The following is a 288,358-nucleotide window of genomic DNA, read 5'->3' as shown; positions in this document are numbered from 1 at the left end:
TATATATCACAAAAACATTTTTTACATCTCAGCCTGCTCCTTGAAAACTGGTGGTAGATGACATGAATGCAGTTTTTTTTTTTTTTTTTTGCTGCCCTGGTGGCGACAGAAATTGGAGGCACCTCCCGAGCAGACAGGAAGCCAAATCGGCTGAGTGGTGCAGAAGAGCTGCAGCTCGAAGCACCGAGGGTTGAAAACAGCAAGATTTTTATTGTTGTATTTACTAAACTTGGAGCAATAGAAAGGAACATTTTGCTAAACTGGCTTGCACACGATATGACAGGCAGCAGAAGCCCTTCTGTCTCCGGTAGGGAGCAAATTTGTCCTCCCCCCGATGAGATAATCACGCCGTCAGCTCAGGTTGCATCAGGGCTGAAAATGCGAACAGGCAGCACACAGAGTCTCGGTGGTGAATTGTGACTGACAGAGTCACAGGAAGAAAAAAAAAAGATTGTATCACTGATGCTGCGGCCCACTGGGAGTCCTCCCAGTGCTCAGTCCAGTATAGAACAGAAAAACACGGCTCAGATCAGACCGGAGCCTCAATTATTTCTCTGCTCACAGCAGGTTGTCCGCCTGCACATCAAGGCTATTTTCTATTCAGTATTGAAGTTTGAAGTATAGACATTTGTTTTGTTGCCTCCAAATGAGGAAGGACATGGCACCACCTTTAAATCATCCAGCCCTTCATTGGGCCAAGATTTTTTAAATTTCTTTTTACTGAAAAGGCACATAATGTTGATTCAGGGCCGTCTGAAAAATATTTTCTTATATAATATTTAATTTTTCTCTTCAATATCTGCTTGTCAGGGGCAAATTCATATTTTTTCCCCACTTTTATTTGTTTTTCATCTAAATCACATGTTGATGTTCAAGGAATTATACTGGGATTTAAACTGTTTAAACTTTAAAAAGAGCAAATAGACCTTCGCAGAGAGCAACTATATAACCAGGAGTTAATTTCACAAACATTTTAAGGCCCCATAATCCTCCTGAACAACGACACTAATGTGAACATCGACACCGAACCTAACGTGAGCATAAAACAATCCGAGGTGTAAGCAAACACTGAAAGAGGAAATGTAATTAAAACCAGAAAAGTACATAGATTAAAAAAACCAAACAAAACCCAGCATGGCCCGAGGAGAATCTGAACCGGACTTTGTTGGAGCTCGTTCCTTTCACGCTGCATCATGTGGCCACAAGTGAAGGTGTTCATCTCGGCGTCTCGCTGTCTGTGAGTGTTTGCTTCCTGCTCTTACTGCTCGTCCGAACATCAAACCTGAGCTCGGCCGGCCTGTAAGTGTTCAATACGTGTGTCTGATTTCAATTATTTATCCCAGCAAGTCGTTTTTTTTTTTTTGCTTCTTTCAGTGTTTGGTTTTGTTTGCACTTACAGCTGGATTGTGCTTTCAGTTTTTATAAGAGTTGTGCCTCCTGACGTTAGCTCTGGTTTCTGGTTTTGTCTGTTTCCATGTGTTTGAAGCCTCTTTGCGTCTCCCTAAGTGGCGACAGAAGCGGACGTGTAATTTCATGCTGATGTGAACCAGAGTCACCTGATCTACATAAAGACTCTCCTCCCACACCATCAGGGCCAGAGCTGACAAGCCCCTGTTCCTCCTCTGAAACGCTGAAAAACTTCTGCTTCTTTTTCAGGAAACTTCTGCGGTGTCTTTTTATTTTAAACTTCTCTTGGCTGCTTTTTATTTCACAGTCTTTTGACAGTTTGAGAGGCGTTTACTGTCTAACTAACTAACTGTGGCGCAGCACCATAGTCGAACATATGACTTTAAGTACGGCTAAATGAGACCGATAACAAACAAGGAAAGGACACATTACGGCACGAGGACCCTTAAAGGGGGGGCAGTGCTTACAGTATAATAGGTTGTCTCAGTCAAGATGTATGGACTTGGATTTTATGCTCATTTGTGGCATGAGGTGCATTTTATTCATAAAATAGATTTTTCATCCTCGTACTCTGGGGTAACACAAGTGTGCGTGTTTGCTGTGTGTCATTAATTTTCATTGTGTTTGCTGTAAGCTGCATTATGTGTTGACTATGCACATGTCTACCTTTTCTTTCCCTCCTTAACTACACTGCCCCCCCCCCTCACTATGAATCCATGAATTGAATGTTTTGTCTGAAAATCTCGCTGAGTCCGGATCGGCCTGAGCTCATATTATTTGTGGAACGCCAGGGATTTCCGATTTTTCTCTTTTATGAGTCAATTATAAGACATGGAATAAAACATTCCAGTATCAGAGCTGAGGTCCCTCAGCTTCACACAAAATATGTCAGAGTCAAAGCCCACCTGAATGAGTTAAAGCACTCACAGCATTTCTAGTTGGGTGCCGGCAGTATTTTCTTCAACATCTTCCAGGGCTGGAGGATTGCTGCTTCTTGTTCGAATGCTTTTATATCGTGTCCTTCTGTGATTCAGCGCTCAGTGCTAAGCTCAGGTTCGGTCTGGTATGTGATATGATACATATGAGGCGGGTATCCTGGCTGTATTTGGAGGTTATTGAAGTTTCAGCTGCTCTCATTCTGTTCCTGAAACGCAGCGCTAAGAGGTTGAGCTCCTCCGCAGTTAGCAAACCAATCTACTAGCTTTGCAACTTTTTTTTTAATAACATTTTCCCGCTCTGCAAGATGTGCACTATTGGAAAATGTAGCACCGGCTTTATCCATAAGAGGCTGATTAAAACCTGCTGCAAAGAGCTGATAACATTAGCCAGCCGCCATTATGATAAGTGACCTCTACATCTATCATCTATCAGTTGTCAAAAAAAAAAAAAAAAGTGCGTGGTGATTAGTGAGGCTGAGAGAGGAGAGTGATGTTTCATTAGCATCATTAGCAGACACGGATCCTGAAGGTCGGGTTTCCAACCAGAAAAGATCCCTTCTGTTCCTGTTGACTTCCCTTCATCTTTCTCATATTGATCTGAAGTGTTGCACCGAGCGATGCCACTCATCTGAGCACGCTTTACAGGCGATGCTTGACTTGAAAATGCCAGATTGGGTTTTTAATGATGAGCAAGTCGTGCCAGATCTACGTTGGATCTTGTTTTCCGTGTTGGATACCCGTCTGCCGGCCGAGGCAAATATTTACACGCGCAGCTGTTTGTCTGCAGTTTTGTCCATTTCCCTGTTAGCATTAAACAATGACATCAAAAAGCAGGATGACCTCCAGTGTGTCGTTGGGGGGGTGGGGGGGGGGGGGGGGGGGGGGGGGGGGGGCGGGTTGTAAGGCGCTGGAGCTAATCCCAGCTCACATTAAGCAACAGTCCAGCTACAAAGTTGGACAGACAGACGCCCATTAAGACTCATGATCTATTCAACACAATAAGAAAACAACAGTTGCTTCACACACAGCAGGGAACATTTCCTGTACTTGTATCACATTTGCCCCCTCCCTGCCCCTGTTGGAGACCGGGGGCAGCTCTGAGTCTGAGTCTGAACGCTCCGATGGGAGAAGTGAGCGCGATCACGGCAGATGACGGATTCTCTCACTAACGGTCCCTGAAATAAATATTGGAGCCATTTTTCAAAAACTGTAGGTCTTCCAAACTTTCCCACGTCGACTGTCTGAGACCTTTCAGCAACAATTCAGCTACCACACAAACAGAAGTTAAGAGGGACCTTTACGTGAAAGTGTGGCGGAGTACAACCGAACGAAGCAGGCGTAAAACAAAGGAACGTCCCCAAGACTCAACAATTCTGGTGGTTACAGGTCAAAGTTGAAGGTCACAGTGGCCTCACAAATGGTTAATGTTTGTCAATAATAAATCAACCAATCTGCAGTGACCTGAGAGTCAAATCGCGTCAAAAGTTCCACCTAACAGCTCTCTTTTCATAAATATATGAACAATAAAATCACATTTATAGGGACAAATATTAGTAAGATTTTTAAGCTAAATAAATTAAACATTCTGTTTTAGGGAGTATAACACATGCAACATACCCGGTACACTCATATTTGAGTTTTAATTCTTATCAGCAGATCCTGAAACGACTGAGGTGATAATTAATTCTCTTGTTTGTGTTTGTTTTTTGTCTTTTACTTGTTATCCTGACTGTAGCTTGTTGTCACATGATGGTTATGCAGACAGCCCGCATAAAGCCAGGTACTCCTCAGAGGAGTCGAAGCTGTGAATTTGAAAATTTGGTCTTTATCTTGGGAGTGCAGACAAACAATATTTCAGCGCGGCCCTTCCTGGAGAGCTGGGCGGCGTTCACATCTGCACTCTCTCCCTATAAACAGAGCTAGTTCACAGTAATGGCTTCTTGAGGGACAGATAGGAAACAGACCCTACAGAGGCAGATAGTCCTCCTCTCGCAGCTCCCATCGTCTGGTAAATTTGCAGCGGTTCTCAGAGGGGTGATAAAACAGATGCAGAATTTACAAGCCGAGGGACGGCGACAACACGCATTTGAGTTATTACTGAGAACACAAAATTGAAGCAGGAGCCATGCAGGCAACTAAAATATCTCTGTCTACCATCACTTATCAATAATGTTTACCTCTTCTGAGATGCTTTATTGTTTGGGGAGAAAACCTGCTATACTATCTACAGGAAGCTAAATAACAAAGAAAACTTTTTCTGTCAGAGCTGAGCAGGCAGAAGGTAAAGCCAAGGACGTTAACTGTGTCCTCTGGCGACACCAGGTTGTCCCCTTCAAGGTACTTCAGCGAAGACGAGACGGAGAAAAAGCACCGTCGCTGTCCAACAAGTTGTTGGGGAGAGATAAGAGCTGAGCTTTAAGTTATTTCCCGATGCTATCTGTCTATTTTTAATTAAAGAAATATCTCGTATGAAGCAAAGGGCTTATGGCAGGCCATTAGAAAAATAAAACGGTGCTAGAAAGCAATGCAATTATAGTCTGATGTAGAAAAGCAGGGATTCCAGTCATCCTTCAGTGCGAGCCTCTCTCCAAAACATTTTGTCTCTAAAGCACTAAATTGTTTTCTCAATTCCTGCAGAAAAAAGGACTGTGGTGAAGATAATGAACACATTACGTATCAAGTCACTGCGAACATTTTGTGTATTAAATCAGGAATATGATCTTTCTCCAACCTTAACCAACTGGCGTGAGTGCCTCAATATAACCATAATAAAGTTGCTGTATGCTTTATGATGCAAAGTTTAATATCGGCCACAAAATCAAAAAACAAAATTATTTAGGAAAAATACGATTTTATAAAATGTATTAGATGCAAATTGGTCATAAACAGACTTTCCCAGGAAACGAGGATGGTTGTTTGTTCAGGACTTATTCAGCCAGAGGGAGGCTGATCATTTGGGCCTTTTGTCTAAAACCAAAAACAATCGTTGGACCCGCCGCAGTTAGAAACCTCAGATGAACTGAGGCCGAGTCACAAAAAAACACCTCAGCTGATAATACATCCAGGTAAAACTTAAAGATAAAAGGACTTTTCAAAGCACAATTTATGATAAAAATTATGAGTTAAACAGGCAGGCAAATGTTTTTCAGTTTGATTTAGAGTTACTTTTCTAATATAATAATAATAATGATATGTTGACAAAGGACACACAGATGTGAATTGTGTTCTTCGTAGTTTCTGAAGTGAGTCAATCTATAGTTCAACATTTTATTTAGTATTGTGCTGCTTTGATTGACAGGTAAGGAGTTAGGGGGCGGAGTCAGGCAGCCCGCTCAGAGACGAATGAGTGACATCACGGAGTCCATCTTTATTTCCAATCTATGATCGATATATTGATCTCCAAAGTCAGAAAGGGAAGAAAGACATTAATGAGATTTATTTTTTACATTACGTGTGTATTTCATAAATGACTCACATACACAAACACACTGTTCTGTTTACTTTGGCTGTTGATACACGTTTTAAACTTTTACCTTCATACATCCAGATGATGTACGGAGCCGCATGTGACCATAATATTTCCCCTTATAGGAGACGTAATACGGCAGTTCCACTCCGGACACTTCTATAAAGATAAGAACCCTCGTGGAGGAAAAACAAAGTGTACGCGCTGAAAAGCGATGCCTCTAAACGCGGATGATGAATGGACCCATGTGGCGGCAGCAGAGACGACGGAGGAGGCCAGGCTCCAGGATTGGAGATGGGTGGAGCGAAGGGTGGGGGGGGGCAGAGATCTGAGGATGTGCTGGAGAAGTCAAACAGCATCAATTTGAGATCATTACTATTCGTGACGCTGAAATATTGGTGCTGGTATTACGTTCATAAATACGGCTTGTATGGCGTTGTTGGGCTGTATTGTGTTGTCCTGTTGGTTGTGTACTCGTCGGTCCCAAATCCCAATGCTGTGTTGTCACTTACAGTATCTCTCAGAGCTCGATAGACAATCATTAAAGCTATGTTTACAAAATGGAGAAAAATTGACTGCAGGCCTGGAAGGATGTTGCTGTGTTTATGTGAGGTCTGTATTGATTAAAATGAAGACAGATGCCTGAAAAACACAGCTGCTACAAATCCTGAGTCGACCATGAGGAGCCTGCGGGGCTTTGCTTAGCACGCTGACACTCAGATAACATAATCAGAATAAAACTTTATATATTCAAATGTTTATCCGTCCAGATAAAGTGTTCTTTTTTTTTTACATTTTTAGAAATTTATCTGCTCATCATCGTAATGATGCAGGCTAACTGCTAATTTACACAAACTGATGGAGACGTGCAGATGTTTGGTCGTGTACTGAAGAGAAACTGAACTTTTGACCGAAATTGTTTAAGAAAAATGGAAACTTGGACACTTTTTTCGTTATTTTTGTGAGGAAGCATTGAAGAGTAACTAACAGGCTGTTTTGGACGTTTGTCGTATGTTCTAGCGCACAATGCCATCTTTTATTCGTGAGCACGTAGAATTTCAGCAGCTCTCCTTGATTAGAGGTCTTTGTTATTGAGTGGAAGTGTGTGTGTGTCTGTTGACTGTCATTAATTCAATGGAAAGACCAAACCGGCACTCCTCTGCTGATTGTATTGACGCTCTGAGTTTCAGATGAAATGGTACACAGACATTATCCCTTCGCTGTTCTTCAGTATCTTTACGTCCATTGGCTGAGCCGCTTTGTGAAGGGACACTTAATTAAATAATTCAATCAGTGAATCGTGGCAAGCAGCTGATGTCAGACAGTAATCTGGGCTTGTAGATGGAAGTGAAACAAGTGCTGCACATCACTTTGAGTGTGCGGCAGTTAATGTTGATGTGATGCATGATTTGATAGAAACTAAATTCTAAACATATGAATTCTGAGACACTTGTGCTGCTGCACCGGCCGTGCATGTGAAGTTATTATAAGTCTGTGCAGCTTCAGCGCTTCGGGCTCAAAGCAGATATTGGCATTGAGCTGTTGACCTCTGATAACTGCAGCTGTCTTCAATAAGAAACCTTCTTTTGAGCCCCCTTTGACTTTTGCTTATAAGCTCCGGCTGACTTATAAAACCGACAGTAAAAAAAAAAAAAGTGGAGTTTATCTGGACTTGTAGGAGCAGCCAAGGCCTAAAATGAGAAATCAAAGCAGTCTGAGGGTTTTTCAGAATGTTTCTGTATCATTACCCAAACGTCTGCTATCTTTTTCAAACCCTCCCAGAAGGCACAATCTGTTCTACATGCACAAATCTCGAGCAACAACCAGCTCGTGCTTTGACAACTTTGAGAACGTAGATTGCTTACCTTTTGCTCGTGTTAATTACGTCTCTGGCTTTCTTCCTTTCTTTCCTTTCTTTCTTTTGGTCCAGCTTTGCAAAGCTGCTTGAAACGAGGCACCAGTGTTGCAGAGTGAGGGGAGATTTGCTGTAATTGGCTCCCTGTGAGTTTTGTAAAGACAGTAACCGAACATGTGCTTTATCTGCTTGGCTCCATTAGCTTAATGGTCCATTTGTACCAGTTATGTGCTGAGGTGAGCACAGACAAGGTTTATGGAACATAGCTGTTTTTGCCTTCGAAGCCACGGCCCTGCATCCCTGCGCTGCCATCCCGGGCTCAGATTGCACTTTTTCTTTTTTTGCAAAATGGTGAAAGGTAGGGAGCAGAGGCAGACTGATGATAAGGACTTTCTGTCAGCGCTGTAGAATAACTGGTGGAATTACAACAGTCTCTGCTGCCAGCAGCACTGTAATGACCAGGCTCGAGCCGGAGGAGCTACCCAGGTATCAGTCAGCAGTGTTGGTTTTTCCAAAAGAGGTCAAAAGAGGCCAAGTCCCGCCCGTCACTCAGGCCGCTTCTGTGATTCTAGTAAAACTATATTAAACGGTTTTCTTTGACATATTGCACTCGCTGCATTTGTATTGTGTTTTCACCTTCTTCCTGAAGAGGGCTGCTGTATCAGGTGAAGTGTCAAGTCTACCTAAAGGAAGCGAGGTGAATTTCTCTTAATTAGAAACTTCAGAGTGTGAAAGTGAAGGGGATCTTCCCTCCGACTGATCCATAAAAAGTTAATGGACTGTCTTCCAAAGAACAGAGGCAGCAATTTTAGTCGTTTCAGCAAGTGATCCAAAATGAGATATTTTCATGTTCAAGTGGCCTCTGCTATTTATGATGGGAAAAGGAAGGAGGAAGTCGGCTGCTAAGGTAATAGAGGTGGGTCAGCAAAATTAAGTGTTCATTTCTCACTTCCTGCTGGCGATCGGCGTCGAGGTTTTAAAATCAAAATTGCCTTTTTTCATATCTCGCGAAGGTTGTGGGAAAGTGACAGGCTCTCCTTCTGTGGCCATGTTGGATCTGTCGCACGGCGGCGCCTCGGGCCTCACCTGACTCCGGACCATCACCATCACAGGCTGATATGAAGCCCTTTCTGGTGAGCACCCCCCCTTCCGTCACGCACAGTGAAACCCTTACAGCCCCTCAGGTGTTCAATCAGACTAAAAGGGCACATGTCACTCCGCCGCTCATTGGCCTCATGGCCGCCCAAATCAAATTGAACTCAATTTTTGCCTTTGGAGCGTCTTCTGGGACAGCTCCCGTCTACTTGAACTCAATCATACAAACTTATTCTCCAACTGGGCCACGCGCCTCTCTGAGGAGTGTCGTCTGGCTCTGCCATCCCAGTGCATCAACACAATCTTCTCGTCTGCGGTTTGCAGATGGTTCAGCGTGCTGCGTCTCTCAGAGACTCCTCTTTTCCGAGCGCGTCTCCTCCCGTCACCCCCGACGGTCTGATATTTCAAACTACCACTTACTTTGCAGCTTGGGCGAGCTGCTGCACTTGATCTTCACGCACTTGTTGAGTAGATAAAGCACTTAGCCTCCTGCTGCACTGAAGCTTGTCTGTTGCTCACGTGATAAAATGTTTGCAAATGATTTTAAAATAATCCCTGATGTAAAAAGGGTCTCTTTTCCAAAGCAGTTTTTTCTGCCGAAACCAAAATTTAAATCCGCTGTTGCCACATCATAGAATCGATTTATTTCTCTAATGGCTTTGGAAAGCATCCTGCTGACAGAGCGGTCAGATCAGATTCTGTCATCCTGCAGGCCAAAAGACAAATGACGTGTTTTGTCCTTTTAATTTGGAGGTCTCGTTGAACATTAGCAATTTAATTTCAATGAAACTACCGGACGAGTAAACAAGTTTCCCATTATCACTAATGACATTGGAAAGAGATTTTTATTGTAATGATGGAGGATTGATTTTGGTGAAAAGTCTCTGCAATTGAGTGAGAAATGTGTTTCGACGGTAGGAAAAAACGGAAAAAGAAAAATTGTGTTATGCAGTTGCTTTCGTGGTGGCAAATTTGGTCATTTTCTGTGTAAATATACTAGAAGAAGGACATTAATGTGGAACACTTGATGTTATGGCTCTTGTAATGGGGCATAATGTAATGTACCTTGTTTGCCCACTTACGGCTGTTTGTGTTGTGTTACAGTGGACGCACACTTTGTGATGGACACACACAGACGTGAAGAGCCAGCTGGGGAGCGGAGCCAAATTTAAGTTTCTCATTTTAAACATTTATTGGTTTTCAAAACACCAATTTCTCCAAGTGATTTTTTTTTTTTTTTGTATCTTTGCTTTGCTGCTGCTCCGCTGTATAAAAAGTTACACTCAGCTTGACGCATTTCCAAACCAAGCTTACAAACTTAGGGAGGAAAACACAGCTTGATGAGGAGCAGCGATAACAAATGAAAGTGTCATTTTAAACATTTTGTAAGATAATCGGTCAGATTGTTGTGTAGCTGTGTGAGCTCACTCTTTTTGCGTGATACTCCTTCAAATTAGAAAACAGTTGCCTGTTTAATCGGCATCACGTTGGTATTCACGTCATCGCACTTCTAACTGCCATCTGAATAACAAGAGGCCAGTAATGTGTTCTCCTCCTACAGAAGATTCATTTTGCATTTTCAGTGTTTACTCGTATCTTATAGGTTGCCCGTGTTTACAAGTGTTGCACCAATTATTGAACTTGTGTTCGTGAGCAAACTGCTGAGTGAAGTTGGAGCATCATTAAAGCTCTGCCAGGAACAGTATAGCATTTGCATGTCTGCTATTCTGGGCCAGAGTCCAGGCCCGCTTTTACTGTGTGTGACAGTCTGTTGCTGGCAATTTGTGGAAAACTGGGTCTGAAGCTGGAGGCCTGCTGCACTCAGACACAGAGATGGAGATGCTACTGTCAGTTTTGGCTGTTGGTGGTGAACACATTCTATTTCCTGCCACTCGGGTTTAACATTCATTATTTAGGCAACACATCCCCTTTTGTTTTACCGGTGAAGCTGCTCGACTGAAAATCGGCAAATTATGGATTTTAGGATCTGCTGGAGTGCGTACGGTACTTTGAAATCTTGTTTTCTGATTGTTGGAGGATCAGGTCATAAATCATTGAAGGCAGTTTTACGGAATTTGATGTGGGAGTTGTTTTTTTTTTTTCTCCAGTTCACACTGGGTTGGATTCAGTGTTTTTTGTTTTTTTTTTAGCACTCCAGCAACACTGCTGGCAAATCTATTCTCCTTAACAAGAAGATATCCAAACCTTGATATATCGACACAAATGACTGTGGTGTTTATCTCAGGGAGCTCTGTAAACAATCTTTTTTCTGTTAATTGCTGCAGAAGGGTCTAAATGAATGTATTCAACGATTCATAATGCGGCAGCATGAAACGGTGAGTTGGACTTAATCACCAGAATCCAACTACACTTTGTGCATCTTATTCTGAATCTGTGTCAGAGCCCACCGTGTCCCCCTGGAGGGCTCCAGGGGTCAGGAAGGCAGTGGAGCGTCCCCTCTGATCCAGGAAGGTGGCTCACTGCAGGGATCTGACAGGCTGACCTGCCTGGCAGCTATGATAGATACACTGGGACTGCTGTGACCTCTCTGGCTGACATCCACAGGCTCAGTGTCGGCCCCGGTCGTCAGCCCTCGGTTAAAGTGCGGGTTTGGGGAATAACATGGACTGCCGCGGTGTATTCTTCTCCGTTTCGGCCGGACTTCTGAACCGCTGCATCCGGCTGCCAGAAAACAATGTCCGCTGTGAGGATTTCAAAGTGACTGAGTGTCTCTGTGTTGAATGACCACTGAGAAACGATGTGTCCTCCTCAGTTCTGTGAAACCGCCGATCACTGGAGAAGAGAATCCAAATATGCTCCGGGGGAAAAAAAGGCTGCAAATAAATGTCACTTAATCCTTTATTGACACAGATTTCTTATCCTGTTGAATCAGGAATAGATGGAATGATTTCCAAACGCCGCTGTGTGATGCTGTTTGGCATTTTTCTAACTTATCTTTTTGCATCCCTGACTTCGAGCCACGCTCTGGGGATGGCCGTGTCGGTGCTGGTTGGTCAGTCAACCACATGGTCCACAATGAAATGGCTGAGCTCCAATAACATGGACTACCATGAAATGTTGTGCAGCCATTTGTATTTCCCACAGGATGTGAGCTCCAACAGCTGACTGCTTTAGAAGTCGGCTCCACAGCGGCACTCTCAGGTCGATTTGCAATCTTCCTGTTGATCTTCTTCCTTTCTTTTTAGCACCATCGTGGGGAGGAGAGATATAATTTGCCCGGCGCTTTCCCAGACATTTCCATCAGCCCCAGTCAAGCCGTGCCGTGTTGACTCTTAGTCTTGTTAAGTGATAAACCTCAAATCATCGGCTCCAACGTTTCTGAGAAGGCTCTGGGTTCCTTTTCAGTAAGCTCTTAAACATCTGCAGCAGATTTTCTGGCCTAACTTAGACACCTGGGTCGACTGATTTATTTTTAGCAACAAGCTCCTTCCTTGCTGGGAATTGCCAATGGACAAATTATTATTGATGTTTGGTGCTACTGTGTGTATAATTATTGTAAGGAGAATTCAAGCTAAATGGAAACAAGTAGGAAATTCTTATTCCTCTGCTTCACAATCGGGCCTGATACAGTTTCCTGTCAGTCAGCCAACCTGTGTCCCGGGAGAAACCCAAATTGAAGGAATTAGGAGCCATTTTAGATTCGAACCCACAAGAACAGTGTGACAGTGTGACTCGTTAGCAAAAATGCCGCAGAAAAGCGAATTCGTGCCATCATTTCAAGCAGACCAGACTCTTATGATGCATTATTCATCCACAGCGGCGCTGCACACCCTCCAGCTGATTGATAGACGGCTAACTGAAACAAAAAAACACAGGAAACATGTCAGGTCAGTGTGGACCGAGCTTCACTGACTTTCAGCAGCGGATCATATGTTTGTTTGTTTGTTCTCAGAAGGCTCTGGCCTCGGACCAGTCCACATCCATAGATTATTTTTTTATGCCCCGTCCCAGGCTCTCAGATCATCGCTCCAAATACACTGGATATGTCTCCTGCCTCTCGGGGGGGAACTTGGAAATGCGATTTTCATCGAATATGCGGCTAAACTATAGAAGACCCGACTGCTGCTGCTATCTCTGCAGCCTTCCCCATGCATTCTTCCTATATGTACAAAGAAACACATTTTTCTGACCTTCCCATTGTTTCCATCTTTATTTCCAGTTATTTGTGACAAACTCCATAATCTCCATGCTGTGCAATGTGGATTCCTTTGAGAAGACAAACGGTTCAGAACGTCTTCCTTTGGAATAATTAACCTTGAAATGAACAGGACTGTGGATTTTGTGTCTGTTTCATTGAAGACCTGTTCAGAAGGGACATCTTAAGGTCTGTCCAGCAGTTCAAATTGATGCTGAAGAAAAGTGGACTCTAAAAATCCAAATCCAAGTAGTGTGTTGTAAATGTGCTTATGATGCAGCGCTACATTGAATGACAGATTAGTTTATATGAGCGAGATTCAGCTGCTGGAATATGTCAACATTTAGATTTTAGTTTTTGCTTTGAAGTAGATTTCTCTGTTCAGTGGCTCCGTCTGAATATTGACTATTGCTAGCAGCAATGTAGCAACAAAAAAATAAAGAGCTTTACAGGAAATACTGGATGCTTATGTGTGATCAGTGCTGCCTATTTCTTAATTTTTGCTTTCCTGAAATAGCCGATATTACCTTCAGTAGCTTTTTTTTTTTTTTTTTTTTTTAACGTGACAATAGAGGGGAAAAACAAAACAAAACATATTTCACTGTACTTTCGGTCCTCACATCCCCAACAATGGCCTGAAAAACAAGCTCTGTGCGCCAAATGGAGGCTGGGACCTGATGCAAAGTAACAAAGCGGTGAGGGTGTGACCTCTTTGCTAAAAGAACGGATCAATAAAAATGTAGGCAGGAAGCAGTCAGAGGAAGAGTCTGTCTCAACAGAACTGTGAAGGTCTTATCCTCTGCGCTGCTGTGTATTTATTCCCTGCCTGAGATAACATCAACCATGCTGTCACTCTGTCTGCCTTCTCTAATTCTCACTTCCCACATTTTGGACAGTATCCAAAGCAAAAACGCTAAATAAATAAATAAAGCTTTATAATCTATCAGAGCAGATGCAGAAGCGGGGAAGCTTTCGGTGCAAATGAACTACAGAATTTAATTTGGACACCTGCGCAGTATCAACAATTAATATCAATTCAGAAGCTGCAAATACAAGGAGTTCACTGTAAACATCATCGGTGTGGGCCAAAAGATTTTTCCCTAATTGTGTCAATAGATTTAGATTTATGAAAAACGTTCACAACATTTACAAAGTTGACCCTTTAGCATCTAATAAATCTAATTCAGGTGCTACAAATCTTCGGGGAGGGTCGCTGTTAGCATGGGTGGGCAATCTCTTAATGGACTGTAGAAAGAGCAGATTAGTTCATTGACATGCCTTACCCACTCTCTCTTAAAATCAATTATGCTCTCACTTGAATTAAACTATCACCTGCTTCTCTGGACAGAGGTGCTGTGGAGACGGCGGGGAAGGCAAAGCGGGATTCGATGTGTTGTGTGTGGGTCCACGTTGTGCGAGCAGGAGTGGGAGCTATCAGAGGATTACAGGAATTTTAAGGAATCTGTGCAGAACATGTCGTTTTTCCGGCCGAACCGCAGTGAACGTGGAATAAAACCTCATTCATATCCACAGTGAAGCGTTTCAATTAATCTGGGTTCAGGCAATATTTGCTTAAGATGGGGCTCATTAAGATTTCCTACATAATTAATTCCATGTAATGTAGGCTATTTTTTATGGAGATGACATTTGCATTTTGTCATTTCCTGCCATGGAGTGCCATAAAGATTGACATTTGAGCAGCTGCGATGCTCGGGGCAGTGATGGAGTGGAGCCATTTGTCTCTGACTGCAGGGACAGTTCACAGCCTCAGCCTCCACCGCAGCTCGTATATCACCGCAGTGTAAGCTTGAATAAACATTGTATTTTGTATAAACGACACACACACAAGGAAAAACAACAACAACAACAACTCAGAGGATCACTTTAATAAGCTGCAGAAGTCTTTCGTTGATGATGTTACGTCCACGTAGGTGTCAGCAAAACGACAGACTTTAACGTGGGAGGATGGACTTTTTCTTCCATCTCCAACTGTCAGTCTGTGTTTTATTTATGAGAATGACGTTTCTGACCACAATTAAAATCCCTCAGCCTGAACAAAGCTGCCACTTTCCCCCTTTTCCTAACCCCGAGCCGATCTCCGAGCTGCGTTCTGGCCTCAGCCTGGTGGTCTGGCCTGTGTTTTCCTTTAAAACCGATCAGAGTTGTTGGTGGGGGCAGAATGACAGTGATGGAGCTTGTAGAAATTGGTCCCACGGGAGAACGTGTTGTTTTGGGAGAACATCAGATGAACACTGTCAATAAATAAAGCAGGAAAATAAGTCCACCAAACCTTTGTAACAGCTTTAATGAGGCCGACACAACGAAGGTTCTTCACAACTTTAACCAATAATAGACAGCTGTTCTTCTTTACCTTGGAAAGTTTGTCAGGATGAATATTTTTGTATTTCTCGTTGTATCAAGCTTCCAGAGAGCAGCGTTTCAAAATGGATTTAGTTTTCGAGTCAATTTCAATTTAGTTTAATATTTATGTGAGAACTGTTTAATATATGTAAGTTTATAATCAATGACAGACTCTTGGACTCTTTTGTGATTTAATTTTGTGCGGAGTCACTGCAACTAAGAATGAACGACCTCTTGAATTTTCCAGTTTTAGTCTGTTTACCACAAATTGCGGCTGCTTTTCGAAATTCGTACATTGCTATGAATAAACGCTCGTAAGAAAAAAATGAATCCACAAGGCTTTCATGTATTCTTTTCAACTGCCAAGAGTATAACATATAGTCAATAATAATTACAACTAAGTTGTGAAGGCAGAACTCTTCTCTATAACACAAGTAAAAGCTCCTGAAACGCACTAATTTAACCACAGTAAATAATTTAATTGATCTCTGCCTTGAGGTGAAACTCAGCGGCTGGAGATTTTAAATTTTTAATTGAAGAACTGATGCTAATGTGAGAAATCCTGGGAGGGTTGCCGTGTATTTTTACCTCAACTCTGTGACGGGCTGATGGCAGCAGGGTTGATGTAAACATACAATGAAGGTGGGGGGAGAGAAAAAAAAACGCTGTTGTCGGCAGGAAATGACTCGCCATGACTGCCCGCCCCGCACCAGTGATTTATGTCCCAGGATATCAGCGGGCCACACAGTGAATCTTCATTTAATGAGGGAGGAGGCGCGGCTTCAGGACTTCAGTGCTGCAGCTCTGGAAGCCTAAACATGGAGTCAGGTTGTCATCCTGGTCCAACCCATCAAATTCAGTTTATTTTTTCATTCATTGTGTTCATAACTGAACTCTACGTTGAATATTACACAAGCAGAATCCAACATGTGCCCGCGTTTATCTGCAGCAAATCCAGGCTGCTCATTTAGATTAGATTTGCACACATTCTCGCAGCTTTCACTGTTTATTTTCCTCTTCATTAGGATGCACAGCAGTCTATGTGCATGTCACTGATAGCAGCCGAGTTTGGCAAGTGTTGGTGAAAAAACACAAAAACCAGCTGCATCTCAACAAAAGTTGTGTTGAGTGAACAAAGTCGGTATGTGGGAAGCAGGAAACTTTGGCCATAAAAATTAATTGAGGAGAAATTAAACTTCAGTTTTAACAATTGTTAAAATTGTGGCTCTGAGTGGAACATCCCATCTTGGTTTGTTATTGTCAGTGCAGCTTTGTTATTGTACAGAAATGCAATTGCAGGTGCAGATTCATTGGAAAAGTCAATAAATCCGGCTTCTGCATGTTGATGATTGTATTGTGGAAGAAAATGGAAATCTGCAGCTGCCTGGAAGGTGCAAGGACACCTTGAATGTTTAAAATGCCACAAAGTCTTTCTCGGAATATGATGTAAGTGATGTTAAATCACTGATCAGGTCCAGGTTCTGTGTTCTCACAGCCCGTATTCTGAAAGCAGCCTTACAATGAGTCATCGGGACTTCTGCAACGTTGTGATGTCACAACAAAGCCGTCAATTTATATTTGAGCACTCAAAATACAGTCAGCCAATCAGAGCAGAGAAGACCAGAGCTGTCTCTCTTCTGATTGGCTGGCTGACACACTGTAACTAAAGCTCCAAGCTAAGGTTTTAAAAACACAAATGTGTTTTCCTGTGGATATTCATATTCAATACTTCAGATAAAACGTACAAAAAGTGTGAAATACTGTGCAAATAAAAAAAAAAAAAAAGAAAGCACAACAAAACAGGTTCACTTAAGATGCACGAAAGGCGTGAAGTGAAAATTCCAAACTTTAGTCCAAACATCAGTAACATTTAAGTTATTATTTTAAGTGGCTCCTAGAAGCTCTTTTGAACAATCTGCTTTCATGTTTCCAGCTCATCTCCAGAGATTTGTGTTCTGTCATGTGTTCTGTACATGGACGGCTTGCTTTAGCAAAAGCTGAGTGTGTGTTTTTTTTTTTTTTAATCAATAAAATGTCAAAGTGGAGAGCAGTCTCATGCTGCGCTGTGCTTGTTCAAATTACAGAAAACGTTTTAAAAAGGGGGGGCCGGTTCGTCTATTGATGAAAAATTCGATGCGTTCTTGTCTATTGAGTTCGCCGCTTGTGGAGAGATTGGCAACTGTGCTGCTTTGACTGTGGATCTCTGCCTGTGTGATGGAGTGCTGAAGTTTTTGCTCTTTCAAAGCTCTGGATCTGCTTCGGAGTTGGAACATTATCTCCTGCTGAAACCAAAATACACGGAGAAAAGAAACAAAGGCAGATGTATGGAGAGGTTTTCTTTTTCTCCATCCAAACGAACAAGGTGAAATCTTTAAAATGTTGATCTCTAACGATTCTTGAGCTTGATGTTAGTTTGTTTTTTTTTAAATCAATGGTTAAAAGAAAAGAAAAGGAGTTTTCTGTTTGACGCCGTTGTTGCTAAGGGAAATATCAGTATTTGCTGTTGGGTTAGGGTTAGAAGGGACTGTCGGACCTTTCATGCCATTCATCACGGCGTTTGAGCACCAGCTTTAAAAATGGAATTGAACAACAGTTGATCTGTGGCAGAATAACACGAAAAGCGGGACTGGACTCGATGCAAAAGAGGTAGATTTGTCAAACTGAGGAATCGCTCCGGCAGACAGAGATGTTGTGAAATATCTGCAGCAGAGCAATGACACGGCAGGATTATTTTTTTTTGTGTGTGTGTCTCTGTGTAAATAGGAAAAATAAAATCAAAAGGCAACTCTGTTTCAACACTGTGACTTTGAATCAGCGGAAGAATCAACCAAAGACCCGCCGAGCAGAAATGTGATGTCTGGACTACTTGTCTCCAACTCTTAGTCCCATTTAGTAAATACAACTCTTTTTATCAAGAGTTGGGTCTGGACCTGCTCGATGTGTAAAGCGCCTTGATGTAACTTTTTTATGATTTGTGCTGTATAACTAAATCTGATTTGATTTGATTTTGGATCTCCTTTGGAAAAAAGTCTCATTGGCTTTTGCAGCCGATGATTTACATCCAGTGCCGCCGTTCGGAGCCGGTGCACCAAGGAGGAAGTTGTGCCCTTTATGAGTGAGGCTCGAAGTGGAGTGCTGCTGGATAATAAATGTGAGGAGCGTAATGACTTTTCCACCAGAGGCCAGAGTTCCTCTCCCGTCTCAGACCAACAATTAATGGCGGGTTTTACAAGCATAACCAGGATCTTCCTCCACCCTTCGCTTTACTGCGGCGGCAAATATCAATATAATTCGTCCGGTGACGGCGTTTGTTCAAACTTACCAAAGTGCCGGACGAGAAGTTGAAGTGGACAAATCCGCTCTTGGTGCAGTAGTCTTTATCGTCGTAACCAATGCTTGTTAACGTTGGTCAGATTGTGTTGAAATCTATGGGAAAGCGTCCCTACTTCTTGCTTGTTTTATCAACCCAGTAAATGTTTTCCTGTTGAGTTCAGTTCTTCTTCTCTGAATAATGGTCCCCTTTAAGAGGAAAACTGAGTATCCAGCTCTTGCTCCTGCTCGGCGCCTCCTTCTCCTTCAAATATGGCTTCTTCTGCTTTCAAACAACCAAGATGGAGACGACCTAATGATAAGCTCAAGGCTCACAACATGATGGGTGACTGTGGGTCATATCAGAGTATTGAAAAAGGACTGATATTCCCTGAATGCTTCACATGGTGGACATCAGCGGGGGTCCGTGTTTGGTTATTGTTGTGATTAGAAAAAAATCTACCAAAATGAAGGAAATCAATCGACATTTACCTGCTTTTTACACCTGCTTTGACTTCATGACCTGGTTTTGTAAAGTATTCGAGGTTGTGTACACAGCTGTGTGTGTGTCGCTAAATCGTGGCCAGTCAATTCTATTTGGAAGTCAAGGTCTTCACATGTCCAGGAGAATTAAAGTTAACAGAATGCACCTGAACTCAACCTCCGTCGGTCAGAAAAATCCCAGAATTACGTCTTTGATTGCAGAGGGGGAAAAGAGAAGCTATTTTTTCCGTTTGAAATCAATAAACAAAAGCAGAAGTAGTTTGTGGAGCGACCTGAAGCGCAGAATCAGAGCAAACGTGTTTATTTATTTTCTGTCAGTGCTGAGCGATTACCCCTCCCTGCTCACCATTTCACGCTGTTCAATTACAAAACAGTTTGAGGTCTTGACGCTGCAGGAAACTTAGTGTTGTGTCACAAGCAAAATAAGAAAAACTGAGACAACTTCTCGTAAACGTGTGCAAATAATATGCGTGATTAAATAAAAAGCAAAAAGGAACGCAGCCATTTCATCGGGAAGGACGGGAGATCTTTATCCGACCTCAGTGATCCTCACAGTGAGTTTGGTGATCGTGCAGACACAACCCCACAGAGCACCTTTTAATTAAACATGTCGCAGGTTTATTACACAGAAAACAAAATGGTCGACGCACAGCAGATGATTGATGGTGATTTATTCAGTAAGTTTATTACAGCATGGTTCATTTATTACACAAGCGTTTGATCTTCTCTTGGTGTTATAATTAGTTTTTATTTTCACCCGTTCTCTTAATTCGATGTAATTTCTTTCCAGCTCTTTCCAGCTTTTCCGACAGTTTACGCCGTCGTTGAGACTTCTGATCACGCAGATGATGAAATATGAAGTTAGCGTCTCCGTGTGTGCGTAACCTTTCCAGGTTATTATTGTTATTAAACTTTTTATTTTCAATTTCATTGTGTTCAGTAAGCAAGCTGAATTATTTTTTATCCATCTGTTTAGAAGACCTGATTTTTGTTATTGTGTGTCCAGATTAAACCAAATCAAACAGACTGCGGGCACAATCGCGGCCTCACACACACGCCGCTGTCAAACACTGAAGTTATCAGCTGCTGCTGCTGCAATAAGCTGTAATACTTCAGTGTTTACTGTACCTACATCAGTACAATACGGTACGCACCAGCATCATAGACCGTCACGGGAGGAAGATGACCGTCTCATTTTGTTCTTTCCACCATCTCCTGGAAGAAAATCTCACGTGGGAGGGAATCTTTTTTTTTTCTTCTATAGATTTTAATTATTCAGCTACATTTCTTTAGACATGCTGTGCCTCAGCTTGTTACAGTAAATCCATGAATGATTAACAACAATAAATTAATTATGGTGCTCTATTTTTAACCTTTCAGTGAGTCACACTATTCAGATCAGTGAACTGTTATCTCACGCTGCAGTTGCTGTGACCACTGAAACACACCACTGCAAAAAAAAAAAAAACAAGAACAAAAGAGGACACACACTGCTGAAATGGTAGTCACTGAAAAAGCCACCTGAGCACTGTAGGTAATGACTGAAGCAGCTTACAGGTGCCTTTTCACTTCTGGAAGCTGTGTCCTTGGAAAAAGAATGAGAGTGTCAGGATGGCTGTTAATTCAGTGTCTGCATGCCAGTGTTAGAGGGCTGCGTTAACATCCCCTGTGGATGAAAGTAATTGCATTTCATGGGCTGAAAACACAGAAGAGCTTCCTACCAAACACAAACACACAACCATAAATCCTCTAACAACTACAAGGTCCACACACAAGGGGAAATCAATTATCACGCTTACATCCAGCACCGAAAGCGTTGAAGTCGTCCTTGTGATGAGAGCGCCGGCTAAACTCTGGAATAATGTCATTTAAATCCAATTTTCTTCCTCTGCCTTTCTCTTGACCCGACCGGACAGTAATGCGGAGAATAAAATCAATGTTTGTTCATTATGGCAACGAGTAACTAGAAAGAAATACAATGATTTTCATGAATGAACTTCAAACGTTCGGTGTGATCTGATGTAACGGGTCAGAAATATGAGAGAAACGTGTTGTACTGCGGCGTGAAGCTGACTGAGCTGCTCAGTTTGCAGGTTGACACTGTGATTTCGCTTTTTAATTACAGACTAGACTCTCGAAAGACTCACAATCCCACATCGCTCCACTCAAGGCCAAAAATAGCACAGCACTATTAAGGGCTTGTTTGGCATTGGCTGAAAAAAACTGTAGTAAGATTCAGAAAAAAAAAAGGTTGGCTGCAAGCCTACTAATGTATTTGTTCTTTTTAAATAGATTTTTGACCTTTTCAGAGTCAACTTTGGCTGCAAATGATGAGTGAGTGATGTTGAAAAGGCCACTCAGTCATTTTCATGTGCGGTGCTAACAACGTGGACAAATCATTGTGGAGCGAGCCATCATCAGAACTTTCTTTGCTTCCTTTTTATGCACCAGCAGGAGAGGCGACATGACAAACTGCTCTTGTCCTTATGCTTTATTTATTAACAGTTGGTGGCCGTAGCTTGTGAACAAGTGTTGGCAAAGAAAGGTGGGAAGACGGATGCAATCGAAAAAAGCAACTTTGGACGATGAAGAATATACGAAGCAGATCCGCTATGAGAGAAAAAAACAAAACAAAGAAACGTTTCCTCTGGGATGTTTTGGTGAGCAGCAGCAAACTAAGATATTTCCTTGTTTACAAATAAATAAATAAGTCTCCACGGGTTCCTCTAATGAAAGTTCTGGGACGCATTAACTTGCCTTTGGTATTTACCTCACTGGGAAACGGTTGCTACGGCAACACACCTTTTCCTGGATGATGGGATATTTTCTGGATTAGGGGCAGAATTGCTTTCATCTTCCCCAACACCTATTTTGAGTTAGTTACAAAACACATCCTTTATATATATATATATATATATATATATATATATATATATATATATATATATATATATATATATATATATATATATATGTATATATTTCTTTTTTTGTTTGTAACATCAGGAGCAAAGCCGGAAACGACGATACAAAATATTTGCTACCACAACACAACACAAAACCTGACACGCAAAAAGCTTGGTTACAGTGCTGGATGAACTTTACACTGAGTGAGGACTTGTGCTGGAACAACATCACTGAAATTCACAGAGGAACATTGATTTTGTAAAAAAAAAAAAAAGAAAGCAACAAAAAAAAACAGCCCTTTAGCTAATATTAAAATCCAGTAGCAGTTCATTAAAAATCATTTGACCTACCTGCACTGCTGCTGCTTTAATTATGATAATTTATGCTCTTTAAAGTGAAGATACAATAATGAGCAATTCTTTTTACTTTTAATATTTAACATGTTCCTCCTTTGAAACTGAAATGGAGGAAGCGAATGGTTGTTTAGGTCCGAACAAATATGGTCACAGTTAAGGTGCGTGATCCTTCCGGCAGTTCAGAGAGTGCACAGTCGAACTGAGCTTCGTAATGGCTGCGTTTCCAGACACACTTGAGCGACGCTTATTACAGTAATGAGCCAAACAGGGCTCTGATTTACATCAGGCAGAAACCCACGCCGAAGCCTTTCAAAAGCAGTAATGCAGCTGTTTAAGATAAACAAGCAGGGCTGAGGTCGGTGGCGGTGAGGGCGGCAGCACATTCACTGATCTAAGATGAAAGAGAACAAAGTAGCAAACAGGCAACTTTGTTTTTGATTAATGAGAGAATGAAACTCCAGTAATCTGTGAAATAACTTGTCCGGGTCATTAATAAAACATGTGAATTAGCTAGATGAAAAGAAAAGTCACATTAAAAAATGAGCACATACAGTACGCTGCGAAACAAAGAAAGCCCACGTGGATAAAAGCTTATTACATTTTCATTGTTCGTTGCCCCCTTGAGCTGCTTCAGAAAGGAAGTCGTGGCATTTTCCTGTAGCATACTGAGTCCCACATTCACTGCCACACAAGTGGAAGTGAGTAATATTGAGGTTTTTTTTCTTTGTTATTTTACAGTGAATTGGAATATTTATAACATAGAGTCTTAATTGAATTTAATTAAATAAAGTTTTAAATCTAATTTATTTGGAAGGCGCATTTCAAGACGTGAACAGTTGATGAGGAGTTTAAATTGCTGCACAAAAACGATGTGATGTAATGTACAAAAAAACAGGAATAAAAAGAGGCGGTGGCCAAACAAGGGCACGAGCTCCCCGATCTGAGGAAAACCAGCAGCAACTGGTCAGCCAACCACAATGACCTTGATACGATGTTTGGTTGTAAAAGGCCCGAGTTAGTGTGAAGGCTGTCCCATTTCAAGATTTATGAGCAATCAATAAAATCTTAAAATCAATCCTCCAATGAACAGGCAGCCCAGTGCAGCAAGAAATGGGCTCTCGCTTGTGTTTATGTGTTTGTGTGTGTGTGTGTGTGTGTGTGTGTGCGTGCGCACACGTGTGTGTTAGAAGATGAGCAGAAGCATTTTGGACCGGCTCCAGGAGTTGGAAGGAGGCCTCGGCCGACAACAGCAGAAAGGGCATTACAGTAGTCAGGCTGAGAGGAGATAAAAGGTTGTATATCGCCTTCAAAAATAATTAAAAGATAAAAAGGACCTGACCTTTGATAAGAGTCTCAGCTGGAAGGAGGCAGATCTGATCACAAATCTGTATCTAATTTAAAATCTGTGTCCATTAGCACACCCAGATTTTCTTTTTTTATAGAGGGACATGGCAGGAACCACTGGGCCCAAATATTAGGACATAAAAGTTTCAGTTATGTCATCCAAGCTTTGGTGACCTTAACTCAGTCCGATAGTCTGGACTCACGGCTTTCAGTGTCAGAGGCAGGTAAATCTGAGAGTCATCTGCATAACAGCAGAGTGAGATGAGGGTGATATGATTGGGAGCCCAGAACAGAGCCATGAGGGACTCCACAAGAGGAGACTACACTCGTTTGTTTTCAGGAACGTGACACGAATGGATAAATGTAGTTTTTGTTCCCAAATCTAACCAAGCCATGTCCATCAAAGAAGAATATCTAGTTTTAAAGGTGGTTTTCTGATGCAGTTGTATCGGTTTGCCTCCCTCTGTACTTTGAGGAGACTCTGATGGGTCAGATAAAAAAGTCACAACCTATATGGCTGTTCAGGCTGCTGGAGGTAAAAGCACCAAGAACAGGGAGTCAGTCACAGAGTCTGACGGAAAACTGTCTGTCAACTTTTATCAAATTCAACCTGAGTCTCTCCCGGAGCAGCACCTAACGCCTACACAGCTGCGAGATGAGGAGACCGCGGTCCACCCCGCTGTCAAATCCGTCTGAGAGATCAAAAATTAACGGAGCCACCGGAGGCGTGGTCGATAAAGGTTCCTTAAAACTTCCACAACTGCAGACGTGAAGTACAACTTAATTATTCTTATTTATTCTTTCTTTAGTTCTTCTTTTTAACAGCGATGTTAAATGTGTAGCCAAAGAAAGTGAACCGCGTGTTAATGCTGAGAAAATGATTTTTATGTGCAGAATGTACTGGTAGGCTCCGACACACAGCAGCTTTCTGCTGTATGTTAAGTCATGTTCTTGAGCTTGAGGCTGCTTAATTAAGCTACAGAGAAACATAAATCTAACTTGAGCTTATGACCATAAAGAGTGCAAGGACTGTTAATTAATTGATGAGATTTAGCAATAGTTAATGGAGATAAGAATTAAAACAGGTATCACACTCTTCTCTTCAGCCTGATTAGTCGATTTTCTGCGCTCTATTTTTCCTGATTTAATGTCACTTTGGCTCGATGTGAAGCTGCTAATCAGGTGCTGCTCTTCTTTTGGTGTGCAGTGCCCGCTGATACAGAGTTACGGATAAGGAAAGACCCACAATGATCCATTGGATGGGTGGATTAGTTGGAGCTGGTTAACCTCACACCAGCACCCTTCAACCAAAAGGTGCCATTCCTCGTCGATGACGTCGGAGGATCCTCTCAGGAGAAAACACCCATGAAATCCCTTTAAAAAAAAAAAAAAAGATGGGTTCAACAAGGAGTAGAATTTATAAGCAAAAACAATCCAGGACAATTTTGATTTGCAGTTATGGCTTCTTCATCTCCGCCGGTTATCCTGCAGAAGTGCTTTATCCTGCGAGGGCGAAATGCACTCAGTCTGCACTTTGTTACGAGCTGAAACTCCGTCGCCTCACACGGGCAAAGACCCTGCTAGTCTTCTATTTCCGTGACAAACGGGGACATACACCAACGGGCCATCTGTGCTGCATTACCGTGCCGTATAGGCTGTCATGATTGACAAAACTGGTAACAGTGACACCCATTCCCAGCTCCTGTCTGGCTCTGGGTCGCTGGAGATGAAGAGTGATGGCCTGTCACTTGGACTCTCGGCGTATGACTCATGGACGGCTTCTGGCTGCAGGAAACAAGCTCATCTCTGGTATGGATGAGGATGACAGCGTGCCACATGCTTGATAATGGCTCCCTCAGTTTAGGGAATAAACAGAGGGATGTTTATAATGAGATTGTGCTGGAGGGCCTCTGATGGTCCCAAGCTCCGGGAGTCTGAACACACCATTTGCTTTGCATGCTTGCACTATAATATAAAGGCCTGAATCGTTTTGAGGCTATTTATTTACCCGCTCAAAGAGGGAAAACAGGAGGAGGCATCAGGGGAGAACTTCAGTCGAGGTTTGAAGGTAAATAAGAGCGTGAAATGACAAGCCAAGTCAATAATTTATAGCTGTCTTTATTCAAACCTTGGTCTGATTTTAGTTTTCCTCCGTTGGTTATGATGACATTCAGTTCTCAGCTTCATGCTGCAACCAGTTTCCAGCTTCCATAAATATTCTACATGGCTCAGATAAAAAGCAACTAAACTTCAAAAATAATTATGCCAAAGCACTGTGTGCTCTGACAGTGAAACACTGTCCAAAGTGTAGCGTTCCTTTAACCATTTGCTTTTTGTAAGTGTTGATTGTAGAAAGACAATCATGCTAATTTGGCATCAAGGGGGCTCCTTCTAACCCTGCTTATTTCCACACCGTGAATATTTGCATTAACAGCTGTTTATTTACTCGGCTAGAAGAAATGTGGAGCATCCACACGTCATGCCTCAAAGGTGTCTGCAAGAAAAGCAAATGTTAACTCTTACTCTCAGAGTTTGTCTGTTTCGTCTATTTTTTCAGGCATCGCAGCTTTTTGTCTTGTTTATGTGACAATAGCCAAAGTTTTTGCCAAGCAGCAATCAACACCACTTGCAGGAAATCACATTTGAAACCTAAAATCAGTGAGTTTCTTCACCTTTAATCTGTATCTCTGCAGCGATGTTAGTGATTATTTCTCATCTGGGTTGGTGTGACAAAGACAGTATCCGTCATTAAAACGATAAAGACTTCAGGGCAGATGAACAAACCTTGGACTGGTGTCCACTTCCTGTTTTCCTCTGGCCTGTCAACATGGATTTATTGTGACTAAAATGTGAGCAGAATTTAGCCTGTAACATTTTCACTTAAACAAATAATTCCCTTGTGCTGGGCCACAAATGGGGAGACGAGTTATTTGCAAAACGGTACATCTGCTGAAAAAGCTCTTATCTAAAAAAAATATATCATACTGAAGTGGCTTTTTAAAGGTTTTTATAACTAAAAGACCTTTAAAACACTGTATTCAGTTTTATTTCAGTCAAAATAGAGTTAGAATCACAGAGTGAAGAGGCAGGTGGTGTTCTCTCCATCATCAAACCAAAAGACAGTTTTAGTCCTGAATATTCGAGTATCGCTGTCATTTACACAAAAACTGCCCTCAGAACAGATTATTTGGCCTCCATTTTGTTGTGGGGTTGGAGTGGCCCACCAGTTGGAAAAGGCTGAGACATCCGCCCGGCCCAGCTGGTCCTTGTTGCGCCTAAAGCGCCCAAAATCACAACCACAGATGTCAGAGATCTGAGAGCTGCCTTATTTTTTGCATACATTTATGAAGCAAACAGCAAACAAATGCCACGCTGCCAAGAGAGGGGCAGCAGATCAGAGAACACTACATGTGCTGCCCTGGAAGAAAAAATCATTTTATGTGCAGAGAAAAAAAAAGTAAAATAATACGATTTGTCGAAAGTGTGATAAATAAACCCACGTTTTTTGGCTGCGGGCTCTCACGCAACATTAACAACACATACAGCAAACCTGAATAAATCCTGGATGCGTTTCAGCATCGGGAATTAGCCGGGGCTGCTCAAAGAGACACCACAACCTGACAAAGGTTGTGGTGACTACAAGAAACAAACAACAAACGTGCTGTTTGTTTCCTGTCTGCGCTCCGTTCGGCCGCCACTGTTTCAGAGCCCGCTGTGAGGAAAGCCATATGCACGTCCGTCTCCATATGAATAATGGGAAAACATGTAATTACATCACCGAGGCGCTTTGGGATACACCCTGCACTTGTGTTTAAATTAATTCCTCCGATGCCCTCTGCTTGACATTTCTGTGAGGAGGCTGGAACCCCATCAAGCTCTCACGGTTGAAACTCCTCCCATGGGGAGAAACGAGCACAAAGCTGAGATTTGTTCTTTCGTTTTGTTTTTTGGTTTTTTTTTTTTTGAACCCCCTCTGGCTCATACGTGGTTTTTTTCCTTTACTGTACCTGTACCGGTACACCCCCCCCAAGGTGTCCTTCGTCTGTTTACAGAGAGTCCAGAGGCCTCAGATGATTAATCACTGCTGAGACGCAGCAGTTCACTAGTTAAAACAACAGCAGCTCCCAGCTCCTTCACCTCCACCAAGGTTAATTAGCATCAGTGTCTCACTTTTAATTACATTACCAGTTTCCACTGAGGAGATAAGAATAATCATAAAGATCTCTGACCAAAGCAGCTGCCTTTTTTTCCTTCGTCTTCTTCTTCCAGCAGAAATGAGAATCGGCTTAAAGGAACCTGAATGTCAAGCAGGTGACCGTCGGACGGTGTAGTTTCAGCTTCTTTAGCGATGCTAACCGTGTGGGCGTCGCGGCTCTAGAGACCATTTGTGGGTTCATTACTCGGGTCAAGACCGACTGTTCAGGCCAAGTGCTGGATGGATGGGCGAGAAAATGAGTGCAGGCGTTCTTGGTTCCCAGAGGATTAATCTTCATGTTTTCGCCGCTCCGCTGTTGTTCCCTACAGCGGCTCCAGCCGGCTGATGTTGGCTGCAGACTCGAACGTCATGTGGATTATCACGCAGTATTTTGGCGCAGACACGCTGCACCTGGTCTTCATGAACCTGTGACATTTTGTCATCAGGTGGACGTTTCGGTTCCACGGCTTCACAGGCGAGCCGGTGGGACTTGGTGGGACTTGTGACGTGTTGACGGCTCTGATTTTGACAGTAAGCCTTCATGACAAAGATCCATTTTCCTTGTGAGGAACTCAAAACATGCTAATTGCACTTACTCCAAGAAGCCGTGGAGGAGAAAAGGGGGGCGGGGGATCACGCTCAAACAAAAAGAAAGTGATTTTCATTTACTCTGATAACTCCGTAAACCGGAGTTGTAATTGGAAAGTGTAATTACACATACGGTTAATTGCCTATTAATTACAGTTTCATTGCTACATCAACCTTTTCTTGCAACATTCATGTGACCCCTAAGGGTGATTAGACTGGAACAGATTATACAACAGCTTTGCCGTGATCAGAAACAGCCGACTTATGCCACCTACTTCAGGATCCTCCGTTAAATGTGACTCCTGGCAGCTGCCTGCTCTAAAAATAAACCTTGGTTGTTCCCGCACTGTGAATATGAGATTGTCATATCGCTACCTCTTCCCATAACAATTAATCAAGTGTAGCTGAGCTATCCTCAAATGATGTTAGCCATTCCCCAGGAATCAGAATGGCTGACGCTATTGTGAAGAAATTGCCTTTTGAGAGATGGCTGTATTTCCCACTACAATATCTGAGTTTGTCCTGGGAGAACCAAAAGATCATTTTTTTTCCTGCAGCTGAATTTTGCCAGCACATTCTGGTAGCATTTTTAATAGAAGAGGCCTGCTCATCCAGATTGGTGTTATTCAAGCTGAGGGATGCATGTGTGCTGGTAGCTTTTTCCCAATCAGGGTTAGGGGGGAGAAAGAAGCCCACTGAATCGGTCCTCCATACCACCACAGTGAACTCAAATGTTTGTTTTGATCCACAGACTCCATTTAGTCAAAATGTAAATGTCTCAGTGTTCATGTCTTTAAAGCACTCGACCATAATTTACAAAGAAACACATTTTTCTCTGAAAGGACAGAAAAACACTCCGAGGTGCGAGGCAATGCAAATCTCACTTTTCCTCCACGCAACACAAACTGGCCACGGAAATGGAAGCTATGACATTTAAATAGCATATGGAGCATCATTGTTGGTTTTCGAATCGGCAATAATCAACCCACCATGAAGCAAATGCCCTTTACAGGAGCGTTGTGTTCTGACGAGCGCCCACGTTTAATCACTATCATTCAACGCTTTTCTGGACCGGGCGTCTGTCAAGAGCAGACAAACAACGAAAAGCTGCCTGCTGCCGTGGCGAGGGTCAACATAAAGCCAAGTAACCGTGGCTGCGGCTCACAGTCTGCTGGTCAAGTCATTTAGCTGTGCTGTATTAATGCGCCCGTCCTCTGGACAAAGGCAGGCCGTTTTCCTGAGGTTCACATCTGCAGTAAATGAGGATCCACCGCTGCACAATGATGATATTCTTCTTTTCTTTTCATGGCTGTCAAAATATTGCTAGAAGAATGCCAAAAAAACCCAAAAAGATTTACTTTAATAGACCTCAACTGAAGTCTCAGTTGATTCATTAACTCAGAAAACGTTTTCCTCCAGATGACTCTCTGCTCTCAGTTTCTAGTTTCAAGTCTTCAAAACAACATGATGGTCATTTTTTAAATGATGCTCCCATTTAGAGGAAAATGGACCGTGAAGACTGGACCACACAAAGCACCTGCCCTCAAACCAGCAGGTCAGATGCCGGTCCTCGCTCCTCACAATATGGTTTCTTCTGCTTTTAAAATCCAAAATAGCTGTCAGCCATATTACAAAAGAAATTATTTAAACACAAATATTGTGCGGCACTGTATAGAAATCCTTCCTCAAGGTCAGTCTGCTGACTTCTGACCCTGCAGGCAGCAGTACGGAGTCTCCTGTGGCCCAGAACTAATCCCACCCGGAGTGGACTTGACATTAAGATCTTTTGTGAAACTGTTTCAGAGGTCAGGACAGAACGTTGTGGCCCTTTCTTCCCCTTGAGATGACCTTCACTGTCTTTAATTCTGAATTCATCCTAATGTGAAGCGTTTGGCTCGCTGTAATCTCGTCCATTTTAAAAGAAGCACTGCGCCTTTTTACCCTCCTGTAGTATCTGTGTGACTCCTCTTGGCTTCAAGTGTGTCATGCAGCGGCTCTATATTTAAATTGAATACATTACCCATCGCTGTGATAGACTTCTGCAAGTCTGTTGGATATCTGAATTTAATTGCAAAGATATTTTGCTCTTTATCACGACTCCTGCTGCTCGAAGACAGCCCTGCTGAAGATTAAAATCTAACTGTACAGTAATGAGTGTCAGTGCATAATGTATATAAAAGACCACGTGATAGTCAAAAACAAAAAACGATGGCGTGAAAAATCAAATCAAAGGGAACCGACCCCAGGTGGATAACCACAGTAAACAGTGACAGACGGTAATTGAGGTGCATCAGGATGACTCTGTAAATGATCTGTCAGACACTGGATATGGAGGAATACGTATCACAAAAGGCACACAGTGAAATCCACATTTCCTTTTGCTTTTGTTAGAGAATGCATGGAGGTGTCTTGGCAGTCAGCAATATTCTGCCTAAATGAGTTTTCCCTCCTCGCTGGGAAGCCAAATCTATAAAGCAGCTACTTTGGCATTTAGAAAATCCATTTACCATGATTGAAACTATCCAGCTGAAACCACTACAGTCAGTCTTTTCATTCCCAAGAGCCGGTATGTCTCACATATGATATTCTGAAATATAGTGAGAAGAGAAATGAGCCCAAAAAAAGAAAAGTGACATCATTGTCTTTATGGCGGGGTTAGTACACGGTAGTGCACAGCTGTGATGCAGGTGCACGTGGGACTGCAAGATATGATGCACGCCACGGAAAGGCTTATTCAGCAGGAGATTGATACGATAGTCACGATGTCTTTGCTCCATCACAAATGCATTACATTTGTGTTGGGAGAGATTATCTGAAATCTCAGACTGTGGTTGTGTCTCACTTGTTTTCGTTCCTTTAACAAACCTTTGAAAACGCACCAGCACAGAACCATTTGTCGCTGTTTGCTGACAGCGACTCCATCCGCGAGGAATTAGATTCCTGAAGAACTAACGTGCTACAGCAAATGTGTTTTGCAAGGAATGCGATGGCCGGACACAGTATTGGCTGCAGTGGTGCATTTAATGGGGTGGCAGTAGATGAACTACAACCAGAAATGTAGCTGCCTACTGAGCAGAACGTCTGCGAGCGAGGCCGCCTCTTGTTCAGCCGAGAGTTATTTAGAAGACGCAGAGAAGGAGGAGAGATGCTGCTTGTAAAAAAAATAAAAAATAAAAACGGAGTTGTGGCCCAGCAGCTCTGTTAGCTCCAGAAGAACTGAAGTCTGACCAACCCAATCAAATCCTGCAAGTGCACATTACTGATTTCCAGCAATTGCACACCCTCTCCTCACTGCAGCCATTCTGATAACTTTTAATACTGCCAGCAGAGTTGTGGTCAACTTGTTTGTTCATTTGCTCATTTGTAAAGACGAAACCTAACGGCCGCCTGTAACGGACACCTGCTTCTTGTGCGTACGGTAAATTCTGAAACGGGCAGCTCAAATCTTGTGATCTGATTGGTTCGACAAGTGCTTTGTAGTCAACACTAATGTCAGTGTTTCTCTCCCACTGCTTGAACATCAGGGTCCTATTTTAGACACGCACACACTTTCTGACTGAGTAAACATCATAATCTAACCTCTGCACGGTGCCACACCAAACAGACAAAACAGCGTGCCAGCCCAAAGTGAGCGCTGGCCTCGACTCGTCGGCCTTATGGAAACTGTCTGGCCCCGGCACCTCATCCGGTCGAGTGTGAGCCGCTGACAAGGCTGAGCAACACAAGTTCAAACACAACCTGGACCCTCTGCTGCATGTGGCCCCCTCTCCCTTTCTTCCTCCATCCCCTGGCTTTCCTGCCACTCTCCGCTATGTCTATCTCAAAAAAGCAGAAACGCTACGAAAAATAAAAAATCACGGTAAATGATGGAAAAATGCACAGTGGAAAAAAAAAGAAGATATTCCTGTCGTTGGAACTATCACTCTATAAACGGCGTCGAGTATTTAAGGCTTTTTCTGGAGATGAACTGCCCTTGTTATAGTCATAAAACAGCATGAAGCATGAATACCCCTCTGACGACGAATTTAAAGGAGAAGCTGTTTTTAGGGGCAAACTTGTACAATGTGTTCAAACCTTGGAGGCTTAAATCCATTAAGATAGTTTTTAGAGCAATTCCAAAGGCTCGCTGTCAGCAGGAATCCAAGTTCGAACGGGTATTTTGTGTATTGAGATTTGCATTCGTGGTATCTACCGAGTGCTATGAGAGCAATTACGATTTAGCATCGAACACAGAGGGCAGCGTCTCTCTGTGCGAGACTGCTGCTGACGCTGACAATTATTTTCAATTTCTTTTCATCTGTGATTAAATGATTTTTGTTAATTTAATAAAAGCCGGTACTAAATGAATAAACGCAGCTAAATCGGCTAATGGAGAACATGAAAGCGAGGAGACATTCTGAGAGGTAGCAGCTCTCGACACAGTTTGATAAAAGATTCGTCACAGCCGGGATGAAGGATTACCCAAAGTAATGGCTACTTGGAGGACAAGTTTTTTCAATGTCACTCTCCTTTTAGCAGCACAAAAAATTTTAAAGGAAATCACAACCCCTACACCTTCTGGTGTTTTGTGATGGCAGAAGAAATCCCAGAGACACAACAACAACAACCTCGACAACAACCACCTCAGCAGATGAGATTGTCTGAATGTTTACATAACCAGCAGCCAAAAATATGTTGAGGAACTCTTTCACAGCGACCAAACAGCTGCGGCGACGAGATTAACACAAAAAGAGACACACAGACAGAACGACTTGTCTGCTACTAAATTGGATTAGTAAGTGAGTGAGTTTCTAATAACCTCTCAAAGTTCCCTCAGTGGATTAAAGTGGTAAATATGTTGGACGAAAGCGAAGCTGACGGCCGTCTTCCTCCATCGGTAAAGGAGAATTTATCACTCAGTCCTCCTTGTGTCGCACATCAAGGAACTTCCTGTCCAACATGGCACCACATACACAACTTGGTTTGGTCCTCTTGGACGCCTGAGCCCCAGAAGAACTAAACTCGACTGGCAAATGTATTTTGGTGGAAACGTTTTCTATTGCTTTCATGAGGATGTTGTATTTGAATGCTTTAATTTAATTTAAAACATTTAAATTTAAAATATCAGTAAAATGCTCCTAAACACAAAGACCTCTAACTGCAACTTTTTTAGTATTTGACCCACTGAAACGACCTGGAGGAGTTATTTTTGGATGTTTCCCCTTCAAAATAAAATATATCACTTAGGATTGGATGATGGTCCCTCAGGGATCTATTCTGGGGCCAATTAAGTTTTCCCTCCACATATTACCCAGTTTATCTGATCCCTTAGCACAGCATCAGTCGCGTGGCCTTTTGGCCTTAATTTTGTGTTTAATTGACTTTTAATATCTCCTCCGTCAGCCTAAAGCAGCTGTGTGCCACAAGGTTGTCCTCGTTGGTGCACATTTAAAAAAAAAAAAAAAAAGTATCTGTAAAATGCTAAAAGTCGTCATCTTTGTGTAGATTGATGATTTCATATCACAGCTGTTCAGCAGTTTAATTTAATAATCAGTGTGAGGAATGTCCTTTTTAACTTGACATCTGCCTAAGAAACTCTCCAGTATCCTTTTTTTTCATTTTAGCATTATTACACTTTTTGTTCTTGTGTATAGATGCTCCAAGCATCACGCCTTTTTCTAAAGTTAACCAAAGAGCTTTTTTCTTTAATTGTCTACAACCTCTCAGAACAGACTGAGCGAGAAGGTGATATTTTTTTTTATTTACTCTGCTGTTTGGGAAAAACTGTCATAATTTTCCTGTGATGTGTGATTTAGACTCAGACCCACTCTGCTGCCATCTTGTTTTGTGTAACTTCAGACCTTTTACACTGAACTTTTTAATGAAGCAATCGACACTTCCATCCAATTAAAAAGTTAGGTATGGAAAAACAGCAATTTGTGCATTACTGTTAAAACATGGGGCAGTTTTACACAGCGAGTATTAAGACCTCTGCAAATAAATATGTTGGTAAATAAGTCTTCGTCAAACTAAAGGCAGACAGATGGTGAAATGGTACATCGATTCCCACCACTTCCAACAAACGCGACACGCAGGCTGGGACTGAATGCTCAGGATGAAATTCTGGGGTCCTGGTGTGAAGCTCTGCCTCATCTGCTCCGCGATGAATCTGTCGCCTATTTCTGAGCTCGGCTCTGTCATTTGAATTCATAGAAAGACAACATTAGCATAAATGTGCAGGAACTTTAAAGACCTTCTGACAGAACAGTGAACCCTCCACCACTGGGGACCAAAAAAAAAAAATCCCCAGAGTGATCGTCACAAATCTGAAGTGTCCCCCGAATCTCAATCAAACATCAGAGAGAGAGCGATATTTCTTTTTGCTTCCATTTAATTAGTAAATGAGCTGTTAATAATTATTATATTTAAAGTTTTATATAAATCACGCTTGATGGTGGCAAAATGTGGGAGAATTAGTGACACTGACGCTGAAATTCTCTGTTTTTCTTGGGGGGGGGGGGTTCTTTTTGCATTTGTGATGAGGTCTCCCACTGCTTCTCTTTAAATCTGCATTTCCCAGCCATGAAGCCCCCCCCCCAAAAATACATCTTTTCCAGAAGCCACAGCGGAGCTCAGTACAGATTTTGAAGGACGGTTATTTCATGTCCTTTATCGTCAGTTTTCAGGCTGCTGACGCCCAGCCAGTGCAGATTGTTTACTGTTTGAGGGCGTGAAGCGTGTTATCTGGCAGCCTAATGGAACGTTAGAATAGAATTAATGCTATTACTCAGTGTCCCGGCACACTCCTGCTCCCCCGTTTACGAAAAGCAAGATGCTCTAAAAAGTTGGTGGAAGGAGCCGCGGCAGTCTCCTGAGCTCCAGGAAGGAGAGATCAGGTTGCTAAAATGGACCCAAAGAGGCTGAAGACAGAATCCTCTGTTATCTGGGAGCACGAGGACAATGTCCTCTGAGAGGATGTGGCTGCTCTTATCTTTGTCACCTGACACACACAAACCAGCTGTGATACATCACCCCTCTGCTTTATCATGGCGCTTTTCAAACAGCGGGAGAATCTGGGCCCATCGCGAGCCGCGAACAACGCGTTATTGTTTTCACAACAAAAACTAAATCAGATAACCGCGGAGGCCGCCAGTTAGTGATTCATTACGAAAACATGGGAGCTTATCACCTGAAACAAAACAGAAAAAAAAAAAGACCTCCAAGCTTATCATCTTACGAGGAAAACAGGAAAAGAGAAACTCCCTCTGTGTTTCCATTGACCTGATCCTGATCACAGAATACATACATACTTATATTCTGTGTGGAACAGAGGTATCTAAAAGGAAGAAATAGAGTCAGTTTGTGCCGTGGAGGTTACAGCGCGGCCCTGAGATGATGTGTCATTAACAGCTGCTGCTTTCTGATGCCGCCTGACAGCAGCCTCCATCTTCCCAGCGTCCTTCACCGCGGCCTCCACACGCCAAACACAAGTTTCACCACAAGAGCAAAAGACAAAGCACTTTCTTTTCCTTCCCTCACAATGGAATAATAAAGCTGCACTAAAAACCTGAGCACCCCCCCTCCCCTGGGGGTGGGGGTGTTATTCTGCTGGAACACTTTAAAATATAATCACCCGTGTCCTATCCATGACAGAGCAGGTCTGAACAATGCAGGTCCACAGTTCTCTGTAATCCCAGGAATTCAGCCGCAGCGCGTTTCTGAACTCCGATTTTTTTATTTTTTATTTTGTTGCAGAAGCTTAAAGAACAGCTCCATAGTATTCACCTCACGTGGAGAGGGATTGAAGGAAGGAGGCAGAGATCTGCGGAGTGGTGCTCCCAAACAACACCATCAGGCTGGAAGAGGTACAAGGTGAAATCTTCAAAGGTGTCAAAGACGTCTCTTTCATGATGAGACACCCCGCTCCCCTCTACGCTCTCAACTTCACAATGAGCACCAAGGAGAACACGGGTGAATGACAGACGGAGAAGGAGCTGCGATATTAACAACTGTTACGTCGCGCAGCTTTTTCAGCTCTTCTGCTTATCGCCATGTGTGACCTTTCCGCATCTTGGCTGCCTCCATCGCCGTGACTGAGTGATAGTTTTTGCTCATGAAAAGTTTCCTTACTCATGCACGGCGACCTGGGTCTAATCAGGTGGCGGCTGTGTGCAGGTTTCTGCGTCCATTATTGGAAATGAAAGTCTGTCTCTTTGGATAAAGTGGCAGATTCACGGCGCTGCACCTCCACATTGTATCGCATTACTCGCTTCAACCTGATGGGACCCAGCTGTTGCAGCCAGATGTTCATACTGGGGGATGCAATCCTCGTGTGACATGTTAAGTTTGTCAGACACTCAGAGATAAGCAGGAATGTCTCATCCTTAAAGGACTGTGAGGAGCTGAGATATTGCAGTTATCATAGACAGTACGACGGCGGTTTTTCTCGGCCTTCATCCATCAGGTCCTCCAAAGACTAATCCTCCTTCCTGGAAGGGCACATGGCTGAACTTTTTTCTTCAAACCAATCAACCAATCAAACCAACAAATGGGATGGAGAAACACTATATTTTTGGAAAAAGGGCGTAGGGAAAAAAACTAATAAATGATTTTATTGAAAATTTACGAAGCACTTACGTCGTTTCGATGGAGCCACCTGGCTCGAAAAGTGCCACAATAAGACTTTGGGGCCTTTACATCACTTATGTTTAATGGCTCCATTCAAACATGACAGGACCATTACTGACTGCAGTGCTCGCACTATATTTGGCATCTGGTGTACAAGAGGGAGCGCCGATGAGAACAGCATTGTTTCTCTTTGTGTGTACTGACTGGAACGCCGTAAATGCCTCGGAGGATCAGCCGAGCAGAAGTGTGCGGAGCAGGTGGGATTTGTTAAACTCTTGATGGGTTTTTAAGTTGAATTCACGGACCAGGGGATGCACAGAAGATTTGGGCTCATTTAGGAGCCCATTTGGGGAGAATTGCATCAGTTCTAAATATGGTATGTGCACGTGTGTGATTTATTGCACGTCAGATGCCAACACACCAATGATGGGTTGGGTAAACCAGATTTTCTTGCATTCATGACTTTAATTTGTAAATATTAGATTTGTAGACGGAGCCAGTGTTTGTCAGGTGAACACAGCTCCATGACAGACAGTAAAATGTGTTGCCATGATTTGTCACTCCATCATTTGTGCTTGTCCTCCTGTGAAGACTGTGAGTGCATGCAAATATTTGTGCGATGCATTATTAATTAGAATATCTAATTATGGCATTTGACATGTTGCGACAGGAAAAACAGAAACATCTTCCAACTCATCCGCATGAAACATCAAAGTGAATGTCTGCATGACGCCCTTTAGAAAGTTGAATGGAAGTCCGGGCTTTGACTCTGCCTCTCCACGAGGCGCTCGTTCCTTCGTTCATCTTCTACTGGAGCCAATCACAGCTCACAGTGTTCCAGGGGCGGGGTCACCAGTCCGTCACAGGGCCGACACACAGAGACAGTCAGAGACCAGCAACCACTCAGACCTACAGACAATTAAGAGTCACCAGTGAACCCAGACGTGACGTCTTTGGACGGACGAAACCTTTTTGATTGAAATAGTTACTTTGGAGACACTTCTGTGTGGCTTTGTATTAGTGCTGTTATAAAAAGAAATCTTTTTCTTGTCAGAGTGCAGCAGGTTTTTATTTTTTTGTTGTGGGTATTTTGCTGCATTCATTCGCCCTCAGAGCCCCTCGGGGGGATTGCAGCAGGGAAGCATTGTGAGGGCGCCTTCATCAGGCACCACTGTGATCTTTCCGTGTTTGAGCACGGTTTAAATAAACTCAGGATCTGTCTTCGGCATGTTAGCTTCCACCCATATTGTGATGGCACGAGTGTTTAAAGCCGTGTTAAATGGAAAAGCTTGGAAAAAGGAGAGACAACACACAAGGAAACAAACATTTAATTATAGACATTGTGATTAGGCATTGTGATTTTTGTAATACTCCAGATTATTCCTCAGCCTCAGCAAAGATCAACATACGCCAAGTCTGTCCACCACGGAGAGACGAGTCCTTCCAAATGGTTCTATATCATCCTTTATTTGGGTTTTTCATCCGTTGAAGTGATGAAGTGGTGCCAACTCCACTTCTCCTTTTGGCTCACAACTCCTGAACATTTAACAAGTGACCAACTGCTACGTGTGAAAACAATCTATGTTTTAGCACAAAAGCAACTCAGAGTGCTAAATATTCATCTCTGCCCGGCGTCTCTCAAAATAAACTCTCTGAAAAGAGTTTACAGGTTGAACAACAAACCCGTGCTCAGATAGAGCACAAATGTGTGTACATGTTTATCACAAAATGGATGAGTAGTTAATGATTTCATTCAGATTCTGATTAGCCTAAACAATATGAGAGGAACACGGAAATTGTGAAATTATATTCTTCTCAAGACTGCTTCTACACGTCAATTTGATTAATTTGCAGCAGTTTGGAAAACGGCGACAAACCCTTTGGGGGGACCTGGGTTGTATAAAAAAAAAAAAAAAGTGTTGAAAACTAGTAAAAAAGAAACCAAACTGTCAAATGAAGATTTATTTATAAAGTAGAGGCTCTCATCTCCAGGCTCATCTCAAAGGACCTCAGAGAGAACAAGCCCACCGAGATCTGACCGCAGCCGTGAAACCACGAATGAGCAAACAAAAAAGGGAGGAATGGGGACGGAGAATTTTCTTTGCTTAGTCAGTCAGATTTTGCACACACGTCAACGTACACAATTAACAGAAGAAGCGGAGGCGTCTTCTAGCTGGATCTTCAGGACGGGAACCAGATTGTGCTATATTAAGTTATAACACCTATTAACTTGCTTTACCGCTCCGTCACCAGGACAGATGGAGCGCCGCAGATCTCACCTCACAGTTTAGAGAAGTTCACGGTACCAGCCATCTCGTTTTTCATACTAACTACATCACGATATGCAAATCTGTCTTCTAACAATGAAATCGTGTTGTTGAAATACAACAATGGCACTCTGAGTCTATTAATAGTTGTGAATGAAAGGCTGAATAAATGTCTTTATTGCACAGATCAATCCACGCAGGCTGATAAACCGATTCTCTCCCATACAAATCAAGAATGCACGCGTTCATCTGCATTCACTTACTCATATTTCCTTCCTATTTTAATAATTCATATGTGCAAGTCTTCTTTCATTATAATCAGGCCTCTGTTCTTTATTAATGCTGTGTGTGTGTGAAATGCTCCCAGCCTGGTGAGCCTGAATCTGAGCCATCAGGACTTCTGTAACTTTGTGATGTCACAACAAAGCCCTAGGCCACGCCCTCCAAGCCCAGCCCACATAGACCGCCCGCCGTCCAAACACGTGTTTATCTGAAATCAGCAGTACTTTTCTTTGATAACTGAGAAAACAGCTCTCTGATTGGCCTTCAGCAATAAGCCCGTGATGAAAAGGTGCACTTCTTCTTTAATTTTTGTCCGACCTCAGAGTTCTCTATCTATTGAAAACTTTTCACAGAATCTCATAACGAAGACACACAAAAGCGTCCAAAACGCTGACAACATTTGTCTGCAAAAGTTTGTCACACAGAACACAACGACCTATAAAACCCCCACAAACTAACAACTGCTGTTACAACACAGATCACTGCTGTCTTAGACGTGGCTTTCATTTATTTATAGCATTAAGCATAAACCTATTTCCATTCTATTACTACAAAAAGAATGGTATTTCTTTAATGCATAAATTAAATGTCACAGAAATAAATCAGGGATGCTGCAACGTGCTCCAGAAATATTAGCCCAGACAGATTCCCCACACACGTTGTTCACCACGTGCCCAGAGGAGCCGCCGGTGCAGATCTGTGCTGGTCTTCCTCGTCCTCCATGTTGGCCACAAGCTCACCTTAGTCTCATTTCTTCTCCTCGATACACTTTATTTATCTCCTCGCTGTCCTGGTGGGGCTCTGGAGATACGGCCAGACATCCAGCAGGAGAAACGACTGATCACGTGCCAGATGGTCGTAAAGTTTCCACCTCTGGAGTTGAGGAATGGAGACTAAGGTGGAAGGGAAAGTGACACCTTCCCAGGATGGGCTGTAAACCACTCTGTAACTGGACGAGAGTAGCGAAACGCTACATCATCCCAGACGATCAGAAAGTGCTCCAAATTCGACCCCGCCGAGTCCTCGTGGACCGAAAACTGGCTCTCAGGCCCAATTAGCAGTTTACGCACTTTTTGCTTTTTCTGTAGATGAAATAAATGTCAGACTAATTACGAGTCTTTCTGGTGATGTGTCGTAGGTAAATCTAACAGGATGAGGACAGAGCAGCTCCAAGCTGGAGCCGATTGTCCTTCAGCAGGACGTTGAACCATGGAAAGGATTGGATTGAAGTCTATGGGGATATGACCCTACTCTGAGAAAGGGTTTTATGGTCTCAGTCTCCAGTTTCAAGCCTCATTCAGAGCACTGCGTTTCCCATTTTGTCCCATTTCCCCCTCTAAGCTCCACCTTCTCCTCCGTACACGCTTTCTTCTGGTTTCAACAAACCAAGATGACTGATGGCCACGTCATGAACTCAAGCCGTCAAAACGGCACTTCATAAATCAATGGTTGACGTCTAAGTGAGTTGCCACTTGCACTAAGCCCCCCCCCCACGCCCCCGATGCTGCTCCAGCAGTGTGCCTGTGGGTGACCGAGACGTTGTAACATTGTAAAGGGCTTTATTTGACTAAATGAAAACAGCTAACCAAAGCAGTCCGTTTACTTATCGTGCTGTAAATAGAGAGAATTTTCCAGAAGGCAGCCTGCGCTGAGCGCTGCTGTGTTGAAGAGAAAAACACTAAGAACATATATATTAGATATGATAAATAATTAGGAAATACAAATCCTCTCCTTAAGCTGCACGAAACGAGCTGAAGTTCAGCTGCATCACTTGAGCTCCTGTTATGAAGCGACAGGAGAACTGCGTCATCACCTTAGTAAGAAAAAAGCTGAGAGTTGCCCGTCAACTGCCGCTACATGCAGCGATAATGGAGCGAAATTGTGGAGTCCACGGAGCAAAGTCACCGGCACGGCGCCTGACCTGTTATTAACGATGTGATACGCCTGAAGCTCGTATCAGGACGACCGTCTGACAACTTATCTGCAGCCTTTTGTCCTCCCTTCAGACGTACAAGCTGCTTTTCATGCAGATATGATACGGACTCAGACTCAGGAGCTATATAACGCACCGGTAAACAAGTCTCCTGCTGAGAGTGGAGTTGAACTTTGGTTTTACAGTCCTCATATTTATCACTTTTATGGTTTTATTGCTTTTTAATGCTCATTTAGAGCCTCGTTTATTATTTTTATTTAGATTTGTGTGATTAACGTCCTCCCAGAGGTTCTTATTTACGGTGTCATCAGAGAGTAGTCAAGCTTTTCCACAAAAATAAATTTCCCTCATTAATCTATGATCCAATAATGATCAAGCAGAAACAGGAGTTTGACTGATGGAAGATTTTGGACGGAAACATTGACACAGGCCTCCTTAAGAAGCCTCCTTAAGAAGGCCTTTACGGAACACACTTCCGTTAAATCTGTACGCATCCAAGCGGCGATGGTGACGCGAGGCTTTACGAAGCAGCAAACATTTCAGCCCCATTTCAGCAAAGATTAACGATGTGAAACCTTTGGCATCAGCGCTCGACTTCTGCTGGAACATCACGTGTCCCTAAAAGGTTCTAGAGATGAATCTCCCCAAAGCAAACAGGAACACGTCGATGGACTAACGAACGGAAGAACCGATGAATAAACAAACAACTCCTGCGTTCCGTTGAACGCTCTAATAACTATACTAACGACAATAAAGATGGCATTTTGCCCCACGGCTCAATCAGACCCGCACTCTGGCCCAGGACACCACAGTCTTGCTCCACGGCCCAGTTCTGGCCCACATACGGCACTATTGTCAAATGCTACTTCTGCATCTGGACCAATTCTGGCACAAACACACAGATACGAGATCTTCCAGCTGTCGGCTGCAGCAGAAGACAGCAGCCAGAATCGTTCCAGATGTGGACGTATGTGGTCCAAACCCGGGCCGAGGACCCAGACATATGCTGGGCCAGAAGTTTCGTCTTGCTCCAGGGGGTATAATGAATAATGGAAGCAAGCGTTCTGAGGAATTACTGGTGCTCGGGGAGAGGGATTGTTCCTTAAAGTGTTTAAAACTGGCAGCATGCAGAGCTATTGTGATCGGCGGCTTCACAGGAAATACAGGAAACGCTTCCCTTAAGGACAAGTCTGAAACACTCCCACATCTCAGAACATCCTGTCTCACAGCAGGATCCATAACAAACGCTCCTGTCACACCGCAACTCAACGCACAATTCACTCCAACCACCACCAACAACAGCAACAGTACAGTAAACCTGTTTGTTGCATTAAACATTGTTTACCTGTAAATGTGTTACTTAAGGTTGAAACTGTGTGTTCAGATATTTGACCCCCATGAGTTGCCGTAAAGTGCAGCCAGTCCTTCTTATAAATAAGCTGCTGCTGTTCATTGCACTTCACCTCGACGTCCAACATATAATATATATATATGATAAATTCCCCCCATGTAGGTGAACTCAAGTTACTTTACTGTCTCATAATCTCTCCGGGCGTTTGGAGGTCGGCTCCAGTGGACTGAGGCAGCTGGAAAATAAAATGCTTTGAAAGATTTAAATAAATAAAATCTACCTGTAAAGGTTTGAGGGGAGCCAAAGCAGGATTGTTTTATTATTATTCATATTATTCAGGACGTGTCCCAACCCCCAGTGGAAATTCCCTCCTTGGTTAATCAACTGCCGGCCTACATTTGGGCTGTCCTGTTTATCTGAATTACTGAGCATCTTCAGCGATAATGTCCTTTATTCAGATATCACAACAACATCTCAACTGCAGATTTTTCTTTTCATTAAGAGCATTGTAATTGTTCTTTTTGATGCCGTCATTGACAGCACTTTGTCAAAACAAGCTCCTCTCTACTGCTTTTGATTATTCTGATGAAAGCCGGCAGAGTTTTGTCTGTCGTTTCCTGCCTCCTTTCAGCTGCCGCGCTCATCAGCTCTGCCCTTTTAGTTACATCAGGCTGTTAAATAGACGGCAGCCGCCATGATGTCAGAGACGACATCCAAACTATTGATCTGTTGAGTGTGCACCGGTTTCTGAGAGGACCGCACGTGTGCATAGGTGGAGACAGTCCCTGATTTCACTTCTGTGACAGTGACAGGCATGAAAACAAAAGACAGCACGATGTTTACACACCACGTTGATTCACGGCACAAGCAACAATTTGGTGATCACGAAGGACTTCTCACTTCAGGCTGGTCCACCAGGGGGCAAGTTCCAGCTGCCTGAACACATTAGGGGTCAGGGGTCACAACTTCCAGCCCTTCAGGGGAATATCTGGAAATTGGGAAATTATGAGATTTTAGTTTGAAAGTTATTTAATTCTAAAAATGTTTCGTTATTTTCACCATCATTTCATTTTCATTGATTTACTTTTCCTTTTCAAGCAGCGGAAAAAAGAAAACAACAATTCAGAGCATCAACACTGATTAAACCAATAAATTTGGAAGCTCACTGAATTTCATCTTGCTCCCATTGGTTAACAGTTACTGTCGCCTTTCTTGAAAAATATCCTGCCAAGATTTCTGCTGACACAGATGACACACGACAGGTGAAGACAAAGTCAACGAAAACACTTCAGATTAAAAATAGTGACCAAAGCAAAAACCACTGCAGAGAAACTGGCGAGCAGTGAAGTAATTGTTCATTAAGTGTGTCTGCGGTAAAAGTGGGCTGTTCTGGGTTTAGTCCAGCAGCCCAAAGACGAGCTTGTTAGGCTGGTTGCTGTGTGTTTGAGCATGAAAGGCTGTTTGTCTGTATGTTTCGGCGATGTGATGGACTGGCAACCTGTTCGGCGTGTTTTGCGCCTTCGCTTGCTGTCGGCCTCCCTGAACAGAAATAATGGATTGCTGGTAAAAGTTTGAAATAATGGTGATATTAATTGGCGGTCCTGTCGCCAGCTGGTAGAGTGTGTCGTCATTTCGATCAAGGTTGCAATACAACAGCTGTGCGCTTGTCTGCAAATGATACACAATTTATGCCAATCACATTACCGCTACTTTTTGTTGCCATGGTGCAAATCCATATTAACTCCTATAAGTGTGCGTTAATGAAGCAGGAATTCCTTCGGGATTTTGAACGTATTTGCCGCCGTCCCCTTCATAGTATCACAGCTCTGCAGAATAAAGTGCTGTCTGCGGCGGCCGTTGATTGGCACACTCTCTTCTCTTTGCGGTTATTTGATCTCACGGGCCACCATCAAACTGACAGCCAGTCAGCAGCAGGAGCAGAAGAGGAGGAGGAGGAATTGGAAAAAAAAAAAGAAAAACCAAAAACCCAACCACTTTGTCACCCAAGACGCCTCTATCAAGTTCAGATTCTTAATCACATCTTGTAGCTGGCGTTTGCATTTTTGATAGCGTATTAATGATTCTGCACACATTTGCAGCCATTTAGCACCGATCCAAAGATCAGACCGCCAAGATCAGGTCGAGTCAGCTCTGCAGGAAAAAAGGAAACAACGAAAGGACACATAGAATACTTTACCGTGGCTTCATGAGAAAATGTGATCATTAAGCGTGTTTATGCAAATGAAGCTGCTTTGTTAGAGTAATGGCAGGCAGGGATCTGCAGCAGCATAATCAGCCATGTAAGGTCATGAGAAATGATGGAGCAGCAGTTCTCTCCCTCCCTCTCTCTCCTCGACCGGAGGATGGAGTGTGCCACCTGGCTCATCTATCACAGCTGGAACTGCTGAGACGGTGAGAGCTGCCAATAAACAATCCTCACAAAAATGGAGCACACAGAAAATCCACTTACAAGCTGAGAGAGAGAGGGGGGGGGGGGGGGGGGGGGGGGGGGGGGCTCTGCGGGTTCCATAACATCCCATGTACAGCTATGAACCCTCTGCAGTCATCCACAGGTATAACAATGCATCACAGTGCTTTTAGAGCTTTTGGATGTATCAAACGGCGCCTGCATTAACATTCACAGGTATATGTGGACATTTATGTTTCTATGTGTCTCTGCTTTGTTCTAAAATAAGAAATCAGCTGACCTTGTGTCAAAAGTCGAAGGCTCCTCTCTGTCACAACATGAAAATGAGCAAGAAGTCATAAATGCCCTTTTATTTTTTTTCCACGAGTCGAGTGCGGAAAAGAAATCAAATGGCTTCAAAGAGCTGTAATCTAAAGCCCAATGAAAAAAAAAAAAGTCTTATCACCCAACACCAGTGCCCAACCTCACTAATGCTCTTGTGGTTGAATGGGAGCAAATCTTTTCAGCCAGGTTCCAAAATCTCGCCAAAAGCCTTCCCAGAGGAACGCAGACTGAGCGAGCAGCAGATTAATTCCCATGTTCACTTTCAGTTGTTCAGCATATAATCCATTTTATAATGAAGTTGCCATTGATTACAGATTGGAAGGAAAACTGCAGTTTCATTTACATCTGTGGTGTAAATCACAATTAAATATTGGGCTGAGTGAAAACCTAAAGGTTCGAGACATTATTTATTTATTTTTGGTCTTTTTTTGCTGGAAGCTATTCGAGGAGAGCAGCCGTAAAGAGCTTCTCATCTCTTTTGTCCTCCAAAGATGGATTTTGTGGGTTCAATGAAACGGCACAGCGGCAGCAGAGTTACGCTGACGTCACGGCGGGTCGGCTTGTCTCTTTCTTAAGGCCAGCTGGATGAAGTCACTCTGGCCATTGAGCAGACAGGCTCCTGCCTTACCTTAGAAAAGTGAACGTGGTGCAGCGCAGCACTCGCTTCGTTTCCAAAATGTGACCGGAAGACTGCAGCTTTAATCACTAACACGATTTTCTCCAAAAACAGAAACGTCCTTTCTGCTAAGTAGCATCAAAAGCTTTAATCAAACCGAAACAAAGGCGGCGTGAAGGAAGAAAAAATGTTCAGTTTAGCTGTTTGCAGCAGCAACATTCCAGATAATATTACCATGGCAGAGTAATTTAACTTGGCCCCTTCAAAGGAAATGAACAAAATAATCATTTGAGCAGCAGATGGCGGACCTTCTTTTTTTTTTTTGTTATCTGGTGTTTCTGCTTGAGCGCCTCGATGGCAGATTCTCCTCATCTTTGTCAGGGACGAGTCTCTTCATCATGGTCATCTTCGCCGTCGCCGCTATCTCGATGTTACTCGTGCGTAGTGTGCGACACGCAGCAACACTCGCAGTGTTTGTGTGGGAGTCTTGCCACTTCAGCAAACATCTCCATCTCCGCTCCCTCCTGCTCTACTGAGTCAGTGTAAGAAGGCCTGATGCTGTAATCTGAGGACAAGGTTTCAGTAACCACAGAAATAATGGACATGCTCTGCACCGCCACAGTCCTGACACTGTGAAATAAGGGGCCATCGAGCCCCCCCCCACTTCTCTGTCCCAGAAAAGCACCTTAGAAAACAACTGATAGTAGGTGAATGTGAAGCTGGATCCTTTTGTTGCTGTTGTTGTTGTTTGTTTTTATTGTGGAGTGATTGACATTTTCCAAAATGGCTGTGTTGTTCAAAAAAAAATCACTAAATCTCATTTGAGTCAGAAAAGAAGAGAACTCACCAAAAATACTACCTGACGTGAGACGCTGCAGTGAACTGGACTTTCTCCTCCACTAAAAGTAAGATGACGTCTTCGGCTTTTCACACACAAAAACAACAGAAGTCTTTTAACAAGTCGCCGCCGGTGCATGCTCCTAAATGACAGCATCACTGCTGTCGTCCTCCATTTTTCCTGTTAGGTGTGAAATTTGATGAAAATTGTGAGCAGCTTTTGTGCTGACACGCTGGTGTTTCAGAGACCGAGGTGCAGCTCTGAAATGATTGCTGTGTACGTGCAGCAAAAAGGCTGTTGGTGTCATGGCGAACAGAGCTGCTTCCTGTGGACGATGGGCTGTTTTGTTTTTTTTTTCTGCAGGTTGAGCCACTTTAGAAAGTCTCACAGATAAAATACCTGTAGCAGAAGTCCTTCACTTTCTGGGTTTGTTCTTCTCTAACATCTTAGTTGTATCTTTATTTATCCTCCTAATCATTTAGCATTGCCGACTCTAAATGCTTTATGTCGCTCCCGTTTTCTCCGACTGTGCATGCTAGCTGGTTAGCATGCTAAATTCATTCTAAGTTAATGCTAGCATTGCTTTGCACCAGCACAGACAGCTCTCAGTGAATAAAGGAAATAAACAGCTTTAAATGTTAAAGTCTGCTATGTAGCAAAATCCCACAAATAGTCAATTACATCTTCATTAATATATGTACAAATTACAGATTAATCACACAATAACACAATTGTGCACTATTTCTACTTTTTGCAGTAGTTACCTGTAAAGCAACAAAAAGTTTTTTAAACTCTGTAAATATTTTGTAAACGATTGCTCTGATAAGTTAGAAGTTTGCACGGAAATATATTTTTGTAACAGAGTGTGAAAAATGACAGACAATTTTAGCTTCCGGTGTGACAAATCAAAGGTGTGCCAATGAATTATACATTTTTTAAAAAGCTCCTAAGGGGGGACTCGGGGTGAAGCTTTGGTGACTGCCGAGTACATTTGTCTTCCCTCTGCCGTCTTCATTCCCATTTTCCGACTCAGTTACACATCCTTCAGATCGACTGCTGCCCCCCCGACTTCTATCCAAATATGATGTGATGAAATTCAACAAAGAGGTTCAATTTCCCACCTTCTGGCTTCAGTCTCCCAGCTCCAGTGCACAGACTCAGGGGACTCCCGTCCTTTTTTTACGACTCTCACAAAGACGCTCTCGTGTCTTAATAGAGTCTAATTGCCCAAAACCTTTCCTTGTCACATTAATAATTACAGTATAGAAATTTCCCCTTGATTTCTCTTTGGAGGTCATTTTCAGAAATCATTTAATCTGTCGGACGGATCCGTCACTGAGTTGTCCTCGGGAAGACGACAGGCTCCCTTTGCCAGGTTTGATCCCGGCTCCTCCCGTCGATGAAATCCTCAAACGATATGCAGCTGTAAGACTGTGAAGTATTATTATTTTATCTCTTACTGTAGGAGCTTCCTCTGAGCCAGCAAAGCCGATATGTGACGTTGCTACGAGGTTTTGTTTATTCAGTATTTATTATCATGAGCTTGTTTTACAGTCCTGGTGATTTTCTCCACGTCCTCGTCGCCTCCCACTGCGACGAGCACTTATCTCTGAGGAAGCCGGTTTACGTGGCAGGCGGCGTCCGGTTTCCTCCACGCAGTTCGCCCACCACGGTGACCCAACCCTTCTCTGGCCTCTTCATCTTAACACGGCACAGCGTGTCTTCTCTCTGTAGTGTTGCCTCCTCATCTCGCAGCACATCAGAGACCTGAGAGCTCTCCACAAACACCGCAGAGCAAAGGGGGAGCTTGATCTTTACAGTCCTTTTTTTTTTCTTTGAATTTTTGTCCACCAAAGTTAAACCCTCCCCCTGATGGAAATGTGCCTGTGGAGAATTCAAGCCATTGATCAGTCGTCATGTCTCCACCTGACAGCTACCAGACTGTCCAGTTATCATTCAAACCGCGTCATATTTATTTACTAAAGCTGCTTCCTAATCAGCTGATGGTGTCGATGTCAATGTCACCACAACACTAGAAGATGAATGAAGACAACGTGAATTACTCACACAAAATATAAGTTGACCACATTTACACGTCCCTCAGAAAGGATCACGTTGTTATTTAGCTGTTTGGACACATAATTTCTCTTCTTCTTTGACTTTTTCTTGCAGCAACTTTATGTGTCTTTTCGGCATTTACTCAGCCTCTACAGATGCAAAAAGCTGCCAGTTTCTTTTTATCCCATCTGCCACTTTTCCACTGGGAGGCAAGCTAAAAAAAAACAAGCTGGAGGAGGAGGAGGCGGAGGAGGGTGGCAAATATCATCCAGTGACCAGTTCCAGCTGAGTTTGGCACGATACAAGAAGGGACAATTATCGGCCCCCCAAGGGCCGGTCCACCTCGCAGCCATGACCAGCTCCTTGGCAGAGACATCTACACCACCGAAGCCCCACGGAGGGCCGAGGAGCTAAAGAAGGATACTGTATGCTAATTCACCATCACTCTCTGAAGCTGCGGGAAATTAATTACAGAGTGTGTTTCTCTGAACCGACATCACACATCGGTCAGCTCAGAGGTCACACCCAAACAGGCCCTTCTTCATTTCCAATAAGTTCATTAAAGAATCTGCCGGGGTGCCCTGCCGGTAAACGTCTTGGGTAATTGGATGACACTATCATCACAGAAAAAAAAAAACAAAACAGCCAAACAAACCAAGTCGTTTGGAAACCTTTTATCAGAGCTTAAGTTCTGAGACTCAATAAGTTCTGCCCTAGTTTCCACAATTGGCAGTTGTTCCCGCTGCTTCATTTCGCCAATCCTTTGAAACCCAGAGTCTCTTTGCTGTTTTATTTGACATATCTTAATGTTTAGCAGTCAGTCAGTCCCTACTTTAAGCCGTTTCCTTCGAACTGTCAGTTTTTCCAAGTAAACATGGAAGTAAGGCGGAAAGAGGAAATGGGATTTTTGTCTCTAAGTGACAATTTGGCAGATGAAAACAGTCGACTGCCAAAATTAGAACTGTACTTTTTTTTTATGAACACTGCAGGATTTTTCTCTCATTCAAACTTGTCTGTGAAGATGAAAGAATAGAAGAGAAGAGACTTACCTCTAAATAATGACAGTGATCTTGTCATGCTCTTAATGCATTTACAGTCACCTGGACTCATCTACAGCTTGGCAAAGAAGCCAGAAGACAAGAAAATTCTCGCCTGAGTTGTAATTATGAGGCTAAGTGGATTTTAGTCTTGATCTTTGTGAATGGGCTGTAGCCTTTTGAACAGAAAAAAAATGGAGGAAAGGAGCATCCTTCCTGTCTTTTGTTGCTGCTGGTGTATTTTGTATGGAACATATCTGCTTGTAGGAGCTACAGGCGTGTTAGCAGCGTAGAAGAGATGAGCTGGCAGACTACAAACAAACATGGAGTCACTGCAGGTTATCCCATGTCCCAGCATGCACCTGTATCTCTGGCTGCAACAACGGAGGTGGCGGAGGAAAAGCTAACGAGTCATCAACACGGATATTTACTGTTTCTGCAAAGCTGAAAACAAAACTGAGACGTTGACCTGAACATGGAGGAAAGTCCCGCCTGGTTCTGGGCTGCGAAGCGTCAAGCAGACCCTCATATCACAACAACAACAAAAAAGAAGTGGTGCATCAAACTCAAAAGAACAGCCTGTATTTCTCCACATCTCTTATAAACCGGAGGGAGAAATAAATTACGACAGCGCGAGTCACAGAAATGACAAAACATGGTCCTAAATTACCTTTTTCACTGTCAGGTTCACAAATAGGTGCACTTAGCAGATCTGGAGTCTGTTGAGGAGCACAAGTTGTACTGTACTCGCAGCAAGAACACCCCACCGGCTGCCTCACATCTCGGTGGAGAAGACTATCACAGCGTTTGGCACGTTTATTTTGGGACTGTGGCTCTGTTGCAAGTGAAAGAACAAGTCATTTTTAAATTATCTGATGAGGCTGTATGCAGACTTTTGATCTGCAGGGAAGGTTAGACGTACTTAGTTATGGTGTAAAATGTGCGACAGCAGGGAGTGTGACGTGACCTCGGGGGGGGGGTGGCGCAGTGTGGCGGCGTATAGCTGCTGAGGTCAGTCCCCGGCGCCGCTCTGGAAGGGTGCACGACGTCGGCACATTCACACGCCTGACTGACACCGACCATCCATCATCGGGTTTATCAGAGTCCAAGTCCAGGAGGCAATGCTGCGGGTGTCCTACAGCTGTCCATTATGTAAAGAAATGGCCCCTCTGCTCTGATAGTGGGGCCACACAACCAAAGACGCACCAGAGGAGCTGTGACCTTTAAAAACAGGCAAACTTCAGAGAACTGGTGAACTCTCACTGGAGTTCATTCAAATTCAGTAAAAAGGCATTTCACATCAATCTCCCACCGGCTTTGTGATGCCCTTTAATCAGCAAAACAAAGGAAATAATAGCTTTGGTGAAATTTTTATGTCATTCTACCCCTTACTTGTAAACGCACAGACTATATTTAATATAATTGTTCATTTATTTATATAGATATATGTATATTTGATCAAACGGAGATAGTTCTCCGAGACTTGTGAGTGATGCTAAATTTAGAATGCTCTGCTTCCATTTAACATCCCAACGAATAAAAATCGCTCTCCGCAGTCAGAATGAAGTCGATGGAAAGAGGAAAAAAGCATTTTCTCCGCACTGATCACTCCAGGTTCACTTTACCTGCTGACACATGTTATTTACTCAAACTGAGGTTATTTTGAACACAAAGGCCGCTCTGACTGAATGATCTATACACCACATTTAAAACACAGACAGCGTACAATCAGTCTTTAATAGCAACATGTTGATGTTAGAGCTGCTGCCATAGCACATCATAATTCGGGCGAATAACTCGGCAGTAATGTGAAAAACAACACAAACTGGTGCTGAGAGAACTTGTATTTGGAAGTTTTCTATTCGTGGAAATTAAAATGAACTCCAAAATTTGTGCCGCTGCTTCACTTTGCCAAATTGGGTCATATTTGACCCAGTGATTTTTTGAGTGGGCACTTAGCAGACAAAGTGTTCTGCTGAGTGTCCCCTCCCCCCACCACACACACACACACACACACACACACACACACACACACACCATGCAAGATGCCGGCTTAGCCGTTTTACTTGGTGCTCGCCAACTGGACAGGAGAAGCTGTGAACTGAATCTTCCAACTAATGGACAACTAGTGTGACCTCCTGAAGCACAGATGCCAGACAAATAAAAGGATTCACATGTTCCTTTTTTCCTCCCTGTGTGTTATAATACTCCAAACTTAAGCTCCTTTTAAACAGAAAACACTTTCCATCATGCTGGCTTTGCTCGGGGAAAATTGAACCAAACAGCGTCAGCATAATATCACATAAAAAAAAAGTTGCATGTGTAGGCACAAAACCTCCTCGTAGCCTGGTTGAGGGAGCGATTTGCAAGTAATTCTGTTGCAACACTGGCGAGGTTTTTGTTTTTGTTTTTTTAAATATCAATCACGGCAAGAGAATTACTCATCGCTGCATTTACCAGATTTAAGTAGCGCGACTTCAGTCTGATTCGGCGTCAGAAAGCAACAAAATAGTTCAACTGGGAGGGAGCTAGCTGGTAGCATGTTATTCAGAGCAAAGGGACAAATATCTGCAAAACGTTTGCTTCTATCAGCTTTAACTAGCAGGCGTTTGATGCATGTAGCGATGGCAAAACCAAACTTCAAGGAGAAGGAAACTTGGTGGTCACGGTTGTCGTTGCCAGTAAAAGGAACAAGTATAATCACGGGATGGGGATGAAAATTCAGCCATCCCATGTAGCATTTCTAAGCAGAATATCTTTCAGATGCAGGCTGAGTGGTCCGAACGGCTGAATATTATTTCACACCATAAACTGCATTCTTGGGAATTTTCCAGGCAGACTGTAAACTCAGCAAGACAAAAAGAAAATGAACATAAACAAGCAAAACACACCATGGCCAGATTTTTTTAAATCCACTAACAAGCCAACAATATCACAAGTTTGACTTGCTGGACTGCACTTGGAAAACGAAAATAAAAAAATAAAAAAATAAAAAAGGCAAATATTCCATCTTTGACATGATGTCGGAGTTCAGAGGCCTGCTCGCCTTGAACGCCAGCCAACAGTTCAATGAATCAGTTAATTATTGAATTGGTTTATTCAATCTGCTTTTCTTTCTGAATTGGACCACCAGCACTGAAAGAAGCCACCTCCAGCTAATGTTCATTTTGATCTATCTGCGATATTAACTGCAGTATGAGAAACTACGTATACGTTAAAAAAAAATTATAATACAATCTTTGAACTAATGGTTTATTAGACACTATTACATTTTAGCAAACGTTGTAACTGTGCAGCATTTTTCAACGCTGATAGCTTCCATAACAAAGACGCATTTTGTATTATCACAACAGAGTTTTACTATTATTTATTCATGGACAAGCATCCGCTTGCATGTGCCCACAGGATGAGTTATAGTTCTGAGGAAACACATTAATAAACATTTCCTGTATATCTGTTCACCACCACTACGCTGCTGTGGTGTCTAACGCCTCTAAAGATATATATGTATATATATATATAAACATGTAATGTCTGTAATTGTTTGACTTAAAGTGTTGCCAACTCCAGAGATGAAACGATAACAAAAGCAATAACCATGATCCATCTTCAGTATCCTGTAAATCTAATAAATCAGCTAAACTACCTTCAGAGTGTCAGTGTTGTCTATTGTTGCTGAGTGACTGTCGGCAGGATCTTTTCATTTGATGGACTGTGTTGAAAAAGAGTTATTTTTCCATTTTGCTGTCTTTTGTAGATACAGTAATGTTTAATTTTGTCGGATAAAAGGGTTTGGACTATATTCCACATGGGCTCTTTGTGTTTTGGAAATTTGGGGTTCAGGGGTCACCCATTCAATCACATAAGGCCTTTTGTCTTTGGCAGTTGGAAAAAAAGAGATTTTTGAATCACTGTTAAACGGCACATGATTTTATGCTGACTGTTCAGTTTTCATTCCTATTTTTCAATGCCTTTCATCTAGTATTGAGATTCTTCTATAAAACAGGGTTTGGGGCACCGCTGTTGGACAGCCTGTCTGTCCTTTTGGTATTTGTGTCACTGTTTCTCCGTAAGCAGCCTTTCTTTTTTTTACTGGCTGCAGTATGACTGATTGATGATCAGGGCAGATTGCATCCATCATGTCCGGACAGGGAAGAGTTTGTTTCCCTTGAGTCAGTGATTGAACATGGTGGCAAGGCAAATGTAAAACGAGTTCAGACTCAGTGAAGCTTAAGCAGCTCTTTCAATTCACATCTTCAAAAAAAGAGACGTGTCTCACTGTGAAAGACCAAAATAGACCAAAGTGACACCAGAATGAAAACAAATTCCTCCAAAAGAAATCAAATTTGGTGATAATGCAGAAAAGAAACAAACAGATAAAACAAATAGATCTAAAAGTCCTTAAATCCTGCATAAATGTCAAAAAATTCATAATAAAAAATAGAATGAATAAATAAATGAATAGGTGCAAAAATAAAGAAGTGACTGTGGAGGAAAGTAAATGGAGAGAAACAAGCTAATAATGACAGAAATAGCACTTTTCACTACAAAACAAGTACATGTTGTCTTCTTTTTCTATTTTAGTAATTATTCATGCATTCATTTCTTTACATTTGCCTTTTTATTGCTTCTCCGTCTGTAAGTTCAACTTTTATGCGTCGCTTATTTGTGTTTAAGCATCAGCAGTTGATTGGATGTCTGTGGGAATCTCTAATGTGCAACTGCAACGAAACACAAATCAGACACAGCCACAATAGATCATTTTCATGACTACATGAGAAACTTATGAAGCAATAAAACCAACAACAGGCCACCTGCATGCAAGCAGCAGCCCCCCAGTCTCAGCTAAGATCTTTTCTGAAAGCTTTCCAGGAGCCACGATAAGATTGTTGTGCTTTAACGGTTGGTCTTTTCCTTGTACAGAATCCTTAGCATGCTTTAAGCAGAGCCATTGCAGCAAGATAATGGTGGCTGTAATTACACAATTAATCAATTGTATTGCTTTGTAGATGCACCCGCACATAATGAAGACAAGCCAATTTAGCATGTGCCAAGATGAATTGCCTGACTTTCTACATCGAGGGTGTTTCCGAAATCAGTTCTAATACTTCAAGTGCTCTCTTGAGCAACATCTTCTGAGTCACAAAGTCCAAAGCTTTAGCTACACTGAATGTGACGCGAGGGCGCTGCATTTAATCATGAGCTCGCAGCGGCGTTTGTAGCTGCCACTGTTGTTGGTGAGAATCAACGATTTGCTCCTCGCTTCTTGGTTTAGAATCAGAGAAGTGACGCGTTGTACTCTGCCAAGAGCGAGCATTAGTCAGTGCCACTCTGCGGTTCGCGTGATTCACATACAAAATGCAACAGATGGGTGCAGCTCCAGCTTTAAAGAGAAGTCGCTGAATTGACAAGTTGCTTTTTATGTGCTTGTTCGCCGGAGAGGATTTTGTGTTTGGCTCCAACGTTTTTGTCGAGGCGTTCAGGCGTTTTTGAAAGCGGACAGTCCGACCCGTACAGTACACCTCCTTTGGTCCTTCAACTCTTCTGTACTCCATGAACATATTCTCCTGCAACCACCCCTCTTACTCCTTAAGGATTCAGCCGCGTCCTCCTTTTGCTTCAATTTCAACCATTCCTCCCTTTACTGATTTCACGTTCATGGAAAATCCACTGCAGCCCCGGGCCACATCGACTCTGTGGCTCCAGAAACCTTCATATTTTCTGCTGGCGTTTGGCAAACGCTCTATTAAATCTGAAGGAATATTCTCAATGTAAGAAGAGAATCATCACGAAGTCGTGATTAAGAGAGATGTTTCCAAATGTAAATGCAGTTTCTAGGACAGAGAGCTGAGTATTCTGATTAGAATATATTTAGATCTACAGTCACTGAGTCCAATGTATAGCAGGGATATTCTTGCACTGTGTCACATCGCTGTTTTCAGAGTGTGAATGACGACTGGAGGTCAACTTTTGCTTCCAGGCAAAAGAGAAGCGAGGAGGATGAATGCATGTCACTGTGAAATAAGCCCTTTAGAATATCTTATGTGTTTAAAAGTTGTGTAGCAAGAATTTAAAGAATAGCGTAGCAGCAAAGAAGCTCTTTACATAAAAAGATGTAGAGGAGTAATAGCGTCCCGAGCAGAGATGCATTTCTGAGTTATTCAATAAAATCTACTTTATTTCCACAAAAGCATTAGGTAATATGACATTTTGGAATGGGAATGAATCATCAAGCCAACGCTGCCAAAGAAAGCAGCTAGCTAACAATATTTAGCTAACTGTGATTTAAGGTCAACATTAGAAACATCGACGTTCATTGGTAGATAGTTACATTTATTTTGTTTTATTAAAATTCAGATTATACACAGCAGAAAAGGGGGACAACAAAAATGGTAATTTAACCATAACAAAGTGTAATCTGTGCCGTGGAGGGGATGCAAATATTTAAATGAAACCATCAACCTGAAGTACAAAGAAAATAAAATACACAGTTGAAATGAGAAACTCTGCCTGTTAGAAAATAAATTGTATTAGTGTCCAAATAGCAGCGGCAGGCTGAGATGGGATGGAATGGAAATACATAGATGTGGAATATTCATCTTATCTCAATGTGATGAAATGGTATAAATTGGAAATTCACTGTTATTTTTAGTATTGTTAAGCGGATATAGCTCAGATTCCCTATTCCCTCCTGGAGGTGACTCCACGAGTAACTTCAAAATAATGTGAGGGGTAAACGGGGAGCAGTAAGTATAAAAGTGTGTCATTCATCTCAAACATAACTGAGACTTCTGGAAATGTTTTTCCAGACCCAACCCCACCACGGTCAATACTGTTCAGTTTAACAGAAAGACCTGACCTTTCTGAAGTATCTCCTGAGCCAGTAACAGGTAAAAAAATAAAATAAAAAACTCCTGAAATAGCTTTGACTTAACCTATTTTCTCTTTTTCAAACAAATCAATGTCTCACATGTGGCCTAAAGTGACCGAGCATTCTGGGAAAAACCGCCAGGAACGCTGCCATCGCATAAGTGTGGGAAGGATAATGGAGGAAGTGCATTCCTTCAAGTATTCAGAGGTATTAAGCTTCAGACAGTTACTTTGTGGTCTGTTGGCCCTGAACTTATGTTGAAGGAGGAAGTTCATGGCTTTGGGGTGAAAGAACTGTCAGGAGTGCATTTGTCCCACATAGAGGAGCTTTCACTGCACTTTCTTACCAGCTGCTCCGATCGTCCTCAGTGGAAATGTTTCCTGACAATCCGAAAATCCAGATGATTATTATCATTTAAAGCGATGTACAAAAGCGATTTGACTGCAGTCTGTAGTATTAGTGAAGAACCTTAACTTGAATTGTATCTGATGACCGTCAAGGGGCGACTCCCCTGGTTGTAAAAAAGAGGTCAGATTATTTTTATGGCCCTGCTTCTCAATAGATTCATTTGCTCAGTGAACTACACAAATAGATCCGTTCGTGTTGATGGAATCACATTGAGCACCAGAAAAAAGTAATACATTAATTGATTGATTTGATCGTAGCGAGAAATTTTCCTTCGGCTTCTCAGAAACGGCAGTAAGGCACCACTGAGGATGTACAGAGGGCAGCAGCTGATGGAATAGCTTTATAAGAGCAAATATCATATAATGGAGATGGAGTTGGTCTTTGGTCAATACTTGTGCAGCAGAGAGAATAAAGGTCCTCTTCTATATAGTCCATCTGGCCTTTGGGGCTCCGGACTGACGGACAGACAGCAGCAGCTCAGACTGCGCCTCTGTCAAATACACTCCTTGTGACCTTCTCAGTGAGGTTAACAACTGGGAAAAGAATGTTTTTTTCTCTTTTTACACACAAGTAGCCATAACAAGCCAATGAAATGCTTTCAAACTGGTTTTGTTTTTTTGCTCTCTCAGGTATCTGTCGTCTGAGCTCCAAAGGCTGGTCAGCTTTAAAAATGTTCTGTCTTCTCATTAAAGGCCTGAGCAATGCAGATTCTGATGGTTACCTTTCTTTACTGTTCATTTTATTTATTTATTTATTTATTTATTTATTGTATTTTTGTGGCTGTGAATGTATGAACCAAGTCTGAAACTGTCAAAGTGAATATGTGAGAAAGAACAACAGCCCACAAACAATGACTCCCACACACACAGTCCCAATTAGTGCCTGTGTATTTCTCATTAATTACACTGAAAATGAATGACTAAATCATCAGTAAGTGAGTAAGTCTGCACAGCTGCTGGATTTAAAATCACCTTGAGAGCACTAGGCTTTGAAGGACGTCAATACTGGGGGAGTTTAAAATAGAGGATGGTGTCATATTAGCTCCGTGACACCATCGGGGGGCACGAGAAGTTTTTTCTTACCCTTGTGCCTTTTGCAAGAAAAGCCACTCTTGAGTTCAGTGACCTAATTCAGTGTGATACTCGTGACAAGAGGTGCTCACTTGATAACCCCAAGTGACATATCAGTAGCAGAGCTGAACACAGACCCGACAATATTCAATCCTGCAGTGTTTATAGCAGCGAGCTGTTGACTGATGCCGCCTGTCTCACCGCCCTGTGACATTTTAACTGAGGCTCCGGATTAAAGGAATGAAGAGCAGTTAAATTCCCACAGGGATCACAGTTAGTCCTGAGATTTTTTCTCATTCAGTGCAGTCATACAAAAACAACGCTGCATATTCAGGTTTGTAGTCTTTCTCCGGACAATAACACAAAAAGCTTTTATTCTGCTTGTGCTGCACCTTCAATAACAGCATGACCTTAACCATAACTGGAAGAAAACATACAAGAACAAACAAAACAATTTCACTGCAGGAGCCAGTTGGACATCGTAGTCAGAGGAGAGAAAGTGTTCATATTAATAACTATTGTTATTTTTATAATCACATTGCACATTTTTAGATTTTTTTTCCCCAACTGCCTTTGATTTATTCTTTGATACTGCGTGAAATATATTTCCACTGGTTTGAAGCTGCAGCCTCTTCCTCTCTGCATTTATGCTCTGTTAACTCCAGTTATCATTTTAGCGGATAATAAATCATAGAAGGATCTCTGCACCAGTGATTATCAAGGGGAATTATTCAAGGACCAAATTACAATACTTATGGTTAGGTGGACAGCAATGCAGTTTTCAATGTGCTATTATTCAAATAAGAAGGTGACACCATATATCACGCCTTGAATCCCACAGAGATTCAAGCAGATCATCAGACATACATTAGGAGTCTAATCTGCAGGAGCACATGTGAGCATCACTCAGTAGAACCTTGGTTACAGGATATATCGTCTTTAAATGCTTTATTTATTTAAGTAACACGGTGTGAACCAAACCTCCACGGATACACATCACCTCATAGCAGGAAGGTTGCGGGTTTGAATGCTTTCTTTGTGGATTTTGTGCGCTGTCACTGAGGTTGTGGGTTGTGAATCTACAATTGCCTGTAGGTGTGAGGCAGACATTGAATGGCTGTTTGTTGGCTTTTGTCTGGCTTTTATTTGCTCGATTTTCTTTCGTTCAGTTTCGTTCTTTTGATTGTGAACCACTTTGTGACTTGTTTCTGTTAAAAGTGAAGTTAGCTCTCTGTGTCTACATGTCAGCTGGTGACTGCAGAAAGGTGACTGGAAAGATGGCTGTGCTGATTCCATTTTTATGTGTTGGCATGAATGAGTTTCTGAAAATAACTGAAAATGCTGATTGGAGACGATTATAGTCATAAATGTAAATTCAGGTATGTTAATTTATGGAATAACCCACAGCAAAACAAAAACAAAAACAACAAATTCAGTACAGTTTCACATTCGATCTCGGAGCCTGTAGTTCTCCTCCAGGGCCGTGTTGGCTGGAGGCTTATAACTCAGACTGCTTGAATCAATTATCCAATTAATGAATTCTGCAACACATACAAACAACATAACTTAGTGAGATAAATCGCGCACACACAAAATCTCAAAATCCTCCTCCGATGGAAGTAATCAAGCACCGTCACCCATTACCACGACGAACATGGCACGATCCGCCACCGTTACTTTTCCTCCCACATCAGGTGGCGTTATGCAACAGCTCTGTTCTGATCTGGGACTGTTGAGAAGAGAAACATCAAATCAAGTGGACACTTTATTAAAGGAGACACGTAAACTGTGATTTGTGTAAGCTGTTGTTGTAGTTTTAATGTGTTGGGTGCACTCACTGCAATGACAGGGCAGAATTATGTATCCGAGCGACCGTTATGTACCGCTCCGCGCCATCTTTGGCACTGGAGGTTTGGTTGTTTCGATCCCAGACTCCTGCTGTTTCCTCCAAATGTCCTTTGGCACAACTGAACACCAAATTGCTTTTGTATGACTGCGTGTGAACGGTAGAAGCTGTATGTGGACTTGGAGAGGTCAGTATGATTCGGAACATGTTTTATAAATGAAAGCTCTTTATTTTGAAGGAGGAGAAAAAAAAAACAGAAAGCTACTGGGAAGTGGATACAGAGACATTTAAATGTTGGTTTACTGCGATAAATGAACCAAAGAGACAACAAATGAGGAGGAGCAATTATATTTTGTAGGGAGCTTGTATTAAGTCATATTTTCTATTAATATAATGAAGATATTGTTTCCCACTCTAAATTCATTAGTAAAATGATTTTTCTTTTTGTTTTTTTCAGCTATCTTACAGTAGAGTGACCGCTTGAAGGGTTAGGGTTATACCGAAAGATTGATATTGTCATCTGGCTTCTCTGAATTAAACCGAACCAAACAGACTTTTGCCTACAACTAATCAAGTCGTGCCCTTTCCACTATGTTAGCCACATATTCAGAGCCGAAAGCATGACGACAAAGGTCCGCTGCACGTCTGAGGGCGGGCACAAGTGGCCCATGTGTTCATTGAGGTTTGAGGGCTCGGTCTGCACTGTTGGAGTATTTAATTACCCTCCACGTCAAATCAAAGTGAATGTAATTATTACGGCTACAGTGTGAACCCTCAGCAGGAGAATGTGTAAATCATGAGGCTTTCAGGACGAGTTGCCCTTCTGCATTTTAAAAAAGCCCATTTCCAATTCACACCTTCAGACTTCCCCTCTCGGCGAGTTCCTGATTTTTTTTATTATTTTTTTGAGGGATGGGGGGGTTAGGTAATGAGGGGAAAAGAAAACTCTGGTTTTAAGAACATTGCTTTATTTTTAGGGCTGAACATGACAGAGATATATTTTTGTCTTCAAGGGCCAAGTAATTTAAATTTAATTAAACACTTTAGATGATATTGAGCCAAGTGTCCATAATATATTTTAAGGAAACTGGTTGTTTTTCCTTCATGCTTATGCAGTCCATTCAGTCCACAGGGATGTTTGGTGTTCACCAATAAAGCTAATGCATCAACTGCGGAGCTTCCTTGGGACTATTGAATAGACATTTATCCTCAGACTGTACAAGTATATGTGATAAATCAACACACATGACTGTCAGCAGCACAGCGGCAAGTACTGCACTTGTTTCAGCCAAAAAATGATTTACATCAGACTGTGAGCAGCTGAGTAATTACAGAAATGTAAACCAATATCAATTAAGTAAAACCTGGGATCAACATGTAGCCAGCAGCACAGTTAACTCATTTAATCCATGGCAGCTCTCCTCCTCCAGTTTACGTTCCCCAAAGCATCACAGGACTGGAGTTTCTGTAGAATCATGAATCTCTCCTCTCCAACACAGGCAACCAAATATTACTGTATAGACTTAATTTATACATCTGCAGGATTACAAATTCTCCCCTGATGTGTTCGTCAATAAATATATTATGTACAAGACTAGAACAGAAATGAACATTTGAATTATATGAAAGGTTCTATATTAGCTTGTTCGATTAAAATGCTGGTTGATAAGTTCTTTAGTGATACTTTGATTGAAGGATTCAGTTTGCAGAGAAATGCTCACAGCTTGTATTCAGAAAAAGAACCTTAAAATCTGCCATCAGGACTTCTGTAACTTTGTGATGTCATAACTAAGCAGTCTCCACTGTCGGCCATTCCTCATTGTTTTTTACTTTTTCTTTATATATTATAATCACTGACCTGTTGTGACCAGAGGAGGAGAATATGGTCAATTGGATTTTATCAACACTTAAGAGAAAATATGTCACCTGAAAACTATTTTAATGCACAGGTTGCAAAATCTCCTGGCTCCTCTGTTAATAATGTTCTCTGTAACATCAGATCAAATGACAATATAGTTCAGAATTATAAACAATATTCATCCAATAAGCCCAAACAACCAGGGATGAAGTTACACGAAACTAAGAGATAAATTTAGGAGCAGCAGGTTGAGCTGGCATGAGGCTGAAACGTGACTTGACTTTCCCTAACCCTATGACATAACACGAAGCAAGTAAATCCCAACATTTGATATTTAAATTTATACAGAATTAATTACCCTAAGGGAATTTACATGGGCACAGGACGGAGCCTAGACTAACTGTTTTCCTCTTCTGGTTTTTCCCCTCTCTGATTCAAAATGTAGCAAAATATATTCAGAATACTGATGAACTCTACAACTGAAGCCGATAGCGGCCTGTAGGTAGTTGGGAATTACGCAGATCCAAGATTTCTCAGGTCCCTTTACCCTTTCTCCATGTTCTTAAGTGATAACAGCAACAGACAATGTTCACGCCTCATTTCATTTCATTATCATGTCCCATTCGCCTCATCGCCTTAGTTCCCGGACTAGTCTTTTATCTCAGCATGCGAGCAATCACTCATCGGCAGCATACATAATGGAAGTAAAGGGGGGATTGTCTAATCAAAGGTTTGTGGAACCAATCTACCATGCTCTAGAAAGAGGACTCCAGAGAGATTCACTCCCAAATTACTGTAACTCTGCATAATGCCATGTGAGAAACTGCAATTTCAGTTATAGTATGGATCTGCAAAAACCACGCAAGGTTATTTATTAGTAAGCCGAGTGTGATGCATTCCATTCAGACTGTGTAAAGCTTGTTATTTTTGGATATGCGCAGTAACACATAGGATGTGCCTGAGCACTGGACTGTGGTTGTTTTCTTTTTTTTTTTCCCTCAGTGGAGCAAAGGAAAAGAGTCAGTGGACAGTGTCCTGTGAAGGTCAGATTTTCTGCAGCCCCTCATATCTCTTCATTTTGAGGATTCATAGGAATTTGTTTGCTCGGATGGATCACAGGAAGGTAAATGGCCCGGCCTTTAGATTTATAACATTTATCCAAACAAATCATCCTGCGAACTTGCAGTCCTTGACTTGAACCCACCTTGAAGTTACAAATAGTCTCTTTTTAATTATGTGAGCGACGTTTTTCTCAATCGACACATACACGAGGTCTGACACCACCTTCTGGCAAACTTTGGCAGAGATCATTAGACATAAAATAAGACATTGTTTATTTTGACAATTGTTGTGCTGAAGGCCAATTTAAATCTGCAGATGCATTGTGTTTTCATTCTTAAAAAAGCGGGTTGTGAAATTCCTCTTAAGAGAACTGTGAAATTGATCTGGCATCCACTGAAAGGCATCGGAAGAGAGCACTGATTAAAGGAGACATCCCATCCTTTCGTCTGACCAGTGTCAACCTCAGAGCTCTGAACTAATGGCCATCACTGCCACTTTTCTAACAAATATTGGCTTTGCTCACTGTTTTTTACCATTGCAAGTCGCACTCAACAACAAATTAAACTTTGTGTACAATGCAGAGAAGCTCGTTTCATGATTATGATTCAGTGGCTGCGTCGTCTGAATCGATCAAGAGCGAAACATTATCGGCCGGTGGGATTGATGGAAGCTATGAATTATTAGGTGGCGAGGAAAGTAATATTGGAGGACTGAGGATTGAAGACCTGCAGCAGAAATGACCAATGACTGCAGTGCTGTGGTATAAAACAGACATTCATGTGATTTATAAAGTGAAGGGAGGCCCCTGGAGAAAGGCCAAGGCTTATGCAATTAGACCGGACTAGCCAAGCCCAGCCTCTCTCACAGCACTTGGCCACCGTTGAGTCCTTCAGTCAGAGAGAAATTTGCCCCACTTTACATTGATAGACCATTTTTCACTGTGCTGTCACAACTGCATCAGAGCATGCAGCCTCAACCTCACTGTGCTGCTAAAACTAATAGCCTCACTCCTTCTGATTACATTCATATTCTATTCATTTCTTTTGAGACAAGCACAATGGCTGCCAGGACTGTGTGCGCTGAAGGTAATGGCAGATGATGGGATGGATCCTGCATCCTGAGCATACTTAGGGTCGAAAAAAAAAAAAAAAAAAAAAACAATACTGAAATAAGATTAATGAACATGGATGTGTAAAATAATGATAGAGACACATCCCTATCAGTATTTTTGCAGGAGCATTATCTGACTGAATTCACTCAAACCATCGCTGTGTCCCACTTCGGCGACCACATACTTCAAAGGACTGTGGACCGTGAAGGCCGAAATGAAATGAGGCGGCAGACTTCAGGTTTGCGTTTCCCGCTGTTCCTGCTATAACTGCACGGCTCCTGTCACCTAGCAACTTGACAACACAACAAAAACCAGAGGCCTTGGTTTGAGCAAGTCAATGCGCAGTAATTAGTGCCTTAAATACGTGCCTACATAGTAGAACATAAAAATGATGTAGGATGAAGGAATATTTTTTTATTCAGTGAATTTTGTTTTCCTTTTAAGCTTTGGTCTGTGTAGGTTTTCTTTGAATGTGAGTAAAGCTCTAATATCTTAATAAATTGTGTGAAAAAATTAATTCAGCAGACTCTCAGAGCAGTAGACGGCTAACCAGCTTTGTTTTTTTGTATCAAGGTTTTTATTTTTCATGTGTTATGTTTTTTGTATTAATAGAGGTAGTCGCAATTTTAATGGAAGAGGTGAAATGGAAAAAACTCTATTTTGATGATAATTTCAAACACAAACCACTTTATTTAGTTTTCTGGCATTAGTCCCAGATATCTATCAGTGAATTTGACAGTTTAGAATTTTTAGGGCAGCACGTTATTTATTGTACTGCATTTGAATCACATTTATAATCCTGCCAACAATGTGCCATTTTTAAAAATTGGATGCAGCTATTTTCTGATGTTCTTCAGGTGACTCTGATTTTGACATCCCGTTGCTGCTACGTGAAAGGTCAGGGGATCACAAAACTGTTTATTTCCCATCAAGGGGAAGGAAAAAAATCTCTGTAAATTTCATGGTTATTCATTTTGTGGCTGTCCAGGCATTTCACTTAACCTCAAAATGTCAACTTCACAGCCATACTAGAGGAAAATCTGAATTATTCAAGTTGTTGAGAACCATAAATGTCTGTATAAGACGATTTCATGGCTTTCCATCCGACAGCTATTGAGAGATTTCTGTTTGGACCAAAGTGATGAACAGACTGGCAAAAACAAACATCAATGAAAATCAATGTTTCTTAAGTTGCATAAGGCCCACAATTACCACCAAATTCAGCACATTCAGTAGTTTCATCTCTTGATGAATTGCGATATACATAAGATTTGCTACGAAATGTAGTAAATTAAATTTCTTTTTTTACTGTAAATTTTGAGACTGAATGTAACAGTCACAGTCTCTCTGTGGGCTGACTTTTTTTATTTAAAATAAAAAAAGTAAATAAAGAGAAAAAATGAAATATATGAAATGGTTTTTCCTACCAGATTTTGAAAAATAAACACCTACAAAACAAAATGTTTATTTCTTTACAAAAGACGGCAAAAATTTGACCCTCACCGTGACCCTTACCAGCCATTTTCTAAAATGGCGACCGTAAGTAAATAAAACTGGAAGTTGACTTCGGCTCACAGGATTGTACCGGACCGGACAGGACGGGTGGAAATTGGAGTAATTTTTCACTGGAATACAAAAAACTGTGTTTTCCTTATTTTCCAAGAGACTGCGGCCGTTTATGAGTTCAATGACAACAAGCACCAACGGTCGGAACATGCTAACGCTAACAGAAAGTGAAAAACTGAGACAGCCGGAAGCTGTTTAAACTTCACAGCAGCTTTTTCTCAAACTGGAGACAGCGACTGATGATTACTGCAAACATTTTCTACCGACGGTGGATGAATCACAGGCTTTGTTCATCCGGCATTAATACATAAATGTATCTGTCCCGAAATGGAGCAGCAGTTTGCTAACGTTAGCCCTGCTGCTAACACTGTAGCTCTGAGAAGTGATATTTCATCAGATATTGAGACACAATTTGGTGGAGTTTGACCATTTTTAATTGTTTTTTTTTTAGTTAGCCTGCCATGAAAGCACTGTTCAATTACTGATGTTTTTGAGAGAAAGAGTGGACACTGAAATGAAGGTAGCTGAAGAGCTACTTGACCTCCAGAGCCCGAAGGACCAAACAAGAGGAACAGATTCATTTGTCCCTGTTTCTTCAACTTTGGATGACATGAAACTACGGTGGAATGAAGTCAGTTGGATTAGTACTCCTGGATCACCTGCCATGGATGGAGAAACAAGTGGATTATCAACCCTTATCTGTAAGAAAGAGGTAAAGAGATTAAATTACTTCAATTATCACCCACCAAGTGCTCTGTGTTAACCATCTCAAATATTATCATATTATAAAAACGGATAAAGACTATTAAAGTTATTCACGCTTAGAGCCCTGCCCTTCAAAGAATGTCAGGCAAAATGGCTGACCCTAACTGGAAACAGCTTGGACATCCCTGAACCAAACCTGCAGTACAGTGGCCCTGAAGCTCAAAATAAATACTGCAACTACTTTTGGCTTTAGCTGCTGATTTGCAGGGGTGCAGATTTGCTAAGCTGTGGGCCAAACTGATTTCACACGAGCAGGCAAGATGCAGATTTTCTTCACAAATTTGGATTTATGAGCTGGTGCAGTTTAAGATTACAACGCATTTGCATTACATTGGGAGCTGACGGGATGATGTGTCCAAAAGATGACACATCTACAGGCGGCCACGTTTGCAGCCATGAAAGAGTGCCTGCCTTCATTCTGTTAGTTATGTTCCCACATTTCTGTTGAAAAAACAGGAGAAGTCAAAGAAAGTTTAATCAGGTACTTCTCTTAAGACTAGTTAAGATGCAAAGTTGATTTGTACAACAATGTACAAGCTGCCCGAGAGGAATAACAGTAAACAAATAATGAACATAACCTTGGTTGTAATTGTGGAGCTCGCTCTGCACTGTGCTGACATGACAGATTTGCATGTCTCCTCTCTGGTGTGAAGAATTTACCATAGTCTCTGTAAATCATGCCTGGCCCCATGCAGATGAAAAATAACACTGTATAATCTTTATTTATTCTATCTTTAACTTATATTGAAATTCTTACCTCTTCACAAACTGACATTGAACCAGCATTGAATTGAATCAGAATTGAACTCTGAACAGCTCAGTCGAACGTTTAAATTACAGTGTGGATGCTCCTTGTTGTCGAACCTGTGTTTCAGAGTCAGATGTTTTTTGTTGTTGGCAGTTTCCTTGGTCATGGCTTATGTTGAGTTTTTGTTGATATTGTGTGGCTGCCCTTAAGCTTTGAGGTGTTTGGCGTAGATAAAGTGTAAATATAGTAGGCTACAGGAAATGTATCTCAAATCCCACCAGAAGTCCAAGGTCAATCAAAGATCATAAACTCTACATTATAGTCTCTTAAATCTTCAAATGTATCTCCAGTGTGAACCTAAGAAATTGTGAGGTTCATAAAAATGTCAAACATCTGCTAACAGATGCAACTGCAGTGGTGAAGTAAACATCTTAAACTGAAGGACTTCGGCTTCTGCTGCACTTCAGAGAATTTAATTATTGGAGGAAAAATGTCATGTTGACCTGGTGTATCGCAAGAATTCAAGATGATATTTTCAATATTTAATCTTTGAGGTCATCATGAAAGCTTTTCTCTTCGCTCTGCTATCCCCCCACAGTGTAATAACATGTTTCTCTCTGCCCAGTTTGCCTCCACCATACCTGCTAACTCAAGCGGGCAGGAACGCTCCTGATCGCATGCATAATTTATAGCAATTGTTAATGGTAATAAAACACATTTTATATCATTGTAACTTAATTATCTTTAATAGCTTGAAGACATCACCTAGGGCCACGTGAAATTATAGAGGCTATCCCTCACACAGTCTGATATTTTCAAATCAACGTAAGTATTGGTCAGCCATAATATTTTTTTCCTGTTATTTGTCTGCATAAAGGTTTCAAGTGCTTGCTGTTTCTGCTTAGTCTCAGTCTCAGTGCTCCTCTCTACTTCCCTCTGCTCCACTTGAGAACGGCAGGCAGCACATATCTGGCACAAAAAACTGACAGAAGAAGCCGTCTCGGTCAGAGAGCAAATGTGATAAAACTGCTGCTTTTCTGGAGAATTAACACACGTCAAGATGCCGACTGTGTCCATGGCCGTGTGTAGATGACGACAACAGGTGTGTCCACAAGCTAAGCTGTTAATAGCTGGCTGTCGCCGCTGAGACAAGGGGAGCTAAAGTTGTAGTTGGATTTGGACAAGTTCATGCTTTGTGGCTTCAGAACACATAACGATTAAAGCAGCCTGAACTGTGAGCAGCTGTGCCAAAATCTGTCAATCAATCCTCCTAGAGAATGTGTAGATGTTTGATTTTGGACCAAGAGACAGACAGAACTGGCCGTGTTAGTACAGCAGATGGCCAAAAGTCAATCTAATAACCCGAAACCCACTATGGAAAATCTTGCACTTGGTCAAATGATGACCTTCCCTGATGCAGACATGAGGAAAAAAATGGCAGAGACCCCTGGCAGCACAGTGCTACAGCACTGTTGTGCCTGAAAACTATGTTATTAGTTCCACATCAAAATAAGTCCAACACAGAATGACCTAAATGTGCCGATACTACCAGTTCAACAAGCTGAGACTCAGCAAATCCAGTTAGTTCTACCACCATATAAATACCAGATAAATGCACTTTCAAGATTTTTTTTTTTATTTTTATTTTTTGCGGTGCCTTCACTTCCTGGTCTCTGTCCCACCTGTGTGACTACCTGCCCCATCCTGATGTGTGATGCGTGTGCCTGATCTGCTGGACTATCTGTACTGACTGTGACCCTGTCTCTGATCTTGGTCAAAGAATTTAGCATTTTTTGGGATTTATTTACCTTTGTAGAACAGAAAACAACTCATCAGTCATTCAAAAACAAAGCCCATCCTTCATGTGATCATGTGAGGCTCTGAAACCCCCCCAATCTCTACTCACTCTAGTAGTTCTGGTGTCTTTATGTTCAGAGCAGTTTTGGATTATTTAACCTATGAATAACAAATAGACAGGGTATCAGGTACATGTGAGTCAGTATGTGCTGGGATTTTTGACATTTTTCATCCCGCCTAATGAGGAAAAAAAAAAAAAAAAAGCTCAAAATCAGTGAATACCAATTTCTAAATATGAGTGTCTGCAATCCCATTTATATGAGCTGGATCTTTTGTCTGCGAGTCTCTCAGCGCGTCCTTGTATTCATGACAGAGTGGCATTTAACCAGGAAATATCTAGGTCATGCTTTTGTCCAGGTCCTGGTGCTGTATATGGCTCTGCGCTGATGCTCAATAACTCCTTTAGTGGCTCACTTTTATTGGCAGTAAGAGGCGCTTAGTCGATGTTTCCTTTCAGCCAGACCAATTATGTGTAAATTGCATGTCTGAGAGTGTCCTTCAAGTGTTGCCCTTTTTTTTTTTTTCTTCCCTTCCTCAGATTTGACAGGTGCAGTGAGTGGCCTCAAATCGGTCTGAATAAACTTTACAAGGCGTGTCTCCCACATTTCAAGAATTTTATAATTCCACATGGCTCACAGTTGGCGACCCAAAGGCTTGAAGGCAGAAGGCCGGGTTCCAGCGTCCCCTATGAGCCCTCAACACCAAAACCTTGTAGACTCACACTGACTGTGACGTCCCCATGTGAAAGTGTTTTTTTGTGCAGGAGCATGTAAGGAGAGGATGTCTGATGTCTGAAACAGCACTTTGGGAAATCGCATTGCCTAGATGGGCACATTTCCATGAACAGTAAAGTGTGTAAGAGCCTGTGTTGTTTAATGAAATGGAGTGTTCGTTGTTTGCCTTCTGCTGATAAGTAAAACAGCTCTGTTGGATTAAATTATCATATTTGAAGTCAAAAACTTGTACATCAGCATGTAATTTTGCTTAACAAAATATGTGATTATAAGAAAATGCCCTCCTTCTGTTTTTTAATTTTCTTTTTTTTGTTTTTGTTTTAATATGACGCACATGGATTTTTCCTTTCAGCACTTACATAATCTGTGCATAAAGAGTTCAAAAGGCCCGTGACAGCCCTCAAACACTTTGCCACTTTGTCCATTTTACAGTGGGACGATTCTGAACCCCTCAAAGACTTGGTGGGAGCATATGCCAAAGTCTGTGAGGATGGAAGGGGATATTGGCCCAGGGCTGCACTCACCATTTGGACGGCATGGATCTTGGCTCAGAGCGTTGCTTATTTTGGTTCTGTGGCATCATCACAGCACAGCACATTCGTTTTCCTTTGTATTATACCTTTGGTCATAGCTTGAAATGTAGCTTTGCTGCTATTAGAAGCCCTTTTAAGGTCTGATTGTTGCCTTTTCTCTTCTGCTAAGAACCTTAAGCCTGTCCAAGCAGTTTCAAATGTCCATCCATTCATCCTTTAATCCTTCCATTTTATCAGGCAAACAGCTGCGTTGTACAACACATTTAGACCAGATGGGACGTGTGATTCCTTCACTGTCCTTTAAGTGTCCTCTCACTTGGCCACCTCCACAGTGGGGTTTCCAGGAGGCTGAGACCAGTCACCCTCTAAAGGAACCTCATCTTGACAGCTGGTTCTTCAGCCACAGCTTCTGGCCAAAGGTGAGGGTTGGATTGCAGATCAGTTCATGAGCTTATTTTATCACAGCGGTCTGCAGTCTTTATGCAGATGATGTGGCTCTACTGGTTTCATCAGCCTGTGACCCTTGGATGTGCAACACAACAATGTGAAGGCAGTTTTTTAGAAGTCGGTACAAAGAACCTCCACGCATTTAGTGGCAAATAATGGAGATCTACAGGTTTGGGAGCGAGTGTCTTGGAGTTATACAGAGTACAAAATATGCTGAATAGAAAAACAGTGTTGGAAAAATAATTGAATACAACGTCTGAGACTTCAGCTGTGACTGCTTTATTGTTGTCTTCTTGTTGCGTCATCTTCGAGGTTCTTCCAGGTCATTGATCTATATTTCAGGTCCGGCTCGGCCTTTTTTATTATGGCCAGAGGATCGATCCGCTCCTGTGAACTTTAAAAGACTCGTTGTGAATTCACAAGCATATCAGAACTCCTTTCAAGCAAGTCAAACAGCTGAGTGATGATTTCTAAGATCTTTTTGGATCCTTATCCCCACGTGTTCCTCCTCATAATCCCGAGAGCGGTCGGTATCCAGATGTTTGTTTTGCTTGGTTTTTGTTTAGTTTGGTTCTTGTGCGTCAGGCATCTTGTTGTGTGTTTTACATCCAGGGGTAATAATTACACTGCAAGCTCTAATAAATGCAGCTCAACAGACACTGCTGCAGTTAAACGTTTACCAACAGACCTGATATACTGCAGCTCATTTACATCCCTATGCATCTCATTTCCAGTCTGCCATTGTTAAACTGTATACACAAGCTTTCAGAGACAAGTACGAGAGTTATTTTTTTAATTTTTATTTTTTTTACAGTGCCAAGTGCTTTAACTGAACAATAATAACTATAAGAGAATCTCGTCTCATCGGTCACTAAACTACAGTAATGTTTTACTACCTGAGACCAATAAAGTGCAAAACTGAACGTTTCCTTGTGTACATTAGCAAAAATAATTGGTCAAAGATCTTTTGTTTATAATCATAAATAATAAGGACATGGGAGCATTGTTGAGTTACTTGGCATGCATGAGTTAAGCAGCAAAATGACACTCAGTTGGACTATACCTTTGTCATGATTACCAGTTAGGGCAGAACTCCGAGTGTTATGGATAATAGCATACTTGCTGGGAAGCCGTTTGTTTGCATATTTAAAAGAAAAAGAGGAGTGACTAGGGACATCAAATCTACCATTTCTGATGAAAACAGCTGGATGACAACCACCTAGGTTAATTTATAATCATCAGTAAATTACATTTTATGTGCAAATACGAAACAGCTGCAAATTGCGATTGTGTTTCAGTTAATGTTGTCATGAATCAAAACATATGATGATTTATTGGCCTTTGCAATGCTGGACTTATAACATTTACAACCACTGTTGTAAATTAATTGCTTAACAATGTAGGTTATCATTAGAGTGTCTGCTTTTGCATTGAAATGATATAGAAGCCTGGATGTTACAAAGAGGGAAATTATGTGTCTCACACCAGTGGAATTTGTGCATGACACAGTGATTGAAATAAAAATGTAGTTTTTTTTTTTTAAGTAAACATTGGCCGACACTGATTCTGCTTTCACATCACACATACTAAATGGAAATGATACGGATAGGCAATTAAAATTAGTTTCTTGCCACTAGACTGTGAGTGAAAGAAAAGACAAAATGTTTCTGCAGAGCCAGGATGCAGGGATAAAAGTAAAAAATTAACCCATAGGACGATGATGATGAAAAATTTAATAATTGGTGAATTGGTATTCACCTTGCGTGTCTGGTGGTTAATACACAGTACATTTGCAGTCTGCTCCAATGCCACATTTGGAATTAGGGCTCAACCTTCAACTGCAGCAAAATAATGGAACCAGATTCATCAATTTTTATAATCAGAAGTAATAAACTCTCAACACTTTGTCTCAGCTTTGAAGGAATACACAAGGTGGCAATTTGGCACAGACAAAAGGACATTTATTTGTTGCTAAATGTTTATGAGCAGGTGAATAAATGAGGCAACAAAGAGGTCAGAATCAAACAGATGAATGAACCCGATCTTGTTAGCAATTTAATTACATTTTAATGGCAATAGTGAAATGAAGAATGGGCTTTAGAGTTTACCGAGAATGACTGAACCTAATGGGGTCAGTCGAATTCAAAATATGAATTCAGAGCAACGTGACCACCATATGACATTTATCCATTTATCCATCGGATGTGTGTGTGTGTGTGGGTGTGGGTGGAGTTTAGAGCCAACAGTTAACCAGAGCTGCATGTCTTTGGGCTGTGGGAGGAAGGTGGAATACTCTGAGAGAACAGACAAACTGCACCACCATGTCACAGACAGTTTGTTGACTTTGGCAGGGGTCATCTGAAAAACTGAACCCCTGAGTTGGACCCAAAGTAGTTTGTGTCACTTGCAACTCTCTCAGCTTGGCTAACTACCCAGGGACAGGATAGATGCCTGGAAATGAGGGTCACTTTCTGAGGACCCTCAGCTGATCTGGTGATTTCGCTCCTGTGCTGAAGGAGCTGAGTTTAAGGCTGAAGTTGGTTCTTGGCAGACAATAGACCTTCTGTTATTTTCAGGGTTTGCTGTGATTGAAATCTCTCTTACACCAACTTTCCTTGACTGGACTTGTTCAAGCGATTGGAAGATTGCTGGAAAATCAGTCCAAAAAAAACCCAAAAAACTAAAAGGTTTGATGAATGTAAGAAAGTTTAGTGAAAGGCCTCGAAAGTCAGAGTGATCCGACAGTAGATCTGACGGAATGAGTCGCTCTCCAGGTCTCTGCCCATCCCGAACCATCTGAGATACGACCAGTTATGTGTTTAGACTATTTCAGAAGCAGAATGAAGAATAAAAGCAGCAACTCCTCTGTTCAGAATTGAGTTGCCATCATGCATATCGCCATGTATTGAGCACTTCAATCAACATCCGTGAGACATCCTTGACTACAGCTTGTGCTCTTCTCTTTGTCCTTTGCCCTGATCAACAAAGTCTCCCTAACAGACAAAATAATGGGAAATTCTTCAAAGACAAAAGCAGAATGAAAGAAGTTATGAAAATGATTGAGGAAGAAGGGAAAAGTTGAGTGATCTGAAGAAGTTAGTCTGTTTTTTCTTTATGTGTTATGAAAGCAGAGAACTCGCCTTTGTGCCATTTTGTTGTTCACCTCTAATAAAAATTTCATGCCTTTGTTTCAAGGTATAGGAGGGGAATTGATCTGGAACTTTTCCTTGCAGAAGGGAGAATGATTTTAATTGATGTTTCCCTCACAGAGATCAAACATTTCTGCCTCTCAATCCACAGTGATGCTTGGCATAAATTGTTGTCTATGGATGTGTATTATTAGGGAGAGACAATGACAATACTTAGGACAAAAATCAAAGAGCAGGAGCTATTCAGAGAGACACACGTCTAATTAACTGATTTCTAATAGATGAAAAGGGGATAAACAGACAATTTTCATTGACAACATAATGAAGGTGTTACATAATTAATAATTATACCCCCAAGGTCATTGATCAAGTGTGGCTAAATTATTGTATTTAATAAGCTGGGGCAAGCTGAGAGTTTGATGCAGGAACGACCGGAATATTAACCGGATTACTGACAAATATTTCCAGGCAAGTTCTTAGGCAAATATCCGACATAAGCTCCAAGAAGTGAGAGTTAGGTCACTCCAGAACAGATCTACTATTTATGACAGTGCATGGCAAGTTGCTTATCTCAGAGGCCATTCACAGGGAAGAGGGAGGAAGTATTGGCTGTGAGGAGAAGGATGTAGAGAGGGGAAGACTTCACTGATGATTATCCTTTGTGAAATATATTTCAGTTTGTTGAGTGAAGCATGAGTCTCTCCTCCATGAGTGTCTTATCTGGCCCTTTTCCTGGGATTCACAGCCTGGATGATCCCGGAAGGTTGTTAAGTGTCTCCACCCAGCTAGAGAAGAGCGGTACCTTCTCTGGTCAACGCTAATTCTGGCATCCTGATTGTTGGATGTGCGATGAGTTTCTGTCAGTCTATTGTCTATTCAAAGCCACTGTATTACCTCCAGGAGGAATTCAGACAGGAAAGGTCTTCAAAGCAGCATGTTCACACAGAAAGAGGCAGCTCAGTCAGATTACCACATTGACGTGTGAAGCATTTGCAAAACAGATTTGCCTTCCACAACAATTTAAATCAATTAAAACGATAATTACTACCTCTACTCACTTTTTCTCTCTCTCTTTGTGGAAAATGAAGACATAAGCTTTCTCGACGCTTCAATAAAACTAACATTCATAAATCACACTTGGATATTTAAAATGGCTCCATTTACGAGCGGTGTGGTGCAGCTGCTTTGATGTGAGAGGCTTGAGCTGTTCTGTGCAGGAGCCAGACAATAACGGCTTCAGTGTCAGAGTGCAAGTGAGATAAATGACTCGCAAGCATCTGCCATTGCGCTCTCCTTGTCTGACTGTCGCTGGGTCATGGACATTTCCTCTGTGGCGGTCATTTCCAGTGATGAGGCCAACATTTTTTTTTTTCTGGTTTTCTAAATACTCCAGCTCACTTGTCGCGTATGTGCGTGTTTCTTTGAGATGGTGAAAAAATTGTATAACCAGCAAGATGAAACTTAAATAAGAATGCAACGGCAGAAAGAGAGTCATTGTTCAACTTCATTAACTGGAGAGAAGCAACTTCAGATGAATGCTAATTTTGGCTCACTGTCACCAGCGTGTGCAAACAGTTTGTTGACACATCAGGATTGTGCCTCTATCCATTTGTATTGGTGTTCTAGTGCCCCCTTTCCCTCCGTGACTAAAACATGCATTAATACATATTTTAAAAAGTGCTGCATAGTTTTCTTCCCAAAAAAAAAGTGCCTGTGAACATTTTTATATTGTTGAGATGTATCATATGGGTTATATTTCCATTCATAAAATATTTGAAAAGCTAATTTTGGCAAATTTCTGAATTCATGAGCGTCCTTGGTGGCTCTTAGTTTTTTTATTTAACTTTGAGGCTGACTTAAAGCCTCAGGAGACCACATGAAATTGAGTTGAAACTTTTCCACTCTAGTGCTCACTTTTTCTCCACAAAGGTTTGAACTTTTAAACGTATCAGATATTTGCATATTTACTTTCTGTGCATCAAACAGAGAAGTCTCACTTCCATTCAGCATTCAGGTAATGGTTATTCTCATCTATCTTAATTCTCTGGACCTCTAAAACTGCTGTATTGGACATCACTAATTAACAATTCAGATTTCGAATTGGGACCATTTCAGGAAATTCCCCAAACCTACAGTTGGACAGAATTTCGCCTTGAAAAGGTTAGTTTGGAGTCTCAACTTTTAATGTCATCCAGTCCGAATAATACCTCAAGAGGGACCCCTACTTGTTAAATATTTCTCCCAGGCAAATGGTAATTGCGCTTGATGACATGACCTTTGCTTTCCAAAACCGAAAAAATCTATTATTAAATTTTATATATATATATATTAATAAAATAAAGGCGCTGCCAGTTTTCTCAGGAAAGGATATTGTGGTGCCTTTCATGTATTCAAACAGGAGTAGATGAAAGTGCTGGCTGCTTGGGCCAGCCATAGTGCCTATTGTTAAAGGGCTGAGAAAAATAAGAGTAAAGTCCTCCGTGACAGACTTCACGCTGTGAGTGCTGACTCCCGAGAGAGTGGAAGACAAAAAAACAGCTTCAACTGCAACATCCAGACAAGGTCAGTCTGTTTTAAAGGGGTCACTTCAGATCAAGGCCACATACAGATAAGTTTACGATAAGGGTTGAAAGATAAACCTGGTGAAAGTCAATGCTTTTTTACCGTCAGTATGTCACCTCCGTGAAAAAACATACAAACAACCTAAAAAAACAAAACAATAAACAAGCAAAACCAAACATGCAGCATATGTAGCATAAATATGCAGCATATGTGATGTCCTAAACAAAATCTGGGCGCTGTAGTTTTTCGTAAACATTGGCTGACAGAATGTGATACGCATATTTAATGAATATGACACAAACAGGCAATTAAATGTGTTTTTTGCTGATAGAAAATAAGCAAAAAAGGAAGGAGGAATGTTCCCTTGGAGACATGATGGAGGCTAAAGGGGTAAAATTACAGATCACCAAATGATTTTGGATGCAAGTTCTTCGTGGCTTTGTTGTTAATTAGGAATATGGCAAAAATCTGATAACTGAATTGGCATTCAACTCTTGTGTCATGTAGATAGTGTGTCTGTCTGAATTCCATTATACTAATAAAACCTTTTTTATTCATGTTATAATGAAATGTAATTTTTCTGTTCACTTTGGCTGCCTCTCTTTCTTGATGGGCTTTCCTTGTAGAAAATGAAGACCTAAGCCTTTGTCTGCGCAGTGGAACCAATATTCATATTTCATACTCAGATTTTGAAAATGGCTCCATTTACGAGCGGTGTGGTGCAGCTGCTTTGATGTGAGAGGCTTGAGCTGTTCTGCGCAGAAGCCAGATAATAACGGCTTCAGTGTCAAAGCGCAAGTGAGATAAATGACTCACAGGCATCTGTCGTTCAGCTCTCCTTGTCTGACTGTCGCTGGGTCAGGGACGTTTCCTCTGCTGCGGTCATTTCCAGTGATGAGGCAAACCGCTGTCGACACTTATTTAGGTTTTTTTTTTTTTTTTTTTTTTTTTTTTATTTCACAGAATCCTCCTGAGGCAAAACTTTTTTATGGAATATCTTCATCTTTAGAGGATTCTCGCTCTGCTTTCCCTGATCGATTATCTGATGGGCGAAGTTAATTCACTTCTGGATCAGTCTGAGTTTGATAGTGACATCCAGAGTCACGTCTCCACATCGGACGCTCCTATTGGCTCCAGTGGGTGATGTCACAGCCAATCAGTGGCCTAGCTGTCAAAGTCTGTGGGTCCGTCCTGTATGTTTCTGAATCTGGTCTAAGTTTATTGTGTTGACAGAATAAAGACAAATCAGATATTTAGAGCATTAGAGGCTTTGGAGCTGATTTTTCATCATTACTGCTCCAAATAATGAGCAGAATTCCTCATCAGATAAAGATACTTCAGATCAGCTCTAGAACGACCCAAACATAGAGAGGAACTGTCTGTGTTTCAGGTTTTCATCAGTTATTATTGTTTACTATGGTTTTATCAATGTTCATTAGTTGTTTTTACTGTTGTATAAGCTAGCTCGCATTGGCTCCAACCCCTCTGCAACCCTGAGGGGGAAGTGGTTGAAAATGACAAAAGTGAATTATTTAAGAGATTCTGTCCATTTTCAAAGTAAACTGACAGAAATAATTAATTGAGGTTGTGGTGATTTTGAATATGTGGAACACTTGGTGACATTTTAAAATTTGCAACATTATAAAGGAAAACAGAAAGGCCTTAATGTATCTAATGTATCTCTGAAAGGGTAGTTTAGAAGTCTTGTGCACTTTGCTGCAACGAGAAATTGATGTGACTTTGCTTACTGGTGGGAAACCAAAAGAACAAACGTAAAACAAAATCTATGAACATCTCAGGAGATGCAGTACAAATGTTTCACCTTTAGTGTTCAACTTCATCAACTCCAGAGAAACAACTTCAAATTGAATATTAATGTTGCTCAGTGTCTGCCATTTGTGTAAAGGGAAATCATTTGCTGATACAGCACTATAATAAGGAAATAATATATCTTGACAGTGTTTCTGCCCATTTGTCTTTTATGGCTCCTTGAAGAGGCCAGAAATACATTAAAGGTGCAGTAAGCAATGAGCTTGCTCTCACATTCACTTTATATCTCCTCCTGCACACAAATAAATAAATAAATAAATAAAAACCCTGTGTTCTGCACTGCACTGCATTTTTAATTTTGAAACAATGGTAGATGCCAACAGGTGGCACTTCTTTAAGCATTAGCGGGGAAAAGAAAAGGTCCATATTGTGCTTTGAAAAATTACGAGAAACTGGCGGTGGCATCGAAGGAGCTGCGTGGCAGGACTTTCCACTAAGGTGGCATGGTCGCAAATACATCACAAACTAATCACAGTGCTGAGACGCTGTTAAAGCAAACACCAATGTTAACATTGGCGATGCCTTGAAACCTGCACTCCAAATGATGCATAGAGAAGAAGTTAAATATTTTAGCTTTGCAAATTACATATAATGTTTTGTAAAACAGTCAGCTGGGGTTGCGTTGGAATTGCACAAATGCACATCTTCAAAGTGTCCATTGAGTTTATTCTAACGTCAGCATATATACATTTCTATTTTTGTGATCAAACTAACAAGTTCTAAATTTCCTTTCTCATGAATGCACCCACAAATTTCCTTGACCCCAAGTTTCATACAAGTTTGAATCATGCGTCTTTGCTCCTAGATTATCAGAAGGTGGAGGGAGAATGTGGTGTTTTGCAGAGCTGATTAAATGTCGTTGCCGGTTACGCACAGGCCCAGATGTTGTGGTGCCTTTTTCCGTATAACAAAAGGAGTGGGTGAAAGCACAGCGTGGTAGAGCGAGTCCCAGCGCCTTCTGTCAAAGGGCTGAGAAAAATAGAGTAAGGTCATCTTGCTTGCGACATAGAACAGCCTGTGAGTGCTGACTCTTTAGAGCTCACGGGGAGCAGAAAGCCAACAAAGTGGCTCTAACTGAGAGAAGGTCAATCTGTTTTTAAGAGGTTGCTTTAGATCATGGCCATGTATAGATAAATGTACTAAGGAGGGCCTTCGGTTGAAAGATAAAGCTGGAGACATTCAATATTTTCTTCTGTCAGCAAATCCCCATGAAAAAATATACACTCTCCAGTCGTCTGTGCCTCTCAGTGACAAGCGCATGTTGTCCCTGCTGAAAATGTATCTTTAAATCTTTAAAATGTGTCATAAATATATGTATTATAGATAATGTGCTGAAAAAAAAGTACTGCGGCACTGTAGGTTTAAGTAAACATCACTCAAAGTGGAGGGAAGACTACATTTGTCTGGGCCATTTTCAACTCTGTGGGATATGATATGTAAGATATATTAGTGGAGAGTTGGAGCCAGGCATTGTTGGTTTTTGGTCTTTGTAATAGACTTTGTTGACAGGAAGAACAATACAGAATATTACCAGTCTTTTCCTTCAAGCAGAAAACACAGGGAAACAGTGAGGGGAAATATTTGATTATGTCTGGATAAATAAATGTACGATTGAGGGGTGCTAACAGGACTCCCTGTGACTAAATGTTATTTTCAGTGAGGGAAAATCATGCTGTTTTCTTTGAGTTTCTCCTTTTTGCAAGGCTTTATTGAGTAATACAACAGTGAGGACAAGTACTATGTGCAAATAATTCGAGGGTATGTAAAACCTGAGCAGCTTCAAAGTTTAGGATATTTAATTTTGGTGGCACATGCTCACATTGTTCACACAAGAAAGTATAAATTGATTTAGCCTGATACATATCAGTGAAGACCTGAAGGACACAATGCCAAGACTCAAATGTGCAACTCAGGCGAAGGCTTCTGAAAAAATCACTTTACTTAGCAAGTTCACTATACAGCAGAGCAAAGCACACAGGTCTAAATGGGGAAGGCTGAGCCGAAGCCACAACTGGGCAAAAATACTAAACTAATGACTAAATCCTGAGAAATAAGCTTGTCACAGAGATACAAAGACAAACTGGAAACAGGGGAAAGAGATTTAGGCCTAAATGCATAAGGGAGACAGTGAGGCTCAGGTGCAGCACATTAGGGCAATCAGCAGGCTTCAAACCAGATACTTCAGTTGTTGCGATCACATGAAATACACACCGTGTATGTGACACACTCACTGGTGTTGTGTAAGAAATCGTCAAAAATGATGATCACCACATGTGGTTGTGATTCATCCATCTGCCGGCTGCTTTATCCCGGTTAGTCAGAGAGATGTTTCATTTGACTGGGAAATTCAGTATTTCTGTGGCAGGTTTGGATGATGGAAGTTGGTTGAACTTTCGTGGGGTTTTTTTTTCTTTTATGCTGATTTGTGCAGTGACAGAGATGGGGGGTGACGTTGTGAAAAAGGCCATTGGTTGGACTCAAACCCAGGCTGCTGCTCTTAAATCTGAGCCTTAATGGCTTCCTGCTCTCTGTATTTCCTGTGTGTGGAAATGGAGCTATTATTTTGGAAGCTTTCTCTGCTTCCTCCTGCAGCAGTTCTTATTTTCATTTCCAGCCTTCTGTGCTCCACATTTCTCTGTTTCTTTTCCAAACTAATGTGGACAGCCAACAGGCGGGTTTCCTGGATAAGACCAACACATCTCCGGTAATTCTGCAGGAGCCTGATGGACAGTTCAGAGCTGTTCCTGGCTCGTTAGCCGACCGATTATGATTCAGGGCACACCGGCTTTCTACCAGCTGAGGAGGGGCTGCAAATGTAGACCTGAAAGTGGCATGCAGTCTGGTAGAGACTTGGGGTTTTGGGTTCCCCTGACTCTCCTGATTACCCTTCTGCTACAGGCCCCCACCAGTGCTGCTGACATCTCCTTATTTACCGTTTTTTTTTTTTTTTTTTAAGTTTTCAAATACGTTGATAATCTGTTTGCTTCTGCTATGTGACCAAGATAGGGAACTTTTCGAGTGCAACATCCGGTTACTTGCTGTGGGGTTGCATGCGGTAATACATAACAATGTGATGATGGAGTGTGTAAGTGTATGTAGAGGCAAGATGTGGTAAAATAAATAAAGTGAGAATGTGACCTAACAAGCAGAGGTGGACCTGATAGCGTCTAGATCATTGCAACGCTGCTTGAGTTCTCATGTAGGCTACTGAGAAGCTACAGAGACTTACCTCAGCTCTCATCGGCTTTACTGAGCTTTTCATTGTTTATGTGCCCAGCTGCCTCTTTACTATTGATGTTCACTCTTGCTGCTCCCATAGTGTCGCTTTCAACAGCAGCGGGCAGCTGTTTTCTGAGTAAAAGCCCTAAAAATCCAACGTACACTACCTGCTCAGCTCCAAATCGGCTCTGAAGCACAGAGGAGCATTGGAGTTGGGAGAAAAGTCAATCTGCACTTTCATTCAGCAAACTCAGCAGGCACACAGTGTCTCATCCCACTTGATTATTCTCTTCTGGTGTGAATGATAATATTCTCATTGCAAATAAGAAAAATAGCTGATACTTTCACACTGCTGTGATTACACATTACAGTCTTCATCGTGACTGGCTTAAATGCTGAGACGAGTTGACTGAAGCCAACTTTGCTTCCATCGGGAGTAGATTCTTAAATATCTCCTTTGTGGGACTGTGGATAAAAGTCCTGCTGTGGTGTTCGTATCCTTTGTCGAGTTCTGCAGGAGGTGTCTTTCAGAAAGTTGACCCCACCTGCTCTTAAACAGATGAAAGAAACGTTGAAGTCAAACCTCACGTGATACACAAGATGTCCACATTTGTAGAGGAGAAAAACACACAATACCAAAGTCAACAATCACATGCTCACATCACATGGAGTGACTTTATTTTGAGTTCGTGACTAGACGACAACCTCCCTTGCATTAAATTAACGTCCTTGGAGCCGAAGGCACGGCTGCTGTAATTTTGAAGTCACAGTTACGACAGACGAGTAGAATGATATTCATTTCTTCTCGCAAATTAATTTAGTTGACAAATAAATTGAATTAAGCAAGCTCAGAAGCAGCTCAGTCACATCGCCGAACCTGATTAGCCAACAGCTCCTCTAATTGAGATGTTTATGTGGAGGCTTTCGAAATCAAATGATGCAAACCAGCTGAATGAAATTAAGATGCAATTAGGACCAAGTCCATTGACAACGTGTTGACCGGAGCTCTTTAAAGCTGCAGGGTTCGACAAATTTCACAAAATCTGTCTTCAGTAATTGCATTCTTCCCGCTTTGATATTGATGTCTTTCTTTGGTTTTGTTATTCGTGTCTCAGGTTTAAAAACATGTAGTTTGCGTGTTACGTCTCCTAATCAAGAATTATTGCCCTGACTCTTACCGATTAAATTATATTCCTGTAAATTCCTCTCTGTAGGACCCATCGACCCATTACTGCCCCCCACAGTTTATGGAGTGGATCTAATTTTAAAATACCAATCAATGCTATGTTTTTTTTTTTTTTAATATATATATATATATATATATATATAAAATGTGTCCCTCGAATGTCACATCATAGCCGGCTTTAATTGATTTGAGGCTTCTCACACCTCTCTTCCACTTGAGAGCCGGTAAATCATACACATTATACAGATCATTATGATATATGGAGGCATTTAATTATTTATTACACAAAGAGCATTAAAAAGTCAGATGTATGCATTGATTCCTTCATCGCCACAACATCTTGCTCTGTAGCTTTCTATTTCACATCAATCACCTCCCTGTTCCACAGCAGAGGAGACTGCAGCTATCTCTCTGCCTTTTGCACTGAGGCCGGGAGTCGCTGTGTGGTAACTCAGCATGACCACGGGTTGACAGTCTAATTTACATGATGAAAAAAAATAAATAAATAAATGTAAAAAAAAACAAAACACCACCACCACACAGGCTTGATCACAATGCAGACAGAAAGCATGTAATTACATGAGCTAAACACACGTGACTGAGAGGCCACATAGGATGTTAAATTAGCTACGCTGTCGAAGATGACGGATCCCAGCTCGTTTATGGGTTTCCGTTTGAAACGTGTCGTACAGATCACAGATGATCGGGAAACCTCCACATTCGGTCGTGACTTGTTTTCAATTTGGTATTCAGATTTGGTTGCGTTGGGATGCGTGGCAATGATCTAAAGCACAGCAGCTTTTCGGATTCATTGCACAGTGGTCAAAATGCAAAACACATGCTGTCAGGATTAGCATATTAACCATGCTGCATATTTTAGAAAACATTTCCTCCAAATGTGACAAGAGCATTCAGCAGAGTTCAGGACAATGGCAGAGTAATACAATAAATAATAGATTACTCAAAGCTGACTTTTAAACTGGGCTAACCATTTAAAGCATACAGAGTAGACACAACGTTGACAGGTATGTATTATTCATGGTCCACACACACATGCTCCTTCAAAACTGCAGAAATAGAGATGAAGAGCAGGCGGGTTGGATTTCCTTTTATTTTTTTCTCTTATTTTTGTTTGAATAGAAGAAGAAATATTTCAAGAATAATTCATAGGAATGAGAAGCATCTACCATGTCGATATGTCTTAATGGAAGGTATCACTTGAATTTTTAAAATGTTATTTCTTGGAGATGTCCTTTTAGACATTTAGAACTAAAAGGTCTAAATAAAGAGAACCGCTCCTATTAAAGAGAGCTGAAGTAAAAGACAACATATTCCAATAAGTTTCTTCTGACTTTGCTGTTCATGTTTTCAAACCTGGATGTGGTTGCTGGATGTGCTGGATGTGGATGCATTGCAGGAAAATAAGGAAGTGACCTGGACCTCAGTTTATTGAGACAGTGATTGATAAAAGTGAAGAAAAATCTGCGATTCAGTGTCATTGAGTAACTTTAATTACCACCTTTGGTTTTACTTGGTATTGGATCCAAATGCAGGTCAGAGTTAATAATCACTATCAACAAACACTAGATTTAATTCAACAAGAAGAAAACCTACTGACAGGATGAAAATGAACCTTATACTGATCCTAAAAATGTCATTCATAAGTTTTTCTTCACAGCTAATTTTAGAAATGGCTATAAGACACAGTATGAGTTCTTAATTCCTTTACTCTGCAAGAGCTGTCACCAAAAATGGAAAGTAACTATCTCGCATTGCATCTTTGTAGGTCAAGTAACATGTTAACCAGGTGACCTTCTGAAAGTGAGTACCTGTAAATTCAGTCGGGCTCCCCACAGCGGTGAATTCTAACATCTTGTCCTGTAGGTACGGAGAAATTCAGAAACTATTTTTATTATTTATTTGTATTTTATACAAACAGATGTGAGAGAGGAGTCGGCTCGATAATTGGCCTTATCTCATTGCGCTATGATAAACCGCTGAGTTCAGCAGCAGGGCACAGTAAAGTGGGTTATCGGCTTAGATTTAGTTATTGAGGCAGCTCCATCTTGTTCCATTAATCTCTTCAATATTTAAAATAGCTTCCTGTCTAACACCAAAGATGACTCCAGTCTTAAAGGTTGTTGCACGGAGTAAAAAAAAACAAACAAACGAGCAACTAAAAACCAACATCATCTAACTACCTCGGGGACAATGAGCTGTAAAATAAAATTATAGACAGTTGCTTCACCACCAACAATGAAAGCTGCTACACAGAGAGGAAGTGTAAATACACTAGAAGGCAGAAAATCATACAACAGCAACAAAAGGACGGGACAAAATTCTTACGGACTATAAGGGTGAAGTGTGTGTGTGTTCTCAAGTCTCTGCAACCGAGATGTGGAACAACAAGGTGGACCTATAAATAATGATTCAGTCAAAGGCAGCTATCGGCCATCAGTCCCAGCAATATTCCTGTTCATTGGTGTGGATGTCAGCGAACGCCCAGGGTGACTCCAGATCCAGGACCCTGGACAAAAGATGTGTTTTCAGAGAGACGTGGCTTTTAGATTTCAAGTTTTGAGACTTTTATTCTGAATTTATCAACTTTGACTGGGAAATAGTCATAAAAACGCATCAGTTTAATCAGAGTTCATGTGCTGAAAGGGAGAAGTTGAAAATTGCTGAAACAGAAAAACAGAACGGGTATGGGTACCTTATGTTGTTAGATTTCCATTGATACTTGCTTCATCAATAATATATTGAATTCCCCAGAGTATACAACAAAAAACAACATTAAGTGTGTTTCGTCTTTTCTGAGCTATCAGATGAGGTTGGTTAGGCGTAATAAGGAAAACAGCTGGGTTGGAGTCAAAGGTATAATTTGCCTTTTGGGATTGGTGAGGTGCGCTTGTTTTATTGTTTCAGGTAGATGTTTTTTTATTGCAGCCTCTGTAAGTGTCCTCTCGCTGTCACTCCACCGGAGTGAATGAGAGCTGAGTTGATAAAAAATGCTGATACTGTGGCGAGCTGTGCATCACTGACGCCGATGCTCATATAGTGAACAGTGCTTTATCAGCAGCAAACAGGAGAATATCACTTGCGTTAGATGCCCCGACTCGCGCTCAGTCGAGTGTTGTGCCATTCGGGGACAATTTGTTGAAAAAGAACAAACCTTTAGAGGGACGGCTCTGAACTGAATCACCTGCTGACACAATACATTCATTTCTTTGTACAGTTGAGCTCAAAAGAAAATGCATCCAGTACTGAGTGATTTCAGTCATTGATTCACTCATGCATGGATACACTCACTCCGTCACTCACTGAGAGTATCTCTGCACGGCAAATCAATGACTGAGTGAGTCATTCAAGTCATTTCATTTGCAGGAGAAATGGGGTACATTCAAGTCCAGGCGGGTACTCCATTGATCCCGGGGGGAGGAATTACTTTGCCAGAGCAGCGACGCACATCACAAGTATGGAAACAAGCAGCAAGAGAACAAGGTGAGTGAGAGAACGGCAAAACGGAAAAACGGCAGGGCCAAAACAAAACAAACAAACAAACAAAAAAGAAAAAAAAAATAATTATTTTAAAGTTAAGTATTAATGAATCTGCTCATTCTTTCGTTTTGTCTCAGAATTAAAGAATAGAAATAAAAATTCACTAGACTATACTAAAATTGAATTTGTGATTTACTAATTGTTAAACTTTAAATGAGATAAGTTGTCATTTTCGGGTACGTTTGCAGTAAATAGCTGGTGAACACCTTTAGATGAAAAAGCATCTAAAAGTCTTCTGACATGAGATTCATATACTTTCTGTAACAAAGTTTCACAAAGCCTATGGATTTTAAATCCATTTGACAATACAAATTTAAAGTTACATAAAGTATAGTGCCTGACACTTTAGGTTCTCAATGGATCATAATTATTCATAATTATATCGGAGGAATGCAGGTCTCGCAGCTTTCATGTACGATCACTTGCTGTCTGAATAAGCATTTATCAGCGTTAGTCGAGGCAATTTATATTTAGTTGTTGTACAGTGTTACCTGCTGTGTTCAAAGACCAATAAATCACCACGAGACAGAGATAGCACCTCAGTGCATTTGTTTTGAAGTTTCGGTTGTGCTGCTATTGTTTGTTTAGGTTCAGACCAGATTGGCTCTTCAATTGAGATAATGAGCTTCCATATTTCATGGTCCGTTTGAACGAGTTACATAATGGAGTCATTTCTTCTCCGCCTTGAGAGAAGAAGACGTTCCTGGAGAGAAACAGAGAGGCTGTCACTAACGACATGACGTCATTCATGATGAGAAAGTGGTCTGCTCTCTAAAAAGAGAAGCCACTTTTAAAATAAATCGGCATTAATGGGGCGCTGACCGTGAAATGCCAACTTTCCCTTTTAATCATTTGTTTGATACATCTTGTCATTGATATAGTCTTGTGCTTTTGACAAGAAACCCCCGCCCACGCTGCTTTCTAAATCAACCCATCCTATTTCTGAGCGTCTGTCACTGTTGCAACTGTGGCTCTGCACAGCTTTGTCTGATGTCTCCCAACAGAATGGATTGAACAGGTGCCTGAAAAACTTTCTCCAGCCAATTTATTCTCCCAGACATCTGCTCGTAGGTGAAGCGCTGCCAGTTTCTTGCGAGACACTTTGCAGATGAACAGAGCAGTTTGAGTTTAGCGTGATAGCTTTCACAAATCCGGGTCAAGCAGGATAGAGGCAAGTAGAGTTGTGCTGACGTACCAGATAAAACACATCTGAAATGAACCCTTTAACTCCTGACTTGCCACCACAAGTCTCAAATCTAGCTTTTGTGCCACCTTGCCTTTATATTCTGCCCTGTGCATGAGCAGGCAGAAACCTCAACGTTCTTATAATTATATATTTATTTGCCATTAATTATGAATTGTTATTAAGAAGTCATCCCATATGCAAAGATGCAGCTTGTGAACAGGTGAGCCAGCCAACTGCTTGGGGGCCCCCAGGCCATTAGGGGCCCCCCAAAGAGCTGACAAGCTCTACAGCAACACCTTAGAAGATGGAAAATTTGCAACGACACCTAAACAGGAAACCTCCCTAAAAGGGCCCTGTTTGATTCTCCAGACAATTTGCAGTGACTCCTTGGAAGCTGTGTTGCCAACTGTTTTCAGCAAAGCCGACACCCACATACAAGATTATTATTATTTTTAATCTAAAGATAATTACACTACATTAAATTTAATTGACTGTAACTACCTATATAATTAGCAAATTTTTCGAGCAGCCCCTGAATGTGCGTCTAAATCTGCAGCTCGTCTGCAGCTGCTGCACAGACTGTAACTGAGATATTATTATAAAGGGCACTGGAATAAACTTCAGCATTAACACAACAAAATGAGTTAAGTCCATTATGATAACAACAACGGGAGTGTAGTCATCAGTCTCAGCCCGGTCCTGGCTTCTGATTGGTCAGTATAAACACACGCGTAGGTGCACAGTTAACCTGTAAACCTGTAATCTGTCTAACAACCATTTAAGGGTGACTCCACTGGTTGTAAAATAAGATGTGTTGATGTCTATGGGAATATGAACTTCTCACTTGGGTTATTAGCTCAGTAAATGTTTTCCTGATGAATTCCTGGTTTCAGTCTATAGTTTCAAGTCTTCTTCTGACACAATGTTAATTTTTTAAACGATGATTAAAGTGTGTGCCTACTCTGCGATTGACAGACTGTAGCACCCAATCATTATATTTTGAAAGGTCTTCTAAAATGACAAAATTAGATTATGTTAAGAGCCTATGCTATCTTTCATTGATAGTCTGATTATATAGTTATTACATCTTGTTAATGAGCACTAATGGGTGAAGCCCCTTGGCAATTTTTCGCCTCCAGCCCCAGCAGACTCTAAAAACATCACTGGTGGTAAATTTTTACATATTTTTTCCTAGATTTTTCCTGCCAGGTCTCCCCATTAATCTAATCAGCTCTGCTAAAAGCTGTGATTATAGGATTCTGCCGGGCAATATGGACTCAATACTCCAAGTCCACGGGGCAAAATTGGTCCAGATCGTCCTCACTTTGCATGGCAGAGACTCTCTCAGCAATACCAGTGTGCAGCGTCAGCTCAGGAGACTCCTCTAATAAAAGTACAGTATGTAGACGTATGAGCTGGGAGTCGGGTGAAGCAGTCCCCCCGGTGTGCAGCCACTCTGATAAATATTGATGATCTGTAAGCAGGCCTGTTGACATAGCAAGTGGTTGTGACACAAGTTACAGCTGGCAGCAAGCTGTGGAGAGCGGCACTCTTGGCACTCATCATTCTCGCTGAACGTTGGGAGTGCTGAGCTGTGCACCAAGACCCAGTCATCGCAGCAACACATATCAAAATCAATTTCTATTTGTGCCCGCGATGGAGGCACACTCTGCGGATGTAACGCATTTTAAACTTTTGTGCTGCATAAAATGTTGTTACTTTAATTTTGTTTCAGAATAAAATGCAGGAGAGTCCTCTGAGTAAGTATGCAGAGGAGGGAAAGGCAGTAAGGAATCAGAGGAGGCGACAGTTCAGAGGCCAGGAGAGTTCATCATGTTTTCATTAATCCTGCTGACTATTTATTTTTCTAAGCACTTTGTTCTTAAATTACACAAAAGTTTGTCAAAAGCAGAGGGAAATACCAAAAGAAGTAAATACATTTATATATATATATGCACCTGAAAGGATGGTGGATGGATAGAGAACACTATCAAGCCACAGCCCCCCCACCAAATATGGCATCTTTGTTATTTTTATTTGTTTAGCGTATTCACACTTGACATGCTCACCTAGCAGCAAAAACAGAGAAAAGACAATCCTGACACTGACACTTTACTGTCGCTACATCTGATGTATGCGCGGAAGTAATAATATATTTTATGACAAATTTAGCAGCGGCATGCAGAGTGGGAGACATTTACTGTTCATACAGAAATCAAACATCCTGCAAACTCATTAAAAAGATAAACAGCCGGCGGCAGCAGACACACAGTCGGCGTACAGGTCCTGGTCCACAGCAGACGAGGACCTGCTTCTTCATTGGACTGCCAACGGGGGTGTGAGGCAGCCCCCCCCCCCCCCCCAGAGTCAAGGATTGCCATTGGCTCTTGGACAGCAAATATCTCATCACCTGCTTGTGTTGGCTGCAGTATTATAATGACAGTTTTTGTGGTAACGGTTGGACTCAGTCTGGTTGAATTCCTAAAAAGTTCACAAGCTGTCTATTTGAATTTGATGAAATTTTTTCACTTAACCTTAAAATAAAAAAGTTCTTTTATGGTGTAAACCACAGCCAGGACTGTGAATTTGAACCCCGCTCTCTGGTGTGACAGTTTTGTGCTTTGTACCCCTGCCATCCCGTCCAAACCACCTGCTGGTAACTGGCTGCTGCTAATAAATGTGGCGCTTCATGTGTTACCATCTTGTCCCCTGTGGTATCGCTTTCTTCCTCTATGCCCACAGTTGGAAGTGGTTAGTGTAGTGCCTTTTAATTAAAGGCTCTGTTTCTGTATGAAACACACATATTGGCTCATGGTGACCTGAAAAGGTCGTGTTAAGTACGGATTACATTCATTTGAACACGTGAGCTATAGACAATCAAACATTTAAATTAAAAAGATTATCTCAGACTGGAGACGCAGACCACGAGGCACAAACCGGGCCAACGAGGCTTAGTGTGTCAGTGTATCAGGTCTATTTCCATAACGATGAGCAGCAAAGCAGTTTGATCTGCGTTACCGCGGCAACCGATCCCTTCAGACTAAGTTTTGAGTCTGAGCTGCATCCATTTTTCCAGCAAGTTTCTTTATTTGCAACTGTTTTACATGAGAAAAAAAATTGTAATCTTTGTAATATCTTTTTCTTTTTGAAAAACACAATAATGCCCACATATTTCTGCTCTGGTTTGTATCTGATGAAAGTTTGCTTCTTTTTTTTTTATTATTATTTTTTTTTTTGCAATTTGTTAGAAGAAATGCTACAAAAATGCAAATGAAATGATTTGTTGCCACACGAGAACAACCAACAACCACACATGCACAAATCCTCTCCCCAGCAGTTTCCTTCTTTCAAAGCAATTACAATTAGACTCAGAATATAAAAAAGATAGTATTATGATATCTGTGCAGGCTAATATACACATGAGCTGTCTATCAAATGCAAAGAGGCATGACTGACGCTTTTGCTTTCCAGATTCAGTTTCCACGCTGCGCGAATCAAACGTAATAATTAAATTTGAATGTTATTTAAACGCTTCTACTGATAAGCAGAAAGTGTCACGTGTTCCTATAGACCAACGGAGGCTCCCTGTGTGATCCGGCTCAGTGGCAGCAAACCCTGAAGATGCAGCCTTCTTCCACTCAAGGGAACAGCTTGTTTACAAAGGCACTGCCTCTCTGCGCCTTTGGTGTTGTTACGCTTTGATTCGATTTTTTATTGTTCAAAGAGGTCTATTATTGCCATCGGGGTTTATATCTCATCACAGAGAGACATCAAAGGGAGATGGAGCATTTTTGTGATTCTTTAGTCTCTCTTCTGGAAGAAACCGGCTCCATCTCTTGGGTAAGGGGGACTCCTGAAGGTCCCCTCCTCTATGAGCCAGTTTTTATTATTCTTTGCCTGGTTGGGATTATTGGAAATTAAATGGAAGTGGCCGCAGCGCTGTGGCATCATGCGCCAAATGCTTATTATGTTAAGCAGACTAATAGGATAGACTAAAGGGATAGGAACTGTGGTGCATGGGTGGGGGGGGTAAAAAAATCTGAACAACAGTGAAGATGTTATGTAACAAAAACAGAAGCTCACAGCTGAAAGAATGAAATCAGCTTTCAGCATGAATCCTGTAGATGAGGAGAAAATCTGGAAGCATGCCCCTGTGAAAGGCAAGGCCAGTCCAAAACTTCAATCCAGACTGAAATATCTCAGCAACTACTTCAAGGATTGCTATAAAATTTTTTATGGACATCCGTGACCCCCCATGACTTCAATGATCCTCTGACTTTTCCTCTGGTAACACCCCCGGGTTGGCATTTTCAGTATTTACTGAAAAACTGTTTATTTGCTGCAATCAAATCGCTGTGAAATTCTGTTCAGATACTGGCAGTCTCCTGAGGATATACCCTAATAGATTCATTGATATGCTGAATTTTCCTCTCAAATTGGTGATCGGCAGAAATTGTGCACACGCACACAAACACACAAAGTTGTGATTGCATCTCATTTTCCTGCTTCACTTGCAAAAAAAAAAAAAAAAAAAAGAATAAAGGCATTCAGTGATGTTGTCGATACTTGTGTGTGTCTGAGAGCGTGAGCAGCATCAGGGGGTGGGGGTTGTCGATGGGACCATCCAAATCCACATGCTCTCTGTGATCCATGGTCCAATCTGATCAACGATTGCACGGACAACATTAAATTTTGGTGTTCCCAATAATTTGTGGCTCTTGCTAATTAGAAAACATGAGCATATTAAAATGCGAAACTATCGTATTGACCGCGGCGCTGCTGTAACTCTCCACTGGTGCTGCTTGCTACCATTTGTTGTTCAGCAGAAACCCTTGCTCGCACATTGTTTACGTGCAGCTCGCTCCCGCTTTGGACTGAAGCCTGGAGAACCAGAGAGGTTGAAGTTCTCTGATCTGAACGGGGCGACTGCAATGAAACTGACTCAGCACATTCGCAGTCAGAGTTTAATTATCATTGCTGCCTCTGGGGGCTGTTAGGATTTAGTCTGCTTATTACTGCTGCACTGCTTTCCTCACAGTACCGCACTCTCGTGTAGTTGTTGTAAACCCACACGGCTCCACCTGTCCTTAATTATTCTGCATTTTCTTTGTGTACATCAGAATCAGAGCCGACATTCCTCCTTGTTATGGGGTAAACACCGAGGGAAGGCATTATGCAAACACTCCACAGAATGGAGGATCAATAGGCGAGCAAGAACGAGAACGGGGGGCTTAGAGGTAGAGAAGGGCAATCAAACGCTAATTAGGTCCCAGACAAATGAAGTCAGAGTGACACCAGATTGAATGGCATTCAATACAATACACAAAAATCAAAAACCAGAACGATTTGACCTTGTTTATCAATTCCCTACAGATCTGTGTTGACTCCTACCAATTTTTATCTGACGCGAGGCGACGAGTTAAACTTTCATCTTTTGTAAATCAAGTTTTGCACTTGAATTCTTTTTTCTTTGTCTTGCCACTGTCTATGGTAATCAAGCCCTGAAAATAGAAACACACTTGCTGTAATGAGGACAGGCTGAATCGGAGACTGCTGCAGAAGAAGTTCCCCAGATCAGATGCTCTTTGTGCCTCAGTGTTTCTCCTTTAGAAAGCCGACACAGACGGAGACGGGAGGTCAGTTATTATGTCGCAATCACACTCCTGCTGTAACTGTCTATCTGCACAGGAAGTCACATCTCTTTAGGGAATATATATAAGGACGTATGCTCAGAAATAGGCTTGATATATTTTGAATGTTTTAATGAAATATCCACATTTTTTTGGTGCCTTTTGTTAATATACCTCGCAGAAGCTTTGGCAAGAATAACGGGCTCTAAACATTTCTTGCAGCCACCAGGAAGCTTCTTTCAGCCGTTTGTGCTTTGCTATATGTTTGAGCTGTTTTTAGCTTGCTGGGCACCTTCTTTTTGGGACGGCAGAATTCAGCTCCACGGGTCAGGACTCATCGTCAATTTAAAATACTCCTTCTTTTCCTTTTCAGCCAATCTTTTGTGCTGCTGGATGTGAGCTTTGAGGCATTGTCCTGCTGAAAGGCGAGGGACCTTCACCTCGGAGAAAGTTTTCTGATCCTCTGTAAAACATTAGTCTCTAAAATGTCTCGGTAATCTCGCACGCTCATCATTGGTTTGACACTTTTGGCGCCACTGGTTTGAGAGGTGACAAAGCAGCCCCGCAGCACAATGCAAGCGCTGCCATATCTTTGTTTAGCGGCCAGGTGGGTGGAGTGTTCCGTGGCCTGTAAACAATGCATGATGCATGAATTTCCCACAGAGCAGCACTCTGGTTTCATGTCCTCAGAATGTATGAAGGTTTTTGCAAACGTCAGCCATCCTATTTTGGTCCTCTATGGAAAAAAAGTGGTCTCCTCCTCGGCATTCATCTCTGGAGGCCTGCTTGGTTTACCTTGCAGCATGACGTGATATGGATTGAAACCACCTCTCCAGTTTGCTCCAGGTCAGCCTGAAGCTCTCCAGAAAGTTTTTTATATATTTTATTTTTTGGCAGTATTCACTGACCTTTGCATGCTTCTCTCATTGAATTTCTCCTTTGCTCTCAGTGATTGCTTTGTAGCCTTTGGATTTATGTTTTCTTTGAACCATCGCCATAATGGCATGATGCTCTCAGACAGCTCTCCTTTTTCACCGTTGTACAAACAGAGGCTGGAAACAATCACTCCACTTTCATGCAGTTCAAAGGTCATTCACATGAACCCCGAAATTTAAGTATAGATGAGTCTGTCTTTGGTTTTATTTGAGAAACCAATTTGAAGCCAACAACTGACTCCCAAGCACATTTTGTGTCACTGACTGAGTGACTGAGTGGTGAAGTCACATTACTGGTTGCGGTTTTCTGATCAAGGCCTCTGTCAGCATTGTTTCAATCTTATCACCTTTGATGTTGGATTTTCCAAGTTTGCAGACATTTATGGAAGCTTAAAAAAAAAAAAAATCAAGAGACGACTTTATAAAGTTTTTAGTCAAGACTTAGACATGCCAGATCAGCTAGAGTTTATGTTTTTTCCCTGCAAACACACTTCTCTACGCCTCCTGCATGACAGCTGATGTGATTAGCCTCTACTGTTTTCTCTCTGCGATAATTGTCCAAATAAATATAGCTGAAATCACAACAGAGTAATGCTTTCTAATTCAAGTGTTTAGTGATTTTTCTCAGACGAGATAAAAATCTGGGTTTTAGTAGAAGAAGAGCAGCATCTTGGAAGATAGCGTGCACCCGTTACTGTTTTATTCTTGTTCTAATATCTGACAACAGAAACAGAAAAACACAAAAGAGAGGAGCTTTATTGGGAATCCAGCTGTTTTCAAAAACTGTACTAGACAGGAGGAGATATGTAAACTGACACTAAAAAGAACAGTTATAGTGCACTGCATACATATAAGTTTATTAACACGTTCTATCAAAAAAAAGGTCTCATTTGCATGGAGTTATGAATTATATACTTAAAATTTGACTGAGATTAATTATAGCAGGGCTGAACACACATTCATCCAGTAATGACTCACCCAGCTGAAGTGAATACTATTATTAAGATGACACGCAGGAAAATACGGTAAAAGTGTCTGACCACTCAATCAGCTGGTTGAAATTCCAAATTATGACCTTTTGGTATCACAAGATGGCATTTATTAAATTCATCTCCACATTTCCAACCAATTTAGCCACCTTTTTAGCCCCAACTACACAACAGCTGACAGTCCTCCACCAGGAGCTGCAAGATGAACCAAACTGGCACTTCGACTCAGCTGCATCCAAAATTAAAATCCTTTAGAAATTTAAAGACTTATCAACCACAGAGGGCCATAACAATCTCAACAAAATCGTTACGGATTTTTTATTTATTTAATTTTTTTTTTTAAAGTCTAATGGTCTATCCACAATCGCTGCTTCCATTAAAAGATCATCTACTGACCACTAATTCACAACCGAGCACTTTTCAAAATGAAACAACTTTTTCCTCTGCATCATTAAAGAGTTTTTTTCAGGCGTCGCACCTATAACGCCACACACACACACAAAGACAACAGAAAGGTGTTTGTTGGTGTGATCTATGAGAGTTGGAGCTACTGACAGAAACATTGGCCAGGGGCTGTTTTGGGATCTACAGATCGACTGCAGCCTCAGTATATATTGTTGATGCTGTAATATTTATGTGGAACACAGCAGGTGCCAATAAACAGCACTAAATTGGTCTTGATGAGGAGAAGTTAAAATGGATGGATAAAAAAAATAAAACGGCTGCTTATCCTCACGTGTGTCGTTAGGCTCATAACTTTCATGGGCTTCTTGTATTCGTTTATATGTATTTGAATTCCCCACTGTAGAGAAAATTGGAGTGGGAAAGCTGAATTGACTCTCAACCCAAGTGGGTGGAAAAATACACTCATTTGCATTTTCTTTTTTTAAAACAAGATGGACTCAGTTGGTGTAATTGAGGGAATGTGAAGCTACATGTGGCATCATGTCACCAATCAAGCAGAAAGGGATTTCTATTCTATACAGCAAGCACAAGACAAACAGACCCAAAAAAGAAACGCTATTACAAAGAAAATTCTCCGAAGTAATGAAAAAAGCAACAAAACACGAAAGCATCTTTAGAGACTCATCACTGAGGAAGTAAAAAAAAAACAAAACAAAAGTGGCATTTTGGTCATCAGCCACCTTTATTTTTTTTATGGAAATACAACCGGTCACCAGTCTGAAAATGTCAGTCCATTTTTCTCCAGAACTACATAATTTCTATAGACCATCATCAAAGAAACATTAAGACAAAACTTAATTCATTAATTACTCATGTATATACTGACTTTGGCTGATCCGTCAATGACTTCAGTGTGAGACAGATCTGAACCCAAACCAACCAGTTGTTCAGTTCCTTCATGTTTCTTTTCCCAGATGGACTTGACCTCAAAAACACAATCACACACATCACACATGTTACATTTTGGCTGCAAGCACGCTGACGAACACACATCTTTCATACTTTTCTTTTGTGGACAGTCGTTCTTCTGTCCTCAGTGAATAGAATGGTCAAAATGGATTTTTCATCACACAACACCTCAGGCAAATTTCTGAAATAAAGAAACTCTTTATTTGCAGAAATTCTGCAAAGCCAACCAAAAAAAAAAAAAAAACTAAAAAAAAGGAAGTCAGTTTTGCTGGTTTTCATCGAACCAGCGTCAGACCAGGCCACCACCTTGACCATTAAAATCAAGAACTCCACTCCCCAAATTTCTGGCTGTGTGAGAGAGGAGCCAGCCATTATGTTATTGTGCTGCAGCTATTTCCACCACTTTTAGTGTGAGCTACTGAATCTGACATCACAGACGTTCTCCCAGAACCAGAGATATAAAGGCATTTGTTTTTTCACACGTTTTCGACAAATGCTCCGACCACGTCATGGGAGGCCATGAACCAGCCCTCTGTATCTTTTCATATTCATTGATCTGCAAAGAAAACAAACATATTGCCTGAATAAATCAGGACCGTGCCTGCTGCAAAATGATGAACAGACAAGTTTTAAACCCAGCATCTGGTTATTAATCTATCCGAAAAAGATGCCTCTGAGAGTCAATTATACGCCTCTTTCAAAAGCTTCTTTGTTCTCGCAGGGGATGTGAATGTTTTCAGAATAACAGTGGATTTATGTAAATGTTTTCGGCAAAAAAATTGTGGTATTTTCCTGCTCCTGCCATATGAGTAGTGCAATGGCTTCATCTAACTTGAGTCTGACGGATAAAATATATTTTTTTGCCCTGATGTTCCCGTCAACCACTTTTGTCGTCTTGTACAAACGATAAGATAAGTCAGTGAAACACCCGGTACGTACTCCCAATAATCAATCAGCGAACGACAGATTGACATTAAACGAGCTGATAAATGACGAAGATAGAATTATAAATTCTCCAGATAAGCGGCAAAGCAATCTAAGACAACGTTAATGTTGAAACTGAAATCTTCGCTGTTATCTGCTCGAAAATTCTGCCTACTTCAGATCCAACAGCGTCCTTTGAACTGATTGGATTTTCTAATCTTAATGAGGCGAGTCAAAGAGGGATTGATTACAAATTTAGATTTTGACTCTTTGTAAAGAGAACATCCCAAAAAGGCGGTTATTTTTAATCTACTAATCAGTTACCTAAATCATTTACTCATCATCCTACATTCAGTAACTTGTCTGAATTTGGCTATTTGATCAAATCAAATCAAATCAAATCAGATTCTTTTATATAGCGCCAAATCATAACAAAGTTACATCAGGGCACTTTACATATAGAGCAGGTGGAGACCAAACTGGAATGATTCAGAGACCCAACAGATCCCCGAAGATTGGAAAATCTTCAGTTTCTCATGTTAAGTGACAGAATGACTAGCTTTTTATTTGAAGAGATATTTGTGATATAGGAAATACAATATGAGTTTGCCCACAAACGTAACATGAACAAGGGTTGTTGACCTTTTCTGGCTTTTAAAGGGCAGCATTGGAACATTTACAGATTTTACTCATCAGTACTTTTTGCCTTTGATCAGTACCTGCAGTTCACAGCAGGACATGATGCAGAGCCAGTACATTATTTACGTGGGGAATAAACGATGATGGCTGCTTAATTGCTACAATATATTGAGTGGAGTATAACATAATATACATACAGATAAAAATAAATATCAGCTGCAGGCCTTCATCCCATCTGTCTCAGGATAAGTCATCATCCATTCACTCAATTTATAGGTTAAAGAAAAATATCATTATGCAATATCTACAAAAACAAAAGAAAAAAGGAAAAAGAAGAAGCAAAGTTAGAGACGTGAAGTCGATATTTTCCCAGCGTGGTTCTTCTCCCCCCTGGATCGATGAAGCTTTAGATCAAACAATATAGAACTGAACTTTTGATCCTAGGACCAGAAAAATAAAGTTTTCCAGCACCTAATGCTCACCGCGTTTTCTCTTTCTTCTTAGCCCCTGCGGTCAGTTTTTTTTTTTTTTTAAATACAATGCTCAGACATATCAGCACATCTGACTCCAACCACTCTCCTCCCCTTATTTCTTAAATCTTTAAATTGGATCGAATCCGTGCAAATGTCTGTCACAACAGTCCCGACACTTCCCCCAGTCTGAGCACGTCCGGCCTGCCTCCTCAGTGGAAGCTGCTCACGGTGTGAAAACACCTTAAAACTGGTTTCAATTAACCGTCCACATTAGTGGGAAAGGAAAAAAAAAAAGATGATCAATTCAGTTACCGCACATTTCATGCGTCACCTGTGTGGCTTTGTGCTACTTTGGCAAAAACCACCAGAAAAGTTGAAGAGCACGTCGGTGAACAGAACAGAGCCATTAGAGCTAATGACCACAACTATCTCGTCACGGCACATTGCGGTGATGTGAGGCGTGATATTTCTCCTTTGGAGCTTCACAGCATTGTAAAGACTTCTTTTCCACTGCAGGGAGGAGACCTTGACCTATTCCAGAAAAAGACGAGAAGTATTTTAGATACATAAATTACAAACAATGAAAGCGCAGGGCCCTTAATGGATTTCCTCCTTAGCGTGACGTTATGATTAATGGGCAACCATCGAGTCCTTGGATTTGTTTTGATTTGGATTTGATGTTGTTATTAGTGAGGTCCCTTTGAGTAGTTATTGATCATTTGCCTATATATGGATCTCCTTATTGCACAGTCTGCTGTCTGCTGTCAGTTACAGTTTAGCTTATTAGAATGTTTTTACAAGTTTTTAACATTTTAATCTTTTTAAATGTTAATAATGTGCATATAAAATGTTTTTGTTGCATGTTTTCTTTTGGCTAACTTTAATTAATTTAATTAATTCAATTAATGGTAATTATTAGGGCTGATTTGCTTTTTGATCATCTTTAGTCGCTTTAATGCCCTTTAAGAGGCAAATTTAGTGGCTCTATATTTACAGTAAAGTGTGTTTTACTGTGTTCAGCACTCTATGCTATATTTGTTTTAATTAGCTCATTAACTTTCATTCGTATGCACAGTGCAGGCGCAGCGGCGTCCCCTGATTGGTGGCATTCTCTCAGGTCAGAGCTGATTGTCCTGCTGCTCTTTATGTGGTGCTGTTGATGAAGATTTAAGCTCTTAATTGAGTCAGAACAATTGCAGGACACTGTGTGAACTTTTAGTATTATTTTTATGCTCCTGCGGTGATGGAGTGATATCTTTGAGTTTCGTGATGTTCAGTCAGAGTGTATGGGCTAATCTCCACCTTCCTCATGAGTACAAATGTGTTTTTTAAATTGCTCCTTAACCGTCAGTTGTCTTTTTAGATGTGAGCTGGATAGCCGATGGATATTTATTTTCGGCTCATACTGGCTGTGCCTGTGTGGCCCACTCACACCATCTGAGATATCATGCTACCAAACCTCTGAAAGCCTGTAGCAATTAGCACTGACAACAACATTCCTGACAAAAACTGACCAGGGGATTAAAAAAAATAATAATAAAAAATTACCCACTTCAAAATAACGCAACGCCGGTGCAGTTTGAAGCAGCGCAGCAGTTTCTCAGTTTCTGAGTAGTTCAGCGGGGAATAATTATCTCGGTGATGAGGAGGAAGAACGTAATTGTGACTGTAAGCTGGGTTTTTTTTTTTTTTTTTTTGTCTCAGCAGAAAGAGAGTTCCAGTTATGAAGAGGTGGTATGATTTGCTAGTGTCAGCCAGCCGTGGTGTAGAATCCCCAGTTGGGAGCTTAGCGGTTCTCAATTAAATCCACAACTGAGCACTTTGATGGTGCGGGGCAGCGCTGTGAATTAGCCTCTATGTGGAGCTTTTGTAGCTTTGCCACTGGCTGACTGCACTCACACTGACCTCCTTCCTTTCCCCGAGCCGAGACAGAGTAAATTATAATGAAAAGGCAGCAATGTCACTGAAAAAAAAGCGCTTTATTATATCTCTCTATAAGCGAGGACAGTAAAAGTGTAGTAAATTATAGGACACTCCAATCCTTTATCAAGTCATAGTGCCATTTGAGAAGTTATCATCAGCAAGTCGGTTTTAGAGCACACTGGAGTTTAATTTTCTTAATTACCATTACGAGGTCCCATGGCACTCAACCTTTACAACCAGGGTACATTTTATGTGTCTGCAGATTATTTACACATTCAAACGGCTTCACTAATCCAGATTTACTCTGCAAGTCGTCTATGTTCTTAAGATACCGATGAAATATGCGCATCTTTTCTTGGCTTGTTGTCTTTTGAGGCACGCAGGATTTTTTGCTTATCTGCAGATGCTCACTCAGTACTGGAGGTGCCCAGAGACAAAGGAATGTATTATACTGTCTTTCAGCAGAGGTAGGAATCCATAAGTTCTCCGATGAGGACGGGTAATGCACCTCCCAGGATTAACAGTAAAGGTGATGCTTACTTTTCTTTTCTTCTTTTAAACCAGATCTCTTTGCCTCCTCAGTTTCTTCTGGTCTCAGGCAGTCATTTTTAAGGTTTTGTTATTTCTGCAGAGCCACAACACGTAGCTACTGTTTATTTACCAGTTGTGCAAAAATTTGCATTATTAGAGGTTATGAGACGTCCTCTGACAGGACTGGCTGGTTAGCATGCTAACTCTCTGTAGAAGGAAAGAATCAATAACTTTGGTGTTCCTTTCATTCATTGAATGTTTACGAAATGGACATAAACTCTGAGGCTGTATGGTGAAAGCAACTCAGGTCCATCTTCTCCTGCAAATATGGTTTCTTCTGGTTTAAAGAAACCAAGATGGCGCACGCCAAATTCCAAAGTTGAGGTTGCAAAACAGAAGTTCGCAAACAGTGTTTGTTTTAAACTTGTGATTAAGCAGCTCTTAATGCCAAAGTTTGCTCTGTAGCTGTAAGAGAGAGAAATTATCTTCTGCATGATTGAATCATCATGCCATCATCATTTACAGCACTGTCAGGATATATTAAGAAAACACTGAACAAACTTTACAAACAATCACGCTCCTGCTGGAGAGGGCTGGATATTCAAAACACATATTGATGATGAATTGCAGATCATAATTTATATCTTCTTTTGACAAATGCATTGCTGCTGCCAATGCTTCCAACCCACAAGTGTGTTTGTTGTGAGCAGCAGCTTTTAATTTTATACAGTACTTTACTTTATATAACCCCTAAATCGACATTGGAGAGGTATGAACAAAAGCTGGCAATATATTGCAGAGCTGCTGCAGCTGAGCTATAACAAATGCAGATCGCAAATAACAACAGGGATAAGCATCAGGGTCTATTGTCAGGCAGTCAGAATCAAAGAGAGAAGGTTTGCTGTGTTGCATCAGTGATCAACAATAAAAACAGAGACAAACTCATCAGAGAAACTAAAGAGAATTCCTAAATAGACCAGAGTACAATACAAGCCACCTGCTTGTTTGTGAATGTAGAAAGTGTCTGACTGCACAACACAGAGAATACATCAGTTCACAGCCAGGCAGTTTTGTATCTCCTCACAGGAATAATGAAGCGCTTCTTTAAAACAAACAGAGCAGGGAATGTGCTCACAAAACATCCCAAGACAAAAGCTTATCATCAGCCTGAGTGGGAGAAAGAGACACCCATCAGACCTGGACATCTTGAACTTACCAACACTGAAACCTGATTTTAAATAACTCTGTAAAGACTTCTGTCTGTATTAAAAAGTGGCTTTCAGTAACTTTATTATGATTTGGCTTCAATTAAACAAAAATGAATTTAATTTCTGTTTCGATAAAACAGATCTCAGTTAGAAATCACTTGGGTGCTACTCCCATGATGATAATTTATGGAAGGCATATTGATATCTTCCCCGCTGTGGTCACCGAAGCACAAACTAAAACATTAACACTTGTGAACGAGGCTTGCATTATTCTCCATTATCAGCCAACGCAAAACATCTATTTGACAGCAGGACTATCCATCAAATTATAAGTGTTCCTCCCAGACTCAACGCTGTTCAGCTGTGTATTTCTTTCCACTAATTGCCGACTAAAATCAATAAATGCATCTTATTTTTCGGTTATTATCAGATGGGACATGGGTCAGTCTGCGTGTCAACACGTGAATTAAGCTTTCTGTATGTTTCTGCATATTTTATCTCTCTGTCTGTTCGGCTGTCAAATTACTGTACCACTTCTCTGCAGCCATTAATTATGAAAATGTTATCACTGTGGGCTACTTTTTTGATGTATATCCCCACAGATTACTACAAAACAGAAACATTGTGATGCATGCAGTAGCATGATGCCAACATTGTATAGACTGCATAAATGTCAGTGCTGTTTAGTGAAAAAAGGCGGAGTCCAGGATTGACTGTGATGATGGTGTTTTTTCTGGTTTTCTTGTTGATTTTATTTAAGAGTGGAAACAGCTTAACTGCTCAGTGACTAAGCATCTACCCATAAAAGAAGATTAAGAAAAGCCACAAAAGATACAAATAACAAATAAGGTAAATCAGCGAAGAAGCTAGCTGACAAAAAACTCGTGGACATTTGGGTGTTTATATTGATAATAAATTACAGAAATGAGCTAAAAATTTAGCACAGACACGGTGCACATTGTAAATTTCTTTGGCTTTTTGCTACAGCTGATTTTGCAATGACTAGGTAGGTCAGCGACATTTAAATAAAGAGTTTTTTAAATTGCAGCTACTCTTGCATAAGTTTTAAGAGGAGACTCGCACGTTGAGGATAGTTTAGAGCCTTTTAATGCAATGAGCTATTCTGTGACTGCTGCAGGACTCCACACACTCATTCACAATCACACACTTTGCAGCTGTGTGATTTTCAGCGGAGGCCTTTCCATCCTCTCCCTCTCTGTAATGTAAGACGGTAGGAGCCCCGAGTATGACAGAGAGTATATTTCTCCATGTTTGACAGGGTGACCCAGTGGGTGAGGGAAAGCTCCTACAACTGGTGGAACGCATCTGGCCGACTTGGTATTATGACAAATCTCCCTCAAAATGAGAGTATGCCTGCAATATATTACAGTTCTGGAAAGGAGCCTTGTGGCCCAGAATGATACCAGCAGCTGCGTCCACCTGCCTTTTCCATTATCTGCTTGAGAAAATGACAGTTTCTGCTGAACTGAATAGGTCACACAAGCATCAAAATATTTTAAATACGTTATCAGTGCCCTTTAATATTAAAAAGAAGTGCAAAGCAAATTTAACGTTCTCTGATGCAAAAGTGCCATTTAAAAAATACAATTTAGAGCACAAATGTTTAACAGATTTTTTTTATTTTATTTTTTTAATTGAATGTGTGATCTGTAACATAAAAAGAAGCCGGTTCTTTCTGTCAGTAGACAGAAACATAACCTCAGGTATGCCAAAAAACAATCTCCTCTGGGAACATCGTGGCACACCAAAGTGCAATTCCATTTACTTTTTTATTCTCTGTTGCCGTGTTAATATTATTTTTATTAACTTGCAAAAGCTTCAGCCATTTATAATTAAGCAAAACAAAAACAAATCAGGCAACTGAAGAAATAAAATTTGATGTCAAAGTGGCAAATTTTCTTCTTGACCAGAAATTAAATATCTGTTAATGCTAATAGCAAAACTTTAATGATGAATAATTTCCAAAAACATTGCACACAAGGATGTTTATGTGACAAAGTCCAAGACAGTTTTCGATTGGACACGTTCTCTGCAGCTCCAAATCTAAAGCAGTGCAGCTTTAACCTGAAGAGTGAGACTGAGCCGCTCACCCTTTACATTCACATTACTGCAAACATTTCAGAAAACATACAGCCATCGGCTAAATGTCCCTCCTGCAGCTCACACCACGACAACTTCTGCTGGAAAATAAAAGAAACAGCTAATCCAATCATGTTGCTTTACTGAATCTATCTATCCATTTCTATTTTTCTATTTTTCCATTGGTAATAATTATAAAAAAAACAAAAACAAAAACATGGCACCAGTCTCACCTCAAGAGATTATCAGGATGAAATCAGCTTAGCTATATGATGTCATCACATAAATTACTTCATGTTGAACGGTATTACTGAAGACCTGAAGACATGGGAATCTTTTTTTGACATGCTGCTGACGTGCAGAGACGTCTGTTAAAAAAAAAAAAAAAAGTGCAGCTCACTGTAAATACCTGCGAGCGGACTTCAGTGACGGGCTGATCAGGCGAGATCACACCGATCGCACCTCAGATGGTTGAAACCACCTTTTGAAAACTGTCGGCTTTTAATGCCAGCACAGAAACAGTGAGAATGATTCTGACAGAGACGGGATGAACGGCATTTAGACACCATCTGTCTAAAGATGGCCTCGGACTCCTGGAGCTTTAGGCTGATTTAACCCAGATTCACCCCCTCCCGGCCATCGGAGGAGGAATCTGGTCCTGGACCTTGGCAGGGACTGATGTTGGGCCCAGATTATCTAGTGATGTGAGGGGTTCGCAGATACGGGTTTAAACCTCCCAAGGATATTTTATGAGATTACTGAGGATGAGCTGCTGCATGGTGACAGTATGGACGGAGTGTGTATGAGAGGGTGTTTGATGACTTACACACACACACACAAAATAACATCCAGTCACCAATCTGCTGCTCAGGATTGGATTGGAGCAGTTATTCATAAATCCTCATGAATGACGTAGTTTCTGTTTCAAATCCTTAAAAACTGAGACAAATCACACTTTAAGATTGTTTCCAGCAAATTCTACAGGTTTTTTTTTAATTCCTTGATTGTCTGAGTAACGATGTCGGCCCTTGTTTCAGTAATTGCACCAGTCAAACTTGGGCCTGTCAGCTTTCACACTCAAAGCATATTAATTATCAGCTCAACAGTCCTCTGGGTTCTTTACCAAATGTGTAGGTTGGCAAAGAGCTCAGTCAGGCGTACGTGTGCTGTTAGGCTCAATTAAAACATCGCGATTGGTAAACAACGAGCAAAAAACTGTTAATAGTAAGCCGTGCTTTATTAGATTTCAGAATAGGCCTGGTTAAAGAATCAGGGCAAACCTGACCACCTCAGGGCCGTTTGAAGTGATTCAAAAGCAGAATCAGAATCTGGTTCATTCGAGGCGGCGGCAAAATAGAAACAGAAATGAAACAAAAAGTAATGACAAACTTAAGAGTTGTAATATAGATAGAATGTAAATACAAATAAAGTACAAAATAAAAAATAAGATTAAGGAAATATCAAACCCACTAAGTCCCAAAATTTAATGGTGACAAATGTAATGTAATGTAATCTTTTTTTATTTTACTTTAACCACGACAACCACTCTGCTATCTGTTGGCGGTTCGATTCCCAGCCTGTTGGAGAGCCGGTCGCTCGTTTCAGTTTCTCTGATTGTTTTCAGCTTTTCAGATCAGAAACGTCAGCGCTCTGAGGAAGCTTTTAAGAACAACTCACCTCACAAGTGAAGCTTAACTAGACCAGAAATTGAAGTAGGAATTGATCCCAGGGAGATTAAAATGCACAACAATACATTTATTATTGTGATTTTGTTTTGGTCTCCAGATTCATTTTATGGGTATTTATGTGTCATGTTTTGTCATCAATGTTGGTAGATTAGAACGGCGGCGCTGAAATTTCCATCATTTTATCAATGAATAAATTGAAGCTCAAATAAATTGGACTTCTTCTGTTTACTAAGCATCAAGGTGTTTCATTCCACAGCTAAATTTAGGGCCTTACACCATCTACTTATTCTGGTGTGATAGCATTTATTCAGGTGTTAGTCTGCAAAATAGCTGATGTTATCTCACAGCCCGTTAGAGCCGTTCACTGCTGCTTATGAGATATGGAAGTGATGCATGTATCTGAAACTGCTACAATTTCAGGCCAAAGAGCTGTAAAATATTTTTAAATTACGTTTTTTTTTTTATGTTAGCTATTTGTGACTCTTAAGTTGCAGCTTTGCAAGTGTTAAATCTTGGATTTTTTTTCTGTAAATGCAATACAGTACGAAAACAAGGAGCAGCAACAAAAAGAACTTTGTCAGAAAACCCAGCGAGCAGTTCATCCTGTGGACAAGGACAGGCAGTGATGAGCAGCAGTTAGATTTTACGAGCAGAGTTCTTATTGTACTTTTGAATAAACGATAAAAAAAACCCAGCATTATCACAATAGTGACTTATATCAGTTCCATCAAATGAGAGCGAGGTGATCTGCAGGTCTTTTTAATTAACTGCTGAGTGAAAACGCCAGCGCTATTATGTGTTAGATTGGACCATGTAAACGTCTTGTGCCCATTTTCTCTCCACAAAAGACTTTAATGGCAAAGCGAAAACAGCTCTAACGTTCGGCTCCGGGATAAAAGAAGATCGAGGAGAAGGAGAAAAAATATATACTTTGGAGATGATTTGATATTTTAAAAGAAATAAAATCTTATGAACTGCGTTATGAAAACTCTAACCCCACACAATCCCCCATCTTTCTGCAGCCGTACGCACTGTTGCCTGTAAAAGGTGAAGTGAAGGAGTGTAGTGGGCGACAATGCAGGTGATGAAGGCAGAAACACACACACGCAGTTAATGGTTTGTTTTATATCACCAAATGAAAAATGACACTGTCTTTAGCTTGTCATAAGTACATTCTTCATTTCAGTCATTTTATTTAACCGTGCATTCAAACCGTGATTACTTTACATAAGCCGGACCTCGTGCACGTGGCAGCGGATGAAAAGACTGCTCTAATTGTTCCTGCTGAGTCATGTTTTTCTTTTTTAGCTCGGCTCTTCCCGACCTGGAGGTCCGGCGGAGCCCCTATAGCCCCCCATCCACCTCAAAGCTCTGCAACTTAACTGGGAAGACTTGACATCAAACACATTATGCAGCAAGAGAAAATTGTTTCCTTCTCTCTTTGCTTTTTATTTCTAAATAATTGGACAGTTCATGCTTTTGTGTGCCTTTAACACTATTCAAACTGAACAACATGATAAATGAAACTCTTTGATTTAACACATGCAGCCTCTGACAAGGTGTTGATGTTGTGTTTTGTTGATCTGCTGATCCAACCCAAGCTAAGCTAATTGGCTGCGGATGCTATTTCCATCTTCGCCCCCCCTGTTGGAAATGTGAAGTTTTTTTTTTTTTTTTTTTTTTTTTTAGCATTTCTTCAGCTTTTCTATTTTATCTACTTATTTATTTGTCTTTTGTCTCTCTGCTTGTCTGATTCTTAGATTAGTTTGTTCTCTCTAAATTTCCTTTCATGACTTGCAGAGCAAGTCTTGACTTGATTTGCATTTCAAACACTTCTACAGGATATTTTCAGGTATGTGACATGAAAGGACTTCAGTTATCGTAATTATTTAATCTGGCTTGTGTTAAGAAGAAACGGTCCTGCTAACCTCCAGCCGGCGTTTTTTTTAAGTCAGTAATGACGGCCACTGCCACATGTCCTACGTGGGCATTTGTGTCGAAATGAAAGAAAAGAACCGTGTGATTCAAAGGAAAGCATGAAGGGACTTAATTGGTTTTTCAGAGGAAAGAAAAGCTGTAGAGAGAGCAATAAAGCAGGGAGGAATGTGAAAGGCAATGAAACAAGAAACATTAGCTTTGGAAATGAGCTCCATAATCCATGCAATTAAAATGAAGTGGCTGACAATGTCAGTTAGCCATTTCCATTTGCCATTGTGGCATTTCTCATGTTCAGCTCCTCGTGGCTACATGTCCCTTTGATCCTCTCATGACTCTCCAGAGTTTAATACAGAGGAGAGAAACATTTATGAACACCCGTTTGAATGACCAAAGTTGTCGGCAGTCTGAATATGAGAAGTGGGCTTGATAATGTGGATGGAAACGCTCACATAAAGATACAAGGGGAAACATTATGACCATTCCAGCTGAGTCTAATGCCCCTTCTGACGCTGGAATTACTGGGCTTTTGTCCACTCGTCAGCTGTGAAATGGTGCCACTAAAGCTATCAGGGGGAATAAAGTATATGCTGAGACAATTACATTTCCTGCCTGTGATGAAAATCTCCTTCTGATTTCAAAGGTGGATTTTATCATTTAAAGTAGGCAACTGCCTGGGACCCCCCAGGCATCTGCAAGGGCTCATAATAACTCTGTATGTATGTGTGTGTGTGTGTATATATATATATATATATATATATATAATGTTCAGACATATCGAGAAAATTATTATCCAAACTCACTTGTTGCACAGGTGGCTAAAAACCAACACACAATACCACAAGAAAATCAAGAAGGAAATACAGAAACCACTTTTGTCCAAAGTCACAAGTTCGGTCTCAACTAGTCTCAACTCCATTTGTCAGCTCAACGCCATCGGACAGTAAGCTTAGCATGAAGTCGATTTACTGGGGCTTTTCTTTTTCTGAAAATTGCTCTGGCTGCTGCTGGAGCAGAGTGAACAATAGTGTATGCAGTATAATGACCAGGCGTCCTGCTTTGTCTATGATTATGCTGGTTTCAAGCTGAGTTTCCCGAGTTCCCAACAAATATATGAAAAGAGAAATGCATTCCATCACAACGTTCATGAGCAAAATGTCCCGGTTATCACCGCAATTAGAATAAAAATCATATTACATTTGTTTTCGGCACTTACATAGATGTTTACCATGTTCTGTTCTAACCATTAATAACCTTATAACAGCCTTTAGTGAATTCAAGCCACCATCGCCTTTGTGTTGTTGTTGAGGCTGTTACGCCTTTTAGGCTGTGACCTTCTGACACCATCTGTCAGCGTGCTGATGGTTTGATGTCCAAAATCTCTCAATGCTCTCTATGTCGTCCATCATGAAAGGAGTTTTCTGTTTTTATGCAGGAAGTCACAAACCAATCAATGAATACTAACATGCAATGCACTTGGAATGAAAAGCAGAAAAGTGTTGTCTGAAAAAACGAGCTAAGTAGAGTCTGTTAGTGTTTTTCTCTAAATTCCTTAAATATCTCTATATGTGCCAGAGTTGTTGACTTGTGCTGATTATATTGGTGGTTTTAATAGTCGGTCTATAAAAGTGGACAAAGATTGTGGGTCTGTAAAGTGGTGTAAAGGGCTTTAAACCAGCTTTCTATCTAATGAGTATCAGGGGCTGCTCCACTGGTTGTAAGAAGAAGTCAGATTGTATTGAAGTCTATGGGAAAATCACCCTACTACTACACCCTCACTTGATTTATTATCTGAGTAGACTTTATAGTCTCAGTCTGCAGTTTCACGTTTTCTCCAACGAATAAATACTGGTCCCATTTAGAGAAAAGTGGGCCATAAAGGAGGGGATGGATTGACAGTCTGAACCAGAAATGGCGACCTGTCAGAGGAAGCACAGGGCAGCTCCCCTTTTCTCTAATCTGGCTTCTGGTTTCATGAAAAACCACAGTGGTGATGTCTAAATTGAAAAATCTATGCTTCAAATCTGCACCTGTTGGTAACAACTTAGTGGTTTGATCCTGGGTGACCTCACAAAACGCTGTTTTCATCCACAACAGCACACCGACTTGAGGAAATCCCTTCTGATTACAGTTCAGTGGTCAAAGGTCAATCTTAATGAAGAACATTGTTGGCCATAACTCAATCATGAATAATCAGTTCAACAATATTTTTGTGGCCCAGATTCAACACTGTAACTCCGTATGGTGATACTTTCTGAAAGTTGACTGATTAGTGGAGACATAAAAGTGTAAGCAAGACGGGAGATATATCACATCTTCATTCAAAAGTAGCACAGTGTCGCTTTAAAGAATTCATCTCTTGATATGTATCTCCTAATATCGCTTGTAGAGGGTCTCTAAATTTTAATTACACAGCTGGAATTTGTCATCAGTAGAGCAGAGTAACAAGACTCGGTTCACAGTGTCAGCAGCACATAGACAGACAGACATAAATATAACATACTGCATAATGAATAATAATTCACTGGGCTCTTATGAAACAGAGGGTGTGCATTCATTTATGCAGAGGAACATTCTGGAGCTTCACTGCTCCACTGACTCACTTGGTACGTAAGAAGACTCCGTTCAACCTTCTGCATCTGATCCTCATTAAAGACACAAAGATAAAGGGTGGGGGTAAGAAAAGTGTAATGACATCATGCTTTAATTTTATTTTTCATTTCCACTGTCAATGCAACCTCAATATTTGTTCTCCTCGAGTTAAAAAAATGAATTTATGATTGAATGTATTGTTCTGTTTTCTCTGCCTTTCCTGCTTTGGTTTTTGTGTCACCAGCAATATTTTCAGCTGCTGTGAGCAAGTCAACACGCAGCAACTGAACACCGAGATGTCTAGAGCAGTGAGGAATCTCATGCGGTGGAGATCATAATGGAGCAAAAACAAGATTGAATACTGGACTTCACAGTCCCATGATTCCAAATGAATGCTAATGTATAAATAATGTCCACTCTGGACGGGTCACCTGTCAATCAAAGAGCTGAGATATAGAGACAAACAGTGACAAACAACCATCCACGCTCACATTCCTAGAGAGATCTAATAAATGTTGAGGTAAACATGGAAAGGCAACTCAAACACGAAGAAGGTACACAATCTATGGCGCTAATATTCGGGGAGCATGAAAATAGAGCCATATTACTGACAGCTTAGTTAGTTGCATTCATTTTTATCAGGAGATGTTGATTTCCTCCAAAAGAAGAACTGCTGCAATTCCAACCTGAATACAGTAAATACACATTGATTCCACTGCAGTGAACTGGATCTCATTTCCCAGAAGAGTATTATCTCAATTTTCCCAATTTTCGCACCATATTACACAAAGTTGTCTCCCGAAACCTTCCTATGAATTTATAGTTCACGATCTGCTCTTTTCTAAGCAATTATGGGACGGCGGACTTTCACTTTTATTTAAGTGCTACTTCATTTTTACACAGTCACAGTTTACTAATCCAAACCCACCAACTCTGAGAGATAAGAACATTTAATTTTCAACGAGTATCTCTCTGAGGGTCCGACTCTCCCTTTTTCCTCTGTGTTCCTTGCCATTAGTATCATAGTCAAATGTTAAACTAGTGTGTTTTTCATCTCATATCTTTTTATGACTCTGTGCTTGCCGTGGCTGGAGGTTTCCAGGTTGTGCATTCTTCTCTACGTACAGATGTTAACCTGGACTGATTTTGGCAGTCATAGATCAGTGAAAACTCTCCAGATTTCTAACATTCACCATCTTGAATTTTTGAACCATATTTTGAGGAGAGGGTCGAGCTCACCGGCTCTGTACTCTGTTCTGATTGGATGGTGCAGTGTGTCAGTCACACAGTAGCTTTCTTTTCTTTCTAGAGGAAGCTTTCTTTCCTCTAAATGGAGCATCATTTAAAAAACGAACATCATGTTGTATTGAGGACCATAAACTCATCAGGAAAACTTTTTCTGAGCTAATAAAGCAAGTGAGAATTATTAAATAATTATATTTTCACATAGACCAGTTGATGGCCGCTGGGTAGATTGCAGGTTTAAGGCTTCTCTCTGAAGCCCCGGTGTGAACATCCATCTTTATAGACGGTTTATTGTCCAATGTGATGAAGTTATGAAGCGATGATCTTTTATAGCTAAAGGTCAAAAGTCAACTTTTCTGCAAAAGTGCTGTAAGGGGAGATTTTGATCGTTTTTCCTGGACCCTGTCTGGCTGGTGGAGGCGGAGGCTCCAGTTTTTTTGGGTTTGTTTTATTTATTTATTTTTTTAGGATTCCAGCGGTTTGCTCTCCTTTCATTATAAAATATGAAACAGCGCAAATTCGACACACTCTCACACCAAAACAAAATTCAGCATTTACTTGGGGAATAAACTGACATTGCCGGGGAGGAAGCAATGTGTGTCAGAGCCTGAGGGAAAATCAGCAGAACAAGACATGAAACTGTACTGAGCCTCTTCAAAAACTGCCTCCCGTCCTTGTTTTTTTCCCCCAATTTAATTTTATTTGCTGTCTTTCTTTGGCTGAAATCACACAAGAGAAATTTTAAAGCTCGTCTTTCCCTTCAAGGATGTTTTTCCAGGTACATGGTACGTCTTTATGATCCACGGTGTGTACATATATTCAGACATCTTTTTCTTCTTTTGTCTTTGTGTCACTTTGAACATTTCCTTGCAAACCTTGAACATGTTATCAAAACTGCTCTTTATTTTGGTGACGCCAATAAACCAACTACAGATCTTTTTTTTCTTTTTTTTTTAGACATCGGAAAAATTGGATGAATTCATGACAGGATCCCCACTCCAAGGCAATGCTTCCAGTCCACCCCCACTCAAAAATCTGTCCGATTTATTTATTGGATTTTATTTTTCACTTTGACGTTTGACGCGTTAAGTTTTCTGCTTCCAAAAGAAAAAGACAACGGGCTCCCAGAAGGCTCTGCCCTCCTGCTCTCAGTGCACTCACAGCCTCAGACAAACCATTTTATGGCCAAATAAAAATGAAGTGCATCAACTCAAAGTGAACTTTAATGCCTCTATTTAACTTATCAGACTGGTGGATGATGTGGGCTGTGGGGGGGCCAACTAACAGAAACCGAGAAAGACGTTAATCCAAAAAAGAATGAGTGACCACATGAGTGACCACGCATTGGCTGTTACGACTGGCTGTTGGAGGAAAAAAAGAAAACAAAAAATATAAAATAAAATACAAAAAAGAACTGGCAATCCAGAGAAAACAGACCAAGTCAGTCCTGCCAAAAAAAAAGCTGTAGCGACGGAGCAACACTTGCTGATAACACTGGAGCCTGTCAAGTTCTCTCCAGCAAAAAATAAAACTAAAACACCAAGAAGTGTGACAGATTCTCAGACCGGAAGATAAATCCTGTGTTTACTGAGGGCGAAAACACTGACCGTGTCATGCAAGTGGTGAAATAGCGAGAGGGAGAAGCAGCAGAGCGACACATGAAGCTGTAATTAGCTCCTGTGATTTCTGCCTCCTCTCTTGACCTCTACGCTTCTCACAACTAACGTCGCATTTAACCATTAAACTCTGACTTTTATATGTATTTCCTCAGCTCTTTATATTCTAACAGCATGTGATGATACTGGCTGCTGTTTCCACCTCAAACTCCATTTTTCAGCTTCTTATGAACATGTATAACTGCAGACCAGACGGATTATTGTCCAACCTCTGTACTGTGATTTATTAAGATTTATGGGCAAGTGACTAACTTTAGATTATAGTTTATTACAAACTGAGAAACCCATTATCCTTTATTAATGCTTCACTAAGATTTATAACTTCACACAAGATGACTGCCAACGACTTAGTGACAGACGTGAGGGCTTGGAGAGGTCTAAGACATAGAGGCATTTTATACAACCTGGCAGCCCAAAGGCCACCGTTATTAACTGTCCCAATTACTACAAGTAATTAAACATTTTGGTTTAGATTGCCGGTGATTTAGCTACAATCTTATATGGATAGTGATTGTTATCTGCTGAAACTGCAAATAATTCAGGGCCAATAAAGGTCGGTAATGATTCCTCTTTGCACTTGATGTTAAATCTAACTGCTTCTCTCTCTTTTATCCCGACAGCTGTGTCAGGCCGTTGTAAGTCTCAGACAGTCGTTCCGTTGTGTAGTGCACAGTCACTGCAGCCGAGCTTCTCGTTCAAATGTCACGTATTTATATTTCACTTATTTTTACCTTTTGCTACTCTCGTTCTTCTTACTTGTCTTGTGTTACTGTAATCGGAGCGACCTGGAACAAACATCTCCCTTGAGATTAATAAAGTTTTATTGCATCTTCTTTGTTATCTTATACTTACTTAATTCAAGACCGAAGCTGACAGTCGGACATTTTTCCCATGAGTAGTAACGTTTTTAGTTGGCGCCTCCCCACCTGACTTCAGCGACAAATTAGAAGGACGATTCGATCTTAACATCTTGAACCGACATTAAAATTGGGTTGAAAGCAGTGGCGGAGCCAGAACATTTTCGGTGGTGTGGCCAGGATGGGGTGGCATAGAAATCACTATTGCACGAACATAAAAAAGTTGAGAATACGGCGCTATATGCTTACACTATACACATTCATAAATGCACTGCGATATATACTCTTCTGATCAACAAATTATTTATTATTCTATTTTTGTATTCATACTTGCTTTTAAACTCTGTGTAGAGTTCAGTTGATTGATTGCTGCTGACTGTTGTATATATGTTGCATGTAGGGCCTGCTACTGGGAAGTTGCACAGAATTTCAGCTGTGATGAGGCATTCTGTTCCATTCTATAATACAAGTGTCCCAAACTACTGATTATTACGACTGCTAGGAGCAGATGTTCAGCTCAGCCTATCAGTGTATCATCAAAAATACAGAGACAGATACATAATAAAAAAATGGTTCATTTAAATCAGCGTCTGATTTAATTTAAATTTCAAAATAGACATGAACAAACATCGCAAAAACTATTATGAGAACATTGTACTCATTTCATTTGTCACACATTCATCTTACAACAACTGTATTCTGCGACTATCATGGTTCGTAGCAAAACGATTGAAGAATTATCGAAGTAAAAAAAATGTTGAAATGCAATCTCCCCTTTGATATAATAGCTTACCTGTAGCCACTAGTTGGTTCACATTACAAAAGTCAGTGTGCGTGCTTGAAACAGCCGCTCAAATCTTCTTCTTGTTGAACTGTGCGCGACACTTAAGCAGCACGGCATGCAGTGTCCGGCCGGTTCTTCTGTTCCACATGTGGGATACCATTGACAGCTGTGTCGCTTTGCCAGGGGTGGCCAATAGCGCGGCCAAGACCCTCAGTCTTCAGGAAACTTCGAGTCACCAGTTCAGCTAATGTTCCTGTCAGGCCCCGAGCCCTGAGGTTGGAATGCAGGATGTTCCGGACCACATGGCCACAATGCCGACCTGCCAGAGCTCACATTAAACCAAATATCAACATCTAAAGTGGCCATTCATTTTTTATCTCTTCGTACCACATAGTCGACTTTATTGACAGTTTTTTTTTTGTTTGTTTGTTTGTTTGTTTTGCTTTGTAGCTTTTCTGTAGTTCCCCGGGAAAGTGACTGGTATCTTGGTAAATCTGCATTTTCTGAGTTTCAGCATCAGCCAGCGGTTATCGATGAAGCTTATATAACCTTTACAGATCAGAGCAGGAAAAAGGCGAACACGCGGCTGGGATGGTTACCATGGTAAACATCATGTACTCAAATCACACTGATAGAGCCGGTGTCAGTCTAGATCACCTCATCTGCACAAAACATGACAACGCAACAAAACACACAGCCCAAGTGGATGCTCACTGTGGTGAAAATGGATTCATCACCAACCTGCCAACACACACAGACACACACATATGTACAACACAGCACTAGCCAACACTATAAAGTTAAACATATAGAGTGGGAATCTGCCGCCTCACACATCTGTTGGTTTTATTGTGTGCATGGATTTTTTAAAATTTTTTTTATGGGGATTATTGTTTTTTCTGCTGTTGTTCTGGGTATTTTCCTTTATTGCAATGCTTGGACACCACAGTGCTCTTTTTCTTCCAATAAAGAGGGAGAGAGAGAGGGAGGGAGGGGGAGAGAGAGAGAGAGAGAGAGAGAGGGAGAGGGGGGGGGGGGGAGAGAGAGAGAGAGAGAAGGAGAGAGAGAGAAGGAGAAGGAGAGAGGGAGGGAGAGAGAGAGAGAAGGAGAAGGACAGAGGGAGGGAGAGAGAGAGGGAGAGAGAGGGAGGGAGAGAGAGAGGGGCTGTCTCACAGTAAGGGAGTGTCGTCGTGGACTCGGTCTGCTCCTCCACATCAGTCTCCTTCTATCCCTCCGTGCTGGAGGAGCAGGGAGGAAGCTGTCCTCTGTTTTTTTTCTTTAAATCTTCCTCCTCCATCTGTGTCTCTGTCGGATAAACACACCTCGGCTGGGAAGATGGTTTTTCTCCTGCTGCGGACGGTCTCCCTTTATATTCTGAGCGTCTTTAGCGGAGCGTCCGCCGCCACTCACTGTGAGTAATTCACCTCAGCTCACCTGTAAGCTGCTGGCGTGTGTGTCTGTGTGTGTGTGTGTGCAGGTGGACCCGGATCAGACCGGACCAGCTGGACTTTTTTGTTGTTGTTATTATTATTATCCTCCCTTTTGTTGCAGCGTCTCGGCCGTGTGAGGCTGTGGGCTGTTGTCGGTCAGAGGAAGTTTTTTTAAGGAGCTGGTGTTGTGTGCTGTGTTGCATTTGTGTGTGTGTGTGTGTCGGACGGACAAGTTGTTACGTGCTTCAGTGTGAAGATGAAGATGAAGGTCAAGCAAACAGGTCGGTTGTGTGTTCACTCAGGAGTCGGACGCGGCTGCGCTCCGCTCCTGCAGCCCTGACGCACAGAGCTCAATATGGGATTGTGTGTCTCTGCCTGTGACTCTGTGTGTGTTTTCTTTCTTAATACACTCACTCCTTTGACATGCTGATGCGTGTTGGTGGATAGAAACTGCTGACTGGCCGTGGTTGTACTGTACTGTACGGTGCAGACGGCTGCTGTTTGTGAGGTCGACTCCTCCGTGAAAATCGCTCACACTCAACAGAAAACACACACACACACACACACACACACACAGCCTCCACTCAACACAGAGTGCTTCTCTCGACGGGCTTCCCGTTTTACATTTCAAGCTGTGCGGCTTCCCATCTGATTGCATGAGTGGCCCCGGATGATATGAGCGCTGACTTGCGGGGATCTGAGCAATCCTCAGTGTCCAGCAGTCATTCAAGGCGGTCTTATCAGTTAAATTCCCTGTTTTCAGCCTCCTGTGTGTGGAGGCTTCGATATTGGACATTTTTTGGATATTGTTATCAATTTAAATCCCTTGTAGTAGTTAATGATGAGGCCAGAAGCTGCTCGGCAGATGAATTGCTGATGAATGTCACAGTAGTAAGTTGTACATATGTGCAAGATCAAGATGAAGGCTGCACCTACAGCCTGTTGTGTGCTGTTAACACAAAAGAGTGTGTTAAGTGTATGTTGCTGAGACACACCTAGCTGGGCTCTGGTATTGAGTCTGCCACAGCGTCTTTACTGGCCATCTTGCCCACAGAGACGACTCCTGGTGGGCTGCTGCATCGGTGAGTCGGTGGACCGTGAAAAAATCCATGTCGTTTTTGCACCCCCCCCCCCCCCACCCCCTGTCCTCTGTGTGTGTCCTCACATTCAGCTGCTGGGCTCACTGGTTCCCATCGTGCACAGCCAAGTTTGAACCATCACTGCAGGTTGAGGATTGGACAGTTGACACAGTGGTGATGGAAAACACAAACCGTAACAGCAGAGCGACACATGGTAGTGATATAAGAGCTCATCCTCTTAGAGGCCAAGGCGACTTTTATCATCACCAGGCCGGGCTGACATATTTGGGCATCTTTATATCTATTTTTGATTCATATTATTGACCTGCTTCTTTGCCTTGAATGGCAGAAAGGAAGTTTTAAAGGTCCCCCTCGAGACGCATTGTAAGGAAAAAAAAATGTTTTGTTCCTTTGTTCTGCTGCTTTTAAAACAGCGGCATGGAGAATGTTCACATCAGAGAAACCAACAGAAGCTTAAATGGACATTAAAATAAGTGGCCAGCATGCATTAAAGCATAGTTAGCTAGTTAGCAGCTATCATTATTCAGTGCTGTCTGTTAGCTTGTGGCTGCCTGTGGTGTTAGCAGCTCTGCTAATGCTAACTATGGTGCTGTTTCAGGTTTGTTGCTTATGAACGCCCGGCTGTCCGAGGCCGTCACTGCCCTGCGCTGCAGCTACAAGGTGGAAATGCTCAGTCATAGCCTTACAACACCATATGGACAAGTTAAGAAGGTCAAAATTTGGTATTCATTGGACGGGGTCCTTCATATAAAACGTGCAGCTTAACAAAAAGAAATCCTCTTTGTTCCACGGGCTGCTGGTCACATTTCCATGAAGTGTCTGTCATCCACAACGAGGACCTGTTGTCACGATTTACATATTTATTAAATGCAACTGAAGACGTTCATGTTCCTCAGAGGATGAGTCTTGTTCTGACCTGAGTTTTCAGACGATGGTTACTATTTATGATCAAGTTTTTTATTCACTGTTTTTTTATGAGGTTTAAGTGTTTTCCTGTATGTGCTCCCAGGGGAATGCTTGTTTTTAGGACAATGCTTTCTTTCCTTTCTCGTCACATTAATAGATACATATAAAAAATTAAGTGATCCCTCAATCAATCAATACACCACAGGCATGACATCGCTCGATCTGTTTGTCTTTGCTCTCTGAGGGCATGTGTGACACCGGCCTTGTGTCGGGGTTTAAGCACTTTATGTTAAGGTGAGGAACTGAGCTAAACTGACAGCTGCATTACTCATTTATGACAGTCCTGTGGTTCTCAAATGTGTGCTGTGATCAGGACTGACGTGCTGTGCAGAGATGAAATGGTGAGATGCTCCTGGAGGTCAAAAAGCTGCTCTCATATTTACCACTGAGAAACAAAAGGAAGGAAGGGTGGGTGTGTCACGGATGGTAGGTGGGGGCCCTTCGTCAGGTGGCAGAAGCACTTCCTCCCGGAGATCCTCGCACATCTTGTGGGCTCTACAAGGAGACAATGACATTGCTGTATAAATCAGCATTTGTTCTGTCATCTTCCAGGCTGAGTTAATAGATAATGTATTGGCATGGCCTTTACGGTAATTGCTAAATGCCTGGTAACGCAGCAGCTATCAGAGCAAACACACTGAAAACAATAATTCTCCCTCTCTAGCTTGTTGATACATTAAAATCAAAGCTACTTGGCCAACGCTCTGAAACTCAGTTTGCAGAAACTTTGCAACTCAGCCTCATGTTGACATGGCAGCGTAAACTGGTGGATTATAGTTGTATCCCATCACCACAAGGCGACGGCGATCTGCTGGGTTCAGATCTGTCCTCTGAACTCATCGTTGGGTTGGAGGAACCAGCTCACTCTGCGACACGGCTCCTCGTCCCGCTGCGAGTGGAGAAGATTGTAGCTTTGACTTTCAGGCCATCATTGATTGGTCTTAAGGGGCCAAAGTGCCAAGAAAACATTGCTAGGCTGCTGAATTATAAGTTAGCTTGTTGTTCTCTGCTGCCTTGTCTGTAATGCTCAGAAGGTTTCTTCTAACGAGATGTCAGAAGGATAAAACACTGAAATTTACTACAGTTGGTTCATCTGGTGAAGGTTAATTATCTGTAATATATTGGTGAGGACGCTCACCACCGTTAGCTCATACTTTTTTCTTGAGACTAATCAAGGAATTAGTTTAGCTTAGCTTAGGTTGGTTATCTATCTCATTTTAATTTAACCTAACCTAGTTTTGTGTTTCGGATGAAAGAGTCTGTTTTTCTGTGTACACGTTGTTTAGTTGACATGCTTTCTTCTTTTGTTTACCATAAATGTTATCATGAGTAATTGATAGATATACACTGTATGCTTTTTGGCTGGAAGATTAATTTCAGTGCTGCAGGTCTGATTGACAGTCTGCTGATTATTTTTTTGAACTGATTCATTATTTGGTCTACGTAAGATGTAAAAGCAAAACAAAAAAAGGCAGCAAACACACCCCGGAGAAACTGGAACTGTTTGGTGTTTTCACTTGAAAACAATGTAATGACTTATGAGACGACTCAAAACAAAGGAGTGGTGGATTCATTTTCCACTGATTGACTAATTCATTAATTGTCTCGGTCCTAATGTAACTTCACTAATATTACACATTTATCAGTGGTGGGGATGATTGATGAGGAAAACAAATCCAGTTTGTTGTTTTTGACAATAGCATTGTTGTTCCCCCTAATTTGGTTTCGCCTTTTTCACATTGCTGTTTTTCGTTTTTCTTGTGATGGTATTAGTTTGGACGGTATCTATCTCTCTTTTTTTATTATTATTATTATTGTCATGCCAGTGTTTCACCTGGTCACACTGAATGTGATATTTTTAGTAAAATAGTAAGAGAAGCCCTTGTAACAAGTCAGACATTGTCTCATATCTCAGGAGTTGTTACAACAAATCAGCAATTATCAGATTAAATGCTCTTGATCTCTAATATGTTCTTGCATGGTGAAGGAATTAAAAAGGTTTTTAGTTCTACCTCAAAAATTGATTAATCTGTTGAGACCAAATTAATTGTATTTTCAATTTTCTTTCTCACAAAGCTCGATTGGAGAAAGTTGGCCTCAATTATTTAATGCTGAGTGCACAAGCTACACATAGGCTAATAGAATGGACACACTTTAATGGGTAGGAATATATCATGCTCATTTAAAGGTTATCTTAGTCTGAATAGTCGGCCTGTCAGCTGATTGCTTAGCCTCAATAAAAGGAGGCATCCTAAAATTCTCAGCAGTGGAAGGGAAAATAAGAAATGAGCCAAAAGGTAATGGAAACTTTTTGTTGTTGTTGTTTTTTAGCACATAGTGGATCTGATCTTGCAGGTTTTTGCCAGTAATTCAAGCACATTGTCTGACTTCAGCTGGGAGCAACAACAACAGTTTGATCTGTTGCCCACTTTCACCAGCAAATTGTGAGCAAACCTTCACCGGCTGGCTTACCTTTTATCACCGAATACACTCCCAAAGTATTCTCAGATGGGGAGTCTTCACCTCCACCGCATTTCTCAGAGCAACGGCCCACTTCAACAGTTTCCTGTATCGTGACCTTTAGCGGGGCATTGTGCAGCTACAATGGATTATGTTAATGCATAGGGGATATTTTTGAAGAGCATCCCAAAGCATCATAATCCGCCCGGCGCCACCCGGGCTTTTATATGGTATAGTTCATAAAGTCTGCTTCGCCCTGTACGTCAGCTTTTTTGTTCATGGCCCACCTCGACATGAGGCTTCTTTTAGGGATGTGCTTCCTGCTCTGAGTGCAAACGCGGGTTCTCCCAAGTTTGCTTTGGACTGAAAAAGAAGCAGAGGCTTTCATTACCAGCTGACTCGACCCTCTTCAGCACGGGTCTGTTGGAGGAATACTGCTGCGATTACAGTGATTCCCACACAGCAGGTGGAGGCCGCTGCACCAGACATTTATCTTTTATAAGATGGAATCTGTTTCCCATGTGGCGAAGCACCACACACATATATTTACTTAAAATTTCATGCTTCAAGTTAGCTCAGCAGGCCGATACTTCACAACTAATTATTTCCCATCTGAAGCACCTGGAATGTGCTCGAGCAGAGCTGGCATTCAGCATAACAGCAAAGTGACTGTGTGTGTGCGCGTGTGTGTGCAAATGATACAGCTGCAGATTCTCTCAGCTAATGAATGTGGAGCAGGCAGTCAAGGAACACCTACTGCTGTACAACTTCAAGGCCTGATGAATTTATCAAAAGGTAAATGAGGCAGAACGCCGTGGTGTGACAGTGCAGGCACTTTTCCTCATGTTTAAACATACAGCACACTTCTTCTGTGAGACAAAAGCGAACGGGAGAGAATGCGCATTTTGAACATCTGAAGACGTGAGACCTGCATTTTGCTTTGATTATCATCACGCCAGATGACATGCGATGCAAAGTAATGGCGCCCTACAGAGAAACACTATATGATCCTGTCAGAGGGATCACTCTTCTCATCAACCGGATCCCACCGGGGATGAGATCTGTTTGTTTTATCTAATACATGTGAAATGTAGACCCAAGTTATTTTTAGATGTTCTTTATGGCATATATGACTCTATTCTTTCCTACTGTTTTTTTTCCACCAGCAAATAGGACAAATCCTAACTATCCCAAATTAGAACTGAAATAATTTGCTCTCAAAATGCAACCAAAACTAACTAGACAGGAAAATAAACAGTGGTGGCATTTTCATGAAAACAAAATTGCGAGTTATCAAGCGCATGAACAACAACAACAAAAAAAAAGAAAGAAACCAAAACAAAAAAACCCAAAACATAATTAAAATGGTAATTATTGAGAAAATTTGGAAATAGCGGCCCACGATTGAACCAAATTACCATTTTTCTCCTGTTGATATGTGCACTTACACAAAATGATTTTCCAGTGTGTATTATTTGAATATTTGTGAGGAAGGCGTCACTGTTGTCAGATTCCCTTTGCTTCTGGACGTATATCTGGGTTTACTTTGTGTAAAAAAAACAAACTGTAAATGCTCCGTTTCCATCAGAATTAGTTGTTTTTCAAAGCTGAATAAAGAGCACTGCTGCAGAGGACTGCGTGTTTACTGAATTTGGTTAAAAATGAGTAAATGCAGCATTTGAGAGCTCTGCATGATCTCAGTGACTGCAGCTATGCACAGACCAGAAATGAAGGGGACTTGCAGCTTTCATTTTGTCTTGGTGAGACACGTTTCTTTGTTTTGTTCCTTCTCATCCATTCATATTGAATTATTTGGCTGTGGAGATGATACGTACAAAGGTGCCGCAGCCTTCACACTGTTTGTTTCACATTTCATATTCATTGTCTGAGAGCATGAAATGTTGGCGGTGAAGTAATTCGCTTCACTTCCCCACTCCAGTCAGTGTGGCATTGCAGCTAATGTGATGGTTTTGATGTAACGCATTTTCTGGAAACATTGTTAACTGTAGTTTTATCAATATGATAATCGGGTAGAAATGCTTCAGCTAATCCTGTCAATACCTGAAAAAAACAAAGCATAGCAAATATCTTGTGAAAATGTCCGTTTGAACTTGAGCTGTAGAATTCCATAGAGATAAATACCACAATATGACATAAATGCATATGTATATGAGAAGGTATTAAAGGTCCCATATTGTCCAAAGTAATTGTCCACTACCTGATCTACGTTCTACTATACTGGAAGTATCAATCTTCACAGCCTGCATTCAGAAACTGAGCCTTTAAAACCAGCTGTCAGGTCTTCTGTAACTTTGTGATGTCATAACTGTCCAGTCAGCATCCTTATGTGCCCAACATCCAGCTCTTTTCTGATAATTTACCTGAATTCTGCTGTATTTATGTGTGTGTGTGTGTGTGTGTGTGTGCTGAGAAAATAATCAGCCAATCAGAAGAGAGACGCTCAGATCTTCTCCTCTGATTGGCTGGCTGACCCGTCATTACGGGAGCTCCGGAGAGAGGAGATGAAAAACTATCCTGAGGTGGTTTTTTCTTTTTAAAGCCACAAATACATCTCATGGATATCAACAGTTAAAAGTGATGTATGGGACCTTTAAAACTCCATTTGCCTACATGTGTTTGTTTTTTTTTTTTCTTTTTCTTTTTCTTTCATCTTAAAGCTTATAGTAGAGAAAAGCTTAAATGTTCAGAAGAAAATGCTTTTTGATTGTAATGAGTAAGAAGAAAATACAATGGATACATGATATAAGACTATTTAGAGGAATAATTTCTGCCTGGTGCCTCGGGAGCAGAAAAAATCTATTGTGATGAATATGGCGCCAGTGGAGGCCTTTCCATTTCCAGCTGTATTGGTCACAGAGTGACGCTGCATTCCCAATCTATAGAATGCAATGAATATCCTTCAAATAACTGCAGACTCTGAAAGTTTCCCCCTCTTTATTTTTGGTGTTACTGGCAGAGGGTTTGAAAGGATTATCAACAGCCACTTATCTATCAGCTGCATTAATCAGCACACACTCAGAAAATCCAGTTTTAGATATTCAGACTCTAAGTGTTCAATTAAAAAAAAAAGGACAAAAACATGCCGCGGTCTGGTCCCTGTCTGGGTGGATTTCAGATTCTGTATGGCACAGGTAATTACACAGTTTGATTATCTTTGAATCAGACACGGGCCTGGGTATCCACGCTCTTATGATTTGATATTGATTAACAACAAAGAATAATAATATTAAAAAAAAGACGGAAAAAACGCTGCATTCTAGAGGAGGAGAAGAAAATGAAGCTGCACTTTAAGCTGCAGTGTTTCTTTTCATTTCAGAAAACACTCACTTCCGATCCTAACACGTGTCTCTCAACACAGGAAACTGAAGAAACTAAACTGATGTGGGCTGCACATTAGTCGAAACGTTAAGAGATTTGAAATCAAGGAAGTGGTCCGTTCAGTCCTCCCATCAGGAGTTTGATAATCACCATCCCTTTGATATTTGGTCCATTTGTTCCAATTTAAAACTTAAAGTTCCCATATTTCACATTCATTCAGTGTTTAAATGTTGATAGTCGATATAATTCTTCTTTTAAGTATCAAAAACCACCTCTGTGTGATTTTACAGCTCATCTCTCAGGTTTTTCTCCAAAGCTCTCGCAGCAAGCGGCCAGCCAGCCGATCAGAAGAGCGGTCCAACTCGTGGCCTGTTTCCTCAGTCATCTAGTATGAATATAGCTGAATACAGGTAAAACACAGAACCTGAATCCTTAAATGTTGGGTGGGAGGTCCAGGTGGGCGGCGCTTGGGGAATAGCTGAGTGGTGGCGGTTTTGTTGTGAAATTACAGAAATCCCAGCGGCTTGTTTTAGGGCTCAGATCTAAACACTCAGCTGTAGGTATGAGACGTTTGATATATTGTATTAATATAGAACCCAGGCCTGGTTTATAATCAGAGGAGACCTCTACCGTTGTACAATCCGGGAGAGAAATAAAATATATATCTGAGCATGACATAAAAAGTGTATTTCTGCTTCAGAACTATAAAGCTGATAAGCCCCAAGTATTGATTTGAAAGTTTAAACAGGCAAACGAGACGTGTCTGCAGATGTTACTCTGATCATTGATTGGTTGAGCAATGCTTCATCAGCCATCTTTGGCTGATTATAGACAGAAGTAAACAAACAGCAGACGACAAAGAAACCCAACAACACAATCAGCTGCTCCCGAAGAAAAAGAAAGTGATTGCTTGTGTGTATCAAAAAAAAACCAAAAAAAAAAAAAAACATGACAGCTTTGCTACAGATAAAGCTGTTGCATTTATGCTGCATTGATGGAAAAAAAAATCTTTTTTAAGTGTCTGAGCACATTGTTTCACACAGGGAGTGGCTGTGTAATATCAGGAGATAAACAACCTAATCTGAGTCCGTAAGACACCGAGGAAGTCAGCACAGATACTGGCATTCTCAGTGAATATATAAAATAAGGTGTGACACAAACGGGCTTAAGGTACTCACACCTTTTGTTTAACACCTTCACGGCAAAATACGCAGATCAGGAGTAGCAAAGTGATGCAAGGCGATGAGCAAACTAAAGTCCGACGCCGACACAAAACTTCCAGCTCTGATTTAGCGCTGACCTTTTTCTTCAAAGGCCGACACTTTTACAAAGTTAGCTGTAGTTTGTATGAACATGAGTTTAAACGCAATGAGGCCATAAATGTGAACTGGTGAGTCTGATGATTATAATGATGATGATGTTTAATGTCCCCAACAACCTCTGTGGTCTAATTAAGCCGCTTCCATAGCACCAGCTTTATAAAAAAAAAATAAAAAAAAGCTTAGTAAATCGCAACTATTTACAGAAATGTTTTTATGTCACTAAATAGAAAGGAAAAAAAAACGCTCATCATTTTAAGAATAAAAGAACATGATGTCCAGAAATGTTAATTTAGCTCATTGTGTTTAGACAATTTGGGCAGCTTTTGTAAAAGTTTGTGTGTGTGTGTGTGTGTGTCAGTTCATTACCAAGTGAAGCCAATTACAAACAAACCACATACACACACAATATAGCTGCTATGAAATTAGCTGAATCAGTTTTAGTGGCGTTAATCCCGGATTTAATTTTCCGATGTAAGCGCTGGTGGTGTTGCATTTGCAGCCGTCCTGCCAGATGTTTATTGACATGTGTGTGCAGATATCCTCACAGTCGGAAACATCCATGACTCAGAAGAGAAAGCTCGAGGCTGACGAGAACCGCTTTCCCCACTTGGCTGCTAATAACCACGGCTAAATGTTGTGATGTGATCGCAGCGTTATTAAATCCACGTGTTTCACCGTTCACAGTTTCTGGACCCTCCGTGTTTAAATTGGAGGAATTGGTTCCGTTTGTAGTCGATGTTCTTACCCTGCATGGATCTGGTTTTACTGTGCGTTGCTGGTGGGCCCCTTTAGTCCTTATTCAGCTTATTTCAGCAGCTTTGAAGCAGTAAATATTTCAGAACACACTGAGGGCAGCACAGTGTCACAGGCTTCCCGTCTATAAAAGTGCCTTATCTTGAGTGACTTCCCACCAAATGCTATGTAAAGCTGTGAAATTCCCCCTCCATGAACCGTTCCTCCAAGACAAAACTGGCATTTAAGAAAGCTGCCTTTTTTTTTTTAAATCATGAGAGCGCCTCTCTCCAAATATTTTTTCTTTCTTCTTGTTAAGTCAAAACTATCAAAGCCGTGTTGGATCTTTTTACAGCTTTTTGAAATAGTTAAATGTATTTTTTTAATCAAACAATTCTGGACTGATATGATCCAACTTTATTTGTGTATAGGGACATTTTTAAAGCAAACTTCTGCCTTCTGTCACACAGGTTTGGTTTTACATTAACACTGTCTGACAACTTCATTTAGCAAATCTGCATCGCATCAGGATATCAGTGCGTACCTTTGTAATTATCTCCCTTTGTAATCACTCACTGCTGTCCATTATTACCTCCCATTTTTGACAAGAAATTTTTCCATTATTACTTTGTCTTTACCAAGATGTTGGCTAAAATGTTTCCACAAATCCTATAAGCCAATGTAAAATTATCACAAATCCCGTTTCACTATGAGGGCTGAATAATTCATGTTTGGCAGAGGAGATGTGTATAATCACTAAAGCTGTCGATAGCCCGGCAAAACATCCTGCCGGCTGCCTGTAAACGCTGATAGGTCCCTTTAGATTAGATGCAGCGTTCAGAGAAATGAAGTGCTACAGTAAACCGGGCAGTGTTTTTCAATCACTCGTATTGACGTGTGCTTCCTTGAATTCGGCCGGCATTTGGCACTAATTGTCAGGCAATACCTCGGCTCTGCTCGGGCTATCGCTGAGCAGAGGTCACTGAGCCCCCCAAAGCCTTTGAGGCCATGCGGGGTATCATATGAAGCTTTATCAGTCCCACACAGAGGTCTGAGGCAGCCCTGTTACCAGATACCATCTCTGCACCCTTTGATATTATTGACGCTGCGGTCTGTGCAGGCTGAACCTGTGCCCCCTCCACAGGGCGCTCTCGGCGTCCAAGGGTCCGTCACTAAGTGTACTTCTTACTGCACCCGATCCGAAACGTTGAGTGTCTATTCGTGTCTCTTTTTTTTGTGTCATGGTTGGAGAGCTATTTTCAATTGTGACAGATTAATAAGAAACTGTGCAGTGCAGATCTTTTTGATCAAAACTAGCGAGGAAACGGTTCAGGCAACACCAGAAGTGGAAAATTACTGGTAACAAATTTCCTGCTTTTCATAAACGGTCTTTAATGGCCTTTTTTTTTTCTGAAATTTAATGCTGGTTCAAATGCTCCTTCACGCACACCAACCTTTCCTTCATCTCTGCAGTGATGGAGGAGTAAATGTGCAAGGACAGACATTTTTAAGCTTTCAGAGATCCATTTGAATTATTCAGAATTTAAATTTCATTTTTTCCCCATGCATGTGCAGAAAAAAAAAGGAAGAGCTTGTGCTGTAAAAGCAGAAGAAATAAAGTTATTTAAACTCCCCAACCCTGTAAGTAAATCAGTGGTTGAAGAAGCATCCGAATCCTTCATGTAAGCAAAAGTATTATTACCACATTGTAAAGGGATCTCCATTTCATGAGAAGTAATAAAAAGTAATTCTATTCCTGGTGCAGAATGGGAGGAATATGTCTATTGTGCTACCATCAATAAGTAAATGGACTCTTCATGTTGTTTTTGTTCCCACAGAAGATGATTTGAACCATTTTGTGTTGGTCATAGGACACTGTGGGCATGATACCCCCATTTTTTCAAATTTGACCTCTTCGCTTTTTGAAAGGTTAAGAAAAAGAGCAATACGGACCATAATAGAAACATGAAAAGCAGATCATCAAATAGATTACGTTAAAGACATGAACTCCTCTGAGCTCACTGGTTCTAAAATGATCCAAAAACGTGTTTCACAAACAGCCACGAGAGCACAAAGTTTCATATCCCATGTGATACGCTTTAATATGAGTCGAATTAGAGCTGGACTTGTGAAGAATAAGCAGCATTACGACAAAACATCCAGAGCTGAAGTTGATTTACCGTCTTTATCTGCGCTGAAGTCAACGTCGTGTCGTCAGTTTTTTCCACTCGGTCATTTTAGGGCCAGTGATGTTTGATTTTATCGTACCACGTCTGACTCGTACGTGCTGGTGTTTCCTACAGTAGATGATTTACTGGCACGCTGCTGCAGCTCTGGATGTGATGCATCGATGTTGCCCAGCGTAACTCTCTTCGGATCAAGGCGTCTGCCAAAGGAGCAGATGCAAATGTAAATATGGATGAGTCTTACTTGTGTGACAGACATGTTTATGACGGATTTTTGTCTTGTTGACTCTGTAGGAAATCCAGATTGTGTCACTTTAATGTGCTTTTAATTGTTTTACTGCAGTAATGACCGACTCTGGCCTCATATCGATTTCCCCATCACAGGCTAGAAGTGAACATAACACAATACCAAACTGCAATAAAATGAGTGCATTCCTACTTTCTACATTCAATTTTAAATCTTAAATATGTTTTAAAAGTATTCACTAACTCATTCATCAATCAAAATTCTTCATTTTTAGAATACACATAATATAAATGGCCTCTCAGCCTCTCACCACTTTATCTGGAAACCCCACTCAGCCACTTTTATAGATCTATAGACTATTATATGTACATTAAGAATATCTATGTAATATCTATGTTCTATATGTTGTTGTATGATCAGTTAGTCTTTTAAAAATCATGATTTCTTTCTGTATATTTACATAAAGTTTTCTGCGTTGAACGGAGTGATTGTGCAATATTTTGTCTCTGAAAGGTTGCGGAGTCGAAGCTGCAGCTGTGAGTTCAGTCATATGTGTGGAGAACTGAATGCCCCTTTAAGCTGCGAGTGTGAGCTGCACTCTAACTATCTTTTAATTACACGGGTTTGATCCACCCGGTGAAGAGGTCAGACGGAGAATCCTTCTCCAGCCTTCACATATCTCCATTGCGTGTTCTATTTTTACAAAATCCCTTTTGGCGCTTTTTTTTTTTTTTTTTCATATCCAACTGTTTTTACATTTCCTGAGACTCGATATCCAAGAGGAAACTCTGGCCTCCTCATATCTGGTGAGCCACGTTTATTTGATTTGTGGTGTGTAGTCATCTTCAGGTGCAATAAAGCTTCTGCTACTAGGGCTTAAAATATCCACCCCATGTGTGGTACAAAAGGCACTTTGTTGTGATAATTGATTTCTTTGTGGAACAGCATCTGTCTTGTGCACTTGGGTTAAGGCGGACTTGCAAATGAGCAGAGGAGAGCGTTGCGGCGTTGGGGGGGGTGGGGGTGCATGTACAGTACGAGTCATTTCTACTGATTCTAATGTGGAGCTGGCGAAGAGGAATAAAATGCAGCCTGCAGCAAGACCAGCGGGTGATGTTCTCCAATGCAACAGAATTATTTGTATATATGAGGAACAACTAAGAGGCCAAAAAAGGCAGAGAGGAAGTTTGGTGGTGGGGGGGGGGGGGGGGGGGGGGGGGGGGTGAATGGTTCTTCTGAGGACGACATCTTTTCTCTTTTAAAATGAAAGGATAGTAAATGGTCCAAGGATACTGAAAATAAAAAGCATTAAAAAGATCGGGCTGGCAATATTGTGTGTGTTTTTATTGCCTGTAAATCCTGTGAAAAGACCAAAGCTAACATGAGTCGGTGCTACACACAGGTAGGCGTGTGTCTGCACAGCTGATTCCCCTCCTGGAGAACATCAGCCCGTGGCCCCTCTGTGCTGCACGGTGTTATTACCCATAATTACTTTTGCTCTTAATAATTATGACAGGAGCAAAGGGAGAGATGTGCTGAGGCTTATAGAGCGACAAAGTCCAAGTCAGGATGGATCAATAAAACACAGGCTTGATATGAAATCGTGTTCGATTCCCGCATGAAAGTAGCATGTTGTCTCATTTACCTGTTTGCCCGTTGCACAAATCCACCCAGATTTTTACTGTTGTTTTTATTCCCGAAGCTAACAGAGCAAAGGATGTTATAACAACAACAATGACGACGCAGACGAACAACACACTGCTGTCACTCAAGTTTACAGGTATATTACAGGTAACCATGGCAACTGGGGACAAAGCTGTGGGTCGTTTCAGAGAATCGGGGCAAAAAACTAAACAAAACAAAAACCTTGACGGTTGTTACAATTTAAGACACATCAATGAGTGAATAATCCCCCATTACAGTAAACAGACCCGCTGTAGTTCGGTTTGAATATTCATATTAACAGGAAGTGTTTACTAAAAAAATGCTCCATACTCAAGGAAATGGAGGAACCAATCACCTGAGGGCTGGGCGACTCAAAGCCTGTGAGGATGTGATTATGATTTGATAAACTCACAAGCAGATTATTTCTTTTGTTTGTGTGTTTGTTTGTTGATTGTGTTGTTTTGTGGGATCAGGGAAGTGTCAAGATGCCGCTTCTGTTGCCGTGGAAAAACACATCATTCTGTCAGTCAGATGAACAGTCAAGATGTACTGAAAGAAAGATTTCAAGAGAGATTAAGCTTCCCCTCTCAGCTAGCTGTTATGGTGGTGCATCCGGTTGCACGTCCGGGTTCATTTGGCTATTAGTTTCAAACCCCAGAGACTTCCGACAGACAAACGAACCCTCCTGGCTCACAGCCGGGTGTTTGGCTCCAGATCAGCACTGTAAACAACAACACCGACTCCAAGATGCACGTTTTGCACACGGAGAAACTTCTCCTCCGCTGGCACTCACCACCGAGGTACAGTTAACCTGTCAGTTTGAGAACATGTGTTACGCCGTCAAAATATCGCTTGTTTACTTAGCCTCTGTTTTTTTAAGCTGTCAAGGTCTCATTTGTTGTACGCGGCGGTGTCAGACGTAGATGGGATGGAGAAGCGAAGCAATTGCAGACGTGTTTGAGGTGCAAGCTCACATCAGAGAGGTTTTGTCGGCTCTTCAAGTCAAGATGAATCGCTCAAAAAGGGACAAACGTATATAGATTGAAAGACAGATGAGAGAAGTAATCCTACTTCTGATCCCTAAAGGATCAGACGTAGAATCTGGAAGACTTTTGACAGATTAAAAGTGCTGTGCTTGCATAATAACCCCCGTTCTCATGGTGGTGCGTTAAGATGCCATGCCAATGTTCTCATTTCCCCAATGAACATCTGCAACTGCACTGCAGCTCAGCCATAATTTGAGTCTTGGACAAAACAGCTTGATCCACTTTAGTCACACTTGAAATCAGGATTAGAAGAATCTCTTGGCAAGTGATCTGACAACAGTCAAATCAGGTCAGGCAAAATTCACAGGGACGCCCAAAAGGAGAACGAGCTCATGCTGTCAGTTCTGCTGTGCTCTGGTCGGCCAGATGGATGGCCAATTGCCACTCCAGATGTGCTCAGAAACCATCTGAACTCAAACTAGAATGGCATCCAAAAACAAAAAGCCTCTAACGCTGGAAAGAGTGAACTACGCAGTGATGGAAGAGAGTACGGGGATAATTGTAATCAGGTCGGTGCCAGTTTTCATTAGGTTCCCCGCCACAGGCCCTTAATGCAGCTCTGCACCAGAGTGCAGCCAGAAAGCAGGAGGGGATGTTTTTGTGCGATTGTTGTGTGATTGACCATTTTTTACGGCTGCCGGGGCCTCTGGTTGGCGGAAGATGAGGCTGACAGCTTTAGATCACTGGAGTCTTAATCTGCTCCTGCCTGTTGGATGTGATGTAATCTCACGCTGCAGGATTAAGAAGGAACGCACACATACACACAAAAGGAGCCGGAGCATTTTTCTGTGCGGTTCTCAAGGGTCACTGCATGGGTTAATAGACTGTTTGAGGCTTCTGAGAAGTGGATAAGTGAGGCTGCCCTGTTATTTTCCCCAGCTCTTGCCTTTAAACTCCTCCGCCAACAGGTAAAGGTGCACTTTGAACCTACATGTTTAACTACGCCAGGATGCATTTTCTAATATAACCGTCAGCTGAATAAATCAGAGCTTGGAGAGCAATGAGATCCTGTCAGACCCGTCCTCCACATACTGTCAGATTTAAATGTAAAGTACATCATTAAAAAAAAAAGAAGAAGTTATATGCAGAGTGATTTATGTGTCTTCTCTCCGTTTGCTTTCGCAGATACTTGCAATGGCCCTCTCGTATCAGCGCTGCCCCATTCGTCCTTTCAGAGCTCCTCTCAGTCTTCGGTCAGTTACGCCGCCTACAACGCCAAACTCAACAGAAGAGATGGTGAGTACAGCAGACAGTGCTCCTGCACGGATTCCAGCATTTCCAAAATGCTCCGCTTGTGCACCACCCATCTGCTCTACCAGCGGTTTCTGATGAACATTAACAAGAGAGGCAGCAGACCAGAAAACGCTCATCAGAACCATTTTGGTAATGGTCATATGGTCATTGTTTTGGAAGGCGGTGACAAATGAGCTGTGAAGTATGAGGACTTGCTGCATTCGCTGCAGGCCGTGGCTCAGATGGACATCGTTTGATTGTTTTTAAAGAGACGGAAACGTAAAATTAGCTTTCAAAGTCATTTTCAAAATGCCACATGAAGGCGGCGGTTGTAACACGGCGAAGACAGTGACGCCGTCTTGTTTTAGTAAAATGAGGCGTCAGCTGCTGAAGGGAGTCCTTGGCTTTCATTGAGCCACGGAGAGGACAGTTGTTATTGACAGCGTAGCCGGGTCACAGCGGGGCCGGGCCAGGGCTGCTGTCTCCAGGGCACTTGGATCCGCCCCAGAACGGCCTGAGGAGTCGACTGCCAGAGGCAATATAGAACTAATAAGAGACAAGATGCCAAAAAAAAAAAAAAAACAGCTTTGCTGTGGCTATTTCCAAATGTCACATTATTAGTATGGGAAAAGGAAGAGTCTGATTGCTTTGACACAGTAAACTGTCTTGTCATCATCTCCCGTCCCTGCGGTCCCCCGTCTCTCCTCGGGTACAACTTGACGCCTCTCAAGTAAAAAGGGGTGGGGGTGGGGGCTGCTGTTGAATAAATATCACCCAACAACTACAGCTCCCATGAGCCTCGGGCCATCACAACCTGATCTGAGATACAGTTGGTGAACGCTAACAAGGACAGAAATGCAATATACAACATGTCTGTCCCTTTTACCGCTGTCACATCTTTGCAGCCTGTGGATGTAGGAAGCATAAATGAAATACCGATAATGGGCGGTGCGGTGGAGCAGTGATTAGCACTGTGGACGCTCGAGGTTAAAACCCAGAGTTTGTTCCTGCGTTGGTTCCTTCTGGCTTTCTTCTAAAGATATGCAGGTTTAGGTAAAAAGCAGAGTGAACATGTGTATCTGCTGCTCTCTGTATGTCTGCCCTGTGATAGACTGGCTCTCTGCCCAGGACGTAGAAAAGCAGAATCTATAATAGATGGATGATTGATCTCTCTTCTCATTCTGGGAAAGTGTTGTCAGACTTCTGGACTCTCAATAATACCAACATATAATGACAGTCTTTGGGATGGACATATATATATATATATATATATATATATATATATATATATTATATGAGCATGCACATATGGTTATTTTATATTTTATTTATGTTACATCTAGTGTATGTCACATAGAAACTCTGCTGTACTCTGATGTATTAGTTGCAGTTGTAAACATTTCACGAATCAGAATTGTCGACCTACACGGTGGCAGCTGCAGTGTAACTTCACCTTGAAGGCCTTTACAAACACTCCCTGTGTACATAACAGGATTTTATAAATTCTTTTGCAATCTGAGCCCACTGGCGACGGAGCACAAACCGCAGCAATCCACTGTGCATCGACAGAACCGAGGTTTGATGGACCCCCCATCGCTCTCTCTCTCTGTGTGCTCTCCCTCAGGAGCAGGAGGCTGGTCCCCCATGGTGACCGACCAGGAGCCCTGGCTCCAAGTGGACCTCAGGGAGCAGGTGGAGGTGACGGCCGTCGCCACGCAGGGACGATATGACAGCTGGGACTGGGTCAGCAGTTACTTGCTGCTCTACAGCGACACGGGCCGGGCCTGGAAACAGTACCGGCACGAGGACGGCGTCGGGGTGAGTCTCCGTGTCTGATCCGCTTTGTGCTGTTTGCAGTCAGCATTATTTTTTGTTTTAATATGACTCAATTTGGGATGAGCGAAAATGCTTTGGATAACGTTGGCTATTGTTTATTTGCGGCTATTAACGGTGAAATGAGCTTCTGTTCTTTTTGGTGGAGAGTTGATCAGGAGATGATTGATGCCTCCCTTGTGTGGGTGCATGTGGTGGAGTATACGGAGCTGCAACCCAGAGTTGATTAGCTGAGCTTAGTATCACAGCAACGAGCAGCTGCTTTTTCCAAAGCTCCTGAAATAACTTTTCTTTTCTTTTTCTTTTTTTTTACATCCAATAACAAATTAAAAAGTTGTGGCTTTCAGATGTAATTATCTAAAATCAATTTCTTGGCTCAAAGCCTGATAATAATAACCTCAGCACATTAATCTTCAAGCCAGAAGGTGAATAAGAATATTTCCCAAAGTGTGAAACTAAAAATGAGAGCAGGGTCAGTGACTAATGTAAGTGGGATGTGAGGCTGCTGTAGTCCTACTTATGCCTCTTTTCTCTTTTGTGCGTGTGGCCACACTCAGATCATAAACACTGACACTAAGAATTAGATTTAGCCGTCTGTCACATGAGATAACTGTTTTTCAAGCGCTGCGCTCAGTGGACCAATTTATTGATGACATTGCGGCGCGGTGTCAGATAACTTGTCCTCTCACTTTTTCAGACACATTACCAAGTGTGGGAAGTATCTGGTGTCAACGCCATTATGATATAGCTTCTTTGAATCCTTCAACACAATATGATGGTGTTGCGTCAACCTGTGCAAGAAAATAGCATTGTCGGCGCATGTAATTCATTCTTAATTGTGTTTGCCCCAGTAATGTCAAAGGCTCTTTAACAAGATTTCAAATAGTTTTTCAGTGTTTTTTTGCTGGTTGGGAGGGAGTGTAGTTGCTCACTGGCACGGCACTGCGGCAAAGTGCAAACTGCTTTTTTTTTTTTTTTTTTTTTTTTTCTGATGGTTTTCATTGCGTTGAAATTAAAAGAGCACCAAAATTCGAGGGTGAACTCTCTGCCTTGTGCTGCATGTTGTTTTGAATTATTGATGTTGCTCGGTATTTAAAAATGCATTATCTAAAGTACACTAGAATGGAAGAATTAGAGATGAAATCAAACATGAGGATGAAAAGCTCCAAGCCAAGTTGAAGCAAGGTCACAGTCTTCCTCCACCAGCCCTGTGAGGGATGCATGACTGTCCCTAACAAAACAGATGTGTGTTCCTGCGCACAGAAAAGTAGTCCCATCAACAGTTTTGTCATTTCAGTCCTGCTGACTAAATGATGTAGTTTATTTTGAAAATTACAGACTCTGACGGGCACAAAGCCTACAATGAATGTAAAAGGGTTTCTGTGTCTTTTACCCCCCAAAACAACTGAATTGCCAGTTTTTGTAGGTTAAACTTGAATTGAACTTCAATAGAAATTGATTAAATACGTCACTATGAATAACAAAGAACTAGAAGGTTGTAACGTTCCCCTCCACACACGTTTGCTTTTGTAATGTATAAAAAAAAAAAATCCTCTGCTACAATTAGGATTTTGTCAGACATGGTTCTCACACATCACTGACCTAACCCTTAACCACATCTGACTCTCGGATCAGGAGTCTGCTGCGGTCCAAAAAACTCTGACTACCCACACGTGATCAGAATGGTTAGTTTGTGTTTGTGTGATCTGTTGGCGTGTAACCGGCGGTGGCTGACACTGTGTTGTTGCTAATGCTAACTGCGACTCTCTGTACCGAAGGGTTTAGAACATGAAACTCTTTCTTTATAAGATGTACTTCTGTTGGAAATGTGCGATTAACTGTATTTTCATGTAGACATGTCATCATGTTTTAAAAACTTTCCTTACTTTGGAGTCTTGAAATAAAACAACACATGGTCTGTAAACACCTGACCTATGAACACATTGTGTAATTTTATGTGTGGTATTTCTCTCTATGTAAACGGAAACAAAAATACCACATCTATATTTTCAATTAGAGACAAATAATAAATGTAAGATGACAGTTCATCAAAACTTACGTGAAATATGTATGTGCTGTTCACTGAGATATTATATCCGCTGAGTGATTTTTGTGAAATATCGTGTTAAACGGCTCGCAGCTTCTTCCACACACTGTCAGCCCTCATATCATTATGTCTGAAAAAAGGAAATAAAGCCGCTGTGCAGAGGAAAGCTGAAGCATTTTGTGTCGATATTGCCAAGATGACCTGCAGCTATCACCCTTTTGTAACTGACTCAATGGAGAGAGAGAGAGTGAGACAAGAGAAAGATGCTTAATTTCTTTCAGATTCTGCACAACAACAGTCAAAACAGGCCATGTCCCCCTGAAACTTGGCACGCAGCACAGCCAGGCCTGACCGGTTGTAATGCTTCACGTCTTTGCTGATGTGTATTAAATGCACGCTCACACAGAAAATGTAACCCCCACCGTCCCCTCCTTGGGTCTTCTCTGGTGCACATGTGAACTCGGAGTTTGAGATGGTGCAGGATGAGTAGCAGCCAATTAGTCTGCAGTGTCTGCAATGAGGCTCATACCCAAGCTGACTAACTACAGCTTTCACCAAGACCTTTGGCTGATACTAACCCACATCCGTCTGGCATTTTAACAAGTGAAGCTCAAAGGTAACAGCTCACTGTCAGAAACTGAACTGAGGGGGGACTAATGAGAGAGCAGCAGCTGCTGATATGACTGCTAGCTCACAGCTACTCTCAGCTAATGCTGAGCCAAATTAGCTCCACAGAAAAAAATTAGCTCCAGAAAGAAAAACTGGGCTATGGGTCAATAATCCTGCTAGCATAAATTAGCCGGCTGCAATTTCTCAAAACAAAGCGGCATGCAGCGAACAAAGCAGCAGACACGCACAGAAAGTTGATCTGCACTGAAATAGGAAACAGTTTCTGTTCATTATGTTGGTCCTGAGACGGCACTACTTTGTCTGCAGGTGATTACTTATGATAAATATGATATATGAACTGAAATGTGTCATCTATATAAACGGCACATACATAATACATACGAAATCACATACAGACATCAACATGGATGCGAATCATTTGTGAAAATAGTTTTTTATTCCATCCATCCATCCTTTCCATTTATACCATCCTTCGTCTGTTCTCCTCAGCAGGAGTATTCTGCCTTATTAAGTACAAGAGGAACATGAGAAACAACAGGATGGTGCTACTTCACAAGCTGTTAATAACCCAATTAGAGCGAGCCAGGGAAGGAAATCTGTAAAAATGATTTATGTCTTTGGATGTTTTCAGGACGTGAAATGTGGACGCTAATCACCTTATGTGGCGTCAAACACAAAGAGTGACAGAATTATAAAGACTCACTGCTCAATGTGTTTCCTGTTGTGACAAATGATCCCTGTCCTGGATGATCCTCTCAAAGTAAACTCTGCAAAAACACAGCAGACCTCGGTTAATGTAAACGCCTGTATCATATAATAATTCTACTTCATGGAAATTTGGGGGTTTGTTTTTTTGCAAATATTCATAGGTGGGAAGAGGAATTTATTCTAACAAGGTGGGGAGGGGGGTTGAAATTATCATCATTATCCTTGGAAAGCCTTATTTAGAAATCTCTTCTAATCATAGCTGTGAATAAATGTGTGAAACAAAGTCTCCTCCTTCGGGGGAATTTTAAACATTAATTCTGCAGCATGTTAACTGCTCAGGTAGATCGGGATCTAACGAGGGTAAAACTGTTTGCTTGAGCGCCACAGAATAATTTTCTGCTACCACTGATGTTTATTTTAACAGCACAATAACAGCAACACTTGAGATTGTTTCAGCATGTCAATAGTGCTTGTAACATTATACAGGCTTTTGGTTGTTAGGTGTGAAAGGTGCTGAATTAGTTTGAGCTTGTAAATTGATGTACACAAATAGTCCCAAGGTTTGTAGCTGTGAGCCCACCTCAATGAAGCTGTAAAGTCTAAAGCAGGAAAGAAGCTGTGTGGCTAATTAGCAACATTAGCAGATTCTGGTTAGTAATGAGAAACTAAATGTAACACAAGTTGAAAAGTCAGCCCAACAACTCCAGATGCTGCGTTTGTAAATCAACATTTATGAAATTCAAGTTTGCACACATGCAGAAAAAAGATCTGTATTCGTAAACAAAGAAGATTTTTAATTGTTGCTAAATTGCCAATTAGCAGTCATATAAAATTTGATATAAACAGCAGCAGTACATGAATTTTTTAAATTTCACTGTGGATGCACCACATGTGACAAATAAAGATCTTGAATCTTGAATCTTGAATGTCAATGCACATAGCTCTAACTTTATCTATCAACAATATCTTCTAGCTAATTCAGTCTTTGTAAAGCGGTCTTCTTCATCTGTACACTGATAGGAAAGATCTGTATTTGTGAAAAAGAAAAAAGTATTTATACTGCAGATGTGTAGTTAGCAGTGGGAGGAAAGTGGTGAAGTGTAGAATAAGAGTATAGAATTCAAGGTCAAAATAACTCAAAATGTTGTTGTTGCAATTGAACCTTTGCAAACTTCTGAAATAAACATGCAGGCAGGTTATAAGCAGTAAAGACTTTTCTGCTGGTGCTACCTAAAGCTTGCTAATATTGCTAATTAGCAGTTTGGCAAGTGCTGGCACTAACACACACTCACACCTCCAGGTATGAACGAAGCACGTCTTAGTTCAGGAAACACGTTGCATCACGTTGTACGAGCCGAGACGTTGAAGGAACTCCTCGTCGATCCCGGTCAGGCGACTTCTGGCCGACCAAGCGGAGATCGGGGATTGAAGTAGTATTTCACTTGTGGCAAGGTCATCCGCTCGTCATTTCCACTATGTTTGCCCCTCAGGCTGTTTAACTGGCCGGTGACCTCCTGGAACGTACCGCTGTGTCTCCGTAGCCGGCAGCAGCGTTTATCCCCATATGAATTGATTAAAATAAACTTATGTGCCGCCGCTGTATGAAACATAAAGGAAAACTGACACAAGGGAGCTCATCACTGGAGAGGAAGAGTAAAGAGTCTTAATGAACAGGGAGGGGAAACTGTTCCACAGTGACAGAAACATAAATAGAAATAATGAAGTCACTGTGGGGTTGGGATTGTTTATGCGGATAAGGACCAACCTTGGTCCTCTGCCCCCCCTCCGTGGAAAATCTTCTGCACCCTCAGGCCCTTGTTTCAGAGACTTTGCCTCATCTCCCAGCTGGAACACACAGGATGATCTGCTGTAAGTTTTTCCGAAGCGGAGGTGGGGGGGGGGGATGGAAAGAAAAAACACGTGCGTCATATTTGGGGAAGGCCTCGGTGGGACGCTCTTGAAGCAGTATCGCTTTTGAATAGTAATAAGTAATAAGTAAGTAATAAGAGGGTTGTGGGCTAATGAATCATTAGGTCGGCTCCGCCACTGCCTCCATCAGGGTTCATTTGGCTCGTTAGATTTTCCAGAAGTTCAGATGGGGATTGAAGCGGAAAGAACGGGTTAATAATTACCTCCACCGAGGAGATCTGTCTTGTCTGTCTGTTTGTTTTTTCTCGGCCAGGTTAGGCAAAAAAAAAAAAAAAAGAAGTTTAGAACAGATTTTCGCCAAACTTGCCAGAGGGGAAGAAGAAGTCATAAAATTTTAGAGGTGATGTGGTTTAAGGGATAGATGCTATCATTTTCAATTACTCTCCTACTGTAAACGCTGAGAGATGGGAGCACCGCGACAATTTTTCAGGAGATAATATTTGGATCTTGATGGGAAAAAAAATCTGTGGTATTAAGATCTCTGACTTTCTTGCAGATCGACACAACAATAATGCGGTTCAGGCATGTGCAGGATTGTTTGGCCTTGGCTCGCTCTCCACCATTCTAGTTATCACATAAATAACAGGAAGAGCTTCATAAGCTTATGGCCTAGAATAAACAAAAAGGCCTTTTTTTCATTTTAAAACTTCCACCTGCATGAATTCATCTGCCTGTCAGTGTTACATTTTTGGTCGTTTCTCAAGAGGTTATTCTCTTCTTTTCCTTTTCATATTGGTTTGAATCAAACGAGGCTCCCATCCACCAAAAGCAAACAAAAAAAAAGATGTCATGTATTATCAGAACCGGGTTGAACACTGTTTGAATCAGATTTTGTGGACAGATGGAGGCTTGATTGCTCATATTGCTCATGTTATTGTCAGATCAACCTCTCTGCCACAAAGAGTCCTGATTTGGAGAACCATCCGAGTTTTGGACTGATTTTGATTAATGAACAATTCCTGAAGAGACTTGACCTCATTTAATTATTTTGTTTTTACTGAATTGTTGCTTATCTCGCCGTGAATATTCAATCCATATTCTGTTGAAAAATCTTCTGCTGCAAGAATAAAATACTTTCATGGCTATGACAAATAAATGTCTCCATCTGCCTGATTCCCAAATAAACACCAGTGGCTGTTTTTGATTTCTTTGCTGAAAGCACTCAGAAAACCTTGCATCTTTTTTTTTATTCCAAGGACAGCATGTTTCTCTTATTTCATTTGCACTAAATGCTGTTTGTAGAGCTACAGTAATACATTTTCCTCAACCAAACGTGGAAGCGCCCATGCCATTTGTTAATCCCTCCTGTGAATTTCCGTGCATGTATAAATTAGCCTAGCCTCTGCACGTTTTTAGACTCCACTCAGTAAATGGCTTAAAATTGGGGGAAGCGGTGGCATAAATCACAATAACAGCTTCAACGGTCACGCTGTTGCCTTGATTATCTACCAAGAACCAGCATCCTGGTGTATTTAATGATGCCCTTAACCCGCTGCTGTCCGTGAGCATCGGACGCTCGTCGGTGCAGCTATTCATTATGTTTTTGTTGTTGCAAGAAGCTCAAATTACTGGTTTTGTCTGACTGCGTTGTGCCGTTCACGAAAGCCCGCAGCTCCACTGTCAATGATCTATCTTTTTCCCTTCTTCATAGTACGAGTACGTATTGATCTGATATGTCACCTGCCCAGAATCGGTTATGAAGGAGCTGGTAATCAGTCATTTGAGAGGCGAGGCTGTTTGTCTCTGTTTCGGTCCCCATCTCTCATTTTCTGTCTGTTTCTCTATTCGTGTCCCCCGGTGTCGGGCTGAAAAAAGGGGAAGAAGAATGACATCTCGCCGTAGTGCTCGGGTTTTTGTTTTTAGTCCTGCAGGGAGAAAACACAATACTAGAGCCCTTATTTTGCCTCGGGCTTCCTCAGTGGTCATTTTTCCTCCATCTCACATGGACCCGCTTGAACGGATATTCTCATATTTCCTCACCGCACAATGATTCTTATCACTTTACATTAAATAGTATGGGCAAGGGTAGGAAGAAGACATCGCCCTTGGCTCAGCTGTGTCAGCACTTTGTTGTTGTCAGTTCTATTTAAGGATTTTTTTTTTTTGCTTATATTTCAAGTATTCAGCTAAAAGTGGAGATTTTTCCACTTCCAGGTAAATATCAGTATTTACTTCAGATCTGAGGTGATTTGCTGCACCTCTTATCCTATCTCAGTTTGACGCCGCCATCACAACCACAGCTTCTGTCCCCTTCTTCTCTCCGCTCCCCACAGAGGTTGGTCGGGAATGTGAATTCCGAATCTGTTGTCCAGAACAAGCTGTCCCACCCGGTGAGGACGCGCTTCCTGCGTTTTGTCCCCCTCGACTGGAACCCCAGCGGCTGGATGGGCCTCAGAGTGGAGGTGTTCGGCTGCTCCTACAGTGAGTACGGCACACATCCTGCAGATGATACCGCACTTAAAAAGCTCTCAGTCGGCACATGAAATATCTGCACTTACACCGCCTGAAAGGATTGGTTGATTTTTAGCCACAGCTTGAAGCTACTCTCCTGATGGAGAGTAATGAGGACAATTTTCTCTCCACCTTCTTTTAACATGGTGTTTATTATGTGCAGACCAGCAGTCAAATGACTGATAGGAAGACAGACAGGGTGGGAAACACAAATGCACATCTCAGCACACCCAACACTTAAAACTGTAAATTAAATGTGCTACAGCAGCTTTAGACAAATGTTGGACCATCTGGTGATCCTTTTACTCTGACTTTCATTTGCTGAAAAAGTGCTAAGACATCAGCATCATCTTTTCACAGTGGAATATTATTTTGAAAAGGCAGCATAAAAAAAAAAAAAAAAAATGGTGGACGATAAAAAAAAAAAGTCAAAAATAATCCAAAACAAACAGCAACAGCATCGGCAGCAGTGGAAACAGGGGAAGAGGCAGCACACTAGCTCCACATCAAAATTATTGTAAAACCTTTGAGCCTGAAAGCTTCTTTATGTGGCTGTGCGAATAAAATCATCGGGGTTGTGTCAGGGTCAGACCGTGCAGGCTGAAGTCACTCCGTTCTTGTTACTTTGAGTTTTTCATCTTCAGTCTATTGTAGTCAATGTATCAAGTGTCTTGTCCAACAATAACATGCTAAGGCTACATTTACACTAAATCTGTAATTCACATGTTAGCTGTTTAGCCTAAATGTGTAGAGCATTTGGGATTATCTTTGTGTATCACTATGTGCACTTCTGTACGGTCCAAGCTATAAAATGGCGTCTCCTGCCGTTATAGCTTCTGCTAATATGCAGTTTGAAAAGAATTGTACTTGCCCAAGTTGCCTTATCACACTTGATCTTTTGGTAACGACCTCTTTTGTTAGAATAAGCAGAGATCACCCACAAACAGCATCTAAACACAACTCGTGACACTAACTGGTTACAGTTGGTTTGTGGATATATTGTTGTTCACACCAAACAAGAAAGAGCAAACCAAGCTGATAGTGAGCGAAGTGAATTAGTTCAGTCCAAAGCCAGAATGAATAATCATTTATAATAATAACAATAATAATGACATTCATAATAATTGTGCATAAGGAAAATAGTTACAAATTAAGACTGAAAGTCATAACAGATTCAAAACGATGACAGTTGTGAAGTTGAGCTTTATATAATACTTTACATAAGAACATATATAACACTGATGTAATTTTTAAATATTCACGATGGGAAAAAGAGATCCACAGTTAAACATCGCTTTCAGATGTGAGAGAGTCCTTTCAAGGTCTCTCCTGTACAGTAGGATTTATGAAATCTTGCTGCAAAGTACAGAAAGATTTGGCAGAAGAACAATGACCTACAAAAAGCACAAATTCAAATCAGATGGAAACCTGCCCAGTGCAGCTTAGACCGTTACAATGCAGGTACTAATATTAACGCCAGCGTCAAAGCTTCAACACTCAAACGGACACAAGTGGGCGGATCATGAAAACCACAGTTGCGTTTGCTTGGTCATTTGTCATCTTGTCTTGAAGGCTGCACCAAAGTACCAATTTTGTTTTAAAAATACGTTGAGGGGTTTTTTTCTTTTTGTCAGTTGCCATGGCTTAAATACCTCATTATATCAGGATAACGTGCTTTTATTCTGGAGTCTGTTCACGTGGGCTGCATCACTGAGTCATTGCTCTGCAGTGACAGGAAAAGGTGTCCCACATAACTGGCACACACACACACACAAAGTGACAAAGGAGTAAATCCGAGTAAAGTGTGGCACACGCTGGCTACCTTTGGCTAATGTTGTGTCAAATGGCACGGTGTGTCATCTGAAACGATCCCAAAATAGACAGGATGGGCCGACTCAAACAAACAAACAAAAAAAAACACCTCCGTGTTTCCGTTTGAGTTAATGCAGCTCCTCAAAAGGTACAAAAACTTCTGGGCAAAATATGCTCATATCCATTTTTTCTCTAAATTATTATTTTTCCATGGAAGTGTGTCATTCAGCAGAGAAACAAAAAAAAAACAAAACTAAGAATTGGCATGAGCATCAATGTTTACTTATTAATGAAATGAGTTAAATTAATTTTTTTTTTGGGTATTCATTATGGCATCTGACATAATTACATGAGCCAGGAGCTAAATTAATTAATGCTGGACAAGACAATGAAATAGAAATAAATGCAGGTAGCTTATCAGCTCTGAATAGCTGCTATCCCACTTTGCGACTGCAGTGAGTTGATTTGGTCCTTAAATTACTGAAGTTAAATTATGTAGACACATAAACACTACACACCTTATAACGCTGATAATGGGCCGCTAACCAGGAAGAAACTTGTTTTGATTCTCACAGTAAGGTTATTAAATTGTTATTTAGGACTAACTGTCATAAAACAGGTTTTAAAATAATTCCATGCTTGTGACTGTAATGAGAAGCAAAAAGAGATCTCAGGTCTCTGAGCGTGTGGTAGAAGGAAAAGTTTTTCACACACACACGGCAAAATTAATAACCTGAGCAGTCCTCAATAAAAATACATGTAATGGGGATTCACTGGGACACCTCTCCCACGTGTTGTGAAGCAGCACTAACTAGACAACCTGCTGAATTACCGCACTGTGAAACACTGTGAAACAGTTTTATGATGACCAACGACCAAACACAGTGAAAAATATTAATGTTGGTACGCTGCCACTCTGGTGTGGATGGCTCTGACAGCCGGGCAGCCGGCCTCACTAGAGATGAAGACTGTGATTATCAGAGCTGCGCTTCTGGATAATCAGTGGAACTGCAGCTTCGGCCTGAAGACGCTTCATATTGCAGAGGTTTGTTTTTTGTTTTTAGTTCACAAGTGTAAAAGCCGTGTCAGTGACTGAGCAGCAGCTCCCCTACATATAATGAAGCCGGTGTTAATGCTACAGCTGAAGCGAAGCTATTGAGGCAGCTGTGGTGAGAATGTGCAGACAGTGTTGGTACACTTTTTACAGACAAAGCTCTTCACATTCAGAAGAAAGAAATCAAATTAGTTAAAAACAAAATACAACAACAAAAGAAGAGATGAACACAAAAAGTAGCACATGCTATCTGCCTGTTTGGGTGAAGGATACGTTGATCTGTATTTTGGGGACCTGGCTATGGAAGTTTTGTATTTGGGTATATTACACACAACAGCCAGCTCCAACTATTTTACAAATACCAAAGAATGCCAATCAAATGCAGCTTCTTCTACACAGGATTTATAAAATTAAAATCAACACCTGCCAATATCTGGCTGGCTCTCACCGATGTCAAAGGGCACAGTTGGCATTCGCTCCAGCTTCGAATGACCTTCTTACTGTATTTTTGGTACCGGCTCAGAACCTCTGGGATGGACATGACCTTTCCCAACATGCAGCATCATGTGACAGACATGTGGTTAATCCAGTCACCTTCCAAGTGTCTTTTTCAACTGTAGCTTCCAAAGAAGCCCTCCCAGATGGTTCTGTGTTTCCAACCATATGGAGCTTAATGTTTGAAAAAGAGCGATTACTTAAATAAAAACGAGACTTGTAATTGTGATAGTCTTTATTAGTCACAGCTTTGAATCCATCATTGAGTTAGATTTTCATGAACCTGTCACATCAAAAAATACTCATTAATCCTACATGCATAAGTATTTTCAGAGCAAATAAATAAAGCCGGAGCTTCATGTTCTAGCCACTTCAGTAACCCTCCAAGTGTGCTGAAAAGTTTTTTAACTGCCGTTTTTTTCCTGCAGAGTCGTATGTGGCAGACTTTGATGGCAGAAGCTCGCTGCTGTATCGGTTCAACCAGAAGTCCATGTCGACGGTGAAGGATGTGATCTCTCTGCGCTTCAAGAGCCATCAGGCCGAGGGGGTGTTGCTGCACGGGGAGGGGCAGAGGGGAGATTACATCACCCTGGAGCTCCACCGAGGACGGCTGGACCTTTACCTCAACTTAGGTGAACTGTGCTGCACAGACCTTCATTTCCAGACCAATTCGGGCTGTATGTGTCCGTCTTTGGACGAGTTGTGACACTTTTACAACAAGCAGGTGTTGACGATTTTACTTTTCATGATTAATCACGGTCAGAGCGACTTGATAGTTGCCATGTGGCTCATTTCCTCCTCGAATATTTTAATATATTTTGGGTTTAAATCTTTAAGCCAGCAAATGTTTGACATTTTTATTTGATAAATGATTTTAACATAATTTCTCTGCTGCTAATTTATCATTCAAAGAAAAATTGAAAGGTCCCATATTCTGCATTCAGCAATTGCTTTATTGGAAGTGTTGGCGTACGTGATAATGAGCCGGATCAGGAAGGAGGATCTGAGCCTCTCCTCTGATTGGTTGATGCCAATCAATATGGGACCTTGATGGAGTAGAACTAAGCAGTATACTATGTCTGTTTTTTATTTTATTATAAGGCACCTAGAGGAATGGATCAGGTATAACTCAGTGGGTACGTGTCTGTTTTGTTTTTGTGCCCTGGTTCTACACCTGATGTCTGGCCGGCCGCCCTCACACACTGACGGCTCCTCTATGGAAGCCATAAAGCGGCTCATTTGGTTCCTGCTGTTTCCTTTGTGTTCCTCCAGACGACAGCCAGCTGAGGTTCAGCAGCGGCCGTGTAGCTGTCACTGTGGGCAGCCTGCTGGACGACCAGCACTGGCACTCCGTTCACATAGACCGCTTCAACAAGCAGGTCAACCTCACCGTGGACTCCCACACGCAGCACTTCCAAACCAAAGGAGAAGGACACTCGCTGGAGGTGGACTACGAGGTGAGGTCACAAAAAAAACTGAAGGTGGACAGCTTTGTAAATGAGAGCGTAGCACTTAATGAATTTATCCAGCGAGGGCCAAACAGCATCACTGCTGATAACAAAATGATGAGCAGCGGAGTTAGTAATGAGCCAGTTAGTAATTAGCCTTCGAGCGCTATAGTAAACAGAGTCTCGTCTATGTAAACCCAAGAGAGTGGACATGCTCTGAAACAACGTGTCCACGATGCAAAATAATCTGAGAGGAAAAAAAGGCTGCCAAGTCAAGTGTCAGCCTTTAATGAAGTTTTCTGCAGCAGCGTGGCGCGCCGTGGAAACTTTTTTTTTTTTTTTTTTTTTTGCTTTCATCTACGAAAAAACAGAAATTATTTCCAATTTGCATTTAGTTTTATTGAAGTTTCGCTCTTCTAAACACATTTGAACCATCTTCAAAGGGGATTATGAGGACTTTAATAGACTTTGACCTTAATTTAGTGATTGTCTTGCTATATTCAGCACCATTTCCTTTGATATGAGGCCCTTAAGAAATTGAAACAGTCTAATTTATTGACATCTAAAATTTGCCCGGCTCAAAAAATATGAATGTTACAGTTGTACTGTTGTTATATGTAGTAACACAAAAAGTGCAGAGAGAGAGGATGGAAATGTTTAAAATGTATGGGGCATTAATAATGCAGATAATGTATGTATAGAGATTGTACTGTGGGTATCTCATCTGTGGCTTATTTTTGTAAAGATGTAATAATAATAAGTGACGTGTGGAAATTTAACGCTTTTATGGAGGTCTTGCAAAGTGCTTTTTTTTTTTTTTACGTCGTTAATAAGGATAATTAGCAGATAGCTGATAAAATGTTCTGGTGAAAGTTGTCACTTAAGCCAGCGAAATCCACAAATGCTGGCTAGAAAAATCTTCTGGGAAGGTTTTCAAAAATATTTTGGAACCTGGCTGCAGCGATTTGCTCCCATTCAGCCACAGGAGCATTGGCATGGTTGGGCACTGATGTTGGCCGATAAGGCCCAGCCTGCAGCTGGTGCTGCAGTCCGTCCCAGACACGTTAGAAGCAGCCAAGGTCAGGGCTCCGTGCAGGCCAAACCATTGTACACATATTGTATTCATATAGTCGCTGCAGCGAGTTCGTTTGGATCCAGAGCGTGAATGTCGTTTTCTCACTTGCTGGATCACCGGCTCAGCTATTTATGCAGTAACTGGTCAAAGTGAATGTGTGGGCCTCATTTATTTTCAGGCTGTGGTTACTCTGGTTAACTGGCAGTAAAAATAAAATAAAATAAAATAAAAATGTAGATTTCACGTGTTAAGAAATGATAAGAAATGCATTTTGCTGGTTCTTTATACATCGGAAAATAAGTTTTCCTTTTTTCTGTTCCATTTTAATTGAAGCTGAGTTTCGGAGGCATTCCTCTGCCCGGCAAGCCCGGCACCTTTCTGAGGAAGAACTTCCACGGCTGCATGGAAAACCTCTACTACAACGGAATCAATATCATAGACCTGGCAAAGAGACGCAAGCCTCAGATACACAGTGTGGTGAGTTTGATGGATTAGCAGAGCTGGGGCTGTGAGGCGGTGTTGCGCACCACGCTGCAAGCACTTTCAGTGACTCAGCTTGCTTGTCCACCTGCATTCAGCGCACACGGACTGTGAAACACACCAGATCTTCATTTCGATGCAAGCTGAAAAGCTTGAGTTTAAAGAATGGAGCCAGATGCTTGGTGGATCTTTCACGCTGGTACACACATTCATGTCTTGGTTTTTAAAAATCTGATAACAACATTTTGACTTTTTTCTGCATGGTGGGGCGTAAACATGTAATTAAAAGATATCTTGAATTTGCATGATTAGTAATGCACCTAATTTATAAATTAATATTACTTCAAATATATATTTATCATATTTACGTCATCTTTTTAAGTAATATTCAGATAAATGCAGATAAAACGATTTCCTGCAGCGCAGTATGCTTTGTGTGTTTTTGTGCCTTTAAAGCCCAGGAAGGTGAAAAACCCCGGTGCCATTTACAAAAACCGTCTCACAGTGCAGAACATCACTTTTACGGACGGAAATTGACACAACAATAGTTTAAAGAGAAACGGGAGCGTATCAGAAAGGGCACTCATGTGGGTGACTCAGGGAAAGTGGGCGGCGAGGATACTGTGGAGGAAAAAAAGGAAACGCAGGAAATCATAGACTGCATTTGATTGTAATTCTCTAGTTCAGCAGCAAAGTGTATAGAGCTTCAGTGTGGACTCTGTTAATAGCAACAACCAGAAATCAGCTGATGACAGCTGTCTGCCATAAATGTATATGAGCTCTCCTGAGCGGTCGGCTTCGATGAGAGTTATTGTTCCAAACAGCGTCTCTTCGTTTATTTGACAAAAGGTCATAAATATGGGGATTTCATCATGAAATGAAAAGATGAACAAAGGCGGTGTGCGTGATGGAAAGTACGCTGCCTCCGAGCTGCAGTTTGTCTGTAAATAGAGATGATTGAGCCTGACAACGTTGCCCAGGAGATCGTTTTCGTCGGACACGTTGGCGACGTCGCCAACGTGTCACCTGGCGGGGAAAAACCATTTCCACGCTCGAGCATATGGAGGCAGCACCAGCTCCCAGTTAGCTCTCTGGGGTATTCCTATTGGCCCGCGTCTCTTATTTGCAGGAATGGGCTGAGTTGGTTCTGCTTCTGGTCTGCAGCAATATGTTACATCTGAATTTAAATGAACCGGCGGGAGGCGTGGTAGGTTTCGATGGATACTCCAGCTCTCTCTCACAGTCCAAACACGAGCTCGTTCAGTTACTGGGAGACTCCAAATCCTGTCGGTGCGAGCGTGAGCGTGAATGGTTGTTCGTCTTAAATAATGGACTCTCCAGGGTGATCTAGCATTAGATGGGGTGTCCTCCAGCCCCTATACTGGGAAAGATAACGGATGGACAAAACACAGTAAATTTCCTTCCCTATTCAATACACAGTGTATGCTAGATGCCAGTTGATCTGGGAGGCTGGAGGAGGTACAGTGAGGCTTTGAACTAAATGCCAACCAACATCAGCTGGATGCTTAAACTCACAGATAATGCTAAAGTTTAAAATTTCAAAATAAAGTTTCAATATGTGAGGTTAACATCAGGATGGAAAAAGGAGCATCAGACTGAGAGAACAGCTAAGGCTGATGGGTGAGCTGTTCATTTAGCAGATATGTTGGCGTACAGTGCTGGATGACTTTTATTTGTGAGCTAATGATGGCATGAAAAGCAGACTCCTCTCCAGGGTCGTTCCTGTATTTGCGTGGGGGGATCTCAGCCAGGAGCTCACCAGATGGATTAGGAGGCATCATCCAGGAAGTCAGCGCAACTCGTTGAATAGTTTTTGAGAAATTTGAACATAAAAAACATAAACTTCATCCCAGAGCTGTGCTGCTGCCTTATTTTTCTTTCTGGTTGGTGTTCTTTTGATGATATTTGACCAGTTGGAGTCAGAGCATTCTGTTCAGAAGCAGAAAGCGGACGATAACTTGAAAAAAACATTGTCGCATCCACATTCCAATTCTAAGTACGAATTCATTAAGCAAAAACTGCGTGAGCGGATTCATTTACAGAGTCGACCTCCCGGACGAATCAAACCGGCCGGCCGAAAGAGCCACAAGCCACATCTCATCTGAGACACCCCCTTCTATTTAATGCCTGATTGCTGCGTTAAAAGGCCTTTACTGACAACAGAGAGCAGGGGGGGGGCAGAGAGAATGTCATGATGGAAGCTGTAATGGATTTTCAATGGGACAATCTCCCTGAGGTTGATGGAGGAATCACATTGAGAGTCAAAGAGCTGTGATTGCTATGTGCTGCCCTGCAGGCGTCGGCGCTGATAGGACTCTGACCTCAGCAGACCAGTCTGAGTTTGAATGTGCTCGACACCTCTGCGTCGCACAGAATTAAAACGGAAACAGGCTTTTCTTTTTTTTTTTTTTTTTTCAAATCAGACTTATTTGTATAGCGCCAAATCATAACAAAGTTACATCAAGGCACTTTACATATAGAGCAGTGGTGAAACTGTGTTTTATAAGAAGGATTGTTCTTATCAGCACATGCAAGGGGGGAGGAAAGGAGAGCGAGCAAGACGGAGGGAGAGAGAAAGAGGGAGAGGGGGAGAGAGGGTGACAGGGAGAGACAGAGAGAAGCTCAGTCCTTCCCCCAGCAGCCTCGGCCTACAGCAGCATAGCTAAAGAGTAGAGGACTTTAACTTTTTAACTATCAGCTCTGTCATACAGGAAAGTTTTAAGCCTGGTCTTGAAAATGACTAAAGAGTCTGCCCCCCGGACCGATGCTGGAAGTTGGTTCCATAGAAGAGGAGCCTGATAACTGAACGATCTGCCTCCAGATTTACTTTTGGAGACTCTAGGAACCACAAGTAAACCTCCATCTAGAGAGCGGAGTGGCCTGCTAGGACAGTAAGGAACTATGAGCTCTCTGAGATACGATGGAGCTTGGCCATTAAGAGCTTTATATGTTAAAAGAAGGATTTTGAATTCTACTCTATATTTTACTGGCAGCCAATGAAGAGCAGCTAACAGGAGAGATGTGATCTCTTTTCCTAGTTCCTGTTAATATTCATGCAGCAGCGTTCTGAATTAACTGAAGGCCTTTTAGAGATTTGTTTGGACATCCAGATAGTAATGAGTTACAGTAGTCCAGCCTAGAAGTTACAAATGCATGGACTAGTTTTTCTGCATCATCCTGAGAAAGGATGTTTCTGATGTTCCTAATGTTTTCCTCAGCCGTTTGACGAGTTTGGTTTCTTCCATGGATTCACTGAATTTCTGTTCCTCACAAATCCATGACACAAAAAAAAAAGATGTGTTTTTTTTAGTAGAGCGTCATTATTTGTTAGTTTGAATTGGACTCCAATGATGACGATTCAAGCAGTTCAGCTTTTTGGGAAATATATGTATTCTGTTTCAGCACTTGTGGCTCAGGAGGTCATCCACCAATCAGAGGAACGATACCCGTCTGGTCTACATCTCGGACAAGACGCAAAATCCCAAAGTTTGGTGTTTGAATGTTTTTGTCTGGGAGTGAATGTGAAAATCAACAACATCCGTCAGGAAAGAGCAAATCCAGAGCCAATTATCTTAATGTAGCTTATCCTTGCATAACAACTTGAGTTTGGCCCTTTGTTCTTTGTACGATCTGTATAAGAACTGAAAAGTAAAACTGACATTTGAACATTACCTCTGTTTCTGGCTCCGACACAATTAAAATGAACAGATTAAAAAAAGAAGATATAACATGTTAATTGGGTGTTTAGTTTTGTCACTCTGGGACTGAGGGTGTTATCAATCCTCTCATCCCACTCTGAGTCAGAAACCAATAAAATCAACATAATTCCCTCAGTGTCCAATTATTCCTTTAATCAACATGTTTTTTCATTGGTATGCAGGGTTTATTTTTATATCATACCCTATAAAACATGTCAGCTGTACTGTTATTGTGAGCTTACATTTCCATCTAAATGATCCATCTGATTGCATTTGAATGATTCATTTGACAGTGATGACAAATAATTGAGTGTAGTCAATAAAAGGTCTCATTTAATGGTTATATTTGGGGTTGTGGTGAGCTTTAGCTGCTGGTTCTTAAACCATCTGGCCGCTTTTGTGCAAACCAACGTGACATTTCTATGCAGACTTATCATGATGCTCTTCCGAACATACATGCAAATCCGCATCCTTGGCTTTGTCGTCCTCCAGGGCAACGTGACCTTCTCGTGCTCGCAGCCCCAGCTGGTGGCCTGCACCTTCCTGAGCTCCAGCAGCAGCTTCCTGTCACTTCCATCGGCGGCGGCGGCGGCGGCAGGGGGCTTCTCTGTTCGCTTCCAGTTCAGGACGTGGAATCCAGATGGGCTGCTGCTCTCAGCGCAGCTGAACCAGGAGCCCCAGAGACTGGAACTGCAGATCAGCAACAGCAGACTACGTCTGACCCTTTACAGCTCCGGACAGCAGAAATCAGAGGTCTCCACTGGTGCGTCCGCAGCCTACACACACACAATCCACGCACACATCAACTGCCTCTTCTTTACACCTAAAATACATCTGAAAGGAAACTAAGCTTGAAGGTTCCCTCTGGAGTCTTAGACATGAGTCCTGTTCTGCATGTCATGCACATGATGGTATGTAAGCATGATGTCAGTTTATGCTGCACCACACCAGCAAAGAAGAAAACACGCAGGCAATGCGCGAAGGCTTCAATAGACTTTACAGATGTCTTATGTTGAAAGAAATACATTGAATACATTGCATATAGCCAAAGGATGCCCAAGATCCGTTGAGTAACACTGAGTGTGAAGATTTTCTGCCTTAATTAAAAAACCTTGAGAGGAATAAAAGGTGTAGAAAAGAAACCACATCCAGACAGCTTAAGCTCGACCTCAGAGATGAGTATACGAAGGTGCGAGTGTTTTATTTAGTGTTTTTTTTTTTTGTTTTTTTGTTTTTTTTTCTTTGTACTTTGTGGGGAATTTGAGACGCACATCCAAATGAGTGTGCTGAACCCGAAGTGCCCTATTTGTACAATAGTGTGCGCAAACTTACCGGGCTGCTTGTTTATTTTATTTTTTGTTCTTCACTCAAGTGAGGCAGCCCAAGACAGCTTCACCTCAATCCAAAACCCGGAAACGGAGCAGTGCTGTGGGGGAGTAATTTTCATCTAGCTTCCTTTTATCACCTTTGTCCTCAATAAACTCAAAAACATTTTATTTTCACAGTGGAGTTCTCAGAGGAAAAATATCATCCAATCCTCCGTGTGGGATTGCTTAGCAGAGATAACACAGATAACTATGATTGGTTGAGTAAACCCGGCTTTCAGCAGATGGTTGGCTGCAGGGAAATATGGAGGGAGAAGAAAACCAGAGCTAAAGGAAGATATTTCCTTTCATATAATTTACCCAAAAAATGCGCTAAATTAACCGTCTCCATGGTCTATCAGCTTTATAACTGTGGCACACAACGTGGGGGTCCTCATGTTGTTTGAAATAACGTTTATGCGTTACGCTGCAAATTAATTTAGCAGTGCAAAGAGCTAATTTCATATTAGTTTTCATACAAACTCACTTCTCAGTAATTTCCTCATTTTTTTCAAATCTATTTATTCACTCACTTATTTTCATTAGGAGTCCTCATTTCGCTTCCACCTCTGGTGGATTTTTGGAGGTCACAGGAAATTCTTACTGAGCAGGAGCACAGGAATAGTATCTCTGTTACAAATGGTTGGTTACAGGAGGCTTTGGGAAGGGAGGGGCAGGAGGCTAATCAGCTACTCAGCATGGAGACCATTAACATTTTAAGTGCACTGAGAGATAATCCCCAGGATCCGGCCTGCAAATGTGTGTAAAACGCAAGACCGGCCCTGTGCGAATGCTGCATCAAACACAAGACGTGGGGGGTAGATATCCTAATTACACCGGGGGGTACCAGGAATAATACCAGTCCCACCTGGAAGAGGGTGTGTGATCTTGTGATGGATGTACTGAATCATAACCAAGCAGGCGAAACTGGACTCGCTGCCGGTGGCTCTTCGTGGCCCGCTGTGTCGGGTGAGGATCATTTGGAGTTAAAAGACTTACCTGTTGATGCCTCCTTAGCGTGCAACATGATCCTTTAGCTTCAAAAACGTCATGACCATGAATAATTTTTAAACTCACTCAACCCCCCCCATCGGTCCGAGCGCATGCAGCAGACAGAGCTCCCAGAAAAGGAGGGAAAGCCGTGAATCTCAAACTGGAGATTTTAATTACAGGCAAATCGAGTCAGTAGCTTATCGAACACCTTTCTCGCTACCTTCCTCCCAAGGCGCAACGGTATCATATACCTCAGAGCAATGTCAAACGTAGCACCGAGGAGGTGTCTCGGTGCAATCATTAAACAGAGCTGCAGGGCTGTCACAAAGTTGTTGCAAATCAGGTAATCTTTACATTTAACCCTGCCACTTCCCCCAACCAACACCCCCATCACCTTCTTCTCTACTTTGGAGCCTCATTAGAAATACAAAAATCAGTTTGCTTCTCTCGCTGGCCTGTGGACAATGGGGTTGCTCAAGGATACATGCCATCGGTGGTATTTGATGAACTGCTGCGAGTGCTCAGGAGCGTCAGCGTGGAACGAATATTGATCTGTATCTCCCTCCGTTCAGCCCAGAAATTATCTGCATCAACAGTACGGGATTAATTTTTGACAGAAGCAAACAAGCTTTGACAAACCGACTGATGCACACACGTGTGTGTCCACGAAGGGGAACAGCATCTGAAATTAGCTTCTCTTTCGTTTGGCTTGCGCTGCATCCGCTGCCAGTAATGGCTGTCAAGGTCTGGAGACAGCAGGCGCTGAGCGCAGTAATGGCATGAAACTGTCACATGAAACTGTCTATTTCCTGGGGGGACAGAGATATAGTCTCGCATATAAGGGCAACAGGCAAACATCTTTTTTTTTTTTTTTCCCTCGGCTGTGGAGCAAACGGTCATGCAGATCGGTGATATGCTACAAAACCCATCAGATCTGTGTCCCAGATAGTGCAACGACCAGCAGCAGGATCATCAGGAAGGAGATCATGATATATGAGCTGAACAGGAGGAGGGTAAGGCGGGGGGGGGGGGGGGGAAGAAACTCCTACTGATGCTCACCAGCAGTCCCTCGTGGCCGCCCTGTTTATTCCATGAAATAGTCAATGGAGTGGAGAAAAACGCCCATGGCGCTCACAGTCTCGCAGCATAAAAGCTTCTGCTGTAAGCGACAGGCACCAGCGGACCCGGTGTGGAGATCTCAGGTTTTCCCAAGAGCTCGTACATATCTGATTCTAGCCTCTATGAAAATAACTCCCAAGCTGCACTCTGTGTGACAAGCCCGTTGTCAGGCCTGAGCTCCCGAGCACAGCTCAATCAGGATGCAAATTTAGTCCGGCGCCGGCGCTGCCGTCACCGCCGTCAGAATTGTGGTGTGGCTGAGTAATTTCAAGTCCCAGCTGTCATTGGGGCATTGTCCTTTTGAAAGCTACAGTTCTGTGGAGATGAGCTGTCACTGTCAATTTAAAAGAAATGTTTTGTGGATCGAGCCAAGTTGAGCTTATTACTCACCTTTTAAACAGATTTCCAACTTTGGGTTTATCTGTAATTAAATATTAGATTTGAATGCATCTAGAACCAAGTGAGATTTTTTTTTTTTTTTTCTTCCCAGGAATTTGAAGGAAGCACACTGGGTGGAAAAACGAAATAGCAGTTGTTTTGCAACACAATTATCAGCAATCAGGCAGTAAATTTGAGCCGTGAGCATTGGAGCCGATTAAATGTATAAAGCTGAAGAAAAAAAAAAATTGCTTCGTGGCACCAGGTCTGAAATCTCGTGCTTACAGCTTTCAAGTATTTCTCATTACTGTATTTAAGCCTCAAAGATCAGTGAGGTTTCCTTCATCAGCGATGTACAACACAACTAATTAAAGTTCAGAAGAAGATGCAAAAGCATTTCATTCTGGATGAGAGTTAAGTGCTGATCCTGAGAGTTTTGGGATGATTTCATGTGTTTGGTTCCCAAAAAAAAAAAACAAAAAAACAGACTATTCAAGCTAGGTACAGTAACGGATAATTATCAGACCAAGCAGAGTTTCTGCCCTGCAGTCTGGTCCAGCGTAGATGTTGTACAGCGAGGCAGATGTCCAGTAACGGCTTTATGGATTGGAAAGTAAAAGAGCTCATCGGGCCTCTGCGCCGGAGAGGAGAGGCCATCTATGTTACACAGCATGAGAGTTTGAGAGCAGAAGCTGCAGCACATCTTCACATCTTTTCCTACAATTCTGAACAGCTCTGCGTCAGTTTTTGGGACTTCCTGGATAAACAACTCCCACGCCAGTCCAGATCTTGATGGTCTAGATGTGGAAGTATTCAGACACTGAAAAAGGAGCAGCAACGCTGTTCAACCCACGACAGCGTGGTTGTATTACGCTGTAGGATCATTATTAACACGTCAGTTGTTTGCAGCGTATGTATTTCTGAATATGTTATAACACGTTACACAGATGAACCTGCAGGATTTGATGACAACGGTTAATTAACAGCAACAATCTGGCATTCGATTCACTCCACCTCATTAAATGTTAACTTAATCTAGATGGTAAAATATGCAGCCAGAAGTTTGTTGACAAGTGACAGAATAGAGAGAGAAGGGAGGGGAGGTTGGTGTTTGAGGAGGCTGGAAGCTCTCTGACTGTCTCCTGTGTCTCTGATGGGAAAACAACTGGGAGAGGGAACTGTGCCGAGAGGAAATTAGAGGAGTTTTGGCAGGTATTACAAAAAAATATCACTATCAAAAAGTGTATCTTTAATTAAACCCAAACGCCGGTGAAATGAATTAAACCCGAGTCGTGTTCTCCCACAGCCACCGCCCGCCGCAACACAGCCAGATAACACAACTGCTGTTGACCGCCGAGAAAACCGCCAACCCAACACCGTGACTGGGAAATATTGAGAGAACAAAAAATGCAAAGGGGGAGAAATTTCCTTCACAGCCTCCAGGTCTGCATCAAATAACTCTCACTGCACAAACTGAAGCGTTTTGCAAATGTGATCTGTTCGTCTCCAGGCCACAGAGTGAGCGATGGGCTCTGGCACTCCATAGACCTCGACACACGGAACCTTCAGATCACGTTGGCCGTGGACGGTGAGCCGTGTTCCACCACCGAACTGTGGGAGCAAGTGGAATCGAGAGGCAGCTTTTATTTTGGAGGTTTGTGGATTTTATAGTGAATAATATTTTGAAGGTCCCATTTTAAATTTTTTCCTGATTTTATTTTAGGTGTTCATCCGTAGAAGAAGATATATTTGTGGTTTTAAGAACCAAAAACCTTTTCTCGGGATCAGTGAGCCTGACTGTTTTCTCATAATCCAATAAAAACAGGTAAAACACTCAGAGAGACCAACTCATGCAGGGTTTGGGTGAATTTTGATGAATGGCTGACAGTAGCAGCTGCTGTGTTGTGACATCACAAAGTTTCAGAAATCCTGACAGCTGGTTTTAGAGGCTCACTTCCTGAATCCAGGCTCTGAGTCGAAGATGACGTGGAGGTCTACCTTCAGACTATATGGGACCTATAAATATGGTTATATAATCTACAGGCTAATGAGATGACACATCGTGATGCAGCCGTATAGAAATCCTTCCTTTTTACAGTTTTATGGATGTGAAGCAAACATGAAATGACTATAAATTAGCATTAAATATCAGACAGGTCCAAACAACACGCTGCAGAAAATCTGTTTTGTGTGTGGCCGGTGAAACCTAAGGCTGTGTCTTCTGTCATTGTCATGCAGGCTGCCCCGCCACGCACTGTCAGGTCACGACTCCGACCTTCCAGGGCTGCATGCGATTCATATTCATCAACGGCCAGCCGATGAACCTCAGCCACGTGCAGCAGGGACTGTTGGGAAATTATAACAAGGTTCAGTTTGACACCTGCAACATCAGAGACAGGTAAAGTAGTTTAAATTTCTTATTTTGCCTTTTGTTTAATTAGTGGGGAGCTTTCAGAGAGGATCTACAAAGACCTGACGTTCAACAGGCAGAAGTGTGTCGCACGTAAAAAAATCGGAGAAGCGTCATCCGACTTGGCAGCAGAGTTATTCATGCCCACATTGTTAATTTGTGAGTGGCAGTGCGTTATCTACACAGCACCCTGAAAGTCACTGACATCTTGTCCCGCGGAGACAAACATGCTGACAGGATCATCCAATTAAATTGCAACAGAAACTCGGTAACACCTTCTCTGGCAGAGGACTATGCTAACAAGCTGCTCCCTACTGTCCTGCGTGGCATGCTGTCCCTCATTACCCCTCTCAGCTGTGGGCCCCCGTGAACGGCGTCGATAGAACAGGCGAATGTTTGTTTTAAAGGAACGGGAAGAACATGTAAACTGCCATTTCTACTTCCATTTGTATCTGCCCCGAGGAGAGCCTCTCCTTTTGTCAGATTGCAAACTACCTTCTTTCTCGGCCAGATTGTTCGCTGTCGGAGGATGTGCAAACACAACAGCGCTGCCAGTCTGTTGTGTCAGGGACACACTGCAGGAAGTGACAGAGCGATAGAATGAGATTGGGGCTTTATCCTGAGCTGAGATGCAGATTTTTTATTTCTTCTCTTTTCCTCTTGGTTGGTTTTGGGGTAAAAACTTGAAATGGCGGTTTAGCGGTGCTTCCGAAACTGCAGAGAATGAATGTCATCAACATTTCCAAACATAATAGGAGGACCTTCACTACATAACTTCACATATACAACATATAAAACTCTTAACGGCCGACATCTTGGCCAGCACCTGCCCCGAATGCAGCGGACAACGCTCAACCTCCCGAGGATTGTCCGTGATGACCGGCCGAATGGTGATCGGGACCAAATGACCCGGACGATGACACACTGCAGCAGAGCTGAAAGCCCAAGGACGTTCGCCAGAGAGAGACAGAGCTGACATCTGTGCTTGTTTACACAGAATTACTGCTTTTTGACTGTTTTGTTGAAGACAAACAACAAGGTTTTTAACACATCACTGACATATAATTGTCTTATAATGCTATTATAACAAGTGTGTTTGGAAGCAGCTGCCAAGTCACACATCACACAGATATGGAGCTACATTAGCATCTTTTGATGTTGATGTTGCACTTTGGCCCATTTTTTCCTCCTTTTTCGCTGTGATTTAGCTCCAGTCTGGCTCTCAAGTCATTAAATTCTGCCTTTCTTCGGCAGCCACTAACTTTGGCTGTCTGTCATCTGGTGCCCGGTAGATTATGTGCAGTGGATTTATCAGAACGACGAACAGCTGCCCGCTGCTGCTGCAGCTGGAAATCTGAGTCTCTGTCATGAAATGCAAAGTGACGAGTAAAAAGAGGTTTTGCCCTCTCTCAAAAATTCAATTCGATTCAATTCGATTTGTATAGAAACCAAATCACAACATGAGTTATCTCAAGGCACTTTACAACATAAATACTATTCCTCCTGTGAGCAAACACGGTGGAGAGAAGAAACTGGCTTTTAAATGGAAGACACCTCCAACAGAACCAAGTTCATCACAGACAAGTCCAGTCAGTCTGTTACTTTAATGTACGGATAGTTTATTATATCAACTGGTTGCCTTAGTGACAATTATTATAATGGCTATGTTATTTTAACAATAGCAATAATTACAGAGCAATGATAACACCACAAATATTTATCATAATATTATTAATAGGGGTGTGGAGAAGTAGAGGCAAAGGTACCTGCAGAGGGACTAACTACATGAGAGGAGCGACACAAAGTTAATGACATGCAGTAGTGCGATATGAATGCATGGAGGGAGGGAGAGAGAGAGAGGAAGTGCTCAGTGCATCATGGGATTTCCCTCCAGCAACCTCACTCTGAAGCAGAATAACGAAGGGACGGTTCAGGGCCCACCTGAGCCAGCCCCAACTACGAGCCTTATCGGGGAGGAACCAGCTGAAGGCTCTGAATTTAGAAAGAAAAATAATGTCCATGGAGTTTTAAGGTGTTTAAAAAAAACACCAAAAAAACCCCCAACTTTAATATTAAATTAAAGAAAATGAAAATTACAAAAACATTCTTGTGATTTTTTTTTTCCTCTCAATCTTTGAAAAGTATTTCTAGTCACATAAATTGTGCTTCATAATGAGTTTCTTCAAAGTTCGAATAAATCAGCTTATCTCCAGTACAGGCATTATGGAGTACATGTGTGGATGGCGTTAAAGGAAATCACACGCAGCTGTGATGAATATATAAGTGTGAACATTATCCAGACTTTTTCTCCGTGACGTCACGCGAGGCTGCCGCCATTTTCAGGTCAACGGTCAGCCCACTCAGCGTGGCAGATTAGCGGCGCTGCGTATATGAGAAAATGAACTTTTATCTGTGTTAATTTCCTTTCTTTCTCCGTCTAATTAAATCATGTGACTCGATTTTGTGGTCAGCGTGCTCTTTGGTGCTCCGGCTACTGTAATTTCATGACCTGTAAGCGTGCTCACGGACACAGGAAAAGAAAATAGCTTGATGGTAATTAAACCAAGGGGTGCAACCTTATCTGTGTTGCGGCGGGCCCGCTCCACTGCAGTTAATAGGTGCGAGATGAAAGTGTATGAAATTATAGATGCACGCTAGAAAAGGCTGGCAATTATGTGAAACTGGAGGAGGCTTGAGGAAGGGACTATTAATCAGAACAGTGCGGTTTTAAAAAATTCTGTGAAGTGCTCATTGTAGTGAAATCCCATTAACAGGCATTCTAGTCTGAAGGTGACAGTTACGCTTTTATTTTTAGAGCAACACGCTGATGTGTCAGCTTTTTATTTTTTTACCCCCACAAACTCAGACAAGGGCACACCATCATTTCACTGTTTGGGATTTTTAATTCACCTTCTCAAAATATGAATAGCCACCAAATTATTCTTTTGGGTGAGTTCAAAAGCTGATTGTTCACAACAGACAACAAAAAGAATGAAGCGAACAGAGAACACAGGTCCTGCTTACCTGATAAATAAAAGATCCGCTTTGTAAACACCGACAAAAGAAGCACTGCTGCTGACATCGACTGCACACCCATCGGAGGGCTGTGTGATGTTTTGGTTGCCGTCGTTTTTGCTCCATATAATGGCTTCATTCCTTTTATGGGAAGATAAAGGTGTATTAAGAGCAAATTACAGTAAATTATTAACGATTAGTCAAATGACGGGAAAATGAATCAGCCCACTTTTGTATTGTTTGCCCATACAAAGCCAAGCGCCATCCTGCAGGGCTGAAAAAGAGGCAGTTCAATGAAAGGCATCTACAGTCTGTCTCCAAACCCTGTAAGAGCCTCATGTTACTGTTGCTATTATTATTATTATTATTATTTCAGTAATTAACTTTATTTTTCATATATATTTTCAACTTCTATGTTTGTTTTTTTAGATCTATTTATATGTGAAACTGGAGTATGTGTGAACAAACTTGGCACAAAGCTGATTCTGATTAAAAGGTCCAAATTAACAGCAGGAACAAACGTTCAGAAGCCGGTCTTAGTTCCTGCAGCTAATTTCCTCCCTCCTGACAAATATATGGCAATTAAAATTCTATATAACTCGCCCGTTTGAATTCTGTGAGGGATTAAGGTTAATAAAAATGATTTTGGGTTCACTCACAGTGACAGATGGGTGGCTGTGGATTAGCTTGTAGCTGCCAAGTTGTCATCGGCGAAACGGCCCAGCTTCAAAACGGCTTTTCAGGAACTTTTTATGGTCTATGGACCAAAAAAAACCAAAAACATTGATGTTGTTGTTGAGGCTGATGGTCGATAATTAACGGATGCCGTCCTGTTTTCAGGTGCCTTCCTAACCTCTGTGAACACGGAGGCCGCTGCTCTCAGACGTGGAGCTCCTTCTCCTGCGACTGCTCGGGAACAGGATACTCCGGAGCGACATGTCACAACTGTGAGCATTTACTTCTTCACCTTGTCTGAAACCTGCCATCACAGTCCAGACGATGCCCTTTATTCATTCATTTCACCCGGCTGTGTCACTGTTCAGTGACAGCTTCACCTGTGGCACTGATGTGCAGCTGACCTCACAATCGTTGCTGTTATTCTCACCTAGAAAATTTCTGAGAGCCAGCATGAGATCTGTAAATAGCTTATAGACTGACAGTACACACACACACACATCACCTTGATATTGGCTGTTAGAAACTGTGTGTGAAATTGCCCCAGAATACTGATTTCTTGTGTACATGTGCGGGCAAATGCAGTTTTCTCCACACGTCCTGTAGGAACATGACAGAAAATAACATCTGCTGAATTAAAAGTAGGAGCCTTTCCTGTCATCAACTTCACCAAAAAAACACCTCTTCCATCTTCAGCTCAGAGTTGAATTCTCTGACACCGGATTATTTGGAAGCAGACACCAATTGACTGTCAGGGCTGTAGTAAGGTGTTTGTTTATTATCTCCTTCGAAATGACAAGCGCCAACACAAGGGTGAGGTTTTGTACCAGTGTGAGCCGCAGATATTAGCTCGTCTCACTTCAGCATCTCTGAATTATTATGGCAAGTTATATTTGGAAAAGCCTTCACAATAGCTCGACCTCAGGGAAAGCTAATGTTAGCAGCAAGTCTCTGATTAGTCCTCGTCCTACGAGACGCTTCAGAAGCTTTTTACGTCCACAATTAAACATATTTTTCAAAATACAAACAATAAAGCATGAGTGAAAACTCTAAAGTACGGACTTGATAATGTTATGCTAATACTTTATTTCTGTTTGTAGACCACTTCAGTTTTTGAAATTTGTTGTGCTCTCGTCCGTTAAAATAAAAATAAAATCATTAGTCCAATCAGGACCAATCAATGACAGAGCAGAGATGAAATTTAAAATTTTAGTATTCAGGTCCTTCTCTGCTCTGGTTTGATTTGAAATTTCTCTTGTTGGTAGTTGAAATGTTTATAAACTTTAGTTGGAGAAATTGGAAGAATCAGGTGATTTGAAACGGACTGGACGTAATTTGAACAGCGAGCATGTTTTTATGTGCATTCGTATCAGCTGACAATCCAACCAGTCAGCCCAGGGCTCAGCTGCGTTTTCAGGGCTACAAGAAAAATATCTGCTGCTCTGAAGGTTCCCAAAAGCACAGAGGCCTTCATTATTCTTAAAATGAAGAGGTTCAGACCGACATGGACCAGAGCTGGAACTGAACAGTAAGGAGTGAAGGGCCTCAGGAAGAGAGATGACTCAGTCAGGCTGAGCCCAAGAGATCCTGCATGGAGACGGAATAAAACTCTCAGAAGGACGGCAGCATAGGAAAACGTAAAACTCTCAGAGTGCAATGTAGATTCAGGATGGATTGGCTTTGGGTTTACTTACCTTGGTGAATATCTACATGGAGATTCTTGTCATTTTAAGGCCCCAAAGCTGGTATTGATTTCTGTCCCAGATCAAGTTACTTTGCTGTTTGAAAACGCCGAACCTGCCACCGTTAATGTAACTGTAACTAAGCGTGTGCCACGCAAGAAGAAAGATAGAAGCGTTGCAACAGCAACTAACGGAGGCGGGCTAAGCCAGTTTGGTGATTGGATTCAGATACTTCAATGTGGAGGATTACACATCCTGTGAGCGGAAAGAAAGCTACATTTTGGTTCTAACAGCCCCGCTCACATCCAAAATGTTGAAAAGATACATGGTTTTGCCCGGACGGTGGATTTTACAGCGAATAAATTCTGATCAGGCCTTTCGGGACTCATTTTATTGTAGTATACACACAGGAGCTGGTGCTGTGCCAAAGAGCAGAAGCTGCTGAAATATAAATACAGATAGAACAGTAACTTGTCAGAGGACAGAGAAGCACTGCACTTATTCAACAGTGTGAAAACAGTAAATTAACAATAAGTGTGTGTGTGTGCAGTCAGACGGCTCAGCAACAGAGAGCTGTTGGACTGTGGCCTGATTTCTGTCCCCTGCTCTGTTTCCTCCAGCCATTTACGAGTCCTCCTGCGAGGCCTACAAGCTGATTGGCAGCTCCTCGGGCTTCTACTCCATTGATCCAGATGGGAGTGGTCCCCTGGGGCCCACACAGGTATACTGCAACATGACAGGTGAGATCACTTGAGTCCACATGTTGTCACCTTTGCTCTTTTTGAGTTTCGCCGAGAGCTGGCAGAAAGTTCAGGGTCCACTCACTTAAACATCACTCCGCATTGATCCGCACCACAACGGCCTCCTGACAGTTTACCATCCAGTAAGCAATCATTATGGCCGCTGAGGGCAGTTCAGAGTTTATCTGTGGCGAGTCAATATCTTTTCTAAATGTGCATGTGAATACACTGCATCAAGTCGGCGTCTTGAAAAGTCGTTAAATCTGCTATCAGGTAGCAAACAACATAATTTCCTTTATTGTTTTTAATATCTGTCTTTTATTGCTGGCTTTTAAGGCCCCACTTCTCATTAAAGCTCAGATTTACCGACGTGTTATCTCACTTGGGTCAAGACTTTTGATATGAAAGCGCTCAGATTTTTCTAATATTGTTGTGTTCTCTAAAATCCCCCTTTTGAACCACATCTACTTGAATCATCATCCTCTACATGTTGTTTTACTGGTAATTACCGGTCGTACGTATTCTGCTGCATTTCTTGCCGATGGCCAAATCGTTTTTGCATAATGTTTGACACGTTTTTATTTATACGGTTCTGCTTGTTTTCTTGCTCATGTACATCTACAGCGTTCAGGCTCTTCATCACATTCTTTTGTCCGTTTTAATTTTTTGTGAGTCACCTTTCAAGGAAAGTGTGACATACATGGAGTTATTTTTATCATAATAGCGACAAAAATTTACCTAAAAAGGGGCAGAGATTCAGAATCATAACAGAGATTCAATTCAAAAATGGTTTAAACTCTCCCAAGGCAGCATCGATAAAAGTTTCTAGGGTCCATCGAGCATCAAGTTTGTTCTTTTCATGGATAATTAGAGCTTGCTGTTCCCCCCTGAATTTCCCCCATGGGATAAATAAACTATCCATCTATTTATTGATAAGTTCATAAAGTCCTCACACCAACTCTGGTTGGTTGGTGTTGTTGCCACTTCATTAAAATAGTCTGTACAGCCATTTGGTTTCTCAGTGGCCATTTTTACAAGTAATATCCAAGATCCGTCCAAGATTTTATATCCTGTTATAATATATTGTCGTAATATTGACTAAAAACGATAACTGATATAATATTCATTAATGTCCAACTGAAATTTCACAACCGTGCACACACAGCTTGATAATATGGTCAGTCTGCCTCAACATGCTTTTTCTTATATTTGCAGAACCTTGTATCTGATGCAATTTGATATTTTTGTTGCATCCCAACTTGTTAATGTGATTCAGTCTCACAGGGGCCGACATCACAACTCATTATTTTCATATTCCATACCGTCTCACGGAGTTATTATCGTGTCCAAAGAAAATTATGCAAACTCCCCTCGCCACGAGACGGATCCTGCGCCTATTTAAGTGTCACTGGATTCAGCCATGTAGAAGCTGTGACTCCAGATTATGGAGTGTCATGACGAGATTACACCTCAACAAGCTTAGTCCAAAGTCCACTGGTGGGCTCTGAGGGCTGCAGTTTTCTTCAGAGCATGTGGTCATTAAAGCCAAAAGGGTTTATCCCCTCGGGAACATTAATCCACTCAGTTAAGTTTATGGCAGCGTCTCATTTTATTTTATTTTGAAGTGATAACATCACTATAGAAAAGCACAAAGGTGTGTAATACATCCAACAGCAATCCATGTATTTATATGTCTTTTGTGTGTGTGTAAAAAATGAGATCTTGACCTACACAAACAAATTGGTATTCATTTAGAGATATGCGAATCAAATTTCACACAGATTTGTCCATTGATCTGAAGAAGCACCATCATCCTTATGTTTATATGCTGCTCAAGGAGAAATCATTGACCCCTTAGCTAAAGGGAAAAATAAAGTTAAGAAAGCCGTCAATAGAATTATTAAATGACGTGCTGCGGGCAGCACAGATATCCACATTAGGCTGAGATGAGCAATTTATTCAACTTTTAATGATAAACAGGATACTAAGAGAGTTTGGGCGCTCAGACGTTGCATTTCATCGGCCCATCCTGTTGTTATCTGTGTAGTCTTTTGAAGGGAAGTACACAATGTGTTCCCTATCACCTGGACTGTCGCCTGAAATGTGGCACCTGACAGACAGGAAGAGGGATACAACCTGCGCCACAGTCCTCTTGACATGTAGGACAAAACATATTCAGTAAAGTTTTGACTCTCCGGAGACAGGATTCATCAGCGAGCTGTCACAACTTTCCCGCCGACTCTGTCCTCCCCAAGGTTATTGCACTGGTGATGTCATTACTGGGGAGAGCGCAGACATCTATTGCAGTCTGGCGAAAGCGTTTAAGTCTTCCCCTCACACATCGAGTAGTTTGGCAGCGGCTACACCTCGGCTTGACCTCAATTAAAGAATCTATTAGTGATGTAAATAACTGTAAGCCTGGCAACCTAATGCAAATAAGCACAAAGTGGAGAGGGATTTCCTCTAACGCAGAGTAAACATCAAATCCACATAATGAAAATTGACTGGGGATGGAAATAAGATCCCGGTGTGAATCTATCGCACAAACTGTTGACTCCCAGTTAAAGGAAATGCATATGAGGTCAGTTAGAGTTCGACGTTCGTTGCTTTTGGCTGACAAACAAACTGACAGAGAAAGTGAGTGGCAAAGTCCAGACATTGGTCCGCTCCATTCTCATCTTAGCTTCCTGTGGCTGAGTTTCCAGCATGTGGGGACAAATCTGGATAAACTTGAGCCGCCGTCGCTGCTGCTGCAGTCGTTCTTCTCCGTCGTGAGTGAGCTTTCTCCCTTTATCTCCGACTCCCTAACCCTGCAGGCCGGTGAGACAGATCAGCAGCTCCAGCATGAAATGTTTCAATCGATGGATTTATGCAGCTTGTTGTGTTTCTGGTGCAGAGCAGATGGCGGGCCTGTTTAAGGTGTTTCAGCTCTTAAAGACAGAAAAGGGGGGAGGTTGTGTTTTACGTCACGGAGGATTTGGAGCCTTGAGCATAGTCATTTGACTCAGATGTGAATGCTGATTGTAGCCATCAAAAGCCCCCAAAAATGTTGGCAGGTCTTAAAGGGGTTATTCTGCAAATGGAGAAGAGCCTTCAGGGATCATTTTAAATACGCAGCACAGCCTTTGTCTTATTTTTGGTGTTTGGTGAGTTCAGTCGTGCGGTAGCTTGAAAATGGTTTGCAAGTGACAGCTCGCCAATATCTAGTCTTAATTTCTTCGATCTTGTTCCATCGTCTGCAAACAGAAAGAGAAAAACTGTGAATTCAGCTGCATTCAGACGCTGTTTTTGTCGGCTGGCGCGACCATCTCCAAATGCCCTTACCGCCGGTGTCTACCTGGTGCTGATGGGCTGTTTCAGGGTTTCAGACTGTCACAGTCAGATTGATGTATGGAAACAAGTGGATTTATTATTTTCAGGGATTTGACTGAGATTTGTGAAATGTCACCAGCAACACAGATGGTTCAACCAAGAACACAGATTGCCTCATGGCCAAATGCTGAGTTGTGTTGTAAACATGACACACAAATGGGTGAAAGCAACACAATGAATCAAAACACAGTAAACGTGTAATTAACTGAAAAGGCAAAACAAAGAAAACCCATCAGATCTGCCTTTTCGGCTCACTCTCACTTCCTCGGTTTGTATCTTGCTGTGTTTTAACATGTTCTGTGACTTCAGATGCATTTTAACAGGTGATAGTATGAGTTGACATTTGAAGGGCTGACACATTGTGCTCACCTCCTCAGACAGAGAGAGAAAGTCCTCCAAACGTCAGTGAGTCCCAAAGAGACACTCACAAAAATACCTTCTGCGGTGGCGCCACAATTTAGTCACCACAACATTTTTATTTTCATTTTATTATCTTTCGGCAAACTGGAACGATTGGCTGAATGAAGTGAATGAAATGTGGCTATTGAGACAACAAACACAAATAAAAAAACAAAACCGTGTGATTTCAGCCTTTTAGAGCCAAAAGTGCCAATCATCATATAGTAATGCCAAAAAAAAAAAGAGAGAGAGGTTATTGCAGATATTCTGTATGAGGGTTGGGCTGTAAGCCAGCTGAGTGACATCCTGTTTGTATTTACAGATACTGTGTTTTTATGCTAATTAAATGTGTTCTGTGTTTAGAGGGCATTACGGAGACATTGTGTTCTTATTAACAGGGTGTTGCTGCTGTGGGAGCAGGCTAATGCTAACACTTTTTTTTCTCTGTTTGCAGAGTTGTGGTTTGGAGAAGATGATGTCGATAGATTTACAGCCGCGTTCATGCTCACCTTTTTCTTGCAGAGGAGAAGGTGTGGACGGTTGTGACCCACAACATTACGACGCCGGTGGCGGTGCACGGCTCCTCCCCTCAGAAACCTCACGTCATGCGGTTCAACTACAGCGCCACGGCCGAGCAGCTGCGCGCCATCGTGTCGGGGTCCGAGCAGTGCCAACAGGAAGTGGTGTACAGCTGCAGGAAGTCCCGTCTCTTCAACACAAGAGGTACTTCAAATCTTAACGTGAATTGACGGTAGAAAGATGGCGGTGAGGTTAGAGAGGACACTGTAGGGGATTTGAGTTCTTCACAAACACTTTTGTTTATCAAGATGTTTGGAGTTTGGGCCACACTGCACGTGTCTGGACTTGAGTTCAGTGCAGGAATTGTAAATATTGCCTCTTTTTGTACTTTGCGCCCTCAGTGGCGTGTTTGTTGTGTCTCTGGCTCTTTTGTGTTTTGCCACATCGGGAGCTGCCCCTGCAGTACCCTCCCTCCCTCCCTCCCTCTTCTTCTTCTTCTTCCCTCTTCTTATCATATTTTCACAATAACTGCAAAGGCAGTCTTCAATATGTTTTTGTTAGTTTTTTTTCTTGCATTCATGTTGAACTGCTCCGGCACCTTCGCTGTCCCAAACATCCAAACATTTGCTCCTAAATCATGAAACATTCATGATGTCCCAGTTTCCACCATTCCCGGGGTGGCATGCATGTGCAAACAAACAAGTTCATTATCACTCCAGACTTCAAAGAGAGACCGAAAAAAAGCTTTTTAGACAAGCTTTTATTTTATAGCTGCGTGAACACTTGGAAGAACAGTCATTTTCCTTTTTTTTGTGCGTACCTTTGAAAAAAAGGGTCAAATGTGTCTTCGCACATCCCTGAGCTGCGTGTGCAGACGGAAACAATATCCCTTTTGACAACAAACATACAGAAATGCATATTTAAATTAATTATAGAACAAATTTGTACTTATCATATTATTATACAGCAGGAAAAAAACAACAACAGGCAGCTCAGGGTTTACAGACGCAGGTGTCTGCGTGTTGAAGTTCACATCCATTACCGGAGCTCAGACGTCTCCTCCTGCCATTCTCCGCTGTTCACAGATGTTCCCCTCACTTTATGTCCTTATAATGGTGCTCGACTGTCGTCTGATTTGCATTGTTAAACGCTTTGTTTCCTTATTTAATACCCATAATCAGGGAAGTTTGCTCAGGGATAAACTCTGCTGCCTTTACCACAGCAGTGAAGAAACAAACGGCAGTTTAATGACTGTTCTTTTTTGGCAGGCCGTTCGTCGCCACTTCGTCTCGTCGCTCGTTATCTTCGTGGTCCTTATTTTTATCCGCCGTGGATAGGTTTGTTTAAGCCGTTTGTTGTGCGCCTCGACAGGAAACCCAATGTTTCTCCATGAAAACCCTGAAAGCTGTATGAACAACTTGGCATTTACGGAACCGTCATTAAAGCCCGAGAAGCACTCGTTCCGTCCGCCCCGGCTGCTCTGGTCGGTTGTGGTTGGTACAAAATGATGCCCACAGAAATGAGAGAGCCCTTTTACCGGAGATGGGTTTTATCAGAAGATGGATGGCCTTGGCCTTTCTAACCAGGAGCTGTATTACTGAAGGTCCTGTTTTGTATAAAGTAGGATTTCTGAGTCTATTTTAAACAGGTCTTAGTTTTATATTCATACTGTCTCAGTCCACAGAAACGCTCACACCGTCAGCACTTCTGTAGCTTTGTGACATCACAACCGAGCCATCGCCGCCCTCAACCTGCACCAGGCCCAGCAGCAAACAGCCAATCAGATGTGGGCGCCAGAGCTGATTCTGTCTTCTAATTGGCTCTAGAGAGATGCAAAACTAAAAACACACTCTTGTTCTGTCGCACTTTTAGCTGACGAGCTGCCCACTCCTGTCCCGAGGAGTTTAAATATTGTAAAGCTCTGTGGACAGAATTGACAAAATAAATGACACTTAATGTATCCAATATCTTGTGAAGCCCTAGTGTTTACGTTTTCGCTGCCTTTTTTCCGTTTCGGACAGTCTGAGTATTCCTCCGGCAGCCTATCTTCTTTGTTCCCGGCTCTTTTTGTTTTGAGGCTGCTTACAGGCGGCTTTGTGCAGCCGTTATTAAATAAAATAAAAAGGCAGAGAGAGCAGGATGCTTGTGCTTTTTCTCACTATGAATAAGTCCTGTCAACATCCAGCCAATTTAAGGGGAGAGAGTGAGACTGACCTCTCCTTCAGGAAGTATTGATTGTTGCCTTTTCTTATTTGTGTACCTGTTCGGTGTTTGAATAGTCGTTTGGAGCAGGCAGCGGAACAGAAGAGATGCAACGTGCACACAGTGAGTGCAAGGACAGGGTTGGAGGGTAAAGAAAATAAAAGTCTGTATTATTTTCAACCTTTGTGATGCAAATGAGGGTTTTTTTCCGGGCAGGACTTTTTTTTAGGAGAGGCTGCATTGTTTCTTCTCGAGCCTTCAATTTTGCAACAAGTATACCCTCTCCAGTTTTTGGTCAGGCTCTGGCACTAAACTGCTGCTTTACACCGTCGATATCTGATGAACTGATTGCGAATGACAATGCTGGCAGTCTTATCTCAGATTCTTTGACATGTGTATCGTAGATAAGAATAATAAAAAAAAAACTTGGCCTGGTGCTGCTGTAATGTAAGGGCGGAAAGAAAGCAGCATAGTATGTGGCACTTGATTATACATTCTGACATGCAGTTTGATGGGCTTCTTGCTGCACGTTGGCCTCATCTCTGATGCCGGGTCACGTTGTGTGACAGATGACTGAAGCCCGGCCACTTAACCTCATAGTACTGGTAATGAATTGCGCCTTTATGGCTTCGCCGACGCCTCATCGACACTCACAGAAATGCAAGTCGAGTCTCAAAACAAATGCATTTATGCAATGGAGAAAATGGCCAATTTGGTTTAAAGTTCAAAGTGCATAATTCATGAGGAAATGGGTCAATTTGAAAGATTTACCACAGATGAGCTGTTTGCTCTTGAGCTCTCCAGTGCGAATTATTATTTATTATTTTTCTCGGCTTAGTCGTTGGCAACTTTTTCTCCTTCTCTTCTTTCTTCACCTTATTACATTTATTCAGTGTTTGTCTTGGTTTTCTGTCTGCAAACCTTAAGCTTCTGGCACAGCTTTTTTATTTATTTATATGTGTGTTTGTGTGCTTCTGTATCCCTCCGTATATAATTCATATTACACATTGTTCCTTTATTTTGAAGGGCAAACTGCAAACTGTTTTTTCCTTTGCCCACATTTGTTTTAAACATTTTACTTACACATGTTTCACCTCATACAAGTGTGCACAGATTTCAGGATAAAGCCGCTGGAGCAAAACAATGCAGTCCACCCAAAAATAGACCTTGACCCTGACCTACTTTGGCTCTGGCACCGGCAGACGTCAGGCCCGTGCAGTGACAGTGACTGCTCGGGTGGGTGTGTTGTTGCAGATGGCAGTCCATTATCCTGGTGGCTGGACCGCGAAGGAGAGAGGAGGAGTTACTGGGGAGGCTTCCTGCCGGGGGTCCAGCAGTGCTCCTGCAGCCTGGAGGAGAACTGCATGGACATGAACTACTTCTGCAACTGCGACGCGGATACAGACGCCTGGTACGTGATGCATTTGGTGCTGCTGTTATTTTTTCCATGTGTTTATATCAGCGGGAGTTGGATAAATATCTGAGAAATTTCACTTCACCATTATGTCACCATTTGGTTTGCATTTTTGAAGCCTCCAGTTTGTAATTAGGGGTTTGTTTTGTTTTTTAATTTTTTTTTTACCAGAATAAATGCCCCCTAATGAATACCCTGGTCTGTTTTCCTCATTAAAAAAAATAAACATTGCATATTGAAAAGGACTTGAAACTAGAGACTGACACCATAAACTCTTTAGGAAATATTTTACCAAGCTAATAAATGAGGTGAGAAGCAGGGCCTTTTTCCCATAAACTTCAACACAATCTGATTTCTTCTAGCAGAGGAGCCCCCCCGCCCCCCGATGGTCATTAGACACAATGATGGTTTGAGACTCTTCAGCTTTGGGTTCAGACATGTGACCTTGATGTAACCTCAAAATAAAACCGTTGAAGCCTTTATGAGGGAGGATTTATGCATCTGACTGTGTTTGGGACATTTTTATGTCTTACCCACACATATGGGATACACATCATTATCTTTGTATATAGTAAAGAACTGAGAGAGGACCAGACTGATGAAAAACAAAGATCTGTGTGATCTCTGTGTTTCTCCTGTCCTGAGATAACCTGCAGAGGTAGAACTTCAGATTGTAGAGATTCATTGATCAAACATCGGACAAACAGAGACTCCCAGATCTCCAAACCCACTCACAGGGCAACAACAGCAGCCCAGAGTGTGTCTGTGTTTGTTTCGTTTTTTGCCACAGACAACTCACAGCGTATCTGTTGAAAATGAAATAAATCTATATTTGTGATTTACCTCAGACCAGCTTTTGCAGCTCCTTATCTGTTTCGAAATGTGCCTTGGCAGGTTTACTGTACGCCAGCGTCTCCTCCAGGATGATTAATCACAGCTCATACGTAATATTACAATTATGATCAAACTAATCATAATTTCTGAGCGTGGAATGAAGAAACAAAGGCACGTCTCTCCATTCTGTGTGCTAATCCACTCCAAAGCTTCCCCGAATTCAGTTCGGTTTGCATATTTCCAGAGGCAGTTGTCAGCGCGGTGATAGATTGCTCCCATTTTAATGTGTTTACCCTGCTATCGCTGCTAATGCAGAAGAATGGATGCCTTTATCTGGACCCCCATAAAGGCATCCGGCCCTCGAGGACTGTGTGTTACTATTTACTCGTTTCTTCTTCTTCTCCTCCATTTTTGTTTCTCCGGTCTGTCACAGGACTAATGACACGGGAATCCTCTCCTATAAAGACCACCTTCCAGTCAGCCAGATAGTGATCGGAGACACCAACAGAACGGGCTCGCAGGCTGTCTACCACATCGGTCCTCTGCGTTGTTATGGAGACAGTAGGTGATCACCTCAGTGTTGCAGCTCCTGCCAGATTTGGTTGCAGATGGAGGCTTAGTGTTGATCAGAGGCAAACCGTGTTCAGATGATGTCTGTGTGCTTGGTGCTTTTGTGTTTATCCGCGGATGGGGAGCTAAAACCTCATCTGGTGTGTTGCAAGTGTGACACCGGTTTGCTGCTGCTAACTGTATCCGCCGATGGACAGCGCTGCTGGAACATAAATAATGATATTTACTCCATCAATTTCCACAGTGAGCTGCAGACACAGGGCGGACAAATGATATCAGCTCATCTGCAGCCGAGTGCAGTTAGAGAAACAAAAGTATGTTGCAGCTCCCGTAGAGTTCAAATGTAGACGTTGATGTGTTGTTTAATTATAAATCAGGACCAGGTTTTATATTAAAACTTAATAAACGTGTTTTAAATGTGAGCCCAACCGGACCCCCTCACTCCGCCGCTCTCTTCTGATTGGCTGACTGACCCAACCTGGAGATGGATGGAACAGCAGACGAGTTAAAAATATCGGCTCTTTGAATTGAATCGAATCTCTGAAAGCAAAACCAAGCAGGTCAGACCTGCACTCTGAAATCTAGACGTCTGGCTGCGAATCACTTTTTAGAAATTTTTTTTCTCATTATGATCTACAATGTAATCCATTTTGTGTATTTCGTGTTTCTGCTGCTACGACAGGTTGTCAAACACAAGTTTCCATTCTGTACAAATCTAATAAACCTTCAAGCTTATTGGAACAGTTGTATAATAAATGCACGAACACGACAGTGAAAAATAATTGCGGCAGCTGTAAATAATTTTACAATAAAATGTCTTCTTGTACCTGAGAAAAGGAATTACTTCATATGATTTAACCTTGGAATGGGAACATCCTACAACAATGAGCTCTCCAAAGAAAAGTCATACGATTTATTTATTTTTATTTTATTTACTTATTTATTTTTTTAATGTGATGAAATGAATCAGCTCACTGAAAATCAGGCATCTGGTAGAGATTATTGTGTTGAATACAAAGTTTGTCTCACCACAAAAACCGCAGCGCTGGCTGTTGGTTCAAGGAGTGAAACTGCTGAAAACCAAGGACACAAGTTTTGTCAATCTTTTTTTTTTGTCACACGGCCTGAATAACTTCATTCTGTTCTCATTCAAATGCACAAAGAGCCCGGCCCTGTCTAAAGTATTTTTTTTTTTTTTTATCTGGACTGTATCGTGGTTTTCTCGCTGAATCTGACATTTCATGTTCATATAAATCTAAGACATTACTGGAAATTGACAGATTTTTAAAGAACGTCTGCAGAAGGCGTGAGCTGCTGCGTTTGAAGCGATTCTGGATTTTATCCCAAACTCTGCTGCAGCTGCAGCTCCGTCTTTTCTCAGTTTGTTGATTCGGGGAACACCACTCAAAAAGTTTGCTGACAGAACAGCACAGAGCATCACTCTCCGACTGATCTTTGCATCGTGTCAGAAACTTCCTGTATTATTTCTCACTCAGCTCCACATCTTTTATGGTGACATCAGAGATCACTGGTGAGCCGGCAACTCACCTGTCTGTGTCGCTCAGGCTGCTGCAGACCGGATTTTCAGAGTAAAATGATTCCTGACAGGAGCAAACGGTTTGACAAGCTGTGACTAATTTACCCGAGAAGTAATATTCACATAAACCTGGAAACTTTATATGGCGCTAATGAGAAAATGAACTATATGGAGTTAAAAAAATCCCTGATGTCCAACCGTAGATCAACATCCAGCCCTGAACCATTAAAAAGATGATTTATTTTGATGTTTTCCTGACAACTGACTGTTGCTGTAGATGAATAATGTCTATGAGAAAATCTCAGCCTCCATCCAGGGACACAAACGGATGGGTGCAGAAAATGTGTGTGAATTCTGACACCAGAGATCACAGTTTATTTCCTGTTTCCTCCCAGAAACCAACAGTGGGAATATTGGAGGCAGATCAGATGTCCCGTCTCTCTGCATCGCTGCCTTCTTATGTTTCTTTGTAGTAAAGAAAAGAAGATACTGAGACGATTCATATAAATGACACTCGTCTCATTTGGCCCAAACAAAGCTTATAGGTTTTAGTTTTCATTGATTCTTGGAGTCTCCTTTACTTTTTTATTCTATTTCATATGGACTTTTTGTTTTGGTGTTTTTTTTTTTTTTTCTTTTTGTTGTAATGTAGTTTCTATTAGTTATATTTTTTGGCTTGTTTTCAACATTTCAGTTTTGTTTTGTTTTAAAGTGATTAGTGAGAGTTTGATTTATTTATATATTTTTTTGATAAGGGTTATTAGTCAAGGATGAGATTCAAAAAGGTCAGAAAAAGTCGTGTGTAATGAAAATATCTGTTTACTCAGCTGAGATGGAAAACCACTTACCACAAACAAGTGTGAAAGACAAGTGGAAGTGAGCGTGTCTGTCGATAAATCCAAAAAATCCATTGTGCAAAACAACAAAAACAACAAGAACAGAATGCTAAATGTCAATGTGGACACAGTTAAATTCATTTCAGACTGATCGGGACAAGTCGACCGTGCTGCGGCTCTGAGGATAATTATCGTTCATTAACACTCAGATATGTTGACATTAATACATACACTTCAAGTGCACACACACCAATCTGGCTGGATCACTTTTAACATATATGAATAAAGTGACACGTGGAAACAAAAGCAACTCAGTCATTTATTTTGAACAAGTGTTGTTTTTATGGTCTCACTCTTTTCTCTCCACTTCCTGTCTCCTCCAGAGTCGATATGGAACGCCGCCTCTTTCTACCAGGAGTCGTCGTACCTGTACTTCCCCACCTTGCAGGCGGAGCTGGCTTCCGACATCTCCTTTTACTTCAAGACCAGCGCTCCTTCTGGAGTGTTTCTGGAGAACCTGGGTCTCAAAGATTTCATCAGAGTGGAGCTCAGCTGTGAGTCAACATCCGGGCCGGCATCAAAAAGGAAAAGTGCCTGCGTACACAAAGTACATGACAAGGGCATGAGCGCAGACTGAGGAGCCATACATAACACTTACAAAAGCTGTCAGCGAGATATATATATATATATATATGTGTGTGTTTTCTTTCCTCTCAGATAGAAATGTTAGCTGTGCTGTAACTGACAGCTTAATTTCCCCAAGAAGCCGGCTGTCAGGTCCTCATAGCATGATGTAATCCTAATGACACAGTCAACAGCAATGTCATGCTGTCACAGGAGACATTAGAAGCATTTCCTTATTACCCATCAAGCAAAGCTCAAGTCCTTAATGAACACACTAGAAGGATAAAGAACTAAGACATAATCCAGATACCTTGGAGATTTTACTGTAACAAAGTAAAGCAGATAAAAATGCTGCAAGATTTTAGTTTGATTAAAAAGAATAATAAAAAAAAAAGAACTGGATGTTACTTGATGGAGAACCAGTGAAGAAATACAACTGTAGTCTTTGGATTTTTATTGAAGGATTCAGGGACATGAAGTTGCACTTAGCAGACAGAATATTTAATAAGCAGAGAGCACGCTTCCACCGACAAGTCCGGTTGTTCAGGCCGCACAGCCGAAGTGTTTTTATCACAGGTGTTTCCAAAAGATGGGAAAATGTTGATTATGGTTGCTGTGTTTTGTTCTCAAATCTCAGGGAGGGGTTCTTGGAGATATTTGTAGCTGTTATATGTTACTGCAACATCAGAGACGTGAAATATTGACAAGCTGTCAGCCGAGCCCCCTCATAAATCTATTCAGGTCATCAAGTTTTCCCAGCAGCATTGTATCACGTTGCATCAGAAAGGGAGGACAGCAAGGGGCATAAAAGAAAAACGAATATCACATTCAGTCTGCCGTGTGTGTGTGTGTGTGTGCACGCTTCACTGGCCTCCCAGCTCCCTCCGTGGTGACATTCTCCTTTGATGTGGGAGATGGTCCGGCGGTCCTGTCCGTGAAGTCCCACCTCCCCCTGAATGACAGGCAGTGGCACTACGTGAGGGCAGAGCGCAACGTGAGGGAGGCGTCCCTGCAGGTCGACCAGCTCCCCCTCCGCTTCCTGGACGCTCCGGCTGATGGACACCTCCGCTTACGCCTCAGCAGCCAGCTATTCATAGGTGAGCTCCTTTTATTCTTTCATTACAGGAGGGGGCGCTGACTATTCTTTCTGGGAATCTTTCATATCACACGCTGATGGATGGATGGATAGATTTATTTTATTGATCCCAAGCAGGGAAATTCTTATGTTGTTACCACAATAACACACTGAAAGCAAAAAGGAGAAACTTTACAACAAAAAAATTGCGATGAAGAATTGAATGCAAAAGAAAACTCTACAAGGTCTGAGTAAAAGTTTCTATACTGTAAAATAAATCAATATGCATATATTGAAGTCACATTCAGTCTCTGATGCGACACTTTGATACCACATTCGGTTCAGCTTGCAGGGTGGTGATGATTTATAGAGGAGATTTGAAGTTAAAGGCCTGCTTCATTTTTTTTTCTATACAATATTGTGTATGTGATTCACACAATCTGTGGCTCAGATAAGCAAACTCTGCAAATGATCAACAACTGCTTTGTTAATATGTGCTTCTTTGAGAGAAGAGGGAGGGAGAAAAAACCTAATTCAAGGTGAACGGTGGGTGGGAGTGAAAGATAACAGGGTTGGAAACACAATCAGATGCAGCTTCATTTATTTTACCTTTCTGTTGTGGATATTTTGTTTCTCAGCCGTCACACACAAGTTTTTTTTCCTCCTCTCTGACAAATTCAGCCAGCACTGATGGGATTTGTAGTAGCTGACCCATCAACAGTGCCAAAAACATGATTTGGTAACATTGATGTTTCCGAGCTTTACTATTTAACTCCCAGTCTTTAAAACCAAAAAAAAAAAAAAAAAACTCATAATAAAACACTCCAAGGGGAGAATTAAGGCAAAATCTTTCCATGTTGAGGCTTTAACAGTATCAGTAAAATAAAAAATTCAAAGAGGATGAAGCACTTTCTGAAGAAAGTGCAATCTTTCCTCTGTTTTCCTCCACGTTTTGTGTGAACATGTCCTCTAAGTGCAGCTGAAGACACGAGGCACAATCAGGACACAGTCCCCCTCCTAATTCAGCAACACCTCAAGTCTGATAATTGCATTAGTGGCCTTTAATGCACTTTTCCACTGAACACGGACCCGACTCGTTACAGTGCGCTCCCACTACAAAGGGCTATCTCTGCACAGCTTAGAAGACACTGAGCTTCTTCAAATGTCCTGTGACCGCCACATTAACAAAGACCTGAGAAAGTACAAATCTCTGCAAAGAGCTGCTGTGTAGAACTCATTTCTTTTATTGTTCTTTTATTGTGAGGTGTGTGGCTGCTCTCTCCATCCTGTCACACCCCTAATATCTTAATGTGCCTCCTTAATAATAGACCAAACTCTCAAAAGAGACAGATACCATAAAAACTGGAGAGTCTGTATATGAAAGAAGATTATTTTATTTCACATTTTTGCACATGAACTATAGACATGAGCGTCTCCATCCAAATCTACTAAACATCTGTTTTCCGTGTGCGTCTCACAGTGGCACCTCTCAGAAACCTGTCGAGTCCATTACATTGTGTATTTAGCCTTAATGAAGTTTCACATGCTTAAGTGCCTACAGAGTTGCCCTAGATGCTCATTGGAATTAAGTAAATGCTTGTCGTAAATCCTCATCAGCCTTAAAGGCAGCCATGATTATGAAGTCATTATAGATGCTCAGCTTTAGCTGGGACTAACACTCCTCCTCCTCCTCCTCCCAGGGGGAACGGCGTCCCAGCAGAGAGGCTTCCTGGGCTGCATCAGGACTCTGACCATCAACGGCGTGGGCTTCGACCTGGAGGAGAGGGCCAGGATGACGCCCGGGGTGAGCTCGGGCTGCCCGGGCTACTGCAGCGGCTCCAGCAGCCTCTGCCACAACAGAGGGAGGTGCATCGAGAAGAGCAACGGCTACGTCTGCGACTGCTCCCAGTCGGCCTACGGAGGGACGACCTGTAACCAAGGCGAGTGCCAGCCAGCCCGCCTGTTTTTTATTTCCCTTTCTTTTTGGCCTTTCTTCTTTCAAATACAGAATCTGCTCTCCTCGTGTAATTCTGTTAATAGATTAACGCCGATTACGGCAAACAAAAAAATCGATCACTGTCAAGGTTATTCCATTACGGCGCAGCAATAAAAATGCATCTAATGCATGAGATAATTTATACTTGTCCTGACCTCGGACTCTGAGAACATTTAAAATGCATTAGACCAAATTATCTCCTGCAGACACCAGCACAGAACCCACACCCGGCACCCGGCGCAGTGGTCTGAGCAAACAGCCAGAAGGACAATGTGTGAGAGAAACAGTCTGAAGACATTCGTGGAGGATTAGAGATCCTGGCTGCCAATGCGACTGAATACACCGCACTGTTTACTCCAGCTCAGTCTGTTCAGTATGAAAGCAGCAGATCCCACTTCTGCTCAAAGATGTCAGTCTCTACCACCGGTCAACAGGGTGCCTTTCAGGGGCTGATTAGAAAACATTAGCGGAGGTTTGTTCTTCGATTCTTGATCTTTTAGGTGTAACGCCACGAAGGCCCTCGTGTTCTCGCAGCGAGAGAGGGGGAGGAAGAGGGAGTGGAGGATTAGGACGGAATGGATTGCAGTAAGAAGGGTGTTTGAGGTGTGGTCCTTCTCCTGAGCCTTCACTATCAGCTCTAAGCAGGTTTTCTACGTGACAAATCAATATCAGGATTATTTCGGTGTATCCTCCGTGGCGATCCATCGGAAGATTGCTCGTCATCCGTCTCTCCTTTCTTCGTGTTCAGCGATGGGATGGAACAAATCGGTGGCCGATGCTCACATTGCACCCACCGCCGTCTCCAACCCGATGACCCGCTTGAAACCGGGCGGAGCCCGCGTTCAGGATGTCATTTTATCTGCAGGATATTTCTGAATATTTGCACCCCAACAAACAAATCTGACTGTAATCTGCAAAAAAAAAAACAAGACCGTGGCCTCAAACTTGCTTGTATCTAAAGACGGCGACTCCACTGGCGGTAAAAAGATTGTATTGAAGTCTATGGGAAACTGCCATTGATTCTCACTTGATTTAAACGTTTTCCTGATGAGTTTATGGTCTCAGTCTCTCAGTTTCAGTCTTCAACACAACATGATGCTCCATTTAGAGGGAAACAGACAGAAAGCAGGAGATTGATGAAGTTGCTGTGTGATTTGCAGAGCAACACAACTTCCATAGTTCCGAACTAAAGGGGTGTTTGAGGGCGAGATATAAAATCTTCCAAATAAGGTGAACACATAAAATGATATGAGCATTTCGTTTTCTGTGGGTGTGCTCACTTGATCTGAATCTACTGCAGGTAATATACCGACTGCAGATAAATGCCTCACACAACCTCACGTCAAAAAATCCAAACTGTCAATTTAAGTTGGAGGAAGGTTGTGAATGTCAGTTTGGTGCTTTTTTTACAGAACAGCCCCGGGTCTCTCTTGGGGCTGAACTTTCACTGCACGATGGCGGATTTTCAAAGCCCTGCGTTGTTCTTATCCTTTCAGTTTAATGCACGTCACATGTTTTTGTTTCTGCATATCTTTGTGTTACTCTGGTTTAAACGTGTCGGAGAGGGAAGTGCTTCGTGTGTGGACAGAATGAAACCAAACCATTTTATTTTCTTTTTATTTATTTAGTGGATAAGTCCACCACTTGTGTTAAAACAAGCCACCCAGCACTGATACACAGCAGTAGCCTCGGGATTATCTGCTTCAGTGGATGTTCTAGCACCTATCACCGAGGAAGTCTGACAGTGAATGTTTTGTTGCGTTGGTGTGAAGTAAGACGGCGCTGTGCTGGCATCCGAGTGTCTAGCCGCCCAGTCTGATGCCAATTAACCCCAAGAAACAAGAATTCCATTTCAAAGGTGAAAGAGAAAGTTGTGCACTAAATCTTCCAGACTCACAGGGCCGAGCTGCTTCTACTTTTGTCTCGACAGCACTTGTGAATCACTGCAGTGTTGAAGTAGAGTCCTCAGCAGCTTCTCATTGTGGAGACACTTCTCCCACTGGCTTGTTAACTCTTTTTGAGGGTGTTTAATCATCAGCTCTGGCGTGCTTGTCATAGTGACTTCCATCGCTCATCCATCCACCATGAGGGTTAAATATCAACAGCACGGAGACAGACTTTATCCTCAGGGGGGCACTTCACACCAGGCTTGCTTCAGTTGCCCTGGGGTGCGGAAAACAGGCAACCTTAAAGGACGACGCCACTGATTTTACATTTCAAAGTCTGTTTACACCACAGCTAACGTGACACGCTGCAAGATTTAATGAAGTGTGTTGCATATCCACCTGAGTCCACACAAACCACTACATCTCTGCAGAGACGCCTGTGAGCTCAGATTTAGTCTTTTAATCTCCTTTTAAAGAGTCTGAACAGGGCTTCCTGCACTAAATGCCGTTAATTTCTCTTTTTTTCGCTGTGCTGCAGAAGTCTCTGTGTCCTTCGACAGAGAGTCCTCGGTGACCTACACCTTCCAGGAGCCCTTCTCGGTGATGCAGAACCGGAGCTCGCAGGCCACCAGCATCTCCACGGAGAGCAGCAACAGGGCCAGAGAGGACGTCGCCTTCAGCTTCGTCACCTCCCAGAGGCCCGCCATGCTGCTGACTGTCAGCACCTTCAGTCATCAGTACATCGCTGTCATCCTGGCCAAAAATGGTACGTGCTAATTATACACTGACGGGGAGGGACGGCAGCTGTGGCTCAGGAGGTACAGCGGGTCGTCCATTAATCAGATGGTTGGTGGTCAGATCCCCGACTCCTGCGATCTGTGTGTCAAAGTGTCCTTGGGCGAGATACTGAGCCGTGAATGGCTGATTCATCAGCGTATGATAGCACAGCAGCCCGTCTGCCTTGACTTTGCATGTTCTCCTTGTGCCATCATGCGTTCCTCCCACAGTCCAGAGACGTGAATCTGAGTGTGTTTGGTTTTGTCTCTTATATGTGGGCCCTGTGGGACCCGGCGATCAGTCCAGAGTGGGCCCAAATGCTTGCTGGGATCGGCTCCGGCGTCTAGATCATTGACGGAATGTGTGAGTGGACTGAATTGAGCCCATTACATTTCCACATCTTGGAGAATAAAGCTGAGCTCGTTCTGTGCCTTTGAGTGCGGTTCATCTTAAACCAGATTAACTGCTGCACAGTTCACATCATGACATGGAGGCAAACGTTGGGTTGGAAAATGACTGTTTGACGTATGGAGCTCTCAGCGACCACCTCAGGTCTTCATCTCTCAGCTGAAATGGCAGCTATGTGATTCAGTATCGTGACCTCGAGGTCAAAGTGTTTTTTTATTCTGGAGGTCTTCATTGTAGGCGTGCGGTCACAGACTAATTTTTCTTCGGCATAGGTCTCTTGGAAAATGAATCCAGATATCAGTCTAACCATTTAGAGTTCATAGACTCAATTATCAGAATGTGTTCGTTTTGTTGAATTCGACTTTCGCGACCTTTGGCCCGTAAATTTCACTTTGATTTCTACGGCAGGACTTGGCCTGGTGTCACCGAGCTGCTGACACCTGTGGCAGGTTTCTGTGTGTGCTCTTTCACGATGAGCCCGAGCGCCGGTTTTCCCAATGTCTCTACCAGCACTTCATCCACCCTGACCTCCATCTATATCACAACACAAAGCTCCTCACGTACAGGCTGGGAATTGTAATATTGACCCAGTTGCACTTGACAATGCAGAGCTCTCTGACTCTTTGATCTGGCGGCAACTGTGTGTGTGTGCGCGTGTGTGTGTGTGTGTGTGTGTGTGTGTGTGTGTGTGTGGGAGAAACAGTGAGCACATGTTGACTTATTCGATGTGGGAGTGAAGAGCTATGAGATAAATATTTGTATATTTCAAAAGGCAGTTGAAGAACTTTAGACGTAGCGACCTGTTTATATTTCAATGAGCCTCATTTGGCAGTCTGAAGGTGGATTCTCTTCTCCGCTTCAGTCTGCTCATGATGTTTAATGTAAAATACACTTTCCGTGAAGCGGTTTGAACCCGTTTGATCTTCCTGAAGCGCCCAGATGGGGTTCTCTGCAGAGATCTGTGTAAAGGAGAGCGCTTCGTGTCTTTCCCCGCTCTGCACCCAGGGAGTCTGCAGATCTGGTATCACCTGCAGACAGACAGGAGTCCAGATGTGTTCAGCCCCGCTCTCAGCAACCTGGCAGACGGCCGTCTCCATCGGATCAGGATCCACCGAGTCGGCAAAAACCTCTACGTTCAGGTGAGTGACGGACACGCAGTGCCATCGTGAAATAAAGATGGAGAGGCCAGGTCGCCAAGTTCTCAATCTGTTCCCCGCCAGCAGCCAGTGTCAACATTTTTACTATTTATAGAATAACTGAAGAGCGGCCTGATGACGGTGCTTTTACCTCCGACCACGACAGTCACAACGGGAGTCCTGTAAATCCGAGATTATGAAATCTAAACAATGAACGCTTTATTTGCGATGGCGTTGGGGGCAACAACCCGGCAGCGATGTCGCTGTAGTCGATTTCTCACGGCAGATCCATGTGTTAACTCACATTTTGATGGGAAGTCTTCGTCAAAATTGAATTTTCAAATCATAAATTGTTTTATCTGGAAGTCCAGGTCGGGCTGAAAGGCATTTTTTGTGCTCTGGGATTCAGGTCCAAGCCCGGCTCCTAATGAAGACAAATAGATTTTTAGAACGATGTGTTTATGCACCGACCGTGTTTTGAATGTGTATTTGTCCTCACTTTGAAACACAGTCAGGGGACCTGAAGCTGAATTCTTCACTTGCTTTCCAAACGCTTGTCGGCAGAGAGGGTCTGTATAGGCGTTGGCAGACGCAATCAAAATCCTGCAGAAACAATTGCGGATCCTCAGGTTAAGTGATGCATGTGAGTCAGCGCGGCGGAACAGAAGCGAAAGGTCTAAATCGCTTCAAAGCAAACTGTGGGCGGATGTGGAGCGGCGTGAAGCTGCAGAGAACACAACTCTCAATCTATAATGTACTGAAATGTGCTGCTGCTGGTGTTGGTGGTACCTGGATTCAGATTTCTTGTAATCGGCTTGTTATTTGATTTCCCTCCACTTAACCAGATCGACCAGGACATCCACAGAAAGTACACGCTGTCATCTGATGCAGAGTTGATCTTAATCAGATCCTTGACATTGGGCAAAGTCACCAGTAAGTGCTTCCACATCTAGAGAGCTGCTGGAAAATGAGCAAACCCTAAATGTCCGGCCCGTGCTTCACTTCCTGTCTGCATGAGTTCGCCGTATTTTAAATAAATGAAACGACGGTAACGCTGCGTGTTGTCACCGACTCTGCAGGGAGGGAGAATCTCGACGATGAAGTGATGCAAGCGGCTTCGAAAGGCTTCATCGGCTGCCTCTCCTCGGTTCAGTTCAATCACGTGGCACCGCTGAAGGCGGCGCTGACGAATCGAGGAAGCTCGTTGGTCACCATCCGCGGCCCGCTGGTGCAGTCCAACTGTGGAGCGCTGGCTGAGTCCACTTCGCACACTCTGCAAGGTAAAGCCATCAGGCAGACAACGCACAATTTTTTTTTTTCCCCATCGAACTCAGAGCTTGTGCTTTAGTTGTGAGTATCTAAAGTAATCACTCAGTTGAGTCACAGTGTGGGAGTTTCATCCGCAGCTCCAGCTTCTTAGTTGTGTGTTTTTCCTTTTTTAGATTTTTGTACCTTAAACATCTCTAAACTGAACAAGTGAAGAACAGACAGCAGAGATGTTAATAAACAACAGAGCTTCTGTTCTGTGTTTCCTGGAAGTCAACTCAAAGTGCCTCCTGTTTTTTTTACACAGCAGCTGCTAAAAAATATCAAACTTCAACAAGGTTAAACATTTACTTAGTTCACAGAAATCAGATTCACCTCCACTCTGCTTCCCTTTTGTCATCCGTGGAATGGACAGGTTTTCAAAGTGAGCTGCTGCGACGGAACGGGTTGTCGGAAATTTGGAAAACAAACAAATTACCTCAAATGTCAAAGTGGCAACTTTGATCATCTTGTTTGTTTCCATCACTTCTCTTCCTGACGTTTGCTTAAATGATGAGCTGATCTTCAAGCTCTTAAAAACATATTTATCCGGCTTGTTAAGAATCTGATGGATCCGTCACCTGATGTGATAAAATCCACTTCATGTCTGAACTTAACTGCCCTCTTCTGCAGTGCAAGCACTAATGCGAAATGGTTTCCTCACAACAAGAAGGTCATGGGTTCGATTCCCGGCCTGGGCCCTTACTCCGGGACCTGAACAGGTGTTCACACAGAGACCAACAACCACTCAGACCTACAGACAGTGCAGAGTCACCAATGAATCCAAACATGATGTCTTTGGACAGGTTATTGTGGGGCAACAGCGCTAACCACTATTCCACCGTGCTGCCCCCAAAGACATCATGTTCAGGTTCATTGGTGACTCTAAATTGTGAATGTTCGATCTTCTTTCAAATAAATGAAATAAATGTTTAAAAAAACTACAAAGCATCTTAAAAACACTTGCAGTGACCCACACAGCGGTCTGTTGATGAAAGCGCCGTTCCAACGCTGGAGTTTTTTTTATTAGCATCGTTATAAATGTCAGCAGGATTTTGAATGAGGTTTCTTTACTTCTGGAGCAAAGCCCAGAAGTTGTGGTTTCATTTCAGCTCTATGAAAAAGAGGCGAGCGAGCCGCAGCTCTAATTAATTTTTCTGTCTTTTGGCCTGGACCAAAATTTAAAATGTCTCTGCCACTTAGCTGCTGGACTCTTCCTCTGCTCGTTTTCTCGTCCCCTCTGCTGCACTTAAAGATGCCTGGATGAGACTGCCTGTGTTGTGTAGCTCTGTGAGAGCGAACGCACAAACTCGGGAAACACTGGGTGTCGGTGTTTGGACTACACACAGGTAGTTTGCGGCGATCAGCATGTCTCTTACATTGATTTATTCCTGCTACAGTATCAACACTGACACATATTGATCTTATATTATTTCATTGCAGAGACATGTGGATTCACTCTGTCTGTCCTGCCCCCCCCCACATACACACACACACACACACACACACACACACACACACCACCTCCTCGGCCCTGCTGTTACGATCAGGATCAGGTTGTACGTGAAGGTTTAGGAAAATCACATATTGAGAGAGCACCAGGACTCGGCGAGCGATATCTGTGATGAATAATAATTTCATCCGGTATTAGACTGTCAGCGGAGAACACACATCACGCTGTGACGAACCCATGTGGCCAATAAAAACCTTTAGAAGGAGGCCCACCGCCTCTTCTTCAGAGCGCCACAGGAAGTCATCCCCGCCTGCGGTCATCAAACATGTCCCCCAGAGCGCCACACACTTTGGATCAAGAGGCTTATTGACGTATTTATACATCCTCCGTGCTCCATCGTTCGTCTATCTTTTTACAGCAGGAGTTGCCAGGATATAATTTTAAATCATCTTTCCTGTTATTTTTGTCCAGTTAGGGTCAGAGGTCAGGGGTCAGGGGTTAGCATCAGGCGGTAGGAAACTGGATACACAGCAGCAGCTTCGTCTTCATAGCGAGGGAAGTGATGAAAGTCTGTCAACATGTAAAACATCGGAATCTTCAATTTCACTTCATTTTATGTGAATTTAAATAATTTTTGACACAGATTTTTTTTTTTTTTTTTTTTTTTTTTTTTTTTTAAATATATATCAGAATATCAGGACAAGAAAAGCAGGACGTCCTTCTGCCTGCATCACCTCTAAGCCTAACGACTAACTGGCTTCCTGGTGAACTACTGAAAACACAAGCTGACGTGCAGCTGGTTTCCACAGAATTCAGTCATCCGTCTGACGAAGCAGATGTATTTCTATTTTTATCGAAGGAGCTGTGGAAATAGATATAAAAGGATAAAGGGTCATCTGAAGACTGTCTGTTAGCAGGTGGAGCGCTCTAATGGCTGCTAAGTCCGTCGAGCCGCACGCCTCAGGACTCATTCAGTCTGCTGACACTTTGACAGGGGTTAAATGGGTCAGCACACATCAGCTCACCCTCCCGACAGGTCAGACTCTGCCCACCTCTAATGGCCGCTCGTCTCCATCGGGGAGGAAAAACGTAAATAGGTGATATTGAGAATGAGATGAGTTGATAGCATTGACATTTAGAAGCCATTTAATGTCTTGAGAGGATAAAGAAGAGACGGAGGGAAGGAAGTGAAACTGCACCTGAACTTCATCTGCTAATCACGTGATATAAACGCGATAAAGGCGGCAACCAACGCACATCTGAGATCTCGGCGTCCATATTAGCGTTCTTAGTATGAAAGGGACATTAATGAATTCACTCTTTTTCTCTCCTGCTCCTCCAGATCAAGCAGTAACAGCCAATCAAGATAAAGAGCCACGTGGAAATGGCACCCAGAAGGATCTGGCAGTGATTGCAGGTCTGTTTTTCTTCTCCTCTGTGCTGCTTTATTTTTCTTTGGTTAATTGAAAATGAGTCCCAGCTGTTTGTTATTTGTCATTCTCTCCATTTGCCTCCATCTTAATTCGTCTTTATCTTTTTTCTCCCCTCTCCCTCTTTTCTCGGGCTCCAGCTCGTTTTCATCATTGCATTGCCACTTACACAGTTTGACTTGAAATTACATTTAAATTGATCGCAGTAATCTTAAAGGATTTCTGTGGTTTCTTATTAAGTTTTCTACTTTGGCATCACCCTGCAGTTGTTGTCGTCGTTGACTGTAGAAGAGACGTCCCAAGCTGACTTTAGAGATCTGTAGGAGACTAATAAGGTCATTTAAAGGGAAAGTATGAATTTGAATTGAATTTCATTATTTCGATGCACAAAACATTTAGTTTGTTATATGACAAAAAAACAAAAAAACTATTTGGACAAATTTTTGTAGAATTAAAAAGCTGTTTTCTTATCGCCATCTTTCTTTCCTTCCTGGAGGGAAGGAGAGGGGGGCCGGGGGTGGGGTGGTTGGTGGAGGAGCATTTCTTGGTCCAGTTTCCAGGCAACCAGAGGAGACTCCAGACGAGTCCTTTGGGATTAAGAATTAGATCCAGGCATTTTTAAAAAGTACCTATATCAGCGCGATGAAGCCAGTTTCCATATCTGGACCAGTTTTTGTTTGGGCTTTTGTTAAAAATCACAAATTTTCAAAAACAATCCGGATCTCATCTCTATATTAGGAGGTCCTCGAAGTGTGTGGGTGACAAGTTGTTGTGATGTGCATAATGCAGCAGCAGCGTGTAGACATGTTTGGATGATCGTCGGGAGAAAAAAGCTTTTTTATTATGCAAACGCATTTTTGAGCCTCATTTAGCATGAAAAAAGTAAACAGCTGGGTTGACTATGGTATCACATAAATATTGTATATCCGTGATGTGTCTCAGTCCGATGGGGACTAATTATTATCAAAGCAATTTTTTTGGGTAATCCATTTCTTTATCTGGAACGTATACAGAGTGAATACGTGCGTTAAAAATCCCGATTCTATTCCATCTCATTGATTTAGTTCTGAGTGTTGATGGTTGTGTATTTGTGATGCCGCCCCGTTGTTGTCTCCTCAGGCGTGGTCACGGCCGTGGTCTTCATCGCCGTGTGCGCTCTGGCCGTGATGAGCCGCCTTCTCTACCAGCAGCGGCAGGCCCAGACGGGCGGCAGTGGAAGCGGCGGCGGCGGCGGCGTTGGCGGCAGCGGGGGCGGGGGCGGGGGCGGTATCAAAGAAGAGCAAAGACACAGCATGTACTCGGACTACAGGACAGAGCTGCACCTCCACAACTCAGTCAGGGACAACATGAAGGAATACTACATCTGACCACGGCGTTTTCACCTTTTGGCCCTAAAGTTTGCAAAATTTACCTCTCTCTTCTGAAGGACTAACTGGACTAACAGGACGTGCTGCCGCAGCGTTTCAAACCAACAAAATATTTCCGTGACCTGGAATCCCCCCCCGCTCCCCCCCACCCCTCCAGGAACACTACAAAAGTCCACTCTCTTAACGCTCAAGTACAAGCAAGTGGCTGAACCTTTCCAGCTGTTAGTGTATTTGATGTTGGTGAAACTGTCCAAAAATCGAGCTGCTGTGAGTTTCTGTCGTCCCAAAATGTGTAAAGCAAAAAGAAGAATGTTCCGGCAAGGGGTTGGACGGAAAGGGGGGGGGGGGGGGGGGGCGGCGTGAGAGCGGCGAGCTGAAGCTGCTGTCCGCTCTGAAGGCGCACAAAGATACAAAAAGTAAAAAAAAAAAAATAAAAAAAAAAAAAACTCAGATGCTGACGTTTCCCCTCATCTCAGTGGGACTCACTAAATTGTACTCGCAAGACAGGAAATGTAGGCCAGGCCTGTAAGATATGCGCACGTTCGCTGCTGTCTTTGTTTTTTGCAGTGAGTTGGTGAATGTTATAGAAGAAGCAGAACAAGGAGACGAAGAAGAAGAAGAAGAAATGGGGACAATACTGCCTATACTGTATGAGTGCCTAATTTGCATACAACTTTTTATTTGAACCTTTTTGCAGTTATTCATGTGATTTGCACAAAGGCAGTCGCAGCGACACACAAAGGAGCTTGTTGTCATCCGGCTCTGCAGCTCACACCACGCAGAATTAAAAAATGGAAATGGGAGTTTTTCCCTTCACAGCGCAACATGTTGACCATCGGTGAAGTCACGTCTGCTTCTCTGAGTCGTTTAGTTTCAGGAAGCTCGGAGACTCCCAAACCTTCCAAAAGCTGAAAGTAAAGGAATACGTTAAAATAAATCCAATCCTCCGTCGGCCCAGGTTCTTTTAGGCCACGTTTCTTTAATTATAGGCAATATTTAGCACATGGCCTGTGACATCACGGGCTTTAATTCATTGTGTATTGTTTTTCCCATATATAAAGACCTGTACCAAGAGAGTAGCAGAAATAAGAACTTAGTGAGAGAGAGGATTATAGTATTTCATTTAAAAAAGAATTACACCAAAATGTACAATAGGAGGTGTTTGTCCCAAACTGCCTGTCAGCAGAACTCCTGTCTGAATGATCCGGCAGCCCCGTTAGTGTCCAGTGTGCGTCTGCAGGTCATCTTAATGTGGGGCAGTAAAAGGTGTGAGTCACCACCGACTCTGCTGCCGTTTTTGTTCCCCTTTTTCCACATTAGCTCGCTCGTTGGAGCCAAAAAGGCGGGAAAAAGTGGAGCCTTTTCCCGCCAAAACACAGAATCAAAGGTTTTTAGTTGGTCCGTTATTTTGTCTCTGAGAGAAGGCTGCCGTGTTTATTTATTTCCTGTTTGGAGGGATGTATTTCAGGCAGGATACTGATTATATGAGAGCATTCACAGTCAAGTCCAGATCCACCTGGAGATCCGGAGAGCACACGACACGCTCAAAAACAAAACAAAACCATGAGAAATATTGGAAACACAGGATGATCATCTGTCTTCAGGTCAGCCCTCTGACCAGAACAGCCCTCAACAAGCGCTAAAAAAGTGTTAAGATGGCCTAAAAATCAAAGGTCATGTCTGAGGACGGCAGAATGCAGCGCGTCATCCTCAGTGAAGACACAAACATTGTGACGATGTTTGACTGTGACTCCATTTTATTGATTTGTGTATTTATTTTTGGGGTTTATTTTCTTTCTTGTATTTATTTTGGACAAAAATGCGCAGATGAACTGATGGACGAGAATACCGACCAACAACATCACCCCTTCACTGGAGCGCCGCCGCCGCCGCCGCCGCCGTGGATAAAGATTTACACGAGAGGCGGCCCGGTCCGAGATAAAGGTCTTCAGCCTCTGGACTTTATCTGTGCATGTCCTTGTAATCTAAATACGTCTCAAGATGTGATAGTCTGCAGATCTCCAGTATCAGAGAATGAATACATACCTCTCAGAGTGTTTAGGTTCTATTAAAATGGGTAATATCACGTGGGTTCTTCTTCTAAATGATTTGTATAGCTGCAGTTTTATTAAGGATCTATTGTATAGATGTATAATTTAATAATAAAAGTGAATATATTGTTAATCCTCTGTTGTAAAATGGCTTCACTTCAACAACAGTCAGATTTTTAACATGGTGGAAGGCAGCGAGGAATCACGGCGGGGGGTCTGGAACAGGATCTTATTATAAAATTAGATTTTATTTTTCCTCTGTGTTATTCGTTAGCATTTCATCCGTCAAATTGACCGATTGATAATCTGTATTTAAACTACATCCCTCCCAGAATTAAAGGGCTCGTTCTTAAGACTGCAGCAGCTTCAGGACGATGAAATCTATTGTGTTACGACGGCTGGAAATCTTCAGCTGTAATTAGCATGGCAGTCTATGTCTAATACTCTAAAAGATTCCCTGCATTCATTTTGCTCATTTTCATTTTCGCAGGCATTTTGGGGATAATTTGTTGATAAAGCGAGTCAGACGAGCAGAAAAGCTTCAGAATGACAACATATAATGTGTCTAAAAATGAAACATATCCATAAAACCCTCATCGGCTGCACTGAAGGACAAACAAACTATTTAAATAACTCGACACACTATGAGGTTTATTTTAGTTTGCCTGAGCTACACACACACACACACACACACACACACACATTAGGCCAGCTCTATCCAGAGACCATCTATGACCGCCGTGTCAAATTGAGACCTTTCAGCAAATTACTGCAATTTTTTTTCTACGACTACTCTCGAAATAAGGAATAATGATTATGTACAATATTTAGTGACCTCCGACGTTCTTCTCGTAAGAGCAGCCGTGTGTCCTTGCGTACCATTCGGTCGCAAAAAACATCAGAGTCGGTGGCGGCGGCCTCTGAGTGCACACAAAGGACCGGCCAATAGTTAATGACCTTTTAAAATGAGCTCTCATGAACACGGTGCTGCAGTGAGTGAAACATGCAGGCTGATGTTTTTGTTTTCCTTTGATTGTCTATTCCAAACTGTGTGTACAGATCTTTTCTCCTCTGTGTTGTGTGCACAAACAAAAAGCTAATAAAATATCACACTTTTTTGCCTTTAAAGGCTCTTTTTTTTTTTTTATTATTATTATTAGTAATTCATCACAAAGTCTTGCAGGCCATTGTCTGAAGAAATTTGCGAGATACCTGCCCAGCTTGTGTAAACTATCCAGAGGATATGTGACTCACTGCAGCGTTGGCGGTTCACCCTTCCCGCCTGTTTAAGGTCCCAACTCGAGGTCAGGTTGGGACTCTCGCCTTCACAAAAACCATAAATCTTCACGCCGTCCGCCGCCGTGATGAATCTGCACTGGAGTCGGTAAATCGCAGTGTTTTGATTGACTGGCGGGAAGAGATGCCCCCCCCCCCCCGTCCACTCAGTTGCGGTGGAGATACTTTAGAAATTCATTCGTATGAATCGCAGAGCTCACGTCGGTAAATCCAATTTTGATGTTGAGTTACAGTAAGCAAGCCTGACTCACGTGTGCTGCAGTCACTGGACACGTCGATGCTGCTGCTAATAGAAAGCAGCTATTATCAAATCTGGCTAATAGTTGGTACAAGTATGCTCTTTGCTTGCTATGTAATTGACTGGCTGGTGCCATTAATGTCCGAGGGGACATGCGGGGCCGATAAATACTTTAATGGCTGATGGAAATCAGTTTTTTTGGAATGCAATATAAAGAGGGAACACAATTGGATTGTGTCTTAGCAGATGCTGCTACAGAAGGAGCGATCGTCACCTTCACGGCTGATCAATACGCGGCCTCTCCCGTGACGGACGAATCCCGCCCCCGTCGTTCTTCAGCTCCTGGAACAATCAAACCAGGCTTTGCAGAGAGATGTGGCTTCAGAGGATTAACTGTGCTGAAATGTTGCAACGCCGCCCCGAAACGATGAATGTGCATTGCTGCTGTGTTAATCGTTTTTGCGGCGGCGCAGAATGCACACAGCTGAATTTTTTTTCAGTATTTATCGATCCCGGGTCAAGTCTCGGTGGGCTTCACGTCTCGCAGCAGACGAGTGGAAGTGGAGTCTGAAGTCTGCGGCGCAGTGGAGGGTTACAGTTTGGCTGTTTGATTAAACGCAGCACACATCAGGCCGGAGCAAACACACACGTAGATGCACAAACAGACAGAGGCCTGCGCTCATGCCACAGATTTTCTAAAGTTGCCATGGTGACAAACACTGAAGCCCGCGGAAGCTCCTGCTGCTACGTGAGATGCAAGAACACGTGTCGGCTCTTACACTTCACCTCCGTAGTCGCTCAGCCCGGAACAGGCTGCTAACACAGAGCTCTGACACAGTAGCTGCTGTTTCTGTGGGTGAACTGTCAGGCACCAGTCAGCCCCCCCCCCCCCCCACGGTGTCACGGCAGGTTAACATCCAATCAGAGAGGTATCAGCAGTGGCATTCTTCTTCTATCCAGACGAGCCTTCAGCTTGTCCAGCAGTTTAAGCTTTATGCTCGTACATGTGCAGGAACAACCAGCCGACCCGCCGATAGTGAAGCTGCAGCTTCACACACAACATCACCATCTCAGCTTTCTGAAACCTGAATAAGCCAACTGTAAATTTGTGTCTTCTTAAACGGGGCCATCACTTCAAAAATTTTATTGAATTGAGGGTTAACCCTAACCCTAACCCTAACGCTGAGACCATAAACTCATCAGAAAAACGTTTACTGAGGAGGAGGAGGGACATTTTCCCATAGACTTCAGTACGATGTGACTACGTCCTCTGATGGTCAGTAGATAGAATGAATGTTTGAAGGTTCTCCAGCATTGGACAGTCTGTCTTCTGGGTGTTCATCATTAAACATCAATGGAGGATGATTTTGGAGTCGGTGATGGCGAGCCTTCGCTGTGACCTCTGTGACCTCTGTGACCTTTGTGACCTTCACCTGGTGATGAGTTGGATGTCACGGGCGACTTTTTCACACAACACATCGTTGGTAAACGGCAGACAGGCTGATTTCATTAGTTTTAGCTCATCAGTTTAATTAACATTAGAAAATGTCCAGATCACCTTTTGGTGCCACTAATTGACTTGCATGAAGGGGGGGGGGGGCAGAAAAATGGGGGCTTGCCCTTTGATGGCCGACGTGATAATTTAGCGCCGCTGCTCTGAGTAATGGCTGAAGCACACAGCCTACGGCGATTCGCGTCACAAACGGATTTAAAGCAGCGCTCGGTCGATAGTGGCGGGGGGCAAAATGTGATACAACGTTTAAAGTTATTTCTTTTTAATATAACTTCAGAGCTTTAAAGTGAGTTTCTGCCCATAATTTGGCTCCCAGGCTCTCTCAGGCTTCACACTGCTCTGGTTCACTTACTGCTCTGGTCGTGTCATTTTTGTCCGCAGCAGGCAGCTGTTTTCGGGGCGCCGTGCACTTCAGCTCAGCAGCAAACGGCTGCTGCTGAATAGAGCAGCATTCAGCACCTAAACAGCCACAAAACCTCACTGATCTGCCGTAACATTATGACCGCCGCCAGGTGACGTGAATAGTGTTCATCAGCAGGTGAACTCTGAGCCCCCGAGGTTGAGAAGTTGACAAAGACAGAACTGCGATGTGGAGGCGACCGAGTCGGAGCGTCTGTGGCCGATCTGCAGCGGTCAGGATCAACCAAAACCGCTCTACCACCAACCAGGGGAGGGAAGTCAGCGACAGGATGCATTGTGGGAGGAAGTGCGGGTAGTTCTGCTGGGGAACTTCACATAGCGCCAACCTAAACCTGCTTCAGACCAAATCCAGCCCTTTATTATTCCCCTCCAGCAGGAGGTTTGAGGAGCTACACGCTCAGTCCAGCCTGTGCAGGCCTGCAGAGCGGCAGAGGAGGTTTTGGAGGTCAGAATGGGAATCCACACGATGTCGGGCCTGTCGGTGCACGTGAGCAGATGATAAAGTGGAGCTAATCCAATCAGGGATGATAACAAAGACACAAACACAAAATCGTTGTGTTGCCTTTGTCCATTAGGCCTCCTGCAGTACTCCACCTGGCCTGTTTCTCGTTGCCAATCCATTTCCTTCCATCAGTGTGGACTTTACTGTGCTGCCCTTAAACAAAAAGTCAGACGACTCCTCTTCACCGCTCTGCCTTCACACGTCAATGTAGAGTGTCATGAGGTCGAGGAAAGAAGGACACAAGAAGCTATCGACAGCACTACTTTTCCCCGACACTGACTTTCACTACAGTTCAATTCAGGTTTCTGGAACCAAAATCGAAGCACATCCCCCGTGAGAGAACGAGTTAAATTCTTTAATGCTGGAATGTTTGACAATTTTTCATCAGCGCTCACATTAAAATAGACATAGTTAAAAATTTAAATGAATTCAAATGCCGAAATGGAAACCAAAGACAGTAACATAATAAGCACTTCAGCAAACTGCCTGAGAAAAATTATAGTCAGACATACAGTAAGTCTGCAGAGTTTCCCGTCAGAGGCACTTTATTTTTTATTAATTTGTTAAGTACAGACAACTTTCTTAATTTCACACAAAAGGGGGTGGAGGGAGAAAGCGTTAAGTCCACTAACATTTATAAAGTAATGATCCGCTCACTAGAAATTCAACATACTTCTTCGAGGATATTTGAAAGGGAGCAAATAAATTTTGCTTCAACGTGGGTCTCAGAAAATGATGGACGGCGGCGTGAGCTGTGTACGTTTACACGATGATGAGTCTCTCTGTGTGTTCAGCCGCCGCAAGGAATTGTGGGACGGCATTTATCTCCTTTTTTGTTTCCTAAAGGATGGGCTATTGTGCTCTATGCCAAAGGAGATAAGCTGGGAGGCATTTAAGCTCTTATCACGGCTGCCACTTAGATACTTCTGGGTCGTTTCACTCAATTAGGAGACGTCCAAAAACCCAAAAGCCTTTCCGGCGGCCGCCCTGCTCTTCTTCATTTGTTTTATTGAAGTGTCTCCTTGGCGTCAGCTGGCTTTGTGTGGCTGTGCTCAGGCCTCTCCCGTCACTCTTTCCCGCCGCACGTCCAGTTAAGTCAAGTCCGGGTTTGGCGGGCTGGTCGCCATGGCAACACAGCCCGACGAAGGCCAGCGCTTCATCTGTGTTTTATGGCGTAATTACGGCCACCAATCATGCTAAATTGGGCAGGAAATGCGCAGCACCAGACACAAGTTGTGATGAGTGGATTTCTGTCACTCTGATTTAATGAAATAATAATGTAATAAAGTGACGGCGGCCCCGCAGCTGCTGATCGTTTTCCGTGACCCTGGATAGACTCACATGTGCCATTCGCCAACTGTTGTCCTCCGTGTGTTTGGATTCCTTTCTGCTTCGTCCTGAGAGCGAACGAACACACACTCCCGTCCTTGTGTAACAGAACACAGAGATGAGATGAAGTGGTTCGGATCACCTCCACTGCTTATTCATTACGCGCCGCACTTTCTGTTTTGACATCAGGGCCACCTACACAAACTCCTGGCAGCACGGTTACGGATTTTAGCGTGAAGAAAAGTTGGAGACAGTTTCTCTCCACCGAACTCTGGAGTTAATGAGCTGTGTGAGCGCGGGATATTCTTTTAACTTCCTGTTTGAGAAGTATTTGCGTGAGTTTGAAAACTAAATTATAAGAGGGATTCACTGTAAATTGTACTGCTGACTGCAGCGCTGCTGTGTTGTTTTTTTTTTTTTTTTGTTTGGCTTTTTTTTTTTTTTCTCATAGCATGCACATCATGCACCATCAAATGAGACGCATATAATGATGCCTGTGCTATGTGTGTGCCGCTTCGTGGCGAGGTGTGACTCACAGAGGCAGTATCTCGGAGATTGCTGCTGCTGCTCAACAGTTATTTCAGGTACTCGTATGTCTAATGACAGCCTGCAGATACGAAGCCGACGAGGATGAGGCAGACTTTTGAAACTAATTACAGCACATTATAAGTGTGCCACGGCGAGCGGAGCTAATGCAAGCTTATTTAAGCTCGCAGAACATCAAACTCTGGACACAGAGAGGCACAGATCGACAGGAGAATGTTTCAGAAGAATGACAAAAGAAAATCTTAATGCACTGAAGCAGGTGGAAACCCGATCTGGTAAAGTGACAGGGAGCGACTTTCCGACTAATGAAATGTTTCCTGCGGAGGCTCCCACCATCAGGGCAGAAATGCACAGATACTGCGAGGCCACAAGGAGCCGCAGACTACTCCCACACTCGGCTGCCCGAGCTGTCAATCCCAATACAATTTACTGCTACTTCCACTCTGTTTCACAGAAATGAGAAGTTTTGCCAAAAGTGCTTCAGTTCGGAGTGACTTAATGAGTAAAAATATAAAATTAGATTCAGCCGTTGTGAAATACTTTCATTATTTCTACAAACACACTTCAGCTTAAGGAGCTTTACAGTCTTTACCTGAAGCGAGGCAGGAAATGGTGAAGTAAAACACTCAGGTGTGATCAGCTGGAACAGAAACCAGGGAGGAGGACTTCTGTCACGTTAGCTGAGTCGCACCAACATTATGTCCCCAAAGGAAGCTCGAGGTCGAGGTAAACTTTATCGTCCACAAGGGAAGTTTGGCTTGTGCTGCTGCAGCCACCATGAAAACACTCCAACACAAAGCAGATAAATACGTATCGGACATGAGGGGGGAGACCACAATACAACAAGTTCCATCTAACCTTTTACAACGTGATCACTTAGCTGCTCCACAGACTCTGACATAACTCCACCGCCACCAAAAGTACATCACAGAAGGCATTTCATTTCATCTCTGACTATTTTCCTGAGCTTGTTAGATTTTATCGCAGTCATCTTCCCAGCAGTCCGGATCAGTCGCACTGAAAGGCTTGGATAGAAAACGGACGCTAACGAAGTCTCCGCTGCAGCTTGCTGTCCAGGTTAGTGAATCATCAGTAAAAATGTTCAGGTCGAGTCGTGACTGACCAGCGGCCCTGCGATCAGCGTCTCCTCAGACGAGGCGATTATCATCTCACCACCTTAAGAACCTTTCCGCCTCTGAGTGATTACGACACGGTAATTAATCCAGCAGACACCCACAAAGAGCGGCAGACGGTTTCTTCTGTCATATATAAATCGTTTGAACTGGAAGTGAATCAGTCGCCAACGTGTAAATTTATCCGTCAGCTCGCTCAGTGAACGGATGGCAGAGAAACTGTCGATTTGTGCTTTTAGTAAGAATCACCAAATAGCTCGCATGAAAAGGAGTACCTACATTTAATACTCCAACAAGGGCATTTAGAGAGCAGATAAAAGAAGCCTGCCAATATTTGCTTGGCACGGCTCATCTGACAAAAAGGCTGACGGTAATAATGTCAATTAAGGCCCATTTGTGACGGGATTAACGTTACAGAGGGAGGCGGGTAATGATATATTCACTGTGCTCCTCTGTAATTTGACTCATGGTTGTGGATGGCTTTTTAACCATCTGAAAATTACAATCTGTGCTCGGAAACTGACGCAGACATTCAGCAGGACAATAAGTCGTTGGGAAAGAAGGGAAGGAAAGCCGAGATAGATACCGTGTGAGTTGAAAAATCCTCCGGGTTTTAAATCTCAGTCGAAACGCAGATTGGTTGATATCATTCAGCCTGATTTTACACTTTCAGAGAAAAACATGATCTCTGATGTCCCCATCTGCATAAAAGAAAGAAAGAAACTTGAAACACTGCAGAATGATCCCAGTCATATTTTTCTGTTCATCTGTGAGCTGCTCGTAGCTAATTCAGCATGTTTTTATTGGCACCATAATGTAAACAACGATGGACCGAAAGTAAAAATCAAAGCTGAGATTTCATGGGGTTTTGCTCTCCTGATGGTTTTCATTTTTTTCTTGCTGTCATCAGTTTTAAAATAAAATAAAATAATGTGACTGAATCTGTCAGAGTAACAAAAACATTTTAGACTTTTTCTACCCTCCATCTAAAAATTATATCGACTTTCCGAGGAAACTGAGGAAATAAACAGGAAAAGTAGAACTCAGAGATCCACTTTAAAATACGAGGACCTCTCGTCGACTGGAATTTAAATTACAGCAGGACCACGAGTTCATTAGCATAATTGCAGCTGTAATAATTATTTGAGTGGGAGTGAAAGATGACTGTCATACGTTGGGTGGGACTGAAATCACTGACCAGCAGAAATGACGGCGGAATGAGAAGTTAAGGACGTCGGACGGCTGGAACTGTGACAGGTTGTTACCAACAACAGACCGCTCAGCTGAAACCAACTGCTGGTGACAGTCTGGTACCCAGCTGAGACCAGTCCTACTGTTTTTATTGTCTTTGTCCTCAGCTGGAGGCTCGGGAACGGGAGGGTAAAGATTCCTTTAGCTCAGCCGTCACCATCCTGCTGAAATCCAGACTGGAGTCGGCCTGAAAACAATCTTCCATCAAGCTTTTCTCAGCTTTCATCTTTGGATGCATTTCTTGGACGTTAAACATGTGAAAAATTCAGTTTCCTCCAACAACCAAGTTTAAACTGAGCGGTTGTTATTTCCCCAGAAGGAGAAATACGGACCAGTTTTAACCACAATGTGCAGAGCAAGAAATCCTATTTTCCTGTTTCTGTCAGCCGACCAAAGCAAAGCAGCAGAACGAGAACAGTGATTAATATCTGCAGCTGTTAATGCTACATGCAGACATCCACTTTAATGTTTCCAGGACAGAAAAAACTGCCTTCTCACTAACTGATCGCTGCTGTTTGTGGCGACAGAACGTCAGCCTGATATCTGCAGACAGCTGTTTGCCAGCATTAGCTCCCTGGCAGGGATGCACAGAGTCCACTCGGCTTCACATCTGGTAGCCAGAGATCACATCTCCTCGACAAACACACTCTGAGTTCAGATCAGCATGTTGTTTTGTTTTGTTTTCTTCAGTCCGTCTTTCCTGCAGACGCTGTACAGAAGTAGTCGGCTCAGCTTCCAGTTTAAGGTGCTGGCTCTCTCGCCTGCTGCTCCAGCCCTGCTCATCTGATCCCTCATCATCATGATAAAAATTACCAGTACACGGCGGACAGCCAGTTTGGTAAGTAGCATATTCCCAAGGCCAAATACTAATGGATTACATCAGTGTGTGTGTGTGTGAGTGTATGTGTGTGTGTGAGAGAGCCTGCATGTCTCCTCTTGTTTGCCAGCGAGAATAAAAAATCCAATTAACCAACAGCTTGCTCTCAAGTGGAAGTGAGAAATTGAGAAACTTAGACAAAAGCACAGACACAGAACAGATTGGAATAACAATACAGATGATGGTCGGCGATACATCGTACTTCAATGACACTGTTTACTGACTGAGCAAAAAAAAAAAGATAAATAAAAAATCACACCTGACCTGAAAGTGCTTACATTTCCGTGTGCATAATAATCATCAAATAGCCAGGATAGCTGAACTAATTGATGTTTTTCCGTTTGCAATGAGAAAATGGCTCCATCGAGGCACATTATCTCCCAGTTTATTGTTGTGTGCACAAATCTCAGCAGCCTGTTTACCGACTCAAAACTGTATCTGAGACACGCTCAGCAAATGAAGTCCGTCTGGTGGAGACCAAAAGTGTTTTAGTTCACGCTCATCAGGTGACCGAAAACGCTGCGCAGGCAACAGTTCGCTCACACAGAAGCAGAATTGAGCCGTCGTTCTTTTATAATTTACGCCGTCGTCGGATGTCCACGGGGCCTATTGTTGTGATCTGGCAGCTGCTTTAAGTCGAGTAAGGAGAGAAATCAATAACAATCTAAATGCAAATAGTATGAGTGAGTTTGTCTGCCTGGATACATTTTTTTCCACCTTTCTCGTTTGCACACATTTTATTTTTTATTTTTTACTCAGCCTAACATGAGAGGAAGCTTCTCCTCTCTGATTATCAGGGGAATCTTTCTCTCCAGCTTCTCGACGCCTTTATCTTTCCCCATCTGTGACGTCCTCAGGAGCTCCACTTCCAGGTTGATCACTGCGTTCTCCCGAGCATGCACACATGATTACCCTCACAAACATCCAGGGCTGGAGGAGAGCCTGGACCAGATCGATTGTAAGCCATCTCACAGAAATAACAACGCTGACACCTGCGTGTTTCCTCGGCCGGCTTTGGGAACGTGAACAGCTCTTAACAACCGTTCTGCAGGTTGTGTATCACCGCGGACAAACACATCCCTCACCGGTTATTCATTCATCCATTCATCTCCTACGCCTTATCCGTTTCCGGGTCACGGGGGCTGCAGGAGCCAATCCCAGCTCGCTCTGGGCGAGGGGCGGGGTCACCCTGGACACCGAGAACAACAACCACTCACAGCCCAAACAGGATGTCTTTGGACAGAGGAAGGAAACACGGAGACTCCACACGGAAAGGCCGGGAGTCGAACCCACAACCTTCTTCTTGTGAGGCAACAGCACTCACTGCTTACAGATTAACTGCAAAAATAACACAAACTGGACCAAAACAGGCCGCGAGCTGAAGGAAGGCAGGAGCAGGCTGCTGTGTTGACTTATTGTTTCTGCTACATTTTTATTTTTATTTTTTTAAGCACACTCAGGATGCTCAGTGTGTCGGATGAAACGCAGAAGAACCAGAAAATACCTGAGTCCATTCCAGCTCTGAAACTTCGTTTCATCATCACAGTCAGCTTGTTCAGGGTTAGTCGCTGATTAAGAAACACAGTCATGCAATAGCTGTTACACGTTTCCCTCTAATTTTCACTGCCAGGTAGAACTTTGAGAGTTGCTTTATTAACTTTCCGAGCCCGGCTGTGTGTTCATCACAAACATTAATTAGCATCCAGCCAAGCTTAGCAAGGCCGCTCCATCTCAGATCTGTGCCGCAGACGTTGTAGATAGAGATGTTTACTCTGTTCTGTGAAAAACCACAATGCATCCACCGAGAGGAGAAAAACAAGAATCAGATTTTCACCACCACGACGTCGCTGGCTTGTGATAAGAAAATAATTATTCTGTGATCAACATAACAAGCTGTTAAGTTGTCTTCTGTGATTAAGAAACAGCTTCTTTATTACAACAAAATGGCATCTGGCTGTTTATCGTGACATCATGACAGAATCAGAATGTGACGTGGGTGAATTAAATATTTCAGAAAAATGTTTTTAAAGTTTTCTCAGCGCCATTTATTTCATACCTAAAAGAGCTGAATGAGGAATTTTGGAAACTTTCTGCGAGGGAAGCAAAAATCATCATTTCAAAAATCAGCATTTTTTTTTTTTTTTTTTTTGTGAGAGAGAAGATTGTGTGAAAGGAACTGAAGATCAAATAGTTGGTGTCCAAAATGGGAGCTTTTAAATTCGTACCACCGGTCAGGAAGTCATCGCAGACAAATCCCCCCGACCTCTTATAGACCTCTTATAGACTGTGTCTTACAACACATAGTTTTCAGGATTGTTGTGTCACGTCTGTGCAGCCAGGAAGCTGCCGTCCCTGTTCTGCAGGTTGAAACCTGGATTAAATGAAATTGTTGGTAAATTCAGCCCAACTTTGTTCTTTCCAGATGAGATTTCACCTAAAACTCCTCCCTCGTGTATCTTAAATGATGAAGCACGTCCTTGTGCTGTCTAATTCCCAAACTTGACTTCTTAGTCTTTGTGAAAGGGCAGGAGGTCCAGCAATATAATTCCAGCGCTCACAGGGGAAGATTAACAACCCCTCAGAGGGCTCGGCTGCAGCTTGTCAATCAGGGAACTCTCTGCTTTGTTCTCCGAGCTGATGCAAAGGGCACCTACTTGTGTCCATCACTTGCGACTCCTCCAGAATATCTTTTCTAAAGTGCCCAAAGAGAAGGAATCGAGAATCAAGGAAGAAAGAGAGAGGAGGGAAAAAAGAAAAAAAAAAAACAATTTTGAGATGAAAGAAAAGGATAGTTGGCATTCATCTCACGATCTTATTGCTCCTCAAGTATGAGAAGCAACGCTTTTATACGGGAAAGCAAGACTAAGATAAGGAAATGGCTTGGAAATTACATTTGCTATACAACCATTTGTATCAGTCACAAGATAACGAAAGAAAATTCTATTCACATTATCGTCCTGTGCAGACTTATCACAAACCAAACGCAAATTTATCCTCCAAGCCCATTTCACACACATTAATTAGCAGAGGACTCGGAGACACTGAGCGCACGTATTTGGGACCATTTGTCAGATACACGCCGTCCAACTGACGCAATAAATTTCCCTCCACTTCCACTCTTTAACGCTCTTTGGAAAAAAGAAAAAGAAAAACACAAAGAAAAATGTGAGCAGACAAAGAAGAGGAAATCTTCACTTGAGCCCCGATGCTCACAGTTGACATATTGATGTTATCTTTTCAAAGTGTCACAATGCATTGACTGAAGCAGCTCAGAAGACCGGAGGACGCTCAGTTACAGCTAGAAAGTGGCACCACGATGGACCAGCTCCTTCTTACTGTACATCCTGCAGAGCCTTTCAGACACTCTGATTCTTCCCTCCTCCACACACAGAAAAGTGTTGACACTTAGTAATTTGTGCCGAGCTGTGGAGAAAGCCGATAAGCAAATGTAATTCCCGATATATGACATATATGAAGTGCACATAAGGCACATATGAAACCGAGAGCAACAATTTATTCCACAGACAAACATGAAACAAACATGCAGAGCCGGCCGTGTAGACTCAAAAAATTAGAATCAATAACAATTTACAGAGCAATGAGCTGTTGCTACGCTAACAGGGAATGTGAAAACAGATGATTCGAGGAATAATAAGATGCTTTATGATGACCGTTAGAAGAAGTCAGATTGTGTTTTTAAATTATGGTCTGAACAAAAACAGCAAATAGCTCCTTTTTATGTTACTTACCACAAACCATTTTCATTCTGTTGGAGGGATTTCATATGTTTGATCATAATTCATTGACTTATAGGTGGCCTATATATGGCAGCCGCTCTCTCCATAAAAGTCATATATCCTCTTCAGTTTGGGGAAATTCTGCAGGTTCTGAATTGGAGATATAAAATCCAGAATGACTGAATTGCAGCAGAGCTTCTTTTAAACCATCTTCAGCTGATCAGCTGCTGTCTGGTGGAGGTCAGACTTTATTCTTATCATAAATATCATTTATTCTGCTGCGGTTTCTGCTTTTGTGTTTGTTTTGTTTTGGTTTTTTTTTTAGATATCATACATCGATACTAATGCCCACGCAGGACTTTCCAGCGCTGTTTATTCCTGGGGGGGGATAAAAAAATTTGAAACAGTCTTAGGCCTCGGACAGGGTGAAAATAACAGGTCAGATTAATGGGCCGCGAAATCAGTGAAGTGTACAGTAGAATGCTGCAAACATCCATGAGAACTGGAGGCGCTTTCACTCAAATATCACAGTTGAACCGGAGCAACACATAAAGTACCAGAGGGGACATATTATCAATAACCCTATTATATGACTTGTCAGGAGCTATGACAGAGAGTCCTGCCACCGTGTCACATCACAGCGCCCTGAAAACATTATTTGTTGTCAGTTCTTTTACAGTCCACAGTCCACATGTTGGTACATTCGCGCTCTGTTGTTAGCTGCCCGTGTGAAAAGCTAAAATTATCTCAAGGTGAAGCCCCTTTTCACTTGTCACTGGATGCAGACGCCTCCGCTGCATCGATACGCCAGAAAAAGAGCTCGAGTTAAGTGTGGGGGGGTTAACCTGTGGGAAATAAAACTAATGCGTTCGTTTCCTGCCTTCAGGTCGGACCACGCCCAACGGCACAAAGGTCAGGCTGGGAACAAAAGCATTAAAGTATCCACAATATTAAAAAGTCAACAAGTCTGCGCGCATAAATAAACCCTGACTGCTATAAATAACTGCGACAGCAAAAGCTTTCAGGGCTGGAATGTGTTTTATTATTATTATTATTTATGCAGCAGTCACATTTAAGGCAAAATACTGAATGAAATGTTCCCAGACAAATATCTGCTCTTCTTATTTCCCTTCTGCGTTAAGTTTGGCTGCAGCGTGTTTAAACTACCTGAGGTTTGCTCCGATCCAGAGTGCTGTTCAAATCAAATCAGATTTTATTTGTAGAGCCCCAAATCATAACAAAGTTACATGAAGACACTTGACATGTAGAGCAGGTCTAGACCAAACTCTAAAATGATCTAAAGAGACGCAACAGATCCCCCATGAGCAGGAAAAACTTCCTTTAAGAGGCAGAACCAGGCTCGGGGGGGGGGCCATGCTGGGTATAGCAGGGAGAGATGAGAGCAGGAGGAGGAGAAGCTTCTCTCCGTCACCTGATCGTACAGCGAGGTGGACGAGCGCTCGTTATGTTTTGAGACCTTGAAGGAATCTCCAGCTCATGAAAATAACATGAAGCCAAACTATATGAAGTCTGAAACTGTAACATCGATGGAAAACAATTTCTCTGTATCTTCATCTCAGTTTGTTGTCCGATAGATGGAGATATTATTACTTTTTTTTCCCTTATATTCACATTCCTAGATTGAAATTATTGACGTTTTTTTGTGTAGCCCGATCATAAAAAACAAACAAAAAAAAAAAACACAGTAAAAGCATCATCTCTCTTTGACCTTCACCAAAGTTGTTTTCTAAATCTAACCACAGAGAGGAATCTGGACTCAGACGTCCTCCTCATCCGTCTCATCCACCTCCTGGCGACGAGTGTTGGTCTTAATAAATGAAGCGTGTCATTCACTCTAAAAAAAGAGAGTTCCCTCTGAAAGTAATCCAGCCGGTGATCCTGTTTCCTTCACAAACACATTTTCCATCGCAGTGTCGCTGCACAAAAATATCATTTTGAGAGCTGAATAAAGCAGAGAAATGCGTTTTGTATGTGATATAATAATGCACAATTTACTCCTGTTTTTGGGCAAAGCCCACCTGCTTGGGGAAATCCAATTTTTAAAAAATGAAAGATATCTCTGTGACCTTGGTCTGAAAGAAAAAGTGTCACTGACGGTAATGTGTGATAAACGACCCCCCCTCTCTGCTAATTGTTTTTGTGCTTGATTGGCTTGTTGAATGCAGCTGGGCCCGGTGCAGCCACAGGTCTATAAGGCCCAGTCAGTGGTGCCGCTGGGAGTCAGTGGGGGGGCTCTCCAGCTCTGCTCTTTGTCTCCACATGTGCTGCACTCGGGCCATTTTCCGCTCAGCTGTGACACAAACCACGACTGCTTGTTTGGAAAAATGGCTCACTCTCTGGTTGAACCGTCTCGTGCCACCTCCCGTTTTTGTCCGGGCTTCGAGCCGGCCGTGACAGTTCAGACATGTAGGTGTCTGGATTGGATGAGTGATGCCAAAGCTGAAGAGCCTTAAACCTTCTTTCTGTCTGCTGCTACTCCTGCAGGAAAATGTCCTGTTAAGTCCTCTTAAACAAAACATGTTCATTTTTTTTTAAATGACGGCCATAGATCATGCATCTAAAGGAATAACAACTTTATCCTTCATGTAGAGGGGCATTTTTCACAGCCTGCTAATCCAACACTGGTCTTCTGCTTCGTGGGGAACCAGATCCAACATTCAGCAGCTCAAATCAATCGACTTTCAAATACTGGCTCAATTTTAGATGAAGTCAGCATATGTGGTGCAACGTTACCATCTGAAACACGGACGTATTTCATCCTTGAGAGCCCCTGTTCATCTCTTTATGCCGTGTTTTTAAAGCTTAAATTCAACCTTACAGTGGAAATCTGCAGCAGGGGAGAATGTTTCATTAGCCAGCAGCTGTTCTCGTTTCTGCAAAGAGAAATTAAAAATGAAGAATAAAGATCTCTACAGAAACACACAGGAAATACTTAATGGAGATAACTCTCTGTAGTGTCTTAAACAGCTCTATAAGGACATTTAAATGCTTATTTATCTGTCAACAAGTGTGATATTTATTTTAGTTTTACAACAAATATCACGTGTAATCTATGTAAACTGCAGCTTCCACCTCTTGGTGCCCACCGGAGGAGCCATAGTTAAGAAATGGATGCTTCCAATTACATATATTTTAAAATGTTTGCTGTAGCATGTATGAACTCTCTATATAAACTGTTGTTGTTTCACACAGCGACTCACGTATCCGGCAGTGTGTATTTAGTATTTCAGTGGTGCTACCCAGAGGCACAAATGCCCAGAGCTACACACATACTGTCAAAACAATACCTTCCCTGAGACAATGCAATCAGGCTGCATGGATCCAGATAGCAACACTGCCACCTGCTGACTCCACACCAATGCATGATGGGATGCCATCACACCGGCCAGGCTAAACGAAAACATAAAGAAATCGTTTTTAAGAAGCAGTTACGTTGAGGAGATTAGTTAAAAGCTAATAAGCCCCCGTCGATTGCAGCACCTGCCCCTTGGTTTTCCCTCCGTCGCTCTGCTTTTTCTTCCCCGGGTTCAGGGACTCCCATGATGCCGAGCAGCAGCCACAGCTCACTGCAGCTGAGAAATGAACCCCGGCACCGGTAATCTTCCCTGAGCTTCATCACTGACTCACTGCGAGGCGTCCCAAGGCGTTTTGATGGAACAAAATTTGCTTTCTGGTGCAACATGTTCAATATCAGTCTGCTGTAAAGCGTTAAATTAGTTTTAATCCAGGAGGCTCCGAGTTTTAGATGAAAGTTTAAAGTCGGCTTTTAGTGGAGTGCTCTGCAGGGATGTCAATTCCCAAATCCCTAACACACGACAAAGCTCCTGCACCATCATCTGCAGCCTCTAAAGCCGAGAGACCCATTTGGTTTCATGGTACAAACTCTGGCCACTGACTAGTGACAGGATTTTTTTTTTTTTTAATCTCCTAAATTCTAGTCTTTTTTTGTCATTTATACTGAACTGTACATGTTGCGGAAGCTCTGAAGTCGAGGCAGGGCAGGCTGGGATTAGCTCGAGCGTAGCACGTACAGCGCAGAGTGTGTTAAACATTTTAAGTACAAATTAAACAAATTAACTCTGACGTCATGATGCGATAAATGATTCAACTTGATGTAAAATTATTTGGGGAACAATCAAATCTTCACTGGGATCAGAATGTCATGAATCCCAATAGATGAAGTTCAGTTTAGTTTAGTTAGCCGTATAATTGGCCAAAGAGCGTAATAAATTGCACTAATAAAGCATGTAATTTAATCCTGTAAAGCTGCTTATGTCATATTTGATAAGTCATCAGCAGCAGCAGCAGCAACAAATCTGCAGTCTGACTGATGAGAATATTCCATTGACAACATGTGAATAAGACTTAGCTGGTGGCTAACCTGCGCTAACGACTGGGAATCTTTAAAACGGTTCAAGGCAGCACAAATTCACTCCTTTTTGTTTGAGAGCGAAATGGCAGAACGTGAGGGAGAGCGAGATTCAAACCAGGGAAGCTCATGCCCATTAAAGCAGAGACGCCTCCTGCAGCAGCCATCTGTCTAGAAAATGTTTGTGTTAACATTAAAGTCAATGAGAGTCTGTGACCCGTGCATGATTAAGGCGCGCCACACTATCACAAGTTGCTGGTTTTCTGTCCCACCTGGGTGCTTCACTTACTGTGCAAAATTAGGATTTTCAGGCTCCAGTAAGTGGCTTGGATGTTAGCAGGAAGCAGGGGAGTAGTAGTGAGGGCAATCGAACAAGGAGGGGGCGTCCTCACACCTCGAACCGCCACTCCTGTAAAGCAGAGGATGACATTTAGCAGATATGTGAATATACTGCATGAATCTCCACGTGTTAAATGTTACTATAAACATAATTACCTATATTTTACTGTGATGAAAAACATGACTGATGTTGACGAATCTTTAGGGTTGTTGTAACACACCTGTCTGTGTCAACACGAGTCAGTCCAGTGATGCGACAGTCTGAGCTGCACATGTTTGAAAGCTAATCCACCTTAATTCTGCAAATAAATGTCGGTCCTGTCTGGTCTAATTTAGCTCCCCTTATTATGAAATGCATTACTGCCTCGTCAGTGAACTGGGAATCAACAATTAAATGGAACATAGATTTTTCATTTTGTTGCCTTAAATCTAATCCTCTTAAAAAAAACAAAAACTGGAAAGGAGGTTTTCACCTTTTTGTTTCCCAACAGCAAGAAATGGGTCCAAAACATTTGACTGACAATTACAGAAATAATCGTAGAAGCTTTCAACTCCTCAGTGTTTCAAAATTTTCAGGTTGGTGTGTCAGGATAGAAATGATTACACATTATACATGCTGTAAATTGTTCTGGCCTTCACTCAGTGATTTATTTGGTGACTTGACAAAGAAAAGGCTGATCAGCAGTCTGCTTGGATGGAAACATTTAGGAGAAGAGAGCGTTCAAAGCATAAACTGAAAACAACATTTTCAGAGTGAATGCTGCAGAATCTAAAATAGTAATCCCTTAAAGTCATCTATTGATTTTAAGATCGCATATTAAATGGAGCTGCGGTTTAAAAACAGAACACTGTTGTACTACAGACTGAGCAGCATTAGGAAAACATTTTTAATTCATGGAGTTTTTTGTTTTTTTTTTTCAGAGCATGAATACATTTTAACTGTTGCTAAAACTCATGTTTTGTATTCTATATGTGTAGCTCTGACCCCATCACGGTGAATCTTTGTTTTTTTTGTGAAACACCTGAAAACACACCAACTCAAACTTGTGTGTGTTTTACGCAGACAGCACATCATCTCTGCTTCCAGCACTCCCCGGTCCTCCATTTGAAATATCTGTCCCCCCCACCATCACCTCCTCCATTAGCTGCATGTGACAGTGCTGGGCTGTCCATTATTCACACTCTCTCTGTCTGTTTAGTCGTGGCCCCCCCACCACCTCGGCCTCAGCTCCTGACAGCTGTCTGGCCTCCTCTTTCTGCTGAGCTGGAGCTGATTTCTGTCTTTGTTCCACTTTGACTGACCTGTAAAGAAACTCCACAGTTTTTTTGTTGTGTTGTTGTTGTTGTAGATCCAAAAAAATGACCAAAATGAAACGGTGTAATCTCCCTCCCTCTGCCTTCATGTCTCAGCTCTTCAGCTCTGAAGGTGGTTTCAGCTTGTTATAAAGGATGCAAATATCTCCCAGGTCTGAAATGTAGCAGCTCCTCAGACAGACATTTCTCCGCCGCTCTCAGCAGCTTCCAGTCCAACACAGCAGGTGTTTGGATCTGTCAAGGAGCCCCCCTGACGGAACACCCCCTGGGCTTGTTTGGAGCACTTAGGGTCTGAACTGTAGGGGGGGCAGGGGGAGAAACATCACTAACTGTGGATGGCAGAACTCTCATCAACCTCCAAAGTTTACAGAAGGCCGTACCAGCTCTGTGTCCTGGAGGGAGAGTCCGCTCCGGGCCTCAGCTGGTAACCCCCCCGCCTCTCCAAGTTACCTCGCTGTCCTGAAAAACACAACTCCAGACAATCCCCCCTGAGAAGCTGGACTTAAGATACTACATTATCCAACATGTGGAGCAGCACGACGCTCTGAGCAGCTTGTTTTGCAGCAGAGTCTGAAGCTGGAGGCTTCTGGTGATAATTAGAAGCCAATCATTTATATGACAGGATAATGAGGGGATCAAAGTTAATCACCACTTCTCTTCAGAGCACGATTGCTCTTGAATATTTTTAGTCCCACAAACTTAATTAGAATTTTTTTTCTTTTTGTTGAACCCTTATTTATAGTGAGATAATTAATAGAAATCCCCCTTAACTACAGGAGGCAGAGTTCTTCCCCATCATTGTTGCAATCAGCATCATATGGGGAAAAAGAAATAAATTGGAAATAAATTGGGATTTTATAAATAGGCCAGAAAAGGTCAATCCTGTTCTCTGAAGGCTGCAGCATCAGGGTCAATCAGATCTGCTCCTCCAGATGCAAGAAAACACATCTTTTCTCCCAAAGACAGTAAAAATAGGATTGTGTCTGGGGTTCGTACCAGTACGACTGTGTGGCTCCTCTCATTCTGGTTTTGGTGATTCATCAAGCCAGCTGAAAAATACTTTAGTCAGAGAAATTACACAAGTTGTATCTGTGCTGCCTGCTGTGTTGAAACCTCGTCCACCTCCGACTCACTGATCCTCAGTTTAGAGCAGGTAGATTATTTGGATAGTCTGGTTGCTGCTGCGGTGAAGACAGAGCTGAGGCAGGAGATGGAGACACAAAAAAGTGAGATCTCTTGCCAAGATTTGACAAGAGAGAAGACAACGAGCTCCCCCTCCAGCTAACCAGGAACACAAACTAATCAACTCTTACGAGACGGGGGGGTTTATCTCCAGGCCTTCGCAGATGCGGCACGTTGAGCTCCAAGAGGCTGAGTCATACGGCGGCAAAATAGCTGGAAAAATATGGATAAATAAAGTTTTACCTCATTTAAATTTAGTTAAACTGAAGCTCAAAAACCTTCAGGAGACTTTTATATTACAAACTCAGCATGAAAGTGCATATACTTGTGTTTATACTAAACCATTTAAAACAGACATTTTTTTGGAAGTGGTGATTTGACTTTAAATTGGAAGAATTGGAAAATGTCGTGTGAAACAATCATGTGATCAGTTTTGTCTTCATAAGGTTGGTCATAATAATCGACAAATATTCCACATGTATTTGCATCTTAAAGCTACGTTACATTCGTTCAATGTCTGTGTATGTCTAGTAAGTGCTAAATGGGATAACAATTAAAGTGCAGACACTTAATGTGGAAGTGTTGGAGACAATAACAACCTGAATTAAAGCTGTATATTTGCTTTAAATGCAACTGGAGTCTACTTCTGCATCTGCATTCACTCTCCATCATCTCTGGGCTGCAGAGTCAGAACAAAAGACAAGCCATTTACTGGATTCAAAATTTATTCTCTCAATACATACATATCATTTGGGATGTACAACAGAGGACGACTGGATCGATAACAGACAGCTGATCCAGAGTTCACCCGGGGAACTGTTCAGATGCTGCTTCAGTTGGCTGGCGAGCTCGTTCACTTCAGCCAGATGTATTTGTCGCCAACATCTGCATTATAACCAGGAGCATATTTCTTCCCAGGGAGCTGCAAATAATAATAAAAAAAAAAAGGCAATTAAAGTAAAATTAAAACCTGTGATGCATTAAATATAAAGATGTTTCATTTACAAGTCACAGAGGAAAGTTATCAGCAGGAACATAACTTCATTTTAATAGCTCAACTATGGCGTGATGAGTAAACTGTCAAACGTTAACCTCGCCTCATACAAGTTTAAATTAAATATGTTCAACCCCTTTTTTCAGTCTTTCTCAAACACGTTGCAATATAAGCTGCAAATTTCCATCCATGACTCTTAAATGTGCTGCAGGAGATCAAACCGCCAAGACTCGCAGTTCCTCCTTCCATCCGCTAAGATGCAGGCTCATGACACAATGTTGGGTCACAGCCTGCTGTAGCATTACAGGCCTGATTTTGCCTTTTTTTTCCCAGCAGCAGGGGGAGACGAAAAAAAAAAAAGTCTAGAGTCAAACAGAAAAGGTCAGATCCAAATGTTTCCCCTGCAAGACTGATGATACCAAAAGCCCTGTAGAACATTCCACGTCTGACATTTGCCTTCTTGTAGTCGCTCAATATTTCATGGGAAGAAAATTAGTTCAATCATGCTGACAGTACTGCACAGGGTCCATGTCGAGTAAGGTTAAGAAACAAGTATTCAGTGTTAGAAGGAAAGGAAGGCCGCAGACAAAGCCTCGGGGGTCTGCATCTTGGAAGTTTTAAATAAACTGCTCAGCACAGTTTATCGTCAGACAGCTCAGGACCGTTTTTGACCCGTGTTATTGAGGATTTTTTCGGTCACAGCCCTGAAGCCTTACAGCTACTTCTGTGTCAGCGAGGGCTCGGCCCCCAAGTCCAGAAGGGTCACGTTTGCATTTAAACTTTGCCTTTGTTGGTGGATTTTCGTGCACATTGCTGCCACCAACTGTCCACAAGTGGAACAGCCTGTCAATAGGAATGTGCAGTCAGCGTCGGGTGACTGCACCGACACCAGAGGGGCCGGAGGGGAACAATGACCTCGCTGTCCGGACTGATGGGGCGTTAGTGACACAGAGCAGGAACACTAACGATCTGCTGCAGTGAATAAAATCCCAGCTGTTCATAAGGATTCTCATTATATCCCATCACATGTCTGCTAACATGTCTTTATGATCAGGCTGTAGTTTGTTGTTGGAGCCGCCGAAGTTCACCAAACTTGCCTTCACATTTTTGAAAACCAGTTTGAGACGACGTCTGCTTAGTGACCTGGACGATTAACAAGCTGCAAGTGGTCATTAGAGGATGGAAATAAAAGGGACGCACATGGTCGCCAATAATACCATGGCATTAAAACCTTAATTGACTGGTGTTACAGTCAGTCAGGGTTAGAAAACGTTCCCCACGACCAGGCAGGTTGGGTCCACCTGACCCCAACATCTGCTGCCGCGGTGGAAATCCAGATCCGTCAGACCGGACTGGACCTCTTCAGTCTTCACCTGCCTGGCGTCAATGAAGCGGAGTCCACCTCAGGCCTTCTGACAGGGAAGGAACCTGACGTTGTCTCTGCTGTCTCTGCTGTTGCTGCTGGTTATCTGAGAGACCGAAGCCTCTCCGTCATCTCCTACCACTCTGACCTTTGACCTCTCTCACCAACAAGGTGTCTCCTACACAGAGCTGCGGCTCCCTGGAAGGATTCTTTTTGTATGTTTTCGGCCTCATTCTGAGAAAAACCTCTCAAGACCTCAGAAATACTCAAACTCCCCAAATTCACGCTGAATTCAAACTCACTGAGATCACATTGTTTCCTCTTAATGATGTTTGAAAGTGAACAGAGAAAATCAAGAACATGGAGGTGGAGCTACCAAGCGAGCGTTACTTCCAACGAGTAAGACTGAATTTTTCTCTCAACATACTGATCTATAGGCGTAGTATTTTTCATCGAAGTCGTGCGCCCCAATGGTGATCTCTGGCAGGAACCTTGGTATGTGTGTCAGAGTTGCCACGTGATGTTTATCTTCCACTCTGTAGGACACAGATAACAAAAAAGAAGGAAATAAATCAGCTGTGAGTGAAGTGCCGATAACCTGTCTGGCAGAATGGATGAATTCAGCAATTAGAATTAATCTGTATTCTCAATTCACCCCTTGTTTCTTTGCACATGCAATCTATAACAGGGGTCACACTTGGATGGTGATAAGATTTTGTAAAAAAATCCAGGAAAGACATTTCTTTGTGCAATTTGCAAGTCCGAGTGGAACGTGTGTTTAAACACTCACAGCATCCTCATGTGGTGGTAGGTGACGTCATCCTGATCAAGCCACGGCCCTTTTTCAAACTTCAGATACTCAAAGTCCTCAGCGACCTGCAGTGAGAGACACACACGGTAAACAGGAAGTCCGCAGAGAACGTTAAACAACTCTCTGTGGACTGAGACCTTTGAGCCTTCCACAGTATTTATATAAAACCTAAACCTGATTTATCGAAGACCACATGGAGCTCTACGTTTAGACTATGTGGGACTTTTAAGAGATTTTAGGGGACAGAATAATTCATCCAGCCACTGTTAACTTACCCGCTCAACATCCTGGGCTTGGGTCGTATCATAAGCAAGCAACTCTGAAGTTTTGCTAAAAGGAAAACACAAGTTGCTGTTCAGGTACACAAACTTGAAGTCATGAAGTCTAATGTGAGCACATTTGCTTTACCTGATTTCAGGTAGAAATGTCTTCTTGTATCCATCTTCAATGTTCTTCAGATAACTCAGGGGCACGTTTTGAAGATAAGACTGGGAATAGAATAAATGAAATCAATAGCTTTAAGTATTGAAAGCCTGATTAAAACACTCAATTTTATATCATCCATCTCCACAGAGTGTATCCGACCCTCTGAGGTGTTTGCATGCTGCTGTTCCAGTTGAAAACAGTATAAAAGGCCTTATATTGATTGTTAATGAGCAGAGCTGAAATATTTGGCATAATTGCAGCACCCTGCAGAGACTGCGGTACCCTGTGGCTTCTGTGGCGGTGTCTCATTACCTTGTTGCTCTGTTTCAGCTTCTTCTGCACTTCCTCCGCAGGCAGATCTACATAGATGACGAGGTGCGGAGGCAGAAACTCACAGATGCTAATGTTCTTCACCTCATTATAGTGTTGCACACCTGTGAGCCACAGGAAATAATTTTAAGTGGATAACAGTTTGCTTTTGTTACCCACATCATCACCACGTTTCACAGATATTTTTTTTTCTCCCCATGAATGCACCAAAATGAAAGCAAATGAGATACGAACTTCTCACTTCTGTTTTTGTTTTCTCTCCATCTTCTCTGAATAAGTAAAGACTAACATTTCCACTCTGGTCGTTTTGTGTGCCACAAAGTTGAATCAAGACCACTTTTCTGCATCAGTGGAATATTTATTTTCAATGACACTCAAATGATACTCAGTATTATGCATTTGTTCTGCAGACCATCCAATTCAGCCAATTCCTTTTAGACTACAGTTAAAGATGAGATGGCAGCGAACCAGTTTCCTTTTAGCAGGCTCCCTATGGCCTAAATTCTGCAGCAATCGCATTATTTGATTTCACGCATTCATTACGTCTCGTCTAGCTTTGTGTAATTCAGTGCCAAAATCTGGCTACTCTTAATTTTTGAGAGCCAAGGAACAACACAGCAGTCAGCTCCCTGTCCAAGCTTCTAATTCATTTTTCATCAGCCAGCAGCTTGAGATCTTCAGGTGACGTCAGGCGATTTGGGGTTACGGCTCCAACGCTCTCAAATAAATAAAGCTCAGCATCTGTTTTTAAATCACCACGAAAACTAACTTTTGCTGTACTTACGTATTTTATGTCTAAACTTATTTTATCTGTTGCTTTCAGCCACTTTTGTACAAGGACTGTTATGCGTGTTATTCTATTTGACAGTGATTTTGTTTTTCTTTGTGATTTGCTTTCTTTTATTTGTCCTTCCTTCTGAAGCTCTTTGTAATGGCTGTTTAAAGAACAAGTTTTTTATTATTATCTTCATCATCATCTTGTTTTGTTTTTGAAAATGCAGTACTCACACTCTTTTCTGATGTAACCTTCTTTAAACATGGCCTCCAGAAAGACCATGTCACTGAAGGGGGAACGTTCAATGATCACTCCTTGGCCTTGAACACAGAATAAGATTAGGAAAATGTATTACTGAGTCAAGCTGTGAGCATATTTTCAGGATTACATGAGACAGTTAGAAATATGATGACAATGCATTGTTTACAAGACCGAGCAGGACTCTGTCTAATTCTTCTTTTAGCTGTGTGCAGAAACTACACTGAATCTCTGAGTCGGGGATACCTGTGGTGAGCAGGTGCTCGATGGCATCAGCATATTGAAGCAGCCTCATGTTGTACATCCACAGCTGCAGCCTGTAGCTGTTTCCATCGGCAGCTTTGGGGTCTGTGTAGAATTTCTCCAGGCTGCACATCCCATTGAAATCTACAGAGAGCGGCTCTTTCTCCCCCGTCATCTTGTCCAAATAGAAAGTGTCGGGCTCGGGCATGTAGAGCATCCCTGTAGGTGCAGAATTTATCTTAGCATTTCAACCCACATGCACTAATTTCCCCCAAATGTCCCATGACAGCCTGTCAGATCATTTGTCTGGCTGATATTAACACACAATATGAGATAATCACAGTTATATAAAAAAAACACGTCAGTCAGGTAGTTACCAAGCCTGTCAGCCAGCTTCTGGGCCAGTGCTCCCTTTCCAGAGGCCAAGTTTCCATCCACAGAGATGATTTTGCTGTTCTTGTTTAACCGTGGTGTCGTCCTTTCACCCAGCGCGTAGGCCCACCAGCCGTACCGAAGGCTTCTCACTGAGCTCGTGTGAACACCCGCCTGGATAACAAAAGCCGCACCACACTTCATTGAACATATGAGGGTAACACCAAACAGAGGCAGATAAACTGACTGGCGAGCTCAAGGGCAAAAATGGACTTCAGCAATTCACATCGAGGATCTCCCAAAACTGTCAAAACACAAAACAGAAGAAAGTTCATTCTGAACTTGGATATTATCTTACCCTAAGTCTGCTGATGTTAAATAAATTTGGAAAAAACACAATGTAATTGAAATGTGTTGGCGAATAAGCATGACTTCTCTGAAATTAATTTTAATGAACGCATTGAAATCAGGTGTCATAGATACGCTGCTTTAAAAAACAAGGAGTTTAAGTGCAATTAATAGAAATTATTTTACAATTTACTGACAAGATGTCCAATATAGTTACACTACTTTCATTTCACTAAGTTCTGCAGCTATTCACCCTGTGAAAACTGAACTTTGGCGGCAACAACAAATTCCATGACAAATTCAGCAATAGTAGTAAGCAAATTTTGTATTGGAGGCTGCAACGATTAAGCGAGCATGTGTATGTAATAACAAGTTAGGCCAAAGTCTCTCCAGGTGATGGTTGGCGGCAATATTAACGTAATTACAAGCCCTAGTTTTTATCTGAGGCAACAATCACAGATGCTGCAACAGTTAAGCATGAAATAAACAAACTAACCATATGATCGAACTTCAAAGTGCTGAATTAAACAATCCATCCAGCAGTGTATGAATACACACCTGCACAAGGACTGAAACACCACTGACTAAAACACCCTTTACAATGAGAAGAGACACTTGCACTCAAGCTAAACTTAGTACAAATGTCTTTAAACTGCTTTCCTAAATTTTTATATTAGAGACCATGTTTCTGCTTGTTGTTATTGCTACTTGTTCATCTTATTGCTACTACTTTTCTCGTTGTAAGCCATTTGTAATTTCACTGCACATGATATAATGATAATGAGGACAACAACAATTTCTGGATGAAGTCTCGTTAGCATCGGAACTAGTTACAAGATGAAATATGAATTAAGTCTGCGTATAAAAAACAAAAAAACATTACAAGCCCATTTCATTAGATCTAATTAAACTACTTGGGTGTATTGACGTCTGGTTTTTGTTGACTTCTTGGCTGTGACCTGCCAACATTTACTGACCGACCAATAGATGAGCGGCTTGTTGCTGACCGGTTGTGATGCTAGCGGCTAACAGGCTAGCTGGTTAGCTTAGCTTGTCCTTGCGGACCAGACGACTAAAACAACACCCGGTCCGGGACTTTTACTTCCCCTACCTTCTGCACAACATTCCCGGCTTGGAAAGCAGTTGCTCCCGCTGGGATGACCAGCCGGATCACCCTCAGGGCCATGATTCTCTGTCCTCCAAAAACAAAAACCCTCCGACCTGACCCCAGCAGTCCGAGCAGCCTCCGTTTTCCGCGACTGAATTATACGTCAGAGGGGCCTTCGCCTCGTCCTGTCGCGTATGAAACACGACTGACGGTGCCATCGGAGTTTGCCTGAATTCATTTCGTCTTTAATGAGTATATTCAAACTAGAATATAAAAGTAAATTTTAAACACATAGTAGATAAAGGAGGAATTAAAAATGAAACTTAAAAAATATATTCTGTCTATTTTTTTCTGACAATAACTTATTCACACTTTTTAAAATCTGTATTTGATCCAAAATTAAATGTAGTTTACTTCTTTAATTTACTGATAATTTTAGCACCTCACTAAACTATGTTTGATTAATGCACTTTTCCTCTCAACAATGACTAATTATTATTGTATTTTTTGCTTCTTTCACCAAAAATTTCAATCTATGCTTCAAAGTCAAACCCAGAGATGCCCAGCATCTTAATAATGCTCTAGTTTCAGCGTATAAATACACTTTTACTGGTGGGAATCTAAAGATCTGGACCTGTATCTACATATTGTGGATTAAAACAATGCTCGTCTTCATGCCTTTGTGGAACAGTAATGACTCACCAATGTGACAGATTGTTTAAGAGGTGTGGTGCAGATGCCTTGATAAGACCCTTGTGAACAGGCTGCTACTATAACACATCTGGACGACAGAGAGCGACACTCACACAAATGATTCTTCCCTTTTCCTTCCTATTTTTAATTTCACAGTGTTAGTAATGAAATGTCACTTTCTGTTTATGAGATGTTGGGTTTTTTGGGTAGTTTTTTTTTTGTTTTGTTTTGTTTTGTTTTGTTTTTTGCACTGGTACTTTCCCAGCAACTACAAGGCCATTACATTCACTCCTGAATTCTTATGACTTTACATAACACCTTTAGCTTGTCAACATATGAGTGTGACTCACAGACTGTTTCCTCAGTAGTCCGAGCAACCACCAATGTAAACATGGCTGTCAATCAGCTACGCCGGTGTTTCAACTGTGCAAGCCAGAAAGATATACATTTTAATCCCTCTGAAGTTTTTGCAGCTCTTTATGTTTATAATGTTCATCATTGTTGTTCTATTATTTATTACTTAATCCATATGTGCATACTCATATTTATGGGCATGCACAGGTAGCTGCAAACGTGCAGATTTGACAAGTGATGGTAATCACAAATTTATCAGTGTGCACACAACCTTTTTCTCTTCACTGAAACACTCGCCTTTGAACACATACAAAGCCAATGTAGTCAAAAGCTTTGACAGTTATCCTTAATCCCACACTAGTGGCAGCTAGAGCCTGCAATCGGCATTACACCCCCACAGAACGGGAGTCGGGTTAAAAAAGAAAAGAAAAAGAAAAGAAAGCATCGTGGAGAAATTACAATCAACCGGTTTTGTGTTTTTGGAAGCAAGAATGTGTCCGACAGATTTCAGGGAAGGGGAAGTTTACTGTAAGTGGAAATTTTAACTTGATGCCGGCGCCTGGGTCAAAGTCAGCATTTCATCAATAATATTGCAATTCATCTTCCAAGGGACCATCAATATCCTTCCCAATTTTCACAGCAGTCGGGCCGCAAGATGCCAATATTTATCTGCTTTTGGACAGATGAATGGATTAATAGACAGCTGGCTAATTTTTGCCAGCTGTAACAGCATGTGGCTGGTATTGTTTTCATCTCACAAGTCTGTGTGTGTGTGTGTGTGTGGGTGGGTGTTGTCATGCCAAAAAGTGGTCCTGGAGACTGTAGCATGAACTACCACAGAGGCGGTTTTGAGTGGTTTGGCAAGTTTTTATAAGCTTGTGGATAGATTTTGTCACTGCGATAGCATCATAACCGTATGAGATTTTACTGACGTCAAAACAAAGTCCAGGTTTGAAGATGGTTGTAGTCCAAGCCAAGAGTCCTGAGCGTTCATCGTGAACTGGTGTGACTGGTGTGAAGGTGTAGAGCCAGCACATATTTGACTTTACCGGATATATGTTGAAAATAATTTGTAATATGTGCTCAAAGACTAACATTGTAAAGGAAATTAAACTTTGCAGCCAGTGTTGATAGATAAATTTCATTCATGCGCACACACACACACACACGCACATATGTACAGTGTGTACACACAGTTACGGCTACAAAACTTTCCTGTGTATACATCCTGACCCACAAAGACACACACACCCCCACAGGAACCAGAGTAATTAGTCAACAGTAAAACAACAATACTCCACATTCAGGTCTCACGGCAGAAACCCTGTGAGGCCAGCTGAGGGGTTTGGCAAATCCATCTCTGCCAAATTTCCCTCAGTTTTAAAGCAGATTTTATTTCTCTCCTCTGCAGCTCGGGCTGGTTTTAATAGTGCCAGCAGGGAGGAGGTTTGTCTGCGCTGTTTATCGTTAAAACAACCAAAACGCATGGCAACCAAAATGGTGGTCTACATGTTCTGCTCAGCGCCACACCTGCTTTAAAAACCTACAGCCACAGAAACACACTTCACCGTGACTTGATTAGTAAAAAAAAAAAAAAAAAAAAAAAAAAATATATATATATATATATATATATATATATATATATATATATACATGTTCTAGCATTGACACACATTTTGCTTTTTGCTCCTTTTTTCAAACCAGAAATCGGCTGCGGTGTTTCTTAATTCAAGCTGCAGTCTGCTGCAGTAACGTGTACAGCTAACTCCCAAAATGGGAAACTGCCAATGTCAGTAAATGTAAAATTACAAAAAGTAAAAGCTGTGGCAAAGTCTGAAAGTGGAAAACAAACTCATTTGAAGTATTTGTAAGTCCTGTGGTGCAATTTAGTGAGATCGCCTTGAAAGTTTTGTTTTGCAGACTGGGTTGTATTAACAAAGACTTCGTCCGATAAATTACATTTAAGGGATGTTAAACAAGAAGGGACCTTTTCTCGTTAAAATGCACAACTCGTTTGCACTGCCAAATATGTTCCAGAGTAAATTTAATGCCACGGTGACTGCACGTCTCATCATGTCAGTGAAACATCAGTGTTCACTTCCAGTGCAAAGCGGTTCCCCATAAGCTCCCTCTTCAGCAACCAATGCATGACCACTCAATGGTTAATTTACAGGACGCCACTTCTTTAAACGTGAGAATGACTATGATCTTATTAAGACATTTTATAAGTTAACACTTGAGCATCATTTCTCATTTAATTTAATCCTCCCTTGACATTTGTTAAGAGTTTAAGCTGCTCAGCTCCAGCTACTTTATGTACACTTGTGGTATTTACTTCCCGCGCAGGGCACGAAGCCACAAACTACACCAGTGACAAGTTTTCAAAAGGAAAAGCATAAAAAACAAAAGTGGGGCGCTGCTGAGGTCAGAGAGATCTTTCCCTCTTGTTCCCGACACAACACACAGTAACTTCCATACCTCGATAATAACATCACACCACAACTCTGCGACCACACAAGTGCAGACGGACAGAAATCACGATCCTCACAGTACAAAACCTCGTGTTTGTTTTAATGGAGCTGTGGTTAAGTGGAGATCCCCTCCCTCCTCCCAGCTTCCCTCCCCGACCTTCACACGCATCTTTTGCCTTCACAAAGGGCAGCAGTCCTGCTACTTGTCAAGCCCCTGCCTGTTTGAAAAGGACTCTGCAGCTCAGTGAGCGCTTGCGGCCAGCAGGATGCCTGCTTCTTTATTTTTCCTCCTGGGACTTCAGCTGCAGCATCAATTCCCAGAGACCCCGACAAAATAAAAGCCCTGGTGGAGTTTTTAAACACTTAATGTGTGAGTGAGTTAAAGGAAGAGAGATTCAAGATTTGGATCATTCCATGTTTGATTGTTTGAAAGTAGTTGACTAGGAGACAAAATTTCCATGAAATTGCACATTACACATCCAAGATAGTTTCGCTGACCACAAGTGGAGATCATTTAACACTGTCCAGCATCTTGAGCAAGAAATTCCAGTTTTTGAGATGTATTGTCATCGATCATTGGTTAGAGAACTCTGACAGAATACTTTTAAAAGTCACAGCACGGTGGAAACTATGTGTGAGGAGGTTAAAGGTCACATATAGTATAGATGGATGTAAATGTCTGCAAGTCTTCTGTGGCTATAATCTGGTCTAAGTTTCATACAGTGAAACTAACAAAAGTCTGAGTCCAGCTCACAGTCTGTATCCAGAAACTGAGCCTTTAAAGCCAGCTGTCAGCAGTTCTGTCGCTTTATGATGTCATAACAAAGCAGTCGAGACCCTCCCTCCCAGATTTGCTATATTTTTATTCAATCAAACAGAAAATCAATCAGAGGAGCAGCTCAGATCTCTGCAGAAATGATCATATTCCACTGCAAATATTTCAAATTTCAATGTATATACAGTATGTATATATATTTCCTTTTTATTTTTTATTTCATTTTGTCTTTCCTTTGTCCAAGATAGAAACTCTGAAGTCAAATTCCTAGTATATTTACACATACCTGGCAATAAAACAGTTTCTGATTCTGAGAAACATCTGAAAAAGTCTTGTGATGGACGTCAACGCAGCAGAAGTGAAATATGGGACCAAATAACTGGAGGTCGTTATTTTGGCTTTGGCACCTGATGAGAAATAACGTTTTCGTCATTCATTTCTTCATTTATTTTTCTGATGGGAAGGAGTTCCTATTAATCTTTCCTCAGCACAATGAGGCGAATAAATCATATATTGTTGGTTGTTTCAGCTTTGAAGACTTTGAACTCACTGACCTGAGGAAGAGACCGAACTGTTTGAATGATGAAATCAAACCCGGAGCAGGAACAAGTTAAGTCTGAGAGCAGATCGGCAGCGGGTGGAAAACAATAAAAAGCCAGTGAGGTAGAGCTGCCCCTCCAAGACGAAAAACCACTGCAGGGCCTGAATAAAACATTTCTCCAAAGTGAAATAAAGACATTGGGGCCTGGTGTTGATGGCCGTGCACTGGTGAGTCTCACACAGGAATGCACGGGGCCAAATAAAAAGGCTTGCAGGGTGGATTAAACCGCTGGGAACCATCGCACACAACTCACCAGCAGCCACATGCCAAATTCTGCGGTGCGGCAGCTGCCATTTTCATATTTCCCATTTTCCACAGTCCCCTGCTGAGTTTCTCTGTTTCCCTGCCCAGTCCGGGCGTCTCTGTCACCACACAGAGGGCAAAGGTTAATCCCTTTATAAGATATCAGAAAACACCAATACCATTATTGACCTCTTTCACATAATAAGTTAAACTTTTGGGATATATGAGCTGAACTCCTGTTCAGAATCTGACAGGTGGTGAATCTGTGTTTTGTCTGATGCAAAATGATTTAACTCTTCAAAACAAACTTAGAGTCTTCAGCTGGGGCCGCTTTCACAGAAACAGACTCTGATTTTGGATCACATCAGACTGACAGTCTGATTTGAGGTAGACGTCTAAATCCATCTGCTGCGCACAGCTGTCTCACACATAATGGTCTGAAGTAAAACTAATACGCCGTAATTTCTGTGTAATTTAAACAGGAACCCATGACTGACTGAGCAAAAGCTCATCAAACTGCTGGGCTCGCTTTACTCCAGCAGAAGTTTCTCACCTTCTGGGAAAATTCAGAAGTTTACAAGACGATTTCTGTGGGAAAATTCAGCAAAGACACGAACCACGCAACAAAAGCACCACTTTACAAATATTGCACCTTATAAATGGTTTATTAATGAGCTAATTTACACTATAAATCCTTTATTAGCTGTTACAAAATGTTCTATAAGAAAGTAAAGAATGACCTGCTGCTTGCCAAATATTGAGCCTGCAGTTATTTTTGTCCATCTCGGCCTCTTCGATTACAAATCCTTTGTCTATAACAGCTCAATATTTGCAACCAAATAAGAGTGAGAGCCGGTTATAAATAATCCAAACTCATTAATAAATGGTTCTGTGTATGACAAGTCTCCCTTTTGAACTCAGTAAGATTGATGAGGCGTAAGAATTGACTTGATCTTGTCAAAAAGTGCTCTTCAAACGTATGAAAGCTTTTGTTTTGTAAATTTTAACAGCAGTACAGAGGCCGCCTTACTGACTTAGAATGACTGACGACGTTGTCACTGCAGCCCCTCAAACCTCTTTTCCCTCTGACTGCTTGAAGCTCCACTTTGTTAGAAAAAACCACAAATTTTGAGCTGCGTTTTGCTCCTCTATGCTATCTCAGTGCTGCTGGTTAGCGGGTTTCCCTGGGCCATTCTGGGGGCGTCCCAGACCCATTTCACTCCACACATGGGGATCTAGATGTGAGCCATGTCCTCTGCTGTGACAGACTTTTATTCCAACTGAACCACTTCGAAACAGCTTTGTGTGGCAGGTTTGTCATATAGAAACAGAAATTGTAGGAGGCAGAGTTTGCCTGGGGCAGGATGACGAACTATCCCTTCTTGGAATAAGTCTGTCTTCATTTTTGTGAAACATTCCCAACCTGCATTAAAGACTGGCCTGACAACTACAGACCAGTTCCGAAATGACTTTGTGAAACTGGCCCCCGGGAGCCGAGGTTTTCGCATCACTTTAAGCAGCATGAAATGGAAGTTTTTCCACCTCCAGAATATGTTTCTGATCAGGAGATGATTGTTTATGAAGTTTGCAGCTCTGTTTGACAAGCCTTGATGATTAATAATATATTTCATACTGTTTGTGCAGATCATTCATTCATCTAAATTCAAAATAATAACAGATTTTTTCTTCTGATGTTTTGTGTGTCATAAATTTCCTTCATGAAGAGGCTGCTGCATACTTGGATGCTGACACGGGATTCACTGTAGCCTCCCACACACAGCTTAATGAACTTTTATGTATGACATAGTCGTTTTTAGTTTTTCGCCAGGAAGTAATTAGTGTAATGGCAAGAAAGTGAGCACTACCACATGACTGCAAAAAGCAATGTGATTAGAGACAGGTTAAAACAACACTGCGGAGAGATGCCCACAGCGATGTAAATGATTAGTGGCTCACAGAGTCAGATAATGAAGGCATCTATCAAATGATGATGAATGCGTCTAATCAGTCGTCACAAATTTGTGTTGCAGGTTTGAGCCCAGCAGATTAACGAGTCTCGTTGCAGAAATCTGACAGAGAACGGGGGGAAGGGGGAGGGGGCCCTAACAACCAACCAACAAACAAAATGTGTATTTTAACCGAGCGGTAACCCGACATGATGTCACTCGCTTCTTTGTGAATTCCTGTTTTTTAACCCCGATGTGATTGTGATGTGATTTGGCTGCTGCCATCTTTGTCTTTTTTTTGAAAACCAGAAGAAACTGTTTATCGAGGATTTGACCTGCTCAGTGGTGGAGCAGTCTGTCATTCCCACAGTAGCCACGCCCCCTAATCCACCCCCTGTTTAGGGTCTATTTTCCTCCAAATCGCAGCGTCACTTACACAATTAACATTGTGTTGTACTGAAGACTGTAAACGAGAGAGTGAGACCAGAAACTCATCAGGAAAACGTTTACTGAGCTGATAAAACAAGGGAGAGGTAGGGGCATATTCCCATAGACTTCAATACAATACAGTGCAGGGGTTGGTTTCACTTTTCAGACTGTTCACTTTCACATACAGACTCACAAACTCAGACTATCTCATTTGTTTGCCGAGTGTCTGCGAGGACGGCGTGTCACTGCCAGGCCTCAGAATCAGGAGGTTTGTAACTATGAGTCTAAATCTGTCTTTTCTTAGTTCTTTTTTTTTTTATTATTATTCTCAATTGCTGTGGCCTCAGGGCAAACCGTATCCTTTCTCAGAGCAAAGCCTCCACCTCGGGCGTCTCTCAGTCATCCCAGAGTCAAACTGTCAGCTGTCAGGGATGCGCTGTAAACATACTACTGAGTGATGAAATGAACTTTTCCCCTCTTCTTCTTCTTCTTCCTTTTCTTTTCTGCACTTTGAGCTGTGCCGCTGTATTTTTCTGTTACACCATGTCTCTTTTTTCCAGACATAAATTTGGAAGTTTTTTTTTTTTTTTTTTACAAAAGTGGCACAAACAGTGAAACTGTGTCAGTAGAAATGCTAAAAATGTACTCTGTGTAAACAGCAAATTAAAAAAAAGATGTTTATTCTGCCAAAACACACATTTAGGAACGAATGTAAAGCTTCACGTCGTTCGCATGTTCTGGTGCCGCATGTCATGCGAGGTGCTGCATTTAAATAAAGGTTTGGCTCACTTCATTCATTTGGTGACAAGGCTTCAAGCCGGGAATGTGAACATGACAGGTTGCTGTTATGAGGAAGTAAAGACCGTCCAAGTTGTTGTTTATGGAGGACGGGGGGGAAAGCAGAATGAATGATCTCTGTTGGTAAAGCGATGACCTGCCTTAATTCTTAGACAGCTCATTTGTAATGGGTTAATTACTTAAATCTAATTATTAGATTACATCTAATGAACAGAGGTGTATTTGTTCTTCAGCCAAACCTCAGCTGACATCGGTGCTGCTTTTCATGGCTGGGCTGGGCTCCTTAGTTCCAAGAAAATAAAAGGGAGTTCTTAACGGCAACGGCACACAATGATAGTTTAGACAAAGTGTGCCTCTAATGTTGTGGCAGCCATTTGGGGGAAGGCCCTTTCCTGTTTCAACACGACAATGCCCCCATGCACAAAGCCAGGTCCGTGATAAAATGTTTTTCAACAGCTGGGAGGAATTCAAGGCCCTCGAACGTTTTGGACAGGAAACACAGGCCTATAGTATCACCGTCCGATCTCTTTAATGCTCTGCTGGCTGAACAGGAGCAAACACTGTGGCCATAAGTCTGAAATCCGCCACACATGTGGTGTAATGTTTGGGTCTCTGCATATGTGTTTACATACCGGCTGTCTAATAATGTTTGCAGGTTACACTTCAGCTTCAACTACACTGGGCATTGTGTTACTTTAAACTCTAAAATGTGTTGAGTTTCAATAAAAAAGGCATTTACTCGTCCATCTAATAGATCAGCAGATTTCTGTTTATGTTCTTTTATCAGTTTAAGTGCTTTTGTTGTGTAAACAGTTGTTCATTATGAACAGATATCAAAGTACATTTATGGTTCCTATTTAGATAAAGAGCATTAAATTTAGGATTCATATAATGAATATTAAACAAAAACAAGATAAATGATGTTGAGTAGTTTGCAGCACTTCACAGTTACAGTCTCCTATCACACAGTAACTGTGAGATAGATGTCTGACTGCTCCTGAATTCATTCTGCAAAAAAAAAAAAAAAAAAAAAAGCAAGTGCAAAGCACTCAGCCTGAGTCATAATGAAATAACTTCAGAGACACAAGAACAAGAGTCCTGCAACAGATGGTCTGGTCTCCTGCTGAGCCCCGATCGTAACATCTTGCAGTCAATCTAGGATTACACGAAGGCACAGAGACGGCCTAAATCTGATCTAAGGCGAGTTCTCCAAGGTGCCTCAAAAAAGTGCAGCGAAGCCGGTGAAACTAAAGTTAATTTAATTTCTCCTCAGTTTGCTGCACTTCGCATGAAATGAATGAATAAATAAAAGTGAGCTCATCCTCATATTACTTTAAGTGCCAAATATTTACCCTTATTGTGTGTGTGTGTGTGCACGGTATCTGCTTCCTGCTTGATTTGGAAGTATTTTGTCATTTTGTTGTTGTTTTATATCCTCCTCTGATTCTTACGTCATGCCTCTATATAAACTTTGTTCTTCAGGGTGCTACATAAATAAGCGTATTGCTGTCCTTTCTATATAGGAAGTAGTAAATGAGGCATGCTGTTGTTTTTGTTGAGATGAAACTGAGCTCAAATTGCTGCCATGTCACATCCACACCTGCTCTTTCTTGTTTTTATGCAATCTTTGATAGTAGCACATTTTTTTTATACTAATAAGATTCCCTGGCGAGACAAAGGCAGTGAGATTCAAAATAAAAACATAACTCAACTCAACATCACATTTTTCCCGACTGTCAACAAACTCTTAGAAAAAAAAAAAAAACAAAACAACGAGCTCAGTCCACCTTAAAAAGTCAGCTCTGACAGCCTGTACACACATTTCCTGAAAACGCCCCGTGCAGAAAAAAAGCCGAGGAAAACTGAAATGAGTGAATAATAATAATAAAGACACGCTGTTTATCCAGACAAGGTGGGTTGGACATCTGGGCGGACATAGTCCAGACAAACTTTCCCCTCAACTTTTTCCTTCTTCAGTCATCATCATCATCATCATCATCATCATCGTTATTATCACTCTGATCACTCTTTATTCCTGCCCACAGTCTGCAGCAGGTCTCGGAGCACCGACCCCCCCGGCAGGCAGGCCTCTCTCGGCCGGACTTGGGAGCCGGAATGAGCCGCTGAACGGATGGAGGAAGCCCCGGCGGCCGAGCAGTGAACCAGCCGAGCCGAGCCGAGCCGAGCCGAGCCGAGGAGCCTTCATGCTGCCCGAATAAAAACCGAGTTTCGTTGAGCGTCAACCGAAGTGACACCATGTTGGGAAACCCGGGGACTTATGCGAACAAGAAGAGGAAGAAGCCCGTTCTCAAACAGTAAGACTCGTTTGTTGTTCGTTTAAAGTGTTTTTGTTTTTATGTTTTTGTGTGCGTGTGTGTGTGTTTTCAACTTTTTAGTTTTATTCCACACTTTTGATTTTCCGCCCGGTTCAAAAATTTCCAGCGTTTTAAACACAACCGCAAACGCACCTTTCAGTGGTCGGTTTACTTTACGTGCGCGCTCAAAGTTATGTAAAGACGAGCATTTGGAGAAGTTTCGTTCAAGACTAAACTCGATTAAAGTCGGGTTTCATAAATGTGTTTTTTTTTTTTTAAAGTGAAAAGTTGTGCTATCAACAAATATAAACCTGGCTGAAATGTGGTGGTGGTGGTTGTGTTGTGTTGAGTTGAGTTGTAGTCTCCGGACTCTTTCGGACGACCTTAAGAAGTTTTGCGTCTCGCTCGGATCTGGCATGGATCTCTTGCCCTCGCGCATTAATAACAATCAAGTTGGAGAGTCTGTGCTGCTCTCACGCGATACTCCGAGGAGGAGGGTGTGTGTGTGTGTGTGTGTGTGTGTGTGTGTGTGTGTGTGTGTGTGTGTGTGTGCGCGCGTGCGTGCGTGCGTGCGTGCGCGTGTGTGTGCGCACGTTCGTTCGTTCGTACATGCATGCGAGAGTGTGTTATTGTAATCTGAGTGTGTGTGTGGTTTCCTTTTTCTAACTTTTTAAAGTTTGTTTACTTCATCTGCATTTTTATTATTCTAATTATTATTATTACTACATCAACACACTTGACGCTGAATTTTACTTTGAACACAACTTTATTTTAAAGTCAGTGACAGAGATCCAGAATCAGAGAGAGCTCTCCATGAGTACGTAGAGAGCTTTATTATTATTATTATTATGAGTCCTGTAAAGGTAGATGATAAAAAGAGACCTGTGTGTACGCTGACTATTCACCGCACCACAATATAGTCACAATATACCACATTTCACTGTGTGTTAGTGCAGCTGAGGTGGATTTCTGTTCTCTCTCTCGTATGCATATACACAAACGCACAAACACACAGATGTACGGACCATCTCATGTTAAAGTGCTTTGCTCATAGTGGAGCAAATTTCAGCCACTGGACTTTAACTGGTTGTGTGTGCTGTGTTAATACGAGCTCTACAGTGTGTTGAGTTAAAATGAATTCTTTGGATTTCTGTTTATATTCTCTATGCGTGGATGTCAGAATCATCTGATCTGTAGTAAAAAGTCTGGTTTCTCCTGTTACTGAGAAGAAACTGTTGTTGAATCAACTGCAACAACGTGGCCTTCTTTCCTGCAGCGGTAACTTGAGTGGATATGCTGTTTTAAGGCGGTTTGTTTTAGTTTAACGTGTAGTTTTTTGGCGGATGGGACTGGATCCTGCTCTCAGACCAGTTTCCAGGTCCTTCCCGGGCAACTTGAGTAAATTCTTGTGAAAGCACATCATCATTGTATTTATATAAACAACAAGTCACATGACTGTATGTGATGAGTGAAGAGTTGCTTGTAGTGACAACCCCGCGGAGGATTATCACTCGTTTCTGTTGTTGCCCACAGCTTTGTGAATGTTTTCAGTGTTTTTCACGTCGTTGTTTTGTCGTTTGTTTTTGTTCCCCCTCCCCGGTATCATCGGCCTCAGGAGAGGGCGGCTTTTTTCATCCACCAACGCTTTTATACATCCACCGTCTATAATCAGAACCAGCCCCAAACAGCAGTCAGACCACAGAGCGTGGAGGAGCTAAAAATGCAAACATCTTTCTCAGGAGTTGGTGGAAACCAAAACGGAGCAATAAGGGTGCATCTTTGCAACTTGTTGAGGTGATCCATAAGTTTCATGATAGCAGTAAATAGGACAGTGAAGCACTTTGTGTTTGCTTTGTAAACCAAAGCCTCCACCCCCTTCCACCACAATCCAGAACACAGAAGTGGGTTTGAAAAAAAAGAAAAGAAACTAAATCCAAGTAAATGTGAACACATGGCGGTAACAATGCCTTTAAATGAGCACCAGCGCTGTTTTATAATCATATGAAATCATATTCGAGGACAGCAATAAGTGTGAAAAGCCTGTTCCCAGTGTAAATCCCAAAATAAAGAGGCGGCCTGTGTTCAGGCGTCTGGGACGGAGCAATGAGGGCTGAGGTTTCCCGGACGGCCCAGCTGGGCTCAGCTGCACAAAGGCACCACTGAGCCTGACTGTAAAAAGCTGTGGTCACTCAATAGGGGAATACTGCAGCAGATCTGGCCATCCAAATTCTCTGTTTTATTACCCAGATTCCTTCTGTGTGCGCTGCCAGTCTCCTTCACCATGAATCCTGCTCTGTGATTAGAAGGACCTATTTAATGTATTCTGTGTACCACCGTGAAAATTAGAACAAGGCCCGCAGTCTCGCAGGGCTTCCAGGGAGTTTGCAGGCGGCATCAAACTTCTTAAACGCTCGGCCATGTGCCTAATGTCCAAAAATGCGAACTCGCAGGTTCCAAATTGGTGACCGTCATCTCATCACTATCTGTAATCCTGTTGTAGACGTCCAGTTTGACAACTGAACAAGAGGTGACAGTGATTTATTGGGCTGTTTCTCCGTAAGTCATTCTCAGTTCTATTGAATAAATCGTGAAGCGTGTCATTCTCTTAGTCCCGTGCAGCTTTTCCATCCAACAGGAGCTACAGCTTGCTGTGAAAATCTAAGTTCATAATACTACAGAGGGCTCATTAAAAACCCTCCGGAGAGGAAAATGACGTGTGAGTGAACGTGCACTTAGCAACAAAAGTTATTCATCTCGTAGCATGGACATTTCTTTCAGCATGCAGTGATTTCCTCAATAACAAGTAATGACATGCTTCATTACTGGAAATATTGTTTGCACAGTAATCTAATGGTATTGTGAGAAATGCATACACAGACACACAGGCAGACATGCTGATAAGAGATGTGGCAGCAAACCGAAACTCTCCTGGTGAACACTTTTGCAGTTAAACTTTGTTCTTCTTCTTTTGTTTCCTTTTCAAAGGAGAAATCCAGCAGTTGAACTGCGTCACTGCGTCTGAGACAACACTTATTTAATTTGGAATATTACGCTGATGTGACTTCTCATACAGTCCACCGGTCTACAGATCATAAAGCAGGTCTGGGCTCGATGGCACTCGTGTCAAAGTGCCTGTTTTTGGAGTCTTAAACGAGACTTCGGGACTTCTTTAATTTTGTGATGAATTTTGTGAACAAGGTAGTCCGCCAACCAAAGGAAAGATTCTGAACTTCTTACAAACCAGGTGATAGCAGAGGTTTGAGTGAAGAGACGTAAAACTACGTTATCTTCTCAGAGATATAAAGCCTGAGTAATACTTAATGAACTATTATTCTATTTTTACAATCTGAAGACTGTAATGGTTTTAATATGTCCCATATATCATTATGGCTTTGATCTGCATGGCTGAGCAGGGTTGAACATGTTATGAGGCTGCAACTCACATCAAACGTTTGATTTCCTGTCCGCATGTCGAAGTGCCCTTAAGCAAGACACTGAAGCTAAAATCACTCCTGACATTTTGAGGTGTGTGTGTGTGTTTGAGGGGGGGGGGGCTCTTGTGTACAAAAGTATCTGCCAGATGAACATAGTGTACGATATGTCTCAGGTCGGGTTTGTTCACCGCCAAGCCAAATCTCTAAAGGACTTTGCCTGTTTGATAATAAGCTCTTGGACGACTGGAGCGGCTGTTTGCCAGCCTAAAACGTCAGTCAACACAAACGCCGACCTTCGATCTTTGGAAAGCATTCGGCACACACCTGACTGCCTTTAGAAAAAGTGCTTGATTTGCTCCTTCCTGGATGATGATACTTTCACTGGACTCTTAAAAATCCCTGGCCCTCATTTACCTCCTCAGAAAAAGAAATTCCTGAGCCAAACACCTCTCTTTCATGCTGTGCTGTGCTCTTCTGGACATAGCAAATTCAGCGATTTATTGCCCGAGCCGTGCCTCGGATTTATTTGGCCTTGGTTTTTCTATGCATCCATTTTGTACTGTATGTTGCAGCTGCAGAGCAGCATTTAAAAACTCTCTCCCGGCATGAACAGAAAGTCAAAGAAAAACGTAGTTTTGTGTGACTTCTAAACACATACAGTGCTCATCAGTAATTGCTGCCACTTGGCTCTGTAGGATTTTGGTAAATTGAACTGCTCCAGTTATAACTCAATCAAAGTCTTTGTTCTTGTACAGTTATGTGCAACATATGTTGTTTTTGTATGAGTTCTCTGTTCTATTTCCGCCTCTCAGTCTGGAAAGCTTTTTTGTAGGCTACAGGCTGCTTTTGTAAACTATCTTCCTTTCAGAGTTGCAGTCTTTGTTTTTCTGCAGCCAAACATGTATAGAAACACATTTTTCATACTGAGTCACCCCTCTGAATCTGGAAAATGCTTCATCAGTGTTGAACAGACAATTGTGTTTCACAGCAGACTGGATGCAACATGGACGGCCTTGTTTCTGGGGCCGAGGTGTTTGGGTTCATCTCTACTCATTCGTTGCGGTGATAAAGAATCCCAGTCGGATTGGATATATGAGGTGAACCGGTTTTCTGTCCTTAAAACGGACGCCCTGATGTCTGCTGCTCAGCCCCGTGATCCATAGCAAATCAAGGTGGAAAAATGGCTCTGAATGCTGGCTTTTGTCTCCTCTAGGCATTTCTGCAGAGTGAGATCAGTCCTGCTGCATTTCTGAGAAAGTACGGCTCCGGGTCTGAGGCCAGCAATTGAGTTTAGGCTCTGAGGAGGAAATTTAATAGCCTGCCATTAAGCAGAGTTTCGGTAAACAGAGAAATTTAGGCAAAGGTAGAGATCTTGAAGCCTCAAATTCTTGATATGCTTCGGAAGTAGTTGACCTGGAAAAGCTGTTGATGCTGAAGATACTCTTTGCGGAAACCAAGTGATTTAAGCAGATTGGATTTGGCCAGATTGCTATAAACCTCTGATTAGTTCCTCTTTCTAAAGGGTTTAAAAAGAAGACTCCTCACAGTTACTGCGAACTCGATTTTTAACAGCTGTGACTGAATCCTGCTATCGGTCTCCCGCTCATAACTTGAATAGTAGTCTTTGAGTTTTTCATCTTGACCATAAAATGACAGCAGCAGGTACTAGTTTCTTTCCTTATCCTTGAGAATTCACAGTTAATAAAATTCAAAACATATAAATTCTTTGCAGTGGGCTGCTCGGTCTTTGTGGACGTTTCTTTAAATGAACTTGAACTAAACCGGTTGAGATGCTGAATCTCGCAAGACGGAGTTTTGATTTGTGCACGAAATGAGGGTATTTTACACTGACGAGACTAAACTTGTAAATTTTTTGAACAAAGTCAAGTCATCTCATTCTTCCTAAAGAGCAGGTCTGGACTGGACTCTCTAATATTAATTCACCAAATGGTTTCAGGCAGGACGACCAACTGAGAGAGAGAGAGAGAGAGAGAGAGAGAGAGAGAGAGAAAGAAGGATCGCTGCAAGTCCCACAAAGATGTTAAGTAGCATTGACAATATTTATGGTGATGATAATGATGTTAAGGGTCATGGTGGCAGAAGGCAGGGAAACCAAAAAACTATGTGAGGGAGAGGACAGGAAGGAGGAAGAGAAAGAAAAGGAAGACAGGAGAGGGAGGTGAATGACAGAAGAAAGAAAGAGAGGAACAGAGGTCAGGAAGAGAGAGAAGAGACAGGAAGGAGGAATGCACCAAGACGTTAATAAGTTCAGAGGGATGTAAAATGAAATAACATGAGATTTGAGCTATAATTCATCTGTACTTCCATAATCAGATGATGGTAGACCTGCACCGCCGAGACTCATCAGTCCTCGTTACCTGTTCTTGAATCTTTAATGACCTTTCTGAGCAGCAGGTGCACAGCGTTGTGGCGTGCCGTCCCAAAACGCTCCCTCACACCGACACTTGGTTTTGCTCCCGGCACGGCATGTGTGTTTGATTTGTGAGTAATGACATGTATCTTCACAAATCCCTGCGAGTTTGAGCTATGAGCTTTGAGCTCTGAGCATGGGTGGTCAAGAGAAAGTCAAGTCAAGCAAACAAAGCTGCTGCCACCGAAAAAAACAAAACAAAAAAAACTGGATCCCATCTCGATTAACTATGCAAGTAGCCAGTGGAAGGGGGCTAGTAGGGTGGCTAGGGGGGTGGTAATTTTGTATATTTTGCATGCTGCCGTCTGGACTGAAAATTGCTTCCTTAAAGAACGAAACAGACCTTAAAAAATGGTGTTATTTCTCTTTTTTTCATCTCTTCTATAACAAACTAACAGAGAAGTTAGTTTTTCTCTCAACCCTTGTTCATAGAAATCACTTCATTTTCAGATTAGATAGCAGTTAGCCCGTTTAGCACACATTGTGAGTCCTCACAGTTAAACCAGCATTCAGTTTCAGTTTAGTTTACTGCCAGTCTGAGCGAATAGAAGCTCAAATCAAGCAATCTGATTGGTTATACAACGGCTATGACGTCAAAATGACGTTTCACAGAGCCGCTCTGTCGCTCCACCACGGCTGCATGGCTGAATATTGGCCGTAAGTGTAACCAGGAAAACTTGGTTTGTGTTGTGAAATAAAGAATTAGGCGAATATGCTGGGAGATGTCTTTTGTCAGCCTTTTGGTGATTCTTGGGACAGTTTGTGGTTGTCGACAGGAACTTTTTGGAAGTGAAACAGCTCAAAGAGAGGGATCAATTCCCAGTTTGGCACTTCCTGCTTGGTTTATTTAGGAAGGTCATTGACGTGAAATGTGAAAAAAAAAAAAAAAAACGTACACATAAATGAGGTCAGCTGTGTGGGAGCTTTTTACTTGTTAATACACATCACTGACGTTGTTTGATGGACGCGAGCTAGCGACAGTGACCTGTAGCTGAAAATGAGCTAACTGACTAAATAAAAATGATTATTATGTTGGCAGACAGCCGCTTCCTGTTGACAGCACTCCAACATTTAGTACTCTTAACAATGGAGCCGATGCTGAGTCAGATGAACAAACGACAGTCACTGCTCACGATGTGGCTTGTCATTAATATGTCATATTTAATTGCCCTGTGTCACACTTCGGCCCGAACATATGACACGGCCTGGCAGGGCCGGTTATCCAGGCCTGGACTGGGTCAGTCTCCGATCAACATATTGAGCATTGAAATAACCAGCTGCATCTCTTTTTGCATCTAAAGGAAGAAAATCTCAGACGGAAATGAAGGCATCAAGTCGAACCCTTCAAAGCGACACCGGGATCGGCTGAACGGGGAGCTGGACCGCCTGACGGACCTGCTGCCCTTCTCCGAGGATGTCCGCTCTCGTCTGGACAAACTGTCAGTCCTTCGCCTCAGCGTGGGCTACCTGAGGGTCAAGAGCTATTTTAAAGGTGAGGAGTCCACCACGGTGCCTCCAAAGATTTCCTATCATGTCAGCAAAATAACATAGTAGGTGTAGCTGGGCCTCCTTCAACTCTGACCTCTAAACCACCGTCTACTTTGGCACAGGGAGACTACAGAGAGACTTACAGAAATTTAAATTAGTTTTATTTGTAAGGCGTGTGCTTTGTTGTCTGCCTTTAAGAATCTGGACTGTATGACTCATGGGCAGATTCAGTTCCCTATGATTAAAGCTCAGTGAGTGGACGACGCAAAATTGAAGAAACTATCTGAGCACGTACAACTGCTGCACCTGGAAGTGCGTTGAGAGTAGCACAAATATATTTTTACCTTTGACAGCCAAGGCAGGAATGAGAAGCATGCAGGAATCTGGTTTTCGGAAACAACACATCCTCAGTCCTCGCAGCCCCGCCCCACCTTCTCAGCGACCTACAATAGCAACAGAAAATATAAAGAAATGTTTTTTAAGATTAAAACTCTTTACTGAAAGTTGATTAGACTAGCGGACTCTCCTCTGCTTCGGAAATCTGATGAGTCATGTGCGTGAGTCAGTTGTGTGTGTGTGTGTGTGTGTGTGTGTCACGCACTGCACCTCTCCTCCCTATCGGCTGCAAATGATAGTTTTCTTTGAGTGAAGCAGACGGGCTGAGGTGTTGGCAGACGAGCTGCTGAGTAATTGGCTTTGTTGCTTCTCGGCATCACCGGCATAAGAATTTACGAGTCTGGTCTCTGCTTGCTTTTTGGTAAATTGTCCGTTTGTGGTCTGGTATTTCTAAATGGACATGTTGGATCAACTGTCAACAAACAACCTTGGACTCTAATTAATCACTCTAATCACTCTAATTAATGACAAAGTTGATTCAGCTAATTATAACTGTAATTTTTTTTTCTTACATTTCCATCCATATAATCAAACCATAACTACTAATAATATAATTATTATTTAGAGAGCAGCATCTCTGTTAAGGAAACACGACTACCGTTTTTATTTAGTTTGTTTTTTCTATTTGTGCAGCAGTTGCTATGGCTGTTGTGGTTTGTATTTGCTTTTGTTTCATCTGTCTGTATTAACACTGAATCTTACTATTGCCGGAACAGAAGAATGCAGCAGATGTGTAAGCCAGCAACGGTACCTTTGGTTAATATTTTTCGAGGCCTACTTTGGATTAAAATTGGTTCAACATGGTATGGATTTAGATTTTCTGTTTGGATTTTCATAAGTTCATTAAAAAAAGGGAACAAAGAGGAAATAAAAGGGTATTTTAAAGAGAAACAAAGCAGTTTAAGGGAATATAAAACCAGGAAAAAGGCTAATCGTTCCAGAGCTATCCAGAGTTATCTAAGATGGGGCTTATCACTCCATAATGTTGTAAATTCCACCTAATAAGCACAATAAATATGTGCTGTTAGATAAATCAAGTTGTAGCTACAGACTGTAACCTTTCTCTTGCTCAGGTGCTTTCAGTGTGAATGGACGTTTTACGTGCAGTCGGATAAGTCGTGACATTCCAGTGCTGTTTGTTCTCACACCCTGTTGCTTAGTTTTCTTTTTTCGCTATGCAGACAAGATAATGCCAAAGTGCTGATGTTGCGCCATCACGTAATCGTTTCAGATAGTCGTTTCCATAAACTTTGCACAACTGTGTTCACATGACATTTCTAACTCAGGATTATCGCTCCCCAGCTTCGATTACCTGTTTGAAATAAGGTTTGAGGGGTTGAAACATGATTCCAGGAAGGATAACTCAAATGTTTTGATAGCTACAACTTGATTCAGATGTGACATGTTTCTCAGTCACTTTATGGGATTCAAGCCCTTCGGCGTAGGTGAGGAATGTGTCATTAATTCAGAAAGTATTGAGTCATCAAAAAGAAAAATAGCACAACGACAGGTTCTGCATGGTTTGCCTGCACCAAGTAAATAGATAGACAGCACATGTGAAAAATATCAGTGGAAACATGTCAAATGCCTGAGGCCAGATGTTCAAATGAGACGTACATGCTGCAACTATGCACACTCCATTTCTCACATATGAAGCAGTTCTGGGTTCAGACACTACACACACGATTTTACAAATCCAGACAACCTATGCAAAGAGGCAGAAATAAAAACTTAGTTGTTATGTTACTTATACTCATGTGTATATATATATATTTTGAACCCTTTTGGCTTCATTCAGTCACAGTGATTGCAAAGAAACTACACAAATGTATGGATTAAAACCAGATCCTGTTGTTTGCATCTCAGCTTCTCTCACCAGTGCCAGGATGCTGCCATCTTCATTCACAGTTGCGCCCCTCCTTTTCCCTTTCGCTCAATTGTGACCCGCAGCACTGTGGTCAAAGGTCTGCGGCACCAAAGTCACAATTTGCCAACACAAACATCCACAGAAACCTGAAATGAAAGTATTTTTAATGTGCAACCGTTGCATCAACTCCCTGCGTCTAACACCAGGCAGCCCACCCAAGAGTCTTTTGTTGGACTTTGCACAGAAAACCTGAAATTCCTGTTGAGCGTGTGCGCTGGTTTAAAAGTGTGCTGCCACAGGTGGACGGTGGACTCGTGTGCAGTTGTTTTGGAAAAAATGACATCCCTAATCAGCTTCGTTTGTGAATGCAGCGCTGCTTTAATCGAGTCCTGTGACACATTGTGGAGGTTTGACCACACATAAACATCAAGAGCTGCGAGGAACGCTAACAACTGCAGTGGCATTGGCTCTTTGGACATCATCAATCATCATCATCATCATCTGAAAAGCTTTCTGGAAAGAAAACTGAATTTTTTTAAAGTTTAGTCACTGACTGCTTCAATTGGCCACGGACAACATGATTTATTTTTCTTCTTTTCAGATATTTAAAATCTTTATAATATTTGCGATTCGGTGCCTGGGAGCAGAGTCTATTAGTTGTTGGTTGAAGACCTCAGGATATTTACTGGTTTCTGACAGAGAGAAAGACCCACCACACACTTTTAGCAGACTCTTAGCTGGAAGAACAGTAAGCTAGTTGTTGTGGTCTGTGACCCGCCAGGGGTCCTCGAAGAGGTTTCTGAGGTCCGCCACCAAAAAGGAATAATTTATTTTCAATATATTTCAAATAGTTTAAGTAACACAATGGATTGCAAATGCTTTCTGTTATAAGACATCTAAAAGCAAAAATCTCGTCCACTGGGGGTCTGCGGTCTAATGTGTGTCAGTTTTGCAAAACTAGTGATGAGTTGGGAGTTTGACACCCTATTGTTACCTCATTTTAAAAATCTGATCAGATTTTGTCAAGTTAACAAGTATGATCCGGGCTTTAACAGAATATCTGAGTGGAAATGGTGCCATGCAACATTATTAGGCCTTCATTTGGTCAGCCACCGTGAGCTTAGACGGCCCAGAAGAGCCAAGGGTCAGAGGTCAGGTTCGAACTTGAGTCGCTGGTATTCGGACAAAGCGTCCGTGGTATGTGAACCAGCAGGACCCCCCCTCTGGGTGACATTGTGAGAGATGTGGTTTTTGAAGCCTGACTCGCCGGCAGGTTGATTGTCAGGATACCTTAACCTCTGACGCTGTAATCTCTACATCTGTTTTAATCTGTCTCTGTCAGCCACCAAACACAGCCTGCCGCCTCCAACCTGTCGGCACTAAATCAAATCAAATTTATTCGTACAGCACCAAATCATGACAAAGTTACCTCAAAGCATTTTACACATCTAGACCAAACTCTTTATGGACCCAATATATCAGTCCAAGAGCAAGCACTTGGCAACAGTGGCAAGGAAAAACTTCCTTTATGAGGCAGAACCAGGCTGAACTGGGTGTTTTATAAAAGCTGAATTGGATCATTTCTGTCATAATGACTCAGCTGTTTAATAATATAATAATAGGATACAAAATAAGTGTGTTATCAGGACGGATATCAGATGCCAAACTCATTTAAGTCAGCTCTGGTATCTGTTTTAGTAAGTCAGGGTGACTTTATTTAAACCAAAAGTTTGAATTCTCAGACTGTGGATCAGACCTTTTTCTGGACTCATCAATCTGTGTGACCTTTCCAGAGTCACAGGAACAGCGTTTACTGTCTCTGAGTGTTTAGTGGGAAGAAACTGGACTTGATGACTGAGAAACTTCACAAACATGTACTGTTTACGTCCGCCTGTGGTTCATAGAGTGCAACCCCTCCACAAATTTCTAACCACATCTCATCAAGCACAAAGGTCAGCTCAGGTCATTAGTCATGTAAAATAAGCATATGACTAACCAAGTGTCCTAGTTTTACCTTTCACGTGTATTCTTTGTTTTTCACTTAACAGAGAATTATTTTTATACAATGCTATTTATAAGTGTTGTTATTGCTGCATAACAGATGTCGGTATCAAGAGCTGTTTACTTTCCAGTGAAGAAATATTGCAGGTTTCCTACCTAACGTCATCCCACTCCTCATCAACAGCTGTCTCCAGTAGTGGAAAACAACAACAACAACAACACCGCTAACTTCTACTGAAGCTAGCATGATAACCAGCATTCATTTATTATAGCCTCTTGTATAACAAAGACAGAACTCCAGCAAATAGCCCTTATAGGCAGCTGTGGAAATAATGAATGGAAGCTTGAATGGCTTCCACAGAGGCACATACAAACAGGTGTCTCATGTTGCCTCTGCACGTGTAACGTGGGAATGAATTATAGTCCTTATTAGAACAGAAGCAACAGTAAAACTCTGTTCACCACTGAGTGATGTCCTAATTCTTTCTTTATCTCCCTATCTAATATAGTAGAGAGTGACTGAGGGCGGTGTTTGCTTTGTTGTGACATCACAAAGTTCAGAAAGTCCTGACTGGTGGCTTTAAGGCTCAGTTTCTGAATCCAGTCTGCAAGAATGTCTCTTTGGACACTTTCACTGTATGAATATAAAACCTAGACCTGATATGGACATCTATGGACTTTAAAATTAAAAGCTCATAACAGTCTCTTAACCCCCTCCATGTATGAAACTCTGAGTTTCATAACTTAGCCCTGATTTGAATTATATCACGTTGGATAAGATGAAACATTTGGATTCTTTGCCATCTACCTTAAAGAGATCACCAAGGTTGACTCTCGGGGGTTATCCCAGTCAAAACATAAGCCTGGGATGGGTCTTCAAGTGGGGACATGCCTAGAATTTAAGATAGAGATCTCATAAACCGTTCGGTAAAAGAAAAGGCTTTACAGAAAAGAATAAACATGAGCGGTTTGAGGGGGGTGCGAGTGAGATTTACAGACCTGATAGAGATTCACGGTGGCCTGGAAAGAAATGGCAGCTGTCTCTATGGGTAAGCGGGGTTGTTGGGCTCATAGCGTGACTTTATGAGGCAGCGCAGGATATTTTGAAAGGCTTGTGGATCACTGCTGCTGACATATTTGTGTGACGCTGTTAGAAATTTGAGAAAAATGTGGACTGTGCTCTCCAGGCTCATTGAAAACATCCAGGGCCTGCTAGCAATCACAGTTGATGTGGTAACACCATATTATGTGCTGTAATTTAATATAATTTGGTATTTGAATATCTGAAACATGTATACAAACCCCCCCCTCAAAAAAAAAAAAAAACCCCTGAGCATTACACATGTGTAACAACAAAATATTTATTTAAATAGTTCTTTATCACTGAGCCCTGGTGGGCTCATTAGGAGGATTATGTGCCCTTTAATCTTCAGTGTAATTCACCTGTCGAGTCAGGGGAGGCCATCTCAGTGTGGTGACAGCAGCTGCCTGTTGGCTCTGGACTCACCACTCTCCTTTCAGTATATCGTGACAATGCAAGCAACCGCTGGGAGACAGTTTTAATCATGTTTTGTTTTTTTGTTTTTTTCCAATTTCCACTCTCTTGGAAGGTTTGTTCTTAGTCTCTCCAGCTTCAAACATCAAACCGCAGTGCTACATCTCCCTTCATACCCAAGCTCTTTTACTTTCTTTCTTTCTTTCTTTTTTTTTTTGTCTTATTCCCCCGCTGGCCGGAGCCGAGCTCGCCCACCAAGGCTTTCTGTGACATTTAGACTCGTCCAAAAAATGCTGTTGTTTGTTTATGCAGAGCCGCAAAAAGATGTATGATTACATTTATTTAAAGAGGACAGTTCAAATCTGTCAGCTTTTGGCAGGGCTTGGGAAAATATAAACTGTGATTGTTATTCAGGACAGTAAATTGGCTGTGTTGATTATAATTTGCATATATTTCCAGACTTCAGGTGTTTCTAATTATTTCCATCTATCAGCAAATTCAACGTCCAAGTACACGCTATCTGATTTGCCGGGGGTAAAGAAAGACAACGTGTAGGCGGCGAGGTTGGTATTTCTGGTTTCAGACTGTAGCCCTCTGACTGACCGCCCGTAGACTGATAGGAATCATTTCAGTGGCATGACGTGCGTGGCACACCTAAAGCAGAAAACTGAATTTTGCTCAATTTTGTTTTTGTTGTTTTCTCCTCCTTTGAACCTTTGCCCAGTCCAAAGCTGATGGCATTACATTTCAAGGCCAATTTAAAAAAAAAAAAAGAAAGAAAGAATGAAAAGAGCCAAAAATAGCAGAGTGCTGATAAGCGGCATGCCCCCTCACCAGAGTCACCTCCCCCCGCCGCCACCGAAAGAGAAGACGTGTCCTGAATAGGCTGTAATCACTGTTTATTTTGATCCACCACCATCAAGGTGTGTTTGAGGGTTTCTGTGTTTTTATTTTTCGGGGGGGGCACACAAACAAGGTGTGACAACAAAGCCTTCAAAACATATGGACATGTCAGTCTAAACAATATGTGTTGGTGTATGGAGGGAAGATTTATCCTTAGCTGGCCTCAGGCTGGCTCTGCAAACCTGTTTTCCCTCCAAAGCTTCTCACTGAAATGCCAACATCATGCTCTCGTCCGATCACCACAAGAAGAAGGAGAAGAAATGAAAGGAAGGCTGTTTCCTTACCCTAAAGTCATGGAAAGTAAACGGGGACATGAATCAAAAGACTGATGGGAGGATGAACCGATGCACCGAGTGACCCGCCTCATTGGCGGCTGGCTACTGCAAGTTCTGCCCTTTCCTGCACATCTGCGTGAGAACAGGGATCTCTGTACAGGATCTACTGGAACTAAATGTTTTCAAATCAAGATAATATTCCCCTATGCATTGCTGGCGTGCTTTATACTCTCTCTCTCTCTATTTTTCTCCCTCTTTTTCTCTGAACGGGGCAGGCATCCAATCCGTGACAGCATTTCCTTTTTGCTCTTCCAGATTTCAGCGCGTCTGTTGATATTTTAAAGGAAATACTGTTTGACACAGTTTTTTTTTTTATTTTTATTTTTTTTTTATTAAGCTTAAGACTATTTCAAGATTTTTGTTGGTTCCGTATCAAAGAAAATCCAACATGCATGTCAAAAAAAGTTATGCATGTGTTTCACTCTCAATACTCAGAGCTCCAAACTTTACGTGTACTTGTTTTTGTTTTCCTAAATAGTCAGACAAGGTTAAAAAAAGGCTGGCCAGTCCTAGGTTTTGTTTTTTGTTTTTTTTTTTTTTTTCTTCTGGATTTGACATAATTACCCCCATGATGAAAAGACATTAAATCCTTCAAAGGCTGCCTCCTGCCCTGAGTGACAGGGATGTTTGCCCGGAGTGACTCTTGCATCAAAAGCGCACTCTGTTTCACCAATCCTATAATGGCCTCTTCTCTGAAACAGGAAGCTGCAGTTTGGTGCCGAAGCGGGGGCCCTCTCTGTGTCAGATTACACAGTGGTTTTAAAAAAGATTTTTTTTTTTTTTTTTGTAATCAGATTTCGGAGGCAAAGCATACTACTGTCTGTGGACACAGACAGTTTTTGCAGATAACGCCATCTTGGATTTTGACATGCATTGATGGATAGTTCAATCGAAAGTCAGCAGTCAAACACAGGAAGAATAACAAGGTGGCAGTAAATGGAGGAATGTTTGTGTCTATTAAACCGTATTTTCAAATCAGTTTAGGTGAGTCATGTAAAACTAAAGGTCCACTATGAAAATAGCCAGCACTGAAGAATTTTAAAGGACAAATTACAGCAGGATCTTTACTGAGGGGATAAAAGAGGTGCAGTCTGAATCTGCTGCCTGAGGGAGGGGGTAGTCTAATATGGATCTGACCTTGCTGATTAAATATATCTGTCAGGAGGACGGTCAGTGGGACACCTGACACCTCAGCAGCCACTTTAACCATCTGGTTCAGGTGTCTTTCATCTTTTCTGCAAGCGCACACAGACGGACGGACAATCACACGCACAGATTGAACAGAACGTTTAGAAAGCAATTTTTCTAACTTTAAAAGCATTTGACGTCTCCTGGAAGTCCAGCGGTTTCTGTCCCTTCGCATAGAAAACTTCAGTTTGCATTAAAACTTAACCACCATGATGGAGCAGGCTGCCTTTAGTGAGTTATTAATGAAAAAGTACATTATTTGATTTTACAGTGAATATGAGGAACTCTTATATCTTCCACATCGTAAAATATGCACACATGCAGAAGTGAAACTGCAGTTTATATATCAGGTTGAAGCTGCCATAAGTGACGGGTTTGAGAAAGCACCCCCCCCGTGTCCGTCATGCAACAAAGAGCAGGGCAATTGTGGATTTTGGATCCCTGACTATCAGAATGAAATAATGTTAACACAACTATTTCCAGTGTAGTCAAAGTGAATCCTGGATGGCGGCGCATCCATCAAACATAAAAGCCCGTATGAATCACTTCAGAGCACCTCAAGAGGAAAACGTCTGACTTAACTGTCAACATAAATGTTTCCTGGCCCCGAGGGTTAAAACCAGAGGCCATTAAATCATGTTGATCCAGCTGTAAAGTGATGCCTCTACAATATTTTGGTCACATGTGAACATGGCCCTCCCCCCACCCTGTCCTCGTCCTGCTCCGTCTGGGTTTCATGTTAGTGAAAATCTGTGGTTTCCCTCCTTCGCTGCCTCCCAACAAAACTGGCAGGAATGTCTCTCCGGCCTCTGGTCAAGCTCTGGACGAGTCCTCGTTAAACATCTTCTTCCCGTGTTAACTGCACACGAACAGCTCTGCACGGCACAGCGCAGTAAACTGTTCACACTGTTAGCGATGGAAAAAAGACAGGGGGGGGGCATGGCATGGAGAAGAAAACTAGAATGAAAACAGAGAGGCCCGCTCACTCACGCAAACGCTGAGTCAAGGAAAAGGAAAGAAATGCATGAGGGATGTGTTGGATTATCTAGATTTGGACTTGAAGTAGCTTGATCTAATTGTGCTGGGATATTTGGAATAGATCTGGATTAAATAACCGTGTGTGTGTGTGTGTGTGTGCATATCTGATTTCTTTTGTTTCTTTTATTCCACTCAACTCTCAAGTCCGCTTCGCAGTTCAGTGTACACGCAGCTCGGAGGGACAAATCATCAGGAGAGAAAGTCTCCTCCTCCTCTAATGTCTTTAGCTTTCATTTGTTTCCAAAATCCACTTCTGCAATTAAGTAAATTTTTTAGTTAGTCTGAGTTTGTCTTTTCCTAGGTTAAAGAATTTGTCCTAATCACTTGAACCTAAACTCAAAACCTGTGTCTCCTACTCGTTCCATTTCCTGCTGCGTTGCGTTGTTGGGCCGGCGGACCTTTATGAGTGACTCGCCTCGAGGTTTTCCATCCAAATACTGATCCGGTTCCTGCATTAGCTTTGAATTCAACAATAAAATATACAAGATTGTTTGTTTGATTGGTTTTATTTATTCATTGAACCTGTGACTGGATGCTGGTTTTAAAAAAACAGGACAGAAATTGTAATTTCACTCGGCAGTGTTGCTGCACCTGTGCTCGCTTCACAATTCTCTGACTTTACGCAGCGTCTCAGTGCGGTGTGGTTGTGCGACTGCGCATGTCTGGGTTTGTGTTTATGTAAACGCTGTGTGAGTTCTCACTGGAGGGGTGACTGGCTGTGTCTGTGTTCAAAGGGAGTGTTTTCAGGGGCCCCTTCCCTCCTTGCAGAAGTTGCGTGACTGGACTGGACCGACGGGTTGGGAGAGGCCATATCCTGGGATTTTCCTGTAGTGGACGTCCAGATAAGGGAAGCACTCTTGCTTACAAAAGCCCCCCCCCTCGACCCCAGGGACAGATGCAGGAGGGCCAAGTGTATTTGTGTGTGTGCTCAGTTTTCCAGCAATGAGAAAACCTGCGTTCTGGCCCGGCACCAACGATTGAAGCCCGACTGAGCCGAAGAGCTGGCTCTACTTTTTCTGCTGCTCTCTCCTGATCTCACGTCCAGATTATTTATACATCCACTAAAGAGTCTCGTCCACGGCGTTTTGGACCCGGGCACATAGAAAAAAAATCCAGTCTGTTAAGTATAGTCCATAAATGGACTAAATGAAGCACAAAAGTGACAATAAAATAAAGAAAATAGTGCAGAAATAATAAATTAAATGTAAACAATATAAATTCATCTTTTAAAGATTACCGTGTTGCTCCATTACATTACCAAAATGTATTTATCATTCATTTATTAGATGCTGTTTGTTTTGTTTTTTTTCTTTATTTCATGCAGTCTGATCCATCAAAGCAGTAAAATGTATTCTTCCCCTTTAAATCCTTCAGAAAAGTCGTCACTTTTCAAGATAGTCCTGCGAACTTTAACTTTTATTTGTATGTTAGGCTCATAAATCACACAACAGCCACTCTTTTGGATTTGAGCGTTTGGCTAAATGTGACATGACGTGTCGGGTGTGAGGTGTACCAGAGTAGAAACAATAACTGCTGTAATCGATGCGGGCCGCCTTTTGAGTTGGCCTCAAAGTGATGACATTTCTGCCCAGGATGGAGGTCTGCTTATCTGTTTGTCGCACTCAGTCTAATGAAAAAATAACACAACAGAGATGTTGCTGAGTCTCTCTGTAATCCCTGAAAAATGATTGTCTAAACTGTCTTCGTCGTCTGCTTGGCGTGTTTTTGACAGCCGGCTAATGCCAGCGACTGAGAGCGGCTTCCTGTTACATCAGGTCCTTTAAGTCAGAGGAGAGTGACAGCCTGAGGCGCACCGTTACGTTTCCATTCAAACGTGACCCGACTGTTTTATTCGTCAGAGGGCTGAATGGTTTACAAATGTCTTCATGAATATGTAGCTCACCTCTCAAAGCGGATGTTATTAAACAATATCAAGGACCTGTTATGGTTTTCTGACCTCTTCACATTTTTTTGCTTTGTGCTGAACTCATTTAAATCCAGTTTGTCCTTCATGAATTCACAATCAGCGGCTGAAACGTTGTGTTTTTTTTTTGTTTTTTTTTTTAGAATGTACTATGTTATGATGGGATGTTAAATATAGATTAAGAAGGGAAACAATAAATTTAAACACTTTTTCATAACAAAAGCTTTGAAAAAGTGAATACAGTACGCAGAATGATGATTTAAACTTCCCCCCAGTACTATAAGCAAGCTCTTGTGTGTGATTTATAATCTTGGGCCTCTTTCAGGGATTCCCATCAAGACTGAAATGACTCCAAAATATGTAGTTTATTTCAGTAGACTAGCAACAAAGACGTGTCAGACGTTATTTATGTCCTGCTTCGTACTGTCTGCATGTGGTTATGGCTCTGAACTTCATTAGCGTCAGCTATGATTGATAAGAGGCTAAGAAAAGACACGAAACACAGAGGAGATTTTTCTTAAAAAGCGTGCTCCATTCACCGTGAACCATGAGATTTTAATAGAGCTGTTGAAATTAATCGGTGACCTGCTCATCCTCTGATTCAACGTGAGCAGAATAATAAACATCGGACAATGACATTTCACATTATTTCATCAAGGAGGAATTCATTATTTTTATTATTATCATTATTATTGTTATTATAAAGGGTGAAGTGCAGCTTTTTCCTCTTTGTGAACGTTTCTGGTGGAAAAGTTGAATTTTAATGCTGTTGGTTAAAGAGCACAGGAAACCATCCAAGGTCAGGAGATGAGGTTTATCAATAGAAAGTAAAGCTACTCAGCAGCCAGACAGCTGGGCTACACATTACAGGAAAAATGATGAAAAACCTGCTGGAAGGTGAGTGTTAAATTCAGAGCTAATTTGTGGTTCCACTTGGAAACTTTGATAGTTTTCAGATGGCGACGATTTGCATTTCTTAATCAGTTTTAATGCCAAAGTCTTAAAATTCCCCGACCATCCAACCCTCCTTTTGTTGATCTCTCGTCTGTTTTCTGACTTTGTTTGCAGCGACCCTAAACAACAACAACAACATCAGCAGCAGCAGCAGCAGCAGCAGTCTGACGTTACCGAGACTTAACGGACACAACGGGAACAACGTGGACATCGCTGGCTTCTCTGAAGGAGACCTCCTGCTCCAGGTACCTCACCTCAAAGGGGAAACAGGGTGGCTCGGAGTCGAGCTGCTTACTTTGGGCAGCCGATCTTCGTTGGTAAAAGAACGAGTGAGGTTTTAGCCACCGTGCAAACTCCTGAAACCGATCTGTCAGTCTAATCCTCAAGCTGCTAATCCTGCGAAAGTGCTGGAGCCGCCGTGGGAGACACCTCAATCGATGAGTGTGTGTGTGTTTTAAGTTCAGTGCAGAGGAAGGCGGTGGGTCTGGTTTGGCAGCATCGGGCTGGACAGGTGTCAGGTCTGTGCTCTGAGAGAGGTGGGCCAGAGCTGCGGCACCCCTTCACTTTGAATGAGTCATTAATAATTCATTTACCTGCTTCCAATTAATAATAATAATAGTTATCATATCAAAAACAGCACAAATAAATGATATAATGAAACAAACATTACTGAAGAAAAGTACGAAAAAATAAATAAAGAAACAAAGAAACCAGGAAGGAACACGAAAAACTGTGTTCACCTTCAGTGGTGTTTATGTTCATCCTCATACCTTTTTGTACTTCTTCTTAAACTGCTCTGTGTTTGGACAATGTTTCAGTTCATCATTCAGACGGTTCCAAAGGGTCACCCCATAAACAGATACACAAAAGCTTTTCCTTGTAGTTTTTGACCAGAAGAAAAGGTTTCACAGTCTAACTTATTGGTGGTTTGGATTCATTTTTAATTCCAAATTACAAGCACCTGCTCCCCCAGAAGCTGTCATGAAGGTACTGACAGATTAAGGCCACACACTTTAAAAATACTGTAATTGCACCTTTAAACAGTGTGACTGAATGTTTCTGCAATGCGGTGTGGCCACACTGATTGATTACTGACCAGCCTGAGGCCGGCAGGTGCACAAACACACAGCCAGGCTTTTGTTTATTTGTGCGCTGCTCATGTTGTAACGCTAACCCAGGTCTATCCATCTAGGAGGAAACTGTGACAGGTGGCGCTGGTCGTCTCGCTGCCTTTTGCCAAATCCTCGGCCATGCTTCTGTGGCTTTCAACAAAACCTGCGCTTTGTCTGCTGCCCTCCGCCTCCTTTGTTACTGATCACCTGTCATGTATGTTTTCACACTTTTGTCTGCGCGGTGATCACAACAGGCGGTGGTGATACAAAGGGCTTCTGTGAAGCAGCAGATGTCAATGACGTTTTGAGTTATAAACGGACGTCAGCAAAAAATCATTTTTATTTAAAACATTTCATTTTTAAAGAATTAAAAAAAAAAGTGATTTAAGGTTATAGGTTATATAGATGGTGGATCGGATCTGTAAGGTTTGATTTCTCCTTGAATTGCAGCAGATTCTCCCTTTCACTTCCTGTTAGCGGAGGTGAATTCAGAGCTCTCCTCGCCACCACAGGACCCCGTTTACTGTGGCGGCAAACACTAACAAGGATTTGATGCTTGTGGAGATAAAATGAGCATCAGCTTAAACCTGCAGGTTGTTTCTAATATGCAACACTGACATTCAGAAAACATCAGGAGATGAAACTGTTTGCCTCTTTGTGGTCCACTCGTTCCTGCTGTATATGGATGATTTACTTTTAAAAAATAAAATGCTAAATGATCATTCGAATCCTCTGACCAAGTAGCGTCGGTGTCGTGGTCGCGTCACTTCGCTCTCCAGATCTCCCAGCTCGACGCATGCGGCGCTCTCCTGGCAGGCTTTGCTGTCTGCTCAGTGAAACCCTCATGGATGGGCCAAAGTGCAGCAGGCCCGCTGGTCCTCAACCAGCCCAAAAGGGCAGACGTCCCTCTGCTATTTATGGACCTACACTGCCTACCCATGGCCACACAAATGAAGTTCAAGTCACCCATGTTTGCCTTTAGAGTGACCTCTGGGTCTGCGTCCTCTGTTTGAACACAGTCGATCAGCCCTGTGTTCCTCCACAGAATCTCTTCAGGCCTCACCTTCCCTGAAAACAGCACCATCTTAACTCCTCTACAGAAGCTGTGCGGACTAACTGACCTTGCGTTCTCCTGTGCAGGCGCTGAATGGGTTTGTGATGGTGGTCACGTCGGATGGATCCGTGTTCTACGCCTCTCCCACCGTCAAGGACTACCTGGGCTTTCATCAGGTGAACGACTTGCCTTCTTAAAGTTAGATACAATTTTTTTTTATGTCAAATTCTTCATCCTGCTGAGACCTGAGAACTGGGCCGTTAAAAGTTGGTATTTTTTCCTTTGAGTTGATGCGGGGTGTTTAAAGTGGTGTTAGGATTCACACACATTATTCTTCTTTTTCATTTCGTCATTTCGTTTGTTTTTTTTAACCATTAAAAAAAAGAGATCTGAAGTTGTTATTCCTTTCCTGCTGTACATATCGATGTCGACACCTCAGCATCATGTTTTCAGATTTACCAAAGTGTGGTGTTCCCTCCTCTGCCCGCAGTCGGATGTGGTTCACCAGAGTGTGTTTGAGCTCATCCACACTGACGACCGGGCCATGTTCAGACAGCAGCTTCACTTCGCGCTGAACCCCCCAGCTGCCTGTGATGAGGGTGAGTGAGGTTTACAGCAGCAGGTCGGGGTTCTGACTTCTGATTCTCATGTTTTATCTGGATTTGTGTTAAAACAGTGATGTACAGCCCTGAGCAGCTCCCCCCGGAGAACTCGTCCTTCCTGGAGAGGAGCTTCACCTGTCGCTTCCGCTGCCTCCTGGATAACTCCTCCGGCTTCCTGGTTCGTGCCAGATTTTAGTAATAACAATAACGACAGACGATGCAGCCTCAGTGAAACTTTGGGAGGCCAGTCCAGGAAGCTAACAGATGTCTGATCGCCTCGTTGTCTTTTTCCCCTTGAATCTGAAGAATCTGAAGTTCCATGGTCGATTGAAGTATCTCCACGGCCAGAGTGTTTTGAGGGACAACAGGATGAGCAACAAACCGCAGCTGGCTCTGTTCACCATCGCTGTGCCTGTTCAGCCTCCATCCATCGTGGAGATCAGAGCGAAAATGCTCCTCTTTCAAACCAAGCATAAGCTGGACTTCACACCCTTGAGCATTGATAGCAGGTGCCGCACATGCTCGCATTTTTTTACATTTCCATTTCAGCCTTTTTCCCCCATCACTCTAATTTTTGCCCAAACAATCATATATTTTTTAGTTCTGTGCAAAAGAAAACACATGCTCCTTCCAAGTTGACTACTGGCACATTTTGCTTGTTATTTATTCCAGCAGCACAGACTTCATGTCTTCTTTGTCTCCAGGGGGAAGCTTGTTCTTGGTTATTCAGAGACTGAACTGTGCATGAAAGGCTCTGGCTACCAGTTCATCCACGCAGCTGATATGATGCACTGCGCTGACAACCACTTCCGCAGTATGTTGGCAATGCTTCTTTCACTTTAAATTTTAACCTCATTTAATAATTGAAGTAATATTAATCTTTATTTATAGAACACTCCTCATACATGAACTGTAGCTCAAAGGACAATGAGATAAGACAGAAGAAAAACAGTAGATGATAAAAAATGACCATAAAAATAAAGACTAATTAAAATGAATTAAAGGTCAGGTTAAATCAATTTCAGCTGGTTAAAAATGACTCTACATTTCTTATAGTTCTTGGCAGCTTATTACACAGATGATTGTGTGTTTTTAGGACATGATAGAATGAGGTAATCAAACAGCCAAATCTAGTTCTCTGAGTCCAAGCCAAAACGATTGCAAGATGATTTTCTTGGCTTTTCTTGCAGCTTGCGTTTTGTAACGATAGAAGATAGTCCTGAAAAAGAACGAGTAAAATTATCTTTTACTGCCTTTTCAGAATATCAACTGTGTAACGATGATCAGTAAGACAGAGAAGATGGTCCACGAATATCAGAATATCAGTCTGCACTTCATGTCAACTGCAGCCCAGCTTCGGTGTGAAATGTTCAATCACCCTAACAACCTCTTCTTGTGCGTGTTGTGTTTTTCTCAGTGATTAAAACAGGAGAGACTGGAATGACTGTTTTCAGACTCCTCAGTAAGTCCGGCGGCTGGGTGTGGGTGAAGGCCAACGCCAAGGTGATCTACAAAGGAGGACAACCTGACTTCATCATCTCACATCAGAAAGTTTTAGTGTGAGTTTTCAGTAACGTCCGTAGTGGCTGTCAAACAAGATGGAAGAGAATGTACATGCCAGCCTCCTTTTGCAGATGATGTAACTTGTTTCTTCTTATTTCTCTCAGGAACATGGAGGGCGAGGACCATCTGCGTCAGAGGAGGCTGCAGCTTCCCTTTAACTTCGCCACAGGAGAGGCAGTCCTCTACGACACCGGCCCCACGATAGACGTCACGCAGTTTCAGTTCAACAAAATGTTCAGCGATAAAGAGGGGAACCAGGATGTGGCCCCTGGTTCGTTGCTGGACAGCTTCCTGAAACAGGATGAAAACATCTACACTAATACGCAGGACCCGACCTTTTCTGTGGATCAGGTGTTCATGGAAAGCCGGGCCCTGGTCAGCATTCCCAGCAATACGTGGCAGGAAAACGGACCCACCACAGGTGAACCTATGTTAGTGAAAGAGGAGACCAAGCACTCAGTGATGGCCATGATTAACAGCCTGGGGAAAAGGGCCCAAAATGGCGACTTGAGTGCGACGCTGCAGAGTATGGAGGTCGACAACGGAGAGCGGATTGAGTGGAAAAACCCTCTGAAGAGATTAAGTCAGGAGGAGGACCACCAGAACACGGTGAGGTCCGAACTGGACAGCATCCTCACAAATGACATCATCGACTATATAGAGTCAGTTTTGTTCAAGAAGGGAGAAGGCTGTCTCGACGAAAGCCCCCCCAGCTGCTTCACAGCTGGAAACAACAGCCAGCCGGACCCCTTCACTCAGACCGCCCGGTTTTCAGCCACCCAGCTCTGTGAGCCGCCTCTGTTTCCGACACCAAGCCCCGATCAGCCGTACTCTCCGATGGATGAACTCTGTGCTGCCCAGCAGGATCCAGGGCAGATCTTCACCAGCACCCAGAAACTCTCCCACCAAGGTCTCCTTATTCCTCAGGCTGAAACCAACCTGCCTCCTCTTCAGCAGCTCCAGCTGCAGGACATTTTCAGTCCTTCCATAGAGCTCCCGGAGCTCACTCTGCCTGACGCCTCGGCTGATGATCCTTTACCTCCCTTTCCGTCCTGTGCGCAGGTTCCCATGAGCCACGTGGGCTGCCCTCAGGTGATTCCTGGACAGACACAGTCCACCCAGCGTCTGCTGTGTCCGCAGAACAGTTTGCAGGCTCCTGCAATGGCCACAAATGGCCCGCTGCTGCAGAGCTCTGTTAAACAACCAAACCACGTAGCACCCGGCATGATGGACATTTTGCCGCTGCTGATTGCTTGCAATGACATTAGTTCCTCTACCACAGGCAATATTCCCATTCCCTTCACCACAGCTTGCCTGCAAGGAAGCCCCCCTGTTGAAACGCACAATCACCAGGTTCGGCAGTGGCAGCAGAGCCAGCAGCAGAAGCTGCCTCACGCTGGCATCATGCAGAACGGACATGAGCCGACGCCAGCGTGTCATAGCCAAACTTCAGAAAGCCAAACGTTCCCACACACTGGCCTGTGGCCAAGGTGCGTCACCAGACTGAACCACACTCAGCCGGGAGGGCTGGCATGTGGCCAGGCAGCTACTCACGGTATGTTCGACCAGCACTTTTCTTCCAACAGAGGTCCAACCGAGGGCGACATGCTGGCTCTCTCTGGGTCCTCGGCCATGAGGGAGGCCAACGCGCCCCTGGATCACAGCCCCATGCAACGCTGCTTCCAGTGGAGCCGCTGTGATCCCGTGGTGGGCACATCAACCGTCAGCCACGAGAACGCCAACGTCATGTTCCCTTCGGAGCACGCGCTCAACATTCAGCACTACCTGCAGAACGGACCGACACAGGTAAGCAGTAAAAACATCCATATTAGGTCTTTAATAAATCCATTACAACTGCAGAATATATATTTTACACATAATAAATCCCATTTACAATTTGTAAAGTGACATACTCAGAATTATTCCTTGACAATGACAAGTTGCTTTTGTCAGTCAACATTTTCTTTATGATAAAATGGTGACTGTCACAGTTCATGAGCAGCTTTTTTTACCCTCCGCCTGCATTTCCTTTAACCTCGCTGTATTCTCTTCTGTTCAGCAGGATTAAAGACTCAGCTGAGCCCGTAGCCTCGTACCTGACAGAGCCGAGCCGAGCCGATCCCTGCTGCCACAGGACAGAACGCTGCATCGTTTGTTTGTATCAGTGATATCAATCCTCAGACTCTCACTCTGTCTCCTGTTAACTTCGTCCTGTCTGTCTTTTAAATGTCTTTAAACGCTGATGGCTGTCAGTTCTGGCTGAAGACACACAGTGATAATAATAATTATAATGATAACAATAATAATAAAATAATAACAACAACAATAATAATAATAATAATAATAATAATAATAATAATAATAATAACAATAATGGTAATGAATTTTAAACATCAGTGTGTCCAACAGGATAGATCTTGATCCAGCCAAGAGGCAGCTTGAGTGAATCCAAAGAACCAAAGAAATAATTTTTTATAAGGGAAACCACAGTTGTCATGTTAGATTGCCACATTAAAAAAAAAAAAAGAGAATGAACTTTGAAGCTGAAAAAGTGAAGAGTTTTTTGAGATGACGTTGCTGTCAGCAACGTAAAAAGTGAAAACACATCAAATGTGTTTCACTCCAGATCAATGAGTGTGTAAATTTGAAATGAAATCCTTAAACACGGTCAGTGTAAGTGTAGAGATACTGTAATTATACTGTGTATGATTGTTGTTTCGCTAGAAGGTCTGAGATCGGCTGACAGAATGCATTGATGCCTCGTGTCTGCGTTGTATCTGCGTGCAGTATAAATGTGCTTCTAAGGACGATTGGAGACCGACACGTCAGGGCACATGGCTGGGGTGTCAGCTGACTTCCCCTCTGATGGTCAGGTAGTCTCTGCTTGCTGCTACTGTCAGGGATGCAAACATTTTGATTTGCATCATTATTATTATTATTATTATCATTATTTCCATTTCAGTGAAGTATGTACTAAAACTAAAAATAAGCAATTGCTGCAGTTAAGTTTATTTGAATGCACTGCTGCTAATTAAGACCTGTAGTTGTCGTGTCTGTAAAGCCATGCTAATGCACAAGTCCTGCACCAGATCGTCCACCCGTTAAATTCTGCATTTGGCTGCAGGTGCATGCTCACCATCAGAAACTGAAGAAAGCAGTTCCACGTTTCAGAAGAGTAATTCATCTCTGCGTAAATAGAAACTGAAGCGCTGCCGCAGCTTTCATTCCCCCCCGAAGTCCTCCAACTTTGGCATAATCACGCCGACAGTTTCCAAAAACTAAAACTTCACGTGGCACCGCAGCAGACTCAAAGTCAAACTAACTGGGAGATTTTGTCTCACTGCACAAGTGACAGAAAGTGACGTTTCCTCAGACATATTCAGCTGTGGAGCGCCATGTCATTGATATTCTATTCACTGATGGCCGAGAGAATGCAGACACCTAATATATCTACTCATTGCCCCCCATATAAAAGCTCATTAATTTCCCTTCACTCCTCCACACTCTGAGCCGTATGCAGCCAAACTTTGTGCTTGTTCTTGTGCCTTTTTGCCAAATAGGCAGCTGAGAAGTATCATGTAAATGTGCCTTCCTGTGTCAAGCATCGCAGGCGGATGTCGTGTTCAGTAGCTCTCGCATTTCCTTCCTTTGGAAGTGCACTGATTTAAGGGAAGCCACGTCCGTAGAAGTGTCCTCTCTGCTAATTCATTCGATTGTATCCTTGCGTGCATTTCAAGGCTGTGAGGATTTCCTTCGAGTCCAGTTTTACATTTATTTTATTTTTTTCCCATTTAGTCGAGTGTCCTTAACAATGGAAACAAGGGAAGGCTTCAGTCGCAACATCTGCAGAGAATTTAAATGTTTTAACGAATGAGAAGAATGAAGAGTATTTTAAGGATGTGACACGAAGAACATAATTACTTTGATGCGTTTCTGGTTTATGCTCTTCAGTCTGTTGTGGTTTTTTGTTTGTTTTTTAAATCTCATCTTCACAAGATGTTTTTTTTTTTTTTTTTTTGCCTTTGGTAATATCCACACTACAAAAACAACACCAGCATTAAAAGGTTTCAGATGAACCTGAGCAAGAACAGTGATGGAGACGACCCCTGTCCTCCTGCAGAGGCCCTCAGTGTGAATCTGGACTATAAGGACACTTTGTTGATGATGCTGGACTTTGATACGGACTTGTCCTGACCAGAAGCCACTATGAAAAACCTGGAGCCAAATGTTTTATTCACAGTGGTGTTGATATTTTTAAAACTAACATGTGCCTGCCTTAACAGTTGCCATATTTCTGATATTTGTTTGAAAAAAAAAAAAAAAAATATATATATATATATCACAAATGTTCACCTCAATGTAATCCATTTTTAATTAGCCAAGTAGTTATAAATATCCATATCATAATATATTTTAACTCAATAACCAGCCTTCGTGTATTGTCGAACGCTTTCTTTTTCACCAATACATGTGTGCAATGATTAAAACTGAGTTTGGCTCATCTTCATCCTCATGCACTGGTTAATTTACACTTTTATGTAGTTTAAGTATTTCTTGTAGGTCTTTTTTTTTCTGTCCCCTAATACGACCCATGGGTGCATTAAGTTTGTTCAGTCGTTGTCATGACAACAGTGAGCACAGTAAACTAATTTCTTTTTATAGTTAACATACAGACTGGAGGAAATATGAGAGTAGATAGAAAAAAAAGTTCATGCAAAGAGAAATTTGGTGCCAACACTAATGGGATCACGGTGTCATTTTGTGTATCCGTTCTTTATCCAAAGAGCTTTTCTTTAAGTCTCCTTACCAGACCTTGAATTTCATCTTCAGGTTGTCGGAGACATTGTGTCTCCACTCATGACATTTGTTGTTTCCTGTTTCCTCCCTCACTTCCACTACTCTCCTAACGAGTGACTCCTAACGAGACCCAAGTGAACAGAACTGGGTCAATACTTTGCTGATGTTATTGTTCTGTCAAGTGTGACAGTGTTCATTCTGTGAATGTACCACTGTGAGCAAACAGAGCAGCCACTCAAAGGTGTTTGTGAGCTGAGCCTTCTTCCTTTACATGTTTTCCCTGGTCAGTAAACGTGACATTAAAAAACAGGAAACTGTCTCCTTGGACGTAGTTTTGCTGAAAAGAAACTTCCTCACTCCTGCAATTATTTCTGCCCCTTTTTTTTTTTTTACTGGGATGGAAGATAAAACGGAGGCATTGATCCACTTTTATTAAACAAGGACGATGCACATTATCAGCCTAATTAAAATGTAAACGTGTCCATGGTTGGTTAGTTTCTCCTCACAGCCTCTGGGCTCAGGAAGGAGGATTTAAAGAGATGAGGGAGGAGACTTCCTCTGTCCTCCAGCCCATGACCCAAAAACCAAATGAGGATGTTCCACTCCCTTAGATTCCATTTTGTTATTGGGAAAAACATTAATCTATTCATCAATAAAGTAGATTGACAGACAAACTAGACTGAGACACTAATTAATCCTTTTAAAATGCCAAACGCTCCTTCGCTGCTGCTTCTGCTTTGGACTTTGCTGCTATAATTGATCTGATATGATATGTTCCAGACTGTTTGTTGGACAAAACAGGCAATTTAGGCTTCAGAAAATGCAATCACGGAGATTATTATTCACCATCGGGCTGAACAATTAATTTAGAAAATGAATTGTGAGATGAATAAATAATGAAAATAATCCTCTGTTGTGACAGTGGTCAGCGGTAATAAGGGCATTAGTGGCTGCTCCTACGTTACTCCTGTTTTCATTAGGGAAGTGAAGACGTGTTCAATCTGAAGATGAATGAGTGTTTAAACTGGCTGTGTGCTGAGGTGAGGATGAGAGATGTAGGTCTGTGGAGGGGACAGAGAGGGACAGCTGGCTCTGTTTGTGACAGGTTGTGTCCACTAGATGGTGTAATCTTCCCGTCCTAAACGTGCAGTACGAGAGGGAGTTAAATTCAGGGTGACAGGTCAATCAGTATGTCAGGAAATGAATGACAGATACCAACTCTGCCCCGATAATTAAGCTTTATGAGTGCAGAATGGGTGTTTTTATATCATAATATGATTTTAAAATGCTATGGTAAAAATCTACATGCTTTTTGTGTCACAGGATGTGCAGCAGCCCTCATTTTAACTATGACATCTACACAACAATCTAATCTGATCACTGATCAGATGAGAAGACAGCAAAGCTTACACATTATTCTGGCATTGTTTTCTGTTTGTGGTGCTTTGTAAATAATTATATCTGACAGTGATTCCATGTTTCATGCCAGACAGCATGTTGTCACATTATTTCATTTGCACCAAAAATACCATGCTCTTTGTTGTTTGGTCTTTAAAGATCCTGCAGTGCTGAGTGTGATGCTTCATTACTTAGACCTTCAATATTGTACTAATCCTTCACCTTCTTTCTTTCTTTTTTTTTTTTTTTTTAGAAAAAAAAAAAGAAAAAAAAAAGGCACTTTTCCAAACGCTTCCAAGTTCCACCTGACAGGCTGTGGCTTTATCAACTCATGTGCTCTTCTGCCCCCCAGTGGCCAAATCAAACCCCAAAACACCAGCAACAGTGCAACAACTGCAGGGACCACAACTGATAATGAACAGCTGGACAGAACAATAAATTACTTAACATAAATAGTTATATTTGGTAAAAATGACTCTTTCAACCCTCCAAATTCATAATGTAGAGGAGCCAAGAGCGTTCCTGATAAAGACTTCATCACATTTGTTGACAGGAATTTCTCAGCGAATCATTTTAGTGTTTTCAGCGTAAAATAAAAGCATGACTAACGACGCTCCATCATGTGAACCGAGAACAGCAGCGGCTGCAGTGCTGTAGATTTTCTAGGACTTATCTAATGTGACTGAAGTAAAGCTTAAGTGCAGTGGTAGTAGTAGTATGACATTGATTCAATAAGTGCAAGATCAGATAGAGAGGTGAACTGAAAGGGCAGAGTGAGTGTCGGGGGTTTTGGGAGAGGAGATGAGTCTTCAGGAGCTGCTTGAAGTCAGGGAAGCTTTGTTCCAACAAAGGTCAGAACAATCTGGAGTGAGACTGACTTGCCTGCAGGGAAGGCAGACTGGACACTCCAGGTTGTGTGAATGAGCTCTTGAGTGACCCAGAGGTCACTCTGAAAGCAAGAAATGGTGGCCTCAGTTTGTTTTTGGCAACCTGAAGCCAACAAGGTGGCGAGACGGAGCGGTGATAATGTTGAGTGTGTTCCTTGCAGCCTGTCTGACGACACACTTCCCCGCAGAAGTCAAGGTCAAGGTCATCCCCACACAAGACGACCTCGACCACATCTTGGTTTCTGCAGCGTCCTGCTGGACTCAGAGCATGAAAAACACATTTCCAGTCATGGTGTTGTCCGTCCCACAGGACGCACACCGTTGTCAGGCTCTTTCCCTGAGCCTCCACTCCTGGAGGCACGAAGGTGCTTACAGATTTATGTCACGGTGTGTAGAGGCAAACAACACAGACACACACTTAAACAAACACACTGGTCAGCACTCAGACTCAAAGTATGACAGCAAGTGGAAAGTGACAACAGTATAAAAGAAACAAGGTTCAGTCAAGATCAAAAAGTTATGCAGAGTAATCTGTTTTACATTGGAAATGCTGCTGAGTTTTCACATTCATTCATCTTCTCTTATCCATTTCCTGGTCAGCAGTTCATCACAGGGCCAACACACAGAGACCAACAACCACTCACACTCACAATTCAGAGTCACCAATTAACCCAAACAAGATGGGAGGGAGGGAGACCACTGTGCTGCCATGTCAAAGAGCAACAGAACCAAAACACTCATTGGCCTTTACTAAGTTAGCAACAAAGCACAAACTGTTTGTTGTACATCATTTTTACAAACATCTTCCGCAGTTACCTTGAAAATATAACCAGCTTGTAAAAATGCACTTCACAGCGGGATATTCTGACAGTCCTCCCGTGAAAGCAAATGTGAGGGTAGTAAGGTCAATGTCTGGACTTCCCTCTCAGCTCATTAAACTCAACTGTCTGCTTCTTCTAAAGGGGAGTGAAGGACCTGGTGTGATTTATGATTATTTTAAAAATTAAACTGCCCACCTGCCTGATAATCATCTGTTCATTTTTTTCCCAGCTCTTTGAAGCAGAGCAGTGCCGGGCCAGGTCGTGCTGGTGACTCATTCCTAAACCTCTATTAGTTCTTTTTTCCTCCAGTTAGATAGATTATAGATATGTGATGTGCAGCGGGGGGGGGGTGTCAAACTGAAAGTGTAGATCCTCAGTGTATCTCTGAACATCCCAGTAAGGTGTTTTTAAGACATCTTGCTTTTGACAGAAGCATCTAAATCTGCAGCTGTGACAGGAAACTCTACATGTCACCTTAAGAAGGATTCAGGTTTTTGCTTTATTAACCCAACGACGAGCACACTGAGCCGACTGCAGTGCAGCCTGTCAGCTTGTTGGCCTAGTTTTCTCTTTACGTGTGTTGTGGGGGGGTCTACAGCACCCTCGGGGGTCTGATGTGGTCATGTGACTCAATGTATACATTTCCATAGCTGCTCATTTAGAAAGATTTCTTTGTCTCTGCGTCTCTGATTCCTCACAATCTGACCAGAGAATGCACAGGCTCATGGCGCCCAGCTGTAAGGTTGGACTATTCAGTGCCCACAACAATGGAAGGCTGAGGTTGGCGATATTTAGTTTACCAAAAGGGAACAAGGGAAAACAGCACTAATGTACACCAGCTTACCCTCGTCTGGGTTTGTGGCACCGTCCTCTTGTTAAAAAAAAAAAAAAAAAAAAAATCAGTTTCCCGTAAATCGCCAGCACAGCAGATTATTATGATTGTTATGGTTTTGTTGCCAGGCGAGATGAAAACAGAGGAATATGGGTAACAGTGTTTCCATACCAAAGTGAAATCATTGTCTTGCTTCTGTTATACATGAGCTTCCAAAGTTAAACATGGTGTTATTATTGTATCCATGACTGAGATTTTTTTAGCTAATGTTGAGGAAATTCTCATTTTAAGCCCGATTGTTGTGTATTTTATATTCCATTGCCTTCCATTATTCCTTAATTCTATATTTTAATGTCACTTACAATCTTGAATCAATGATACTAAAGATTAAAAGTCACTGTCCCTGCTGTCGTCTATGAAAGAGCCTGATTTCCTTTACAGAGATGCATGTTTCCAAATACAGAATCACCACGTGACATTTAAGCCTTTCATTTAACCCAAATTAATTACAAATGAATTAACAGCATTATTTATTTTATTTTATGAATATCATTAGTAGCTTGGACTTAATGCACAGCTGCTGTCAGCCTGAAGCTTCAGTTTATATGGAGATACTTTCACCGGCAGCTGATTTCAGTAGGAATATTAATGTAAATGTGTCTTTGAATAAAAAATAAAATAAAAAAAAATTGATGGAAAATGGAAAAAAAAAAATAAATCCAAACACTCCGGCATGACAGCAGGTGACACTTTGGGTGAACTCAGTGAAAATGAGACGAAAACCAACCAAAAACACGCAAAAAAATAAATAAATAAAACACAAATAAATAAATAAATAAATAAATAAATAAGACCTACCGGAAGTCACATGACCAGGAAAGAAGGCGTTCACCGAGAACACCTGATTGGAGGAAACCGGAAGAAGGTCCACCATTTTATTTAATTCCTCCGCTTCAGGTGTTTCTGGTAATAAAACACAACAGAAGAATATCGGCAGTTATGGAAACAGACGACATGGAAGATAACTTCACTGCGGACCTCACAGAAGACTTCACGGGATGAACCCGGACCGAACCGAACTGTGGAAGGAGTTGGTGCTTGTTGGAGGAATGTTTGTTTTTGCTTTATTATAAAAAAAAAAAAAACCACTAAATGTTTGTATTTAGTTTATTTAGTTAAACTAGCTGTCTTTTCGGAACTACATTTTTAACCGTTTATATATTCCGACGCCGCGTGCCACGGAAGTCCACAAACTAGTTCCAAATTCAAAAATCAGTTTGACAACAAGATAAATATCACCGAAATGAAAATCATTACTATTATTTCTTTTGTTTATTTTTCTGGTTTCTTGTCTACAAACAATGGAACGATAGCATGGAATGTATGGAATTTATGTTATCAGGTATAATCGCCTCTATTTCCATATTTTCCAGTAGCTGTATGAATATTGAAGCTCCATCGAGGATAAATTAAAAAACACATTTATGAATTTATTGAATTGAGGATATAAATGCTCTAAAAACACCATGAACACAGTATGAATGGTTAGTTTATCTTAGATGATCAACAACAAGCAAAATAAAGTTTTGTCACCAATTTGAATAAATAAAAATACCTGTTCTGCTCAGGTGATCGTTCTGACCCAATGAATCAGCAGCTCAGAGAAACCCGTCGGTCCCTGCAGGTATGAATAATGTTTAAAAGTGTTGCTGTACATTATTTAGAGGTCTTAACCCCTGACCTACATCTCTGCAGAGGCCTCAGCTCGAACCTCCATCTTTCTCCAGACTGCGCGCTGATTGGACGACGGGAGCGGCGCCTGCGTGGACGCGCCCGGCCTGTGTTTCCAGGAGACTCTCCCGCGTGCCCGCGCTCTCTCCACATAAGAAGCCTCGTGGGCGCGCACCCGTCAGAAAAAGAAAAAAAAAAAAAACAAAAAATAAAATCTGTGTCGGGCGTGCCCGCCGGTGGAATGCGCGCCCCCGCTCCTCAGCTCCCGTCCGGCGGTAATTGGACCGCACCGCAGATGAAGGTTATAAAATGTAAATACTCAGAGAGACCAGGCCTTTTATTTTCTACCTGTTCGTTTGTGTAAGGAGGATGGAGGTTTCTGCTCCTCTCCCCTCATAAACTCAGCCTTTTTTTCTATTTAATACATGTACATTATTTTTGCTCCTCAGGATGAAGACAGCACCGCCTTCTTACTTGGAATAAGTTCATCTCCATAAAGATCGATGGGGACAAGTGTTACCTCGTTTTTCCAACTTCTCTTTTTATTTTAGCAGATTTCGTTCTGCTTTTTCTTTTTTAAATCACATTTTGAGTTTTGATCGGCACATTAACACAGGAAGAAGAAGAAGAACGTCCAGCTCGACACAACTTGCCATTTTTTTTAATCATTAGTATTTGATTAAATTCGTTTTTTTTTCTGTTTTATAATGTGTCGACAGTCTTGATTTGGATCTATTTCCTGCTTGTTTTTACATGTAGCGCAGAAAGTCCGTCAGAGGCTTTTATATAAGAGGAGCCGTCATGTATGCAGGACGCAAGAGGAGAAAACCCGTTCAGAGAGCGTGAGTTCATTTTTTAAACACATTTTTCAAAATACCCCTTTTTAAAAAATGTATTTAAAGTTATGAACCTTCGTGCACCTGCAGCCAAGTCTTGGTAAAATGTAACCGGTTTCTTGGTCGGTTTTAAGTATATGACAGCTTAATTTTATTTTCCACGTAATTTTATTTCAGTGCACATGTTGGCTGTTGAGTGTTTGCATTTATTTCTAAGGTGTTTTTGTGCTCCTGGGCCTGAACAGGGTGGGAGTCCGCCTGGAAAACGTTGTGCAGGGTCGTTTTAAACCTGAGGATTATACAGCAGGCCTGCAGCCCGGCAGGATTTTAACCTTCAACTCTCAATCCTTTTTTTTAATCTTTATTTGTATGTGCAGATTTTCCAATTTAATGACGCTATTCAATTTTTATCCTCTTTTTTTTATATTTTTTTAAAAATAATTTTACTGACTCATGCAGGATGTTACGCCATTTTCTGTCAAAACGCCCTTCAGAGGATCAGACTTTTTTTTTCCCCCCCTCAGGTTGTTTACATTGATTTGAGATTGTTAATAATTATTGTTGGATGAATAAAATAAGAGGAGAAGATCCTGATATGTCAAAGAAAAATAATGATTTGGAAACAAGAATCTGCCTCTTCGTTGTTTAAATCCTCAGCTGTGAGGATGATTGACTTTAAATTAAAAAACAGCCTCATGTTACAGCAAGTGTTTCAGAAATAGGCCTGTATGAAAAATATAAGTAAAAAGCAGATATTAAATCTTAAGCTATTCGGAATCATGTGTGACTGACGTTGGAAAAGCTCCAAACTGTGCACAGCACGACACATTTGATCGCTCATCAGACTGAGCTGCTGTGGAAAAACCAAGCTCCACTGTATGACAGTAAATGACAGCTTTACTTTGGTAGTTCATGATGAATTAACCTGTGAGAGGCAGTGGGACCGTCTCCACTGAACAGGTTTTTAATCTGTGAGAATTTTAATGCTGATCAGCAGTGCATGATAATTCCTAAAAAGGAGGTTCAGTTTCTGCAAATGTGGGACTCAGGAACAATCCTGAATAATCCTGCTTGTTGCTGAGACAGGTGTAAGAGAGTGGGACACACAGTTGCAGAAATTTGAGCAAAAGGAGCAGTTTTTGGGAGGAAGGGCCACAAATAAACTGATAGATGATCAATTTTATCTTCAGATCACCTTTTGCTGGTCCCAGTTTGAATATTTACTGTGAGTAAATTGGAACTCAAGATGCAGTCACTTTGTCCATCATTACATCCCCACCAACCAGTGCTGACTCAAGATTGACTTGATTAAAAGAAGCACAACAGGAAAGAGCAGCACAGCAGCTCAGGCTGGATGACATCACTGATGTGCAGTATAAACAGATCTCCATCCATCCACATTCATGCTCAGTGACAAAACGTGACAGTGTCAGTGTGTGTGAGGTAGGAACCATCATGGCAACTGCACTGTAGTGTCAGGTCATGTTGCAGTCTCACACAGCGTTATCTGTTAATATAATATAAATATAATATTTGTTTACCTTTTCATGCATAAACATGAGACAGTATCAAGAAGAAAAATGGTCTTAATTTAAATTTGTTTCTGCATGATCTGTTCCTCTAATATAGTAGGCCTAAACTGAGCAGACAAATTATTTTATGGACTCTGTTATTGATTTATCTTCTTAGTTTATGTTGAGATCTTGCAGGGCGCAGAGCCCAGTTTAAGTTGATTGGCTGTGTAAATAAAATCTCATTGACTCAGTGGCCAATAAAAAAAGATAAATATCCTGTGGAAAATATTGAAAGAGCAAATAATACAAGATGGTCAAGAGAATAAATAAATTAAAGACAATAGATAGGTTATGGAAGGTTGATAGATTTGCCTGGTATTTTTTATTATCAATATTCAATGCATCAACCGATCAATATAGAAGAATATAATAGAAGTTGTAGTCTGGGAAATGTCAGGCAGCACCTGTTCTGGGCTTCTACTGGATGCCTGGACAAAAAATAATTTGAACTATCCTTTAATATGTTTATTGTGAGTGAACTATTAAAATATAATAGTTGTAAATCGCTTTGCAAAATGTAGGTTGGCATAAAAAAAAATGAAATCCAGCTTGAATCTATGAAAATCTGATCCAGAATCCTCAAGTTTGTTCTTAGGATGCCAACATTTGATAAAACAGAAATCCATGATTTACTATTTTAATCCCAAATGAGGAAAATAAATAAGTAAAAGGATGAGAATAAAAACAGATAAAGAGTTTGTTCTGGGCCTTTGAATGACTCCTCTCTCGGTTCATCGTTCATCAGAGTGAAGCAGCCGCCAGCTGAAGGGGCCAAATCCAACCCGTCCAAACGCCACCGAGACCGGCTGAATGGCGAGCTGGAGCGGTTGGCCAGTCTGCTACCTTTCCCCGAAGAGGTCACCGCCAGTCTGGACAAGCTCTCAATCCTCCGCCTCAGCGTCAGCTACCTGCGAGCCAAGAACTTCTTCTCTGGTAAAAAAAAAAAAAAAAAAAAGGTTGCCACATCATCATGGCTGGATGTCGAAGGTTTGAGATATTCTGTTGTGAAAGAAAGTAATAAAATCTGTTTGTTTGCTATCAGCGTAAATCTCATCAACCTGTTTCCTGCCATGAGCACAGTTTTGATAAAGTCAAGGAGGATCAATATCAAATTAATGAGTTGCGTGTCCAACACAGGGAGAGCTTAATGTAGCTTAACACAAAGGTCTGAAACTGTTGGAAGCTGTTAGCCTAACTCCATCACGAGGAGACAAAATAAACCCTCCAAAAATATAAAAACTGTCCTCTTTTCATTTTTTTATATGTTTATTCAGCAGCAGTGCAAGAGAGATTTAAGGGACAGTTAATTGAGGTTTGATCCTTGGACAACAGTGATCATACCTTAACTGCATTATCATAGCATAGCGCACACCTGACACAGGCACAAAGTACAGAGGAATAAAACAAACAGTGTGTAGAAACCCACAGGTCAATCAGATTCACTCTCCTTGACTCGTGGCGTATTTTATCAGAGTAGAAAGTAGATGTTCATTTAAGCAGGTTGTGGCAGTTTATAGCAGAAGTTAGACTTCATTTATTGCTCTCAAACCCTAAAATCTTTTATAATGCTGTCACAACAACAGACAACAAAGTTGCTCGCGCTGTTTGCCAACATCTCTCAGCTCATCTCATCAGCCTGGAGAGAAAAGCAACCAGCCACCGCCTCTTCCACACGATTTCATACCAGGGAGAGGGCCCTCAATATTTAATTGAGACCCATGTCTGTGTGTGTGTGCGCTTGTGTGATGAGGATTAGATAAGATAGAAGCTTTGCTTGGCGTCCATTACTGTATGCCGTAGCATGAAGAGGAGTTTGCATGCCACTGGATGGGATGTGTAGTTTCCCCTCTACTATGCAGAGTGAAGACATTGTTATTTTAGGCAGTGATCTTTCAAAGAGAATGCTGCAATGCAGCCGTCAGATGCTCTTGAAGCATGAATAATTGAGAGAAAACCCTTGACTTTAAAGAATTTATGAAATGAAGTTAGAGCAATGTTTGTTTAAGGCAGCGGCTTTCTGAAATGGCTGTTTTGGAGGGTGAGACAAACCGGATATTGCAACGGCGCTCTGAATGTGTTTTCACTGGATTTCATGTGCATTTCATGTGTTAGCTATGGCCGAGGATAAAAATCTATTGTGTGTCTGTTGGTGCGGCTGCTGAAGTCCGCACCGAGCCTTCTCTTCTTCAGAGAGAATGTTCAACCGTGAATCGGAGCTGTGTGAACGTATTGTTCACGTTCAGTAACATAAGGAAGTATTCAGCGGCCGCTCAACCTGTCAGGGTGAATTATTGATAGTGGATTTTGGTACCAATAGGTCAAAGTGGAGCCTATAGACAAACCCACTTGTCTAACTGCATTAGCCTACTTCCTGGACAGTCTCTAAGTAATTAACAAGCTCAGGGCTCTTACATTAAAGACGCTGCTCTATGGAGGGAGAAAGCCCCTGTGGACCCTGAGGGACTGTTGCTCTGGGGTTGCTTTTGTGTTCAGCCATAATTTGTTGTGTGTAAACAACATAAATCCTGCTCATCACAGGCATCAGACAGCGGGTGGTCCGTGCGATGACTGAGCTCCGGGACCGCTGCCACGGTCTCAACGCTCTGCTTTGTTTGGTTGTTTAGGAAGGCTGTTGAACATTAGGAAAGGCCCACCTTCATTAAGTATTAAAATGCACGAGATTGCCTCTGCGCTGTGAGGAGGGACACTTTCCTCAATGAATGTCTCTGCTTTGGGAAGTCATTCAGGGCAGGTTCATAATTTGAGGGTTGCTTGGCGTCGGGGGCCATACGTGTAATTGAGTATGTGGCAGAAGAGTTGAACAAAGCCCCGGCAGAGGCCGGTTAATCTGGCTGGCAGTATTATCCAGCCCAGCTGCCATCTCTGTTATTGTCTGAGGGTACAATGGGCTCGGCCCCTCTCAGCCGGTCTGAAGAGAGGGGGGCATTAACTCTTAAACCCCGATAATGCCGTGGATCACCCCGCTCTCGGTGTGAACATCTTTCAGCCGTCTTCACAACTGTCATCTGCCTTTTTGGATCATTCATGGTCCGGCATCACGGTGGTTAATGAGTGGAAGTGTGTGTGTGTGTGTGGGCAGAGATGCTGTGACCCCTGATGATGGCACTGGGGTTTGTATCTAACAAACTAAAAGCTCGACATCAAATGACTGCTGGTTTTCTGACTTTTGCAACGGGCCATGACGTGCAGCGTTTCCTGCTGAATTTGTTTGGACACAGATAATTCTCTGTGGAAAATCAGTGATATGCTTATTAGCATTACTCTTCATTCTGGAGGTTTCCAGCTGACGTGTCAGACGCTGGTCCACAGTGATGTATCTCAAAAAAGTAAATAAGATGAAGTATGAATATTTACCGATCTAATGTCGTTTTTGGCTCAACTTCTATATTGAAAACCTATTCAGAGATATTCATGCTCTGCAAAGGATCAACCTTTTATGTCTTTTAGGGCCAAATAGTTGATTTTCAGCAACAGGTGTTTGCAGAGCTGCAGCTGCAGTTTAAACGGCTTTGTTCAAATATAGCTTCACCTCTGAGGTTAAAGGTGTCAGGTGACATCTTGCTGAAGTGTAATGTTGCATAATGTCCATGTGCACAGCAAATGCAGGATATGTGGGATGGACAACATGCACACACAAACGTACAGCTGTGTTAGGAGCAGCTGTTTTGATATTTATTTCATTCCCTCCTCCTCCTACCTGCTCCAACATGACATTATGATTATGTTTTTCACTTCACTGGAGGATGTTTCAGTCACATCTCCCACCTCATTCAGGTTCTCCTCAGAACACGTCCTACAGCTCGTGTCTATATCCATTTTTAGTAGGTAGTGAGTACCGGTCCAGTGGAGAGATTGTTACGTTGTTTACGGCAAAGAAAAACCCTGACAAGATCCCAGATGACATAACTAAGCCAATAAGAGCTCTGCTGGGTTTCTTGGAAGAGTTACCGCCTGCAGCCAAATGGCTCCATAGTCTTTCTGCTCTGGTTTTTTTGCAGAGGTTGTCTGAGTTTTAGATGCAGGCTGCGGGAGTCAAACGTTGCCATAATGTGGCTGCTGTTACATAACCGTTACTCTCACAGATGCACGTCAAGTGGTGGTTACTGTGCACAGAGTTTCAGCCAGTGTTCATAGCTCACTGTTTAAATCTGCAGTGGTAGGAGATGAAATTACGATTAATCCTGTTGTAAAAGTGACCTGCAACTATGGCTATTGAGAAGGCATTCCATTGTAAATATAGCTGGAGATTAGGAGAAGTAATCCCTGCGGGCTGCAGAGGGTTCACTTTACTGTGGTTTGGTGTTTGCTCTGCGTCCATTACTGCATGTTGTTTCAGGTTTTAACAGACACTTAGTCAAACATCTGCATAATATTTAATGGGCGCCCAACTTTGTCTGGTCTCCAGTAGTGTTTATTGTTCACACACATCACACAGGACTCCTGGATACCCACGTCATCAGAGATTGAAAACAGACTTTTAATTAAATGTTGGTTGTGATGTCATATGATCAAAATCAACATCAGGGCGGTAGTTTTTTCTTGTCCAATGTCTTGTTCATGATGTTGAGGTCATCTTGACTTCAAAGAACAAAATTGTTATTGTAAGCAAAATCTAAAGGCCAACAAACAATGACTAATGTTTTGTTTGACGTCAAACGTCAGTTAAACCCCAAATTCAATTTTATGTAAAGTGATTAAAGTCAAAAATCTTTTAATGTTGCTTTGACATTTGGTGGCAGGAAGGTTCCCGTTAAAACTGTTTGCCATTTAGCTGTTTCAGATTTTCACCTCTGCAGCAGTTCTCATACAGCTGCTGCTCACATGGTGACTACATTATTATATAATCCAGTTTTTAGTCAAACTTGAATTTCCTCCTTTTTCAACAATTTTTTTTCTTTCTCTTTGGAAAAATATTAAGCCCCAACCCCCCCCCAAGAGTCAATCAACTGGTTTTTCTACCCAAGATACAAATCACAAGATTCACAAAATAAAACTCACTCACACAATTCTAATCTAATCACAAAAATATATTTTAAAAGCAGCAACATACAATGTATTCCATTAATTGAGTTGGCAAACATGGACCGATGAAGCACACACATTATGCAACTCCCACTGGATCAGTTCATGGACCTATCAGATAAATAATGTAAAACTCTGTTCTGCTCCTAATAGAAGGTACAGTAGCTTTGTGGTACACATAAGGGGTGGTGCGTTCACTGGCTGTCAGAAAATGTAATGGAAATTACAGTGAAGCTGCATCTCACTTGACTGTTTTGTAACAAGTGCACAAGCAAATAATATCAGTCAGTTCAGTTAATGTGGCGAGGGCTGCAGCTGCTGAGCATGTTGCCTGATGTCTGAGAGAAAATGAAGCCCAATAAGTCAAATTTAATGAAATGAAGTCTGTGCACGGCTAGCATGACATGGCACGGCACAGAGTTGGCACACAGCTGGAAATATCTGTCCAAGCTTCAGTACGAGGACGTGTCCACGGCTCGACGCGGCCATGGCCACGGACGCTGCCGCTCTGGGATTGGTTATGTAAGCTGCACGGCTGTTGCGTAGGTCTTGTGACATGCCATGATACCATCTCTGTTTTCGCTCTAAACGAGGGCGATGATTTGTTCTTTAAAAAGCGGTCGCCCCTCCCCCTCCTTCCTGTAGGTCATCTAGCTGCACACTAATGAAAGGCAAAGCAGCGCAAGCTACATGATCAGCAGCAGGTCATCCCCTTCATGACGACCCTTCCTCCCTCCCTCCTGTCCTTCCCCCTACAGGGCTTAACCCCACCTCTCCTCTGCCCTCGCTGATCACGATACAGCACTGAGAGGAATGCAGGCCACCAAAGGGAAAACCTGGTAATCAGGAGCGATCCCCTCCCCAACCTACCCCACCCAAATCCCATCCCTCCTCGCCTCCCCATCCTCCTCCCATAAGCAAATATGCAACCATGTGATCGCAAAACCTCAGGAGACACGAAAGCAGCACAGGGTGCGTGCTTTTCCCCTGCATTAGTGACCACGTGTTCATGTTCAGCCTCACATATAGAGGCTGTGTGTGTGTGTGTGTGTATGTGTTGCATGCATCCATGTGTATGCTAGTGAATGTGGGGGTGGTATGTGAGCATCGCGTGTTCATTTACTGCAGCGTTGGGGGGTGAAGGAGTTGAAACATTCTATATTTACTTGCTGCCATTCACACTCTAGAATAATTAACACACAAACACACTCACACACATACCGTGTGCATGCACTGAGCTGTGTGTGGCTGAAGGAGCACTTGTCAACACACACACAAAGTGCTAAAATTGAAGACATTTTGCAGTGGACTAAATCACAAATATCAGATGCATATAGCAAACGCAACAGCCGCAGCAGTCTGTGTTCTGAGAAACTTAATTTATCTCGTCCTGTGAGTGGCTGCTCATATCGCTGCAGGGCAACACAACCATCCAATCAAAACACTAATAACAGAGCGCACACGTATGTTTATACAGGATATCAGTTTTACATCCAGACTTTTTTCTTTACAGCCTCAGTCTCAGCAGCCTGAGCGGCACTTCCTGATTAGCTGCTAGCATGATGCTGCAGATTAAGACTTAAGCTAAGTGTTGCAGAGATTTAGAACCTGTGTGCTACTAAAGAAGTTGCTCATTAAAACAGACACACATTCACACACTTCATTTCTACTCTGATAATGAGTCAAAGTGGATGACGAAACATAACTCTGGTGGTCACCAGTAAACTTTACTAAAAGTCCAACTGAAAAGTCCTGTTGCATTCTGAACTTTATAATGAATCTCATCTGATGTGCTCCGTAACAGGTGTGCACATGATCAAAACAAAGCATGATGTGCTGCACTTTTTTGTTTTTAAATATGGATGATGATCATGAACAGGAAGCGGCGTACGGATGCTTTGTGTGTGTACACATCATTTCTGGTTTTAGTCTGTTGTGCGCTCGCCTTCTCCACCACAGTAAAAGTAAATCTTTACGTGGCGCTCGTCCTCGCTGCCTGAGCTCTGATTCCATCCTGGCACAGGTCCAAAGCAAACTGCAGCGCTCTCTGCCTCCTGCAACCAGCACGGGCCAAAAATGGGTGGGGGCGTGTCCTGTTATCATCAGCATTAACACGTCCAGCACCGCGGGCCACTATCACCCCCCACACACACACTCAGGCTTAATACGGGGGTTAATGTCCAAATGGCACTGTTTCATGATTCAGGCTCCTGCTATTGTCATCCCATGCGACCTGACATGCAGGGACATGCAATGTAAATAAAGAGGAGGCACAATAATTATCCCTCCATTTTCTATCAGCTGAGCAGTTTATTGATCTGTCATTGAGCAGCAGTGTCTAAAAATTGTCAGCTGTTTTGTGTTACATTTGTTCCTTTCCTGTGATTGGGGGAAAGGCTATAAGTTGTTTTGGCAGTATCGTGTGTGTGTGTGTGTGTTATCACGGGTACACGGTGGACTGCAGTGACAGTGGAGGAATGCCAGGATGGCATGTAGGGATTGGGCAGGGAATGAAGCACAGAACATCCGCACTAATCCTGTTGTAAATAGCAGGATGGGACAAATTGAATGTGGTCAAATATTTGATAAATAATTGTTGGTAAGGCTTTTTTTGGGAGCGTTGGGGGGGATTTAAGCTTAAAGCACGGCCTCTGTGAGATAAACCTCATTGGACCTGGACCTGGCTCAGGACTCTCTGTGGAACACCAACAGAATTATGAAGGAGACTGTCCTGAATGTAGGCCAGGACCAGAGCCAAGCCTGGCATCTAGGTCGCTGTCCCAGGAAGACAACAGTCTCCTTTAAGGACCTGACAGCTGGATTTTGGCCACAAATATCACATTCTTCAATTTAGACCCAAAAATTGTTCACGTCCTGCACATGATGTGAACACAGTTTCGGATATTGGATACAGTAAAAAAAATCTCCAAACCGCTTCATGTTAGAGGTTACACTGACTTCTAATGAACGCTTACGTTTACTCAGACTGTCGTCCTGATAATGATGATGAGTGGAAAACACTTCTCTAAATCCCACCAGTCTTCTGATATATTGGTACCACAGTTCAGTAGCCCCGATATTTCTGGACCTGCACTTCTTTACCATCTACATTGCTTCATTTATTGGATTGATCGTGATGAACAGATGGAACATAATTAGAATACCGTAAACATAACCAAACTTAAGCTTTGGTCTTCCTGTTGCCTTCTCTTGACAATTTTCCTTCAGCTCTGTTATCACCTTCTTAAAAAAAAAAAGAATATAAATGCATTCAAATTCTCAGAATAAACCAAGTTTAATACAATCTTTTTCTTTTTCTTTTGGAAAACTGTCTTTACTTTTATCTTCCAGCTGCGTCACTACAGTCCTCGGACAACAACAGCAATAAAAAATGTGTCCAAAGGCAGCTGAAGTGTGACAAACTGTCTGATTTTCAGGGTCAGTGCTCGTTTGTCAGGTCTGATCTATCAAATACTGGAGCAGATACATTAGCTGAGGGCCAGAGTGGGGCCCACTAAAAGGACGAACCACACTAAAAAGCCCAGATCTAGTCCTCTAGAAGGTCTCCTCAATGTGATACATAACAAGTGAGAGAATTTTTATATTTCTTTTAATTAAACTTGGATAAACAACTTTTTTTCCCGTGTGTATGCAGAAGAAAAGAGGTTTCACAGTGAGAAGAGGGCATCGGCTTGTCCACATCATACAGCGCTCATGTTGGTGTTTAGATGTATATTGTTTGCTGTCCGGTAACCTCAGACCTCCATTAAGCCGCGATAAGCACGTTGTGGGAAAGTCAAGCTGTTCCATTGAATAGGCAGGGAACGCCTGTGGGTGAGAGCTGCAGCTCGACTCTGCCACATGTGTGTGACGGCAGCAGGAATGTAAATTTTTCATTACGTACACTTGTGCTCACTGAAGCTTGATAACAAGATCTGCTCTTTGTCCTCCTCTGGCCATTCAAGAGGCTTTGTGTTGGCCCACTTTCTCGGGCTGGATGTGTAAACTACCAAAGTGCAAACACACACCGCAGCCAAAACAGACACTGTATATGATGATGATGATGGTGCTGGTTGGACACACGGTCCAATAGTTTGTGGAAGGTCGATAAATTATTTTCAACAGTTTGATTTTGACTGTGATCTTTTCCGTGATTGCTGGATGAAAGGTTGTGTTGTGGCGACAGAGAGTTTATTGTCACTGCAGTGATGTTCTGGTGACTGACAGTGACCCAGTGCTCCTCCACAATGAGCCTACAGTCGTCCACAGTGACCAAATTACAGATACAAGGCTCCGCAGTAATATGATTAGAGACTCATAATGTGCCTCTGTGTCTGTGCTTGGGAACAATTAGTTAAATCACAAATCAATTTGGTATCAAGCTTGTGTTGATTATCACACCAGAGTCCCCCATTTTTATTTATTTATTTATTTTTATTATCAAGATGAGACAAATTGAAGCTTGTTGAAAATAATTTGTTCACTAAGGGAAGAAGGCACATTAAAAAACTGAGGAGGTTTGAGGTGAATATGTAAAGGCTTAGCTTTGGATTCTTCAGCTTTTATTTTGAAAAGAAAACTGAATGGCCTGTGATTGCTATAAAATAAGATTAAAGGGTGTTGGAAGAGAAGATTTCAAGCAGGTTATTGATAAAGTTTTAAAAGATAGTACACTAAGAACAGAAAAATATAAATTGAAATAAATTAAACAACTTCAGAACTTCTGCCGTTCCAACGTTGTGAATTTTCCAACTAATTAATCAATAAAATTGTGGCATTTGTCTGTGTGCTATTTAATATTCTAACCTTTATAATCACTTGACCGCTAATCTTAAATTATTTCTCTCTTAATTTTTAGATGAATTGTTTGATTTCTGAGATTATTTCTCTCTTGAGAGACCGGAGGTGACAATAGCAGCCCCAAATTCAAACCACGACTGTTGTGATCGTGTCTTTATGAACTCATGAGCGCCAGGTGCAAGTCTATTTGCGCGTGTAGCATATGCGATGCATCAACCCCGCCGATTCCTCACCAGTACGTTGGATTATTTCACACATTGTTCTCAGCTGCCCCTCTGAAAGTCGACCCAAGATGTCTGTATGGGAACAGGGTCAGAGGCGTCCAACCTAAAGCCGTATCTCGTGTGATGGTACAAGCCACGTCGGACTCCCCGCACAAAGCCCATATGCTATCCAGTGTCTGCTCTGACACTCCTGACACCACCCCGCCCCTCAGATGGACTCCCCTTGTTAACCCCCTTTGCAGACAACAATAGGTCTGACCCAGAACCCAGTCCACCTCATCATGTCATACATCACCTCCGGGGTCAGAGGTCATCGTGGGTCGCAGCACCGTGCTCCTGCAGGGGTCAGAGATTAATGTGCTTGACCACTGCTCTCTTTCTCATGACATCAGCGCAGCTCGTCGTCCCACATCACAGAAACAACTAATTATCATCACCAGTCAGCTGATAATCATTTCAGTCCACTGACATTTTCCGTCAACAATACAGAAAAATGTCGACCATAAGTTGATCCAAAGCATCCTGAAACCTACACTGTTCACTTCTTTTCCCGCCCCTGAGTGTGATTTCTTTGAATTCTGTGAATCGGAGTCCGTGCACTTTGTATCCCAGAATGCATTTCCCCCCAACTAGTGGCAACATCGATGGATGGTGTGGCAGGCTAGGAGCTGTTGGAGCGGTGTGGCGTTCACTGTGTTGTTATAATAAAGAGAAAAAGGTGACTACAGAAGAACGCAGAGTTTCTTCTGGACTCTGAACCAGGAACTGATGAGCTGGTTCATCTTTTATATGTGAATGTGACATGAAGGTCCAGTTGATATTTGTGGCAGCCTGTAGAAGGAGAATTCTGAATCCAGGCACTATCTGCTGATGCTCGCCGATGGGAGCCGAGAGCTGCATTAAATGTTGCATATTGAAGGTCACACTAAAGGTTTTTTGCTGTTAACCATAAGAATTTATATATTTATGTATTTAAGAACCAAAAATAATTCCTCTCTCAGACCTTCCTGTCTGTCCCTGAGCCTCTTCTGAGTGGCTGGCCGTTTTTCAAAGTCACTTAAAAATGTTATTCTAAGGAAGGATAATAATTTTTATTTTAATTTAGCCCAGCAGCCTGAGTTAGCGCCATCACAAGAGCCGAGCACAACAACTGGACAGAAGGCAAAAAAAGAAGTCATGATGTCAGGCTGGGAAAAAGGAGAATCCCATTAGGATTAAAACAGCTGGGGGCCACCAGCCAACGAACAACTGGGGGGAGGGTGGGGGCCGATGGTGGGATCTGGGGCAGTGGTGGGGAGGGGTGAAAAGAGAAGAGATGAGCTCAGCTGAGAAAGCAGTTAAGTGCAAATATATAGTGACGCCTGAAGGAAGGCTCACCTCATCTCCCTCCAAGATGGCGACGGAAAGATGAGACGCTTCTCTCCTGTGATACGAACACAACTGATAATGGTTTGGTCTAAGCAATATCAGAAATTTCTATTTTCTATCACATCAGATGAAGAAAAGCAGGACAATATTAGTTAGAATGGATTTTATTCAATGAAGTTTGCAGATATATAAACATTACAGTTTTATCAAAGTATGTTTTTTAGCCTTGATGTGCTATTGTTATGGAAAAAAATGATCTCAGCATATTAGACAAAAAAAGGTCTGGGTTTGGGGAGTCGGACTCAGGTTGGATGTGATGAATGTTTTATGAGCTGGGAGCGGACGTGCAGGCATCTTCTTCAGCGTATGAAGTTTAAGGCGATCTGACAGTCACAGCGGTACTTTGCAAACATTGTCACTGGACTAAAACTCGTCTTCCTCTCCCCTCCTCCTTCCCTCTGTACAGTCACCCTGAACAGTCAAAACGGAGCAACTGCAGCCGGTGCAAATGATGACAACAGCAAATCAGTGGGAGCTGTGGAGAGCAAGATCCCAGAGGGGGAACTTCTGCTGCAGGTTAGTATTAAAACTGATTTTTGTCTGAATCATCTGGTGTGATGCTTTTTGGTTCAACAACTCTGTTCAACATGTTATTGAAGGCCAAAGTCTGTCTGTGGATCAGCAGCACTGATTTCATTTGTGAATCTGGACCACCCATGTTGTATGTTTTTGGGTTTTGTTTTTTTTTTTTCCCCCCCTCCACTCTTCCTAACTAGCGTCCAAAATCTCTTTAGACTGCTGACGGGGGCTCAGGGGCTCAGGCCAGATTACCACTGTAATACGCCTGCCACTGTCTGCTGCTGCCTCATGAAAAATTAGTGCTCTGTTCGGGCAAATGAGTCTGCTGCTGAACTGCTGCTGTCAGGAAGTAAACTTAATTTCCCGTTGTCTTTCATGAATATGGATTCTGTTGAACAGATGCTTTTAGTAAGATATGGGCCAGTTTAAAGTGATAGTTTTGACGTTTTAGAAACTATGATATTCACTCTCTTGATTGTCATAAATAATGATGACAGGGCGGCAGGAAGTTCTGGAAGCTTTACCTTTAGACTGTAACGGGGCATTTAAATCTAAATTAAGTATGCTGTCACATTTTCACAGTTCAGGCTCATTCCCAGAGAGGTGGCCTTAACCCAACACAACACCTTTGGGGTGACATTGACCTCCGTCAGTGAGCCAGATCTTTCTGACCAACATCAGACCTCACTGGAGCTGTTGTGGCTGAATAAAATAAAGCAAAATGGTATCGGCTTCCATCCAAGCCAGACATCTGGACATTTTATTGGAATTTCTGGTCACTGTACAGCTTTTAAGGAAAAGCCGATCAATAGACTGTTTTCCAGTCCAAAGGAAACAGAAAAAACCCCTCTCCTGGCTCAGGGGGGTTCTGTATATCACTGAGTGGAGGGCGAGCTCGCCGGCTGCTGGATCTTTTTGGGATCTGCTGGAGTCATTGATTTTCCAGCCCGTCTCCTCCCATTGTACATCAAACTGGCATTCCAAGGGAGGAGCGGAAGCAGCCCGGCCCGTCACTCCCCCCGACCCGGCCCATACCAGGGAGGGTTGCCTTATTATGACAAACACACATCTCCCCAGCTTGTTAGTAATGAGAAATGAAAGCTTATTTGGAGGTGAGTGCTCCTCAGGGGGCCTCTTCCTCTGTGGTGGTCCGGTTTATTTCTGGGCCAGTTTCTTTTGTGTTCTACACATCAGACAGTCGTAAATTATATAAAAGCTGACTGTATCAATTATTCAGGCTGAAAGTGAAGGCAGGAGGTTTTAATTGTGCTATACATCCAAGTCATTATTTAAAAATGGATGCACTCACCGTTGTTGGTCTTTGTTGACAACTGAACACACAACAAACAACCAAGCCATCAATTCTTGGTCCTCATGAAATCATCTCCAGAACCAGTGAACGAGGTCACATTAGAAAACTCTATTTACCTAATCTCTCATCGTTGCACAGGCTTTCACATAACTTCGGTTCCCATGGCAGCAGATGGTCCGTGGTCAAGATATTTCATTATAGTGTATCAGGAGAAGTGAGGATTAAAAACAGATTCGAGATGAAAAACTGCAACCTTGACCTTTGCTAATTTGTGTTTACTGAGATGAATCATTGTTTGTGTTATCGCAAACAGTCCTGCATCCCGCAGGCAGATTTAGAAAACAGGCGACAGTGACTGTACGAATGGCCGTGGCTCTGTAAGGAGGGTTGTGTTTGTTTGTGTTTTGTTTGGTACACATCTGTCAGTATGTATATTTATGAAATATTCTCATACCGAGGGAGGACATGTGTGTTCATTCAGGTAGAAATGTTGGACCAGCTGTTCCCCTTTAAAGGGAAACAACAAGCGTGCTCCATTTCACCTATCAGGACCGCCTCATTTCATGTTTACTTTCCTATTTTTTTATTTCCATTTTTCTTTTTGATCCCTTTTCCTTTTTTTTCCCTTTTTCCTTGAGTGAGTCATCACCAATCTGCATATCCACTCTACTACAACTGCAGCCATGGTTAACCAAAGAAAAAAAAATGTAAACATATAACTGAATGCAGTAACTTGCACATGTAGAAAACTTGTAATTTTAATGTAGATGGGCCAATTGCTTCAGATATCTTTTTCTGACAAAGGTGTGATAGTTGGAGTTGACAGGACAGTGGAAATGTGACAAACCTCATGTGACACAAACTCCTAATCATTCATGAAAATTATATAAAAAAAAAAAAGTCCCTCCACATTACACAGTATGCTCAAAATGTTCACTTGGAAGAGCTGAAACTATGTGGACAGACGAACAGCCAGAAAAGATTTGAACTTATCAACCGTCCTTGTGTTTGGCCTGCAGGCTCTCAACGGCTTTGTTCTGGTCCTTACTGCCAGTGGCACCATCTTCTATTCTTCTCACACCATCCAGGACTACCTGGGCTTCCACCAGGTATTGTATAACTTACCTGTTACCTGCAGAAAGTGTCCTCAACATTATAACATTGTTTTAGGGGAAGCTCCCATCTCGATGGTCTCAGAGTATGTATTTATTAGTTTGCTGTATCCAAAGGGGGAACTGAGGTCTTCCCGCAGTCAATAAACTCCTGCTGCTCAGGGTGAGCATGATGGGCGGCTTGCGTGCAGCATCTGCTGGGAGCAGGTCTGGGGTCTTGGTTGGTCCTCCGGTCTAGTCACTGTATGGTGCAGAGTCAGAGCCACAAATAGCATCAAACAAAGACCTGACCTATTTATAGCTTGGCCTTTTGTTAAAAAACCACTGGTCACAGAAATGGGCTGCTTTGAGCAACACACCTCGCTGAGTCGCCTGACCGAACCTCTGCTATTACTTTTAGTCACGATATCCAAAAGGGAGTTTTGTTTTTGAACTCACTGTTTTAGAAGGACTCGCTACTGTGCTAACGTACAAATCCTGCACGAAGACATAGGTCAAACCTCATGTCTCTGACAAAAATCTGATACATATTTAGGTTGCATTAGTTGCTTTTGGATTCTTAAATTCAAATACGTGATGGCAGTCCCAGTTCGTCTTCAGGTGTATAATTATAACGGTACGGCTGTGCCTGTGTGTTCCACCTCTATTTAATTTTCCCTCTTGTTGTGTATCTCAGACGGATGTTATGCACCAAAGTGTGTATGAACTGGTCCATACAGAGGACCAGCAGGAGCTCAGGAGAAACCTGCACTGGGCTTTAAATCCTCCTGCCGCTGCATCTGCCGTCACCCAGGACTCCCCCACAGGTGATCCTTCTCTGCTGATTCCTGGGCCTAATACGACGACCAAATGACGGTCCAAGTGGGGCTGAATTACCGTTTCAAAAGAGCAATATGACTCGCTTTCATGTTTATGTTATGTAAAAGTTACTGCCTGAGAATAACTGTAAGATTTGTTTTAAAAAGCCTGAGAGCCACTCATCAACTGCAGTTTGACCTTTGATGTCTTTTCAACAGGTTTCTCTGTTTTGTTCAAACAGAACATCTTTCAGTCAAACCTCTTAAAAAAATAAAATAAAATAAAAAAAAAGTTTAAATAATTCAGTGGAAAGAAACCTTTGAATCCTCTTTCTCTAGTTTCATCCCAAAAACAAATCTGTATCGCTGCTTCATGTGCTTCAGCCCTCAGTGTGTGTTTGTGTGTGTCTCCACATTTGAATGTCAATATTAGGTGGTTAAGTACAAACAGTTCAGGCATTAAACAGTAAGACCATCCTCAGGTCACATGACCCTGTAATCTTCACTGTGGCTTATGAGGTGAACTGGTCCCAGATCTGTATTTGGGTTTTAAGATGCTTATGTCCGTTGTGCTTTGGTTCTGAGTGTGTTCAGGTTAAGACCCACACAGCCCCTGACACGGGGGGGGGGACTGAAATAAATGCTGTCGTTTGGTGTGTTAGTTCAGACCAAGTTAATTTTCTATCATGGAGGAAAATAGATGGCAGTTTGAAGTCAGTGAGAAATACTGTGTGGTACAAGTACAAGAGTTCACTACGTACTGAGACAATGATGTGTGACGATAAGAAATAAAATGGTTCTGATTTGTGCAAATACAGAGACCTTTAAAACTGACAGAACAGAATAATGATCGTGGCTCACCTGTGGCTCTTTGACCGCAGATGTGGAGCCCGACAGCAGCTCCTCTCTGGTCACCTACAACCCTGAGCAGCTGCCCCCAGAGAACTCGTCCTTCCTGGAGAGGAGCTTCATGTGCCGTTTCCGCTGCCTGCTAGACAACTCCTCTGGATTCCTGGTGAGTCACACGCTGCATGATAACCTGAAGAGGTACATATTTGTTGTACCACCACTGGAGGTGACAGACTCCAAAAGATTTAATCATTTTAAAGTGTTTTACTTCATTTCTCTCCACCTCACTGTCCAAGGTCGCCAAATCAAGATTTATAAAACTATAAATCTATTTCAAACCAGTTTCTAGTTTATTTTTCTCAATATCAATTTTAACTGTTGTCTAGATAAAATTTATTATCATTGCTATTATTAAACTGTGCACATGATGTGTTCAGGCTTTGAACATCCAGGGCAGGCTTAAGTTCCTGCATGGACAGAATCAGAGACAGGAGAACGGTGGGAAGGCGCCGCCACAGCTCGCCCTCTTCGCCATCGCTACCCCTCTGCAGCCTCCTTCCATCCTGGAGATCAGAACCAAGAACATGATCTTCAGAACCAAACACAAGCTGGACTTCACGCCTATGGCCTGCGATGCAAAGTAACACAGCAAACACATTCTATACATATTCTATACAATCATAAAGCAGGAATGGTGAGTCAGTTCCTGTCCCTTTTGCACAGGGGGAAGATAGTTTTGGGGTACACGGAGGCCGAGCTGAGGGTACGAGGGTCCGGCTACCAGTTCATCCATGCAGCTGATATGTTGTATTGTGCAGAGAACCACGTCAGAAGTAAGTTTTAACTGAAGCTAGTCCATCACAGCAGAAAGACCAGCAACACAAATTTAGACAGAATTTGAAGCCAGGGAGATGTTTTTTCCTCTGTCTGTTCCTTTTGTGTGCTTGTTCTCTTCAGGCTTTATCTACGCTGGCACTCCTGGTAAATTATTTACTTTATTGGACAGTTAAGAGCTGGCAGGAAACGATGGGGGGGGGGGGGGGGGGGGGGGCAGAATGATATTAGAACTATTTAAGGACACTGTATCAGGTAAAAATAACATAAAGATATTTAAAGACTTTTCAAGAAAGGACCACGTTTTGCCTAAATGCCAAGTCCAGACACAAGTAACAGTTTATCAGATTTTATATGACTTCATGGACAAAGCTATAATCCTCCACGTCATGTTAACAGGGCGTTAGTGTGAGCCAAAGAGAAAAGTCTTTAGCTGTTTTCTAATGCAGACAATATTTATGTGAAAGAATCAGGATACTTTCTTTGATTCAGTCCTGTCATAAAAAAAAGTTGAAGAGGTCCCATCCAACCTGGTCAGAGAGTTCAGGCAGATTTCACAAGTAATCCTGCTGGATTATGGAGCAGATTGAGCCAAGCTGCAGAGTTGCCAGAGGAAAAGATGGGGTCTGCAAATCCACTGCATGTGCAAAACATCAGAGATGATCCACACAACAGCACAGACGCACAAAACGCTTTGGATGAGTTACTGACTGCTCTCCTGTCACTGGAGGTTTTTCTGTGTCAAACACCTCCCTCCATGTGTGGTGTCTTTTTCCAGCACAGCCTCTGATCTGATCTCTTCCATTATATTGTGTCAGAGCAGGCTTTTCTGGCCTCAGTCTATTCTCTCCTCTTAAAATTGAATGAAAGGATGACAGAGCAACAGATTTAGGGGCTCTGACATCAGGCTTTAAATTGATCCCCGTAATCCAAGCTGGATTCATCCGTCAGTCATTTCTCATATAAAGCAGTGCAGCAACATGGCTGAATATATTTATAACAGGTAATATCTCAATGGACAGATTTGGTTTGATCCATTTTTATCCAAAGCATAAAAAAAGATGTACCCAACAACATTCTTCCAGTAAAATTTTCTAAAAGTGTTTTGAAACCGTTCTTCGTCCTGTCTGGAGTTCCATCAGCATTTCTTGGGATGTTGGCGAATGTTTTCACCTCAATCACAACATCAACTTGAATATCAACCCTAAAACTTGAGTCCAGTGTTTTAGCTCCGCCCCCGGTTAAGATGAGCAACCAGATAATGCATCAATTAAATTTCAATTTAAGAATGAATTATTATCTTCGTCCTGTACACATAGATAACCTTGTGTACTTCACCCTCTGTCTTGTCAGTAGGTTGGGGTAACTTTCTTCTTCCATTTTTGTAGTGATGAAGACTGGAGAAAGTGGGCTGACTGTGTTCAGGCTCCTCACCAAGGAGAATCGCTGGAAATGGGTGCAGGCCAACGCCAGGCTGGTTTACAAGAATGGCAAACCTGACTATATCATCGCCACCCAGAGGCCTCTCTTGTATGTTCCTTTGATTGTTGCAAACTGTTTAGGAAGCCTGCTTCAAATATGATATGACACAGTTTATATTTTAAAATGTGCATGGCACTTAGAAAACACCATCAGTCGTACCACCAGATGATAATCTAGTTTCCTGTCGTCACAGGGATGAAGAGGGAGGTGAGCACCTACGGAAGCGCTCCATGCATCTTCCCTTTACCTACGCCACAGGTGAGGCGCTGCTCTACCAGTCCAACCATCCCATCGCAGCCTTCAGAGACGGAAGCATTGAGAAAAACGGCAGTAAGTCGAAGAAGAGCCGGACTGACAGGCTGGCGAGGGACGGTCTGGATCCTGGCTCCCTCCTGGGGGCGCTAATGAGTCAGGATGAGTCTGTGTATGTCTGCCAGCCGGCCCTGGAGCCCAAAATGTCCTTCCACAGCAGCTTCTTTGGAGAGCACATGGGCTTCTCTGACTCTGACGCACGCTCCAGCCTGCACAGGAGCTGGGACGAGCCGAGCAACGGCACGAGCGAGACAGAGCGAAACACGAGCTTCGATCCGCTGCTGGCCACTCTGGACTCCCTCTCCTTGGAAAGCCAAGGGGTCGTGGATTTGGACGAGGGGGGTTGCTCCAACGGCGAGCTGTTTGGCGCTCTGGAAGGTTTGGGCCTGAGCGCCGAGGACCTGGAGCTGCTGTTGCTGGATGAGCGGATGATCAGAGTTGAGATGGACCCTGAACGTGTGCCCACTCTGGACGACCTGCTGACGAACGACGAGATCCTTTCTTATATCTACGACTCCATAGAGGGAAAGACTGATCCTGCAGGAGGAGGACAGGCGCCTCCTTGTACAAGCTCAGCGACAGTTACATCTGTCTCACTACCTGAAAGTAACCCCTCCTCAGAAAATAACATGAAAATGCAGTTTCCTCACCACAAGCCTCCCCTGGTGGGGCAGGTGCCCATCCTCCAACTGTCCCAGCAGATGCAGCAGCATCTCAACATGCGAACAGCTAAAGGGGCACATGACTGGGGCCAACAGAGCGACCACTTGACGAACACAATAGTCAACGGAGAGCTGCTGGGGCAAAATCAATCTCTTCCCAATGGACAGTGGTCAGCTCAGGATATTCTAACCAGTGCAGGGATACAACTGGAACACTTTAACAAACAGACTGTTTCCAATGGAAAGGCCTCAGAGCTGGATGGCGATCTTCACCAGCAGCAAACACATCAACGCTACCTTCAGCAGCAGCTGCCCAGGGTGCAGAAGGCGGCCAACCTCAACGGACTGTCTGGCATCTCCGGTACTGAGCGTTCACCTGGGAAATCCCAGTGGCAGGACTACGGATTCAGCGAGAGTCTGGGCAGCAACTCCTGCCTTGATAACAGCCAAAAACCTCTGGCAAACACCTCACTAGATTCTTGCATGGATTACAGTATGACTGACATTGGCAATGGAGATTACACCATCAGTGGGTGTGGTTTGCTGGGGCGGAGCGGGCCGCAGCTCGGGGCCGAGTCCATGGTGTCATCCTTCCAGGGGATGAACCACAAACGGCAGCAGGAGCAGATCGCAGTTCCTTTGGCCCAGGTCATCTCCAGCCTGTCGCAGTGCCCTCCTCCCAACGCCTCCCTGGAGCAGATCCTGGGCGTGGCCAAGCCCTGCCGCCAGCTGGACCACTACGGCGTGGTGACCTCAGAGCTCCCTCATGATCTCAACCACAGCAAGGTGAGTTCCGGCATGGAAATAGTTGGTGCTTGGAATTTTGTTCCGTCATCGGCTGCTGATGTGGAAATGTTTTTTTAAAAAAAAAAGCTTGGCGGTTTTATTGTTGTTTTGGTTGTTGTGCTGTTTGGTGCAGGCCTTCATCATTCTCAGAGGAAGACTTGTTGTCGCTGCAAACAGCTCAAATTGAGTTTTAATGACATTTGCTGTCAATATTCCTGACATGCATTAAATGACAGATGCTTCTGACACACGCTGACCTTTCCTCTAAGAGTGATGATAAATGTCCAGCTGCCGCCTCCCAATGACGATCTGTCAACATTTAATACAGATCTGTTGTGTTAATGGGCAGGTGGCCGTGACCTTTCATTAGCAGAGTTAATTTATGTTCCCCATTAATGAATCCTTCTAATTAAACTCACTGACTTTTCCACAACACTCAGAATATTATAACAGTCCAGCACTGACAGATATCATGATAACGGACAGTCTGACCTCCTCAGTTTAAAGCCTGTCCACATGATTTTACATCTTTTACTTGTAGTAAAAAAGTTAAGGCAGATGTGGCTGCCAAGTCTAAATAAATGAATAATATACAGCCTGATGGCCGAGCTGTTTGGCCTCTTCTGCCCTGAGTAGCCACAACTCAGGTAACTCCTTTAAAAAGGGAGATGTTGATATGAAAGAGCAGGAGGACTGAGGTTTTTCTGGACTAAGGAGCTACATAACAGGCACTTTAACACAGAGGTGAACTGTCTCTACATCTGTGTTGTTTTTTTTTTTTATTTAGGCTCATTACTCTGCTGCAACTGTAAAACTGTAAATCTACACATCACCCTTTCTAACGTCACTTCCTGCTGTCTGAATTCGTGACCTCCTCATCCTTCCTGTGCAGATTGAGAACGGCTGTATCCTGAACAGCCCTTACCCAGGAGGCTGCGCTCTCCCCAACGGGAACGGACCGGCGCCCCCTGCTGTCCAGATACCGGGCCCTGAGACTCTGTCGGCCCTCCCCGACCCCCCAGCCACGGGCTTCTACCTCTGACAGTCTGACCGGGAGGCGTCCTGCAGCGGGATGCCGTCCGCGGCCGGAAACTCACAATGACTGGAGCAGCCTTATACATCGAGACACGACGACAAACACCGCTGAACAAACGTAGGCCTACATGCTCTGCTTCTTCTTCTCTTTCCTTTCTCAGCTTGGAGTTTTGGTTTGGATTTTTCACCGTGGGAGGGGGCAGGTCATTGTGTTGCATTTCAAGTCATATTACCATGAGTCCTTTGTTTACAATAATGCAGTCGACAGTGCGCAGCCGAGTTTATTTAATGTGATAGAGACTTTTATTAATCTGCGTTCAGATACAACACAGAGCAGCGTTCAGACTCAGGCAGCTGAACTCTGGGGCTTTTGATTTGTCACGTTTATATTCAAGGAAAAAAAACATTACACTCATTATTTTATGCTGGGCTGCCATGAAAGATCCAGGTAACCAGGAATATATAAAAATAATATTTTGTGATTCCAGTTGGACTGACTTTTTTTTTTTTTTTTTTT

The 288,358-nt window shown here is 42.3% G+C and overlaps 4 protein-coding genes across 5 annotated transcripts; 3 read left to right on the top strand and 1 right to left on the bottom strand.

Annotated features, from left to right (window-relative positions):
- Nucleotides 1-116,574: 116,574 nt before the first annotated feature.
- cntnap5a (contactin associated protein family member 5a) lies at nucleotides 116,575-190,530 on the top strand. 2 transcript variants are annotated; one of them, XM_029530055.1, is made up of 24 exons: nucleotides 116,575-116,702; nucleotides 132,910-133,020; nucleotides 134,642-134,835; nucleotides 142,438-142,585; nucleotides 146,405-146,608; nucleotides 147,249-147,433; nucleotides 148,833-148,973; nucleotides 153,191-153,461; nucleotides 158,063-158,206; nucleotides 158,791-158,950; nucleotides 162,818-162,924; nucleotides 164,955-165,074; nucleotides 169,368-169,568; nucleotides 172,821-172,977; nucleotides 174,248-174,375; nucleotides 177,141-177,311; nucleotides 178,260-178,478; nucleotides 180,157-180,396; nucleotides 182,877-183,104; nucleotides 184,529-184,662; nucleotides 185,505-185,592; nucleotides 185,739-185,939; nucleotides 188,760-188,834; nucleotides 189,967-190,530. In XM_029530055.1, the coding sequence occupies exons 1-24, from the start codon at nucleotides 116,627-116,629 to the stop codon at nucleotides 190,212-190,214; spliced, it is 3,951 nt and encodes a 1,316-aa protein (XP_029385915.1). In that variant the 5' UTR covers nucleotides 116,575-116,626; the 3' UTR covers nucleotides 190,215-190,530. The 2 variants fall into 2 exon arrangements, with proteins under 2 accessions (XP_029385915.1, XP_029385914.1); XM_029530054.1 differs by having other exon boundaries at nucleotides 148,833-148,976.
- A 22,514-nt stretch (nucleotides 190,531-213,044) lies between these two features.
- Nucleotides 213,045-219,511, bottom strand: ndufa10 (NADH:ubiquinone oxidoreductase subunit A10). Its single transcript, XM_029492947.1, has 10 exons — nucleotides 219,364-219,511; nucleotides 217,910-218,078; nucleotides 217,536-217,751; nucleotides 217,265-217,351; nucleotides 216,239-216,360; nucleotides 215,909-215,988; nucleotides 215,776-215,830; nucleotides 215,480-215,565; nucleotides 215,117-215,225; nucleotides 213,045-213,254 (listed from the first exon to the last, which is right to left on the bottom strand). The coding sequence occupies exons 1-10, from the start codon at nucleotides 219,436-219,438 to the stop codon at nucleotides 213,186-213,188; spliced, it is 1,068 nt and encodes a 355-aa protein (XP_029348807.1). The 5' UTR covers nucleotides 219,439-219,511; the 3' UTR covers nucleotides 213,045-213,185.
- A 9,950-nt stretch (nucleotides 219,512-229,461) lies between these two features.
- LOC115035163 (aryl hydrocarbon receptor-like) lies at nucleotides 229,462-258,123 on the top strand. The gene is made up of 12 exons (XM_029492878.1): nucleotides 229,462-229,582; nucleotides 229,716-229,985; nucleotides 237,152-237,342; nucleotides 249,554-249,684; nucleotides 251,692-251,781; nucleotides 252,096-252,204; nucleotides 252,282-252,385; nucleotides 252,514-252,716; nucleotides 252,912-253,021; nucleotides 253,625-253,766; nucleotides 253,875-255,576; nucleotides 255,830-258,123. Exons 2-12 carry the CDS (start codon nucleotides 229,927-229,929, stop codon nucleotides 255,836-255,838), a joined length of 2,850 nt encoding a protein of 949 aa, XP_029348738.1. The 5' UTR covers nucleotides 229,462-229,582; nucleotides 229,716-229,926; the 3' UTR covers nucleotides 255,839-258,123.
- A 6,905-nt stretch (nucleotides 258,124-265,028) lies between these two features.
- Nucleotides 265,029-287,848, top strand: LOC115061495 (aryl hydrocarbon receptor-like). The gene is made up of 11 exons (XM_029529841.1): nucleotides 265,029-265,078; nucleotides 267,392-267,579; nucleotides 278,548-278,657; nucleotides 280,992-281,081; nucleotides 281,761-281,890; nucleotides 282,763-282,896; nucleotides 283,168-283,370; nucleotides 283,454-283,563; nucleotides 284,953-285,094; nucleotides 285,240-286,806; nucleotides 287,699-287,848. Exons 1-11 carry the CDS (start codon nucleotides 265,038-265,040, stop codon nucleotides 287,846-287,848), a joined length of 2,865 nt encoding a protein of 954 aa, XP_029385701.1. The 5' UTR covers nucleotides 265,029-265,037.
- The last annotated feature ends 510 nt before the right edge of the window (nucleotides 287,849-288,358 follow it).

Source organism: Echeneis naucrates, chromosome 21 (assembly GCF_900963305.1).
Source record: "Echeneis naucrates chromosome 21, fEcheNa1.1, whole genome shotgun sequence".
In the NCBI taxonomy this organism is placed as follows: Eukaryota; Metazoa; Chordata; class Actinopteri; order Carangiformes; family Echeneidae; genus Echeneis; species Echeneis naucrates.
Note: the sequence above shows the minus strand (reverse complement) of the source record. Positions and strands in the feature narration are given on the sequence as shown.

Bases quoted from the DNA above. Each gene is read 5' to 3' on its own strand.
- cntnap5a (XM_029530054.1), top strand. From the start codon at position 116,627: ATGGTTTTTCTCCTGCTGCGGACGGTCTCCCTTTATATTCTGAGCGTC. The intron at 133,021-134,641 runs GTGAGTACAGCA...GCTCTCCCTCAG, and splicing joins CAAACTCAACAGAAGAGATG to GAGCAGGAGGCTGGTCCCCC. The intron at 147,434-148,832 runs GTGAGGTCACAA...TTTTAATTGAAG, and splicing joins CGCTGGAGGTGGACTACGAG to CTGAGTTTCGGAGGCATTCC.
- ndufa10 (XM_029492947.1), bottom strand. From the start codon at position 219,438: ATGGCCCTGAGGGTGATCCGGCTGGTCATCCCAGCGGGAGCAACTGCT. The intron at 217,752-217,909 runs GTAACTACCTGA...CTGCACCTACAG, and splicing joins GAAGCTGGCTGACAGGCTTG to GGATGCTCTACATGCCCGAG. The intron at 213,255-215,116 runs GTATGTTGAGAG...TATTATTTGCAG, and splicing joins AATACTACGCCTATAGATCA to CTCCCTGGGAAGAAATATGC.
- LOC115035163 (XM_029492878.1), top strand. From the start codon at position 229,927: ATGTTGGGAAACCCGGGGACTTATGCGAACAAGAAGAGGAAGAAGCCC. The intron at 237,343-249,553 runs GTGAGGAGTCCA...CTTTGTTTGCAG, and splicing joins GGTCAAGAGCTATTTTAAAG to CGACCCTAAACAACAACAAC. The intron at 252,205-252,281 runs GTGAGTGAGGTT...GTGTTAAAACAG, and splicing joins CCCAGCTGCCTGTGATGAGG to TGATGTACAGCCCTGAGCAG.
- LOC115061495 (XM_029529841.1), top strand. From the start codon at position 265,038: ATGTATGCAGGACGCAAGAGGAGAAAACCCGTTCAGAGAGC. The intron at 278,658-280,991 runs GTTAGTATTAAA...TTTGGCCTGCAG, and splicing joins AGGGGGAACTTCTGCTGCAG to GCTCTCAACGGCTTTGTTCT. The intron at 283,564-284,952 runs GTAAGTTTTAAC...CCATTTTTGTAG, and splicing joins TGCAGAGAACCACGTCAGAA to TGATGAAGACTGGAGAAAGT.